At 42.3% G+C, this 275,532-nt stretch overlaps 34 protein-coding genes, 2 non-coding genes and 4 pseudogenes across 50 annotated transcripts in view; 25 read left to right on the top strand and 15 right to left on the bottom strand.

Annotated features, from left to right (window-relative positions):
* The window catches only part of LOC107304765 (gibberellin 3-beta-dioxygenase 2), a 2,373-nt gene extending 208 nt beyond the window's left edge, over positions 1-2,165 (top strand). Inside the window, exons 1-2 of the mRNA XM_040521999.1 lie at positions 1-320; positions 426-2,165. The exon at positions 1-320 is cut by the window's left edge and continues 208 nt beyond it. Of these exons, the coding sequence (XP_040377933.1) occupies positions 1-320; positions 426-1,062 (957 nt within the window). The 3' untranslated portion in view covers positions 1,063-2,165. The remainder of the gene's footprint in view (positions 321-425) is intronic.
* An 8,088-nt stretch (positions 2,166-10,253) lies between these two features.
* LOC102711307 (ubiquitin carboxyl-terminal hydrolase 14) lies at positions 10,254-18,432 on the bottom strand. Its single transcript, XM_006645496.3, has 19 exons — positions 18,199-18,432; positions 17,924-18,104; positions 17,222-17,334; positions 16,815-17,151; positions 15,989-16,083; positions 15,638-15,771; positions 15,495-15,551; positions 15,291-15,368; positions 14,687-14,741; positions 13,840-13,920; positions 13,522-13,720; positions 13,387-13,444; positions 13,189-13,311; positions 12,578-12,666; positions 12,030-12,119; positions 11,779-11,952; positions 11,550-11,674; positions 11,214-11,343; positions 10,254-10,787 (listed from the first exon to the last, which is right to left on the bottom strand). The coding sequence occupies exons 1-19, from the start codon at positions 18,292-18,294 to the stop codon at positions 10,615-10,617; spliced, it is 2,388 nt and encodes a 795-aa protein (XP_006645559.1). The 5' UTR covers positions 18,295-18,432; the 3' UTR covers positions 10,254-10,614.
* A 1,515-nt stretch (positions 18,433-19,947) lies between these two features.
* Positions 19,948-28,859, bottom strand: LOC102712577 (transcriptional corepressor LEUNIG-like). The gene is made up of 18 exons (XM_006643759.3): positions 28,322-28,859; positions 27,438-27,535; positions 26,997-27,106; positions 25,957-26,310; positions 25,792-25,880; positions 25,447-25,534; positions 25,298-25,373; positions 25,130-25,179; positions 24,716-25,024; positions 24,073-24,252; positions 23,735-23,974; positions 23,470-23,587; positions 23,067-23,176; positions 22,796-22,945; positions 21,923-22,078; positions 21,533-21,649; positions 20,957-21,163; positions 19,948-20,528 (listed from the first exon to the last, which is right to left on the bottom strand). Exons 1-18 carry the CDS (start codon positions 28,354-28,356, stop codon positions 20,388-20,390), a joined length of 2,628 nt encoding a protein of 875 aa, XP_006643822.1. The 5' UTR covers positions 28,357-28,859; the 3' UTR covers positions 19,948-20,387.
* Positions 28,860-37,781: 8,922 nt separating this feature from the next.
* LOC121054250 (BES1/BZR1 homolog protein 1-like) lies at positions 37,782-39,177 on the top strand. Its single transcript, XM_040523487.1, has 2 exons — positions 37,782-38,338; positions 38,939-39,177. The coding sequence occupies exons 1-2, from the start codon at positions 37,920-37,922 to the stop codon at positions 39,075-39,077; spliced, it is 558 nt and encodes a 185-aa protein (XP_040379421.1). The 5' UTR covers positions 37,782-37,919; the 3' UTR covers positions 39,078-39,177.
* A 125-nt stretch (positions 39,178-39,302) lies between these two features.
* On the bottom strand, positions 39,303-42,975 carry LOC121054248. Its single transcript, XM_040523484.1, has 2 exons — positions 42,876-42,975; positions 39,303-42,706 (listed from the first exon to the last, which is right to left on the bottom strand). Exon 2 carries the CDS (start codon positions 42,702-42,704, stop codon positions 39,432-39,434), a length of 3,273 nt encoding a protein of 1,090 aa, XP_040379418.1. The 5' UTR covers positions 42,705-42,706; positions 42,876-42,975; the 3' UTR covers positions 39,303-39,431.
* Positions 42,976-45,092: 2,117 nt separating this feature from the next.
* On the bottom strand, positions 45,093-47,772 carry LOC102711030 (transcription factor NIGTH1-like). The gene is made up of 4 exons (XM_040523477.1): positions 47,128-47,772; positions 46,308-46,985; positions 46,105-46,181; positions 45,093-45,938 (listed from the first exon to the last, which is right to left on the bottom strand). Exons 1-4 carry the CDS (start codon positions 47,366-47,368, stop codon positions 45,357-45,359), a joined length of 1,578 nt encoding a protein of 525 aa, XP_040379411.1. The 5' UTR covers positions 47,369-47,772; the 3' UTR covers positions 45,093-45,356.
* Positions 47,773-59,740: 11,968 nt separating this feature from the next.
* Positions 59,741-62,919, top strand: LOC102712299. Its single transcript, XM_006643758.3, has 5 exons — positions 59,741-59,939; positions 60,019-60,253; positions 60,356-60,739; positions 60,879-61,251; positions 61,355-62,919. Exons 1-5 carry the CDS (start codon positions 59,781-59,783, stop codon positions 62,670-62,672), a joined length of 2,469 nt encoding a protein of 822 aa, XP_006643821.1. The 5' UTR covers positions 59,741-59,780; the 3' UTR covers positions 62,673-62,919.
* A 57-nt stretch (positions 62,920-62,976) lies between these two features.
* On the bottom strand, positions 62,977-66,883 carry LOC102710746 (coleoptile phototropism protein 1-like). Its single transcript, XM_040520004.1, has 3 exons — positions 66,008-66,883; positions 63,462-63,770; positions 62,977-63,361 (listed from the first exon to the last, which is right to left on the bottom strand). The coding sequence occupies exons 1-3, from the start codon at positions 66,881-66,883 to the stop codon at positions 63,122-63,124; spliced, it is 1,425 nt and encodes a 474-aa protein (XP_040375938.1). The 3' UTR covers positions 62,977-63,121.
* A 3,212-nt stretch (positions 66,884-70,095) lies between these two features.
* Positions 70,096-74,643, top strand: LOC102712019 (pentatricopeptide repeat-containing protein At2g29760, chloroplastic-like). 2 transcript variants are annotated; one of them, XM_015840968.2, is made up of 4 exons: positions 70,096-72,379; positions 72,658-72,805; positions 73,676-73,983; positions 74,417-74,643. In XM_015840968.2, exon 1 carries the CDS (start codon positions 70,096-70,098, stop codon positions 72,073-72,075), a length of 1,980 nt encoding a protein of 659 aa, XP_015696454.1. In that variant the 3' UTR covers positions 72,076-72,379; positions 72,658-72,805; positions 73,676-73,983; positions 74,417-74,643. The 2 variants fall into 2 exon arrangements, with proteins under 2 accessions (XP_015696454.1, XP_006643820.1); XM_006643757.3 differs by lacking the exon at positions 73,676-73,983.
* A 12,153-nt stretch (positions 74,644-86,796) lies between these two features.
* On the top strand, positions 86,797-92,434 carry LOC102711740 (boron transporter 4-like). The gene is made up of 13 exons (XM_006643756.2): positions 86,797-86,935; positions 87,050-87,132; positions 87,249-87,441; positions 87,567-87,705; positions 87,778-87,943; positions 88,936-89,102; positions 89,226-89,399; positions 89,831-89,926; positions 90,006-90,122; positions 90,623-90,939; positions 91,095-91,362; positions 91,491-91,619; positions 91,803-92,434. Exons 1-13 carry the CDS (start codon positions 86,832-86,834, stop codon positions 91,860-91,862), a joined length of 2,013 nt encoding a protein of 670 aa, XP_006643819.1. The 5' UTR covers positions 86,797-86,831; the 3' UTR covers positions 91,863-92,434.
* Positions 92,435-93,066: 632 nt separating this feature from the next.
* LOC102710453 lies at positions 93,067-105,613 on the bottom strand (annotated as a pseudogene).
* A 2,192-nt stretch (positions 105,614-107,805) lies between these two features.
* On the top strand, positions 107,806-111,627 carry LOC102710167 (annotated as a pseudogene).
* A 3,248-nt stretch (positions 111,628-114,875) lies between these two features.
* LOC102709890 lies at positions 114,876-117,544 on the bottom strand. The gene is made up of 2 exons (XM_006645493.2): positions 115,988-117,544; positions 114,876-115,323 (listed from the first exon to the last, which is right to left on the bottom strand). Exons 1-2 carry the CDS (start codon positions 117,511-117,513, stop codon positions 115,314-115,316), a joined length of 1,536 nt encoding a protein of 511 aa, XP_006645556.2. The 5' UTR covers positions 117,514-117,544; the 3' UTR covers positions 114,876-115,313.
* Positions 117,545-120,994: 3,450 nt separating this feature from the next.
* Positions 120,995-121,865, top strand: LOC121056725. The gene has a single exon (XM_040529975.1). It carries the CDS (start codon positions 121,108-121,110, stop codon positions 121,507-121,509), a length of 402 nt encoding a protein of 133 aa, XP_040385909.1. The 5' UTR covers positions 120,995-121,107; the 3' UTR covers positions 121,510-121,865.
* A 6,175-nt stretch (positions 121,866-128,040) lies between these two features.
* LOC102709612 (acyl-protein thioesterase 2) lies at positions 128,041-131,987 on the top strand. Of its 2 annotated transcripts, none has more exons than XM_040520059.1 (10): positions 128,041-128,188; positions 128,714-128,817; positions 128,900-129,002; positions 129,514-129,550; positions 129,678-129,747; positions 129,889-129,993; positions 130,421-130,571; positions 130,651-130,733; positions 131,352-131,445; positions 131,525-131,987. In XM_040520059.1, the coding sequence occupies exons 2-10, from the start codon at positions 128,781-128,783 to the stop codon at positions 131,613-131,615; spliced, it is 771 nt and encodes a 256-aa protein (XP_040375993.1). In that variant the 5' UTR covers positions 128,041-128,188; positions 128,714-128,780; the 3' UTR covers positions 131,616-131,987. The 2 variants fall into 2 exon arrangements, with proteins under 2 accessions (XP_040375993.1, XP_006645555.3); XM_006645492.3 differs by lacking the exon at positions 128,041-128,188 and adding an exon at positions 128,359-128,441.
* Positions 131,988-132,187: 200 nt separating this feature from the next.
* Positions 132,188-134,784, bottom strand: LOC102711470 (monothiol glutaredoxin-S4, mitochondrial). Of its 2 annotated transcripts, none has more exons than XM_015843870.2 (7): positions 134,700-134,784; positions 134,530-134,604; positions 133,672-133,848; positions 133,439-133,538; positions 133,284-133,350; positions 132,669-132,747; positions 132,188-132,564 (listed from the first exon to the last, which is right to left on the bottom strand). In XM_015843870.2, exons 2-7 carry the CDS (start codon positions 134,596-134,598, stop codon positions 132,499-132,501), a joined length of 558 nt encoding a protein of 185 aa, XP_015699356.1. In that variant the 5' UTR covers positions 134,599-134,604; positions 134,700-134,784; the 3' UTR covers positions 132,188-132,498. The 2 variants fall into 2 exon arrangements, with proteins under 2 accessions (XP_015699356.1, XP_006643818.1); XM_006643755.3 differs by having other exon boundaries at positions 134,719-134,742.
* A 247-nt stretch (positions 134,785-135,031) lies between these two features.
* On the top strand, positions 135,032-143,029 carry LOC102709328 (protein kinase PINOID 2). 6 transcript variants are annotated; one of them, XM_040520046.1, is made up of 10 exons: positions 135,032-135,123; positions 135,243-135,351; positions 138,297-138,344; positions 138,438-138,604; positions 139,054-139,158; positions 139,332-139,489; positions 139,596-139,889; positions 140,236-140,472; positions 140,582-141,176; positions 141,927-143,029. In XM_040520046.1, exons 8-10 carry the CDS (start codon positions 140,448-140,450, stop codon positions 142,849-142,851), a joined length of 1,545 nt encoding a protein of 514 aa, XP_040375980.1. In that variant the 5' UTR covers positions 135,032-135,123; positions 135,243-135,351; positions 138,297-138,344; positions 138,438-138,604; positions 139,054-139,158; positions 139,332-139,489; positions 139,596-139,889; positions 140,236-140,447; the 3' UTR covers positions 142,852-143,029. The 6 variants fall into 6 exon arrangements, with proteins under 6 accessions (XP_040375980.1, XP_040375985.1, XP_040375988.1 ...); XM_040520051.1 differs by lacking the exon at positions 139,332-139,489; XM_040520054.1 differs by having other exon boundaries at positions 139,332-139,889; positions 140,236-140,383.
* A 3,916-nt stretch (positions 143,030-146,945) lies between these two features.
* On the top strand, positions 146,946-148,288 carry LOC102709044 (zinc finger CCCH domain-containing protein 1-like). Its single transcript, XM_006645490.3, has 2 exons — positions 146,946-147,492; positions 147,667-148,288. Exons 1-2 carry the CDS (start codon positions 146,946-146,948, stop codon positions 147,969-147,971), a joined length of 852 nt encoding a protein of 283 aa, XP_006645553.2. The 3' UTR covers positions 147,972-148,288.
* A 190-nt stretch (positions 148,289-148,478) lies between these two features.
* Positions 148,479-151,569, top strand: LOC102711192 (probable prolyl 4-hydroxylase 6). Its single transcript, XM_006643754.2, has 7 exons — positions 148,479-148,638; positions 149,429-149,545; positions 149,744-149,801; positions 149,878-149,949; positions 150,333-150,390; positions 150,686-150,846; positions 150,993-151,569. Exons 1-7 carry the CDS (start codon positions 148,553-148,555, stop codon positions 151,350-151,352), a joined length of 912 nt encoding a protein of 303 aa, XP_006643817.1. The 5' UTR covers positions 148,479-148,552; the 3' UTR covers positions 151,353-151,569.
* A 3,630-nt stretch (positions 151,570-155,199) lies between these two features.
* On the top strand, positions 155,200-159,761 carry LOC102708761 (NADH-cytochrome b5 reductase-like protein). Its single transcript, XM_006645489.3, has 13 exons — positions 155,200-155,419; positions 155,503-155,545; positions 156,204-156,279; positions 156,692-156,751; positions 157,212-157,268; positions 157,366-157,420; positions 157,540-157,610; positions 157,693-157,744; positions 157,948-158,025; positions 158,346-158,435; positions 158,521-158,634; positions 158,875-158,943; positions 159,517-159,761. Exons 1-13 carry the CDS (start codon positions 155,297-155,299, stop codon positions 159,571-159,573), a joined length of 945 nt encoding a protein of 314 aa, XP_006645552.2. The 5' UTR covers positions 155,200-155,296; the 3' UTR covers positions 159,574-159,761.
* Positions 159,762-160,780: 1,019 nt separating this feature from the next.
* On the top strand, positions 160,781-166,508 carry LOC102710913 (MAPK kinase substrate protein At1g80180-like). 2 transcript variants are annotated; one of them, XR_001549431.2, is made up of 2 exons: positions 160,781-160,950; positions 166,039-166,508. XR_001549431.2 is itself a non-coding variant. In XM_006643753.3 (2 exons), exons 1-2 carry the CDS (start codon positions 161,913-161,915, stop codon positions 166,085-166,087), a joined length of 378 nt encoding a protein of 125 aa, XP_006643816.1. In that variant the 5' UTR covers positions 161,612-161,912; the 3' UTR covers positions 166,088-166,508. The 2 variants fall into 2 exon arrangements, 1 of the variants encoding a protein (XP_006643816.1); XM_006643753.3 differs by lacking the exon at positions 160,781-160,950 and adding an exon at positions 161,612-162,241.
* A 1,713-nt stretch (positions 166,509-168,221) lies between these two features.
* Positions 168,222-169,494, top strand: LOC121053863 (transcription factor HY5-like). Its single transcript, XM_040522107.1, has 3 exons — positions 168,222-168,569; positions 168,656-169,020; positions 169,111-169,494. The coding sequence occupies exons 1-3, from the start codon at positions 168,452-168,454 to the stop codon at positions 169,219-169,221; spliced, it is 594 nt and encodes a 197-aa protein (XP_040378041.1). The 5' UTR covers positions 168,222-168,451; the 3' UTR covers positions 169,222-169,494.
* Positions 169,495-169,946: 452 nt separating this feature from the next.
* On the bottom strand, positions 169,947-176,221 carry LOC102708486 (ABC transporter C family member 3-like). Its single transcript, XM_015843773.2, has 10 exons — positions 173,647-176,221; positions 173,489-173,575; positions 172,753-173,391; positions 172,508-172,672; positions 172,115-172,409; positions 171,811-172,025; positions 171,283-171,588; positions 171,133-171,196; positions 170,739-170,978; positions 169,947-170,500 (listed from the first exon to the last, which is right to left on the bottom strand). Exons 1-10 carry the CDS (start codon positions 176,068-176,070, stop codon positions 170,397-170,399), a joined length of 4,539 nt encoding a protein of 1,512 aa, XP_015699259.2. The 5' UTR covers positions 176,071-176,221; the 3' UTR covers positions 169,947-170,396.
* A 10,003-nt stretch (positions 176,222-186,224) lies between these two features.
* On the top strand, positions 186,225-187,943 carry LOC102710628 (uncharacterized protein At2g34160-like). The gene is made up of 5 exons (XM_006643752.3): positions 186,225-186,400; positions 186,515-186,563; positions 187,275-187,337; positions 187,479-187,543; positions 187,663-187,943. Exons 1-5 carry the CDS (start codon positions 186,230-186,232, stop codon positions 187,756-187,758), a joined length of 444 nt encoding a protein of 147 aa, XP_006643815.1. The 5' UTR covers positions 186,225-186,229; the 3' UTR covers positions 187,759-187,943.
* A 291-nt stretch (positions 187,944-188,234) lies between these two features.
* On the top strand, positions 188,235-189,788 carry LOC102708202 (DCC family protein At1g52590, chloroplastic). Of its 2 annotated transcripts, none has more exons than XM_040522104.1 (5): positions 188,235-188,606; positions 188,799-188,856; positions 188,951-189,049; positions 189,149-189,241; positions 189,420-189,788. In XM_040522104.1, exons 1-5 carry the CDS (start codon positions 188,348-188,350, stop codon positions 189,508-189,510), a joined length of 600 nt encoding a protein of 199 aa, XP_040378038.1. In that variant the 5' UTR covers positions 188,235-188,347; the 3' UTR covers positions 189,511-189,788. The 2 variants fall into 2 exon arrangements, with proteins under 2 accessions (XP_040378038.1, XP_040378036.1); XM_040522102.1 differs by having other exon boundaries at positions 188,942-189,049; positions 189,420-189,787.
* Positions 189,789-190,473: 685 nt separating this feature from the next.
* Positions 190,474-192,335, top strand: LOC121053865 (annotated as a pseudogene).
* Positions 192,336-193,209: 874 nt separating this feature from the next.
* LOC102707635 (embryo-specific protein ATS3A-like) lies at positions 193,210-193,998 on the bottom strand. The gene has a single exon (XM_015839989.2). The coding sequence runs from the start codon at positions 193,959-193,961 to the stop codon at positions 193,389-193,391; it is 573 nt and encodes a 190-aa protein (XP_015695475.2). The 5' UTR covers positions 193,962-193,998; the 3' UTR covers positions 193,210-193,388.
* A 1,496-nt stretch (positions 193,999-195,494) lies between these two features.
* TRNAP-AGG lies at positions 195,495-195,566 on the bottom strand. Its single transcript has one exon. It is a non-coding gene; the product is annotated as a tRNA-Pro (tRNA).
* Positions 195,567-196,838: 1,272 nt separating this feature from the next.
* Positions 196,839-199,317, bottom strand: LOC102707359 (peroxidase 25). Its single transcript, XM_040522097.1, has 4 exons — positions 198,659-199,317; positions 198,291-198,470; positions 197,995-198,157; positions 196,839-197,542 (listed from the first exon to the last, which is right to left on the bottom strand). Exons 1-4 carry the CDS (start codon positions 198,872-198,874, stop codon positions 197,121-197,123), a joined length of 981 nt encoding a protein of 326 aa, XP_040378031.1. The 5' UTR covers positions 198,875-199,317; the 3' UTR covers positions 196,839-197,120.
* A 1,971-nt stretch (positions 199,318-201,288) lies between these two features.
* LOC102707080 (phospholipase D alpha 1-like) lies at positions 201,289-202,868 on the top strand. The gene is made up of 2 exons (XM_006645483.2): positions 201,289-201,337; positions 202,381-202,868. The coding sequence occupies exons 1-2, from the start codon at positions 201,289-201,291 to the stop codon at positions 202,866-202,868; spliced, it is 537 nt and encodes a 178-aa protein (XP_006645546.2).
* A 1,800-nt stretch (positions 202,869-204,668) lies between these two features.
* On the top strand, positions 204,669-208,875 carry LOC102710339 (phospholipase D alpha 1). 2 transcript variants are annotated; one of them, XM_006643751.3, is made up of 4 exons: positions 204,669-204,832; positions 205,057-205,217; positions 205,727-207,623; positions 208,089-208,875. In XM_006643751.3, exons 2-4 carry the CDS (start codon positions 205,110-205,112, stop codon positions 208,520-208,522), a joined length of 2,439 nt encoding a protein of 812 aa, XP_006643814.1. In that variant the 5' UTR covers positions 204,669-204,832; positions 205,057-205,109; the 3' UTR covers positions 208,523-208,875. The 2 variants fall into 2 exon arrangements, with proteins under 2 accessions (XP_006643814.1, XP_040378021.1); XM_040522087.1 differs by lacking the exon at positions 204,669-204,832 and adding an exon at positions 204,864-204,942 and having other exon boundaries at positions 208,089-208,839.
* Positions 208,876-210,562: 1,687 nt separating this feature from the next.
* LOC102706803 lies at positions 210,563-213,431 on the top strand. Its single transcript, XM_006645482.3, has 5 exons — positions 210,563-210,996; positions 211,505-211,698; positions 212,255-212,345; positions 212,993-213,059; positions 213,129-213,431. Exons 1-5 carry the CDS (start codon positions 210,866-210,868, stop codon positions 213,180-213,182), a joined length of 537 nt encoding a protein of 178 aa, XP_006645545.1. The 5' UTR covers positions 210,563-210,865; the 3' UTR covers positions 213,183-213,431.
* A 2,337-nt stretch (positions 213,432-215,768) lies between these two features.
* Positions 215,769-220,707, top strand: LOC102706521 (DEAD-box ATP-dependent RNA helicase 14). Of its 3 annotated transcripts, none has more exons than XM_015843712.2 (14): positions 215,769-215,914; positions 216,060-216,308; positions 216,439-216,519; positions 216,788-216,871; positions 217,071-217,181; positions 217,279-217,347; positions 217,725-217,994; positions 218,204-218,554; positions 218,630-218,907; positions 219,073-219,420; positions 219,493-219,549; positions 219,661-219,717; positions 219,809-219,850; positions 220,255-220,707. In XM_015843712.2, exons 2-14 carry the CDS (start codon positions 216,084-216,086, stop codon positions 220,391-220,393), a joined length of 2,112 nt encoding a protein of 703 aa, XP_015699198.1. In that variant the 5' UTR covers positions 215,769-215,914; positions 216,060-216,083; the 3' UTR covers positions 220,394-220,707. The 3 variants fall into 3 exon arrangements, with proteins under 3 accessions (XP_015699198.1, XP_006645544.1, XP_015699199.1); XM_006645481.3 differs by having other exon boundaries at positions 215,771-215,914; positions 219,806-219,850; XM_015843713.2 differs by lacking the exon at positions 216,439-216,519 and having other exon boundaries at positions 215,772-215,914; positions 219,806-219,850.
* Positions 220,708-220,780: 73 nt separating this feature from the next.
* Positions 220,781-223,245, bottom strand: LOC102706244 (phosphoenolpyruvate/phosphate translocator 3, chloroplastic-like). Its single transcript, XM_006645480.2, has 9 exons — positions 222,671-223,245; positions 222,464-222,586; positions 222,205-222,357; positions 222,040-222,125; positions 221,845-221,929; positions 221,637-221,756; positions 221,475-221,543; positions 221,236-221,365; positions 220,781-221,109 (listed from the first exon to the last, which is right to left on the bottom strand). Exons 1-9 carry the CDS (start codon positions 223,073-223,075, stop codon positions 220,961-220,963), a joined length of 1,320 nt encoding a protein of 439 aa, XP_006645543.2. The 5' UTR covers positions 223,076-223,245; the 3' UTR covers positions 220,781-220,960.
* A 1,824-nt stretch (positions 223,246-225,069) lies between these two features.
* LOC102705966 (dol-P-Man:Man(5)GlcNAc(2)-PP-Dol alpha-1,3-mannosyltransferase) lies at positions 225,070-228,723 on the top strand. The gene is made up of 13 exons (XM_006645479.3): positions 225,070-225,251; positions 225,356-225,390; positions 225,509-225,646; positions 225,757-225,825; positions 226,071-226,228; positions 226,332-226,398; positions 226,476-226,529; positions 227,009-227,097; positions 227,234-227,350; positions 227,707-227,813; positions 227,903-227,981; positions 228,077-228,133; positions 228,253-228,723. Exons 1-13 carry the CDS (start codon positions 225,098-225,100, stop codon positions 228,401-228,403), a joined length of 1,275 nt encoding a protein of 424 aa, XP_006645542.3. The 5' UTR covers positions 225,070-225,097; the 3' UTR covers positions 228,404-228,723.
* Positions 228,724-228,926: 203 nt separating this feature from the next.
* Positions 228,927-229,570, bottom strand: LOC121053851. The gene has a single exon (XM_040521885.1). It carries the CDS (start codon positions 229,568-229,570, stop codon positions 229,049-229,051), a length of 522 nt encoding a protein of 173 aa, XP_040377819.1. The 3' UTR covers positions 228,927-229,048.
* A 5,517-nt stretch (positions 229,571-235,087) lies between these two features.
* Positions 235,088-238,846, top strand: LOC102710060. 2 transcript variants are annotated; one of them, XM_015836495.2, is made up of 10 exons: positions 235,088-235,309; positions 235,422-235,560; positions 235,910-236,296; positions 236,455-236,488; positions 236,691-236,900; positions 237,125-237,214; positions 237,590-237,655; positions 237,760-237,851; positions 237,942-237,989; positions 238,431-238,846. In XM_015836495.2, the coding sequence occupies exons 3-10, from the start codon at positions 235,932-235,934 to the stop codon at positions 238,543-238,545; spliced, it is 1,020 nt and encodes a 339-aa protein (XP_015691981.1). In that variant the 5' UTR covers positions 235,088-235,309; positions 235,422-235,560; positions 235,910-235,931; the 3' UTR covers positions 238,546-238,846. The 2 variants fall into 2 exon arrangements, with proteins under 2 accessions (XP_015691981.1, XP_006643813.1); XM_006643750.3 differs by lacking the exon at positions 235,422-235,560.
* A 3,673-nt stretch (positions 238,847-242,519) lies between these two features.
* On the bottom strand, positions 242,520-248,466 carry LOC102705680. Its single transcript, XM_040527490.1, has 16 exons — positions 248,232-248,466; positions 248,088-248,149; positions 246,188-246,475; positions 245,939-246,097; positions 245,702-245,894; positions 245,552-245,629; positions 245,240-245,266; positions 245,064-245,111; positions 244,855-244,971; positions 244,351-244,488; positions 244,190-244,267; positions 243,982-244,098; positions 243,463-243,600; positions 243,302-243,391; positions 243,096-243,212; positions 242,520-243,003 (listed from the first exon to the last, which is right to left on the bottom strand). The coding sequence occupies exons 1-16, from the start codon at positions 248,464-248,466 to the stop codon at positions 242,996-242,998; spliced, it is 1,893 nt and encodes a 630-aa protein (XP_040383424.1). The 3' UTR covers positions 242,520-242,995.
* A 10,330-nt stretch (positions 248,467-258,796) lies between these two features.
* On the top strand, positions 258,797-258,935 carry LOC121053336. Its single transcript, XR_005811019.1, has one exon. It is a non-coding gene; the product is annotated as a small nucleolar RNA Z247 (small nucleolar RNA).
* Positions 258,936-264,493: 5,558 nt separating this feature from the next.
* LOC102705123 lies at positions 264,494-270,222 on the top strand (annotated as a pseudogene).
* The last annotated feature ends 5,310 nt before the right edge of the window (positions 270,223-275,532 follow it).

The raw sequence follows: 275,532 nt of genomic DNA, 5'->3' as shown, positions 1-275,532 counted from the left end.
GTGGGGGCGGCCGACGCGGCGGAGCGGGTGGCGCGCGCGGCGGAGCAGTGGGGCGCGTTCCTGCTGGTGGGGCACGGCGTGCCGGCGCGGCTGCTGGCGCGCGTGGAGGAGCGGGTGGCGCGCGTGTTCGCGCTGCCGGCGTCGGAGAAGATGCGCGCCGTGCGCGGGCCCGGCGAGCCCTGGGGCTACGGCTCGCCGCCCATCTCCTCCTTCTTCTCCAAGTGCATGTGGTCCGAGGGCTACACCTTCTCCCCCTCCTCCCTCCGCTCCGAGCTCCGCCGCCTCTGGCCCAAGGCCGGCGACGACTACCTCCTCTTCTGGTACCTCGCCGACGACGTGCACCTCGTCGCCATGCATGCATGCACACACACTATATATATATATACGTATATGTGACGTAGAAAAATAAAAATATACGCATGCAGTGACGTGATGGAGGAGTTCCACAAGGAGATGCGGCGGCTGGCCGGCGAGCTGCTGGAGCTGTTCCTGAGGGCGCTGGGGCTGACCGGCGAGCAGGTGGCCGGCGTGGAGGCGGAGAGGAAGATCGCCGGGACGATGACGGCGACGGTGCACCTCAACTGGTACCCGAGGTGCCCCGACCCGCGGCGGGCGCTGGGGCTCATCGCGCACACCGACTCCGGCTTCTTCACCTTCGTGCTGCAGAGCCTCGTGCCGGGGCTGCAGCTGTTCCGGCGGTGCCCCGACCGGTGGGTGGCGGTGCCGGCCGTGCCGGGCGCCTTCGTCGTCAACGTCGGCGACCTCTTCCACATCCTCACCAACGGCCGCTTCCACAGCGTCTACCACCGCGCCGTCGTCAACCGCGACCGCGACCGGCTATCGCTGGGCTACTTCCTCGGCCCGCCGCCGGACGCCAAGGTGGCGCCGCTGCCGGAGGCCGTGCCGCCCGGCCGCAGCCCCGCCTACCGCGCCGTCACGTGGCCCGAGTACATGGCCGTCCGCAAGAAGGCCTTCACCACCGGCGGCTCCGCCCTCAAGATGGTCTCCACCGCCGCCGCCGCCGAACACGAGGACGTCGTCGACGTTGAGCTACCAAACTAGCTCTCACTCCTAAACAAAAAAAAAACCTCTAAATGAGCAAAAAAAAAAGAAAAAATATCAAAAATGGTGGTACTTGTGTTTAAGGTTTCCTCCATGCAATTGGATGCATGCATGCATGCAAAGCACAGCATCTGCAGCTGCAAGAATTACAAGAGCAGAGAAGCAGATAGCTAGCTAGAGATAAAAAAAAATAATTAATTAAGCATGCAACCAAGGTTAATTATTCTCAATTCAGAAGAGAGAAAACAAAATCTGGGATTAATTAATTGGTTAAGATTAGTATGTTCAAATTTAGCTAGATGTAGAAAGAAAAAAAAATCAAGATGAAGAGAGGACCTGAAGAAGGAAAAGAAAACGAAAAGGACATGCTGTGTTGTCTCTTGCTAGTTGTACTACCTTTGGCTTGTTGATTAGTGCTTTGTTTTGTTGCTGCAAGCTTGTCGTTACTGATTATTAGTTAGTTATGCATCTAATTGAGTGGTTAATTAATTAATCGACTTTTGGCATTTTGGCTCAAGCTAAAAGCTAGCCAGGCTGGTCAATGATAGGAACTGGTACAATTAATTAAGCAATTAGACCTGATCTTGTACTGACGTGTGTATGCAAGTGATGAGCACCACCACTGGCTAGCTAATAGCTAGGCATGTATTTTGTGTGTATATACATGTGTATTATAATATATATATTCCTACAGTCGAACAGGCCATGGATGTGTAAGCTAGTGCAGCTACAAGTCTGCCACTGTGTAGGACACATCTGGCTTTGTACTGTTGTGCAAGCATGCTCTCAGCAAGTTAACAACCAGATGGGCCATGCATACATCCATGAGTAGTGACCCACAAGGATATACAATACAAGAGGTGAAGAAGAGAAGAACAGTAAGCAGGGAATAGTACTCTTACGGTTTTATATCATAAGATATTTTAGTTTCGTATAAATTCATATATAGATCAACGAATATATTTTATATATGTGTCTGGATTTATTAGCAAGCTAAAATGTCTTATAGTCTGAAGGAAGGTAATATGTGCTGGCATTGTGTGTGAATCATGTAAATGAATCAGGGATTGAGATTTAATTTTGTTCAAAATGAGTGGAAGAAATTGGACGAGATCTCTGCAGGGATCCCTTTTTACCTTTTGCATCCAGCCTGACCATATCTATGCTAGCTCTACTATAATCTGCATCCTCCATTTGCATGCATGAATAATGCAAAAACCAGAGAAGATAACCATGCAGATATGCATTACAGTACGACTTAACCAACATTCAGATCACAGAGGCTGCAGCTCATCAGCTGCAAGGTTGCACAAGCAAAGCTAGCACAAAGTACCACTCCCCCTATCCCTGACCAATGCCAAATCAGATGCCATCTCTATCTACATCACCAACCCCTTATCCCCATCTCACAAACACACACAAAACACAGAGAGAAAGAGAGAGAGACAGAGGTAGTAGTGCAGTACAGACATGGAAGCAGAGGAAATTTGTGTGATGGTTGCAGAGGAAGCCAACCCAGGGTGGCTGGAAATCTGAAGTTTGGTGAAGCAAACAAAGAGAATGAGTGAGTGAGTGAGCTAGGCAATGAGCTACTTAGATCAGCACTGAGGCAGTGAGTGAGTGACTGACTGACTGGATGATTGAATGAGCATGTGCAGAACTAAACAAATTGAATGGGAATTTAATTTCTCGGCATCATTCTCTTCCTCTTCACTCCCTAGCTGGCATGCAGAAGTCACTGAACACATGCAAATATTATTAAGCCACTGCAGAGGATGATCAGTTCTTACATCATGCAGCCGTTGCCCCTCCCTCCCAGTGGAAAATCATCAATTCCCATGAATGAATGAATGCCCACCGTTTTTTGATCCTGCCGCAAGCATGCCTGCACAAGAAATTAAAGAACAGATCAAAGTTTCAGAAATGAAAAAAAAAAGAAAGAAACCCAAATTCTGAAGCTCCTCGTCTTGGTCATTGTCATCGTCTACCTATGGATGGTGACATGGATGGGGTGGGCGTGGCAGAGCAGAGATGCGTGGGGCTTCCCGGGGGCCTTTCTGTCTGCCCGGAGACCGGACAGGCGCCGCGACCGCCACAGTGCGCCGGCCGGAGCCCCGGACACCGACGGCGCGGCCCGTCGCCATTGTTGCCACCTCATCTCCATTTCTTAATTAATCTTCTTTTACCAGACAACGATTTGTCTTTTCTTTTCTGTATCTTCTTACCGTGTACGGGCCTACCTTTTTTGAGGAAGAATAAAGGATTAGATTATATACCTATAAAAACCATTTGGTTTGATGAAATAAAGTATAAGAAATTCCCCTTTCCTATATATTGCAAAGAGAAAACATATGAAAAATTCCGTATACTCAAACCTCTTGAAAAAATCGTATTAATTAATGTGAGCATGCATTTCTGCTCCTACACTTTTACTATTTCTATGGGTTAAAATTTTTTCAAATCAAATAGGACGTAGGCCTACCTCTCACAGGCCCGATCGCCAGTGGGTCACACCACTAGGATGGCTTCTATTTTTGAGCTTCGTTATCCAACAATGTCGATAAAAAGATAAACCATAATCCAAGAAATAGTTCGCGCATGTGTTTATCCATGCTCTATAAAATTTCTAGATCCACCACGTGCGGTGTCGCGTGGATGAACACACACAATGCATAAAGAAGTTGTACAAGCTCAGGTGCCATGGTGAAAGCTATCCAGAGGTGCAAAACACCATGGAAGGCCAGGAGGAAGGTCGGAACACTTGTAAGGACGAGGTGCAGCCATGTGTAAGGCAAGATGGAAGAACAGGAGAAAAAAAAACGAAGAGATGATTCTTTTAGGTTAAACTTTCGCTTTCAGCTCTCACTGAACCTCATCTAGAATCGACCAATCCGGCCTGAATCCATGAAGATCGCCGTCGATCTCCTACCACTAATAGCACTGGTAGCTATCCCGTTTTTCGCCTGCAGGTGTGTTAGTGCCGGATTGGGGATTTTAGATTTGGATAGCTAGCTAGCTGCATGTATGGCGATGTGTGACGCCACATGGAGGAAAACGATGGCCGGCCCTGCACACGCAGCTAAACCCTAACCTCAAACTCAAACCGTTGGAGGGTTGGATAGGCATTCTTAAGTTTAAGATCAAAGAGTTGGGCGAAAAAATGGATATTAGGATGGCAGACATGGACGGAGCACTCCCCTCTTCACCGCCGCCGACACGCGGCGCCCACATTCATAAACACTGATGGTAGTTTGGCAAATTAATGTACGCAAAATGGAAAAAATCATCAGCTTATAATTAATTAAATATTAGTTATTATAAACTTGACTAATCTGATTTTAAAGTTACTTTTATATATTTTTATTGCAAAAAAACACATCACTCAACCGTTCAAAAAACGTATGCACGAAAAAAGAGAAAAGATTTATCCCGCATTGACATTTACAAACACGCCCACTGGCTGTGGTGCGGAACTAGCCAAGAAATTTTTAGAGCCTGGATAAATCTAACTACATCGAGCATTTGCTATTTTCATATATAAATTCTATGTATTAATCATGATTATGGCATGAAAAATTCTATTATACGTTCGCTGGCTGGTTTGACAGTCACCTTAGCTAAGCTGAACGGCGGTTCAGGGTTCACAAAAACGAGCGGTTTTAATGGTTTTCAACGTTTTGACATTGCTCGAAATTTTTTTTGGTTGGAATTTTAAATAGTTTTTGATAAATTAAAATGTCACACAGAAAATTTGACCAAAATTTATCAGAAACCATGAAACCAACAGAGCTCGCACTTTGGTGGGGTCTTCAGTAATGTAAACCCTCGGCCGCGGGCTGGCAGGCATGGTCTGAAAACCAGGCTGCAAATCCAACGGCAGGCACTGTTGGAATAGAACAGTGTAGAGTTTCTTTCACCTTGCAAGCTGCAAAAAGGTTGGATATTCAGGAGCAGTAAAAGAAGTTGCTGCCAGCCCTTTTTTTTCTCTCCCTTTGCTGTCGTCGTCTTCTTTTGTTTCTGTGTATGAGAGCAAGTCTAATAATATAGCCAATAAATCAACTATAAAACTCTTTGCAGTATTCTCATAGTTTACTCATACAGTAGTTAGCTCTTCACTCATATACCGTTTCTCCTCTCTCCTCACATCTTTACTCTACCTAGCATTTAGCCGGCTTGTAGTCTACTATTATATTTACTGTAACTGAGCATGACTTACCTCAAAAAAGAAAAAACTGATCATGACAGGGGAGCAATACATATTATACACTGCCGGTGTAAATATCGCTGTAAATTTCACAATTAAGATGGGGAGGACAACACAAACGAGGCACATTGATTCTTCTTAATTACCACACGCAGTTAATGGTGATGCAGTAATAATAATAACTCTGGATCTCTATGCTCTCTTCTCTTCTACCCTTGGCCAAGAACAAGATGAGCTACGAGTGACCCCCCCCCCCCCCCCCCCCCCCCCCCAAAACAGGACCACCCAAGGATCAGGGCTCCTGGCACAATCATTTGGCAGATGACACACACCACCATGATCACCCAGCACGGCAAAGCGTAATGGTCTCTGAAATCTGAATGCTCATACGCTCGTCCCATGCATGCATGGATCCATCCATGATGATGAAAATGAATGCCCCCCCCCCCCCCCCCCCCCCCCTCTTCTGAGCTTCTGATTAATTGATCCACCAGCCTGGTCCAGCGTTAAGTTCAATCCCCATGACAAGATCCATCATATCAGCCTTCCTTTCCGACGCAGGAATTTTACAGACGAGTTTCGGAAAAAAAATCCTCTAAAATTCCTATGTTCCAAGGAAGCACTAATCATTTTATCTTGCCAAGCTTGCAACTCGATGATAGAGCTTGATCTTGGTAGCTAGTGGGTAGCATCCATGATCCATCCATCCATGGCAAGCTCTTTTCACTGCACAAAGGGTGGCCACAGCGAGGGACAGGGATAATATCATTGCTGTTCAGTCAGGTCGGGGGCACCGGCAGCCAAGCTAAAAGCAGCAGAGCTACATGGATCGCGTACTGCAGTCAGTGACAGTGGCGTTGATGCGCTACACTACACTGTGTGATGCTGCAGCAGCTACACTTTGGCTTTGGCTCCAGCAGCTCCAGATCACTCTCAGCTCTATCAGATGCTACTACTCAGTGCAGAACAAGACGGTGATCGGATCGGATCGGATCAGATCAGCCATCCATCGATGAACAGTCAGGTGGTTAGCGATGGAAGATACAGTGGCTGCTGCTGCTGCTGGATGCATGGAGCCATGGATCATGGAGCTGTGGCATCAACAGCACTGGGGAAAAGCTTCAGGGAAAAAGGAAGAAAAGGACATGGATGCTAGCTAGCTGCATCTGCAATCTGCATGCATGCATGCTGATGCGTTCTGAACTTCTGGTGCTGCAGGTTATCTTTGCTACTACACTACAGCTAGCAATGCAATGCCATTGCCCGATACAGTATTTAGTTGTTTACCATCCTTGGAACGGATGCAGTGGATCATTATTTGTTGTGTTTCGTCTGTCTCTCATCATGCAATGCAATCTATACTACCGCTACTTTTCAGTGGACAGAAGAGACCAGCGTATGCATACAAATGGGACTGACACAAATTCCAAAAAGATGAACTTGCACAGGTCGTCACTGCATGCATTCAGAGTAACGGACACAGATAGAGTGGTTCCTACCTGCTACTATTGAGTTGCATGGATCAGCCGGTTCATCTAAAATATGCAGCTGGCTGGAAAAAACATGAACATTTTACTTGCCCTGTATTTCAAACTAGTACGCTTGGGAAGACTCTCTCAGACTTCCAACAAATAGACTGCAATCTTTTGTATTCAACTGTCATCTATACTCATGTTACCTCCAGTCTAAGTGAAAACCGCTCCTCGCCGGTTTGTCAAAAACCCAGTAAAACAAACTAATTTCGATCAACTCCGTATGATGACGATCAACTAAAACATCGATCGGTTTGTAGCTGGTTTCCGCGAAAACCGATTGGTTTCGGTTGACCCTTGTTTGTTTTTTTTTTTTTGAGAAAAGTCAAACATCATATTAATTTACAAATGAAAAATAATTTATAAATAAAATATTTATATATGTGTTATTAGAGATTAAAAGACAAGATTGAAGAATAAAATACGATGAAAAAACTTTCAAATCAAGGTTAAAAAATCAAACTTTAACTTATAAATATAAACAAAACCGAAAAGACGAGACTGACAGAGATCTAAGTTCGAATCGTGGGCTCCCCCCAACTACACTTGGCAACTTTGAGGTGTACCTCAGCACCTAGCATCTGCCTCCACAGCCACACCTTTTGAAACGTCCTAGCTAGTGTTGATGGATGCAGCCAGTGGCCTACACGGGCAAGCACGTACTCCAGACACGTAGCCGACCGGCTGACTACACGATCGGCGATTAATCACATGGTAATAGGATAGACACACCAAACAAAACCTTCAGTTATCCAGCACTGTCAGCATTAATGTGTCTAAAATCGCAGCGGCAGCAGCCAAGCTAGCTACGTGCTCTGATCCACCACCACACGCACTTTAGTCTACGCGTCCCAAACATTGGGCCGTTGATTATAATTATTAATTAAACAAAGGCTGGGTCAACTAGTACTAGTAATTAATCTGGGACGACCATCTACCTATGTAATCTAGGGGATGCTTGATTTGGCTAACATATTTGCAAACAAAAAACAATTTCTGAATAAAACTTTTATATACATATTTTTAGCACACTAAAAACGAAGACTTAGTTGAGAAAATCTCAAAATCAATTTTAAAATTAAGGTTAGAAATTAAATTTTTGACTAGAAGATATAAAAGCTAACATGCATAAACAGAAAAAAAAAATAAAAAAGGGTCTCGATCTACATTATCTGCCGGTTGGGTTGGAAAGCTGAAGCTGCAGAGGCACGGAATGCCGGGGAAAAGGGTGTTGTTGCTCTGCTGGTGGTGGTGTGGTGTGCATGTGTTTTGCAGTCACTAGCACGCATCCAGGCGAGTTGACGGTGACATGAACCAACTGCTGCGACGGCATGCACACTCCGGCCCGAACGATAAACCGATGCAATTAAAGCCGTGGCTCTTGCCTATCTTTATTTTGATGGCGACCATAGTGGTGTAGAGCAATTTCAATAGTATATCTAACTAATAGTTACAATTCCAATTTATATAGTTACCTATAAAACATTAATACATGGTTCTACATGTCATACGTACACCGTGTCTTAGAGTCCGTGCTATAGCTATCCATGCTTTAAGGTCATCCTTAATATAAGTTTCATGTACACGATTACCTAGAGTGGCATATGTCATTGACTTGATTTGGTGGCTCACGTTCAACACGTGTCACTGCCGAGAGACCAAGGCATTGTTTAGAGGAGTTTCGCCTAGTTTGTATGAGCTTCTGTCAGGGATAGATTCGTCTAGACTCTCTGGCTATCAAAAGTTCATCGGATTATAGAAGAATATAGAGTTACATAGTCAAAAACAAACTTCTTACCCTTCCCTATATTTTCGTCCACAGAAAATCTTACAAGAGAGCAGAACTAGAATATACAAACTAGAAACCTTGCCTTTTCGTATTCCCAATTAGCTAATTTCTCATCAGTTGAGTTTTAAAATCATAAGCTCTTCAGAACATGGTGTCAAACTCGAACGATCTGGTTGGGCTCATTCGCCATTGCGAACATAGACAAGGGTTTACAATATCATGGTAATCGGTCATACCCCCCATAGCACTATAGCAATAAATGGTGGTTTGGCTCGACAAATATCGCAAAAAAAAATCCAAAATTTTTGAAAAAGTCACGGTGAGATATCATGGTAATCGTGGCATACATCATAATAATCGCGACATATCACATCTTTTCGCATAAAAATTGTGATTGTCGATATGACAAACCATCATGATTATCATTCCAAATTTCACGATTATCGTTTTCACCAACACCGCTACAAACCACACGATAATCTCACCGTTAGACCCCAAAAACCAACCACAACGATTTTGTTCTACAAATTTGAATTCATACTCATGCAGTTTTCGCACAATTATTGCCAATAATCGTGGAATCACTTGTGCATTTGACTTATGAACGGTAAGTAAAATACTGACGGCGACACGAAACGATACCTAAGTAAGATTAGTACTGTATTTCAAGAGATGCCCACACAAGGAGAGGAATCCGGAAGGAACTATCTTTCTACAGCATAGCCTACGCTCCGAGGCATGTCGTGAAGATCGCTGGACCCTGCTGTGATTGGGCAAGAAGAGTTCCAACGTTGCACGGTGCCTTAGCTAGGGCTCCATCGTTTCGTAGTTTTATAAACTAAAATTTAAATTTTAGAACTTAATTTACACTTGATTTTAGGGTTTTTTCATCATGGTTTATTTTACATATTTCGCTTTTGAGTCGCTATGGACACGTATATAAAAGTTTTAACTGTAAATTATTTTTCGTTTGCAAAAACACGTTTTTGCTTATTCCTCCAAAAAGTGAAATGATGGGAGCCCTAGTTTTTCTCCTTTCGAAAAGGGGCGCAAGGAAGGCAGGCAGGCGACATGAAGCAGCACGAGGCAGGAGGCCCAAAGGCTTTGAGTGAGAGAAGATGAGACAGCGAGAAGGTTGGGGGTGCTCCTCTGACAGCGGCGTGTGCGCGGCATGATGTGGGTGGGCTGCTGCCCCGCCGCCAGCCAAGGGGAGGGAGGGAGAGGCCCCGGCCGGCGAAAGCGACGTGGTGTGGTGGGCGTCGCCTCGCCGGCGCAGCAGCAGCGCAGGGGACAGCCAAGCGTGCCGCATGGCCCCGGCATGTGCGCGATCGTGTCGCGCAGCACAGCGCACAGAGACGCACGCCCCCGCCATCGGCGACGCCGTCAAATCAAGGCGGGGCAGACGGCCAGCAAGGCAGCAGCAGCAGCATCTGTCCATATCGGCTACAAGTATTGTACTGCTATCCTACTGGCTATCAGAATATCAAAATTCTATTAGTAACGTCTCAGTGACCCACAGGCCAAAGTAAATATGTGATCACGGAAGAAAGGCAGCAGTAGCAGCGGCCGTGACAAGTGCGGAAAAAACTCACCGGCGGCCACGGCGAGGTCCAGAGGTATCAGGCGAGAAGGCGAAGGATATGCTGGCTCTTTTAACGCCCGGAGCTCTGTTAAAATGTGCAAAATATTATTACATGCGGCACCAGGGGCCGTCTCTTCTCCCTTGCCTTTTCTTTTCTTTTTCCTTTTCAGATGTAAAGATTGAGCTAGTTCAAAGTTTTCACAGCAGAGTTAAAAATCAGGTGATAAATCGACATCGATGAAATTGAATGCGATAATGCATAAATGTCAGAGAACAAAGTGAAATCCCAAGCTGATCAGTCTAAAGTCAGCACGACAGGATGTGATCAACACTCAGTTCTAAAGTTCATCGACTATCCGCCATGCTTTTGATAATAGGTGATTGTAACTAAGACAAGTCAGCGATGGTATTCTTGCCTGTGAAGTCTTTCAGCTGCTAATGCTTTTTATATCCTTTGAAAGAAATAGAGGTATCCCATATCCTTGGGCAAGTCAACAGAGGCAGCCACCTTACTGTCATTGAATATCACCCACCTCCCGTCTTTGCGGATATGGGCAACATAGTGCCCACAATGGGTAGAGGTGCCCATATGACTCACAAATGCCATCAATTTGTATCCTGCAGAGCATAGTGTAGTGTTAAAATGTGTATTTCTAACCCATCTACAGGCAGTATTGGGCCTAATGTTTTGGACACCTATTGCATGTGGCCAGTTTGGAGCGAGCTCTTATGTGGTTTGACTAATCACTCACTACCATGGATTCTTTACATATAACTCAAGAAATTATTGAAAACAATGTTTTCTTGGGAACTTGAGGGGGCATGGCCATATAACTGTAAGTCTGCATCCATTTCTTTATATAATGTAGTATCATTATTCAAAAATACTCTGGGCATGTATAAAGGTTAGCCTTTCAAATAATGTAACCTTCAAAGTCACTATCAATACTTTAGAAAGTTGACAAAATTAGTTCATCGGATTGCCAGATTGGCACCATAGACAGTAAAAGGCCTACAGTAAACAAAAGGATTGGAGAAACTTACTTCCACTTCCATCCGGAATGTGTGCGTCATCAGCTTCCATATTGCTTGTTGAAGAATCAACAGTAGGTGCTGAGCTAGAAGTTTCTGGGTGGCTGAAAATCCAGTCTGTCGCTCTCTCGATATTTCCACCCTAATGCATAACACAACAAGAGTATCACCACCAGATGTACAGAATATATGCCAACGATCAAAGAGTTGGTTGCATACAATTGAAGAGGAAAATACTAAGACAGTTTTGAAAGTTGTCTATGTGAGAATAGTATCAATTTCTTAGTGCTCAACATTGCCAACTGTGCAAGAAATATGTAAAGATCCAATCATAAAAGAAATTCTTACAGAAGCTGCCAAGGCTTTTCGAGCAACATCTTCTTGAAATCCAAAGGAAACAAGAGTCTGAACACTAGTTTCATCAACAGTTTGTTCAGCAGCCTGTGAATCTTTAGATATTGGATCATCAATATCTGCATTGCAGAATGGTGATAAAAATTGTAGCGGTCAAGTTACATACCCTTTGATGATGACAAAAAAAGTAATAAGAATGTAACATTTCCATTTGTACACCCACCTGGATCATCCATGTGTGAAAGAAGCCAATTCATTGCCTCCTCAACTCCTGTGTTTGATGTACTAATAGCAGCTTTCTGACAATGAAGATAATTGAACCCCATGCTTGCCAGATGGGATACAATGTCCTCACTGGCAACAGGATAAGCAGGTTCAGCAGTGTTACCACCAGCAGCTGCAAAATGTTTCAGTCAGCAAAGTTTATCAGGAAGACTATGGTCATGTTGAAAACCTAATAAACAACAGTCTAACCTCCTTCAGGTAGTAACTCTTCCCCAGGCTGTATGCCTTTGCTGCGCATGTGCGAGATATCAATTATATCAGGCACATCTATGTAAACATCTGTGGGGGCAAATCAAATGTCAATATTCAAGAAGACAGATAACATAAAATGGTCAAAAGAAATTTAATAATAAGAATCAAAAATAAGAGCATGTTCACACCACCAAATAAGGCCAGATTTCAAAATTTCTCAAGCGGGCAGAAATGAAATACTAGCAACTTTTGCCTAGTAACATCAGATTCCTACCAAATTCTAGGAGTACATTAAACAATGTAAAAGATCAGCTGTGATGTGTTAAGATTTATTTCACTGGTAACAAAGCATCAATCCAGTCGAATTCTAAGATCAATCACATTGATAAAAGGCCTACAGAGCCTGAAAGTACCAAAAGAAAAGAAATAGCATATGGATGGATACTAATAGCTCTCTCAAAAAATCAGTCCACTGTACAGTTTGGGACAGCAACTTGAATTTAGAATCATCAGACATGAATGAGCAAATGATAGGGGCGTATTACCTAGTTTCTTTGGCACCCATCCTGCTTCCATTACAAATTTACGCATCTGCAATACCAGGTAATCAGGAAAGGATTTAAAGCCAGCAGTCCTGAAAACCAAGTTATATGACGTGTTATAAGAAGCCATCTTCTGTTTCCACATCAATAAACGGAAATGTGCAAACATTATAATGAACATATCATTTTTACTATTTCCACAGACCATGTTAAAACAAAATATTCTGAATGATCCAAGAAACTAAATAGGCAGAGGAATCATGTTCTAAAAAAAGTCACGAACCTCAATCAAGAGAAAAACAAGGGCTGGATGTTCCCAATTATATGGCCAATCATTGATTTTAAGATGGTGGGACGATATATATATAAGTTTTGCTAATTTCGAAATATTTCTTATAAGATAAGAAATTGAAGGCAGTGCCAAATTTCTGTCTATAATAAAATCAAATGACGAGCTGAGGATATCTCATCAGGTCATATCTAACACATAATTTGGCTAAAAAGAAACCAATGGATAGCAAAGCCAAAACAATAACAAAGTAATCGACTGTGAAGTTGTATAGCTGTAGTGATCCTTTTAGCAAATACAGAACAAATATTCAAAATATGCATACTTAATTGCTGTCGTCTTCGAATTCAATGCAGTGCTGTAAAAATCAGGCACTTCTTCCGCGCCTGAAAAACTTGCCAAGCATGCCTCCAGTGGGACTCTAGGCCTCACAATTTCCTCATTAGACCTGTTTATGGAAACAAAGTGAAACATACATAGGTCATATGCTCATTTGGAAATGCATGAGCTATGAGTAACTTACACTTCCTTTCCATCCAGATCCATTGCAGCCTTTTTCTCATGAAACGCTTCTAGCTGCTCTGCATATCTCACAGATGTCAAGGATTTACTAATGCACTTATTTAAAATACAGAAGGGAAAAAGTTTTTTAAGTCACCTTTGTTAGTAGCTTCATGCAATGGTATGCTCAATGAAAGAATGTAGTCTGAACGTTTGTTATAAGAAACTTTTCCAGAAGGACATTGAAGCCGTTCCTCAATAATGAATTTGAACCCGGTAAAAGGATTCAGCTCATGGTTTCCAGGGTTTGCCTGATCAACTTGGTCAATAAGATGAAGGAAGAAATCAAGGGCATCCTGCAGAAAGAGATGTATTAAAATGAATACTTGGAAATGTTTATACCCAAAATTATGCAAAGAAAAAATCAAATAAGTAGCTGTTCAGTCCAAGATTTGTAATTCCATGTCCAAAGTACCTGTTGCCTCATACTGGAAAATTCAGGATGCTTTGCGGCAATAACTGTCTTAAACATACGAGGGCGTATTCCTTCTTGCCCCTATTAAAATTGAACATAACAATTAGGTTTATTCAAAAGTGTGTCCAAAAGTGTTATTGAGCCTTAATTGTCAAACAACAAGATAGAACAGTCAGAATCAGAACTGCCGATCAAAACACAATATGTACAAATAATGAGAATGGTGAATCAGAACTGCTTATCAGAACAAATTATGGATCAGCAAACTTGGCTTAGAAGTTGGCAGGTAATAGTAAGTATGTAGTGTATTCCCAAGCTTGGGTCCTGTCAGGAACACCAAAAATATTCTGATTCCATAAAATTGAGCTGTTTCATGAGTAATTCTGATACTCCAGACAGGGCATCTATTCATATTGAAAGTGCCCTGTGGTTTAAATTGCATACAATTGGAGGAATAGAAGTTAAAGAAATGTACATCTAATAAGTGAGTACTGACATAGACAAATGAGTTGAGAACAACAAAGCTATATAAACTTTCAAACATGTTTGTACAAGCTAGGATTCCATGTTTATACAAGCACATTTAGAAAAGCATAGCTTCCTTAGACTTTCACTTGACCCACAGAACACATGCTACAGAATTAGTAGATACCAGTTCTTGCACAAAAATTAAATGTGGGTATAGTTTTGAGAATTAAGAGGCCTAAGTTTGTGCACATAAGAGCTATAAAATAAAACACAAAAGCAGTCTACTCCAGATTGAACCATCAGCAATATGAACAAAATTGCTAAGGTAACGACCAACAACGGAAAGTGCAAGCAAAGGCAGATATATAAAAATGCTTACCTCTTGGTTTGGCAGAGAGTATTTGCCAGAGAGCATTCCATGTGCCAACTTTGTCCTGAAAATTTGAAGTGTCGAGTGTAAGGGCAGACATATTTTTTATTAAAATTATTGCTTAAAAAACAAATCCCTTCTAGAATTATTACATCATAAAACAGTAGCACTGAATTGAGAAAGATGTTCCTATGCTGAAACAAGATGCAGTATTTAAAGGACATTTGGACAGCATGATATATGTTTGGTTACAGCATTGCTAATAGCCTTAAACATTCTACCACTTAACCAGCGCTGCACTGGACCACTACAGTATCCAAGATGAATTCCCACCAGCAGCTTCCCAGTGTGAACAGAGCAAGAAAGTGCTGGCTTGCCAAAATAAGATTCTAGGTATAATCACTCCGCTTGTGATTGCAAGAATTTAACAAAGTAATTTGTACCCATACTACGATTTCTGAAGCGTACAGCCATACATGACAAATGGCCAAACAACTGATTTATGTATTACACTTACATTAGAAGCAGGCAACACTGCATCTCACAGCAACCACCTCAGAATAGTGATTCAATACCAATACACGCAAGCACAGATAAGCTGGTGTACACTTACATTTGCATATTTAAGTCCATTGTTGGATCAGCTGGGGAAATTGTGAATGCAGCTTTCAAGCTCTGCTTCTCATAGTATCTGAAATGATACAACAAGTAAATGCATGAGCATGTGCTACTGAGGAAAAAAAGCAACTCTAGACAAGAAGTGGTGAAGAGATAATGACATAACTTTCAACAACTGGGAGAGTAGAACTAAACTAACCGTGAAATAAAAGGAAGAGTTGAAAACATCACTTGCATTACTGAGGCCATATAGCAACTGCAGAGGAGGAAATACATGCATTTCTTAAGACTTAGAGAAATTACTGGAAGAGAAAGTAACATCATGAAGTCAACCAAAGCTACCTGTTTCCAAGGTTAACAAGGCCAGTATAACCAGGCCCGTATAAAAGTTCAGCATCTTTGCCACTTTCTTGTATTCTGTTCCAGTCATAATTGGTATTGTGATCAAGTTCTCTTTCAGCAGTAGTCATCTCAGTCTGCACAAACAAAAGGATCACATCAAAAAGCCCCTAAACTAAAAGACACATTGACAAGCATCAAAGGGGAAAACACAGTATGACAATAAGGTGCTACATTATATATTGCCACAAAAAAGTGCTAATATGTTTTTATCACAATTAAACAAAAAGGCAAGTCCTATTGTGTAGATCTAAAGTATCGCACATAAATGCCACCAGAAAATGAAGAACTCACCTTTTGAAGAGAGGAAAAATCAATACCAAAGTGTGACAAATGCTGAGCTAGTAGTGGATCTTCAACACTATCATCTTCCGGGTATGAGAAAACGTCTGAGCTGTCACAGAAAAACTGGTATGAATAGGTATTTAATATACAGTAAAAGTAACCCCAGCTGCACATGCCCTTGATAGGAAGGTTGCACCAAAAGTTTAAGAACACTCTTTGTTAAAACCAAAAGAATATGAAAGCAAAATGTTTATGTGAAAGGTTAAAAATAACAGCATAGATTACTTCTACTTGGGTTGTGTGTTACTCCCTCCGTTTTAAATTCTAAGACTTTCTAGCTTTGCATAAATTCATCCATGTATCTATGTACATGTTTTGTATATGTGTCTAGATTCATTAGCATACAAATGAATCTAAGCAAGACCAGAAAGTTTTATAATATGGAATGGAGGGAATACAATTTATGATCTATGAACAATACATACATATAACTCTGGAAGTTTAAAAGAACAGAAAACTGGAGTCTTATTGATTTAATATGAATCATTACATTTTCCAATTGTTTGTCTCTGAATAAAAGTTTGACTGGTATTTATATAAAAATATATCTCTAGAACTTATTTTGAGTATAATATTCGGTATAAATATTTCAACTAGAGCATCGTATATATATTATATATATGAAAATTTTAATTTAAATATCCAAAACGATACAGTTCATGAGATAAATGGGTAAAGTTCAATTTATTCACTAAGTGGTAATGTTGATGTATGTAATAGTATAATAACAAAAGAGGAAGCCTAAATACGTAAAAGGTCCGCAGAGTAGCATTACCTGCTGCTTCCAAATCGGCAGTAACTGTTCCAAGCTTTACTGCAAGAGGATATTTTGTCTGTTCATAGTGTTCAATAGCATGATTATTTCCCCCACTTCCATCCCAAAGCCGCCTCCCACAAAGGATCATGCCATCAGTCAAATTTAACCAGAGATTCTCAGTTTTATCACACTTGCTACATTTCCATCCAGTAGGGGGCACAATGACACCATTGTCTAGCTGTTGCAGATCCATAGCAAATGCACTGATTTTTTTATTGTCAGCAACCCAAGAAGCCAGTCGTTGTTTTCTATCAGCACTTTCGGCAAGTATAACTTTGTCAACTGCAATCCTAACCTACAGAGTTGTATTGTAGTAAGTACCTGTGCATACAATAACTAAAGTCTTTTATGTCGAACACAGTTACCTTCTCTGGCAAGTCAACTGATGGAAACGGGAGAGAAGTAAATTCAGGCAAGATAACAATTTCAAAAGCCTCATCATATTCAGGTTCTTGATCATTGAAACCTCCCTCCACTCCTATAAATGTAGGAATCCCTCATTAGTAAACAAAGTCACTGCATTCATCTATTTGCAATCATGGGAATACAGAACAGAGAAAATATGACTATCTATTCTATTGTGGAAACCCAGGTTACAGACAACTCTTCTAAGAAGTAGTAAAGCATATCACACAACAAACAATTCAGTACTACAGCCACCATATGTTTTCGGCTATTCCATGGTCTCTAACACAGCCACCGTATCTTTTATGATATGTCATGGTCTCTGATTCCAGAAAATAGGAAACAGAGCAATGCCATACCAATAATTTTCTACATTAGATTAGCTGAACAGATCAAATAGAACAGGAAACATATCAAAACTACCCTACCTAGCTGGGTAAACCTGCACTACAATAACAAACAGATAATGGGAATCCAGATATGTCGCGACATTTTTCTCCATAGCATTGCCCAACCCAATAACCACATGAAGCAAGTCTCAGTAGAAATGATCCCGTCACTCAAACACAATCCCATAAGGAAAAACACCCACGCACGGTTCATCTGTCCACAATATTAACAACACGAAGTACGATGTTGACCAGTGGGTAGGCGCGTCATACCGATGGCGAGCAGCGTGGGCTTCTTCAGCGGGCGATCCGCCTCGTCGTCGGGCTCCGGCTTCCGGCGCTGCACGATGTGGAGGTACACGGGGTTCCCCGTCTTCTCGTAGTTCCACGCCACGTGCTCCTTCCCGAACCCCAGGAACGAGCTCAGGTCGACGTACAGGCCCCCCTCCGACCTCTGCACGCGCGCGGTGAGGGAGAACACCCGCGTCAAAACCCTAACCCTAGGAAGACCACACCAGCGCACGAGGGGGCGGGAGGCGGTTACTCACCGGGGTGTCGAAGGAGACGCAGCACTCGTCCTTGTGGATGCGGTCGGAGGGCTCCGGGATGCGGACCCTGTGGAGGTGCGAGCGGAGGAGATCCATGGCTGCGGGCGGCGGCGGGTGGAGGAGCGCGGCGCCGGCTAGGGTTTTGGTGGTGGAGACGGCGAGGCGACGAGGTGGAGAGGAGTGTGATTAGATTAAGAGATGGAAGAGGAGTGTGATTAGTAAGCTGGTTGGGGGGAGGAGGAGGAGACTTTCGTACGGGACGCGATTTAACACGGTGTTAGCTTGGATTTCGGCCGGCGCATTTATTGTCGTGCTTTTTAGAATTTTTTTAAAAAATGAAATTCGTATTTGTTCCAAAAGAATAAAAAAGAGAAATGATTCTCGAAGTGCTTCCTCCGTATTTAAACATACGAACTTTACTGTATTTGTTTCAAAATATAAACAATTCGATGACGTATAGCATACAATAAGGAGACAAAAGAGATTCTCTTTTAGTCATTCTAGCGTGGTTCTTTAAAATTTTGAATTGATTTGATTCCTTAGCATTTGATTGGGCTTAAAATAAATCATGAAAATTTGTACATAAATGCTTATACCATAATACAAAAACCGAATCTTGAATATGCTTATTTTTTGAGCAAGGGGAGTATTTGGTAATCCCTTCGTACCAAAATAACTTCATTTTTAACTCCCCGCACACATACCAATCAAAAAAAATATAACATCCCTCGCTTTAACAAATCCCAATACAAATATTCAATATTTTATATTCCCAATGCATTTATTTATTCATTTCACAAACTTCAATGGAATGATTACTCCCAAATAAACTTATTAAAATTTTGTCGGATGTTTTTATTGAATATGTAATATAATACTAGCAAAATAGTAGTCAAAAGCTATACATAATTATACCAATAGTTCTGCCATATATTGGTTTTTTTTTTACCTCCAGCTGAAAATTCGGTAAAAAATTAAAGGAAAAAAGGCTAAAATTGGATTTAGATGGCATCTGGTTTTAGAAATGCAGAGACTAATAAATCAAAACCCTTTGGATTACTAAAATTAAACATTTCACTCGATTAACAGTTAGCATATCCCTTTTTTTTATTACTAACACAACATTTCCCATTCACTCTAATGGGATTGGATTTATCCTCCCCAACTTTATGAAACGAGATAATACAACTCCCTCAAACTGAATATGGGAACATGTGAAGGCTGTGACGATGGTACTACAACAACTAACAACCAATATTACCTTTGATGATCATTTCGATGATGAAGCTTATGACCGTAACCAAGCATTCCCATATAGCTTTCATTGTGAAAGCCATGCAGGATTTAGTGTTGTTCCAAACTGACAATCACATAGATCTGCACTCCCTGTTTGATCAGAAACAAAACGAAAAGGAAACAATGCCTGTTTGATCAGAAACAAAAAGAGAAAAAAAGAAAGAAAAATATGTTCAGAAGAAAGAACTACTGTCCATCTAGTCAAGAACCAATGCTTTGGTTACCATGAGCCCCAGACCATCTCTCTTCATTTTTTCTGTGTTGCAAACTTGCAACCGATTGATCAACTGTGGATTTGGGCGTGCTGGGGAATCTGGGAACCGTGCAAAGATCGCACATGCAAACAGCAAAGATATTCGTTTATTGCAGGCCAGAGATTCCAAATTCGTTTCTTCCCCTAGCCACCAAGCATTAGTGGTGAAGGTGAAACTACACCTGTAAAATTCAGTGGGAAAATTTTCCAGATTTCAGACATTCTTGCTGAAATTCAGTTCAGCCATCTTCAGTTACAAAAGCCTCCTTGAAACTGCGACGAGAATCCCACAACATTCTTCATGTTTATAGCAGAGATGCAACAGTAAAGTTTTCAGGATTCAGACCATAGACACTTCAGTGGTTCAGATAGACTATATAATTAACACAAAGCATAGCTCATGTTCTGTACAAAATGCTAGTACTAATCCACCTTCCCAGGGTTAGCAAAAGGTATACTAGGATAGCCATATATTCAGTCATGCAGTAGCCAGCTACTTTGGGGGGGATATTATACCATATAGTCTTTATACCATCAGCACACAATAGCCTTTTGGGGGCTAATGGTGCGACCAAAAAAATTCAGGAAAAGAGGCCCATCCAAAGTTTGAGGGTTAGAGTGCAGCTAGCTTGGAAGAACTTCATTTCCACAGCTTGAGGAACTTGTCATGGCTTGTGGAAGCAACAAGTCCAGAGCTCGAGGATGCCAATGCTGTGATGAGGCTGTCATGAGCCGCAAGGGTCATCGTTCTGTTCTCCGACATGTCCCACAGCTCAAGAGACTGCAGAATTCAACACAACCGGGAGGTAAGCGTGCTACCGACGTTGCAAACATGAATTGAGGTGAAAACAGAAGCGGTCGTTATGGAACAGTTGTGTCTATGCTTGTCCTTGAACTTAAATAAGAAAGGCATATTTAATTGCAGTAAATCTTCAAAATAATTGCCTGTCCGTCATGAATGAATATTCATGGAACTTCAGATAGTGTCATGTCATGTGTGTTAATTATTAAAAGATTAGATTTCATCATGTAACAAAATTGAAGTTGCGGAGCGATTCTCAGTGTGACAGAGTAGTCATGAGTTGATCTAGAAAAACTCATTTCTAACCAAAGAGGCAAAGATACTTATGATCCGTGCAGATTAGTTTTGAATGAATCATGATGCATGCGTGTAAAAGGAGATCCAAGAAGATAAAGGGAAATACTTGCCTGGTAACAACCTATGATAAGCAAAGATGGATATGAAGGGTGGAAAGCACACGAATGAAACTTGCTCCCACTGCAGTTAAGCTCTTGCACACAACGATCATCGCTCCCAGCATTCATAGACCATACCTTTACCGTGTCTTCACTGACAGATACAACATAGTGACCAGTAGAATCCCAGCACACAGAATCGACATGATTTGAGTGGCCCTGCAATTCCCAATGAAGAGTACAGATCAAAGTGATTGATTACCACAGCTTGGAAATTCAACTGATTAACAACACTGACAACAGTCAATACAATGTGACTTCGAAAACAATCAACTAATCACAATGTACCATAAGGGCAATTTTTCTGGATAATGACCATCAAGGCAATTAAGCAAATGAACACCACAAAGCTGATTACAAAACAAATAGGTAGATTTGCAATATCCAAAGCTCACTCTTAAAGAGAGATCAAAAGTAAATGCATTTTGGCACATAGATTTGTTAGCAGTATATATGTTACTGGAATCTCAGTGAATTTATAAGATCTGAATATGAGTGTCAACTGTTAGGTAGAAAGCCTCTACAAACCTCAAACCTCCTAACGCAAGCTTGAGTCTCCACATCAAGTATAGAGACAGCATTCTCTGAAGCTGCTGCAAGATATCCTCCAAGACGTGGTTGAAATCTCAGCTGGCTTGAGCCTCCCTACAAAGGGATTGGAAACAAAAAAGAAAATCAATAAACATGGCATCTCATTTGACACCAGCTGCTGATTATGCCTGGAGACAACTCATTACCAACCCATTAACTATTACAAGAGGTTATAACAGTGCTTGAAACCAATTAATTGTTGGTATGAAATATCATTTAGGGTGCTTTCAACAGATTTGCAGTGCCTTTCTAGGAAATGTGGCGATTGCTTACAACAAAGCGGCAATTGCAGATTGACAGAATGCTACATAAGAAAAACCGAGTAACCTTAAAAATCCGAACGATGTTTCCACTGTTGATACTCCAGAATCGTATCTCATTGTCCCCATCACAAGAACAAATGAGGTCATCCTTGTTGGGGTGGAAATCCAGTGACATAACAGATGCTGAGTGCCCAGTGAACGTCCGAATTGAATAACCTTGCTGCAAAAGTCCATTTTGAGCGGTAACAGTGACAGCATTGAAACATGAAGAGCAGTAAAAAAAAAGGTATATTGTTGCCTCACAACTTTCACGACTCAAGTATTGACATAACCCAGGAATCTAAAAGCTTAGAGGATTCATGCTTATCACCAAGCAAGTTCCACTTCTACAAAATGATTATTCTGAAAATTGATGTTGGGATGGACATTGCTAACTGTTTTCTTTGAGATTTCAATCTACTTTAACTTTTTGATGCTGTTTCAACATAAAGGGCAATTTGAAAGGTCACAACTCTGAGCTAAAGGTACAAAGTAGCTGTGATATAGTTTTGGTGGAGTAAAGTATATGATCGGTCCTTAAACTTATGACGCGGTACCACTTAGGTCCATAAACTTAGAAAATGCACGTTTAGGTCCATGAACTCGTTTTAATATCAAAAATCATGGACCTACATTAAAACGAGTTCATGGACCTGGATGGTACATTAAAACAAGTTTATGGACCTAGATAGTACGTTAAAACAAGTTCATGGACCTAAACGTGCATTTTCTAAGTTTATAGACCTAAGTGGTACCGCGCCACAAGTTTAAGGACCGGCCATGTACTTTACTCGTTTTGGTGCTACTTGACAGGTTTGTGCAACATGTCCTGACACGCTGGAACAATCGCTAAAGCATATAGATGGTAGGGAAAACAACTGGACAGTTAGGTACTTACATTGTCAGCATCCCAGATCCTGACAGTTTTATCAAATGAGGAGGTAGCAAGGCGTGGAATGCTTGGACTGAACCGTACATCAGTAATCAGAAGAGAATGTTCCTCCAGTATTGACTTCTGTTTTAAGTTTTCAGCATGCCACAATACCACCTGTATTGCAACATTGTAACTATATACTTCAATATCACTATAAAGTCTGAACAAATGTCTGCCCACTCCAACAACATCAACTAGGTCGAGTATCATAACAAGCACGGCCATTTGCGTCTACCTTCTTGTCATGACCCCCGGTAGCAAGTAATTTTCCATCTGATGAGAAGTGGCAGCATACAACCTTGTTCGTGCTTGCTTGTACAGAAGAGATCTCTTGGAAGATAAATCCTGCTTAAGAAGTATAAATAAAATCAAAGCACTACAGAAGATATCTCTTGGAAGATAAACCCTGCTTAAGGCAGTGCCATGGCCTGAACCACACCAACTACTCAGATTCCATGCTAACTTCACCTAAATGAGTTCAGCTTAGTGGTACTGTTTACACTAGCCATAATTACATGTGGTCCATAATTACATGTGGTACTAAACTGGCCCAGTGAACCAGTGTCAAAAGTGTTAATGTCTTGAACAACCGTTCAACTTCAACTAGCCATACAGTACTAAAAAGTTGAGACTGGCACCTTTAGTGGATTCCATACAGCGATTGCCAGCGTCTCTTCTATCTGCATCATCATGTGACAGGAACGACTCCACATTATCTTCCAAGCAGCCATCCTCCACAAAACGATCCATGTCAGTCTGCAGTTGAGTTAAGTTCAGAAGTAGAGCATCAAAAGACATCATCAATGCAACAAAAAATATTCCAAGCTATATTACATTCATAATATATCCATGTAATAGGGTCACAGCTGTTTGGTTCAAGATTTAAGACCAGTAGTAACTTACAAGTTGATTTGTTGGTGATCCCATTGCCACTGGTGTACTTGCACCACAAACAACCAAAGCCTTTGATAAGTTAGTATTGTGATGCAGTGAGGGCATTGAAATTGTGTCTCCTGGGCTTTGTGATGAAGGAGTTGAGGGTTCTGAGGAAGGAACTCCAGTGTTCACAGTGCCCGAGCTATTGGCTGGACCAGATGATGAGATAGGCTGTTTGCGCTTTCGCCCATTCTGATTCTTGGAAACCTGCAAAATCATATATTTATGACAGTTAAGTCAAACAAAAGGACAGATACAATAACATTAAGGTTGTCATGTTGAATATATGTAGAACAAGGTGAAACCTGTTCACTTCCACGAAATGAATTAGACAAGCTTCCATCGATAGTAACACTTCCAGCCCCCATTTTTTCCTGCTGGACTGGAAGGTGACTAGAGATTTGGGGTTGCTGGCTAAGTAAAGTATGTTGAAGGAGCTGTTGCTGGTTGCTGCTCTGCTGGTTCTGTTGTATGGCTGCTATCTTCTACTACATATAATGACGAGGTGGTAAGGTCCAAAACCAAAGATGTTGAAGCTATTGTGCAAAAGGTAGCTTCAGAAAGTATGTGAGCACGTATCAATTAGCAGACAGATTATTGTGTAATCCTAACAGTATGAGTGCCTCTGTTCAAAAGGGTACATTTCCACAAGGAGCAAGACCATTGTTTCCATATTTAATCACTATGCTATAATAGAAAAGAAATGGTAATGTGTAATGCAGACTTGGCAACATTACATAATTGGAACAGGCATGATAAATTTAAACAAAATATATTACTGTTAACTGATAAGAATTCAACGATATAATCTATAGACATGAAAGACATCAATTCAGCACAAAATATATGCATAACCTGGTAATACGAGGTACTACTATTAACATGCAATGAATCCTCACAAACATAAGCAATTGGATGCATATATTAAAACATACAGCGGAAACCTACCTTCATCAGCATGTCAGTCTCCATTCGCTGGACAGGTGAGCACATACTTTGCAATGAAGGGCCAACACTAGGAATAATTTCAGTGTATGCATTGGATTGACCATCCCTACCAGGAACAACGTTTCGGCTGCTCAAAAGCATCCGAAGCCTTCTGCTGTCCATCTCTCCAGGTGAAGAAGTCATATTTTGTTGTGCTTGAAGCAGAAGCTGCTGTTGCTGTGCAGTGAGAAATTGCAGATGGTGCAATGGTTGGGGAGACTGCATAAAAGATTTCTGTTGGAGAAACCCAGATCTAAGCTGATCTAACCCCTGGGCGGTTATAACCAAATGGAAAAACATCATAAGAACGCAAAAATGTGCAGCATACAAACTTGCTTAGAATGCCAGTTAATGGAATGAAGTGAAGAAACTAACAGTAAGAGGCCACCCTTTCAACGTCAAATTGTTCCCTGCCGGGTTAGTGCCTGCCAGATAACAGTATCAAACACTGGAATTAACTAGATGAATGAGAAGGTACTAATCCTAGAATTGCCGATTAGCAACCAGAAACAACACAACATATTAGAGTTCAAAGCAAAAGACCTGGTACTCCAATTAATGACCCATCTGCCCCTGCAGCTCTCATGTGTAGAGCAGCATTCGGGTCTACCTTCATTTCCTGATACAAATTTGACTTATTTAATTATACACAACAATGCATGGAATTATACAGCTGAAACCAGGCTGCCAACCTGTGTTGATGCCTGAAGTTGTTGGCTTCGGGCCTGAACCTGTTGCAAAGTACCTGACATGCCACCAGCTGATCCATGGAAAATTTGCCTAATAACATTGTAATAAGAAAGTCAAAGCAAATTAGCACACATGCTAGCAGGAAAACAGAACCTAGAGATAATTGCCCTTAAACAGCCATTATAGTATGAACCATCAAGATATCCTCCATTAGAGGAGTTCAAAATTGATTCTGTCAAACAACTAGAACATGTTGTCTGCATTTATTGTGGATAATACTTTAGAAATCCAATAGCCAAAAAAATTGGTAAATGCAACATTAGAAAGCGTTATTGAGTAGTTAGTACCCTGAAGCCTGAGCTGATATTGCAACGGACTTCACCATAGATGACGAGTTTGATTCCAGCAATTGCCCAATATTTTCTGTAAACCTTTGCTGCAGTATAAAGATATAACATTTCATAACATGTAGATTATGAAAGCAACACTACACGTTGCCATGGAGAAACTACCTTTGCAGGTGCTTCATCTAAGGTGTCCCTTTGAACAGAATTTTTCACCCTCTCCTCATACATCTTTGCAGACAAAGAACTTGCAGCTGCTGTGCTTCGTGTTGGAGGATCGGAAGAAATCAAACCATTCTGTGCACTTGTGGGTAAATGAGTGCCTTCACTGCGCTGCTGTTGCTTCTGCTGGCGGCGTTGCTGCTGTGAATGCTGCTGATTCTGGTGCTGCTGCTGCTGCTGTTGTGCATGCCTCTGTAGCAGGAGTTGCTGCATTTGGATCTGCCGTGGGGACTGCTGGGAATGGACCTCTTGCTGCTGCAGCTGTGATGGCTGCTGCTCTTGAGCTTTAATTGACTGTGTCTGGGGTACAAAATTAGGAACATGATGTCAAACAAACAAACAAAAAAATAGCAATTCACAATTAAGAAGATTGTCACAGGTATTAGCTACTGCAGACTACAAAGGATCATAAGGAGTACTTCCCACAAAACTACTAATCATATTGACGATGGGATATTGCCTTCAATTTTTCCTTCGATTTTTAAAGTTGACACTAGCTGGAGACAAAGTAGTACGCACTTGCTGTAACTGTAAGGAAGTGTTTTGTGTTCAGTACTTCTAAAATGATTAAACCACATGTTCTTCAATAACCCTGTGATGCCCATCATGGTTTATTTGGAAACATTGTCAACACATTTGAATTTTTTTTAGTCCGCCATGAGTCCATAACAAGTTTTGCTTATATAGATGAATTAGGTTTTATACTCCTTTTCTCAACAGCAACATGGAAGGTTCTTGAATTCGATTTGGAATGTTTGTGGGGAACTTAAATCCATTTGCTTTAGGAAAAAAATGTAAATCTTTTTGGGGAGTGAGCGTGTGAGATGTATGATAAGAGGGATGGACATGATCTCATGACTGACACAGTGAAAGCATTTAGGCATGTCTATTGTAAGATAATACTGGCAATAAACAATTGTACCAAACGAGTAGTACAAGCAAACAACAAGGACAAGCAATAACCAAGTTGCATGTGCTACAAGAACCTCGATGTACGAAGCAGCAACATCAGAATGCTTGTCGTTCGTCCTTGCAATGAAGATATCCCAGAAGACTGACCACCACTCCAAGAGGAAACCCCCTGGGGCATCAATTGCTTTTTTTTGCAAAATAAAAGCTGACATCTCTCAGTGCAAGAAAAATTAAATTGCATTCATTACAATGCAGAAACATCAGACTGGCATGCATAAATCAGACAAAACAATAAGGCTTAAGTATTGTTCCTTGCATCTGTCTGGTACAAGGAGTAATAACTAGTAGTAATACATGTCTCACACATGCACAAATACTACTGACATTCTTCTATCACAGCTTATCAATTGATAGCTGTTTACCCATCCTATTGGCAGAGTAACAAACTATGTGATCCTTCAGTAGTATGAGAATATACAAAAATTGATCGCAGCAAATGGTGTTGTAGCACTAACCAACAGGATCCGAAGACACGCTGCCTTCTGCTTGGAAGGCCTTCGCAGTGTTCTGCAAGTTCCTCTTCAACAGGTAATCATGGATGTACACATCCAACCTGCATCCAAGAATACATATGGTGAAGTTCAGTGTGGATATATAGGTAGATGACCTTGGCAAGATATAAGATATGAAAGAACTATAAAAAATACTATATATCTTGAACAGCATTTCATCAACACGGAGCAGACACAATGGAGGGTTTGCATGCAAGCACAGCAGCAACAGGAAGGAAAACCATGGGGGGATCCAAAATTTTCATGAGAAAAACAAAGTTAAAATGGGTATTAAAGTGTGAAAGAAGAAATAAATTCCCAGAAATAAGAGGCAGTTGAAATGCAGGGCACAAGAACAAAGCTAACAAGCAATAAACCATACTATACCTGAAAAAGAAAAGGAAGTTGAGGAACATGAGAAAAGAACATATCTTTTGCAAAAGGAGAAAATAAAATGCAGAGATGAAAATGCAGAAATTTCAAGAAACTCAAACGGAATCTCAAGCGTCTGCAACCTTCTGAAATGCCACAGGGGGAGATGAAAGGCAAGATTCTTGCAATATCACCAGAAAAGGGCGATCTAAACCCTCATGAAACAAATCTGGGAACCTCACAAAAGCAAAACAAAAAAAACTAATCTCGGCAAAAAGATAAGGTGGAGACTGAGAGCCAAATGGAAGGACAAAAATCTCGAGAAAAAATGAAGAACATTTCGATAACATACAAAAAAGAAAAGAATGTACCAAGAACAGCAGCGACAGGTTTGTCCATCAAAGCAATCTGATCACATGAACCAATATATCAAAGGAATAAAGCACCAGAAAGAAGAAAGAAAGAAAGAAACCCACATCTTCTCCGCTTCCCATGCACTCGGCTGTGCCATGGCCGGCCGCCGCTCCACTCCCTCTCGTTGCAGCAGCCACGCAAGAACAGGAGAGCACCTTCACGAACTGACAAAAGAAGAGCACAAAACACAACGCACAGAAGCTAAAAAGAAGGATTTGACCGCTCACATTCGTCTCTATAAAATCTAGAGTAATCAAGGTGCGCCAAAAAACCGCAAGTTGCAATCCTTTTTTCAAAAGAAAAATCCTCGGTTGCGGAGAGCGGAAAAAAGAAAGGGGGAAAAAAAAAAGGCTGGTGCTGAGATAGCAGTAGCAGCAATGCGTGTGGAATGGAATAGAGGAATCGAATAAAAAGAAAGAGATGAACAGGGCAGCAGAAGAGAGGAGAGGAAGGGCTCTGTCACAGTGGTAGGAACATGGTGTTTAACTTCAGCTTAATCTCCTTTCACATTTTACACTTTGACCATTCATGACTGTTCTAATGGTTCTTCATCCACCAAATCTCCAATGGCCATCATGGCCATGAGATTAAAGAGGTGTTTGTTTGATTTGGGGAAAAGAAATTGAAACATGTGAAAATGGTGCTACAGTTCTAGAGCTAATAATTAGAGTTGCATGGATTGATGAGCCTGCAGAAAAAAGGTGTACTTGTTCTTACTGTAGCTTCTTGGTCGAAATCGCCCCTTCTTTTGCGACGATATTTCGATGCTGCCATCCTGCCTTTTTTCTGTTGTTCGTTGTTCTTGCTGCTATCTCCAGGTCGTTCGCTCGCGGTACTTGTAATGCAGCTAGCAAGTGATTTTGTAGACACGACGGCTCCCATCATTTCAATAGATTATAAGTTAAATTTTAAATTATAAAACTTAATTTTTATTTCATTTTATTGTCTTTTATCATGGTTAATGTTATAGCTTTTGCTTTTTGTCTATATGAACATATATAAAAGAATTACCTGTAAATTATTTTTCGTATGAGAATACATAACTTCGTATTTTCTTAGAAAAGCAAAACAATGGCACCGATGAGAATTGCACCAATACAACTTTTATATATGTATTCTTAACAATCTAAAAGCTAAAACTAAAAATAAACCACAATAAAAAGGCCTCAAAATCTACTCCCAACTTAATATTGAGATTTTAAATATTGTCTTACGGACAACAGAAAAAATAAGACTGATAGTTCCAATACATGAATTTTTTGACTTAATTTTTACCTTTCTATTAAAGAATGCACTAACCTCCACTCCATGTGAGGTTCCTCATACTATCTCCATCCATGAATGTAAGGGTTTTTATAGATGAATTTGAGCTAGCATCTATCTATAGTCATCCCAAAATCTCTTACTTAATCCATTCTAAAATATAAATAATTATGGTATTCAAATTTTTATTGTAATATAAATATTTATGCACTAATTTATATAATTTCAATCATTGCAATAATTTCAAAGCCAATCAAATGCTTAGAAAGAAATCAAATCGTTTCAAAAAAAATCAAAAATTGATCATTGTAGTGACTAAAGGGAATCTACTTAATATACACTAAACAATATATAAATTCTTATATTTTGGAGCTGAGTTATTACAATTTAGAACGGAGAGAGTATTTGGTTGATGCGCTCTGCCTCGGAGAGTTGCATTCTTTTCTTAATGTTTGATGAAAGATGAAAAACTATATGATTTATTATAGATATTTAATAGTATAAACGATAAAATTAATTACTGTAGTTAAAAATTTGATGACAAGCTTATATAGATATATATTTAAAATACACATATATTATATTTAAAAATAAAAAATAACTTATGAGTAAAACCTTTAGATACGTATTCGACCCAAAAGCCAAGGCTACAAATAAATTTCATTGAAAAACTCTAAAATCAACTCTAAATTTAATATTAAAATTCAAATTTTATTCTATAACAGGGTGCAAGTCGGATCTATTGCGATTATCTGGATGTCGCTTGTTGCCCAGGTTTTTCTTTTGCTTTCTCTTCGTTTCCTGCTTATGCATTTTCTGAAGTGCTAACAGTACGTTGTTTCAATTTTTTCCCTACACAGAAGTTTATCATCTTACATTTTAAAATAAAATTTTAAATCTATAGTAATTAATTTTATCGATTATACCGTAAAGAGTATAAAAATGAACTAATTTTTCGTGGCAGCGAAAAAAGCACAACCGAACGGACGGCCGTGGGAGAGAAGATGGGAGAGGCGTGGGGGTGGGGGGTGGAACGAACGGTCAATGCGCTCGCCGAGGGAGGAGGGTGGTGTCAGCGGGCAGAGTGGCTGTGCGACAGTCAGGTCAGGCAGCCTCCCTCCTGCCACCGGACGGCTGGATTGGCTTACTTTGCCGCCGGATTTTTGATGTTATTACGCTCCTGCCCCCAAATCATGTCATTCACCCGAGGTTAAAAACTCTATTAGGCCAGTCTCAATGGTTCTATGAAAATAGCATGCACACTAATTAGATGATACAATACCGTAAAGGTAAATATTTACATAAAACTATGAGGAGAGAGAGAAAATTAGTTTCATGGCCATGAAACCCTTGGGCACCGTTCCCAAGTCCTCGGTAATACAGTGAAACTCGCGTTGAGGGGCTTTAGGCGTTGCAATCAAATACTCTCTGCATATCATCAAACTTTCAGCCGTAATTAAATATTTTATTTAGTTTTGAAAATGGTATGATGAAATGTTGTATTGTGAGTAGTTGTTTCATGTATTGTTTCATCGAGTTATGTGTTTTGGAAACTGTGTAGTGAAATTGAGCATTAAGACTAGCCTTAGGGTTTAAGTGTATCATTTATTTTATACATATACGTATGCTATTGGGTCAAAACTCATACCCGATTGATAAATGAGCATGGTACGGGTAGCCACTAACTATGCCCATTCGCCCGTTTACCCATCAAATCTAATTAACATGTGGGTTTTATTAGTCTATAAATGTTTTAATATATAATTAAGCCAAACTTTAGTTTATATCTTGCACTAAGATGTGATTATTTTAAGTTAAATTTATATTTATATTGCTTAAAGGATATTATGGTCCATAAGTAATCCATAATCAAATTGATTATTATATTTTTTTTCTATTGTTTGTATCATGTATATATAGTGATGTGTAACGAGGTAAACACGTGGGTACGTGACATTCACGGATAATGTTATGGGCAAGGTTTCGGACATGTCATGAGTAATGGGTATATCTCCGGGCATAAAAAGATCTCGTGGATAACATTGTTAGTTTCCTGTATCTTATTTGTCTTAAAAACAAGTTAATATTAGCGATCGTTATATCAGAATTTGTAAAAATAGATATTAAATACATCAAAAGTAAATAAAGTAAAGAATAATTACATTGATATTTTACAAATGGAGGATATTATAACCATTTGATTATTTATAGGTAAGTGTGCGTGAAGCGTGAAAAAAATAAAGTTACCGTTCAAGAGCTGAGGAGGTATCGGTGGCTAAAGAACTGAACGCCCCCACCATGGGCAGCACCGTCATTCCGGCGCAGCCGGGGCAGACAAGACGACGACCAGGGTCTCTGCTAGCCTTGGCTTTCTCCTACCTCGAGCTCTCATCAATGGAGGCAAGTGGAACAGTGGCCTCCTCCCCTCCCAAGCCTGCACCGTACTCTCCCTGGTATACCCGTTTTCTCCTGTGCTTTAAAACATGGCGGATTTCTCATGCCCAAAACCTCCCACTCCCGAGCTGTGCTCGTGGCTTGGCTTTTGCGAGAGGTGCTGAAATCTACGAGTACCAAAATTCATCACGTACTTCTGGTGAAACACTGAAATTAACTAAATTTAGGGTTAAAAATTTTAAATGCGATACTCCCTCCGTCCCATATAATATGGAATTTTAACTTTCTGTTGGTAATATTTAAGTACTAGTCTTATTAAAAATATTATTTATTTTGTTTATTAATAGAAGTAGTTTAAGTATTACTTATAAATTTTTATATATACCCTAAATTTTTGAATAAGATGAAAGGTTAAAAATTATAAGTAAATATAGTCAAAATACCGTGTAATATGGGATGGTGGGAGTATATAAGAGCAGGTACAATAGCAGGCTATAAGTCAGCTATAAGTATATTTTAAAGAGATAAGAGGATGAGAGAAGAGAGGCTGGCTACTAATTTGTAACCAGCTGCACTCGGACTCCAAAACAAAATCTGATATATAGAAACATGTATTTGATGTTTTATAGCTAACTATTATATAATTTAGACAGAGAAATTAGAGCTAATATTAGCTATACAACTTGTTTCTCTATGAACAGGTTTGCGTGTGTTTTGGATTTTGGTTCTCGCGCGTGGCCAGCGGCAGCGACCACCCCACCCCACTGGCCGCCCTGACTACCTGCACTGTGCTCACAGAGCTTTGACGTGACTATACCGCGCTAATATGCTCGGCTAATCAAGACATCAACTAGTAATAATACCCATCAAATCATGCATTTTCTAGTAGTACTAGTACTAGTCATCGAATACTCGACCGAAATATTTCCCAAACCTGCAGTAACAACCATCACCTGCTGACCATTCTGTTGCGCTAATTACAGCGCTATTCTTTTGATGGTGTTTGGAGAATGAATTTAGAGCATTAAACAAAGACTACTTATAAAACTAACGCCCCGTTCGGGGCGATAAGCGTAACAATAGATTAGTACATGATTAATTCATTATTAATTATTGGGAAAATATAAAATAGATTAATATGATTTTTTAAAACAACTTTTCTATAGAATTTTTTTGCAAAAAATACACCGTTTAGCAGTTCGGGAAGCGTGCACGCGAAAAACGAGAGAGTTAAGTTATCTTACTAGTGCCGGCGAATGCGGCCTAATTATATAAATGAGAGCTAATTCGTGTGACAAATTTTTTAAGCCTAATTAATTTATAATTAGTGCAGGTTTACTGTAGCAACACATAGGCTAATCATGGATTAATTAGGCTCAATAGATTCGTCTCGCGAATTAGTCCAAGATTATGGATGAGTTTTATTAATAATCTACGTTTAATATTTATAGTAAGTGTCCAAACATTCAATATGACAAGGACTACAAAGTTTTAGTTCCATCTAAACACCCCCTACTCGTCTAGAGCAGCTTACCAACGATTAAAAAATAATTCGTATATAAAACTTTTATATACATGTTTCTAGTGATATAAAAACAAATGCTAAATAACAAACTACAGTAAAAAAACTCTAAATTTAAGTTTACAATTTAAATTTTACCTTATATGTATATAACTTGCTTAGAAATAATTTAAATAAATTAATTTTAGTTTTCAATAACTAATGCTCCAATTGATCACGTGAACGAGGAATTCATAACAGCTGGTTGGTCTGGTCCAATCTTTCTTGCCCTTGCACTGTTGCACAGGTAGGTACTCTCAGTCCCCAATACCCCACCTGCCCACAGTTACAACTTACAACTCAGGGCATTTTTGGGACAGTTGGCTTTGATCGCGTGGACTCAGATGGAGCCATGACGGTTCTTTCATCATTCATATCAGCCTTCAATATTTTCTAATTTATTCCTTACATGTTTTTTCATTCTAAAGTTTTACATCTCACAACCCATAAATTGTAATATATTTTTTATCCTCCTTTCCCATCACCGACACATGACAACCCTCTCTCCCAACTAAGTCACCGCCGACGCGTCCACTTTCTTCTCCTAGCCAGTGACGACTCCCCCTCTTTCTCCCTTGGTCAACGACCCCTCCTATCTTTGGTGGTGTCGCCTTATAACTCTTTTGCTCCTTCGCCTCCTATCTTCGGTGGTGTCGCCTTATAACTCTTTTGCTCCTTCGCACGAAGAGACAAGATGTGTGAGTCGGCAGCGGGGTGAGACGGCACGACACGACACTTTGAGCCGACGATAAAGGCATTGGATTCGTTCATGGGGTCATTGCCCTCTCTACCTTGTGAGGATCGTGTGGTCAGATGGAGGCATTAGATGTTTCTCAGGTGGACTGAGAATTGACCGAAATGCATGAGGGGTGATTACTCGTGTGCAAGATTGTTGGTATCAGGAAACCTATCATAGTTTCATCCTTCATATCTTTTTTACTCCATCAGATCATGCAAATATAACATACTCCATATATCTCTAAAGGATGGAGAGAAAACATCTAATTACGACTTATCTTTTTCCTAATATGGATGACATCCAAAAGTAGAAGATGTGATAGCTATTGAAGCTCAACTCTTATTCTCCATCCTCTATTTATAGAGTGAAAGATGTGATGGTTGATTTGTTGGGATGCTCTAAGGGTTGGTTTGAGAGTGAGGGCAGGAGAAGAAGGTGATCACACAAAATGAGAGATCTAATGATAAATTAAGTATTGACTATTGCAAACTAAAAAATATCAATATGGTTTTTAAAAGCAACATTTAGCTATATATATATATATATATATGAAAAAATACGATGGTTGCTAATTTGGGAAGTGTGTTCAGGAGAAAATAGGGGAGTTTATCCCCTACTCCTTTGTCACGAACACATTGTTGATTTTTGGAATTGCCATTCGGTAAGGTTGAGATGTGTAGGTTATACTTGGCTTGTTCCTTGCTAAATTATTGTGAGATCAAGATTATAGAATTACCAATTTTTGGTAACAGTGGTAACTTTGGGCAATGTTGAGCGTTGGCTTTCTAAATTTTGTTAAAGCATTTGGACAACCCCCCAAAATCCAGACTTTCAAACAAGCCCATGACCTTTGCAGCAAACGGCCATGGACTTACACGGTCGCTTTGTTGAGGCCCGTTTGTTCGGCCCATTTTTTCCTTTTGAGGAAACTATCTGGGCTGGGCTCCCGGGCCAACATGACAAGGCAAAAAATCGATTTTTTTTCCAAAAAAGATGTTTTTTTAGCCTGGTCAACTTGTGTTTATAGACAATCCCCCAAAAAACCCTAACTTTTCTTCGGGACGACGCCGAGTGGCCCGCCCGACGGCGACTCGAAGCGAGGGTTCGTACCGCGTGCGGCGTCGATCCATGGAACCACCCGACGAACGCGCGCCACACATACACTTCCCTCTCGCGCTTTCGCACCGTCGCGACGATGCTGATGCAGCAGACGTCACCAACCCATGGCGCCTTTCGCGGCATTCCACGCAGGAACGAGGAATGAGGAAGAAGACGACGCGCCCTTTTTGGCTGGCGCCGAAAATTCCTCCTTCCCAATCATCACCACCAGGAACAGCACAGCGAGCTACAGCCACAAGAATATGAGATTGATTAGATCTCGATGGGACTGAGACGCCGCACTGCAGTGCAGTTCAGTGCTCACTTCAGAGAGAGAGAGAGTCGATCAGATGCTGCTGCTGCTAGCTGGCTGTAGTAATTCCCTTCTCCTGACAGGGTAAATTCCTGCGTAATCCCAGGAAACATGGTGCAGGAATCGAATCGATCGGGAGTTCTGGGCCACGCACTTGGGAGTTGGGAATGTGCCGTTTGTTTGTTTTTTTTTTTCTGACATGATTTTGGTGAGACCTGTCTATCTCTGAACTTCTGAAGGAAAAAAAGAGAAACGAAAGAAATCGTTTCTGGAGTATTTTACTTTACACGCTTTTACCATCTTTAATTTTGTGTTCTTGTCCCCGTCTGTTCGTTTGCTCCTGCTTACAAGTTACGGCTGAAAAATTGTTCTTTCATTTCATTTGCAGGATTTAGAGCAATTTCAAAATCTGAATTGAATTGAAATGGTATGGTTTTGTGTGTGTGAGAGAGTAAACAGTTCTTTATTTGTCACGTTGTTCAATCCTGGATTCCTCGTACGGCAGGCTGGTTCGATCTTGTAATTGAAGTGCACAGTTGTACAAGTAACGAGGCTGTGTAAATTTCATTGCAATGCTGTGCAGTTCGGTAGTTTATCAACTCAGGTTTTTTCCTGCGAGCTGGAGAGATATTTTTTCGTCAGACAGCAGCACGGTACGTGAATTTGTCTACCATGTTCAGCGTGATTTGGCAGGAGAGCAATGTGGATGGCATGAACATGATGAGGATCGATTGGCATGAACATCTGAGATTCTGACTACACAAAGTTACTTAGCATTACTACAGAGTAGAACTTACTGTGCAGTAAATACTTGCAGGTTCTTTGCAAAGTAAGCTGTCATGAAGTAGCATAACACTGAAAGCTAGGTGGGCAAATGTGAAGTCTGGATTGGTTCAGGAAAATCCAGCAGAATATCTGAAGCATGGTATGGCAATCTCCTTTTACTTCTGTACTTGTCCTGTTATGTTTGTCTTTATATCTGCACATCAGCATATGGGGTTAAATACCATCAAAGGGTTCTTTCATCTACCAACACACTAGCAGATCATAAGAAATGCTCCATATAATGCAGTATAGACTGGTTCACAAACAAATAACCTGAAAAATGGAGGAACAGATGGTGGCAATAAAAATTCAGAGATGCCCATTTGCCTCTCATATATGTGTGTGTGTGAAAGAACTCTTAATTACTTGTCTATCCAATTATAGGTTTCCTTGATAATCCTGCTTACCCGTGTTTTTATGTTCATCTTATCATCTACATGTTGTTGGCTGGTGCTCTCCTTAGCGTGCATGCACAACTGCACATCATAGTCCAACCACAAACCACAGCGTGAGTGTGGCACACCTGAACTGTGACCCCAAAATGCAAGCATGCGTGAGAATTCTTGAGATTGTAATGCACATGGCTCATGAGCAATCAAAATCTGGTGGTTCTTGCTCCCTTTTTGACCACCCAACTAATCAATAAGACTAGCAACATCGCCATCATGCATGGCTAGAAAATCAGAATCAACAAGTACAGATGAGAAACTGAAAGATCAACACCAGATCATACAATTTGGTTATGATTTCTGCACACATATGCAATGAGCCATATATGCATGCACACCAGCATACAGTGTAGTTGCATTGGATTGTGTTGCATGCACAGCATCAATTCCTTCATGCAAGCATGCAATTGTAAGCTGGTTTTCTCTAGGCATCTCACTCACTCACTCACTCACTCACTCACCACCACCAGTGTACTAGCTAAGTAGGTAGGTAGTACTGAACCTGCATCTGCAAGCATGGAGCCAAGAGGCTAGGCAGCTAACCAGAAAGTAGGCAAAGCTGGGAAGGAAAGGCAGGGGAGATCCAAATGGGGGCATGAAACCATTGGAGGTACTTAGGATGAAAACGATTCCTCCTTTTGTGGCAATAACCTGTGTGCCCTTCTTCTCTCCTCCACTTTGTAGTTCTTGTACTACTCAACACACATCTGTTACATGCCTCCAACCACCTTATTCCCTCTCTCTCTCACTCACACAGTCACACTACACTGTCTATAGAGAGAGAGAGAGAGAGAGAGAGAGAGAGAGAGAGAGAGATGCATCCTACATGCACATAGAAACAAGTTTTCATGAGCTAGGAGGAAGAAGAAGCAATGGCAAGGAGAGGCATATGCATGTGTGAGAGTGTGTGCATCCACCTGCTGCTATAAATACTCGTGCTGTGCTAGTGTTGGTTGGAGTGTCTTGGAGAGGTGAGTGAGTGAGTGAGAGTACTGTGTGCTCGAGCTGCTGTTAGCTCATGGAAGGTGAGGTGCCAATGGAGGTGGCAGCAGCTGGGAGAGAGGAGGGTGGTGGCGAGGTGGCAATGGCAATGGCGCCGGAGAAGGCGGCGGCGGGGCGGAGGAGGGGGTGCATCCGGTCGACGCGGGGGCCGTGGACGGTGCGGCGGCGTGGGCGGGGCGGCTCGGTGACGACGTCGCTGCGGCACCCGACGCCGCGGGAGCGGGAGAACAACCGGCAGCGGGAGCGGCGGCGGCGGCAGGTGGCGACGAGGATCTACGCCGGCCTGCGCGCCAGCGCCGGGTACGCGCTGCCGAAGCACGCCGACCAGAACGACGTGCTCCGGGCGCTCTGCGCCGAGGCCGGCTACCTCGTCGACGACGACGGCAATGTCTCGCGCCGCCACGAGGTGGTCACTTCTACTCCCTTAGCTTCTGCGTCATCTTTTGTCTTCTCTTTTTGCATCTTAGACTTAGAGCGGTAAAAAAAATGTTCTTGTGGTTATTGAATTCTTTTTAGTTCCTGATGATTTTTTGGTCTCTGAACATACTCACTAATTCTGATATTAATAGCCAAGAAAAAACTCGGTTTCGTATGGTAACCTTTTTTTTTAAGCGCTTTGGACCGTTTGCTGGTACCTCCGTTCTAAAAAGACCTTGTTTTTATATGTCCACAGTCTGTCTTATTTGAATTTATATAAAAACTTAATAAAATTAGTCACGTCGTAAGTTACTATTTTTATTCTATCATCTAATAGCAATAAAAATATTAATCATAAAAAAATCAAATAAGACGAAGAGCTAACGATTATATCCAAAAACTGAATAAATTTTTTTTGAAACGGAGAAAGCGTCTGCTTCTTGCTAAGCATCAACCTGAGATTACACACAACAAAACTAAAAAAAATAACCGCAGAAGGTTATGTTAGTGAAACAAGAATCTTTTCCTTTTTTTAAAAAGAAAAGAGTAAAGTGTTCACTAAAATTTCGAAATTTCGTTCGTTAATTTGTTTCTCTCGAAATGTTTGCAGCATTTAAGCGGCGGCGGTGTCAGCTCCGATCAGCTGCAGGTCTCATCCTACAGTGGAGCAACAGAGGCAGCCATGGCCAGCATCCAGCATCAGCAGCAAGAGCAAGAGATATCACTCGAGCTGACCCTCTCATTCACCTACATGTAGCTAGATTGACTAGATCATCAATAATTAATCCCCCTGCTTAATCTAATCAAACTAATAACTAGCATGCAAGCTTGACTGAAACTGTCAAACAAGACTGCTAATCACCAGCATCGTTGACACTTCCATTGGAAATTTGGGATGAGTTCAGAAAGAACAAACAGTGTGGTCAAGCACTCAGAACTGAACAGTGCATAAGCTGAACACAAACCAAATTAAGCTGCAAGAAAAAAAAAACTTTATTGGATTTGTAGTAGAGTACATTTTATCAAAGATCTAATAAGAAGAAGAGGAAGAAGAAGAAAGCAGACAAGAACATGAAAACCTAATTAATTAAGAAAGCGAAAGGATCGGTGGCTAGCTGAGGCTGGCGTCTCGGCGGAGGCCGACGCCGTCGTTGACGCCGGAGACGAGCTCGGCCTCGAAGTTGGCGGACGACATGGAGGGCAGGCGCTCGTACACCCGGGAGCCGAGGTGCTGCAGCTTCTTCTGCTGCGTCTTGACGGTCTTGCTGATGATCTTGTAGTTCCAGCGCTGCTGCACGTAGACGGCGGCGGCGAGCGCGACGGCGGCGAGCGGGATGGCGACGTCGCCGAACTTGGAGTAGAAGTCGAGGCTGGTGTTGACGAACTCGTACTCCTCCGCGAAGTAGGGGTTGATCGCCGGCGCCCTGATGTAGTCGTACAGGTGCGGCAGCAGCCTCACCGCCGTCAAGCCGGCGTAGTAGCCGGTCTTGAGCGGCCGGCAGTTGATCCGCCACACCACGTTGCCGACCACCTGCGGGAGGAGGAACAGGTCCTGGGCGAGGCCGATGTACTCCTCCATCGTCACCGCCCACTCCCGGAGCGCGTGCGCCTCGCCGCGCGCGTCCATGTACGACGACTCCCACCTCACCGGCCGCCCCAGCATGCTCACGTAGTGCGCCGCCAGGATCACCATGAAGCCGACGAGGTGGGCGCTGGTGGTGTAGGCGAGCACCCTCCGGTCGCTGGGGACCCGCCCCGGCTCCAGCGGCGACCGCGTCAGCAGCCGGATGCGGGAGCGCCACACCTTCTGCACCAGCCGGAGCGTGAGGAGGAAGGCGGCGAGGATGAGGATCTTGACGATGCAGTCGATGGTCCAGTACAGCTGGCTCTTGTCCACCTCGTACGACGGCGGCGCCGCCGCGCCGCCGTCGGCGCCCGACGCCGCGATCCGCGCGAACAGCGCCTCCGCGCCGGTGATGAGCGGCACGCTGTAGCCCAGCGCCTGCACGCCCAGCATCACCAGCGACACGTACGGCATCACGTCGGTGTGGGACTTGATGTACATCAGCTGGCTGAACTCGGCGGCGATGGCCGCCGACAGCGTCACGATGCGGAGGATCCCCTCCACGCTCCGCCGCGACAGGATGTCCTGCCGCTGCTCCCGGTACAGGATCGGCAGCGTCTGGAGCGCTGTCGCATTGAACCGCAGCGGGTCGCCACCGCCGCCGACTCCGCGCGTGCTCGCGATGTGCACCTTCGCCGTCGGGTTGATCAGCCACCGCGCCGTCGTCGGCGGGTACTCCACCCTCACCTCGATCGAGCAGTCCATGCCTTCCTCAACCTCGCCCATCGACGAGAAGGCTCGCCACGGCGCCTGTATTCTCCGGCAGCCGACGAGGTACATCCGGCCGTCCACCGGGTTGTACACGCCTTCCAAGGACAGCGTCGACACGTTCACGTACTCCTCGCCGGAGAGCGTCAGCTCCGCCGAGACGTTGAGAAGAGCCGTCGCATCCAGCTTCGTCGACGAGGACGGCGACGACGAGGATGACGGCTTGCTACCTCCTCCTATTTCTGGCGTCCCCGGAAACGACCTCGGCGTGGCCCGGCCGATGAGAGATCCAAGCGAGAGCACCTCGAGCTGCAGGAACGGCCGCTCGAACCGCCCACGCGGGAATGGATCCGGCACGGCTGGGACGTGGAGAGTGAGCTCCTCGGCGAGGTTGGACAGGCTCGTCGTCTCGTCGGCGGCGTCACCGGATTTCCTCGGGTAGCTCAGCAGCGACTTGGCGACGACGGTGCCGAAGTCGAACGGCTCGCTTCGCCGCAGGAACTCGCCGGCCTGCTTGGTCTTGGTGTAGCTGTACGCCAAGCTCAGCGGCGCGCCGCCGGAGACGCCGAACCGGCTCCACAGCTCCACCGGGTGCACCGTCCGCTGGAACGTCAGCGGGAAGTGGGCGGCGCCACCGGCGCCGGAGATGCGGGTGATCTGGCCCACCGTGATGCTGCGGCGGGTCGCCGAGAAGGTGGTCTGCACGTAGAGGCAGACGCGCGAGTGGCACGCCTTGTCGCCGACGCCAAGGCAGGCCACCATGCAGAGCTGGCCGGTGGAGGCGCGCCACACGCCCTCGGCGGACAGCGTCATGCCGCCGAGCCCGCTGCGCTTCGCCGCCGTGTACGCGTGCTCCCACGGCGGCACGGCGCGGAACACCGCCGAAACCCTCGCCGAGATCTCGCCGTTGTCGGTCCTCGGCTCGCACCGGACCTCCTGCATGACGATGCTGACGCCGGCGAACCCGCCGTCGGTGGCCTCCACCGCCTTGTCCGTCTCGAACGGCCCGAGCCGCCGGCACAGCGCGTCCGTGGTGTTGCACTTCCAGTTCGGCACGACGGCGAGCACGTCCTCCGACGTGAACCGGTCGAGGATGCCGCAGAACGAGGTGCCCTTGTAGAGCCCGCTGCCGCCGCTGGCCAGCAGGTCGTCGCGGTAGGGGTAGGTTTTGCACGCCGTGCCGACGAGCTCGTCGGAGCCGAAGTTGTAGTTGGAGTAGGCGCCGAGCTGCGAGAGCAGGTGCACGGCGTCGAAGTAGGCGGCGTCGGTCTTGCCGTTGGTGCTCGTCAGCTCGCCGCGGATGGCGCGCGTCCTCAGCGTCAGCGTCTTGGGGTACCGGAGCACGAGCAGGATGTTGCCGTCCTTGGTGATCGGCGGCTGGAACCTGTCGCGGTCGGAGTGTCTGGCCCAGTCCCACGGGTTGGCGGCGTCGCCGCCGCGCTTCGGCAGCACGGCGTCGCCGACCATGCACAGCACGCTCTCGCCGTCGTCGTTCTCGGTGTACACGCCCTCCAGCAGTATCTTCAGCTCGGTGTTCCCGGGCCACACCTTGAACTCCGGCGACACGTACGGCCCCATCTCCGGGGCGGTGCCGTTGCGGGAGATGGCGACGCCAAGCACACCGCTCACGTTGAGCGCCGTCCTCCCGCGGCGGGCCGCGTCGACGTGCGTGAGCGAGAACGACGCGAGCGACAGCGGGCCCGCCACGCCGGCGGCGTCCTCGGCCACGTCGGTGCCGTCGAACGGCATCAGCGGCGCGCCGCCGTCGTGCTTCCAGTCCCCCTTGACGAACGACAGCTCCGGCATGAGCCCGTTGGCGCGGTTGGCGTCGAACGTGAGCTCCGCCGCGGCGGAGAGCACGGACTTGCACTGGCGCTTCACGTCGGCGAAGCGGGCGTACTCGTGGGGGATGAAGGGGCCCCCCGCCACGCCGCCGCCGCCCATCGAGTTCATCTGTTGCCCATCCCGGTGAAACGGATCAAACGACGACACGACGGCGAGCAGCGGCAGCAACAGCGCGCCGACAAGCTGCAGCCTTGTTGCCACCACCATTGCTGCCACAGAAACCAAACTGATGTCACAAATTCGCGAGCTGAACTGTAATCTCACACACACACAAACAAACTCAGATGAATTCAGTAATCTTGCTTTAGACAAAAGTGAGCCAGTGACATCAAAATCTGCACACTCCTTTGGCCATCAGGGTCGGATCAGATCACTGACCTCAACATAGAAATTTCTTGACTGCTCTTCAGCTCGAGACCTTGAGAGTGAGTGGATTACTGGAGCGTCCAAGAACTGTTCACCAGGATGGCTCTAGTACAGAGCATGGATCTTAGAGTCTGACCAGAATGTGGTGTCAGATCTAGAAAAAATTCCTGGACCAGATTGGATCAGCTGGAATCCAATCCCATTGCATTCTTTTCTCTCATATTTTTTCTCAGGTTAATCTCCTTCTGCTTCGTGGAATCAGAGAGGGTTCTTGAGAGAGAGGCACATAGAATATTAGGGTTGACTTCGCGACGAAGTGACCCAGAAACAGAGGGTACTCTCCTAAAAACGAATGCAAATTACCCTGACCAGAGTAACTAATCACAGGATTGCCACTGCTAGTGTGATCTCGCAGTGCCTATGGAGTGGTGGCGTTTTGGTGATTATCTGTCAAGCAGCGGGGTTAAGGTGAGGAAACCGGGGGAGTTGACGAGGTGGCGCGGCCGCCGCGGCGGGCATCGCGGCCGTCCGCCGTGCGGCGGCCCGTGGCGGGCCGGCGAGGAGGTCGCGCCGGCACGTGGCCCGCACGTGCGTGGCGGAGATATTTACTACTTCCGGAGTAGTGCGCTGTCCACCGCTGTTATCTTTTGGGTTGGCCGGCGCCGGAGGAGACGGCCGCGTCTGCAGGGGGACGGGCTCGCCGGAGTAAGGACGGGATGGTCGGTTTGCGGCAAGGAGACGACGAATCTGAGCCGTTGATGCTTTTGTCATATTTTATTATCTCATAAATATATTTTATTATCTCATAAATATGAGTTAGAAATAACAAAAAGAAAAAAATACAAAGATATCCGTTTCAGGGTAAAATATATCCTTTACTTGAATTTTTTTATTTGGAATTTGGGCATTTTCGCGGGTATTTTTTTGACTTTTTAGAAAGTCAAGTTCTTTTTTCATCGGGCGGTCCAGATTAGATCCACCATCTGAATTGGAGATGGATTTTTATCCGGTTTTTTCTTGCATATCCAGATGGATAGAATGGGATATATCACTTTATAAATTTATACGTTTAAATTTCATTTTATAAGTTATAAAAAAATAACAAATTTAAGCATATACTAGTTTCGTTAAATTTGTTGTTTTTTTATATTTTGTAAAAGTCGAGATAGACTTTAATGTTTGTAAAATGACATGTCTCATATTAATCTATCTTTAAATACTTTTAATATTTTTAGTATTTGTAAGAAATTAGTGCATATGAAAATACTTTTCCGTCCAAATTGCATCATTATTCAATTTCCGGCCCAACTAGTTATTTCGGCCCAGGGAATACTTAGCAAGTATTCGAATGTATACGGCCCACCATGGCCCAGTGGGCCTATTTTGTATCACCGGAGTTTCTGTAAGAGAAATATCAACCAAAGTTCTTGTAAAATAAAAGTAGTCAACCCAGCTGATATGTTTGTCTCCTTTAGTCAAGATAGTATAGGAGTTGTGTTGTTTATAGGGAGAGCTAAATTAACTTTAACTCTTTTTCCTTGGCATCTTACTTTTAAAAACTTCCAGTGTTCCAGAGTCTGAATTGCCATCGCAAAAATTCTTGAAAATCGATGTAAATGCGGCCGTTCCTTTTCAAATTGTCAACATTGCTGCCACGGCAGTAAAAGCTGCAATATACCACTACCAAACATACCATTTTGCCATTGCAAAAAAAAAAATGTCATACACTTCTTTACTTGCATACTTAAAACAGAACCAAGCATTTGAAACCACACTTGTCTTTTGGCTTTTAATTATATTTATAAGTCAAAATTTGAATTTTTAACCATAAATTCCAAGTTGATTCTAAGGTTTTTTTGTCGTACTTTATTTTTCGGTCTTAACTTTTATATCACTATAAACACACATATAAAGGTTTTTTCTCACAAATTATTTTCTGCGTGTAAATTTAATATGCCGTTTGTTTTTTTCTAAAAGATCAAAAATATGACGCATCATTCATTTATAATCACATTGCAAAACACACCTGCATTATGCATTAATTATTGGTGGCTCTCCACAATCCTCAACTCAACAACAACAAATATAATCTCCCAAACAATTACAGCTTGCTCATATCAGACATATTTACCACCACCAGATTATTAAAAGCTTTAACATCTGAGAGTCCCCCCAAAAAAGAAACAAAGCAAAGAGAGAACCCCCCCCCCCCCCCCCCCCCCCCCCAAAAAAAAAAGTGAAAAGCCCTCACAAAATCCATCCATAGAGGCATCACATCAGGAGTGAGACAAGCTGAAGCTCCACTCCTCTTGAGCTGAGTTGAGTGAGGAGCTGAGCTGAGCTGGTCGGCTTCCGTTCTCCGCGCGCGCGCGCCAACAAAAAATCACTTTTCCAGGTGAGGCTAATTCGATCCCGGATTAAGGACGGCCCTAGCGCGATTAATTAAGCTAGCTAGCGAGTAATTACGCGCGTGATGGTTTATTGATTAGTAATTTAGTATTTGCTGGTGGTGGCGGTGATCTCGTCGTCGGCGGCGGCGTCGATGGCGCTGTTGGTGGTGGTCGCCGCCTCCATCTCGTTGTCGTTGTCGTCGTCGTCGTCCTCGCGGTCCTGATCTCCCTCGCCCTCCTCGTCGATGCTCTCGGACCTGTCCCTGCACCCGCCGCCGCCGCCGCTGCCACGGTCCTGATCTGAGTCTGTCGGCGACCCGACCCTCGCCGCCGCCGCCGACTTGCTGTAGGTGGGAGCCAGCTGCTGCGGCGGTGGGGGCGGGGGTGGGGCGGCGGCCTGCACCGCGCGGTGGTGCACCAGGGCGGCCGCCGCCGGGTGGTGCTGCAGGTGGTGCACCGCGGCGGCGGGGGGCTGGTGGTGGTGGTGGTGGTAGTACTCCTGCGCCGCCACCGCCGCCGTGTAGTGCGGCTGCGTCGCCGGGTGCCCGCCGTAGATGGCCGGCCCCGCCGCCTGCGTCGCGTACTCCGGTGGCACCCAGATGCCTCCCAGCACCACCAGCTGCGGCGTCGCTGCCGTCGGCGGCGCCGGCGCCGGCATCGGCCGCCGTGTGTGCAACCTATACTTCTGCACAGCAAAAGCAAACACTTTTACATTCTACCCACATGGATCAAAATGTTCAAAAAAAAAGGATCATATTATTCATGTGTACTAGTCAGTTAATTATCAAATTTAACTGTAATTAATAATTAGTAGCATGAGATTTCATGATGAGATTATAATTACAACTCACCTGGAGATGGCTTTTCACCTCATCATTGGTCAATCCATCAACCTTCATCAGCTCGCGAATCTGCTTCGGGGTCGCCACTTTAAATTTGCAATGAACACAACACGAGCAAGAATTAATTTGTCTTTTCATCTTTTGTAACGCGCATGTAATCATGGTGTTTGATGTGTGTCTAGTGGTTCGATCGTGTTCAGGGTGTGGTTTACCTTGAGCGCCGCCGAGAATCTGGAGGGCATTGACGAAGCGGCGGTGCAGCTCCGGCGACCAGCAACGGCGTGCCTTCCGGTGGGGCTGCGGCTGCGGCGGGACGGCCTGGCCGCCGTCCGGTGCCGTCGACGAGGGCTTCCCGCCGTTCTGGGCTTCTCTTGGTCTCCCCGCGGCACCGTTGTTGCTGCCGTTGACGTCGTGCACGTATAGCTTCTTGTCAACCTCGGCGGCAGCGACGGTGATCGTGTCCTTCTCTGCGGGCGCTAGCGCGAGCTCCGGCAGCGCCGCGGCGGCTGACCCGTCCGCCAAGGCGCTGTCCTTGGAGAAGGGCAGGAAGGCGCCGCCGCCGCGCTGGCACGCGCCGCCCCCGCCGTCGAGCGCGCTCAGCTTGGGGCTCGTGTCGAGCGGGTGGTGCTCCTTGGGCGTCTGCGGGCCCTTCGCCGGCGCCGCGTCCGCCGCCGGCGCGTTCCACAGCTGCGCCGACACCATCCAGCTCGCCTTCTCAGACGACACGTTGCCGCCCGCCGCCTTGTCCGCCGCCGACGCCGCCACGTCGATCCCGATGTTCTTGATCGGTATGAACTCCTCCAGAACCAGCGGCCTCGCCACCGCCGCCGCCGCCGCCTGCTGGCTCCCCATCTGGTACGCCTCCAGCTGCTGCCTGTACGCCTCCATGGCTGCATGCATCCAAGCACACGCACACACACACATCAATTCTTTCTAGGGCTACCCTAGCTCCGACCACACGTACCAAGCACAGAGCTCCATGAAATCACCCATGGCCATGGCTATATCCAGCTAATTAGGTTAATCAGTTACCGTGATTGAGCAGCTGCATGCAGAGAGGCAGCTCCCGCTTGAAGGCGTCGATCTTGAGCCGCTCCTCCTCCAGGCGCGACAAGAACTCCTGCAGCTTCTGCGTCGCCTGCCCCGTCGCCGTCAGATGGTGATCAATCACAAGCGCCGCCGCCGCCGTCGCCGCCGCCGCCTGACCCGGGTACGCGCCGCAGTCACCGTTGGGCTTGTAATCTAGGGTTAGGTCAGACGACGAGGAAGCCATGGCAGCAGCAGCTACAGCCACAGCTTCAGCTAGCTAGCTTCAGCCACAGCTTCAGCTTGCTCGAGCTACCTGTAGCTACAGCAACTAGGTCTGATTGATGCAGCTAGTATATTACTAGGTCTGATCGATCGAGTGAGAAGAAGATGTGAGGATCAGATGGGGGAATCGGCTTCTTTTTAACGGCGAGTTTTGGGAGGGGAATGAATGAATTGTATTGAGAAGAGGAGAATAAAGTTGGATTTAGAGGAAAAGAAAAAGGCTAGCTTTGCATGATCTTGCAAGCTACTGCAGATATACACTCTAGCCAGCTTATGGCTAAGCTAGCAGCAGTGAGATAAAGCAAAGGCATGGTAACTTCTTGCAAAGATCAAAGGCAAGAAAGAAAGAGAGAAAAGAAAAGCTTAGTTAGTTCTGCTTCTGTATGCATATGCAGGGAAGGCCAGGTTTTCATGTACTATACTACTATGTACAGGGAATCAACATATCTCCCAACATTACGACCAGATGGGGCCATTTGCATGCAGTTTTGCACCTTGCATGCATTCCCTCTATCTCTCTTAATCTCCCTCTCTCTCTCTCTGCTCCATTCAAACAAAAACTGCTACATGCAAACATGTACCTGCCTCTGAATATCTCTGATCATCAGTGTTTGCAGCATGAGTGCCTGAAAAATCTGAAACTTTTGTTAGCCACGTCTCCCCTTGTCCTGTTCAGCAAAGAACAGAACTTAACAGAGGTAGCTGCTAGTACATGGATGTATCTTTCTTGGGACATTAATTAATTAATTAATCTTATTTTACAGGGACAGAGAGAGAGATGCTGCCTGCCTCATTTCTGTGGTAAGTTCAACTTTTCCAATAAATCAAGAATCTACCGGGCAAATGCAGCAGGGCAAAAGGGGAAAACTAAAGCTTAGCTTGGGGGTGCGTCTGATTCAAGGGATCGAATTAAAGATGAGCTCAAAGCTCAAAGTAGTCCAAAGAGAACCTTGCAAGAGTCTAAGAGAGAACCCAGCTAGGTGTCTTGGAGAATATTTACCTTTTACCTAATATATATATTTGGTTTTAATTAAATGCATTGGGGATAATCACCAGATATACCTAGCTGTGGGAATCACCACCTCTCTCCCAACTCCCCCAACTTGCATTTCAAAAAAATCAAAAAGAAATCTATATTAATACCTAATTTCGACCGAGAATCATCGGTCGATATTAATTCATAGATGCACACAACCAAAACAAACATGGCCAATTAACCATCTTTTTTTTTGTTCCATCTAGGGTTCCAATGGTTGATTCCTGCATGATTAATCAAAGGAGGGTGGAATTGAGAGGTAAAGTAGAACTAAAAGCATATACACACATAATTCAAGCTAGCCCCCCCCCCCCCCTCTGTTCTCTCTTCTCCCAAAGATATGAAAAAGATTGCATGGATGCCCTGGGGTCGATCTCTTTGCTTTGAAAAGGGTGGCTGCATCCCTTCACACACAAGCTCCAAATTCTTCCCTGTTCTTCACCAATGGCAGCATGTGTCATGTGTATATGCATATTGTAACAGTGTGAGACTCATGGACGGACGAAAATCCCAGGCAGAATCACTATTCATTTCATATATATATATATGTGTGTGTGTAAACGCTTCGGTGCATTTTACTGGTAGAACTAATCTCATCCGTTGGTTTCAAACAGTATTTTGGTACTTTGTTAATTAATTGATTAGTAGTATTTTGTAATTTTGTTTTTTGGCAATAAAGATCACAATAAAAAGTACGATATTACCCCTTTAAATTTCTACTACATCTAATATTGTTGGTAGTATAATTTAATCATAGCCGTCCGATAAAAATAGATCAGCGGTGTGGATTAAATTTTACTACCAGTAAAATACACCGGAGTCGACCCGTATATGTATATATATGGTATAGCTAATTAAGCTAGGGCAGGACTGGGACTGGCAGAGACACACACTTTGCATTCAGAAGGTAGGGAATATATCAGCATGGGTGAAGCAAGGAATATCTAATAGGCTTTGGGGAGGGAGAGATATATGAATGAAGTGAAGAAACACAAACACACACACAAAAGGACAGCACAAAGGAAAACATGGGTGTCCTTTTAGAGAGAGAAGGTAGGGTGGAGAAGGGAAGGGGAGAATGTGAGAATCTCCCTGCTGCTACTACTCTTGGCTTTTGAGAAAGTGGGGAGGAAGCTAAGAAGATTCTCTCTCTCCCTCTCTCATACATGGAGCAAGTTTAGAGAGAGAAAGGTGTATGTGTGTGTGTTTAGTGCATCGAATTCCCTGTGCAATAATTAGGGTTGGTCGCTTTCTCGGGGCAATCTTGAGGTACAAGACTCCAATCCCTACCTTTTCCCTGGATTCTCTCAATGTCTCTCTCTCGTCGTACTGCATGCCATGCTCTCTCTCTCTCTCCTACGTACAGGCTACACGTACCTATACTAGCTCGTATGTATACGTATATATACGCTCTAAGTGGATCACCCGTACATATGTTTAGGTATGTATGTGCCATGCGTGGTCGATCGACAGAAGAATATTCGCGTACAACCTCGGTGCCATCATGTTAATTTGAGCGGTACGTAATTAATCTTGCAGTTTGGTGGTGCTCTTTTCTTTGCGAGGTTTAAGTTTTCTTTATTATATGATTTTGTGATGGTTATTTAAAATATAAAATAATAAACTACTACAGAACTAACAAATTACGTTAGAAAAGTAAAATGATGAGTTTTCATATAGAAAATATCTACATAAAAATGTTTTAGGAGCTTGAAAAGCATGCCCGTACAAAACTAAAATCCACAGTGAGAAAAACGGGGCTAGCGTAGATGCGGTGTGATGACTACGGGTTCATCTTTTCCGTTTTTCGAGGAAAAAATCAAACGCTATATTTAAGTACAGAAAATAATCTAGAAATAAAACTTTTAAACAATCTAAAAGTAAATACTGAAAAATTAACTACGATGTAAACATCTCAAAATCAATTATAAATTTATGGATTTTGTAACGTACACTTAAATGATCGTGAGACGTCCATTGCTTTAGATCTAACATACCTATTTTTGTTATACTACACCGCTTGCTAGTATGTATAGTAGAAATTCTATAAGAGTAAAATTAGAACTGAAATGTATAACTCTAGGATAAAATTATGTTTCATATATCATTTTAAAATAGATAAATTGATAAATATATTTTACCAAAGTTTGGAAATAAAAATATTTAATATACTTCAAAATATATAGTTAGAGATAAATTTTACTACACTACTACCACTACAGGTAAAAGGTACCATAATATTATCCTAAATTAAGACTAAAAATTTAAACTTTAGCTAAGTAAAAGCCAAAATATTAGGGTGCTATTATTTATGAATCTATGCCAGAGTTTTGCTCTTCGCGGTCGTTAATTAAACGTTTTGCTCTACGGCAGATCCGATCCGACGATCAATGAAGTCGATAAATATAACCACGATAATAATCTTTTCTAAGGTGGTGTTTAGTTACCAAAATTTTTTGGCAAAAACATTACATCGAATCTTTGACCGAATATCAGAAGGGGTTTTCGAACACGAATAAAAAAGAATTTCACGGCTAGCCTAGAAACCGCGAGACGAATCTTTTGAGCCTAATTAATCTGTCATTAGCACATGTTGGTTACCGTAGCACTTATAGCTAATTATAAACTAATTAGGCTTAAAAGATTCGTCTCAAGATTTTTTTCATAACTGTGTAATTAGTTTTTTGGTTCATCTATGTTTAATGTTTTATTTAAATGTCTAAAAATTCGATGTGATGTACTAAACAAGGCCTAAATTGTCTACCCATCGTTTAACCGAAAATACGTGCGGAGAAGATGCGTGTGTACCGTACGCACACAGCCAGTTACACACAGTAGTGTAGTGGTCTGGTCTGACCGTTGTGAGCTTTAGGCAGGTTGTCCTGGTGACACGCGTCGTACGTGGTGGCCCTGCCCAAATCGTCCTCTGAATATCCCTTTTGTCTGGCCCGACGCCAAGAATATTCTCATCCTCCTCCTCTCTCTCGACGTCTTTACGCATTTCTCTCCTCCCCATGCATACTTGTCTCCCTCGCGTTTTTTTTCCCCTCTCTCTTTTCTTCTTATCTCTCGATGAATTTTATTTTTCGCTCGCCTTTCCACACCAAATTCCTCTTCGGCTAGCGCTTTGCCGCCGTTCTCGCCTCGGCCTTCGAGCCAATGAACATGGATCGGATCTTGCATGGTTGGGTTGCTGCGTTGTGCCCAGCTCACCAAATTCCATTGGGCTCATGCATCCTCTGGTCAATCGATCGATCGACCGACCGAGGTTTAATTACTCGAGTTTAAACTTTTCGTTCTCTGGTATTCAGGGTGTTTTTTTTTTTGGGTTATGGTCGCTGTTCAGATTTTCAGAATTTCTCTGCCTCGGTTCCACATGCACGACAGTTATATCAGTATTGGTAGCATAGGCGGAGCCAAAAATTTTACTAGGACTCAATTAGTTGAATTTATATAATCTTATAATCTTTGAAGTTTAAGAATGGAATTTCAATATATATTTAGGATCAGAAGTAGAGCTACAGCCCTATCTATCCTATTTCTGTATCCACCCCTGATTGGTAGTGATGTAAGAATGAATGCTGAAAATAAATTTTAATTAAAAAATCTTAAAATTAACTTCGAATTTAGGGTTGAAGATTTAATTTTTGTCATATAAGTATGAGTAGAAACAAAAAGATAAGGATGCCAATGTTTGTGTCAGACAGATATATGAAATTCGTTTCGGATCACATGAAAATAGGAGCAACAAAAAATTTAATGTAGAGACCAGGGTTGTGTTCTTTCCGTAGATGAAATATGAATGATTATCTAAACTTTGATAGCGATATAATGATGTAATTAAATACTACAAGGTTAAAAATATACTTTAGAAAAAATAAAATGATGAACTTCTATATAAAAACTTTTTTTAAAAGAAATACACCGTTTCACAGTTCAGAAATTATGCGTGTAAAAAACGACGAATAATCTTGTGAAAAGAACACAAGGTAAGCTAAATTTCAGTACTCTCTCATTTTCAGATATAAGCATTCTCACACAAGCATGAATATGATTTTCAGTAGATAACGACTACCCATTTAATTTTCACCAATCTTATATCTCAACCAACTTTCTACTTATAGACTTTTCGACATGAGAGTATATTTTCAATCCAATCTTGATCTCTGCCTAAAATAATTAGAAGCACTAGGTTATTTCGAAACAGAACAGAATGCACAACATTTAAAAATAGGTATACTTACGTAGGCATACTTGAGTTTGCAAATTTTATAAACTTACCGGTTTTATAACCTCGTACTTTTTTGAAAATACAGTACAACACAGACGCTCGCAACGCATACACACTCTTCCCTATGAATGTATACACACAAACCTTACCCCTATGAGCACCTCCGAAACCTAGTCGGTACATCATAGAGATTGATAAAGTCACCACAAACGCCTCGCTATCGACGGGTACTTTTTGTCTATATGCACTTCTACATACAGTGGTACATATGCCAAATGTAATTAACTCCATTGCTTAATGAAATGCCCATTGATTGGGAATACAACTTGCTGGAGGAGACGTCCCTATGTTGTAATCGGAAAGAAACAGTCCAGAGAGCACTGAAATGTGGGCCCCACGTAAGGTGATTCCGCGGTTTGCGTGCATGCTTGGGGAATAATGCAATGTGGGCAGCAATACGGGAAGGAGAAAAATAAAGGAACGGCCAGTGCTCATTAGGAATCCAAAGGGATGCTAATTGTCACCGGTTAAGGTTCTAAGAGTAAAGCACCATCCAACTTTGGGTGTGATAAAAAAAAAAAGCCAAACAACATATTTGCAAGCAGAAAATAATTTGTGGATAAAACTTTATATATGTATTGTTGGTGATTTAAAAAGTAATGCTGATGAATAAACTTTGACGAAAAAACCTTAAAACAACTCTAGATTTAAGGTTGTAAATTCAAATTTTGATATATAAGTATAAGTGAAAAGACGAGGTTGTTTGATCGAATAGCGAAACCGAAATGTAAGTGGAGATCGTCGAGATCCTTGCAGAAAGAGAGGGAATTTTTCTTTAGAGAAGAGAAGAAAAAAATCATATCTTGTTGGGTCGATTCGGATTTGCGTTCTGAATGTTCCTCATATCCTCCTCCAGCTGCTAGCCTAGCAGCTTAGCTACAGCTCTGTGAGTTGAGTGATCGATTGACATTCCGTTGCTTTGCTTTAATTTAATTTGCTTTGCAAGTAGATGCATGGATGCTTAAAGAAAGGAGATGAGATGATTGCTAGCTCTACTGGATGAAATTTTAGGTCTGGATTGCGTCGAGCTCCGCTGATTTCAGATGTAGCGTGAAAACTGCAGTTGATTAATAATTCAAATGTTACGTCAGAGGAGAGTTTCAACAGTCTCTAGTCTTCGCCGTGGAATAATGTCTTCTGGTTCCTGAATTTTGATTTGTTTGTTAATTTGTGCTAGCTCTTATATCTTTTCTTTTTAGGTTTAATATTTTTTGTAATTTTATAATTTATCAACATTAGTTAACTATATCATTCTCTTCTATTCGCAACGCTAAACAGTACTACTAGGAAACAATGAGAACGGCTCCTGCGTACATTTTGGTTTTATTTGATATATTGATTCTGCAGTTCATGTAGGACAAAGTTTATGTAGAGACTTCCTTTCCAGAAAGATAATGAATGATGCATCAAGCAGTAAAACATTTCTCGTAAGGTTGGAGATCGTAGGATCGCAACAGAGTAAAATAACTACCATAGGGAGGGTGAATGGTAGCTAGATCAAAAAACCAAATCTTTTCGCGGAAACAAAAGATTACCTTCATAAAAGCCTTACCGAAGCCTCCGGTCGCACTGTGTTTATGCCACCGGTCAGACCGACGTTATATGGCCGGTCAGACCGCTCGCATAACCTCGGTCAGACCGACGTTGTGTGGCCGGTCAGACCGTTAGCCTACCTGCGGTTAGACCGTCGGGATCCTGATAAAACGCCGATCGACAAAGCTTCAAGATGCAGATTGAATCTCTCAACTTTTATTGATTAACCAGTGTTTACAAAGTTCATAGAAAACACTCTTAACCAAAACTTTCGATCTAAAATCGAAATAGAGTCGAAAGCCTAACTTTTTCTCTCAAACGGCACAAAAAAGCTCTCCAGAGGCATACCCTTGGTACCTATTTATAACCTCGACATGGGTATGTAAGGCCCACGTATCTAGCATGAATTAGGACTCTCAATCTCGTGGAAAACCAATACTTATCCGTAACTAACCATATCTCTATCTCTAATACAACAAATCTTCTCAAATCCGGACTCTATCCGAACTCAACTTCCATATCCCATACGCACACAATATCTCCATCGTATGCCACATGAAATCTTCACCACCACGTGCATTGAACTCTAGCATAAGTATCCCGCATGATATCTTGACCGCCGGACGTCAACTTATCTCCAAATTGACTCCCGATCCATCACCGGCAATACTCTCCCGAGACATCAAGTCACCTACATATGAATCAAACAAAGAAACCATATTCCGATACCAAGCTATCTCCAACTTGACTCATGATTAGTAAAACAACAGTACCCATACGTATAGAAAACAACTAAAAATCGAATTCACGAAGAACAAATCCGAAATCGAAAAGAAAACCGAAAGCTAAAACTTTCGAGGCTGACCTGCCGGTCTGACCGCCCAGATACTTGCGGTCTGACCATAGTTATCTGAAAGATCTAACCGCCCATATATCTGCGATCTGACCGCCCGATCATTTTTCAAAAAACATTTAACTCGCACACCACCAATTTATTCATCACAAAAACATATAGATCACTCCTTGATCTTACAGAGATTAGCTTCCCTTTTTCCTCTTCACTCGCATTAGTTAACCTTTAGTACAAGCAACTCCATCACTTCTGCTTATGGTTACAAGCTAAAATTTAAATTTTTAATCTTAAATTTAAAGTAGATTTTTTGAGTTTTTTCATCTTAGTTTATTTTCCAGCTTAACTCTTAAATCGTTGACAACACACATATAACCTATTATTTATAAATTATTTTTTATTTATAAATATGTTGTTTGCTCTTTTCTTTGCCATCGTCTCCTAGATCTACTGGTAACATTACTCGAGTTAATCTTCGAGAAGTAGGACACTGCTGTCAAACTAAAAGTTCAGAACCTGCTACTCTTCACCGTTTAATCCCATTGATTAGCTCCCGTCTTTTCCCCCGACATCGAAGATGCTAGCCACGCTAACCAAAATCAAATCCCTGAAACGCCACTGCTGTGACGACCTTGTGCGTGATTCCTTCATGCTTCTGCGAGGTGTTTTTTTTTTTTGCTTGCCTGTGCCTCGCTGCCTCTGAACCCAAGTCATTCGCTGCATTTGTTTCCTACTGTACAGTGCCTGATGCTTTGGCTACTAGCTAGCTGCAGATCAGCCTTCTCGAGCAGTAGGCTTTATGGATCGATTCTTCCGTACCACAAGGAGCCATGAACAATCCATCCATTGCAACACACGGTAGATGCAAAGGATCAGCATGGAACTGGGAGTATATTAACAAGTCTGACGAGCAGTGACAAGCCGAGTCATTTTCAGACTTCTTTGTGTTTGCAGCTTGTTTTTGTTCTCCAGTAGTTGTTGGTCTTGGCAGGTCTTGTTGGCTCGGTAGTTAGGTGGTGTTTAGATTGAGAAAATTTTTGGGAGAAGCGTCACGTCAAATGTTTGATCGGATGTCGGAAGGGGATTTCGGACACGAATGAAAAAACGAATTTCACGGCTAGCCTAGAAACCACGAGACGAATCTTTTGAGCCTAATTAATCCGTCATTAGCACATATTGGTTACTGTAGCACTTATAGCTAATCATAGACTAATTAGGCTCAAAAGATTCGTCTCAAGATTTCTGTGCAATTAGTTTTTTAATTTATCTATATTTAATGCTTTATTTAGGCATCTAAAAATTCGATGTGATGTTTTTGAAAAAAAAATTTGAAAACTAAACAAGGCCTTAGTATACCTCATAAGAATTCAGAGGGTTACCTAGTGGTTCTGTACTTCTGCAGGAGAACAATTCCTGAACTCTGACTGAAATCCTTTTTCCTGAACACTCCTGCATGCTGCTGTGCAGTTTGCCTTGACATAGCTGAGAGTGCATTTCATTGACTGGAGTAGGGCTAGCAGTATATGGCACAAATCTTTCTGTGGTCACTTTATATGCTGCTATCCCCCCCTAGCTGCCAACCTTTGCCACAGAATTCAGAGTCCAACTCTTGTCATTTCTGAATACACATTGCATCCATCCATCCATCCATTCACCATCCTTAGTGCTGCTCACTTTTACCCCATGCCACCAATCACTTGTCTCATTGCCTCTTGGAACCTATGGACACTGCAGGCAGCAGTTTGGGCTCCTAAACCCAAGGCAATCATTTGGTGGTAGATCCTGCCATGGCTGCAAAACAAGACAGATGGTAGAACCAAAGAAAACAAAATAGTACTGTACTGTACTGCTCAAAACAACATGCATTGTGATAAGGTTAAGAGGAGAGGGATCTATGCTGCTGAGCTAGTGAGCTTTAAAGGGTTTTCAAGGGAAGGTGCTTGCAGATGTCAAAGACAAAAGGAAAAGATGGGAGAAAAGAAGCATCTTGGAGCAAGGAAGGGAATCCATATTCCATCCATACAACCACAACGCAAGATGAATATGAATATGAAGAAGAAGAAGAAGTGTGCTTTCAAAGGGGCTTTTTAGGCAGTCAAGTAAAGTAGCTGCATTGCAAAAGGCTTTTCTCGGGGCTAGTAGAACGGGAGTGAGGACACAGGCAGGAAGAAGCTCATGGTGACCCAAATCTTGGAAGGGGATTCTATACGTGGAAATGGATTTTAAACTCTCGTACATCCTTTTGTCGTTTGCATATTATTTAAATGTTTTTTTTCAAAAAACTAACAAGATTGATTGATATGTGATATATATCACTGTACAAATATGAATTTTAAATTTGACATCTGCGAGTTCTAACAAAAACGACAAATTATATTCCAAATACATAGATATACATACATGCGCATGTTTGTGATATATATATATATATATATATATATATATGTGCAACCTATAGATGTCAAATATGAATTAGCATGTTTGTGAAATTATACATCACGCATCAATCTGCTTTATCATTTTTTTCTAAAAGAAAATCGGAACTATCTAAAATGACATGTAAAAAGCGAGAGAACGTCCTGAGTTTAAAATGATTTCCCTTACCGCATGCCATGCTGTTGTCTAGCTGGGAGCAGCCGATACCTACTGACTGCTAATCACTGATCAGTGTCTGGCTACATGCAATGTGGCACAGCTGCTAGCAGATATTGATCGGCGTCGATCTATGAAAATCAGAGAGCTTGTCACTTGCAAGTAAAAACTGCCAGAGGTTTTCTACACTCTCTGCGTTAAAATCCCTCGTAGTAATTTTGACATTTTTTTTTGTTGAGACTCATAGATTCATGAGCCTTTTGTTGCATTGCTTGATTGCATTTTAGCGATTGGTGATTTTTTTTTAAACAAAATCTTTTTGACGCAGCAATGATCCAAAGCGATTTCTCCTATACGCTAACGCTACACATGGGCCGTGGGTCAGAGGGGTAAATTCTGGCGAACCCACCACGTAGCTAGTCAGCTTTGGGCCGGCCCAGTTTCGTTAGATGTGGGCCGCTCCAAGCTGGCTAGAACAGCTTAGCTCAGCCCACCGTGCACCCAGCCCAGCTTCACTTCAACCGGCAACCGCAGCCCTCTTCGAAGCGAAAAGGCTAATACGCGTGCGGAGAACCGTATTTTTTTTTATTTTATATGTATAAAGTTTTTATATATAAATTTATATGTCTTAATTATATATATAATATTTTTACCTATGTAGATTTTTATATAAAAAGTTTATATTTATAAAGATATATATACACACACGTAAAGTTTGTACATCTAAAATTCATATGTATAAAGTGTATAAAGTTTATATTTATAAAATTTATATGTCTAAAATTTATGTGTATAAATTTTATATATCAAAATTTCGCATATATTTACATGTATGTGTATATGTATAGGTATAAGTTTATTTATGATATACTCGCTCCGTCCCACAGTTTTGCACGGTTTACATTCAACATTTGATTGTGTGTCTTATTTAAAAAATATGATCAATATTTTTATTGTTATTATATGATAAAACATAAATAATACTTTGTGTAATGATACTTCAAACATTGCATGCGGAAATATGCAGTTATATTGGAACGGGGATAATAGATTGAGGCCACGTTCGATATATGGGGTGGTAAGTTAACTTATTCGATGCGGAAAACGTAGTAATAGATTAGTATATGATTAATTAATTATTAATTATTAAAAAATAGAAAATAGATTAATATGAATTTTTAAAACAACTTTTCTATAGAAAATTTTTGCAAAAAATACACCGTTTAGCAGTTTGGGAAGCGTGCGCGCGGAAAACGAGGAAGACAAGTTAACTAACCAGCCCGGCGAATGCTTTCGACATGGACAGCCATTAAGAGGTTGTTTAGATAGGGCTAAACTTTTTAGCTCTATGTCATATCGGATGTTTGGATACTAATTTGAAGTATAAAACATAGACTAATAAAAAAACTAATTTCATAAATGAGTGGTAATTCGCGAGACGAAATTTTTAAACCTAATGTTTACTGTAGCATCACATAGGCTAGTCATGGATTAATTAGGCTCAATAGATTCGTCTCGCGAATTAGTTCAAGATTATGGATGAGTTTTTATTAATAATATATATTTACTATTTATAATAAGCGTTCGAACATTCGATAGGACAGAGATTAAAAATAAGTCACTTGTTTCAAACACCATATAGCCATGTTTGCCTAGGGCCCTTGGCTGGATCTAGCTGGGCCAACGTCCTAGGCACGGCGGCTCCACACCCGCCGGCCGCCGCGACCCCCGATCCAAACCGACAAGCCCATAATTAACTCCTCATTAATTAAATGATCTCTTTATTAATCACCTGTACACCGCTATCTATATCCAGCGTACTGCGCGCTCATCACTGGCCGTCCATTCCGAATCCAACGGCATCCCGTACCCCATCACGTGCCGCGTTTGAATTCCCCCACCTCCCAACGGCTCTCTCCTCCGCCGAGCCGACCGTTGCGGATACGCTCCCGAAAAAAAAGACGGAAGGAAAAAAAAAAACCAGCGGTTGGTTTTATTCTGCGCGCTCCTCGCAGCTCGCTCGCTCGCCACTGATCCCGAAACGTAGCGGCGGCGGCGGAGGCGGCGAGAAGATGGCGGCGACGGCGTTCACGGAGGAGGAGAAGGCGGTGGACGACGCTCTGGGCTACCCCAAGGCCTACGCGCGGCTCTGCCGCGGCGGCGGCGGGGGTTTCCCCTACGGGCATGGCCCGCCGCACGGGTTCCTCCCCTACGTCCTCCACCCGCACGAGGTATGGCGCGGCGCGCGGCGGCGGCGCAGGCGTTCTGCTGCTGGTTTTGGCTGATTGGGGTGTGGTGGTGGTGGTGCAGGCGATGCGGGCGAAGGATCTGAACGAGATGTTCCCGGTGAGGGACGCGGAGGCGGCGCCGACGGCGAACCCGCGTGGGTTCGCCAACCTGCTGTGGAAGCAGCTCGACCACCTCGGCAACGCCGGGTTCGACCCGGCGCTCTTCCGCGTCGACGCCTACGGCAACGTGCTCTACCTCCACGCCGACTCCGCCTCGCCCCTCGCCTGGGACATCGACCACTGGTTCCCCTGCGCCAGTAAGACGATCGATCTCGCCACCATGCTTCCCACCGCAAGATCTGCTTCGAGATCATCCGGTCTCTGATGGCGATTTCCATTTTTTTTGGGGGGATTTGCAGGAGGAGGGAGGACGGTGCCGAGCAACCTGCGGATCGTGCAGGCGCAGGTGTGCAGGAAGAAGCACAACAAGCTGGAGTTCCTCGTCCCGTGGTGGGATCTGCAGCTCGGCATCTCCGTCAACCACTTCCTCTCCATCTTCGCCTCCAAGAACGCCGACTTCAGGAACAGAGCATTCGCGTTCTTGTTCGTCGACGGGGCCAGCGAGGAGCTGAGCTCGATGCAGGCCGTGGAGGCGCACGCCTTCCCGCACCATTTCTCGGATTTGACGAAGAAAGTAGGGCTTGCACCTGCCGCCATCGTTTCCAACTCCAGGGGCTCTGACAACTCGGTGCTCAAATCTCTTGATGCAAACCGGCCACTCAGGCCTAATTACCCTCTGATTGGTACGCGCAGCTCACGAATTCAGAACTAGGTTTATTTTTCCAATCACTTCAAATGTTATCGTCTCCCATTTCAAATTTGTGTTTTTCCCTCAATACATGAACTTGTGCCAAATTAACGTGTTTTGCTTGTTTATTTTAGCTGCCAAGAAATTCACAAGCGAAAAAGATGAGAGTGTCAACCTGCCAGTCGGCCATGGGCCTAATTCGACCAAAGAGAACAATAATCCTGACGCTGATGGCTACATTAGCAATCCTTACTTGTCCATTGCTACGGCTAGGGACTCGCTGAGGCAAAGAGAGGAGGCCAAGAAGAAGCAGGCCGAGCTCACTGAGCTGGAGAACGAGGCCACCGAGCTGAAGCAGAAGAACGAAGAGGAGCGGGTGGCCATCCAGGACATGGAGGCCCTGCTTATCAAGAGGCGGCGGCGAGTCGAGAAGTGCCGCCGCTTGGCGGAAGCTCAGTCCAACTACAAGGCCGTGCTGGAGAAGATGATCAGAGACGCCATGCACCAGTAAGAGTGAATCTATGCAGCAGAAAGACAGCGATGTTACTACTGTTCGTTCCAATGCTGAGAGATTGTGCTAATTTGTTAATTGTGTTGCGAAATGTTGCAGGTCCGTGGTGTACAAGGAGCAGCTTCGGCTGAACCAAGCTGCAACAAGTACTCTCATGGCGAGATTGGAGGCCCAGAGAGCAATGTGTGACTCCTCCGAAACCGAGCTCCGGAGGAAGTACCAGCAGAAGGATGAACTGGAGAAGCAGATCAAGCCTTTCACCGATCAAGCAAGAAAGCGGTACCGGGTTGATGACGAGATGCTAGAGGAAAGGCAAACTGAAAGTGTGAAGTATTTTCCTGGAATAAGACTGAGGAGCAGAAGCCCTCTCAAGCAGGAGCTGAGGGTTTTCCTGGAGGAGGACCAGAGGGCTTCAGATGCATACATCTCCCTCGAGGAAGAGGAAATCAGAGATGGAACCTCAGCAATGGGCAATTTCAAGAACTCACCTTACAAGGTGATAAGCTTCCCAAGAAGGTCCATGGAGGACAACACGGTTGACACTGAAAGAGGGAGAGCGTCAGTGAGGGAGAAGCTAGAGCATTTGGCGATCAAAGAACGGCAGCGCGGCAGGAGAAGAGAGAGGACCATGGCATCAAGGGGATCAAGAGCAACCAGTACTCCTGTGAGGTCAAGAGATGATGGGAAGGGCAAGGCAGCCATGGTGCAATGTGAGTATGAAACTGAAAAGTCTCACACAATTTCAGTGCCAAGGACCTCCTCAGTTCCTCCGAGTCCTCCCTACAGAGTAACTGGCATGTATGGGACACCTAGATATCCTGCAGAGAGGCCGGTGCTACTGAAAAAGAATGAAGTGGGTCATTGCCGAGGATTCGGTAGATCCGAAGACGATGCGAACATGAGCCACATTGGCAAAGGCACTGTGGATAAGTGGCTTCACATGCTCATGGAGGAGGAGCAGCAGCAGCAAGAAGATCCTGCACCAACATACCATTCTTCTGAAGATCACAACGCCGTCGATGAAATCGCTTCAGATGAGCACCAAAGGCAAGGCCGAATCGACGACGACGGCGGCAGGAATGAGATCACGGAGTGCACCGATGAGATCGTCGAGGTCGGTGGCGAGAGTGCCGCCACCGAGCAGGCCAGGTGCAGGAACAGCTTTGAGATAAGGGAGAGGGGAGAGGAGAAGAAGATCTGGTTCCCAAGGTCTGACAGCTCCAGGGGTTTCAGGTCACTGCCTTCCTCGCCTTCCAAGATCCTTGGGGTGAGAAGAAGTGTGGAGTGCATGAGCAGGAAGCCGAAGGTGATCGGCGACGACGACGGCAGGTATGGCTATGAAGATTCAGTGTCCACAAGCAGCAGCAAGTTCCTCAGCAGGTGCAAGCAGGCAATCAAGAAAGCAGTGAACAAATAATTCCTTGCTGCACTGTTCAGTGAGCAAGTTGCAGGCTGTTTATTCTTTCAAATCTGTGTTTAAATTCGTGTCAAATTGCTATTGTTTATTTAGCTGAATAAGTTAGTACTACTGCTAGTGAGGCATATATAGCTTGCAGACTCCTGTCTGCAACCAGTGAAATATTTACTGTTCATGGTCACCATTATGTGATCATACTTGTGTGTGTACAACTATTTGTTCATTTACGAAGAGAAACTAAATTATTCTGTTCATCTTGCTGTTGATCAAAACATGATTTTTATCTGCTTCTTTTTCTCTTCAAAACATCACAGATTTATTTATGCACTCCAGTGAGCTGATCACAAGGGTTTCACTGTGAACAATAATTCAAACAGAGAGTAATTGACAGTAATTAAAGAAGGTAAAACAGATTAACATCCAAATTGGCTTCAGAATTTCAGATTTCCTCAAGACATCGACTTGCGCCACTTCGGCGTCGGCGTCGCGGTGGCGGCCCTGCCCTTCTTCCCGCTCACCGGCGTCCGCCGCTCCATGCCGCTCTCGGAGTCCTCCACCCTCGCGACGTCGGCGCTCATGCCGCCGAACCAGAACGTGCTCCACTTGAAGAACCCGCCGCCGCCTCCACCGCGCCGCCGCCTCTCCGTGCTCAGCCTGTCCACCTGAGCCTGCAGCGCGCCGCACTGCACCTGCACAAGGACGACGACCATCTCAGGCTCTGGAATACTGGAGACGACGACGATGGACGGCGACGAGCGGCGGCGGCGGAGATGGCCGTGGAACCGGGACCTGGAGGCGGGCGAAATCCTCGCGGAGGCGGCGGACCTCGTGGTGCTGGGCGAGCATCTCGCGCTTGGACGGGCAGCGGGCGCCGGGGAGGTCGAACGCCGGGCTGGGCGCGCCGAAGGAGGCGCCGCCGCCGCTCAGCTCGGCGAGGCGGTTGAGCTTGCCGTGCTCGGAGAAGAGCACCTGCAGCACGGTGCGCACCGGAAGGCGGTCGTTCTGGACGGCGTGCGCCGCCGCCTCCGCCGTCAGCTTGCGCGCGTCGATCAGCCGGCACAGCGACTTCCTCTCCTCTTTGCTCGTGCTCGGGTGTGCCTGGTCACCATGAACAGAAAATAAGCTCTTCTTTTGCCTTATTTTCACACTTGAAAAAACATTTTTTTCATGATTTACACATCATTTTTTTATCAGAATGCGATTTTTTATTCTATCAAAACAGAAAAAAAAAACACTATTGGCCATACAGCATAACAGAACTGAACAAAAGATGGCATCTTGATATTTGGCATAGTGCCATTGGCATGAACTTCCAATGTCTAACATATGATTGGTTTTGACATTCAGAATCTTTCATTCGCTGAGACAGCAGCAAATGCTGAGTTGCTGACATTTCTGATGAACAGGGAATCTGCAAAATGCAGAGAACAGCGGAAGCAGATTTCCACATGATTCTTGTTTGTTCGCATTTGGATCTGAGATTGAAAGATGAATCTCCTGGCTCTGTTATACAGTAATCTGGTAGTACCTCCGTTCTATAATAACCTTATTTTTCGTTTTTACGTTTCCAACGTTTGACCATTTATCTTATTTAAAAAATGCAAAAACCTAAAAAAATTAGTCACGTATAAAGTACTATTCATATTTTATCATCTAGTAATAATAAAAATATTAATTGCAAAAAAATTTCAAATAAAACGAATAGTTAAACGTTGGACGAGAAAAAACGAAAAATAAAGTTATTATAGTAGGGAGGAAGGTAGTACTACTACTATGGTTGATAAAGACTAATAATAAGTACCATCTGCATTCCAGTTCATGCCTGCAAGATCCCTGATAGCAGTTTCAGGTACAGTGTGTCTGCCAATTTCAATCATCGACGCATTTTTAGGATTCTTCTATCTGTTCTTTTCTGATTTTCTCCTCAATGACAATATGTCCACGAATCTTTAATGCATCATTTTTAGTACAAAGTGTGGCTTATTTGATTCCTGACAGATGCAGAGCTACAGTAAAACTGCAAGTTAGTCACTCACACCGAGACAAAGCACAAGAGTTGATTAGAACAGCAGGCAGAGCAAGCTAAGGGACAAGAAGGGTTTTCATATCCACAAAGCACCTATTCCCATGTGTAAATACAGGTAAACCTTTGTTCTTTAGTAGCAGTTTGGAGCTCACGTGATCTCTTCCCTTTAGTTTGTTCTTACTAGACAAACCCAAGTCACTATCTTTTTTCGTTAAGAAAAAAATATATTACAAGTGAACTGGATGAACAATCTTCAGAGATTAGTAACTTTGGAGTTTGGACACCACAGTAACACCAACAGAACAAACGCAGAGAAGGATCTTAATGGCCTAAATGAGCATTTTTTTTCAGTTTTATACTGTATATTAGTGAAGTATGAGAAGCAACTGATCAATCATTCAGTTCACAAGCTAACAAGACGAAACAAACCCAAGGGAGAAAATAACAAGTCTTTTTCAGTTGTCTTGGTTCACCCCTTACTGATAAAATACTACACAACTTTTGTTTCTTCCAGCTTATATCTAATTATTTTTTCCAGATGATAATGGCCTATATCCAATTGATTTATTTGATTGTGCACCCTACACTAAACTTTATATAATCATTGAAAAATCAAATGACTAGTACATGACACAAGATGCTCTTTGACAAAATAAAAGTGAGCAGCCGTACTACCAAACGGAGTATGTAGAATATGCTATGCCTGTTTACTGCATTGTCCGATGCAAAATCTAGTGGTCAAACACAAAAACAGATGCAGCACACTCCTCACAAGTTTTCAGGCTGTCTCGTGGCGATTGACCAGTGAACAAAACTACTACCCATTTGGTTCAGTACATTTATATTGAGCATGCATCCAACGTTGGCACATCGGCCAACACATTTGCAAGGGCGTTGCATACATATGTTATGCTTAGCTATGTGCAACCCAACACATCCACTAGCTACCCATCAGTTGGAAGTTCATTTCTTCATGAAAAGAAAACTAGAATTTCACCACACTAGTAAATTACATCAAAATTAACAATCTGTATTATTTGCATTTTAGATCTCTGATGACACATTTAACCAAGACTAAAGACTCGTGTATTTTACGAGTTCATGACCTAGATGAAGTCTCGTTCCTAAGTTAAGGAATAACCGTGTATTTTACTCTGTACTGCGAATACTGGTTATGAATATTTTGAACCAAAAGAATTTGCGAGTGATATGTGAGATGAATTTATTGGAATTTGATGATGATTGCAATTCATGAAGCTAGTAATGGTGGTGGTAAATGGAAACGGAAGGTGAGAGTATGTGTGGTGACCTTGAGGTAGGTGTCGACGGCGCGGTAGAGCGCGTCGTCGGCGGGGCGGGCGTGGGCGGGCACGGCGCGGGCGAGCTCCTCGAACTCGGCCGGCCGGAGCCCGGCCTCGAGCGCGGCCTCGGCGAGGTAGGCGTCGACCAGCCTCGCCACCCTCGCGGCGGCGGCGCCGCCACCGGCGGCCTTGGCGGTGGCGGCGGCGCCGCCGCCGTCCTTGAGGAAGCCGCGCACCAGGCGGAGCACGAGCGGCACGTCGAGCAGCGTCCCGCACGCGTACTCGTGGCCGAACGCCGGTATCATCACGGCGCCCAGCGTGGCCTGGTCCAGCCGCCGCGACGCCCGGGACTCCAGCTCCTGCAGCAGCGCCGCGTCGGCGCCCACCATGCTCCCGGCGCGGAGCAGCTTGAGCAGGAAGTCGCACGTGATGCCGTCGTCGGCGGCCACGCCGCCGCCGGGAGCGGGGTCGGGCGGGAGCGCGGCGACGAGGGACTCCAGCAGCAGCCGCTTCTTGAGCCACGTGGCGGTGGGGCTCTCCGGGGGAAGGAACCTCCCCGACGCCGACGACGCCGGGGACGACGACGACGCCGCCGCCACGTCGGGGAGCCACTTGGCCGCGTAGTGGGACAGCACGGACGCGAGCATGTCCGGCCGTGACGCCGCCCCCGCCCCCGCCGCAGACGACGACGACGAACCCATCCTACTCTTGGCAGCAGCGACCGTCCGCGCGAAGTTCTCGACGTCGTTGACGCACGAGTCGTCGCAGGTGCTCGCCGCCGCCGCCGCCACGAGCCATGGCTCCGAGGAGGACCGCGTGTGCTCACCGGCGGCGGCGCGCGGCGACGGCGTCCTCTGGCTCTGGCTCTGCGACGACGCCTTCATGGCCGCGCTGAGTTCGTTCATTCTTGGCGCTGGCAAAGCTACGCATATATCAGACCGCAATTGGTAACGTGCATGCGTACGTACAAATACGCAATGATAAACAAGAACAAGCGCTGGCTCGTGTACAGTGCTGCATGTTTTTTTTTTATGGGGAAAAGATAAAAGTTGTCTTTAATTGTACTTCGTGTACAAAAAGCTAGTATTACTACTGTTCATTGTTCTGTATGCGTATTACTCGTGTGTAACACATGTATATTGGCCTGCTGCAAAGCCAGCGAGGAGAGGAACTAGCAAATAAACCAGTTGGCAACGATATTATGGTGTTATGGGCACCATAATTTGGTATCATTTCTAGTGGATTCGGTTAAGAAAAGGATCCAAACAATATATGGAAAAACCGAATTTAAGAAGAAATCATGCATGCAGACTATGGCAAGACAGTTTTATCATTTTTAAAAATATGTATTTTAATTAGGCAAGATTAGTTATTTTTATTTTCTCGTTAGAAAAGTTTTACTTCGTGTCTGATATGGACTTATATCAAATTGAGGGTATAAATATATACACCCACAGGACCTTTGTAACCTACTTATACGGATCAAAATAATATTTCTGCGCATCGCCAACCTTAGTTGTAGTTTTTGATGGATCGAGCTCTTGGCTAAACTGCATCGTTTAGGTCCAAAATCTAGCATGTCACCCGACGAGTTCTTATTTTCAAGCGACTACATTGATTAGGTCTGACCTCCAGCGAGAAATTGAGTACCATCAACCCCTTTTGTATCAGCAGAATTAGAACTTTCTCGATTAAATCTGAATGTCCGATGTTCTAATTTCTCAATACGATCAGTTATTTGATATATCACCTTGGCTAAGGGTGCATCACTTCGACCTCTTGGTCCGATCACGTATATCCATCACTCACGTGCAGATCTATCGACTTAAATAGGCTTTTCTTATTATCTTCAATCTTATTGTCTCATTTAGGTTCAATCTTATTAGATTGTTACCGGTAAGTTTAGATTTACTAAGTTCATAGGTTTTATACAATATTTATTGGAGTTCTAGCTGATAAGTTATCTCTTGTTCATATGTTATTGACTCATTGATAAGTTTTGCTTAACATTCCTCCAAAATTTACCTGCACTGTGTTTGTGTCATCCCTTAGGAGCTTTATACGATTTTGGAAACTCCAACCCCTTGTTTCAAAAGGCTATATAGGAAAAAAACCTATAAGATTTGAATCCTGCACAAATTCTTTAATTCAAAGGGGTCCTTAAAATCCCTTTGGAATGCATTTTTTTACAGATTTGTCACATGTAATATTTCAATTCCTCTAATGTTTCCTAATCCGCCGAACCAAAGAGGTCACGAGGACTCCAATCTTTAGAATTTTAAAATCTTTAGAATTTTAAAAGTTTGATTTCAATTTTCTGCAAAACAATCGAGGAAATATTAGTTTTAATAAAGGACAGGTGATTTTGATCATTATTTTGTAAAGCAACTTAAGATTGAGCAGCTCCAAGTATAGAATGTTTACTTCCTCCTTTTATAAGGTGTATTATATTTCATGGGGATAAAACCTTAGTGGGCAAATACTCTATTAATATTTTATTTATATGTGATACAAATTATAACCAATAGAAAGTATTTTGCATAGACTAATTGTTAGCATAATATAATCAGTTTTATATCAACAAAACAATGAATTAATAGACTAGTAATTGTTAGTCAAACTCTTATTATAACGACACGAAATACACTATAAAAATAGAGGCAGTGCTTAGATCGCTCTCTATTACAAATCTAATAATATTGATACAATTTTTAGGGTGTGGTCGGCTCACTTCTTCCCAATTTATGCCCACTTATTTTTCACGCTCTTACCTAAACAGTTAAACGTTATTTTTTTTAAAAAAAAGTTAATCTTGCATATGCAACAACACATGCAAGCTGTTTTTTTTTTCCCGCTTTACTTGTGTTGCACCTAGGTATCCAGGTTAGTTTAGTTTGTAGCTCACGTGGAGGAGTTACAAAAACTGCTTTCATGTCATGCCCCCCAGCGAAGCCAGACTGCCCAAAGTAAAGCCCAAAGGCACCATTTGTCCTACCTAGCTTTGATCATTTCACTTTCCAACTCCAATGAAACATTTCCATGTCAGTGCCTATGCTCTGATTCTCACTCGACTCAACAAGAACCACCGCACCTTTCATACTATTCTAAAACTGATTATAAACTGTAATGACTTATCAATGATTAAAAATAATTTATGGATTATATATATATGCCTCTAATAATTTAAAAGTAAAAAGATGAAAAACAAAATACGATGAAACTACTCAATTAATCTAAAATGTAAATTTTGGAAGTGGTCTCTAAGCTTTAAAAAGAAAAGTATAAAGCCAATGTCTTATCATGAAAAAACCAAACGACATATTTACAAATGAGAAATAATTATGAATAAAATGTTTATATCCATATTCTTAGCGATCTAAAAACTAAAACTATAAAATAAACTTAGATAAAAAAACTAAAAATAAACTTTAAATTGAAGATAAAAATTTTAATTTTAATTTATAAACATAAGCAGATATGAAAAGACGGGGTTAACCATTTCTGTTGGCAAACGGCCGAGAGAAAAAGAAAACCAGATGTCAGTTGTTTTTTCTGGTAACTCAAAACAGAGGGCATTTATTATACATGTACCATCTTATTATTAGCAATTAACAAAGGGAACAAACATGATGCAAGCTGTGAGAAGCCTGGTGACAAAACAAAAATTCTCTCTGCGTATCCGGGCCATATTCGCCTGTATACGTACAATAATACATACGTGTACGTATGTACGGTGCGACATCGACGTCGCTAGATACTCCAAAGAGTCATGATTATAGCTGTACATACATGTACCGATGTACGTATACCCGTCGGATACTTCAATTTCAAATTCCGTATAATTTTCTTTTTCACCGAGGCGGCTTTGACCGTGTGGTTTGGCTTGCGATTTCCTCCAAAAAAAAAGACAGAAATAAAAACGCGAGCGATTAAGCGAAGGCGAGCGAAGCACTCGCCGTGGAAACTTCATCTTCGCCGGAATTCCGTGGGGATCGGCGGCTGTGCGGTGCGGCAACCACCCCGCGCGCGCGGTTACTCCGTCTCTAGGATGGCGGGGACCGCGATGGGGGAGGAGTGAGGTGGGACGGTGAGGCGGATGGTCCGCGGATTGTCACGTGCCCGCGGCCTGCTCGACGGAATTCCCCACCGGCGGGCGGGTTCGTCCGCATCCGGCCATGGCGCGGAGGACGCTGTTGCGGGCTACGTCCGCATGCTGGCCGGCGGGGTCAGGCCTGACGCGTACACGTTCCCGTCCTTGCTCAAGGCTGTAGCGGCGGCGCGGGGAGCGTCGGCGGCGGCGGTCGGTGGTGCCGTCCACGCGCACGTGGTTAAGTTTGGGATGGAGTCGAACGCCTACGCGGCGAGCTCTCTGGTCGTCATGTACGCGGCCAGGGGCGACGGCGCCGCGGCGCGTGCGGCGCTGGAGGCGTGCCCCGCCTCGGGAGGAGGGGCGTCGGTTCTGTGGAACGCGCTCATCTCCGGCCATAACCGGAGTGGGATGTTCGGGCTGTCGTGCTGCGCCTTCGTGGACATGGTGAGGTCCGGCGCCATGGCCACGGCGATCACCTACGTCTCGTTGCTCTCGGCCTGCGGGAAAGGCAACAACCTGCTTCTGGGAATGCAGGTGCACAAGCGCGTTCTGGAGAGCGGGGTGTTGCCCGAGCTGAGGGTGGAGAACGCGCTGGTTGATATGTACGCCGAGTGCGGCGACATGGATGCAGCCTGGGTGTTGTTTGAGGGCATGAAGGTCAGGAGCATTGCGTCCTGGACGTCGGTAATTTCTGGGCTTGTGAAGTCCGGCCAGGTTGATCAAGCCAGAGACCTGTTTGATCGTATGCCTGAAAGGGACACCGTCGCATGGACTGCCATGATTGATGGTTATGTACAGGCTGGCAGGTTCAGGGAGGCATTGGAGACATTCCGTTACATGCAGTTTTGCAGGGTGAGGGCAGATGAGTTCACCATGGTCAGTGTGGTCACTGCCTGTGCCCAGCTAGGTGCTCTAGAGACAGGGGAATGGGCAAGGATTTACATGAGCAGACATGGGATCAAAATTGATGTTTTCGTTGGAAATGCACTCATAGACATGTATTCAAAGTGCGGGAGCATTGAGCGTGCACTGGATGTATTCAAAGATATGCACAACAGAGATAAGTTTACCTGGACCGCTATTATACTTGGTCTTGCAGTGAATGGCCGTGCTAAGGAGGCTATTAACACGTTCTATAGAATGCTCAGGGCTTTGCAAGCTCCAGATGAGGTGACCTTCATTGGAGTTCTCACTGCCTGTACTCATGCTGGCTTGGTTGACAAAGGGCTAGAGTTCTTCCTCAGCATGACTGAGACCTATAAGATCCCCCCTACTGTGGTGCATTACGGATGCTTAATTGATGTCTTAGGCCGAGCGGGGAAATTAAAAGAAGCATTGGATAAAATAGAAGAAATGCCCATGAAGCCCAACTCCACTATCTGGGCAACCCTTCTGGCAGCCTGTAGGATTCATGGTAATTCAGAAATAGGTGAATTGGCAGCAGAGCATCTACTAGAGTTGGATCCATACAACAGTACGGCATACATCTTGTTGTCCAATATGTATGCAAAATCCAATAGATGGGAAGATGTCCAGCGGATTAGGCAGGCAATAATGGAGAAAGGAATCAAGAAAGAACCTGGTTGCAGTATGATTGAAATAAACGGCATGATTTACGAATTTGTAGCTGCTGATAGATCTCATCCTATGAGTAAAGAAATCTACTCAAAGTTGGAAAAGGTTCTAACTGATCTGAGGAATGCTGGATATGTGCCTGATGTAACTGAGGTCTTTGTTGAAGTTACGGAGGAAGAAAAGCAGAAGGTTATTTACTTTCACAGTGAGAAGTTGGCAATCGCTTTTGCTTTACTCACTTTGGAATCTAATATGACTATCAGAATTGTGAAAAACTTGAGGATGTGTTTGGATTGCCACAATGCAATTAAATTGCTATCCAAATTATATGAAAGAGAGGTCATTGTGAGGGATAGGACACGTTTCCATCATTTTAGACATGGATCCTGTTCTTGTAAAGACTATTGGTAAGTGGTAACACATTATATATGATCCACATGAACAATATCCTGCCAGTCGTACTAGGAGCTGCTACTCATAATAGCATCTATAGGCAAGTGATCACCCAAGTGGCCATTGTCCAACAAGCATTTCAGTTGAAATGTAGTAGTGGCAGCAAACTTTTAGTCCAGGGAATGAAGTTCAAAATGAGATAATATTCTAATCCAGCTTAGCCCATACATGTTGTGCAGCTCATTGAGGCAATATTTTAATATCTTGGTGTAAACCTCTCTGTCACTATGGTTTCACTGGTGAATTTCTCATTGAACGGAAGGTAACTTTACATGTTCTGTTTTATGCCATGCTGATTTTTTTTTCTGGTTAGATAGTACCAAGTGTTTTTTCCCTGCTTTTCTCAAAAAGTTATTTCTTATTTAGACTAATCCGTTGATGATGTTTTCTTATTCAGATTCTTATGAGCTAAAAATTCTAAAAATGATATGCATGTAATATATTTTATATTTTAAAATTCCTACCATGAACATGCTGTACATGATTCACTATGGAAATTGCCAAGATATCTTATATTTGGGAGCTTTTCCTGGTTTGCAGAGATTTTCACAGAAGAATTTCTTACAGCAATCTTAACTCCATCTTCTGATCTGGAGCTAATTTGGTGCACAATTGTGCTATTGAATACTTGATTAAGCAGAGGATGATGTCTGATGGAGTTTTACTGGTTCATTCTTAGAAAAACCAGGTATGCTTTATTTTCTCCAGTCTGCAGATTTCGTATGTTTAATTCCATTTGCTAGGCTGCAATTTTTAAAATGAGAAAGACCGAAAACACGCATTTGAGTTTGATGCTTAATTCATGCTTGCTTGGTAAAGCTTGAAATATCTTGGAAACAATCAATTTCTACTTATCTTGTTTTATAGAATGGAGGTTTGTAAGGATGCATGGTCTTATGCGGCACCCACAGTTGCTAGATAAATACATACTTAAATCATAATAAACTCCTTGGTCCCTGCACTGTACAGTAAAAGAAGAAATTGCGCTTTTTGACCTTACAAAGTAAATAAAAATAACTTTTACCACCATATTTTATCTTCATATATGATAATATTCAGAAAAGTTAAAGAATTATTTAACCACCAAAGTATATGGACTGCCGGGGGATGTTAGAGTATATGGATAGGATCAGATTGTATCCGGTTTGTTATGGTAGGATAGGATTAGTTTCCATCTCTATCTCTCTGAGGTTAATTAAGATCCAATCCATGTAACCTGTATATACTGGCCTCGTGAGGCTCAATACAAGTGCCCCAATATTCGCAGTATTCCCCTCTTCCTTTACTATTCAACACAGGTGCTTTGGGCTACAATTAAATCATTGCAGGGTCGACTTGTACTCCTGTAGTCCTCTTAACTCTGGCCAGTTCGAGCTCATGCTGAAAAAGATAACAATATTAATAAACTTCAGCAACTCCAGTGACGCATGTTTCACTTTCAAGTCATGATCTCATGGCCAAAGTCCTCGTGCATGAAGTTTCTTCCATTCTTTGAGTAATCTGGACTCTGAACAACACAATTGGTCAGATTAACCATAGTTGCTGCCGGATGTGGCAGGTCTATCGCTAGGCGACTGGTGGCTGCAGGCCAAGGCGCAGTGTCGGAAGCGCTACAGGGCCAATATTGACTGTTTAGTTCAGTTGGTGTGCTGGATGACATGGAAGGAAAGGAATGCACGAGTGTTTAATCAACAGCAGAGATTGGTGGCCAAGCTGTTCGGTGACATCAGAGACGAGGTGGAGGTCTGGAAGGTCGCGGGGGTGTTCAAATTGTATCACGAGTAGTTGTTAGGCCGCAGTTTTGGTGTGGGTTCAGGGAAGTCTAGCAGACTAGCCCGCTGTGCTCTTCGACAGCTTCTTGTCGAGGTAAATGTTCAAACCTGTAGATTCTCTAAATCTTAAAATATTTTGGTCGCCTCCTTTTCGGCTGACCCAGGAAAAACAAAAGATTAACCATAGTTGCTAAAATACAGACGTGCAAACAAAAGTATCAAAATCCGGTGAATGAATCTGTGCCTACGAGCTTTTACTTCTTGGCTTTTCATTGTAAGAAACTCCCTGGTTTCTGCAGTCTGCACTGTGTTTTTTAAGAGACTATGACATAACTTTGACCACTACTTTTACATTCATATATTGAGAGAAGTTAAAGAAGTAACTCGGGAACTTGGGCGAGAATGTCAGAAACTGAAGTGATGTTTTAGATCAGGTTTAATCCACAGTCAACAATCATAATTCATACCACAAATGAGCATGGTACAATATACTGATCATTTGTAAAATTATCCCTCTGCATCTGCAGGTTCCTGTAAACCCCCACTACCGGAGCTGGCTTGCTGGTGGGACTGCCAGGCTGCAAATGTAAGTCATGTTATGCCTCTCGATTATTTCTTAGGAGCAAGTCTTTTTAGAACCTGTAGACGCTTTTACTATTCTTCCACCTTACATGATATATACTCATATCTTTTGATGGTTTGGTAGCGCCCCGTACCAATCAATTTAATACTACTGACATTACAACCAGAGTTAGGGAAAATAAACTTGTGATTTAGATCAGTTTAAACTCGTAGGGGGTGATGGTTTGGCTTGACATATTTGGAAATAAAAAATAAGTTGCGAATACAACTTTTATATATGTATTTTTAGCGATCTAAAAGTCAAGGCTAAAAAATAAATTACGATGATAAAACTCTAAATTTAAATTTGAATTCAAATTTAAATTTATAAATATAAGCAGAAGAAAAAAGATAGATAATTAATCATGTATAACAAGTCAAGTTAGGCTAAGTTTTTAGCTTGTTAGCTACTTAATTAGCTTTTCAAACTCTTAACTTTGTACTTAGTTATCTAATTAATTTTAAACTAGTTTGTATTGCAAGTTTTGGGCTAGGTAGTGTCCACTGCTAGGAGGGCAGTCTCTACGAGTGCGAGAGTGTTTCATGTGGCGCAAAGGTAATATACCGACAACGCAGTTCCTAGCATTTCGGAGGCCTTAGGGCTTGATAAAATTTAAGGCCTTTGTTTCGATGCAAGAGTAATATGTTTTATGTAAATAGCAAAGAAGACATTAGACAAATATTAGATAACAAAGAAATTGGAACCAAGCACTTTCAGACTCGAAATTTTCAGCCATACTAATGAGAAGCATAATAATTTACCCAATTTTTACGAACATGTTTTTCAAACTTATATGTATTTTTTAATATATATATATATAACTTTTTTCAAAATATCAAATAAATTCACGGTTGAAGTTTACAATAACTAACCCATAATTAGTTATATACTAATGAACTACCTCATTTCGTGCGTGTCGTGACAAAATTCCACAACCCTTCCCATTCGAACGGGTCTTTAATTGAGTTGGAGAGTACTATAGACGTCAGATATATAAATATACACGGCCTAGTACGCGCTGCTGCTGTTCAAGATCCAGGTGATTAACGGGAACTTTCTCACCGACCAAGTAGTGCCTGGTACATACGACGATGCTTAATTATTAACTTATGGCAAGTAAAAACAGTCAATGGCAGCCACATCACTACCTAGCAGATCTGCTTGCCTCCTAAACTTGTGCCAGCTCATACGTGTTCCGATTAATCCCAATTTGCCGCCCATCTGATAAGGGCACGTACAAATAGATCTCATTATCGTCTTTTATCGCTTCATGCTCGCTGACGTGGAAGAAAGAAGATAGAGATTAAAAAGTGGCTGTTTGGTATGGAACCAGCAAAACATCAACTCTTGGCGCATAAAACGAGAAGACAACTAGAAAATCTGCTTTGTGTGTGTGCTGACTCTAATTAGAGGCGCTAATCGGATGGAATGCGAACGGGAAATTAATTAAAATAAACAATTAAATTATTGTGTCAGTTTATTATAATCTAGAGGTTTGATTACTATAACATGATAAACTACTCCAATGATGTTTTTTTAGATTATTGAGTGGCTAAAAATCCGCTATCTTTAGGTACTTTAAATTAATTACTTATCTTACCACGTATTACCTACTTTAGTTTATAATAATTTAGCTTCCGGTGATCTGGCTTTAAGTGAAAACAAACATGCTATTAGTTTTTTGAGTTTTAAGTTTTAAGAATAATTTGGTGAATACAACACATCCAATCCAAATTTTGTGTCCTAAAAACTTCTCTCCAGTAGTCTCGTCCGGAGGAAAGCCATCATAGGGAAGAAACCTAGTTGTTTAGTGATAACTCTATGTGCATGCCCAACTTCTTAACCATAGGAGGACAAAGAATTAATGCCTATCCTAATACACGGTGTTGCCTGTTTAATTCATTTTGGAAGGTTTTTCAAATACACTGCTTCGATGAAAATACCATCGAGACTTTCTCTATCCGCCTTGCTGACCGACCTGTTAGAAGACCTCTGTCCACTAGTTAACACTGATTTTAATTAGATTGTGCTCGTTGTGTAGAGGGTTATTGTTGCCCAAAATCACCACCATTGTCCACACTTCTCTCGCAAAAACACACTCCAAGATGAGGTTTGTTGTCGTTTCTTGATGAGTTATTGTTTTAGTTTTTAAAAGAAAATATAAACAACATATTTACAAACAGAAAAATAATTTATAAATAAAACTTTTATATACGTATTCATAGTGATCTAAAAGTCAAGATTGTAAAATAAATTTCGGTAAAAAAAGCCATTAAAATTAACTCTAAATTTAAGGTTGATCGAAAATTTAAATTTTGGCATGTAAACATAAGCAAAAGCCAAAAAATAAAGGTGGTGCCAATCACGTACTACTAGAATACAAGTTAGGTTGTGTGCATATCCTCGAATGGCTAGATTGTCCGTCATTAGGATCCTTTGTTGAATCATCAACCATACAAAGATCCTTTGTTGAATCATCAACCATACAAGGAATTTATACTTGTTATCAGTTTATCAAATTGTACTTGAAGGGGGGCGGCCAAGTGTTTTCCCCTCGAATTGAATATCATGTGTTGCTTTCACCGCGCATGCATCTAAACTCGTCCAACACCACGTACGTTGTGTTCTTTCTTTTTCCGAAAGATGGAAGATTCTTTTAATTTTAGTGATGAAACGGCGATGGAATTAAATATTAGAAAAGTCGACATTACTTTTAAAATATGATAGGATGAACTTATATATATGTGTGTGTGTATATATGTATATATTAAAAGTATTTTTTAGTATTTTAGGAAACATGTGCATAAAAGTTACGAGAAAAATGCTAAGAATAAGTTGGACTGAAGAACGGAGCCACTGCCAGAGACGTCCGGTTGTGATGCCACCTAGGAGACCATATATAAGGTGCCAAAAACCCATAATAAAATTAAATTAAGATAAGTGCTTCTTTGTTTCATGCAGAATATATAAAATTCAAAATTACCATTACCGGAATATGTATAGTCCGCAGCATTGCAAGCAGGGCCTAGTCTTAAGGGAGGAAAATTAAAACGAAAAGCGATTGATTTGTGACAGCCGTCCCGTTTTCCTAAACCCATCCGTTGGGCATTTTGTAAACTGCGTTTGCACGGCTAATGGAAAAACGTAAAAAATGTGATATTGACTCCTTAGATTTACATGAATGTCTCTGAAAGATTCCTGGAAATGTCGTGGACTGCAGGCTCACTACGCATACTGATCAAACACCCTAATATTTTTGTTTTTCTTATGCTTATCAGTCAAAATTTAAATTTTTAATTATAGATTTGAGGTTGATTTTAAAGTTTTTTATTGTAGTTTATTTTTTAAATCACGAAAAACATGTATATAAAATTTTTATTCATAAATCATTTTTTATTTACAAATATACCGTTTGGTCTTTTTCTTCAAAAATCCAAACAATCATCCCCCAACATTTTGCATCAAATAATTCAACAGCCTCTCATAGTCATCTAGTCTAATGATCATCTATCATCTGGTACTTAGCGCCTTGACGAGCGAATCAGGAGGATACGGTACGTCATGACTGTACCTGATTTATTCACAGCATAATTAATTGCACTGACAGTGATATATTATCTCGTCCTGTTTAAAGACTTTTAGAAAGCAAAATGTACCACATAAATATCTTGGAAATGCTATGACTTTTCTTATTAACAAACCAAATGTACTTTGTACGATTATGCCTAGATAATAATACTACTATGCAAGTACTGTTATCGAAAGATAAACTAGATATTTTAGCTACTGATTCAGGCATTAGCAGTCCACAGTTGCTAGATTTTGGGACCAATTAAGACCTTTTTTTTTTTTGTGGAGGACGGACGAGATCAGCCTGAAGACTTTTACTATTGAGTGCTATGTGGGAGCAACTGTAAGGTCCAGGAGGTATATGAATGAAGATCGAATTATGGATTCAAAATGTTGTCGAATTGGGTGGGATAAAATCATAGAGGTTTGAATTATTATGATGCTGAAACATAGTCTAGAATAGGGTTTATATAGGGTAGATATAGGGGACATGTTATAGCTAAGTTGCAGCAGTGGTGCTTCTCTACATGTTATAGTCATTCCTCATTCGTAAGGAAGGGAGTGCGCTTTTTAACATATTTAATTTTTCAATTTTAAAACTAACATCCATCATAATTTATTTCAGATCTAAATATTTTAACGCTACTCCGTAAAGACCAACCAAATAATAGTACCCTATCATAAAAGTTAGTGTGACAATGTTGTTCTGTCGTGTCATAAAAGAGTGGGTGTGAGTCGTGTGACAATGTTATTTTGTCAAACAAAAATAAATTAGGTTGAAGTTTAGCTTTTTTTAAAAAAAATACTGAAAGATAAAAACGTTCAAAGAATGAAAAAAAATCTTCAATATAGGGAACCGCTGCAGATGCTCTTCTCAAAGCAAAATACAACGGAAATATCTTGTAAAGGCTACAATTTTTCTTATACCACAGCTACTGTACTTAATAAGTATTCCCTCCGTTTTACAATATAAGACTTTTTAGTATTGCTTAGATTCATATGGATGCTAATGAATCCAGACATATAAATAAATTATATATATTCATCAATTAATAAATTTAGATAAAGCTAAAAAGTCTTACAATATAAAAACTGATAAAAACGGAGGTAGCGGTACTGTTCTGTTATACAAGTACTGCTATCAACAAAAACCAGATACTTTAGCTACTGATTCTCAGGTACTACAATCCATGGCTCCACCGCTTCATCCTTTTATGTGCCTAAGGAGCTGCATGCAATAAGAATATTTTGTGTTTGTTCCGGGCTTCTTCAGATCACATAAAATTTATTGGAATTTTAGAGAATAATATTTAATTCCTTAATTTTTTTCTCCGAAAATCCTTCGAACCGAAGAAACCTCCAGGTTTTTGGAGCTGTCCCTTTCATTACCAGAGAGTTTAACATATGTTTCCAAGCCTTCTAATGCAATTATTTGTTTTATTGCCAGAGTTGTTATGCAATAACTCCGTAAACCACACTGATTTTCTGAACCGCCGCTAGAATAAATTATTGAGTATAACGATACCTCGAAGCAAGTTCAATAGTATAACCAATTAATCTATAGTACATCTAATAGCGCATCTAATATCTAACTTATACAATAGCTACCTATAAAACATATACTATCATGTTTTACATGTCATACACACATTATGTATTGAAGTACGTCCTACAGCTAACTACAAATTAGTAGCCCACTTATCTTCTCTCCTCTCTTACCTTCTTAAATATGTTTATAGCTGGCTTATAGCCTGCTATTGTACCTGCTCTTACTGAATCGTGTGGGATGGAATCATAAAACTTTGAATTATCATGATTTTGAAACGGCCTTTAGAATAGAGTTTGTAGGCAAAAGAGAAGCGCAACGGGAGAAAAAGGAAATATAGGAACATGTTTTAGGGAAAATGGAGCGGCGGTGCTTCTCTATATGCTCAAATAATGGATGCAGCGGATACTCCCTCCGATTTTTCATATTTGGCATCATTGATTTTTAATCATATATTTAATTATTTGTTTTATTTAAATCTTTTACAAATATAAACAAATATAAATCATGCTATAGTTTACATAATGATAAAATAAATTATAAAAAATAAAAAATATTTATTCTTTTTAATAATATGAGCATTCAAACATTACGTTTAAAATCAACTGCGTCAATATAAAAAATCAGAGAAATTAATCACATATAGGGATATAATATAATAAAACTGTTGGTAATGTTTTCACAAAAGCAAAATACTATCACACCGTCTTTTCGCTTTTGCTTATATTTATAAGCTAAATTTTAAAATTTTAACTTTAAATTTGGAGTTAAACTTAAGGTTTTTTATTATTGTTTATTTTTCATCCTTGGTTTTTATTCCCTCCGTTCTACGTTATATAAGACTTTTTGGTCTCGTCATGTACTAATAAACCTATACACATATAAAAAATATATACACGGATAAATCATGGTTATAGTTTTGTTCGCAAATTATTTTCTATTTACAAATATACTGTTTGTTTTTTATAAAAAAAGCAAAAGGATGGATATTTATGCAAATATCTTGTAAAGGCTACATCTTTTCTTATAACACAACAACTGTACTTGCTTAGTACGGTTTTATTATGCCTTAGACAATAACTGGGTGATATTTTGGCATATTGAGAGAAAAAACAAATAGCATATTCACAAATGAAAAATAATTCATAAATAAAAAATTATATATGTGATCTTGATGATTTAAAAAAAAACAAGGCTGAAAAATAAAATACGAAAAAATACCCAAAATATATGGCTAAAAATTTAAATTTTGATTTATAAGCAGAAGCAAAAAGATGGAGGTGACATTGCAAGTACTATTCTCCACTAAAGCCAGATAGTTTAGCTACTGATTCAAGTACTGAATGACGGCACAAACAACTGCAATCCATGGCTCCATCCTTTCAAGTGTCTAAGTAAACACATATCACAATAACAGTATTTTGTGTTTTTTTTTCCAATTTTTTGGAGTTGCCTGCTTCCTGACTAAAGAGCTTACCACAATAAGGCAATTATTTGTATTATTGCCAGAGTTGTTATGTCATAATTTCATACGTCACACTCAGTCTTTTTTAGACCTTCAGTAAGGTGTGGCCAACAAAGCATTTGGCCAAGTTTCGTCCTATCACTAGCAAATGGTGACCGGCAACTCCAGCTAGCTGCCGTCGCAAGACTGCAATCGGCAGGATTCGAACAGAAAACCCCAAATATGCAGCATTCAGTTACCATAAATATATGTTCCATCTTTTTATTAAAGGATTTAAGAAAAAACCTCACCGGCCACAGAAAAAAAAACATGTGTAGCTGAGAGCATGAAAAGGGGCTCCTGTGTTGTCAATTTTAGAGGTCAGTTGTCCATTTGCCTTTCGTGTCCTCGTGTACTTCTTTTGTCCTAAAATATTGTCACTTTTAAAATTCTGTTAAATCAAATATTTTAAAATTTAACTATTAATTACTAGATTTACCATTGAATAAACTATCATAATATTCAACTATATTTATTTAAAACAAATTATTTTTAAATATCGTTGGTCAATATAAGTATCTTGAAAACTACGTTAAGATCAGATCAAAAGGTAATTATATTTTAGAATAGATGGAGCAGAAATTATCAATTTATGATCCTTAATCGGCCCTTCAGAAACCAAAATGCTACCAGAGAAGGAAGAGAGGATGTGGTCTTGAGGCCATCAAATAAAATGGTAAGAACCTCCATATGATGTAGATTTGTGGGAGGTGAAGTCCCTAGCAGGAGTTGATCATTTCTTGGGTGCTTTTTTTTTTTCCGTTGAGTGTAACAACACGTTCCTGATTAGTTGGTTTCAATGACGCTCCAGGGTGTAGAAAAATACTTTCCGGTTTTGCAAAAAAAAAAAGGGAAGGATAATTTTTGGGCCTCTGCACAAACTTGCAACCATTTTATGCCATGATTTAAACATGTTGGATAAAGTCGGACAGCCGTACGTGACTCCATCATCCTATTTTAAAATGTGCAGAAAATATTTGATGTTATTCACATCCGGCTATATAGAACTTAGGTGAATAAAAGAAAAGCAATGCATGTATCGATCCTGCGAAGCAAGAACCTCATTCAAAGTGCCATAAATAAATTCTACTACATCTGATTTTTAATAGACAACGTCATCACTTATCATTTATCCTATTAAAAAATCTATGTAAATAATAATCATGTAAATTTTTAAATAATAGAAATGGTTAAACATGTGACTAAAAGTCAATGATAAAAGCCGGAAAAAGTATTTAAAACAGTGAAAACTGACGCTAACATGGTTTGGCTTTACTGAAAGTAGGTAAAGCAACAATCCAAATGTTTGCCATAAAACATTCTCTCGAAAGAATTTGACATAGGCAACAAACAAAACATATTTTACCCATCTATGTCTTATCAAAGTTTGATAATGACAAAATTTGGCATTTGTGTTTACCAATTACGTCTACTAGTCGTCAATTGTATCCATGGGCTATTGTTATTGGCATTATAAATATTAAATCTTGAACCATAAGCCAAATATGTAATCAATTTTTTTATAAAATTGTTCCAAAGGAAATTAATTTTGGTTTGGAAAAGAATAGCATTTGAACTGTCGGATCCATGAAAGGGCGATTGGAGCAGCTTCCGTTTGCTACTGGCAATGAATATCACCTTAACTGAGCACTTGAGCAGTATAAAATTAAAGGACGATAAGAGCAGCATCCTTTTGGTGGATGAAGTCTCCATCAAGTATGCTTAATGAGATATAATCGGCTTAAATCACGATGAGATAGGTGGATGCAACATAGATTACATGGACATTAATGGGTGCAAGATATTTAATAGAGATTGGTTTTTTTATGATCTATAGTCATGACAACATGAGCAATTTGATTAACATGCTGTCAATAAAAAATGATTGATAACACAGGAGTTCACATAGATGTTTTTTCCATGGGGATATTCTTGCATGTCACAGGTATATTGATAATTTTTTTTATGCGATAGATCAATTCTATGCTATATCATTGTAATAAATATGCGATTTTAAATTTCACTTCTGTAAATAGTAAAAAAAAACTATAGTTAGCATGTATATATGATGTTCGTAAGTATATTTGTTTTTTTAATTTGTATAGATTAATTTTAATTTAGTTTCTTGTAGAGTAATATATCACATATTAACTTATTTTGTTGATATTTTAACTATTCAGATGATACGAATAGAATAAGAACATTTCTCATGAGTAAGAGAAGTTCTAAGAGTTCTAAAAAGCCCGAAGCAAACCATCGACATAAGCTTTCAATTTTTTTTCTAAAAAAAACTTAACATAAGCTTTCAATTTGCTTCCTCAGTTCATTTATAATCGTCATGAAGCATTATTAATATTTAAATTTTGGTCATTCTTTTTTATAAAAATATAAGTAATTCAAAGATGTCATATTAGGCCTATCCATAGACGCTACCCAGCTACTGTGGGAAGCCAACACACATTTCTTTTACCTAGCTGCAACCACGGCAAGCGTTGCTGAACCGCCTCATTATTAAAGTGTGCTATATAACAAATATAATTAGTAAACTTTAATCTACGTAACCTATAAGTACTACTAGTCTACTACTGATGTACGATAATATATAAACTAGGCACTGGATGCGATGTATGTTACTACCGTAAATCCGAGTATGTGTTATATCTTGTAGTAATAGGTCATTATATTTTAGAATGGAGAAAATAGTGATTAAAATTACAACAATACTTCCACCATTTTATATTGTCCTATATTTTGACTCTATCTTGATTTATCCACGAATACATTTTATATGCATGAGCAGATTCATTATCATTTATATTAATCCAAAAATAATTAAATTGTATAATCGCTTTGGTAAAAAATATATATATATATTTATCGTTCCAAACAAGACCGGGTCGAATTTATAAAATTTTGATAAGCAATTTTTTTGTTAAAAAATTATAAAATATAATAGGTTTATGATATTACGAAAATAGTTCTCAAGAAGAATCTATGTGTATTACTTATCTTATTAAGAAATTATCAATAATCAAAATATTACGAAATTGACCAAATATTACAATAAATAATAAATATTTTTAACACCGAGAGTAATGGTGGACGATACATGCGACGGTGACAATTACTCGTTCGTTGGCGTCCGCAGGAGCGGAGAGAGGCGGCGTACACTATTTTGGACGAGAAACGGAGAGCCACAAGTGGCGCTGGTGTCCTTTCCGCCGAGCGGCGTGGCGGCGCCCTGCGACGCTGGATGCCTGGGTGGCCGGGAGAGGACGACGCATCGGTCGGTCCACGTCCCCAGGCTGAGGTGGGCCCCACCGCCCCGCCACCGGAGGCGCTGACCTTTCAGCCCTGCGGAGCCGCCAAGTCTGAGGCAGTGCCACTAGTGCATCGCATGGGCCCCGGAGCGTATCTCCGGTGGGTCCCACCGGGACAGGGGTCTACTTGTTAGATTGTGACGCTGCACACGGAGAAAAATGGAATTTACTTTTCGAACTTGGCTAAACTAGTTCTTTGATTTTTCTTTTTTAAACAAATTAACCCTTTTATCTTATAGATCCAACTTTTTGATATTAGGTCATATTTTCTCTTTTTAAACAAAAAATACAAACAACATATTTACAAACAAAATATTTTACGAATAAAATTTTTATATAAGTGCCCGTGACGATCTAAAAGTTAAGGATAAAAAATAAATTATGATTAAATAATTTTAAAATCTATTTTAATTTTAAGGTTAAGATTCTAAATTTTAACTTATAAGTATACAAACAAAAATCTAAATGTTAAGGGTGTTAAACTTTTAAACAACCCACAACATTGTCAACCACGAGTTGGCGTGACCGGTGACCTCCAGGTCTGACCGCACATGTTAGACAAACGTGAGAAGGTTATGCCACCTTGTTAATGGCATGTTTAGTTTTAAAAAACATAATATATAATCTTTTGATACATAAATAGTGTATTAAATATTGATGAAAAATAAAAACTAATTGCATGGTTAGAGAAAAATCGTGAGGCGAATCTTCTAAGTCTAATTAATCCATGATTAACCATAAGTGCTACAATACCCACATGTACTAATAACAAGTTAATTAGTCTCAAAAAATTCATCTCTCGGTTTTTCAGCCGAGCTATGAAATTTTTTTTATTCATATTCAAAAAACTCTTTCAATATCCAGTCAAACGTCTGACGTGACACCTTTTCGAAAAACTTTTGAAAACTAAATAGACCCTAAATTGGTGTGTCAAAATAAATACCTGCATGACCTCCTTGTTGGATTTAAACGTACAACTAAGAGTTGAAGTTTTTACGTTCAAAAATTAAGATAAGATTATTTTTTAAGAAAAAGAAATAACTCCGTCTCTTGTGGGCCCGCTTGTCAGGGTGAGTGACACCTTTGAAAGCGACTAAAAAAACGAAAATTTATTTATTTTTTCCTTCCGATTTTGAGTCTCCTCTACTCTCTGTGTCGAGTCCTCTTGGCCGCGGCTTCTCCCTCCCTCTTCTTCTTCCGCCGCCGCCGCCTCCATTCGCCTCGCCTCGGCTATAAATAGCCGCCCATCACGGAGGGGCTCGAGGAGCCGCCCACCACCCCCCACGCCGCCTCCACCCCTAGGGTTCCGCCCCCGCGCCGCCGAGCCGCCGGCATTGCCGGCCGCGCGCGCAGCGTCCATCCGTCGATCGATCGGTACGGCCCCTCCTCATCTGCTCGCCACTGCCTTGATCGATTGGTAGGATGAACTAATGAACCTGATGCTAGTGGTGGTGGTGTTTGGAGAGGCGGTGTGGGTGTCCGTTTCGGTTTCGAACTAGGGGGGTTGGGTTCGTCGTGTTGGTGCTCCGCTGCTCACTGTGCGTTGCATGCCGGTGTTTGCGCTGGGTTCTCTCGCTACTTGTGGCCGTGGGCCTGTTTTTTTTCTTGGGTGGGATTTGTTTGGGTTTTTTTTTCAGGGATGGTTTTCATGATTTGATCCGTTTTGGGTGGTAAAAGTTGGTGCGAGGTTGTTCGAGACGAGGCGGAGAAACGCATGTGGATGTCGAGTGCTTCATCTGTGAGTTGGTGTGGAAAATTATCGTGAGTTTGCCAATTTTTACTGCTTATTAAAACTGAACCCCACGCATGACGCATGACGGCACGAGAGAGTGTTGTAGCTGCCACAGAGTAGTTTGCATCCTATTAAAATCGTCGTAAAAATTGTATTGTTGAAATATAAATTTGTCATCTCTAAACACAGAAGTTTGATACGCAGAGGCCGGGAGTGGTCTTGGTGTGGTTGTTATCACGTTGATGTAATCACTCATATTAATATAAAAATTTCCTCATTTATCTAAAAATATAGAAGTTTGAATTCAAATGTTAGCTATGGTAGACCAAATATATTGTGTTGTATTAAATGCAAAATAAATATTTATACTACGAACTTTGCATAGGAATTAGCACGCCAAGCATGAATCTGGTATTTTGATGACGGTAAGTTTGGTCCGAGCTTTATGTAAATTTGCCTCATCTGGTTAGCTTGACACCTTGAGCCGAGTTTGTAATTTTTGTAAACGACAGGGGGGTTCTGATGTCTATATGTCACTATGTCAGCATGCGTGTGTCTTGAAAGTCCTATATATTTAGTATATGTCTGCCGTTTCTGAAATTTAAGCGTTGTTGCAGCTTCTGTTTAGTTCTGAGCTAAGTTCAGCTGATGGATCTGCTAAGGACTCCCTTTAAGGGAGTCGTCGCTGATATTGAAGGCCGAGTAGCTTGGTACAATCATGACTGGGTTGCAGGATTCCGCTCTGGGTTCAGGTGAAATTTGTTCAAACAATTAATTTCACAACAGATCATTACGTGTGTCTACCCTTCTCTTATTGCTTAATTTCATTTCTTAATTACTTATCTTACCTCTGGATGCATCGTCAGGATATTGGCACCTACGATGTATATTTTCTTTGCCTCTGCCCTCCCAGTCATTGCCTTTGGAGCTCAACTGAGTAGAGAAACAAGTAAATGCTCTTACCCTCTTACTAATGTGAGCCTATGCTACAGTTGTGCTCTTTCCAGAACTGCTGTTCTTAGGCTTTAATTATATTTCTAACAAAAGAAACATGGTTCATTTCAGATGGTATACTCACCACAGTTGAAACATTGGCATCTACGGCAATATGTGGCATCATACACTCAATTGTGGGAGGGCAGCCTATGTTGATAGTTGGAGTTGCAGAGCCAACCATAATCATGTACACATATCTATACAACTTTGCCAAGAAGCAGCAAGCTCTGGGGGAACGACTGTATTTGGCATGGGCTGGATGGTAACAACCGAAACAGAATACTATCATGTTAGCTTTTCAGAAAAAAATAATGCCCTCCTGATTTTCTCTCTGTTGTTTTTTTTTTAAAAAAATAATGCCCTCTGATTTTCGCTCTTTGTTGACAGGGTCTGCATCTGGACTGCTATGATGTTGTTCTTATTGGCAATGTTCAATGCTTCCAATGTTATTAGCAGATTTACCAGGGTTGCAGGAGAACTTTTTGGGATGTTGATCACTGTTCTGTTCCTGCAACAAGCTATTAAAGTATGCTATTCTACGAGCTCAGTTCTCTGTCTCTTGGAAAAAAATATTTAAACTACGGCCTATCTATTGCAGGGAATTATAGAAGAATTCAAGGTGCCTGCAGATGCAGACCGTAGTTCACCCATATATCAATTCCAATGGATGTATGTCAATGGCCTACTTGGTGTTATCTTTTCAATTGGACTGTTATACACTGCGTTAAGGTCAAGGAGAGCAAGGTCATGGGTTTATGGTCAAGGTTGGTCACGTTTTCGACCTATTTTTATCCAATTTTTGTGGCAAACCGTGCCGACTCATCAGATCAGAAATAGCTGTTCCATTTTTACCATCCATCCATGTTAAATAACCAAACAAGTGGATCGGGGGCAAATATAATACTAAGAGCGGCGGTAAATATTCTAGTGTCCTTGCATGTGTGCCGTTCGTGCATCCATTTATTCTCAGTGAAATTAAATAAATAATAAATTTTCTCAGTGACACTTACTAGATTCCTGTGTTCTTTTGATAGGGATGAAGAGATCAAAGATGAAAGATTATCTGATTTCTTATAACTATTTAATGAATAAACAACAGAATCAACTAATACAAAGTTGAAAATCAACTTTAGAATGGTGAGATAATAAACTTCTATATAGAATTTTTTTACAAAAAACATACCGTTTAGTAGTCTGGAAAACGTGCGCGCAAAAGCCGAGAAAAAAAATCTAGAAAAATCAATGTCAAACGATGAAAGATTATCTATTTTTTGATAGTTATTTAATGGTGTAAATGGTAGAATTGGCTACTACAAAATTAAAAATCTATTTTAGAAAGGCAAGATGATAAACTTCTATATAAAAATCTTTTGCAAAAAATACACCACTTAGTAGCTCGGAAAGCGTGCGCGTAAAAGCCAAGAAAAAATCCGAGAAAAATCTAAACTAAGGAACACAGCCACACGAACATTTTTTAGCTGTATTGAAATTTGGACTGGGCCTGTGTTAGAACAGGCTTAGGTTGTGCTGGGCTGAAAACTGATGTTTAGTTTGGGCCAGACCATGTGGACTCTCAACTTGGGCTTGGCTTTACATGGTGTTTAGTAGATCTTATATTAAACTTTTTATTCCTTTATATATCATGTGGGTAACTGTTCCTCAAGTGTTTTCTCTTTGATTTGAAAGATTTAACAATAACCATTTAGAGGCACGTGAATATGCACTGATAGTTGTGCGTTTGAATTCACACTTGCAGGGTGGCTCAGAGGCTTCATTGCTGATTATGGTGTCCCACTTATGGTGATTGTTTGGACAGCATTCTCGTACACATTACCAAAGGATGTTCCTTCAGGAGTCCCTAGGAGGCTGTTCAGTCCACTTCCTTGGGAGTCAAGTTCACTGCACCATTGGACCGTAGCAAAGGTAATAAGTTAAACTTGCTTGTGATACTGGAGATGTCAATATTTAAGATCTTCGGGTTTAGAATTTTGGTAAAGCTTATTTTGCATGACATCATTGATAATATCTTTGATTTTTCATTTCCAGGATCTTTTTTCTGTTCCCCCAGCATACATATTTGCTGCCATTCTGCCAGCTTTGATGGTTGCAGGACTTTACTTCTTTGATCATAGTGTGGCTTCGCAATTAGCGCAACAAAAGGAGTTTAACTTGAAGAAGCCCTCTTCCTACCATTATGACATTTTGGTCCTTGGATTCATGGTATGTGGCATGTTTCTATGATACGTTTTATTTTCTAATTATTATATGGTGATCAACTGACCCTTCTTCTTAAGTTTTTTTCTCGGAAGAAGGAACCTAATCACATCTTTTGGTTGAGAAGTAAACAATTCATTTTTCTATCACAATCTACAAAAAGATGGTTCATAGAAAATTGTATTTGTTAGACCAATTGAATTGGTACGATTGACAATACAGTTGTATTCATAGAAAATTGAAATCTAGCATCCACAAGGAATGAATTTTTGCACCATTATAAGTTGACACTGACAATCTACAAGGTGATGGCAGATACGTTACAGATTCTGCGTTGTGGTGATAGACACTCCAATATCCTGAACTTTGACTTCATTATCAGTCCAAAATTGTGGCATGTTATTTCCTTTTCTTATAGTAGTATATAAATGATACAGGTCCTGCTTTGTGGTTTGCTTGGCATCCCTCCATCTAATGGTGTACTTCCTCAGTCTCCGATGCATACAAGAAGTCTTGCAGTCCTTAAGGGGCAGGTTGGTGACTTTTGGAGCAAAGTCTTCCATTTGCTACAGAGCAGCTTTGCTCATGCAACTTATGCCTTTGTTTTCACAGCTGTTATGCAAAAAGATGGTTCAAACTGCCAAAGAAGGCCTGATGAATCGTGCTAGCAGTTTGGAGATTTACGGGAAGATGCAAGAGGTTTTCATCGAGATGGACTGCGACAAAAATGTAAGTATTTTATTCTTTATACTGAAGTATGTTTTCCTGTTGAATTTGGGGTGATCGTTTGGCTTTTTAAAAAAGCCAAACAATATATTTGCAAATAAAAAATAATTTGTGATTAAAACTTTATATATGTGTTCTTAGCGATCTAAAAGTTAAATCTGAATGAAAAAAAACCCTCAAAATCAACTACAAACTTAAGGTTGAAAATTTAAATTTTTACTTATAAGCATAAGCATAAACGAAAAGAGAGGGGTGTTTATCTGTTGTATGTTTCTTCTAATGTGAATGATGGGTCCTGTCGACATTAGTATTATTGGTTGCCAAAAAACTTATCGTCCCACTTTGATGTAATTGCCTAAACCACTCACTTTTTACCTTACGAAGAGTATCCAAAGTTTTGGTTTTCTTGCAGTAACTATTTAAAATGTAGAGGTGCCACCGTTAGGCTTATATGGAAAGATGTTCAAGTAAATCAACTTATAGGTCAAAAAAATGTTCTGCAGACTGATTCTATTGACAAGGAGTTAAAGAGCTTGAAGAATGCTATGCTGCAAGAAGGTGATAAAGGAAAGTTGGCAGAAGAACTTGATCCTAGACACATTGAAGCCCATTTGCCCGTTCGAGTGAATGAGCAGAGACTAAGTAACTTGTTGCAATCCTTGCTAGTTGGTGCTTGTGTTGGAGCTATGCCAGTTATCAAAACGATACCAACATCTGTCCTCTGGGGTTACTTTGCTTACATGGCCATTGATAGTCTACCCGGGAACCAATTTTGGGAAAGGATACAGCTTATATTCATTCCATCAAGCCGACGCTACAAGTAATATTTCTGTTCGGCATCTGTCGCACCTCATTTGAACAAATGAAATTACATATATACTTGTATCGCAGCCTATGTTCCTCATTTTGGATTAATCATAACATTATCCATGTTTTGTCAAAACAGTGAATAACCCGTGGCTTCAACATTTGCAGGGTTCTGGAGGGTCCCCATGCATCTTTCATGGAGTCAGTGCCTTCAAAGACAATTACTGTCTTCACGATATTCCAGTTCGTTTACCTCTTGATATGCTTCGGCATAACATGGATACCAATAGCAGGGATCTTGTTCCCACTGCCTTTCTTCCTTATGATTCTCATCAGGCAATATGTCCTCCCAAAGTTTTTTGAGCCAAATGACTTGCGAGAACTGGATGCAGCAGAGTACGAAGAGCTTGAAGGGGTCTACCATGATCACACACTGGTATATAAATTTGTCTTACATTCTTGCATGAGTTATGTGTCACTGACAATTGTGTTTCACTCTTAGATGCTCTGAGATTACCCCTCATCGGCTCATCTACTGTTAATATGAATGTTGGTTCCTCACAGGAGGATGGTGGATCAGATTCAGGAAGCTGTGGCAGCCGTGACGACGCTGAGATATTAGACGAGCTGACAACTAACCGTGGAGAGCTAAAGCACAGAACTTTCAGCCACCGTGAAGAAAGGCACCTCCAGGTAAATTATTGGCATGAGCATTTTTTTTAATGGAAGAACGATGACACACACGATATGTTGTAGTTTTGTGCCTAAAAATCGTAGAGTTCAAGAGTTTAACTTCAAAATTCTCTCGAGTTAAGCACATTTCATGCCATCCTTATATATATATGAGTTTGAGAAACGTTCGTCTCCGAAATGCAGGTGCATTCAAACGCCGTTCAGCCAAGGTGTGGAGATACAGAGAACTGGTCCGAGTGCTAAAGAATCTCTGCTTATTCTGTCGGGCATAGTATAGGCGTGTAGCACTTCCTCATGCAGCAATCCATTGAAGTTTATCCGTTCCTACTTTGTTGTGACGTGACGTTGTAGCTTCCTCAAGGTGACTGGGAAGAAGAAGAAGAACGCATCGACAGAGCAGGACTGGTGTACACTGAAGGTCTAAAAGGCTCAGCTAGTGAAAGCTTGTGAACTGTTGTTGCTCGTAGACTTACCCCGTTCTGTATGGTTGTAAAGTATATAGATGTAGGAGTTTGGCCTTTCGATGCGCTCTTTGGATCGGTTATTTCACCACTTGCAACAGTAGAAAAACACTACGCATAAAAGAGTTGTTCTACACCAATGTGGGATGATACTCCTCGGATTGCAGTGGCATTTGCCATCGTACTATGATGTGCGAAGTATCTAACCACAGGTTTATTTCATCTGCTGAGTCTGGTGATGTTACTATAATCCTACATTCCTACTATAGTTTTCTTGATCATGGTGGTGATGTAACAAAAGAAAAAAAACAAATGATAATGGATGCATAGTTCCTTCTCACCTCTGCTGACACGTGCCAACTCGATATTGTCCTGTTCTTCCTTTTTATATTACCAATTATATATTGTCGTACAAGAGGCTCTATAATACTTCAATACTATTAATACAGTATGAAAGTTATCGTTTCTTATGTGAATCGATATTTATTTATTGTCTTATTCAGAATTTGTGTAAATATGTAAAACTAAAAGTTATGTTTGAAGTGTTTTTAGTCATAAATAAAAATAAAAATAATTAATAATTATGTAAATTTCTTAAACTAGATCGATGGTAAAATGATACTCAAAGCCAATAGCGTCCAATAAAAAAAATAAAAAAATTGGAGACAGTGTAGGCTTCCTATGTTTATACTCAGGGATTATTTAGATAGGAATAAACTTTTTAGCCACATGTCACATCGGATGTTTGGACAATAATTTAAAGTATTAAATATAGACTAATAAAAAAATAATTTCATAAATGAGTGCTAATCCACGAGATAATTTTTTTAAACCTAATTAATCCATAATTAGAGCATGTTTAATGTAGCATCACATACGCTAATCATGGATTAAGTAGGCTCAGTAGATTCATCTCGCGAATTAGTCCAAGATTATAAATAGGTTTTATTAATAGTCTATATTTACTATTTATAATAATTGTCCAAACATTCGATGGTCCTAAACAGCCCCTTAATCACATGGTTCACATGCAACCTGTTGCAAGCTAGTTGTCCATTGTGCTGGTCATTCTGCAAACTAGACACATCAACATTTCCTTTTCAGGGTTTGTTGTCGAGACAGGTAAGATGGCATCTCACTGGAGACGAAGACAACCCATCGGGCGGGCCTCCTTCCTCCTCGGAATAACGAGCGCAGCCTAGCACGATCTTCCTCTTCATGTCCACCTTGACCATCCATGTCGTCGCGTCAGGCTCGGCGATGCGGTGGCCCTCCTCGCGCAGCAAGAAGCAGACGACGCAAGGGCTCTCCATGTCGACGACGGGGAATTCGGGCTGGGCGTTCGTCGGGAGGCGGTTCTCGGAGCAGAGGCCCCGGAGCTGGGCGGCGTCCAGTGCCGCGTCCTCTCTCCACGTTTGGTCCTCGCGCCACGACCACAGGGTGGTGATGCTGCTGCTGCCATGGCGGCGAACGTCGACGAACTTGACGCCATGGCGGGTGTCGCAGAGGCTGCGGGAAGATTGGGGGCATGCCTCCGCGCGGTCGGTCTCGTAGGGTTTCCCTTGGAATGGTTCGATCGGGAGCGGCACGTACCATAGAACGGGCTCCTAGAGATCTTCTTCTTCTTCTTCTCCTGGATGCGCGAATTTAGAGACGATCATCCCGCTGAAATAATCCACCCAGATCAGGTAGCGATGGCGGTAGGATAGCACCGCGTCGGTTGACCACCAGCCCAAGCAATGAGCGACGCCATCGCCATGGCGGATGGGCACATCTCTGAAGACTCCAGCCATCGGACCGAGAGGACAAGGAGTAGATGGTTGCCGCAGAAGGCTGGTGCGAGCCCTCGAGCTCGGCTACGATGAAGAAATCCTCGCTGCAGGACAGCATCCCCGTGGCTTCGTTGCTCATGATGCGTGGCCGAAGCCTCCCCCTGTTCGAAGTGCCCTGCCAGTAGCAGATGGGCAGCCGCGTCAAGGAGGGTTTCCCCCCGCCGGCCTTGGCCTCGTAGACGAAGTAGTCGATGGCGCCAGCGCGAGGGTGCTTGTCGGTGGAGATGATCTCAAGCAGCACGGCGTTGCCGTGCGCGGCCACGACCTGCGGGTAGGATGTGGTGCCCTCCGGGGGGCCGGGCCCTCGCGGCCAGTCGAGGGTGACGAGCGAGGTGCGTGGCGGTTCCGCCGCGAGCTCGAACGAGACGGAGACCTGCTCGCCGCGGGAGGTGTGGGAGACCGCCGACGTGGTGCCGTCTGTTAGCTGTGTAATTTGGCCACATAGTTTATTAATTGGCTAAATTATTTCTTGATTAGCTAGATGATTTATTCCTTTTTAGTGAGTTCGGCTTTTTTAATTGGCCAGGCTATTTTAATATTTTGATTAATTTAGATTAAACACAGGTTTTGATTGGTTGGTGTATGCATCATCTGATTTACAGAGCTTTGTATCCATGTACGTGAGGATGTATGCATGCAGGATTACTCGATTGATGGGCTTACTTTACATGCATATGTATTTGATGATGCATACACCTGTAACCAAATCTGAAGCAACATAAGCTGCGGCAAGGTAACGATTGATTATACGCAGCCGGTGTACTACTCGAGTTATTTTCTTATTCTAATAGAAAAATTACCCTATATTATTTGGCTGAGTACGTATGCCAAAGACCAAGGCACATCTATATTATTTGGATGTTTGGTTGATTGGAGGAGGATCAATCGTGCAATTCAATTTACTTGTTTGTTTTTCATCTTTACTGCTCTTGCTCCTATATTGATCTTTACCGTTTTTGGTTCTCCTTCATGTAAGTGAGTTATCTTTATTGCTTTGCTTAAAAAAACATCCGTCGATAGTCACGTGGTAACAACGATCGATATTGTGTTGCCGCGCGAATTAAATTTGTGCGTTAACACCGTCGTCGTGGAAGGAATTCCTCCGGCCACCGACCCGGTTCAGAACCACCCAGGCTGGATACGGGCAGGATCCCTCCCGGGCGGAGCCTTCGTCGAACGGGCGGAATCTCTTGGACCGCCCGTGGCCGGGAGCCTCCGCCTCCGTCTCCGTGGGCGAGATCCGCTCATCCGCATGGCCGGCGATGGTTTGCGATGAGACGAGGCAGCGAGCTTGTGCCGGCGGCTGTGGCTGGGTTGGTGGTATCGGCGCCTGGTCAGCTCTCGGTCTCCGTCTCGACTCTCGATCTCCGACTCCGATGGGTTTGGTAGTTTCGGCGGCGGCGAAGAAGAAGAGAGAGATGTCTCCGCCTGTTGGTTTCGCGTTGGGGATAATCATCTCGATGTCACCTCCGACGGTCCGACTCCGACACGGGGAATAGGATCTGGTGGATACCGTCTCCGTCCCGTGCGGACCCGAACCCGACGCGGATATGCCTTCCATGATCGCGAGGCACTTCCTTCTGTGTTGGGCCAACCTCTCTCCATGAAAGAAAATTGCATATCTACCATCATCGTAAACGGAGAAATTTGCTGGAATGCCATTATGTAAATAGGCTTCGTCAAAATGTTATCTAAATGGTTGTGTGTCTTGCTATTTTACCATTTTAGCTGTTAACTCCATTTTAGTGTTTTTTTTCTAATTTGCCCATCTCAACTCATTTCCTTCATATGTGTCACACATATGCTATTTGTTCTTAATTTTTCTGTATCGTACAAGAGACACACAAAGTTGACGCTCTCCATTTTTTCTCATCGCACATGACGCTTGTTAACGCCAGATTTTGGCAAATCAGCGTTATTGATTGAAACATGGTTAAAAACCGAATCGGACAAGGAAACTTGAATCGGCTGGGAATAGGAAGCTCGATGCAAAAAAAAGGTTGCAGCCGATAGAGTTCGAATCGGACACGAATGGGAGTCCAATTGGGCCTGAAAATTGGAGATAGATTCGGTATTTAACCGTGAGTCCGTGTAAATTAGTTAGGATTTATCTTAAAATTTGTTTAAGGTTCTGTTATTTAATTAGAGTCCGAATAATGTAAACTTAGTTATTAGCGGATTCTTATCCGGTTAGTTATTTCCCGGGGCTATAAATATAGGTGCTCGAGGTCTTTGTAAGGGATCTCTCTCAATCAATTGAACTTGGCGCATCGCTTCAAATCATCGACTTGCTTGAGCTTTTGGCGCGGGGTTTGTCAACTCCGCAATATAAGTTCTAGTTCGTCAAAACCCACTGATCAGTTAAGGCAGAACTGTCTCGGTTGTATCCGATCTTTTGTTTAGTTGATCGGCGGGCCGAGCTCTATCATTATTTTAATCTGTTTTGGTTTAAGGTAATGGTAGTTCTCGATCAGGTTCTCGTAAGTTCTTCTGTCTGATTTGTTCGCGTGAGTCTTGCTGATCTAATTCTGTCTCGGTTCGGTCCGATTAATTAGGTTTGCTTGATTCATGTTATCAGATTAGATTGGGGCCCTGCGCGGGTTTGCTGCTGGAGTTCTAGCCAGCGTTATCTTGAGTAATTCATTGATCAGTTTATTAACCTTACTAGTCTTCGTGTCTCTGTGGTTATATCGCGCTGGGTCGCATACTGTCTCGGTCAGGTCTGATCTATGTGTTTGGTGCGATCTACCTATGGAGGTTTGTCCGATTGGCTGAGTTTAATAGATTGGTTGGTGGATTACGTTGCTTTGCTATCTTATTATTCATGTGCTACAATATTTATCTGATGCCATGCGTGGTTATGCTTGGATCTGTACTGTCTTGATTAGGTTCGATATTCTACATCTGGTATGGGCATACATGTTGTTGGTTGATATTGTTTTACGCGATTAATTAGTGTAGCATTCCAGTTTATTGTATAAATTCCATGTTTAGTCTTATATCGGCTAACAATTTAGTGGATGATAAATGTTGTAGCGGTCCGATCGGCCGAGTAATCTTAAAACTGTCTCGGTTAGGTCCGATCTTTTGAGATTAATTTGTTGGTTGACTTATCTGATATTTATCCTACTTCTGACTTAGCCAATTGAGCATAATTTTACATGTTATCACGAAATTCCTGTAAAGCCGATCGTCTAGTCTATCGGCTAGGGTGCTGGAGCGGTATCGGCTATTCGGTCGATAGCGAATTCAGGGTTAACTGCTTTTCTATGTTATATCTTGTCAATTATAGGATCAAACTGATTGGCACGCCCGGTATTTCTAAGAATTAGGTCCTGCACTGGAATGGTCTAAGATTGATTCCCAGGCCTACGTGTGTGACCGTTGATTGTTATTTTCAGCGTCAATAACGGTATATTTTATTTTTTATTTGTCGCACGCGTATTTTTTTCTCCATTGTCACTGTATTTTTTTATTACTCATTTTTGACAAATAAAAAATAAAATATGTCATCATATGAGAAAAAATGGAGAGCGTCAACTTTGCGTGCCTCTTGTACGATATAGAAAAATTAGGAACAAATAGCGTGTGTGTGATACATATGGAGGAAATGAGTTGGGAGGGGCAAATTAGGAAAAAAAGCACTAAAATGGAGTTAACAGCCAAAATGGTAAAATAACAAACCGCACAACCATTTGGATGATATTTGGGCGAAGCCCATTTACATAATGGCATTCTAGCGAATCCCTCCGTTTACAATGGTAGATATGCAATTTTTTCCTCCATGGCCCAACCCAGCCCAACCCCTCCTCCGCCTCTTCATGCTTACACATGTATATTATTGGAAGTCTAAAATTCACAATCCATAACAATATTATTATTATTTATAGTAATATTTGTTTTAGGGTTTTCTCTGGGCCAGACTACTTTACATATTGTATGAAGATAAGGTATGTATTTTTGTAGAACTACAGGTACCCACGGACGAAGACCTGCACCCATACCCAACCCGCATATTTGTGTGTACCCGCAGATAAGATTTGTTACCCATGCCTACCCATCAGGTACGAGACCCGCAGATACAACTACCATCTCTAATAACGTTTCACAGACGTGGACCTAGAAACCCTTCTTAGATTGCTTCAACGCAGGACCTACTTCTTAGAATAAACATGCGTGCCAGTCAATTTGACGCTACAACTGACAGGATATGAAAATATAGATAAAAGTGTTAAACCTATATAATTTATTGGCCAAACAGTCGATACTGCTTTAAGACCCTAGCCGATTGAACGATGTCAGCCGGCTTTGCAAGAATTTCATGGCATATGAACTTAACATACCTTATCGGATGGATTATGACTCCGATAACTAATAAAACAGACTGATTAACTAGTTACACCTAAAAGATCAGACTTAACCGAGACAGTTTTAGGACTAACCAGTCGATCGGCTCGATTCATGAGTTATCTTACATGCAATCAGCAACCGATAGGGTTCAATGCGAAACTAAATATAATAGAACTGGGTTGCTAGATTAATTATCAACATACGGAAATATCATGTATCATCAAGCATGTTAAAGCTAAACCTAAAAGATCGGACTAAACCAGGACAGTTCAGATTTAAGCATGTTCAAGCATGAGGTCAACATAATATTTTATAATACTGATAATCAACTATAAAACGAGCGTAACCCATTTACTCATTTACTAAACCTAATAGATCAGAGATGCTTCTAAAACCAGATCAGACCAAACTGAGACAGTATGCAATCTATGCCGATATAATCATGGGAGACATAACGATCTACAAGTTTACTAAACCAATCGATTAATTACTTAAGCTAATGCAAGCTAGAACTCTAGCAAAAGGAGCATGCAAGCATTCAATCTAATCTATGAACATAAATTTCAGATGCAGAATCTTTTATTATCTATCGGCTGGATCTTTTATTATCTATCGGCTCGATAGCCGATCGGCTGGTTTTATTCTTCATCTTGTCAGTTGCAGGATCAAACTGACTGGCACGCCCGCGTAATCTAAGAACTTAGGTCCTGCACTGGAGCGATATAAGAAAGATTCTCAGGCCTTCGTATGTGACATGTAAGATCACATTTTTGACGTCAACAGTATCCCAATCGGACTCCTTCTCTAGGCCGACTTGCTTCTATATCAGCCGATTCAAACTCTAGCCGATAGTCAAATTGCTCTTTTCTAGTCCGATTCGGTTAAGTCTTCACGATTTTATCTCTAATGGCTAAAAAATCAAAATGTTGCCACTAACAGTGATGAGGACATCAACGCCATCGATACATCCACGTCCCCACAAGTACAACTTCATGGTCCTATTACCTACGCTCGTGCACGTCAACTCAACTATCAGGTGCGTTCTTTCTTAAGTTCATCTTCCTCCTCTTTATACCTCAAAGACGCGTGCTCTATTGTTTTGCTTAGGAATGATGCTTCACCACACTATGCTAGGAATCGGCTGACGTGCTCTATTGTTGAGATACCATCCTGTACCGAGAGTTTGGAGAAATCCGACACCCTATACCGGTGTGGTAACGGCACTCTCTCGAACCATTTTGGGTACGGGCGCCGATACATCATTGTTTGCTCTTTCGGCCTTAGGCCGAATTGTTCTCGCATTACCTTAGCAATGCGATCAGTCCAATCCTCGTCTCTGAATTTCCCCAGGCATTTGGTTCGGCTGCCGAGGTGGATCATTGTACACTGGTGTCACGCCCTGAGTTTTACCCTAGCCAAGAAATAATTAAATAATGCATTAAAAATAATTTGTTAATTAAAGTTCAGGAGAAAACTCAGTGTAATAAATTAATTTAATTAATTGGAAGCTTTTCGGATATTCTAAAAATGTCCCGAAAGCATTTTAAATGATTAACAGGATTTATATTTGAACTGCAGTCAATAAAATTTGGTCTAATAAACTTAATAAAAATCGGCAAAATTGGAGGCAATTTCTTTTTTTCCCTCCTTCCTTTTTTTTCCTTTTTCCCTTTTCTTTTTCTCTTTTCCTTTTTCCTCTCCCTTGGCCGAACTCCTCCTCCTCCTCCTCCCTGTACGATCCTCTCCCCCTCCTCTCCAAGCCATGCAGCCTCATCTCTATCTCCACCAAAAAAATCAATTCCAGTTAATTAGAATTCTAAATCTTATCTCTTTGAAACCTTATCTATTCCTTGTTAATAGGGGATGGATAACAAGATCTATCTCTAGCTTTCCCCTATAAATACCCCCCTACACCCTTGCCTCTTTTCCCCGTCCCCCTCTCCCGTGCATATCCAGTCGCCTCTTCCGCCTCCGCTACAGCTGTGCCGCCCCTATCCCAGCAGCTGCGCAGCAAGCCGCTAGCAGCCCTGCTGCATCCTTGTTCGCAGCACGTCGCCGGCTGGTCTCTCTCCACCAAATTTCAGGTTCGCATATATTTTATTCTTGCGAATCAATCTAAATTAATCTACCGTTTAATTGTTCAGGTTTTCTAGCCTAACAGCAAGGAACAATCGCAATCTGTCGCTGATCTCTCCACCAAACCTCAGGTTTGCATACGTTTTATTCATGCAAATCAATCTATCGTTAATCTACCGTTTAATTGCTTAGGTTTTCCAATCTATTAGCTAGCGTGAGATTGATCTACAGTATGAAATTCTATTTCGTACACGTAGATTGGTTTAACGTTAAAGTCGTCTAATTCTAGTTTAGCGAGTCGTTAAATCTCAATTTAACGGGTCGTTAACTCCTGCCGTTGTGCCGCTAACAGTTCACGGTTTCACGTATCGGATCTAATTTGTCGTACGGATCTCTAATTCGTGCATGATTTGGTTCTGTCGTGTGAATGCGTGTACTGTCTGCAATTTCCCGAGTCGTGTCCCAACCGGCGCTCAAAGTCTGCATCACCTCCCTCGGCCCACTCCTCATTTTCCCTCTTCTCTCGGCCCAACAGCGCCGGCCCACTTCTCCCTTCCGGCCTGCTCTCCCTCCTCTCCTCCCTTCCCTCCCGCTGGGCCAGCCCAGTCCTTCTCTCGGCCCAAGCCGCTTGCGCCCAAGTCCTCCACGCCTCCTCCCTTCCCGAGACACCGACAGGTGAGGCCCACCTGTCGGGCACGTCGTCCACCTCTCTGCCCACGTCCCCGCCGTGCCCCGCGGTGCGTGCGCCTCGCGCCCGTGCTTGGCCGCTGCTCCGCGTCGCCGTCACCGTCGCTCGGTCGCCGTGACCGCTAGCGCGCCGTCGCCGCTTGGCCGCTGCCGCGTCTCCCCGGCCACCGCCGGTCCCTCTTCGCCTTTGCTCGCCTCTGCACGCGCAGGTCGCCACCGCTGTCGGAGTGCGCCGCCTCTTCCCGAGCCCCTCCCCTTCCTCTCCTTGCCGCCGCCGCCCCGCTCTCGGGCCAGCGTCACCTCGCTGCGCCGTCCGCGTTGCGCCACTCCCCTGTCGCACGCCACCGCTCTCCGCTGTCTCGCCGTGGCTCTCGTCGCGTCCCACCTCGCCGTGTCGTCGCGTCGCCGCTTCCCCTCCTTCCTCAACCCGATGAGCCCATTCTCTCCTTCCTCCTCCCTCAACTCTCCCCGGCCATCGCCGGCCGTTGCTCGCGCAGCCGGCCTAGCGACGCCTCCCTCGCGTCGTTGCGCCGCCGTCGTGCGCGCGCACACCATCGGTTCTCGCCTCCGCGTCGGTCGTCGTTCGCCACCCTCTGCCGAATGTCGCCGCCGTCGGTCGGCATCACCACCTCCCCGTGCCGAGCTTGTCTTGGCTGCTGCCTCGCCCGCGCTGGCTACGCTCACGCCCGAGCTGTGCAGCCGCGCCGCCTGCAATCCGCGCACCTCGCCGTCGCGCTGAGCTGCATTGCCCCTCGCCTCACCGGTTGTGCCTCGCCCGTGCCGCCACGTCGTCGGTCGAGCCGCCGCTCCGCCCGCGCCGGCCCAACGGCTGCGCCGCAACTGCCGGGCGCCACCACCAGCCGCAATCCGTGCCGCCGCTAACCACCTCCCGCTTTCGCCGCGCCACGTCCACCCTGGCTGCGCCAACGACCTCCCCGCCTTACGCGCGGTAGCCGCCACCTATAAATCCCCCTCTCCTCGAGCCGCCGCCGCCTTTATTCGCACGTTCCCGAGCCGTCGCTGCGCCCATTGCCTCGCCGCCGCCAGTCGAGCTCGCGCCTCACCTCCGGTCGCCGTCGCGGAGCTGCATCATCACCCATTCCCGCTCGACGCCGACTCGCTGCCGTCCTTCGCGCCGCCGGTGAGCATCCTCTTCCCCTCTCCCTCCTTTCTCTTCCCCTTCGGTAGCCGCCCCCGGCGCATGTGCCGCTGCCATGCGTGTGCGCTGCTGTTCGCCGCCGATGCGCCACCCTAGCGTCGTCTCCCTTGCCGTCACCACAGCGGGCCCCCTCGGTCGTTGCCACCGCGCCGCGAGACGCCAAGCTGTCGTCGCGCCGACACCGCCGCAGTCCCCGGCCGCCATCGCCACGGTTTCCCCTCCCTCCATCGTCCTCTGCCTCCCCGCGCACACGCCACGACGCCAAGCCGTCGTCGCGCACCGCTCCTTCCTCCTCTCCCCGTCGGATTGCTTTTCTCTTCTCGGCCGTTGCCGTCGCTGGCCGTTGTCCATCGTGCCACCGCGCTAGCGCCGCCGAGCGATCTCCATCGTCGCCGCCGATCTACCTCGTGCCGGCCGTCACCACCGATCCTCGGCCCTCGCCGACTTGCCATCGCCGTCCTCGTCGCCGGTAAGCCGTTGCTGTCCTCTCTATCCCTCTCTTTTCCTCTCCGCCCGTGGCCGCCAGAGCCGACGCCGCCGCCGCATTCTTGCGCGCTTCGGCCATCTCCGTCGCCCGTCCGCCAGCCGCCACCCTCGCCTTGCTGTCGCCGACGCGACCCCGCCACCGTCGAAGCACCGCCGCGCTCGTCGCGTCACTGCCGTCGCTCTCCCCGAGCCGCCGCCGTTCTCCCTTCGGCGCCGCCGCTCTTAGCGCCGTCGCCAACTCTCGCGTGGCCACCCACTGGGTCGCCGCCGCTCGCCGCATACCCGCCGGTCCGCGCCGCCGTCCGCCGGTCACCGTCCTCAGCGTCGCCGCCCGCTGGTCATCATCGCTGCCTCCCCGCCGCCCGAGCCCGCGCGCCGCTCGGCTCGGCCAAGCAGTCCCCTCCCTCTCCTCTGCTTTGACTCACTGATCGGTGGGGTCCGCTTGTCAGCAAGCCACCACCGACAGCTCGGCCCACGTGTCATCCTCTCAATCTCTCCTCTCTCCCACTGACAAATGGGCCCCAGACGTCAGCCTCCTCTCACTCCTGTGCTGACGTCATCCCTCCAATTAATTGCGCAATAATTGATTTAGGACTTTTCTGTTTAGTTAAAAAACCTAGAAAACTTCTAAAATTCATAAGTAATTCATCTAGTCTCCGTTTAGGTCCATTCAAGTTTCATTAAATTCATAAAATTGTCAAGAATCCATTAAAAATAGTTTCTTTCTCTGTTTCAGTAGTTTTATAGCCTGTTTTGTTTGTTTTGCCTTGTTTGTCGTAGGTTTTGACCCCGTCGCAGCGCCGTTCGTTCTCGAAGTCGTCGCCGAAGTTCCTCGTGGGTCTAAGCAAGGCAAGTGACACCCTCCTTTGATCATATTGAACCTATGATTATAAAGTCCCCCGCTTTTACATTCAAACATGCATTGTTTTATGCAAATCTATTTACTTTATTTATCTATTGGGCATTTACCTATATACCCGTTGATTCTCATTTATTATCATTGTCATCCCAGGATTAATTTGACTAGAATTAGGGTTAGTCAATGCTTAGCCATGCTTAGTTCAACTAGCTCACCAATTATTATTTAATTATTGTTGCACTTTGATACACCTTCAATGGTTGTTACCATTATTCATTTCCCGAGGTGGATTAATACAACTAAAATATTGCTTATGGTGGGCTGTGGGTGCATGGTTTTGAGAGTCGTGCCCATGGCAGTTAAGGACCAGTTCTCAGGAAACCCTGAAGGTCTTACACGTACTAACCACAAGCCAGAATGGGCAACGGTGAGACTCGTAATCTAGCTTGTCCCTATTCGACGTACCCAGGCAAGAGTAGGCGTGATGGAGTATGGACGGGCAATCGTGGTGTAACGAAAGCCTCTGCTGCTTCCGGATCTACCAAGGCACAAGAGGGGACTGCCCGACTTGGTGTAAAGGAGGGGGTGAAACCTGAAGTGTGGTGCGATTGTCTAGGGAGGGCTGGGTGAAAGGTCTTATCATGGTTTCCGTACTGAGGTATCGTGGTGATACGTTGGGGCATGGTAACATGCTTGGCAGCCATGTGTTGTGCATAAAGTTGTACACCTCTGCAGAGTAAAACTATTCGAATAGCCGTGCCCGCGGTTATTGGGCGAACTGACAGATTCACTGGGATTAGTTGAACCATTAATAACCTGATTATTCTTGGAACTGGTTTGACCCTGCGCAATGTGGTGTAACGTTGGCAGTGGTTTGGGTCTGTCGCAACGTGGTTTAACGTTGGGCAGAGGGTTGACCCTGCCGCTACGTGGTGTAACGTTCGACAGTGGTTTGGGCCTGTTGCAACGTGGTGTAACGTTGGACAGTGGATGATTATGTTAAATGTTACTTTACTTTTATTTCAGTCTATTTTATTTACTGTTTTGCTAAATTACTGCAGCTTTTGTGCAAGTTAACCTTAGCCTATCCTTATTACCCTATTGCATTCATTATTCTCCCTCTCTTGGGTGTTACTTGTTGAGTACGGTGGTTTGTACTCAGCCTTGCTTTTTTTTCCCCACCAGAACATGTGCTAGAGCCTGTGTCAGAAGTAGGTTGTTCCGAAGGTTGAAGTAAGGTTCAATCCGCCGTCGAGAGTGCCTGTGGTGTGGAGCCGTCTTGGCTAGCTAAAGCTGAAGATTAGATGGTTTAGTTTGTTTTCCTTTTCCGCTGCATTTCGATAGATAATTGTTTTTATTTGTTTTTAAGACGTGGAACTGTGTATTAATTTGTCATAGTGTGTACTCGGGCTGATGCCTGGACCGAGATTTAATACATGCTATTGTTCAGAAATTTAGTGTAAATTTCTGGACGTGACAACTGGCTCCTCTCTGCGCGGCCACGCTAGTGGTGGTGGTGCTTGATAAGGGACGCCAGCGCCATCGTAGGGATTGGCTTGTCTGGCGTACCTCGGTGGTGTCCTCTCCTAGTACGGCTGCCTCACCCTGTCTGGAGATTGCTCAGGGTCGAAACGAGGACGTGGTATCGACTCGTCATCTGTTGGTGGGTCCCTCATATCTTTGTGAAACCGATACCTCAGCCTCTCTCCTCCTGGGAAGTATGTTGTCCCCTTCTGTTGTGACTCCTGATCGGGGGCGTCATCGGCCACCTGCCTGATCAAGCCAGATAGTGTATTAACCAGTGCTCCTGACTGGTTGATCAGTGTGTGGTGTACAACCGAATCCACCATGTCTTGTAGGTTCACCTGGTTATCTTGAGGTGGGTTGCTACCCTGTCCCAGCTTGATTGTTGGAGCTGGGAGCTTGGACTTCTGGACTGGACCACCTCGAGTCATGCTGAAGAATTCCAGGCATAACTTTTGGAAGCCTTCCATATGCTGTTGCACCAGAGCCCTTTGTTCTTCAGTGAGCTTGTCTAGTGTGACAGGGACAATGTTCTCGGAACTGATTTCCTTGGCGGCCATCTTCCCAGTCTTGAGTGTTCATGGGTTTGCTTGTTCGCTTGAGTCTTCTTAGCACTGGTCCCATTGGGCGTGCCAAAATTGTATTGACGCTGAAAATTACAATTAACGTGTCACACACAAAGGCCTTGGGGTAACTCTATGATCACTCTAGTGCAGGACATAATTCTTAGATTCACTGGGCGTGCTAGTCAGTTTGATCCTGTAACTGACAAGATATGACATGACAAAACGGTTATACCTAAACCGCTATCAGTTAAATAGTCAATACCGCTTTAGGGCCCCAGTCGATGCGCTAAAGAATCGGCTTTACAGGAATTTCATGGAGATATGTGATAATATGCCCTATCGGTTGAATTAGAAGTAGGATAACCGCCAAATAGCCTAGTCGATTGATTAATCTTAAAAGATCAGATTTAACCGAGATAGTCTTAAGATTAATCAGTCGATCGGACCGATCTAGTGCTTATCGCACAAACAGTCAGGAGTCGATAGGAGACTAAACATGGAATTTAAGTTAAACTAGATCGCTATGCTAATTACTAACATAAAACAATAATAATTAACCAAATACACAACCACACTAGACCTAGAAGATCGGACTCAACCAAGACAGTTCAGATCTAAACGTAAACATGCATAAGATCAAAATAACATTGCAGAATATGAGTAATCGAATACCAAACTAGCGTAATTCAGCGATCTATACATCAATCTCAGTCGATCGAACAAGCTTCTATAGTCATATCGAACCAAACATACATAGATCAGACCAAACCAAGATAGTATGTAGTTAAGCACGATATAACCATAGAAAGCATGAAGATCAACGAGTTTAATGTATAAACCGACGAGTTACTTGAGATAATGCTGGCTAGAGCTCCGGTGATAAGCCCTCACGAGCATCTGATCTAATCTGACAACATGAATTCAACCAACTAGATTGATCGAACCAAACCGAGACAGAATCCAGTCAACTAAACCCATGCTAACAGATCAAAACGAAGAACTCACGAGGACTTGATCGAAGACCTGTTATTACTTCAAACCGAGAACATAAGAAAGTAATAACATGCTTCAGATAAACCGTCGACCAGATAGGTAGGAGATCGAACTCAATCGAGATAGTCATGTTCTAGCCGATCGATGGGTTGACGAAGACAAACTACATTGCAAGGATGACAAACCTTGCGCCGAGAGCTTGCTCTGTCGAGAAAGGTTGGCGATGCGCTGAATCTGATTGAACTGAAGTTGTTGTTTACAGGGTATGGGATCATCTATTTATATCCCGAAATCTATCTAATCTAACCAAATATGGATCCGTATTAGCAACTACTTTATTACACACGAACTCTAATTAGATATAAAATTCTAAACAAACTCTAAGATAACACAATTCTAATCTACACGGACTGAGATAACAACCTAATCTTATCTTTTAAGTTTCGAGCCCAATCGAACTCCAATTCTAATCTGATCTGGACTCTATCGGCTGACACCAAGCCATATTCTGTGTAATTCTTCCAGCCGATTGCCTTCTTTCTTATTTGATTCGGTCGTTTTTCGCACATTATTCTTCAACGGCTATTTGCCAAAATTTGATATTAACAGATAGTAATTCGGCGTGGAAAACGTAGCAATAGACCTGTACATGATTAATTAATTATTAATTATAAAAAAATATAAAATAGATTAATATGATTTTTTAAACCAACTTTTCTATAGAAACTTTTTAGGAAAAAATACTGTTCAATTTCGAGAACCATGGACGTAAAAAACGAGAAATCTACTGTGCCAAACATGGCTGACTGAGTTTTGATTTCGTGAAGGTGAAAATGAGATATACCCACTGCCACATTTAGACATGAAAACAACCTTCTGCCAGTGGGCCACCCTATGTCATAGACTATTTATCTTCGAGCGGGAGATTGGCGGCCTGTCTCAATTATCCCGCCTCCTGACCGAGCAGACGGCTCTATGAACCGGGTCTACCTGCACCAGGAAGGCTAGTGTCTAGGCTCAGGCTCTAGTGTAGCACCCCTACGAGACGAGTGCACCCGGTCCATTGCACCAGCGGAACCCACGGCCTCGTGTACGAAAGGGGAGGGAGGCCAAAACCCCTCCTCCTTCCCACCCACTCCGCCCCTCTGCCTGCAAAGGCTGCAACTCTGCAAGCTTCCTCCCCACCCCCACACCCCTCTACTCGTCGCGGCGACGGCGAGCCATGGCGGACACGTTCGTCTACCTCCGCCCCACCAACGACGGCACCGGTACGTCTATTCTCCCCCTCCGCGCCGCCGCCTACTCTTGGTTTGATCGTCGGCTCTCCTCGGGCCTGTTACTAATGGCGATCTCATCTCCCTCGGTTTGTACGCAGGTGCGAGCGCTCTCGGCACGTCCTTCGACGGGAAAATCGGACGCCTCAAAGGTTGCTTCTTCTCATCTCATCTCCTCTCCTCTCCTCTTCTCTCCTCTCCTCCACCTCGTCGATCCCACCCGATCGACACGTGCATACATGACCTCCTCGACCTCTTAGGTTAATTGTGTACCTGTGTTGCGCTTTCGATGGTTACACTGCTGATTTGAACATGGAAGGAATGATTACTTTTAGACTAGATGCGCTTCTGCATCTAGCGCTCGTTGCCTTGGTGCATTTTATTTTCCGTGACGCTATGGCTCACTGGACGGATTTCATCGTGCGTGGAGATCTTACCACCCAGTTCCATAGAGTAGCGGAGATGCCAAACTTGTCTTATCTAGAAATTGCAACATCTGAGGCTTTTATCGTGGCAAGTCCTTGCATTCGATAAATACGACACTGTTGTGTTCATCCTCTATTGCACTACCTCTCCAAGTGTGAATGTGTGATGTGTAGCTAGGTATAAACAAATGTTTTGAAGTTCCAAGGTACAGGTTCACATGACTCAGTGAGCTGAGGTTCTTGCACATTAGATGTATTCGTCGCTTTTCTTTTCGTGTTCTCGCTAGTTAATCCGTCCATTATTGTTTGTCTTGGTTAGTGTGATGGCGTATTTGTGTTTTTCTTTGGTACACGGTACTATAAAGTGCTTTGATATCGTGAGAGGAATGGCGCAGCATCTGGTACCAGCTCTTAAGAAGGATGGGATCGGCTTGCTGCACTCCACGGCACGCCCGAGCCATCTGAATGCTCGCAAGTTCTTGTTGGAGGAATTGTGGGTAACGTCAATATCGCTGGAGCAGAAGGTCTCCTTTTGTCAAGTTGTCAGTTGCCATGTCTTCATTTGGCAGCATGATGCATCAAGTGTACTAATGTGCTGTTTGTCACTGCATGTCCTAGTCTAGCGCCATTTATTTCTGCTGCTAAGTCTGGTGATGTTCCTACTGTAGAGTATTTTCTTGATCATGGTTATAATGTAACAAAAAACATATCATAAAGGATGCACTGTTATCCACCATGCTGCTGGCAAAGGTTCCCCTTGATACAAATACTTATCTGATTCTTTGTTATATTACCAATTGTATTGTTTCGCATGGCTCTTCAATAATGCAATGCCATTAATGGAGTACAAATTCAATCACAAATTGATAGTTATAACTTCTTATGTTGGATAAATGCGACAAAACATTGCGATCATCTTCTATTCATTACCTCTCCAAGTGTGCACCTATCTGCCGCTCTTATTTTCGTGCTCTAGCTAGTTAATCCATTCATTCTCTTCCTTAGTGTGGTGATATTTTTGTGTTTTTCTTTTGGAGAAGATACTTCAGAGAGCCTTGGAATTGAGCAAGGAAAGGCCCAGGATATGGCATTAGCTCTTTACAAGGATGGGCTGGGTCGCTGCACGCTGTGGCTTGCCAAGGCTGTCTGAATATTTGCAAGTTCTTGGTGGAGGAATTTGGTGGTGATGTGAATATTGCTGGAGCAGCAGGTGACTATCTAACTCTTATCATCCTTTAGTGATATTGGCAGCTGACGTGTCTATGTTTGGTAGTATCATGTGTGAACTGTGAAGTATACAGATGTGCTGTTTATCTCAGGTTTAACACCGCTGGTGTTTTTCCTACTATAGAGTATTTACTTGATCACGGTGGTGATATTACACAAGTAGATCATATATGATGCATAATTCTCCACCATGGTGCTGGCTCAGGCCCCCCTTGATACAAACACTATCCAATTTGAATTAGAAGTTTTATTGTCGCACAAGGCTCTACGTTCTACAATATTGCAATACTATTAATGAGTATGTTCAATTCAATCACAACTTGACAATTTTCATTTCTTATATAGATACCTTTAATTAATTTCTATATATCACCACTCAAAGTTGTATAAGATTGCTCCATTTGTAATTGTTCACATGCGATCTGTTGCAAATTGTCTATTGCATTGGTGATTGTTTATTCACATTACTCAATTTACATAGCATTTTTTTCCTCACGATCTATGGCTCATCTCATTCACCGCAGGATGCTATAACATAACTGGTTTCTTGTGTTCAAAAGGAGCACCTGTTGGCACAGAATCTGGCGGTGGAGCGCCACTCTTTTATGCTGCCAACAATGGCAAGGATAAGACACTGAAGATTTTGCTGGAGCAGCTGGAAGATGTCAGTTGTCACTATTTCATACTTCCTCTTTCTTTTTTTTTTATTGCAAGTCTGGACAGCTAGGTATTTGTTTTTCTTTCTGCTTAGATAGTTAGATTACTAGCTGATGTACACTGATGCATGTTTTCACAGGACTGTTTTGTTTGCTTGGACTCACCCATTCTCAAATATTTCATTGCATAATCCATACTTTTGGGTTTTATTTATGACATGTAATAGCAGAGCTTAGATCATATGATGGTGTGACTTAAAAGTTTTATTTCCAGGCCTTTAAAGGATTTTACCTTTTTATGTTGCAAAATGCAATATTGTGATTATTAATGTTATACCGCTTACCCATGAGTATAGAAAGAGTTTGGCATACTCTAAATAAGGTTGGCTGGAAAGTATATGTAAATTTAGGTGTTCATCATGACACTGATAGAAGCTATTATCCTGATCTATGGACTTCTCAACTCTTCATAATTGAATTTTTTTATGGATCATCCTGTCATATTTATAACTTCATCTACTTCATTGCTGACGTTCTGGTTTGATATCGACATCACTAAATGTCCACCATGATCTCTTCCAATGCAGTAACTTCAGTTTGGCTTCCCATCTGTAGGTTATGGAGTCGAATGCTGGACTTCATGAGAAGCCTACTGTAACTTATGCAAGAAAATCTCCAAATGTTTCAACTGCTTTGACAAAAACACAAGTAAGGCCTTGTTTAGTTCCTAAAAAGTTTCTCCAAAAACATCACATCGAATTTTTGGACATTTAAATAGAGCATTAAATATAGAAGAAACAAAAAACTAATTACACAGTTATAAGAGAAATCTTAAGACGAATCTTTGAGCCTAATTACTTCATGATTAGCCATAAGTGCTACAGTAACCAACATGTGCTAATGACGGCTTAATTAGGCTTAAAAAATTCGTCTCGCGGTTTTCAGCTAAGCTGTGAAATTCGTTTTTTCATTAATATCTAAAAACTCCTTTCGACATCTGATCAAAAGTTCGATGTGACCCTTCCTCCAAAAATTTTTGCCATCTAAACATGGCCTAAGTGTCAACAAAATCCACTCCCTTGTTCTGTGTGAGTTAATGCCCTTGTGTTGTATCCTTTTTTTTTAGCTAAGTATCCTTATTATTAGAGAATGCAATATGAATGCTGACTGCTGGTGCTTCCTTTTAATTACTTAAATGTGCAATGTATTTAAGATATCATTATATGTTTCTGACTTCAATATATTTATAATATTTATCCAGGTTTTTGTCAAACATCCACATGGAACATTATCATTGCAGATTGATACCGACAAGGATGTATGTTTCTTGAAAGAAATGGTAAATCAAAGGATTCACTTGGGTTTTTCTGGCTACTTCACATACCAGTTGAGCACGTTGGAAGCAGGAAAGCCATTATCATCCTATGGCATAGTAAAGGATTCTGACATTTATATGCGAGCAAGGCTTCATGGTGGAAAAAGGTATCGTGGCAGAAGGTTCCGTGGCCGAAGAAAACTCAAAACACTATCACAATTTTCCCTAGAACATCGGGATGAACTCTTAAGGTCTGTTGAACTGCCAGACCAGTCAACTAGTGTAGAACTGACTAGTTTGGGATGCACGATCCTTTCAAGTTTGGTACACCTATTTACAGCAGTGTTTGTGTCTGGGAGAACATGGGATGGGACCATTGACATGGAAGGTCTAATAGTTGTTCATGGCAGAGTTAGAATAAAGAAAACGTCATGGGAAGGGCTTAACTCAAGTAGGTTGAAGAGTGATTGCGCCAGATTGACTTCAATGATAAGAGAAATGTTTGTCCAAAACAACGTGCATCCTCCATACTTACGTCACCTACTAAAGAAGTTCGACACTTTAGCTGGTGATTTTTTAGAGGATCACCGCGCTGCTTTTGACCTACATATGTCTTCAATGTCTTCTCTGAACAGAGTAAATTCAGTATATCAAATTAGGAGAAGTTTTGATGGTTGGGATAGAATGGAGCAACACCGCTTCAGATGTGTTGCAAATACGTGCAAATTTCGAGAAGATGGGCTCAATCACTTGTACTCTAATCATCTGTTCCGTGCAGTGATTATGGAAGGACAGAAGATGAATGTTAGAATCAAGTCCAATGGCATTGGTGCATTCTTTTTTGTGAGAAACTATAACACGCACCTAAACACTCTTGGGTAAGCTCAACCTTCGCTCTTCTTTATGATTGTAATTACATAAAGTTCCTTTTTGTGATTGCAACTCCATAAAGTTCATATCTGTGATTATGATTCAAACAAGAAAGAGCGGAAAGGAAATAATAACATGAAGCTGTCTTTTGCAGATTCCTGTGCCCATTGATCAGAGAGAACAACTTTGTCAATTGTTTGAGTGCAACAGTGGTGTTGAGCTGATGGTCCCAAAGTATCTGGGGGATTTTCTTGCTGAAGTTGTTTTTAAGTTCATTGAAGAAGATTTTGACATAAGAGATGTGTATGTATATTACAGCTGAATTAGTTTAGCATGTTATTATCTTCTGTATAGGTTAATTTGAACTAGTTTAACACGAAGTTTTTTTTTTGTGTAGGTTAATGACTTGTTCTACTCTGGGTCCTTCAGTTACTACCTCGTCTTCCGACGGCAGTAGCTCCAGTGATTCTCATTCGGACAGTACTTCGTCGCCAAGGAAAAGAAAGAGGAGTTTCAAGAAGAAGAAACCTAAGAGGTGTTCAAGTTCTTCTGACTCTGATGTCTCCAGTGAATCAACCAGGAAAAGAAAGAGACGCCACTCTACTGTAAAGAAAAGTTCGCGGAGTAGGCATTCAAGTTCATCTTATGCTGACAGCAACGCATCTGGCAGTGCATCAAAGAAAAGGAGAATCCACTCTACTGTAAAGAGAAGTTCGCAGAGGAGGCATTCCAAGAAATGCAAGGCTCGTTAGTTAGGTAAAGAACACATTTGTCTGAACTGTCTGCTGCTTCCATGTGCTGTAGTTTTTGCTCTTCTGGTTCTTTCTTTAGCCAAATCAAAATCAATCTTTATGCCAAGTTGGTTTCTCTCAATCTGAGCTAATAGAAGCACATAATCAGTTAATCCTTTTTTTTCCCAAGAGTTGAAACATGGTTATATTAAAAGATTGTGTTGTTTCTCTGCTTGCGGGTATTCCATGCTGCTATTGAAAAGAGGCTAAATCTGACTGCTATGACAGAAGCTGTCAAATGCATTTGATGGGTGCTTGGGGTTGGCAATCTGGAAAGGAATAGCCGTAGAATCTTTTAGAACTTAAGAAGATATTTCTTTATTCCCCAAACATAACTCTATTGGTCTCTGTCATTTTCTGAAACATCAACTTTGATACTCCTGAAAAGCTTGTTCTGTGACATTGTAAGCAACGGCCATTCCAAACTTTAACATGTTGCAATTCCTGTGAATGTCACAAAGCTTGAGGATCATTTTCTGTAGTAGCATGTGGAACTTCATCTTTTACCATAATGTTTCCCTAATTAAGTTCACCCCAAGGGACCTCCTTGCTGCATGACACATATAGATGCTCGATGAAGCAAGGAAGCGTTTTGAAACCTGAGATTGATGCCTCCAATACCATCTTTCTTTGGTTTGTTGACTTTCTACCAAGCATCAGGAGGCTTGTCTTCTTTCTTTCTTTTTTTTTTTTTCATTTTATCAATCTTGACGATGTTCCTATGTCAAGGATTGCTTTGATCCATCTAATCCTAGTTTCAGTGGAGCTAAGTTGCCTTAGCATACTAAGAATTGTGCTGTGTTTAATAAAAAATAATTTGTGAAACTATTATATACATATTTTTAGTGATTTAAAAGCCAAAGCTGGAAAATAAGTTTTGGTGAAAAAACCTTAAAATTAACTTTAAATTTAAGGTTGAGAATTTAAATTTTAGGCCTTGTTTAGTTCCCAAATTTTTTTTCCAAAAGCATCACATCAAATATTTGGACATCTAAATAAAGCATTAAATATAGATAAATCAAAAAACTAATTACACAGTTACGGAAGAAATCTTGAGACGAATCTTTTGAACCTAATTAGTACATGATTAGTCATAAGTGCTATAGTAACCAACATGTGCTAATGACGGATTAATTAGGCTCAAAAAATTCTTCTCGCGGTTTCCAGGCTAGCCGTGAAATTCGTTTTTTCATTCGTATTTGAAAACCTCTTCCAACATCCAGTCAAACATTTGACGTGACACTTTTCCCAAAAAAAAAATTTCAAACTAAACGGCGTCTTAGCTTATGTTTAAAGTTGAGAATTTAAATTTTAGCTTATACACATAAGCTAAAGCGGCAAAAGAAGGGTTGTAAGGCTTTGACTGAGATAGCTGAAATTGATGGACTCTCTCTTCCCTCGCTCTCAATAGATATTTGAGTGTACAAATGAACGAAATGTACTCCTGCAGAGTTGTACGCAAAGGCCCGGTCTGGTATTAGTCTTTCAAAGCGGATGTGGGGTGGGTGTTAGATAAATAAATTCAGAGGGAGTCAAGATTATCTCGTTAACACTTTTGTATTTCTTTCATCCTGAGCAGGACAGGTAAACAACTCCGTCGATCTTTGTTTCGATCATGAACCTGATGATGATACAAACTAAAAAGGTTTCGGTTCTCCCATTTCAGTTCTCAGGAGATGGGGTATCGGTTCAATGCGGGAGTCATCAATAAGAACTGGAAGCCAATCCAACACGGGTTGCTGACGTTCTGAATATCAATTGATATCTCACATTTCATCACATGCTAAACCCAATACGCCATAGAGCATGAAAAAAAAAGAGAGAAACGAACGAGTCTAATAGGATATTCTTTTGCCATGATTGTGCCTCCAATGCCTCAGCTAATACCGCGTACTCACATAATAATATAGTACTCCGGTTAAGTATTGCCGCAGCAACAAAAATAACATCAAGACGGAACAATATAGCACACAATCCATAATCCTGTGTGGTCATGTGGACGAGCAAAAACTAACACAACTAGAGAGGTGCCATAATCTGTCCAAACATAAAATTTAGCAAAGCATGCAGAAGCTCACATCCTAGTCCGTTTGTTGAATCCCTTCTTCAAACTGGTGAGGCAATTCCTGAATCTCCTGTCATATTAGCTCCTCCTGAAGTTAAGATTCATGAAAATGGTTCAATTATTACAAAAACAAAGTTCACGCTTGTGTAGTCTCTTTGAGAAGATGAAACAAAAAACATGCAAATCAATATTTTCCATAAACTATAGCATGGGTTAGAGGGGGAATCAGGAAAGTAATTAAAAGGTTCAAGAAACGTTAGTGGTGTTAATTACCTAAATCCTAGGAACAATCTTATACTCCACTTATCTATACTGCTTTAAATGTCTCTAGTGGTGAGTGGTGGTGGCATTAAATCTGTCACCCCAATCCAATGCTTTCTATAGTTTTTTTTGCAAATTAGTCCATGGTATTTACTGATATTATAAAATAGTCCATATTTGGTTCAAACAAGTGATATTAATATAGTTGATAAAAAATTCTATAACATTTTGTAATACATTTCTATAGCAAAACATGAGTACTTTGCTAATATTCTAAAAAATGTTTTCAAGTCGCCTAGTCGACTCTAGTCGCCATAGAACCGACCAGGCGATTAGTCACCGACCAGACCAACTAGTCATCATCATGCTTCAGACTAATAAAATTCTGCAGACATAAGATTTCACTTCAGACTAGTAAAATTCTGCAGGACATGCAACCCCAAGAGATGGTAGGTAATCATGCATTTTGTAAATTCGACATATTAAATTACCTTTTCTTGGTTTGTCTAGACAGGTAATACGGCATTTCACTGGAGATGAAGGACAACCCCTCAGACATCATTCTGGAAGTCATGTAGGACTTGTGATAGGACGGGCTTCCTTTGTTGGAATAAGTTGTGAAATCTACTAGAATCTTCTTCTTCATGTGTACCTTAATCATATATGTTGTGGCATCAGGGTCAGAAACAATGTGGTGGCCCTCAGTCAACAAGAAGCAAATGATGTAAGGGTTATCCATGTCGACAACGGGGAATTCTGGTTGGCCATTTGGAAGGCGGTTTTCAGAATCGAGATTCCAAAGTTGGGCAGCATCCAGTGTCGCTTCTTGTCTCCACGTCTGATCCCCGCACCACGACCACAGGGTGATGCTGAAGCCACTGCCACTGCCATGCAGGTTAACATCGATGAACTTGATGCCATCGTGGGTGTAACACAGACTACGGGAAGCTTCAGGGCATACTTCCCCACGGTCGACTTCGTAGGGTTGCCCTTGAAATGGTTCGACCGGAAGCGGCACATACGATAGAACAGGCTCCTGTGGGTTAAGGATGTCGATATCTCCTGGATGCGCAAATTTAGCAACAATCATCCCACTGAAATAATCAACCCAGATCAGGTAGCGATGGCGGTAGGATAACATTGCATCAGTTGACCACAGCAACAGGCCAGGGAAGCTATGATCATGCTCATGGGGGATTGGCACATCCTTGAAGACTCTCCAGTCATCGGACCCAGAGCACAAGAAGTAGATGTTAGCTGCAAAAGGCTGATTCGGCTTCTCAAGCTCAGCTACAATGAAGAAATCCTTGCTGCAGGACAGAATACCCATGGCTTCGTTGCTCATGATGCGTGGCCGAAGCTTCCCTCTGTTCGAAGTCCCCTGCCAGTAGCAGATGGGCAACCGCGTCAAGGAGGGTTTCTCGCTGGCCCTGGCATCGTAGACGAAGTAGTCGATGATACCCTTGTCGGTGGATATGATCTGAAGCAGCACGAGGCTCCCGTGCGCCGCGACGACCTCCGGGTAGGATGTGCTCCCCTCCGAGGGGTCGGGCCCTCGTGGCCAGTCGAGGGTGACGAGCGAGGTGCGCGGCGGTTCCGCGAGCTCGAACGAGACGGAGACCTTCTCGCCGCCGGAGGTGTAGGAGACCGCCGAGGTGGTGCCATCGCCGTGGAGCGAATCCCTCCGGCCACCGAGCCGGTTTAGAATCACCCAGGCCGGATACTGGCAGGATCCCTCCCGGGTAGAGTCGGCGTCGAACGACAAAGTTGAAGTCGGTCTCTTCGACCGCCCGTGGCCGGGAATCTCCGCCTCCATCTCCCTGGGAAACATCCGTATGGCCGGCGATGGTTTGCGATGGGATGAGTCGGCGTTCAAGGGCAAGACCCGCATGGCCGGCGATGGTTTGAGATGGGATGAGTCGGCGAACTTGAACGGCCGGAACAGGGGGACGGACTGAGACGGCCCCTTGTCCCGGCGCCTCTGGCTGGGCGCTGCCTCGGTGGGGAAGATCGGCATGGCGGCAGTTAGGGTTTGGTAGTTTCGGCGCCGGCGGCCACGAAGCAGAGAGAGATGTCTCCGTCTGTTGGGTTCGGGTTGGGGATAAAGATTTCGATGTCCGACTCCGACGGGGAATAGGATCTGGTGGATACCGTCTCCGTCCCGTGCAGACCCGAACCCGACGCGGACATGCATCGCTAATGAATCTATATATATATAATATAATATATAATATATATATTTTTGATTAATTTACAATAAGTTAGAAAGTTTTACGGTATAAAACGGATATGCTAATAGATTTATTACTCATTGTCTATAACATATAGGTCATCATGTGTATATGATATGTGAGTCTAATAATAAATTTATTATCACCACTAGTAAAAATGGCAAAACATGGACCCAACCCATCCCCCTCCCTCCCGAACGCACGTGCACACGCCTAGAGGTGATTTTTTTTACTTTTCCAAAATAATGTTTTTTTATATGTATAAAATTTTTCACATGTAAATTTAGGTGTATAAAAACGCGGATCTAATGTTCTTTTACAGGGGAAGAGCTGAGAGCTCCAGGTTGCCGGAGCTGAAGGGGAAGACTGAAGAGGGGAGCATGGAATCTTGTTGCAGCGTTCCTGGCGCTTGCGCCGCTTTGTGCTATGGCTTCTTCACGCAATTATCGGTCTTCTTGCTCTTGCTATTTCCATTTAGGCTCTCTGATTTAATTTGGAAATGTGCTTGTGTTTGGACTTTTATAGAGGGATTGTGTTACGGGTAGCATGATTCAGTTCCCAGGATTGGTTCTTCATGTGTTGACATCTTTTACAACAGTTGCTGTTGTGGGTAACTGACCCACCCACCAAAGGAAGAGCACTTGCAGACCAGTGGTAGCGATACTGCAGCAGCTATTGTCGTAACATTAGTGTATACTAATACAAATCTTATAGATATTTTTTAAGATTTTAAACTTCAAACAATTTTATCTCTTACCTCATATATTACTTTTTAAAAACGTTTGTACCATATTGTTAAACACATGCTTTAGAAAAGTAGATCTCTCATGCATATGTTTTTACATTGTTACTGTAAATTAATTGATGTGTTACTGTAAAATTTCTATGAGTGGTGGACTTAGATAGACATAAGGGGAAGCCCATAAGAGAGTTGACCCACAGGGAAACCCTTTGACCAGCCTTTAAGTGAGGTAGGGATATTTTTCAGGCCTTAAAAAGAGGGGTGGAAGGTGGGATCGACCTTTAAAGGCATTAGAAATGAGAGGGGTATATAATAGATTATACAAAGAGGTGCACGTATTAATATTACTCCATAATATACTTTAGACATGTAAATTTTAAACATACAAACTTTATACATGTAATATATATACATACCTTAGACATATAAACTTTATATATATATATATACACACACATACATACATACATGCACACATACATACAAATAAAAAATAAAACTTACATATACATAAAAAAATAATAGATATAAACTTAATATATAAAAAACTTTATACATATTAATTTATACCTGTAAACTGTGTACACATAAAGATAAAAACATATTTGTAAAATTAAAAAAAAATCACTGCATGAATGCACTGAGCCAGCCCACCAAATCCCTACGCTGACGGCCCAATAAGCCTTCGTGGGGCCGTGTTCGCGCGCCTCCTCCCCGAGCGAGCGTTCGCTAAATAGATTTTATTGGCGGCAAGGCCCTCACACCACCAGACAAACCATGGCCCCTTTAGCTGCGGCCCAGTTAGTTCCTTGGTAAGCCAGTCAGCGACGCCAGTCTCCATGATCGGGCAAGCTCCTCCCACTGCCTTCCTTGGAGATGGGCGTTCCAGCCCAGCTCCATGTTTGCTTGAAAGCGTCGTGTTGGCTGCCATTTGCCAAGCTGCACGTGAAGTCGTCGTTGCCGTTCTAGCCCCGAAAGAGACGTCTTTACTGTAGTTGCAGTTGCACATATTCCATCAGTATACTGTTTTCGTTTCTGTTTTTATTTTTATAAGTTAAATTTTAAATGTGTACTTTTAAATTTAAGTTTTTTTACTATAAATTTTTTCAGTCTTTATTTTTATATCGCCAAGAACACGTAAAATAAAATTTTATTTAAAAAGTATGGTTACATTTAACAATAAATCGTTTGACTTTTTTTTTACTAAAAAGCAAAATGATACCCGACATTTCTTTTCCAGAGAGAGATCGATTCGATTCACTGTGTACCAACCGCGGCATATGCTTAGCCTACCGCTTCCAGCCCCGGTATATACCGTTCTACGGTTCAGACAGTGTACGAGTACCGCATGGACATGAAGCATTGGACAAATGACGATCTCCTTCCACGCAGGTGCACTGCACCCGCTTCAATTTGGCGCCGAGCGGCAAGGTCGACGAGCCACTTGAGCAACACCCCTTTTAACGAATTATTCCGCAAGTTCCACGACCGACGATGACACGCCGCCGGTGAGCGGCGGCGGCGGCGACCTCCGCCGATAGAAATTATCACGTGGAAACGGCCGGCGCAGATGAGCTAAGCCACCCCGGCGCTTCCAGGCGACGGCGATGGGAGACCGGCCGCGGCGAGCGATCGCTAGCTAGGTGACAGGGGAGGTTGCTGTCGCCGCGGGGAGGGGAGACCGGTGGCGAGCCGCCACCTCGGTCGGCCGCGCGCACACGCGGTTCGGACCGGTTCTTCCCGGCAGCGTGCACCGCGGGGACCGAAATATCTGTCCACGTCGTCGCCGGAGTCGCCGTCCCCGTGGCCGTCGTCGAGCTACGGAACAAAGTACCGGGAGGAAATGTAATCCACGCGCGATCCATCGAGAAGGGACTGATTAAACCGCCTTCTGTTTTGCCCTTTTTCTTTTCTTCTCTTCTTTCGAAAACTTCCTTTTTTCTTTTCTAAAAGTCCCTCGGTAAAACCTCGGTTAAGTCACTGCGTGAACAAAACAATTACTACGTGAGATGCGACGCATCAGCATCACTTTCATTTAGTGATTTATTACACAAATATACAGCACATTGGATATTCATTCCATGGTTTTCGCTATAAAAAATACAAAATATAAGAAAATATCTTAAAGAAACAACTCTACCGTCATATAAAAAGTACTTCCTAAAAATAAGAAAAATATCACCTATTTTTAAATTCTAAAAAAGATCTCACACAATAGAAAATCCCAGCCTGGCCTTCCCCTGCCGATAAACGTGCAATTTTTCCCTCTCCAGACAAATTCAAAAGGCGGTGAAACAAACAAACAAAAAATAGAGAGAAAAAACCCCGAAAACCCCGTACCGTTGCCCACGGTATAAACCAACGAAAAAACGGAGCGACGTCCCCGGTTGCCCAAAAAGGCGCGCCCGGCCCCACCACCGAAAAAGCGACGGCCCGCGAGAAAAAGCGCACCGCTCGATGCGCGCCACGTGTCCCTCCCCACCTCTCCCCTTATCCACTCGTTTCCCTCCTCCTCTTCCTTCTTCCTCCCTCGCCTTAAAATCCCTTCTCCTCTCCTCCCAATTCCAAGAAATCCAAGTCGAATCGAAAGCTCAAGGGGATATTCTTTGGTTTCTAGATACCTTCGCGGTGGAATCCAATGGCGGTGGCGTCGGGGATGGCTTTCCCGGTGAGGCCGGCGGCGGCGGCGAGGCCGTGCGGTGCGGTGGCGTCCGCGTCGGCCGCCGGCGGGGCGAGGTTCCGCGCCGACGGGGGTGGGAGCGGTGGGAAGTGGTGGGCGCCGCTGCTGGGGTGGTCGGGCCAGCCCGACTACATCGACGCGCAGCCGGTGGCGGCGGCGGAGGAGGGGCGGCCGCACGCGGCGGCGCAGCAGCAGCAGCGGGGAGGGGGCGGGAGGAGGTTCGGCGTGCTGACGGAGGAGAAGGCGCGGCAGCTGCGGGCGCGGATGATGGAGACGGAGAGCTTCCACGACTGCATGTACCACTCCGCCATCGCCTCCCGCCTCGCCTCCGCCGCCCCCGGCGACGACGGCGACCACTAGCTCCTCCTCCTCCTCCTCCTCCTCCGCCGCCGCCGCCGCCGTCCACCCATCTGCACATACTACGCCTCCACCCACCACGTCGCCAATGATGTTGTTGTGTCGTTTTGGTATCAATAACCTCGCCGCCGCCGCCGTCACCGTCGCGGCCGCGGAGTATTAGTACAGGCCTCGACGGCGGCGTGCCTGCCGGATTCATTCCATGGAGACGGGATGGTTTAATCCTTGTCTCCATTTCTGTAACTCTAGTATAACAGATAGTGCAATCTAAATGTTGTAACGAGAAATTCCAACAAATTTCTGTAACAATATGGTTTGTTCGACAAGAAATCCAGCCAGTGCTTTTGGCTCTTTCTTCATCTTGATTATCTGCAGTCGAAGGACTCATCAATCTATCAAAAAGCTTAGATTTCTCATATTTCTACGCATAATTGATGTTGCTTCTGATCTACTCCTCTTGATTAATATTTTTATGTTCAAATGTTTGTTGCATCAATATTTGTAAAATTTGTAGTATTACTTGTCATATTGGTGATTGTTTGGTTATTTCATAGAAAATTTCAAAATGTTATATTTACAAATAAAAATAATTTATAAATAAAAAAATTATATATATATATACTCTTAGTAATCTAAAAACCAATATTGCAAAATAAACTTCGGTAAAAAAAATCTAAAATCAACTCTAAATTTAAAGTTAAAAGTTTAAATTTTGGTTTATAAGCGTAAATAAAAAGACGGGTCGAATAACATTCTATTTAAATAGAGATTTATTCATGAGTTACCCTCGTTCATCCTATTACCTAAGCAGCTCTTTATTTATTTAAGATGCTGGAGTGTTTTCTTGTTAACTTTAACCTCTTGTTAAAAACAATGTCTACATTTTCAAAACGAAGAGATTATGATTCTTTTTAAGAACAGCGAGAAGCGTGTGTCCCGGTCAGGAGTCAAACAAGATAAGTGATCTCCAGCATTCTGCTAGCTTATCCCAACACACATCACAATGGTACAGCATCTGTCACAAGAGTGAAGCAAAGGTTCAGCTTACTGAACTACTCGGAGTGACGCTGAAAGCGACACCAGAGTAATTAATTAAGCAAAGGTTAGTGCCACACTCCAACTTGAGACAAGAAGATTTGGCCATGACGACAAGTTCACTAGAACGGCAATCCGGCAAACGGTGTGCTTCAAGTCAGCGAAGGGCTTCTTCTTCCACAGCTCGGTGGCCCCACATGACCAGGAGCCCCGTCAGCATCTCTTATCTAGACAAAGGCACCGTCTGCGAATAATTGAGAGCTCATCTCAGGAAAAAGGACAGAAATGGAGCAGACTTGCTGGAACACTGCTTCAGTATCCAATGCTGGTTTGTGTAGAACCTCTTAGCCAGATTTCATGAAAATTCGGAGTTTGAATGTTTGAGTCTAAACTTGTACCACACCTCCGAGCAGGGGCGGATCTAGGATAAAAAATGACTGAGGCGCGTATCTATAACTCGTAGAACAACTTAAAATTAAAATTCAAGTAAAACTCACATCATTTTAACTTATAAAAGCTCTAAAACTCTAAGATATTACCATTTTTACTATTAAAGTTGGGACCTATAAGTCATGCTACCATAAATATACCTAATGAGCTGGAGTATAATTTCGTAGCCGCCGTTTAGCCATCCTGAAGCAAAGTGCACAGGATCCTCCCAAAATGAAGAGAATTAGGCGAGAAGCAAAGGGTTGAGTATATGTGTGGCAACTTGTAAATCTAGTCTCTTTGTATAAGCCAGAATTTTAATTTTCAATTTTAAAATTAGAGTTGATTTTGTGTTTTTATTATAGTTATATATATATATATGTGTGTGTTTATTTATATATTATTTTTCGTTTGTAAATATGCCGTTTAGATTTTTTATTAAAAAACCAAAAGATCACCCCTTGGAAATTTTAAACAACCAATGGTGCACTTGGAAATTATAAACAGCCAATCACGAGTATTTGATTGTGCACTGAAGCATCAAGCAAAGATCCATACTGCTGCTGCTGCTTCCAGATGGGTAGATCAAACGACGTATTTGGGGTCCCCCATGTCAGAGAGAGAGAGAGAGAAGCATAGGCAACGTGGAAGAAAATGCTGGGCCAGAAAGGCCTAAATGTGCAGCTCTTTTGTTGGGCTTTCCCTTTCCAAAAGCTATTCTTCTTCATTTTATCATTTTTCAGTGGGAAAAGTCCGCTTTACCTTCCTCATATAAGTTAAGTCTAATGTACGTCCCTCCTGCGCAAATCTATTGTTTACTTTCACATTCTATGTTGAGTCTAGCTTACCTCCCTCAACCGCACATTGCTGAAAGTCCGTATGGACTTTTTTTCCTTTTTCGGTTTCTGAAAGTAAAAGCCAGCAAATTTATGCAGCCATATCAACGCATTTGTGTTCTCTTAGTTTAATGATCCCTGAATATATATATCTTTCTCTGTATTTTAATAGATGACGATATTGACTTTTTGACACAAGATTGTTTGTTCATACTATTCAAAATAACTTATGTAATTATCATTTATTTTATTATGACTGTGTTTATTACTAAATATATTTTAATTATAAATTATAATTTCACGTATTTACACAAATATTTGAATACGACCAATAATCAAACCTATAACAAAAATCAACGGCATCGTATATTAATAAAGAGGAATTATTTCATAACCAAACTGACATTGGTAAGATTAATAATATGAATTCTTACCAATACAGAGTATGTTTGGATATTGAGATACATACTGTTTCGTATAAAAACTCTAGAAATTAGAAGAATCTCTCTTAAACTACACTTATATTATGAGAATATGTAGTTAGAGAATCCCCCAAAAAACTATAATCTAGAAGCTAGAAAAATCAACCTTTTCACATTATAAGAGGCTCACTAGATGTTTCTAAGAACTTTAAGATTCCCCAAACATAGCCCCTCGGAAACATCACTACATCAGGATTGACAAAAGGCAGAAATAGGGAAAAACACGAGATTTGGATAGGAATACATGTGTAAAATAGATAATCAAAAAGCACAGAAAAACATATAAAAGACCATTTAAATAGGATGCATGAAAATCACAGAAACTAGAAGAGAGAGTAGAGCCACAGGTAGAGATGGCAATTTCACCCGCGAGATAGGGTCCCAGGCAGGGACCCGCCCCTACGGGTACGGGTTTCAGATTTGATCTACAGGTAATTGGGTAAGCGGGACCGGGACCCTGCATTTGAGCAGTGTGGGGTCGAATGTGGATTCCGACCCGTGGGCCCAAGTGGGTGTGTTCCAAATGATGGATTGATGGATCATGCATGAAATATTTATGTAACTATGTTCTTGATGAACATTTTAGGATGGTATTCAATTATTCGTGCTATTTTTGATAATGTGTCAATTATATTTAACTTTTATTCGTACTAAATTCGTCGTTATCTTGTATTTGTTGTGTTGATTGAAACGACACATGACTCAATACGGGTGAGCGGGTTCCTGGTTGGTTCAAGTACAGGAATTGATTTGGACCTGTTTCTCCACTTGGGGCCAGGTATGGGTAGAGAAGTGAGGATCAGTTTCGAGTCTGTTCCGGACCAACCCACCCCGTTGCCATCCCTAGTCACAGGAAACTTTTATGCATAGTTAGATCTCATTCTAACTTTTTCCCAAACTTGCACAGAACGAGGCATTTCATAGGATCCGATCCTTACTCCATATAAGAAAAAAATTCCATCTATCCTAAAAAAGACTTTATTTTTTTAGTTTCTATGTCTAGCGCTTGATCATCCGTCTTATTTGAAAAATATTTAAAAAATCAAAAAATTAGTCACGCGTAAAATATCATTCATGTTTTATCATCTAATAACATTAACTATATTAATCATAATTTTTTAAAATAAGACAAAGGGTCAAACATTTTATCGAGAGCTGAAAAATGAACTTATTTTAGAACGGGCGGGCGAGCATGAAAGATTAGAACCCTACGAACTTTCTACTATATTTTTCTTTAGATCAAATGGGTTCTAAAGGTGCACCGTGCACATGATGAGGGATTGACAAATGGTGCTTCACTTGGTGGTGGCAGCAACCGGGCCATTTTTCAGAGAGGCGCAGGCGTGGTGATAATGTGATATGCGGTAGCAGATTTGAGCAGCGTAGGCCCAGCCCATTTGCCCAGTTGTCCATCCCTGCCTGCCTTGGCTTGGGCATGCCATCTGCTCTGACACTGCTACTTTGCAAACTTCACTCAACTTTGTCTCTGGCCAGCTTGCAACTAGTAAGCATCACTTCTCTGTCAATAATACTTCGCGTACGACCATAGTCATACGACCCGTGTACGATCACGATACGGACGGAGCACTACTGCACTGCGTGCGGATGGATCACTCATGACGTAAACGGGGCGAGCCGCGAGCGCCGTGATTGTACGACGGTCATACACGTACGTATATCATCGTTTCTTCTCTATCACACGCCATTTCTTAATTCTGATACCTGCACTGAACTTATGGTCTACGTGAAATGGCATTTTTGCATCATGCCTAATAAATCTAAAGACATGGAGCAATGGATAATACTACTCCCTAAGTAGTTTCAGAATCCTTTTAGGCGTTGTTTGACTCTTGTCTTGCCAATTCCCTTTTTTCAATCGAAAGAATTGATCATCACCAATTTCCTTTTGCAAAAACTGGTTTAGCTTCGTTTGGTTTGGTACCGAAGTTACATTTCAGAATCAAACTAATAAAATATAATTTGGCAACACCAATTTTAGCTATAGACGACTACCACCTCCATACTAAAATATAAGCATTTTTAGTCGGTTTTGTAAATATTAAAGTTAAGAAAAAAACTATATAGTCCTTTAATTAATGAAAAATATATGAGAATAATGTTGGATAGAAAGTGATTGACGGGACAACTAGGATCGTGAATAGGCTATAAATATTTAAGACAAAATTTAAATACTAGAAATACTCGTATGCATTTTGGTTGAGAATTTTTTTTGGCTTGGCTGGGTCAGGCAATAAACGATACAAGTTCATTATGCTTCCATTCTTATGTTCAAAACCCAATGCTGATTGACGGAAACGACAAAAATAACTCATAAATAATTGTATCATTAAATTTCACAATTCAAAATTGATCATGGATTCATGGCTTTAAGCCGCATCTCCGAAGGGTAGGCCACCGAATAATAGATCGCATAGTTGATGCTGTTGCTGTGTCCTGTGTATGGGCCAAGAGTTTAGCCCCATCAATTATTATTACATACGGAACAGATGATTTAACCGGAATAACAATGATAGGGGAATCACAAGAAAATTTTCATCTTAAAGGTAATGTTCTAAATAAAAAAGAAGACATCACTATATTTTGTCATTGACGAAGGGGAGGGAACTATATTTTGTCCGTCTCTCTTCAAGTGTTTGTGTTTTTCAATAAAGTCGTTAGATGATCAGATAGTTTGGGTTTCTAGGTTTTTCTTGTATCTTTATGGAGTCAGATTCGTTTAGTCTTTTACCGTTTCTCTATTGACAATCATAATAAGGGAATTGCTCCGTTCTAAATGATAAATATTTTTAAGGCTTAAGATCATGCACTGATTTGCATGTTTCCCAATATTCCAATAATTCTAAAGCGAAAGGAATTCTAATTTTATTTTCTTTTCTAAAAAATTGATCACCAAAGTGATTAAAAATAAATCTTTTGGCATCTCCTTATTTTTAAACCCACCTATGTCCCATAAAAACTTTATCTTCAAGGAAACTTTTTTTTCCACAAAGACTCTTTTAGAGTAACCATTGCATTAAAATATTTTAAGAAAGCAAGGAACATATTCATTAGGGTTAGAGATAGGGCGACAAATGCACTGTGAATTGAAAAGGTGAAGACTATTTTAGTTTTTTGGTTTATATTGGTACGTGTGAGATAGGAGAAAGACAAAGTCTTTTTTATGACAGATAGAGTATTGCCAACCAAAAAAATGCTTATATGTTAGAGTACATGTATGTAATATATATTATTGGCATTATAATTTGCCTTTTAAAAATGAGCGGGAAAAACATGAAAACCAAAGACATAAGTCTTGTCTTTTTCGCTTATAAGCCCCGATTTAAATAATTTTGAGATTTTATTATAGTTTATTTTTTACTTTTGTTCTTAGAGATAAAAACATATATATAAAAACTTTTTGCCTATAAATTACTTTTAATTATTAGCCCTCTATCCGTCCCGATATAAGTGCAATTCGTGCAGTAAGAGCAAAGTATTTGTTAGAAGAAATGACATAAATGCTCCTTATTAAATAAGTAGATTATACGGCTAAAATAAATAAAGATTTAAATATAATATGATCGATGAGACTGTCATGCACTGTTTGTGCCATAAATTTAAATTTCAGAAAAAAACCGATGTTATTACACGTAATAAGCTTAATCGTGTACGGAGTATACTTTGGTGGCTCCAGAAAAAGGAGGGACAAAATATTCTTCATCGAGATTCGCACGACTACAATACCACGGCGGTGGGACCACACCACCAGCAAACAACCTCCCATATCGCCCCCAGCCTCGCGGAGCGGAAGGATCGCGACGACGACGACCTCCTCGCCGGCTCGCCGCCGCCGTCACCGACCCGACCTCCGAGTCCCATCGTCGCCGCCGGCGAGGCGAGGTGCGCGCTTCTCACCCCGTGCTCTCTCTCCCTCCCGCGCGCAGGCCACAGCCAGCCAATCGCGGGCGGCAGTCCGCTTTTTTCCAAATCCGTGCGAGGCGAGGGGCTCCCCCCCGCATCTGGTACTGTCTCCACTGTTCCATTTGTGGCGCCTGCTTGCTCTGCCACCGCCATCACGCGCGCTCATGTGGTGCGCGCAGAGAGGCGGTGGTGGTGGTGGTGCCCTAGCTCCTGCGCATCGCTGCCGTCTCTGGTAGATTCCCTCCGCTCCCCCACCCGCACTCCCACGAGAGAGAGAGAGAAAATTGCTCCCCTTTCCGCCGCCCAAATCCGCCTTTGCCCCCCTTGGATCGCGTCGCGTCGGGTCGCCACTGCCGCTGCCACCTCCCTCGTACGCACGCGCGCGCGCGAGCTCGCGCCTTTATCTGCTGGCTTCCGGTTGGTGGCTTGGTGCTGGTGGTAGTGATCTCACCGTGGGTGGATTGGATTTTTTTTTTTTTTGTTCTTCTGTTTGTTGGTTTGCAGCGTCGTGGGGGTGAGCAGAGCGTGGCCGCGAGGGGTGGCGGCGGCCGCGGCGGCGATTGTTCGCGGGATGAGCTTCGGCGGCAGCAGCTCCGTCGCGTCCGGTGGTACGTCTCGTCTCGTTCGCTCGATTGGCCGATTGACGATGGCGTGATGCTGTGATTTGGGTGCGTTTGGGATTGGGTGCAGGTGGGAAGAGGCTCGAGTACGGGCGGACGCATGTCGTGAGGCCCAAGGGCGCGCACAAGGCCACCATCGTCTGGCTCCACGGCCTCGGGGACAACGGAGCCAGGTACGCCCACCCTCCTCGCCAATTCCGCCGCCGTCCATCCTCTCTCTCGTTGTGATCGATGTGCTCACCGGACGCCTACATCACCGACTGCCGTTTTCTCAGTTCATCTAGTGTTGATCAAGCTGCCGGGGACACGGGACTAGCTTGCTGCCAAATGGCAACAATGGCAGTTTCGCAGTGCCAATTTCGTTTCTTATAACACACCGTGTTATTGCAACCTCAATGCTAATCTGATTAGGTGTACATACATATGCTGCTCTGTTAGTCTGTTTGTATTGGAGTAATATCTGCTATAGAATTTTTTTGGATGGTTTTTCCCCTTTCCCAAATGCCACCACTTCCAGTCTACTCCTGCACGATGGTCTAGTCACAATGCACAGAATTAATTAGTATTGGCAGGAGAGGCAGTTTCTGCGAAACCATGCTGTAGATGATTGCTCTGTGCTGCGTCGCTACAAGTCACATTTTGGGAGAGAGTGGCATGAATGATGGATTTTATTTCATTTTGCAGCTGGTCTCAACTATTGGAAACCCTTCCCCTTCCCAATGTAAGTTAGCACACATATTTCAAATATCTGTCCCACTCCAAAGTGTTTTTGTGATTCCTTCCTTTGTGCATACGTTGCTAAATTCAGTACCTTTTCCCTCTCCTAACGTATTTTGCATTAACTACAGATAAAATGGATTTGCCCCACCGCGCCTACAAGGCCGGTGGCAGTGTTTGGTGGGTTCCCATCAACTGCATGTAAGTTCCATATTATGTCTAATTTCCTACTCTTCTCCTGGTCATACTTCTACCAATCCTTAGGGAATTGCTCTGTCTGGTTACTCTGGTGCGCATGCACTGTTATTTCATACATTACTTTGACATTGTCTGTATTTGTAGGGTTTGATGTTGCTGATCTTTCAGAAGACGCTCCTGATGATGTAGAGGGATTGGATGCCTCGGCTGCACATGTTGCAAACCTATTATCGACTGAGCCAGCTGACAGTAGGTTCCCGAGTTATTCTCCATTTGTTTGCTTGTTGCAGCATAACATTGTCTTTTTAACCCTTTTATCAAGCAAACGGGACACATGAGATCACACATGTTTCTTTTGTGAATATGGCATATTGCGTATAAAAGAATCAACATATGAGAGAATAAAATAGCTATCCCAATCACCGCCTGCTGGGGAAATCAAAGCTAAAAAACTTTATGTTGTTATGTAAAACTTCAGTAAAAAGTGATGTAGATCTAATTTGAACCTCATACGTTATTCCCCAGGAAAGAAACTAATTTGACCTCATATATTGATAATGCAATGAACAGAGGCCCTGCAATAACGCAACAAACGGACCATACTTATATTTTCCGTGACCATGGCATATCAACTTTATCTCTATAACATTTTCTCCTGTCACATTAACAATTGCAGTCAAACTTGGGGTTGGTGGTTTTAGCATGGGAGCTGCCACTGCCCTTTACTCTGCAACCTGCTATGCGCATGGAAAATATGGAAATGGTAATCCATATCCTGTGAACTTAAGTGTGTCTGTTGGTCTTAGTGGCTGGCTTCCCTGTGCCAGGTTTGTCCTTGTATGTTGATGTGTTTAGGTATTGATGAAATTTCTGCCCTGTAAATGATATAACTGTGGGTCACCCCAGGTCCTTGAAAAACAAGATTGAAAGCTCACAGGAGGCTGCACAAAAGGCTTCATCTGTACCTCTTCTGCTTTGTCATGGAAAAGGTGCATAAACTATTCTACGACCTTCATTCAACATTCAAATTTCTGGTACATTTATGTGCTTATAATGGCACAAGCATATCATATCAATTGACAATGTTCTAAGATCCATCTTGAGTTAGTTTGGGGGTAACACCTGTATCATTGCTCTATGCTATGTGAAGGCATAGCCTACCTTGCTAGGTCCTGAGTTTTGACAATAGCATGTTATTATTCATAGGAAAGAAAGGCAACTTGGCAGTCTAACTTCTTCCATCCTATTTTTGCCGTGGAACCTACCTCATTCCATGTACCATTATCAAAGGGATTCAAAGATAAACTCCATGCATTCTAACATGAGAAATAGAAGGGGTGGGGTGGGGGGCACCTTGAATCAAATTTGGGACAATTTATTATAGGGAAATTTGCAACCGTGCCATTATGATTTTTATGCCATTCAGATGTTCTTCATATGCACTACCATCTCACCGAGTGGTAGTCAGTTAGCGGTATGTAAGGGTTTTCCGCACCAATAACAATGTAACCGATATAATCTCTCACTATCTGATAGGTTTATAAGGAATCACTCCTAGAAAACAAACCATCTATTCTTATCCTGTGCTTTACTTCGATTCTATGCAGCTGATGATGTAGTTCTCTACAAGCATGGGGAGAAATCTGCTGAGGCACTGAAGTCAACTGGATTTTCAAATGTGGTGTTCAAGTCATACAACAGGTTTGATGCCTTAACCAATTCCCTATCGCTATGGCTCTACCGATTTTTTTTTCACTTATGCTTTTGCTCCCTCTTGAAGACTTGGACACTACACTGTGCCAGAGGAGATGGACGAAGTCTGCAAATGGCTCACCGCAAACTTGGCGATCAGCAGCTCGTCGTCGACTTGATTGGAGAATTGGCTATGTCCAAATAATACCTGTGGTTGTTCCAAAGATTGAGAGAGAGGTAAATGGTTGGATAGCGAACTGGGGCTTGGGTATACGGCCATGGGGTAAGCTTGGCGTGTCATCATGCGGACATGCCTCACGGCATCTTGCAACTCTTAAAATTTCCACAGTTTGGGTCTTCGTTTGTTTCCCTTCCCTCTATAAAGTAGGGGACGGCGTCGTGATGTATTATTTTGTTTTTGGTAGCACGGATGTTTTTGCTTGGCACGCCGTGTTTCGGTCCGGTTGTTCAGTTCTATGTCGCCTTATGAGATAATTCATTGGGAGTGCTTTGGGTTCACCTGCCTGGCAATGCTGATACTTTTTCACCAATCAGACGAAGGATGTGCTTTGGACTCGGTTTAACTTCTGCTGTGCGATACGTAGGTAGGTCTACCAGTGTGATTTTCACACGACGTAGATCACACTGTCGCACGAGGACCGGTTCAGGCAACGCAGTAAAACCTGGATGAATATTCCCTTTTGTGCCGTTAGCCGGTATGTTAATAAGAAGGTAGTTTTAAGAGGTCCTAGAACAGAGAAGTATACTCTATATATAAGACCGAAAACAGAAACATCGACATTTACCGAACGGCGTAGCAACATTTATTTATCGTGCTACAGAGCTTGGATACTACTGGAACAGAGGGTTCTTCCACCATACTTGACATAACAAATATCAAACAACAGGAGAAAGCTAATCCATGCTCAATTCTGCCCACACACACATAATGGAAGATAATTCAAAGATCTTATCCACGAAAGGTAACGAGAGTTCAGAAAGAAACCAACTCCCATACTAGTGCTAAAGCTGACGGGACAAAACTGGCGTACTTTGCCTTCCTCATGATGATTCATTTTGTTCACGCTTTTGTGCAATATCGCCAAGCACATCCTTAAGCTGACCTTTCTGAAGAAAATTAAACAAATAAAGGAATCCATTACTGAGTTAAGAATTAACATAGTAGATGGATATACCAGGTAATTAAAAACGAGGAAGATAAGCTCACTTGCCTGATGCATATCTAATATGATATCAGATCCCCCAACAAACTCTCCTTTGATAAATATTTGTGGAAATGTAGGCCAGTTGCTGCAGAAGCAAAACAGAATAAGTTGTGAACCCGCTGAAGAATAAACAGTTACCTGTTTCTGAGAACCAGCTGAAAGGTACATCACAATCCATTTTTTATATGATAGACAAGATTTCAACTCAATAAAAACAAAGACATCAACGGTAAACACGACAAGTGGTGCTCCATAATATTGTACCATGGAACACAGAATGGTGCCTCTAATAATATTTTATGGAAGAGAATACTGTATATAAAGCCTCAAAGGATCAACCTATGCCAATCTAACAGTAGAAACTCATCTTTCTTGAGTTGTCATCAGCTTAAGATTTTTTTTGGCATAGTCATTCCTTGAAGCTGTTTTTATGACTCAAGTCAAAAGGTCAAAACAATTGCCTCAAATCTTTACTATATAATATCATACTGTATTCATGTCAGGTAGAATCTAATCTACCAGTTTAATTCCTTCTCCTGTTGAAAAACAAGTGGTATGTCACCCAAAAGAAACACAAAACAAGATTAGGAAGGTTTGACCGTTTGACAAGGAGTCACTTACGTGTGGGCTTTGACACTCTCTTTGAGCTTGAGGTCTCCCAAAATATCTCTAGCACTGATAGGGACATCTGCAATTATGATATGATTTAAGAATTTATGGAATGCCATGTGTTATCAACTGCATTTCAAGCAAATCAGAATTCAGTGCTAACTAACCATATAGCTTGAGGACTTTAACTGCCAACGCACTGAACCCGCACCTAGGAGCATCAGGATAACCCTTCATGTAGATCAAGACAGGGTTCTCCTTGATATCCTGCCCAACGACTATGTTACAGCATTAAAAAAGTGGCAGGAAAACATCATGAAACTTTGAGATATTCCTAGAGTTGCCAGAAAATAAGTTCTTCAATTTAAATGTTCCAAAACTTCATTATAAATGTTAATACCTGAGCAACAATGTCATCAAAAGACATGTTGGAACTTTTGCTTGTAGGCTGGAAATCCTGATGGGTATCAGGATCAGCAGCTACTCGTGTTGAACTTGAGTCCCCACTTGCACTAGAATCACCATCAAGTCCTGATGAGTAGTTCCTAAAATGCTGGATAGCTGGTTGTGACACAGCCTGTTTTTCCAGTTATCATGAAAAACAAGTATATCACACAAACATGAAATCAAAAGGGAATATATTACCTGAGTAGAGCATATTAGACACTAATAGAACATCGCTTTATATGGGGAAAATGGTCACCCTATAACATGACTATATAACAGGAAAAGCTACACAATTTGCTTGCAGAACTTTAATGCAAGACTGGTCATTTTTCTAATACACTGGAAGTGTAAGAAAACCTGACTTATAACACGGGGTTAAAAAAGGTTAACACATTAAAATTGGAAGGTAATGGCCAGACTGCCAGAGAGCCATACGCATCGCCCTAAATTATAATGCTAGCATGGACCAAATCTAAACCATGAGAAGAATAGAGCAGGTCGGACACAAAAAAAAATTGCCAATAGTTTTGCAAACAATTTTGTTCACCAGATGGAAGCTAGCACAATTGCACATGTGCAGTTACTGAATAGAACTAATGACGAACAGGTGGTCACAGACTCACAGCAGTCCATACTCATAAACCAAACCCTAGATACGGTGTTCTCATCAGATAAATTGGGTGCAAACGAAGATCAAAACAAAATCTACGGAGTAATCTGATTACAGCGTCACTTCGATGACAAGCCAAGGCGGATGAAATGCACAAGACGGTCCAGGAGAGGACGGCGAGGGGAGGGAAGGAAACCTTACAGCTACGCTCGGCGCGTGGCGCGATCTCACGAGCCCTCTCACGAGGGCGGTCGACATCAACCTCGCCATGATACCCTGCAGCGGCGACAAGAGAATTGGGTTAATCAGACGCCAAGGGCCCCGCCGATCTACCAGCTAGACCGGCAGAAATGATTCCCGACTAGACATACGCCAAGGACGGAGCCCTACGGTGGCCGGAGGCGCCGCCGGCGACGGAGGAGGGAGGAGGGAGAGCGCACGCTGGTGCCGCCGCCGCCGCCGCGCCGACCTGGCCGAGCTCCTGATGTGAATCACGGCAGCCGGCCGCTTCGCTGATCTTCTATCCGTTGGGCTGGGCCTAATGTTGGGCTCCACTAAGCCCAACTTAGGGCCCATGTAAAGCCCATTATGAGGCCCAGTAAAAGCTCGTCAGATTTGGCTCGGGCCAGGAGCCCAGGCGGGGACGCCGTGCAAATACACCGACCGGTTCGGAGCGGCGGCGAGGCTGCTTCGCCGCCGCCGGCGAGGAGGAGGGGCCGGCAGGTCGTCGGGCGATCATCTCCCGCGCGGAGGGCATTTTTTTTTAACCTAACTTCGGTTGCCGCGTCCTTCAGGGTGTGTGCTCTGGCCTGCGCGTGCCCCCTCCGCGGGCTCTTAGTCAGTTGGATCGTTGGTGTTTCTGTGGCCTTCGTATCTCGTGTAATCCCGGTGATGTCGGTGCTGATTTGATGCAGGATGAGGCGGGGGAAAGGGTTTCCGTCCGCCTTTCCCGGCGACTCCGGCGGTCGGCCGAGGCGGTGTGATCCATGGGGGCTGGCGCCATGGGCGTGCCTCACATCACTGGTACAGTATGGCCCTTTTTTTTGAGTATGCATTTTGGATTTTCACGGTGGTTGCTAAACTGTGCGTCTTTGTAAAAAAAAAAATCTGTCTTCATCCGATTTTCATAAAGCAATTTTAAACTTTAATGTAGTTAAATTATTCGTTTATACCCTCTAATACTCTCTCCATTAACTTTCTCGATTTGTTTAGATTCATTTATACTATATACTTTGTATATGTGTCTAGATTTATTAGCACACAATCTAAATAAGACCATAAAGTCTTATAGTATGGGATGGGTGAGATTAATAGCTATTATAAAAATCATATAATTTTTCAATCCCTCTATGCCGCTATCCCAAACGGGGCCTATATAGATAGACTCTAGTGATTGTTATTTTTCTTCTTTGACCAATATAGAATCACCTAACGATTTACGGCACAAACAGCGGAGTCACGAAAATCGAAAGATCAAAACTGGTTCAATATGTGTGTGCAGGGTATCATTGCGAAGCTGCTATATATTGCTCTTAATTGTCCTTGTTGTGTAGCTGTTAGCACTTAGCAGTATCAGTCTATTAGACTATTAGTGCTGTCCAATTACTAACAACCAGAACCTGGTACAGGGGTGTGCACAAAGCACACAGCTAATGTAGATTAGACAGGACGGAACACTAGAATTTTTTTTACAGCGTATGATTAGTTTACATCTCTGAGTGTGGTTAAGTGAGATTTCTTATCTTGTTTCCACATGAGACCATCGTAAAGGCCATGTAAGTTTCACTTCTTAAGTGCTTCTTCTTTAGTCTAAAGAAGTGTTTCTTCTGTTGAAGGAATCATACTTCATGTTCTTTTAAAGGAATGATTGTTTTTAGCTCTATACCATTCCCAGTTTTAGGTTCATTGTGCAAGGATTTCAGGTAATTGAGTTCACAAATTTATTTCAGCTTTCGTAAAACAACTTTTTTTTCTCTCATATGAAAAATGATCACAAATTAATATTTCTGGTGCTCCACCATATTTAGAATGAGTGCTGATGCATTTGGTTTTACAGTGGCGGAATAGACTTAGGCCCCAATTTATTCCTTTTAATAAGAATTTCTTTTTACTACCTCATTAACAACTTCCATTCAGCAAGAGACAACATATAGTCATGCTTGCAAAGCCTGATTTACTCTATTAGTTAGAACTTAGAAGGGTGGTCCTTCTGGAGTGAAGCGCCATTTTGTATTGCTACCAACCTACCAAAGTGTGCCCTGCCAAATTCTTGGGTAACTTCAATGGTGCTTAAATTACTTATATTGTTTGGATTGAAGCCCATGGTTAACAACTCTTGCCAGACTAGCAAAACCTAGGCAAGTTTTGGTAAGTGCCAAAATTAACCTAGGATTTGGCACTACCAAAACATTGGTAGGACATTGAGCCAAAATGCCCAAAGTATCTCCCCCGGTGATCTTTCAAAAAAAATGCCCAAAGTACCTTTTCTTGCATACCTTGAATACAATTAGCAATGTTTTCATTTATTAAGTATTAATATTATTTTCACAGTATTAATATTATTTTCACAGTCCAGTAGTCCACTGCTATTCGACAACGTGAATATATGGTAAGGGGATGTTGCATTTGCATATTTTGCACTATAGTGCTATCTGTATTTGGTTTATGTTCAGTGGACAAGTTAGGGGTTTGGCTTGAATGCCGAAGAGTTTGTCAGGATTAAGTTAGCCTGGTCAAATGTTTAACCCTTCCTGACTTAACTGTCTCAACTATTCTCTCTCTCCCCCCTGTTCCATTTCCATGGCAGAGAAAATGGATAATTGAAACAACATAATGCAAAATTGTTTCTCATGATGGCCAAATTACCGGTGATTGTTTGCTGGACAAAAGCAAGAAAAGAAGCTTCACGTGAGGTGGTCTGCGTATACAGTGTCTCCTCTTGTTGAATATCACATTTTCCCATCAATTCTATTGCATGCTTGACTATGTCTTGCCATTCCCCTGGCAAGAAGAGAGGAAAAACAAGATTTTGTGGTCGTGCATATCTTATTCCTGGGGCATTGTCCTTTTGATCTAAAATAAATCTGTATACTAAAAATTTGTTAGACATTTAGGCCCCGTTCGCAAGCGACCAAGCTAGCCAGCTTAGTCAGCGCACGTAAAACGGGGAAAACCATTAGCACATGATTAATTGAATATTAGCTTTTGTAAATTTGAAAAATGGGTTAATATGATTTTTTAAACAACTTTCATATAAAACATTTTTACAAACAATACACTATTTAGTAGTTTGGGAAGCGTGCGCACGGAAAAAGAGGAAAAATTTACCCCCCTTAGTCACTTGCGAACGGGGCCTTAGACTGCCAACACAGGTGCCTCCTATTCACTCCTCTATACCTCTTGGTCAGAACAGGCAAGTTAACGTGATGGCACGCATTTTGTTTGTTGCAGAGCATAACTCGATCAGAAAACAGAATAGGATGGTTGGCGCTAAACTAAATTAACCCATTCAAAAAATATTTTGAATCGGCTAGTTTAGTCACCAAAGCTCAAGAACTGCTGTAGTTAACGGCTAACCCCCTTGGTTAAGGTCAGCTAACCTGATTAGTCCAACCTCGAACCAAATGGGACCTCAGGGTAGGAGCGCTGAATATTATATGAGTTGGTAGGCAAAGCATACCTCTAAACCTGCTTGCAATTGAGACATTCTTCTGTGGTGGACCGCCGACCCAGACAAAGCCGGAAATGTGCTGCTAAGTGAACACTGATGCTCACGTGCTACAGTGCTGGTCCATGACAGTATGATTCTAATTATTCAAGTCCTTTTGCAAATAACTGTTGTGCCCTCACTAAAAACAAACTTTATGCACTGTTAACCTGGGACCTGCTTGCTCAAGCTGTCCATGATCAAATGCATCTTTCCATTTCATTTTATGTGAGCAATGATCCATGCCGTTATACTAATACAGGTGAACGGTGGCGGGCAAGCCACGATCAATTAACATCCTGAATGAGAGGTTTAGTCTATGTCACTATCCTGTTGATTAGACAGCTCCTATGGATATTCCCTTCTATTATTGTCTTGTTACCTTTTGTTTGTGGACCTGCAGTGAGGCCATATTCCTTTCTAGAGCTCTTCTGCAAGCCATGGGTAATGGTAGTATCTGGCTATCTGCAGTGTTGGCATAATTGCGGGAAACAAAACTTTTTTCATCCCGATCTGAACCTTTTTGAATTGGACTCGTTTGGCAATGATTCCAATGGGCTATGCTTTACAGTAAGAACCCTTTTCTTCCTTGTGCTATCCAGTGGTTTCGATCTCCAAGGTAAAAAGCGGCACTAGATAGTGATTCACTGCCACTGTACTGTATATACTGCATAATATTATTGTGCTTTTTTGGACAATACAATATAATTTGATGTTCTGAACAGTATCTCACAGGTTTATATTATGCCTTAACTTCAAGGCTTGCATTGTTACAGTCCAGGCATGACTCCCTTGAATAGCCCTTGAGTAGGAATTGAGATAGAGCTCGAGTTTTCATGTTCATTTTCTTGTTGTTTTGTTTATACTAATTTTCCATCTATAAGTCTATATAGCTCAGTTGATCTCCTTGACCCTTAAACTATTCTCGATAGAGTGAAGTGTTAATTGCCATGTGTGGTTGATTAGTTTGTTGATTATCTTTGATCGACTATTCTAATCTAACAATTACCCTTATGCAGGGATCTACATGTATGTGCTGCACTTAGTGAAGAGTTTTGTGGCTACTGATACATACATAAACTTGTTAGCTGGAGTGCTGGACTCTTGCATCTGCTAATAACCACGTAAGTAACTATGATCTGATATGTTTGCAATCGCAATGCAGTTTCTGCAAAGTGACTGAGCACTGTGTTAGAGGCAGGATCTGCCATCGAGATATGTGGGCTTTGAATGTTCCCACAATCCCACTTGCAAATGTCTCCAGTGATTCCTGCTCCTTGTGCTGTTGTGCATGCAGGGTGTGATAAACAGACAGGATTGTACAAAACATTGACCTGATACGACGAAAGTATGACATATGGCCCTTGTGCTTGTACTGGCAGAAGCAAAAACACACTATAAAAAGGCATAGGAAATCTGGGCAAATGAAACATCATGGTCCATCTACGCTATATAGTAGAGAACTGAACTACTACTGATTACCTCTGTCTGACATGACATTTGAACTTTTTTCCTGGTACATATACTCTTTGTTCTCATCTAACTGTCTCGTTTCTTGCAGGTGCATATAGGTCATATCAAAGCTTTGCCTTGCTTGCTGCAATATCACCAAAAAAATTTCTTGCTCCAATAATCAGCACTAACCATGGTTCAAATTCAAAGTGGACAGTTATCACGAACAAGACATGACCTGATGCTGTTCTAGCCTTGCTGTTAACTTGAATCACGCAGCTGATAGAAGAGAGGCTCCGCAGGCAGGCGGCATCTAGGCATGGGAGAAAGAAGATGGCTGGCAGCTGATATGTGAGCGACGTGGCCACTAAATGGATTCACATGAGCTGATGAGCCCTTGCAGGTATGCACCAAAAGAGAGAGAGAGAGAGAGAGGTGAAAAAGGGGAAGCATCTCCTTTAGTCTCAGCCGTTATGAGGTTAGTCAGTTTGGCGTTACTGCTGCACGGGCGAAGCATGCAGTGCTTGTAACTTTCACTGCATGCTTTACTTATCTATATCTTTCTTTAATAGCAAAGCAACCTGCTTGCCCCTTGGCTCCTCTTCATGTGACTCCATCCAGGCATAAAGCAAATGTCACCATGCTTACACTTCACTGTTCATAGCATGATTCCATTTCCCCTCTAGTTTCTGTTTATACTACACTTCTACCCATGTAATACTTACTGCTTTGGCTTTTACTTGGTGCAGCTGCTTGTGGACACTTGAGCCAGGTAGTTCCAACTAGCATTGGGGGTCCAATGATGTAATGATTGTTTGCACATAATCATCCATCCAAGTGGAGGAAAAAAAAAGGTGACATCAAAACTCTAGATCCTGGAGAATAGTTATATACTTGGTAAGCTGATACTCTACAGTATAAAGCTGGACTGTGTGGCTTTAAAGTCTTTTGAGCTCTTGCCATGCCATTTGCCATCCATGCTCAAGGTCACAACAGCTGCTGCTTATATAGCATAGAGAGTTGGAAGTTAGAGAGGAGCTAACTGATAGCCTCCTTGTTTTTTTTTTGCATTTGCACTGCATTGCTTCTTTGCAGAAATTCTCTGCAGCCGGTTTGAGATGGCTGCCATCAAGGAAGAATCCGACTACGACAGTAGCCGGTCGTCGCTGACGGCGCCGGACTCCCGCCGGAGCTGGATCAGTGACATTGGCAGCTCCAGCTCGGTGTCGGTGCGCTCCTTGGGCGGCGCCGGCGGCGACACACCGGCTTCGTCGTGCCGGTACAAGCCGCACAAGGCGAACCAGGCCGAGTGGGAGGCCATCCGGCGCCTCCGTGCTGGCGCCGGCGGCCGCGGCGTCGGGCTGGAGCACTTCCGGCTCGTCCGCCGCCTGGGCAGCGGCGACCTCGGCAACGTCTACCTGTGCCGGCTGCGCGAGCCGTGGTCGACGGGCTGCCTCTACGCCATGAAGGTGGTGGACAAGGACGCGCTGGCGTTCAGGAAGAAGCTCCGGCGCGCGGAGGTGGAGCGCGACATCCTCCGCACGCTCGACCACCCCTTCTTGCCGACATTGTACGCCGACTTCGAGGCGTCGCACTACGCCTGCCTCGTCATGGAGTTCTGCCCCGGCGGCGACCTGCACGTCGCCCGGCAGCGGCAGCCCGGCCGGCGATTCTCCATCTCCTCCACCAGGTAATAGCCTACACCTCTTACGTGTCTGCATGCGTGCCCACCCATCCATGTTACTACTGTATCATTTTTCAGCTAAAGGTAAAAGATAAAGTAAGATGAAAGATCATCTGATTTTTTTATAAACTATTTAATAATATAAACGATAGAATTAGTTACTATAAATCTGAAAATCTATTTTAGAATGTGAGATGGGGAACTTCTACAAATTTTTACAAATTGCACTGTTTAGCACTTTTAAAAATATACACGTAAAAACTGAAAAAAATCGAGAATAATCAAGGAAAAATAACAGTCTAGCCTTTTTTCTTTCGACACTACGGCTGAATATCTGAAGCGTGGGGGAGAAAAAGATAAGTTCTGTTCCAGGGTCAAGCTTTGTTTCAGTGTCACTTTTGCAAAAGCTTAGCCCCAGCTTTAGGTTAGTGATCGTCTTTCCATGTGCATGCATCGGTGCTTTCACCAAGGTCCTTTTTGTCTCGCCGTGCCAATCTAAACAGATTTGTTGGAACCACTTGGGCTTCATGGTTCATGCTTAGCTAATGATTCCATTTAACCCAAGCCGGTGCTAATCAAGTGCAATGCAGCTTAAGCTTTGATACAGGAGGGGAGAAAACACAGAAAGAATCTTTGGTTAACACTCCTAGTCTCCTACTGTACATAGATTACCTTTGTCGGAGACGGAGACTGAGACTGAACTGATGTTGCTGAAAACGAGTTGACTTGACGTTGTGTCATGTGTGTGTGTGGCAGATTCTACGTGGCGGAGACGGTGCTGGCGTTGGAGTACCTGCACATGATGGGGGTGGTGTACAGGGACCTCAAGCCGGAGAACGTCCTGGTGCGCGGCGACGGCCACATCATGCTCTCCGATTTCGACCTCTCCCTCAAGTGCGACGTCGTGCCGAGGCTGCTCCGCCCGGCCAAGGGCGCCGGCGGCGGCAAGGCGGCGCCGCCGCCACCGTCGTCGTGCGTGCCGCCGACGATCCAGCCGGTGCTGTCGTGCATCTTCCGCGGCGTGCACAAGTGCCACCATGCCAAGGAGTGCGCCGGTGGCGCCGCGGCGGCGGCGGCCAACGACGGCGGTGACTCGGAGGAGGAGGAGAGCGAGGCAGCGGAGCCCGAGGTGGTGGTGGTGGAGCCGGTGGCGGCGCGGTCCAAGTCGTTCGTCGGCACGCACGAGTACCTGGCGCCGGAGGTGATCTCCGGCCAGGGCCACGGCAGCGCGGTGGACTGGTGGACGCTGGGCGTGTTCATGTACGAAATGCTGTACGGCCGGACGCCGTTCAAGGGCGAGAGCAACGAGAAGACCCTCATCAACATCATCAAGCAGCCGGTGACCTTCCCACGTCTCGCCGCCGGCGCCGCCGCCGGCGCCACGGCGGCGAGCGGCAGAGAGTGGGAAGAGCTGAGGGCGGCGCAGGACCTGATGACCCAGCTCCTGGCAAAGAACCCCAAGAAGCGGCTGGGGAGCACCATGGGCTCCGCCGAGGTGAAGAGGCATCCCTTCTTCAAGGGCGTCAACTGGGCGCTCGTCAGGTCCATCCGGCCACCGGAGGTGCCGCCGAAGCCGAAGCCGGCACCGGCGCCGGTGCCGAAGAAGGTGGTGATGATGAGCAAGAAGGAGCGGCAGGAGCCGTACAGCTACCGACCCGACGATCACTTCGAGTACTTCTGAACAACTGGGTTGCCATGCGTGATGCGTCTTGGGCTCTTGCTTAATCATTTAATTAGATGGCAGATTAGTGTACATACAGAGTACTAATGAAGTATTGGTAGCTGAAGAAATAAACCGTTTTTTTCTCGGGCATGATTCTAGCATTTCCTGCTTAATTCCGGTCGTTTTTTTTAAAAAAATGTTGCGATTATTAATAACTTTTAAACTATTTGTTTTGAAAACATCTTGAAAATACTTTAATAGAGTAGTTTTTGGTGATATATATATATATATATAATAGAAAATTACAGGTAAACATTGATTTTAGTAACTGTGTTGTTGTTCAAAACCGACATGATCTTAAACCGAAGGAAGAAAACTTGAAAAACTCGATAAGATATACTAATATATGTTATAGATCACTCCGCATTCGTATATTTCCAAAATTCAAATTTTAACGTTGTGGCAAATATATAAAATAAATCTTGAATAACACATGTATATTCATAGTTATATTTATTCTTTTATACACAAAAAAATCGAATTTAAACTTACATATCCGTGTGTGTACAACAACTTAATCTACATTATACGTATTTTTCAAATGGAATCTAACACTTACTTGGATAACATGTGCTGAAAAAAAAAACAGTTTCCCTTGTGTTTCTCGGTGAGTGGCACCGAGCCACTGACGCTGCAGTGGCCGTGAGTGGAGGAAGGTAGCAGCAATGCATTCAATGCAGGCAGGCAGGCAGGCAGCCATGGGGCGGGGCCTGCATGCTGGGTGGCCGGCGGGGGCGCTCTCATGGCGCCGTGGCGCACGCGTGCGCAGTTCGTTCGTCCGTCCATCCTCCATGATACGGTCACTAACATATATGACTAATTTTTTTACTTTTCTTTTAAAAAACAAACGGCATATTTATAAATAAAAAATAATTTATAAATAAAACATATATATATATATCCATAGTGATTAAAAATTGATTAAAAATAAAAATCTTAAAATTAATTCTAATTTAAATTTTAGCTTACAAATATAATTAAAAGCTAAAAGAAGGAGGTAATAGATCCATAGCCTTTAAACTCTCGCGTTTGAGAAAAGTGATGCTAGAGTAGCTGGGTATTATGGGAGGGAAGAGGTTTCTCTGACTTAAAATCAGAGAGACACTGAGACTGACATATAGACTACACCGTGTATATGAGTAACATTAGCAACACGGATCCTCTCATTTAAGGCAGAGGATCCGGTTTGTGGGAGGGGAGGGGAGTTCGCCTTGGGTTGACTGGCTAGTCGGCTACTTTACCCGTGCACGAGCACGATCGAGATCGAGCCCCCACCAGTTGGCTCGGTCGACCGACCGATCGATCGGTGCTGCTGCAGCTGCAGCTTTGCACCTCGCCCGATCTCCTCGCTGCTGCACGCAATTTCTTGTGCCGCCTGCCTTTGCTATATACTTTGTGCTGTCCGGATCTGCGTGTTACCGTGTAGGAGTACACTAGTACTCCCACATCTCTCCTCTCACCAAGTGACCAAACATGTTTTTTTAGGGGCCAATGTGGTCTCTCGAAGATGAATTTGACAATTGGACCATGTCTATTAAATTGACATTACCAATGATAACTATAATAATATGATTATGTTTATTTTTTTAATTTTGGACTGTGGTCAGATTTTGTCAAACCTACGAAAATTATGCCACTCTAACAGCGAACTTACCCTATTTTAGCTTCAAGAACAAAATTTTAAAATTAAAATATAATGAACAAAATTTTAAAATTAACTCTAAATTTAATATTAAAAATTTAAAATTTAGTTTATAAGTATAGGCCGTAGCGAAAAAGAAAGGTGGCGCTGATAATCGAGAGTAGCATCATCACCAATTTACCAAACGAAAACGCGAGACAGAAATGGACACACCGGATCGGATCGAGAGACTGATCGAGGTTGAGAGAGAGAGAGAGGCAGGTGCATTGCATTTGCATAGGCCTCGCTCGCCGGAGCTGCGCTTGCGCCGGCCGTACGCCGTCGTCGTCGCACCAACAGAGCGCGAACTGGAGTGGCGAAGCGCGACTGCGCGAGAGCTCCGGATACGATGGGTTGCGTCGTCGCTTGTCTCCACCCTCTCGGCGCCACCCGACCCGTCACCTCCAAGAACTCTACTGCTAGCTAGCACCATGAGTCCATCCATGTGCACGCGTAGCCATCCATCGATCGACCGGTCACTCGCCGCAGCGGCGTACGTGCGCTGATGTGATCTCTCACCCGATCCATCCGTGGACTCTTCTTCTCTTCCTCCTCGATTAGACGAATCGGAATGGAGTGGTAGCAGTGGCCATTCACGTGTGATTCCCTTCTTTTTTTTTTTTTTGAAGGCTACTCATCACGTGTGATTCGCTTAATCCAATCAACTAGGAGTATATATCGAGCGCAACATCAACTCCACGATTGGATTTTTTTTATTTTTTTTAAATATTTTTAGTGAAAAATAGAAAAGGAACCCCATGATTGAGGGTTTCTTTTGGACATACGGTTTAAAAAACACACTAATAAGAAAAACAGAGGAATACAATGTTACACATTCCACATTTTAACAGGATTTCAAAATATATGAATTTTAGACTTTGATCATTTGGATGTCATAGAAATTTTAGTGAAATTATTTTTTTGAGCATGTAGCAAAACCCTTTTCCTTAATATATTGATGTGCAAGTACTTTTGTGTGTTTCGAGGATTTTTTTGGCAGATTGCTATAGAGAGAAAGGGAGAGATGAGGTAGCTCATGGTTGTTTTTCTTTGGAATTGAGGCACATGAAGCAAAGAAACAATTTGAGAAAATTCTAAGAATTAAAATCCTACAAATTTCCTTTGAAATTTCTTTGATCTAAAGGAGTCCCGATAGTTGCTCTATTATTGTAGTTAGAGCTAAAGCTTACTACCTCCGTTCCAAAATAAGATCATTTTTAGTTTTTTAATATAATATTTTGAGTCTTCGTCTTATTTGAAATTTTTTTGTGATTAATATTTTTATTCTTACTAGATGATAATTTTTTTTAAGTTTTTATACAAATTTTTTAAATAAAACAAATGGTTGGAAAAAAAACGAAAAAGAAAATAATTATTGGACGGAGGTAGTAGCTTAAAGTAGGTGCGCATGTTCTGTTGGTTTGTATACTCCCTCCGTCTTCAAATATAAAAACGCAATATTATAAATCTAGATACGGCAGAATCCGATTGCTAGTTTGTGTTTAATCTTGATCTAGATTCGTTGCACGCCGAGAGATGAGAAGTATTTTTTAGACGAGCGACCGTAAAAACAACGTCCAAAAGATCGAGCTTCTTGCAACTCTCTTTTCACCAGCTGCATTATTCTAGTGGTAGCCCTTGTCCTGTGTGAGATCGATGCACAAATTGTGCATGATTCGTTCGCTGCACGCATGTGAGAAGATGGTGAGCAGTGCACTGCCGAATGATGATGAACAGCTACGGAACGGATCACGATGAATTTTGCCTTCATGATTACTCAACGTGCCACACATTGTACTCGCAGTACTGTACCACCCACAGCATCCAGGCCCAGGAAATTTTAGGCCCATCGCAATTTCGGCCCAACTTCTACAGCCATTCCTCCGGCCCATCGAACTCGCGAGCCCGCGAGCAAACTCGGGCCTCCACGGCCCAACCTCTCGCCGCGGCGGCGGCAGTGGCGGCGGCGCGAGAGCTAGCAAAAGCCCAGATCGCCGGTGTGGTCCAGGGGCTCGAGGCAGGCAGCCCAAGCTCGCCGGGGCGGCGGGCGGACGGACGGGACGGGACGGGAGAGTGGGAGAGCTTCACGTTCTCCATGAGCGCGCCACACGCGGTTCGATCGACGAGCACGAGGGGGAGCGAGCGGGGGCAAGCGATGGTGGCGATCGATCGTTCGAGCGATCTGGAGCAAGGAGGGTTGGTTGATCGGGTTGGGTTTACGCCCCCTCCCCTTCTTACCCGATCCCGATTGCGACGGAGGCGGCGCCCCCAAATCGATGGTGTTTTTCTTGCCTTAATCTCGCTATAAATCCACCACTCCACTCTCTCCTGTGCTGCTCTCCGCTGCTCTTCTCGGCTAGGGTTTTGTGTGATGGCGGGGTGGGGTGGAATGGAGAGGGAGAGGGAGCGGGAGCGGGAGCGGGAGAGGGAGAGCAACCGCCGCCGGGAGCCGGAGGACGTGATCGTGCTGTCACCGGGGCCGTCGGTCAGGAGGAGGCCGCCACCGGCGCCGGTGGCGAAGGCGGCGGCGGTGGAGGTGGAGATGGAGTACCAGCCGCCGGAGAAGCTGTTCTACAAGACGAGGCTGTGCGAGACGTTCGTGTCGAGTGGGCGGTGCATGTACGAGGGGGGATGCACGTTCGCGCACGGCTCCGACGAGCTCCGCCCGTCGCTCACCGCGTGCGCCGGCGGGTGGAGGAGGACGGCGTCGTCGGGAGCTCCCTTGCCGCCGCCACCACCACCCCCACCCCCGCCCCCGCCGCCGGCGGTGGCGGCGCAGGCCGTGCACGACCTCGCCAGGGGATCCGTCTCCGGCGGCGGCGGGCACCGCTCCATCACCAAGGTGTGCTTCGAGTTCAGGGACAAGGGCACCTGCCATTTCGGGGAGACGTGCGCCTTCCCCCACGTCTCCGCTGCAGGTAACGCTCTCTCTCTCTCTCTCTCTCGCCATAGTCCATAGCTTAGCTAGCTCGACCACACGTGCGCGTGCATGGCCGGGCCCGATCACGTCGGGATCTCGCGGATCACGGCTACACACCAACTGACTCGATCGTACGTACGTGCGTACGTACGTCCTCGTGTGTTTGGGGCAGAGATCCGGCAGGGGTCAAGGCTGTCGATGTCGTCGTCGGCGTCGGAGCTGCCGGCGCGGAGGAGCATGGCGGTGACCGTGCCCAGGACGTTCGACTCGGTGCCCCCGGTGGCGCCGCCCTCCCGTGTCGGCGGCAACAACAACAGCATCGGCTACGGCGGCGCGTCGTCCATGCCCGCGGCCGGCAGCGACGACCACCAGCAGCCAGATCAGGAGGGCCGGAAGCTCACCCGCCTGGAGATCCTCAGCCGCAAGAAGATGACTGGCATCTACGGCGACTGGCTGGACGGATTTGTTCATCCATGAAGAAACCATGATCCATCCATCGTCGCTCGCCACCATGATCTGCACCCTGACATCGATCATTCTGCATTGCTAGCTACCTCATCGTCGTCAAGAACCAAATTAAAACTCCCGAAGCGAACAGTTAATCCTGCCATTTAGGCCTCCTCCTCGTCGTCAAGAACTAAATCAAAACTCCCAAAGCGAACAGTTCGATCCTGCCATTTTAGGCCGTGTCTATCGGACTCTGTTGTGTCTTAAACTGTTGTTGAATTCTGTGCGTGTAAGCAGACAGGACCGACCTGCATTGCCGTCGTGTCGTAAGAACTGGAATATTTTATCCGTCCTGTTGCTCTTCTTACCTGTGAGGCTGTGACTGTGATCGTGTCCCTCCTTCTTCCGGTGTTGCAGCTGGGCCTTTGCGTGGCAGCAATGCGGCCCACTGGGCTTGCAGAGACTGTCGCTTGCCAAAGGAATGATTTTTCTTTTTGGTGGTTCTTGGAGAATTTTATATGCAGGGAGGAGAGAGATGCGGATCTGATGTTCTTCTTCAGGGGAAGAGCTGAGAGCTCCAGGTTGCCGGAGCTGAAGGGGAAGAGGGGATCATGGGATCTGGGATTGGGGCTGTGCTGGTTCTTGTTGCAGCGTTCCTGGCGCTTGCACCGCCTTGTGCTATGGCTTCTTCACGCAGGTATTGCTCTTCTTGCTCTTGCTATTTCCATTTAGGCTCTCTGATTGGATTTGGTCCCCGAGAAATGTACCTGTGTTTGGACTTTATAGAGGGATTGTGTTACGGGTAGCATGATTCAGTTTCCAGGATTGGTTCTTCACGAGTGTTGACATCTTTTGCAACAGTTGCTGTTGTGGGTAACTTTGACCCACCCACCCACACAGAAAGGAAGAACATTTGCAGGCTAGTGGTAGTGAACAAAAACATGTCTTTGAAGTGTAAAGTTATAATCTTGCATGTTGGATGCTGTTACCTGATTATCTTGTGTTGATTATGATCATGGAAACAAGGGATTAGGCTCATATCAGAAAGTCTTATGTAAAGAACAGTAGAGAATTATCAGAATGCTGGTGTTGTACAAAACTTTGGTTGAATTGATTTGATTATCCTTCTTATGGGTTGAGGGCCTTGAGGCAACCGTTTGGTGGTGTATAAGAGATTTCCTTTCATAAAACTGAAGCCAGACCAATTAAATGATTACAATCAACAGACAGGGGAGAAGGGGAGCATAGATGGGGGAAAATGGTAGAGGACCATGAGAAAAGGGAGAGACTTCTATTTTTCCTCTGGATGCTCTTTCTGGTTGTAGGAGGGGGGGGGGGGGGGGGGGGGCTGGTATAATATATTACAAAGAAGCTTATGAAGAAGCAATGATAAGGACAGGAAACTGAGTTGTAAAGAGGAAAGCACTGTTTTGAGTTATTTTTCTTTCAGAACTTATATGATTTAATTCATGTATTACTCCTTTCAGGTTTGACCTGAGTATTGCACAAGAAAAAATAGCGAACACCACAAGTGACTCAACTGCTTCAAGCTCACAGCTTGTTTTGGACCCTTCAAAATCTAAGAGACTCTCATGGCATCCAAGGTCTGTTATCTCAGCTTGATATGATGATTATCTGTCCCACTTCCACTTATCTATTTACATATCTTATGATGAAAACATGGGTTCTTATAGTCATGTACATGGAGTCGTCACTTGCTTAAAAATCTTATTTTTTTCAGATCTTTCTTGTTTTATTCTTCTTTACGTGGTGGGCAAATCCCATTTCTTACCTTAATATAGGGTCTTCTTGTATGAAGGTTTTCTTTCTGACATGGAGTGCGACCACTTAGTAACTATGGTAATTTTTGTAACATTGCTATCACAGCTTACTATTTGTGTTTGTGCCACTGAAACGTTTGTTTTCATTATCACAGGCACGTGGTAACATGGAGTCATCTTTAGTAGTTACTGATGGTGCTAGAAATAGTTCCTATAACAACATTGAGGTAAGCCTCAAAGTGTACCTAGCTGATAGCCAAGTGAGCATAAATCCCTCTGTTTTTTATGAGTTTTTTAGAATCATTTAGGAAATGTTCTCACATTGAAATAAATACAAAGAAACCTTCATTCTCAATATTTGCCCATTTAGTATGTATGATTTAGCCTGTAATTTGATGGTTAGATGTGCCTGCAGTTAAATTAAATTGAAGTTATACATCTTTCCGGACATCTATTACTATATCATTCTTTTGGGTCTGTGCCTTATTGCAGATGTTAAACTCGTGAATTTTTGTAAAAGAATGAATTTATGATCTACTGTATGAACTGCTATTAGGCTATTAGCCATGGACTGTTCTACTTAAACACCTATATTGTTGTACTCTTGAAGGATGCACTTGTTTCCAAGATTGAGGAAAGGATATCATTATGGAGCTTTCTTCCAAAAGGTAATCACCCATTCAACAAAACAAAAGCATTTACCTTCATCTTTTCGCTCATACTTATGTTTATAAGCTAAAATTTGAATTTTCAACCCTAAATTTGGAGTTGATTGTGTGGTTTCTTCATCATAGTTTATTTTTCAGACTTTGCTTTTAGATTGCTAAGAGCACGCATATAAAAGTTTTATTCATAAATTATTTTTCGTTTGCAAATATGTTGTTTGGTTTTTTTAATGAGAAAAAACAAACAATGACCCTTAGTGTGCCATGTACTGGTGCTGACATTCCTTCTGGTCTTCAGAATATGGAGAGAGCATTCAACTTTTGAAGTATGTAGTGAACAGAAATGGCAATATCAAGGATGAACCTAAATCAAGCAGTGGTGGCAATAGGCTTGCGACCATTTTCATGTTTCTTTCTGATGTCAAGCAAGGTGGTGAAACTGTTTTCCCCAGATCTGAGGTAATTATATCCTCACCAGGCCTACTTTTTGGAACACCTTCTCAGAATAATTAATGCACTGGTTTATAGTCCAGGCATGATATGTAATTTCTTGAAGTGATTTGATTCATTTGGGGAGAAGATCTTAATACTAACTATTATTTTAGATGAAGGATGCTCAAGCTGAGGAGGGGGCACCATCTCAATGTGCTGGTTATGCAGTGCGGCCTGCTAAGGGCAATGCTATCCTGCTGTTCAATTTAAGGCCCGATGGAGAAACAGATCAGGATAGTCAATATGAAGAATGTCCTGTCCTTGAAGGAGAGAAATGGCTAGCCATAAAACACATACATTTGAGAAAAAATGATCCTCCAAAATCATTACTGGCATCTGAGGATGAGTGCACAGATGAAGAAGATAGATGTGTCAGTTGGGCTGCTAGTGGTGAGTGTGACAGGAATCCAGTCTTCATGATAGGAAGCCCAGACTACTATGGCTCTTGTCGAAAGAGCTGTCGAGTGTGCTGAATGTTTTGCAGTTTTTGCCAGTAGAAATATTGATGTCATAGGCAGATTTAACAAACTGTATATTTTGCCTGATTTCTTTTACGATTTTTTCTTCATGTTTTTTAGGAGAGTTCAGTTTGGAGTTCATGGATTGATCAAATTCCCAAATTGTGGAAATAACTGTTTCATTGGATGATTGGCTGTGTTCTTTTAATTGATGAAAATCATCTGACTTTTTTGTGGCTGTTTAATTGTATAAATAATGAAACTAACTACTATAAAATTTAAAATCTACTCTATATAGGTGGGATGATGAACTTCTATACACAAATTTTTAAAAAACACACACTTTAGTAGTTTGGGAAGCGTGCACAACAGTAGATAAATAATTTGCTCGAAAATAACGCAGCCGAAGTAGCTATATATGCATATGCATGGTAGACAACCAAAATATGATTATAATCTAATCTTATTCTTTGGCATGCTATTGTGGCTGTCAGTTAATCATGGGCAAATTATGACATGAGAAATGGTAACCAAGCAAGGCGTCAGATATAACTTACCTATTTGCCTTTCCATGTGAAAACACCATCATACTTGGCACCTCATTTATTTATCTCAGCTGTACTCCTGAAATCAAATAAAAATTAGTGAGAAAATTACAGGAGATATAAATACAGTCACCACCTTAGCTTTTACTTATGGCCATTGCCACGTACAGCTGTGTGCACTATATGCACAGTTACACAGAATCCTAGGCTATTATACAGACAAAAATAACTTGCTATACCAAGAGCTAGCTAGCGTTGCATATTAACACGCCAGCTATACATGTCTGGGTATCTTTGCGAGCTAGAGAATTAACAGATGGCAATATGTACAAAACTGATTGTTAAAATAGTATATCTATTCATTCTATTGCACCCTGGTGAAAGGGGATTCTTGTCACTTCTACCCTAGATTTTTGCCTAATTCTAGGGTCCAACTTAGAATCTATGAGTTGAAGTTCATGTTTTCAAGTGATTAATCAGCTTGCTGCTCGAAGAAAGTTTCAAATGGCTATTACCTAATACCCTAGCCATGCATGACCCAAAATTGTACATACTACACATGTACAAGATAGATCTTTGTGACATACCGTTTGTCTAAAATAACAATAAAATAGCCACAATAATAAGTATGTGAATTTAAAGGAATATCGTGCCTACTTAACCTTCCCCATCAATCATCCCGTGAGATCTTTGGGGTTTAATAGAGTAGCAACACTAGAACTAGTGGTTAATAGGATAGTTATGATATAGATCTAATAACAAGAAGAAAAGTCGTTGACCTACCATAGTGGTGGATACGCAGATCTAATACGATAGCAATGGAGATAAGGAAGGTGCTAGCGGCGGCGGGTACAAGTGGATGTTGCTGTCGGAGAATCGAACAATCCATGACGGCGACATTCAAATGAAAGAAGATGGAGATGAACAAGAAGAGCGACGGCGATAGTTGAAAAGAGAGAGATTGAGACGCAAAGGAGAAGTGGTGGTGGCAACGGCGGTGGCAGTAGATGGGAGAGATGGAGAGGAGGATGAGATGCGAGAGAGGAGCGGTGCTGCTGCTATGGCGATCGAAAGAGGGAAATTGAAGATGCAAGAGAGGGGTGGCGGCGCCGTGGCGGTGGTAGGTAGAGCCTTGGAGGGGACGAAGAGGGGAGATAAGGATGCAATGGAGGAGTGATAGGGGGAGGATAATAGCACGAGCAAAAACAGACTACTAGTAGGGTATTAGGTTGGCACATCATGAAATCTCATACGTCGGGAATCATCCAACGGTTCAAAAGGCAATCCACTTCTAAATAAAAATTCTATTGTGGTACTGTTACCTATTTAAAAATGCATTCCTTAACACTTTTATAGTTTCTAAACAAGCCGCTAATACATGAAGAGTCCATCACTTGCCGAACTCAATGTCAAACCTATTTGTGTTTGACCGGCTCGCTAATATATCAATTACACTCATGGTTAAGAAATGTTAGGATACAATCTCACCAAAACCTTCAAAAAAATCAAATGATTTGAACTCATAATCGAAAGAGTTGAAAACTTTCATCCATAAACAAAAAATGTACATTTAGCTAGTTTATTTCAATATTTTCAAACGAACCTTGCTCTTTTAATCAGGAGATCTCAAATCATTTGAAAATATATTATTTGAAAAAAAGATAGATATTCTTTTTACCACTCGTTGCAAATGTATTCTCTCTTCTACCATCAAAAATTTACACTTATCCCTTTTATCATTCTTTTGCTAGTGTGCATTTCTATTTTTCCATGGTTACTGGGTCAATAGAAATTGACTGTTAACTTTGTTCCAAAAGACCCTTATACCCTTGTAGTCCTCATAGATGTTCTTAAATAATAAGTGAATAAAATAGCACTTGAAATTTAGCAAACACAAACGAACTGCCAACATAAACCCAAAAGCTAGCCAATTAAGAGATATTATTATAAAATATAAAACTGGGAATTCTTTTATTATATTTCTTTTCAAAATGTACAATGGAATGATTTGGTTCTCAAAATGTTCTATGAATTAATTTATACTAGGGAGTTGTATGCATTGTTGTCTAATTTTTCTATTTTGAATTTTAACATATATGAAATATTTATATTTGGGTATAAAAATATTTTTCATTTAATTATTTCATTTTAAAGTTACATGTAAAACTATTATAACCAATTTAAGAATTTCTGATCATAAAATTGTATAGAAATTGGATTATTATGATATTAAAAATTGTCCTATGTGGTTTTTGGTATTTCTAATAATTTTTGTGTCATTAGGGCAACTTTAACGTATAGTCCATGAACATGAGCTATCATATGCCATATCACATGGTGCTATCTTAGCTCTAATGTTTAGCAAAAGTTTAGCAGCTAACACTAGGAATAAAATACTCCCCCATCTATCTTTTACTGCATGCACCACTTTTCCACTCCAACAACCCAATGGCTCAAATTAAATGCTGATATTAAAATGAATTATTTATTCTTTGTACCAAGTGTCAATATATGCAATAAGTGCGTGTACTTACTAGCATAGCATCACAACTCCAAATTCTAATTGTTTCTTTTTTCTCCACAAATCTTCTTAACAAGTACATTGGAGCATGATGGTCTTTTGGGGAGCAAACCATACGTTGACTAGTTAGTTATAGTGGTAGAAGAGAAATTAATATGAACTTAACAGTGGTAAAAGAAAGAAGCGCAAAATTGTGATAGCGACAAAAAGAAGCATTCAACGAGTGATAAAAAAGAGAATTTTTCCATTGAAAAAAGAGAATATGAAATTGTGCATTTTGTAATTTGAGATTTTTCGACTATCACTTGCGGCAATAGCAGTGGAGGCAGTGAACGCTGAGGTTGTACTCGTTCGGGAACCTTCTCTCTAGCATACAAAACGCGAAGTATGGAGTAACCCATAATTAATTAAAAGTATCAATATTTTACTAGACAATCCGGTGCACTTCTCATTACATATTTATTACATATTTGATCGTTTATCTTATTAAAAATTTATATAAATATACACAAATGTAAGATATATTTAAAATATTTGTAGTTATACATTCAATCAAAAAATAAATACCAATTATAGAAAATTTTGAATAAAAAAAACGACCAAACATGTAAAAGACAACACCGTCACTTATTAAAATACCAAGCGTATTAAATATTATTTTCTTTAAAAAATAATATGGTTTTTAAAATATTTTTTATAAAAAATCTTTTCTAAAAGAATAAGCCGTTTAAGAGGGCAGAAGTCTTCAAACGAGTTCTTGTTGCGAGATCACTGCGCCACGGGCCCACACTGTCAGCCTCTGCTCTACTCCCACCATCCGGGGCGGAATCACTCCGACTCACACCTGTGTCAGATCTCGAGCTCGCCGTCGACTCCTCCCCCTCCTCACCGCCATGGCGGCGCTACTGCTGCGTAGGCTCGCCGGGACCCACCGCGGCCGCGTGCCGCTGGCCGCCGCCGCCGCCGCCGTCGCCGGTGGAGCGGCGCTCTTCTGCGCCTCGTCTCCCCCGACCGTCGTACGAACGAAACATGCGTCCTCACCTCCATTTCCCCTTCAGCTTTCCTTTCTCTGTCTCACGGCGGCGACGAACTGTTGCAGGCGCTCCTGGAGGAGAAGGGCGAGGAGGCCGTTGCTAAAGTTGGTGAGCCCCTCCTTTCTGGATCTTCCCCAGCCTAGGTTTCGTGGATGCGTGGATTTGTCTTTACAGTGCTTATGTTCTCATGGAAATTTTGTTGTCTCGTTTGTTATTTTGCGGCAATTTCTGCTTCCTACCAGAGGCTGGAGTGGCGATTAGCCGATGATGCGAACGCTTGAATGAACAGTACTCTAAATTGTTCGTAGCACAGGAATTTTAGGCGAATTTGTAGGAATAGGATCGTCAGCCGAGTGCAAATGGAATTTTTTCTATATGCTCCATTGTAATGAACAAGTCTGAGTGTAAGACTGTAAATGCGTTCCTCCAGGAACACCAATATGTTGCCTGATCGTGAATTTTCACACACTTAGGCATTCGAGTAGAGTAGCCTTCTATGGATTTCATGCCATAGTTTGGATATTCTACAATGCTGTGTCCTAGATATTGTTTTTCAAGTCGTTCTGTTGCCTATAATTTTGTCTGATCGCTAATGTGTTGATTTACAAAGTTAAGAGAATCCTCCTATCCAGACTCTAGTTGCAGCTTGCAAGCTTTGTGATAGTTTAAATTATTTTTGTAGCATATTTAGTTAATTCAGTGTATGGTTATACTGTTTTCTTTTCTGCCTTTTCTTCCAACTGACAATTTTTGCCTTCCTTTTCAGCACTTAACCCAGACAAGTGGCTGGAGTTCAAGCTCCAGGAGAAGGCAACAGTCAGCCATAATTCACAGTTATTTAGGTACTAACAGTAAAATTATATATTGGACAAAAAAAAATGCAGAGAATATTTTTTTTCCGTGTTACCTACTCTGTCAATATGCCTTTCTTGTGTGAAACTATAGACTATTATGCTGTAAGTGTATATGTTATCTGCTAGCATATGCAATATGCAGTATATTGCTACACAGTGCTTCTGTATTTTGACTAACTGAATCCAACATCATAGTTCATGTTGGCATCTTCGTTTTCCTCCTTGTATTTCATCTATTGTACATGATACCAATTTGTTTATTTTGTTGTATTTTCTTCCTTGGCAAGTTGAAATTTTGAATCATGTTCATGCCACAAAAATCAATTCCGAATCATACTAGTTTATCCTGTAAGTTTATTTGTCTTAATATAAGACTTATGCAAGTGATTTGATCTTGCAGATTTTCGTTTGACCCATCTAATAAGCTGGGCCTTGATGTTGCTTCATGTCTTATAACAAGGTATCTCTATACTTTCTTGCGTATTTAGGTACCTGTACAATGATAATCATTTATATATTTAGATGAAATGATTGATTTTCTAAAGAATGCTATAGATGCAGATGCTATGTTAATAACCTTAGCTGAAATGGTGTTCTAGTTAATAATTATTGTTGTTGCTACTAGCCTGTAACAGTTATTGATGAAAGCAAAATATTACTTATGTTAAGCAAATAAATAGTTCATGTTTTCTTTCCACTCATATTAAATGTTTCTGTTTTGCAATTAGCTGTTTCAGAGAAAGTGTTTTGTAGACCGTTCCATACATTTCCGCAACAAATCATTTGGTATTTTTCCCTTCCATCTCCATGCTTTTTTATGCATGAAGTCGTTTTGCATTTACTTTTCTGTTAGTATGAGCTAGTATTTTTATATTTGTTTCTTATCTTGGAGACTTTCTAAAGCAATTAGTTAATCTCAGGGCTCCTATAGGAGAGGAAGTGGAGGGAGAGGGAAGAAGAAAATATGTCATTCGCCCGTAAGCAGAGACAAAATTAGCCATTCCTTCATATGAACATAAATTAGTATGAATAATTCATTAGATTTGTATTGGAATCATAACATGTTTTCTGCAGGTACACCCCTATCTCTGATCCAGATTCTAAAGGATACTTTGACCTATTAATCAAGGTAACAGAAATTTTATGTCTGAATTTCACAACATGCTAGCTACTTTTAGATAATGAGTTCTAGCTTAAGTTAGTATTGGAAGGGAAGTTCTTTTTTTTTGCTATCTGTATGTTGCGCAGGTTTACCCTGATGGAAAAATGAGTCAGTATTTTGCAAGTTTGAAACCAGGAGATGTTGTCGAGGTCAAAGGGTAATGTGGAACGAAAATCCTTTTGAGTTTTGTATGCATGTTAATATGTTATTGACTCTCTAATTGATGTCTTTTTTTCCAGGCCCATTGAAAAGCTCAGGTATAGCCCAAACATGAAGAAAAAAATTGGCATGGTAAGACAGGACTTCAACCTTAGCCAAGTGTCTACGATTGCCAGTTTAATTCAGCAAGCCCAAAGCTAGAAAAGTTCTGACGTTATTCATTTTCTCATGTCTTTGAGCAAGTTGGCTTGTTTCTTTTTATAATAATTATTATCTCTGTATCTTAATGACTTTATCATATATATGCTAAATGAAATGTATATGTACGCTTCCAGATTGCTGGTGGTACTGGCATAACACCAATGCTGCAGGTTGTCAGGGCTATCCTAAAAAACCCTGATGACAACACTCAGGTCTGTTGCCATCACAAATTTTTGAACTTCTTTGCACTGACTTGCACCTTCCCCTTTGTGATATCCTTTTGAGATACTATCATTTGACTTGAACAATATTGCCATCCTGTATAACTTTGTTATGCATACTGACAGGACAGATCAATGTATTGTCCTTTGTTAGCTATATTTTAACATTATTAGAGTTGGACAATATTGTCATCCTGTATAACCTTGAATTTCATGCTGCTACCACAAATAACATTATTAGCTATATGATGTTTGATTAATGCTTTGTCCTTTGTTCTAATCTGATTTTGTATGGCTCTTGATATATCTAGGTTTCCTTAATATATGCCAATGTGTCGCCAGATGATATCCTGTTGAAAAGGGAATTGGATAGACTTGCCAGTAGCTATCCTAATTTCAAGGTTGGTATCACAGGTTAATTCATTATGATCTGGTTACCTGGGAAAAGTTATGTTTGTTAGCTTAACACGCCATGCAACTTTTCAGGTATTCTACACGGTGGATAAACCATCAAGTGACTGGAGGGGTGGTGTTGGTTACATATCAAAGGACATGGCCTTGAAAGGTTTGCCTGGTCCACGGGAGGATTCTTTGATTCTTGTAAGTATTTTTTGACATTTCTGCTTATAGTTCCGCAGATATCTTTTGAGCTTTTGACAAGAGTTTATCCAGTTTGTCAGCTTTACTTTTTTTTTTTCTCTCTAAAAGGAGAATCTTTATTTTTTCAGCTTGCTTATAATCTCCAGCGATAATAACTTCATTTATATGTATCATAAGCATGATTATTAATGTTGGATTGTAAAAGAACACTTATCCTTACCATGGTTTTGGCTTGGTCAGGTTTGTGGTCCTCCAGGTATGATGAATCATATATCTGGCGACAAAGCAAAGGATAGATCACAGGGCGAGGTAATGTGTTTTTTTTTTTGCAGGAAAATGTGAATCGATTCAACAATCTATTTTTCCCGGCTGTAGTTATTGACATATTTCTGATGTTCCTTAATTGGATTAAAGCAGTAGAAATATGATCTGGATACATATATCAACATTATAATTGTTGAGTGAGCAATCAGCCAGCGACTTTTGCCTGCTGAGTAGACCTGTCAGAAAGCTAGCTACAGAGCATTCCAGTGAATCTAAGTGCTTATTTGGTAGGGCTCCAGCTTCTGAATTGAACTCTAGGAGCGGAGTTTAGAGTGGACCTGCTCGAACCCAGCTCCACTTTAGTTCATTCATTTTTCCAGTTTATTCCAGCCTACTCTGCTCCCATTTTTCATGGAGCGGAAACCATTTGTTTGAGCTCCAGCTCCAGGAAAGGTGAAGCTGGAACGGGAGCCATGCCAAACAGGCACTAAAGATCTTAGTTGTATCCTAGATTTGCATCAGTCGCTACAACCTACCCATTGTTTATCACTTCGCCGCTTTTCTAATGACCGTGCTAGCCGTTTAATGTTTTACTGATAAAATTCGGTTAATCTGCAGCTCACCGGCATTCTCAAGGAGTTGGGATACACGGCAGAGATGGTATACAAATTCTGAGCGACTCTTGAAGACATAGGATGCTGACATGCTTGCTGCCGTTGCGCCACGCTGATAACGAATAATAAACCACAGCAGCCGAACCTTTTTATCAGGCAATTATGCTACAACCGTTGGTTCCAAACTTGAAACAGTTTTGACCTCATTTTACCCCTCTCAATAATGCTCACTGAGAAATGAGAATCACATCTTTTGCCTGGTTTCGGTTTGTATATGTTCTAGCTTTTGCCATTTATGAGGAGATCTGAAATTTGCCGTGGATTACCATACAATAGACAAATTAGAGACTACTTTGTGCGCTGCATTTTGAGTTTGCGACGAAGCAAACTGACATTTGCTCTGCCGTTGCTGTTTACTACCTGTACATCTACTTTGGGCGCTGCATTTTTAGAATTGATCTGATCAAATTCTTTCGCATTCAGCTGGATGTTAGGAGAAATACGGTGAGTTCGAAATGAGCATCAGTTTTGAAATTTAAGTTGCACGACCAAAATAAGCATGCCGGTCTAAAATGATTATTTTTTGAAAATCAAAACTTTTAACCTTCTATATGCAACACAATTTTTAATGTAACGCTCTATAATTGATCTTTTAAACTTTTAGTTCTAAAAATAAACCATACCAAAATTTATTTACATATATATTTTTCTATCACATCTGTCACCGTAGTGTCAGAGCAATCCTTATGCTAGACACTAGTCATATTTTTATACTCTCCACATCATAAAGAAACTACAATGTATAAACATAAATTTAATGTTACTCGTCTCTCGTTATATCTTATATCTTGTGTGTTGTATTTTTCTTTTTCTTAATTAACTCACTTGTCATGTTATCTTTTTATCCTGTCCCATGTAATAACTTATTTAATTCTTTTAAAATCATCATAATCATTACTCTCTTTGTCCAAAAAACGAATTCTCCGGTTTTCGTGTCCAACGTTTGATCGTCCGTCTTATTTGAAAATTTTTGAGGAAATTAGAAAAAAATTAGTGACACGTAAAATACTATTCATGATTTATCATCTAATAAAAACAAAAATATCAATCGCAAAATTTTTTTAATAAGATGAAGAGTTAAAAATTAAAGATAAAAAGTGAAAAATAGGTTTATTTTGAGACGGATGGAGTACATTGTGAATGCTCTAACGTTATTTTGTCACCTGCACTCAGACCGTTGGATGGGTGGCGCTGGACAAAATAATTTACTCCTAGATTTCAAAACGAAGTTTTGGAAGTATTTGCTTTAAAAAATCCAACGAGAGAGGGAGAGCGCAATGGATGCGGCGGAGCTGGGAGAGGAAGAGAGGGAGAGGGGCATCTCCGGCCGGCCGGCCGGCCGGCCGCCATGCCCGGCTGATCCCGTGTTGCCGCCAAGGTACGGACGCGAACCCCATGCCGAAACCTCAAAACCAGTAGGGCAACGCCACACGGATCCGCACTGAATTTGTGCTCTGCTGCCGCGCGGTGGCGAGCTTGGATGCAACCGCAGATGGCTGCCGCCGGTTGCTCCTGCGCCCGTGCTGCCAAGCCGTGGTACCGAGGGAACTCGGGGTCGTCGGCGGCGGCGTAGTGGATGTCGCAGTCGGCGGTGGTAGGAACAGGAGATGACGCCAAGAAGTAGCCTCTAGGAGAGGAGAGACTCGTAGCTTCTACTTGGGGACCTTCGTGTGGAAAGCGAAAAGAGTGGAAGGCCGTTCGTTTTGGCTTGTTGCATGCTAGGGTTTGGGGGGTGTTGAGACTGGATAGGGGCAGCTGGAACCTTGCCTTGATACCTATCTAGATTGGTTCATCCTGAATTTCTGATGGTGCTTGGTAGTTCTCCGGTGATTCAGTCATATAAGGTGGTGTGATGATAGTGATGTCTAGCATCGGTGTAAAAAAGGGCATGATTATAGTGGTAGAAGCACACAGGGTGAAAATAGCATTGAAAAAAAAATTAAACCATGATGTGTAAGCACTTGGAATTTTAATTAGGAATTTACAATGATTTTGGTGGTTGACAATAGTTTCCATGATTATTAGTTTGTATTACATGCACAAGAGCCAAAAACGTAGTTAGCACCGCTAGTCTAAGATGATAGATGATTCTGTAGTGTTGTCGATTTATCAATTGATTGCTCGATGTCAATTCAGTGTGTAGGCAAACCTTCCTCATCCTTGCTCCTATCTGCCTGTCACCATCATCCGGCCCCTATCCTTTCAACTTGCAGATTTTCCTATTTATGGATAAATATTCTATTTAACCTGGGTGATATCACTCTCTTCTTCCCTTATCCCCCATTGCATACCATAGAACTACATCTACAACTACCTAGATAGAGAATCGCTGTGAGGAAGATGGCTGGGCTGCAGAGATCTTCGCAGACATTTAGAAGGTCTGGTTCGTCTGGCTTAGTCTGGGATGAGAGACTTATGTCAGATGGCCATAGCGAGAGGGATCAAGAAGGTGAGACCTTGGAGCTGAGGCACTCCCGTAGTGTTGGGTCCATTGGACTGCAGCGCAGGCATGGCGATGGTGCAGAGCACACCAGGTGCAACAACGGCCAGGCTTTCCGTACGCGGCGTGTGCCCGCAGCACAGGATCCACCTTCACCCAAGGTTCCTGGATGCATCTTCTGTGGAATTTTTAGGAAGTCTGGACCTCCAGAGCCATCTAAACCCAGAAGGTTATAACCTCTCTGCGTGCTTTCAACTATCTAGACAGGGTTGGCTGTTTATTTCTTCTCTGTGCCTTTGCAGTTCAGGTCCATCATGTATATATGCAAGTAATAAGTTGTATAGTTGCACTTTTGACTAGCTTGTGAGTTTTTTTTTCTTCTTTTGATGTTACAGTTCTGTTTTCCGTTTACTGGTTTCCTTCTGATTATCTCGACACTTCTAAACAACAGATTAGCAGCTGTATCCTATGAATGCCTGTCTCTTCCATCATATACATGATAGAGTATGTGCATATGGAAGCGGTTCCTCTGACTTAAGTCAGAGGGACGTGGGTCACTGACATGTGGGCCCCACCGCCCACGGGCCCACATGTCAGCCCCTCTGACTTAAGTCAGAGGATCCCTTTCCATGTGCATATCGTTGCATCATATGTGTATGCCCTTGTACATTTAATATGATGTATGAACATGATGTTTTTTTATTCCTTTTCATGTATGTGTCTTGTTGCACAGTTAGTCCTTATGTGTACATTCATTCTCCCACATGAACCAGCGAGAACTTACTTTTTTAAAGAACTGCTGGGTACTTCAAATATGTTAAAAACACATCTTTGGTAGATATGCTGCAGTTTATGCAAAATTTATACAGATTGTATACTCCCTCTTTCTCCTTGTGGCTTAAGACATGTGTCATACAATCATGAGAACTGGAAGTTAAATATGTCGACACAATGGTTGACTGTGAAACATTGCATGTGCTGCTAGGAGTTTTTTTCCTTTTACTGATGTCTTATAATGATTTAAAGATCCGAATGTAAACAACAATCTTAATGTTACTGTCTAATAAACCTTTGCTCTTGGTCTTTTTGGCTTACCATGTTCAAATTCTTGCAAAGACCATGTGCACTTTGTAAGTTGATATTGCTATTGATTGTAAATCCAACAGATTTTGCCGTGCTGCCATTGTTCATTTCATTACTCCTTTTGAAGTTGTGAAATTATTTTAGAGTAATGAATCCTTTAGCTGCTACTCTTGTGAGCTTATGCAAATCGCACAAGGCAATGTAATATTAGTGTTTTGTTCATGGCGTGTTGATTTTGAATTTGCAGTGAAGTCCTGTTTTGTATTTTAGACTATTGTCTGGTATATGTCCTTTTTTTAGCTGGAAAAGAAAGGAAACTCTCAAGGCCATGTGGGTGCATAGTGTTTGATAGAGACATTACATAAATTAGTAGAAGATTATCTACCCATAATTGAATAACAGGACTGGGATTTGCCCAAGCAAAGTTCATCCACTAGTGGTTTCCAGGTGGACAACATGACCTAGTGCATTTACACTTGGTTGGAGGGATTGATTTTGGCCCATGTATAGGCATGTTATGAGACTTATTTTCTGATGATGAAAGGTGCACATATGTATTGGGCTTACTTTTTAAACTTCCAGAAACTCATCTAATCTAAGACAATTGACCACATGTACATGCCAATCTCTTTTGAGTGAATAGATATATTATTCAGCTACCATTACCATTTAACAAAATAAGAACAAGAAGAGGGCAGTACAGTATCTCATGGATGTCCAGATACTGCGAAACCAAGGTTTAATGTTTGAGTGATTTTGGAGTGACCATAGGCAATAACTGTTTTCCCCTCTAAAAAGGAGATAGCCGTTTTTCCTGCTAAACAAGAGACAAAACTATTTCTTTTCTCATTTAACCAAGCAAATAATGGGTGATAATTAAATTCACTGGGATGCCTGTGGATAGTAATTTGTGAAAAGAGTAACACTAGACCAATATGTGGATGGAGTTAAATATCTGTGTATTACCGAGACTGCAGCTGATTCTGGAGTTACGAGAGCCTGTTGACGTTGAGATTATATCAAAGAGTAAAGAAATTTGAGATCAAGTTCCTTTTCACTGCTAGAGCTAAGATACCCAGATCAAACAAAAGCAATACTGCTGCATGCTGAAACAAATAGGAGGATGTAATTCAATAAAAATGCAATAGTGTTTCTTTTCGGATATCCCTCTTGTGTCTTACTTGGGACCATTCAGCCAGCCATTGACCTTCCTGTTATGCCACCCCGTAAGTCTTCTGATACTTAAATGTGATCATTCTCAGCTTAATTGCTTGAAAAGCCAAGCAGTTATCTCCACACACACCCAACTTTTTCTTTGCTCTATATGACATAATATTTATGTCATAAACTTTTCTGCTCCTTTTGTTTAGAAAGCCTCTCTTAAATTTCTGCTAGTAACAGATTTCATTGTGCATGTTTGCATCATCGAGTCTATTCTTATAGTTTTGAACGGAGATAGGCTCCAGATTGTTGCCTGCGAATTTATAAGTGTCAATTTTCATATGGTTATTGTTAGCTTCACTTCTATTATTGTTGGTGATGATTACATTATTTGTATACATGCAAATATGTGATCTTGTTTGATTAAAAAAAGAAGCAGGTTTTGTGGAAAAGAGATGTAAATGCACAAAATGAAAGCAAATGCAATTATGCTATAAAGTTACTCTCGGTACGTATTACTGTTATTATGATTCCATAATGTTCGAGTTTTGCTCTGCTAAGAATAAGTTAAGTCAAGAATGTCTCTGTTATTTTAGGCAAGTCAGAAGTGCACCCTCTTTTTAATCACTAAAATGCTGCTATGTTGAGTCAACCACTGAATTGCGGTCATGATTATCTTATTAGGGTATACTGCTGTGTTTATTGGTCGTTTATTCAATACTGTTATACGTGCCAAATTACATGTCAATCAAATTGTACTCTTCTTTTAACATGTAATCTCATAGTTGTGCCATCGTGTTGTTTGTGTTCTACATTGTAAATCCTTTTTAAGGACATCTGGTGGATCCTACACTTATAACTTCACTGATGACGAATTTCATGTTTATTTTGGGCTTTAATGTATGAAATGCCATCATGGACCATATGAGCATTCGTTTAGTTTCATTGGGGCTATTTGCTTGACTTGCTAAGCACAAGTGTCAGATTAGTTGGGGAAGTACTTGAGTGGTAGCGATGTTGAAGTACTATCTAAATTGTCAAAGCAAATATGTGCAGATGCATGCATCACCGATTAATTTTGCAGTCATTCAAAAGGGAAAGGCCAGGAGATGGGTCCGGATTACAGAAATATGTTGCTTTCTTATCATCAAGACAATAGGATCTTTCTGGAAAAGAGAAGATTGCTGCTTGGGTCGCCGGAGCATGTCTTAGGACCTAAATCTTCTTAATTACTCCCTCCATCCCTTAATAAATCAAAATTTTGTTTCTATGCCCAGTGTTTGATCATCCGTCTTATTTATATTTTTTAAGAAATTAATAAAATTAGTCAATACTATTTATAATTTATCATCTAATAAAAATAAAAATATTAATCGTAATTTTTTTATAAGACGAAAAGTCAAACATTGTAGGTAAAAATTAAAATATTAATTTATTTTGGGACAGAGGAGCGAGTAGAACCAATTCACTCTTTGTGGTTGTGACTTGTGAGGTGATGTTGTGGTATTGTGACATGAGCCGTATGACTGGAAAATGTGTTGTGCTGCAGATTATTAGGTCACCTTCAATTGGTATCTATAGCTATCTATAAGAGATATTATATAACTTTTAATAAAAAAAGATAAAAACTATCTCTTAATCAAGAATTAAGAGATAGTTTCTTGTAAATATTTTAATGTTAAGTGAGAAAGAATTATAGAATCATTTGTATTATGAGCTATTGATTAAGAGCTACACTATTGATTGATAAAGTATGCTATCTCCATGGTGGCCTTATTTCAGACTCTACATGGCCTTCCAACAAGGAAGGAGGACAGAGATTGATAACTGACAGTACCACTGCACTGCGCACACAGCTGGCACTGACAGTCAATGCGAGGGTGTCGATGGATTTTTTTTTGGCGGAAGATTTTATGGCTCAACCCCTCCTCTCATGGACAACCATGGAAGAAAACATGGATTTCAAGTTTGGCAATGTGTTTGGCCTACAAGACTCAACAATGTGTTTGGCAATAATGAAGAACATGGGGGGAATTTGATGAGATTAACATGAAAAATTGATTTTTAGTTTCATCCCCCTCTTTAGGAGCTCGGATATAGAAGAGGGGGTGCCCATGAACCTAGTCTAGATTTTTTTAATCTATAGTTTATTTAATTTATTATATATGTAATCCTTTTAATCTAAACTCATGCACCTGCATTGGACTAAATTTTGCTTAATGCAGTTCAAGCAGAGTAAAGTGTGAGCGGCACATCTCTCTAGTTCCGTCCTTGCTATTTAGTAAAAGTACCGAGAAGCGGTGGGAATCAACTGAAAGTTTAGATATATTACCTCCATCCTGAAATAAGATTATTTTTCAGTTTTTTGATACAATATATTGACTCTTCGTCTTATTTGAAAAAAATTTTGATTAATATTTTTATTCTTACTAGATGATAACATGAATAATACTTTATGTGTGATTAATTTTTTTAAGTTTTTGCATAAATTTTTTTTAAATAAGACGAATGGTCAAACGTTGGATACAGAAAAAAGAAAAATAAAGTTATTATGGAATAGATGCAGTAGGTTTTAAGCGATAATTAGTGGTTGGGATTTGTGTAGGCAACGTAAAGAGAGTTTTTCCAACTCTCATCCCACCCTGCTATTTAAAAAGGAGTTCCTCTCTTAATTCCCTATACATATCTCACACCGAAAGAAAAGCAAATAATAGCCTCAAAACAATTGGCTTATCTGTCAAAACCAAGATTTAAACTTAAAACCAAATGTTAGATTTGCTTCTGAATTAAATTATTTTCTAGCAAACACGAATAATACATAGATAAAAGGCTTACTCTTAAATTACTTTTGGTCGCTTTATCCACATTTATATTGGTTCAAGGTCAACCAGTCAGCATGGACACGCTTTGCATGTTTTAATTTCAAAGAGATGTATTAGGGCACTCTCATTAGACACATAAATTTCTATCTGTATTTATTGGTATGACATGTAAAGCAATTTGCTGATGTGATAAATTATTTATCGAAGAGAGACAAAAAATAAAAAAAAGTTGATTCTAGATTAAGACTCAAGATCTTTACGTAAAACAAAACTACTCGTGAGAGAGACAAGTGGATCATATGATAACAAGATATAAAAATTATATTGTGTAAAATATTTTCTTAAAACAATATCCTAAGTATAGAAACCAAGATAGCTTCTGGCTCTGTCAGTGCCCTTAGTAAACAACATTTTCAACCACGGTTTATCACTCATGAAAGAACCGGGGAGCATAGTACGGGTGGATGGTACTCATAGATATTAGGCTTGTCTTGTTGAGTGGTACACGGTGGAGAAAAGAAAAGGACAGAGAGCCAGTCGCCTTCTTTTATTAAAAAAAGCCATTTGTTTGTCCCATGCGATCTCTAAGAACATTTTTGTCTCTACTCTGCACGCTGCTGGAGTAACAGTGAATCCTTCTCAGTCTCTACACGCCGCGTAGTGAACAGGCAGGCTCCCATAATTTCAGTTTAGTAGTAACTGAAAATAATGTAAGGATAAAACTTTTATATAATTTATTGATAAATAATATAAAATAAACTATATAAAAAAGAGAGATTTTAAATTTTAGCTTATGAGGTAAACATAAGCGAACCGACGAAAGCAATAGTCCGTAGTCACGTGGCACACAGCTCCGTTCCGTCCGAGAAGGGCAAGTGGTTTGGTTGTACACTTTTACGGAAAAATCGGATGGATGGGGATGCCGCTACGCTTCCAGCGAGGTCACCGTCAGATGCGGCGGATGCGTGTATGGTGCCGCGTCGCGCCACGCCGCCCGCGCGCCCGCCGTCCGATGCAGCCGCCGCGCACGGTCCAGATCTCTCCCCCTCCCCTCCCCTCGCACGTCACCCACCTCCCCCCCAAAACCCCCCCACCGACCAGCCCCATCCGGCACACAGAACTCACTCACACGCTCGCCTTCTCATCCGATCTGCATCTGTGCTGCTTGCTCCTCTTCTCCCTCCCTCCCTCCCACCCACCCTTCGTCCTCGCCGGCGCTTCGTCCTCGCTTGTCTCCCCGAGATTTGAGCTTTTTGTTTGGGTTCTCGCGGCGGCGGCGGAGGAGGAGGAGGTGCGGTGGTTGGTGGGGGAGATCTTGATCTGTAATCTGTAGTCTGTAATCTGCTGGTTGTTGGAGAGGAGTGGGGAGGGGGATGGCGGCACAGGAGCAGGAGCAGGAGAAGCAGCAGGCGAAGACGAGCACGACGAGCTCGCTGCCGTCGAGCAGCGAGCGGTCCTCCAGCTCGGCCCCCAACAACCTCAAGGAAGGAGGTACGTCTCCGCTCCGCGCGTTCGTCGTCTTCGGATTGTTGCTTGCTGCTAAATTGGGTGAGTGGGTTGGTTGGTTTGGGGGGCAGGGGTGGAGAGCGACGAGGAGATACGGCGGGTGCCGGAGATGGGCGGGTCGGCGTCGTCGGGGGCGGGGGCGGACGAGCGGCAGGGCAAGGAGGGCGGCGGGAAGCAGCAGGGGGCGGGGGGAGCGGCCGGCGCCGGGCAGGAGCAGGCCCCGCCGGCGAGGAAGCGCGGGCGGAGCGCCGGCGACAAGGAGCAGAACCGGCTGAAGCGGCTGCTGCGGAACCGCGTGTCGGCGCAGCAGGCGCGCGAGCGGAAGAAGGCGTACATGACGGAGCTGGAGGCGAAGGCCAAGGACCTCGAGCTCCGGAATGCCGAGCTCGAGCAGCGCGTCTCCACCCTCCAGAACGAGAACAACACCCTCCGCCAGGTAAACCCCTCCACCTCGAGCTCGAGCTCCCCCTCTCTCTCATGGCGGCGACTCACCACACTCCTTTCATCCATGGCGATCCTATCCTAGATACTCAAGAACACGACGGCGCACGCCGGCAAGAGGAGCGGCGGCGGAGGAGGCGGAGGCGGCAAGGGCGGTGACGGCGGGGGCAAGAAGCACCACTTCACCAAGAGCTAGGAGAGTGCGGCGGCGGCAAGGGTTGTGTGCTAGGAATTGAATTGTTCGTCTGATCTGACCATTGTTAGGGGACATCGTCGATGTTGCTGTTGTTCTTTGTTGTTGTTGACGTTTTTTCCCGTTTCTTCTGCTTCTTCGCTGTTCTTCTCCTACGCTTCGTCGTCTGCCTCTTCGCTGATGGCTGCCATTGCTGCTGTAGTGCTGTTGTTGAAACTGTTGTATTTTAGTAGTGCTAGTGTTTTTACCGTTTACTTATCGAAAGCTTAAGCTGCAGAGTATCTCTTGAAACTGTTGTATTTTAGTAGTGCTAGTGTTTTTACCGTTTACTTATCGAAAGCTTAAGCTGCAGAGTATCTCTCAACATGTGCAAACCAAGAGGAGCCTCTACTGGAATTAACTGGTTAAACACAGCCTAACAACAAATTATATATTGCTTTTCTACCCTACTATTCTTGGTTCCAACAAACTGTATACTTTCAAGTCACTCTGCCCGTTCAGGAATAGCAGCAGCCAAAATCCACCGTCTGGCAACAAAATTCCGTGTGCTTGGCAACTTAACTACCGTTGTACAGTATGCACAAATAAATTACCAGCAGATTTACAGAAAGCACAAAATATAACCATCCCAGAATTACAGAAAGCACAAAATATAACTATCCTGAAAATAAAGAGGGAGTTGAAAGCACGAGCCTGTAGTACATCATATCAGGATTACACGCAAACACTTGACTATTTTATTCAGATTATTATTATTATTATTAACATGTTACCGGGCATCAGTCTCTGCCCGTCAATCGGTTACAGTATTATCGCGAAAATTCTAGTAAGTTCTACTTCCCTTTCATGTAATAGTAACTTGCCTATGATGCCACTGATCATGATTCGGTTGTTTCCATAAGATCAGCAGCTTACTACTACTTTCTTAGACATACACTAATTTAATACTCCACTAGTTGTCCTCTAACCAATATCTTTCCCTTCTTGACCATCAGCTTCAGAGTTCAGATCGTGCGAAATAGCACATCTGTATTATGACCACTAACATTAGGGGGTACTTTCCAGCTCGCTACTCGTACTTCAAATCTCATCCACTAGTGAGTGATTTTTCGGCATTATCGACGTGTCAGCTAGCCTCAAACGGCCATACGTGTCAAAAGGATCACTGACCATCTCTGCTACGTGTGCGTCGATCTCATCGTGTATTCCGCTACGAGCTTGGAGAAGAGAGACGCCTTGTCCTCCAGTAGCCTCGTCGGCGTGTCGCGCTCCACGGCCACACCTGCAAAAACGTTGGAGCCGTGTTCGTTCGTCAGACATACGTGACAAACTCAGAATATATATGAGAAAATTGGAATTGGTTAGTGGCGACTGTGATTATGACTATTAGATAATTCGAGATTGGTTAGTGTCAATTGTGATTGGCTTGGAACTTGAGAAGATTATTATTGTTAGAAAAATCGAGATTGGTGTGGCAATTGTGAATTTGTGATTGGTTTGATTGGAACTGGAAGACTCACCATTGTCAAGGAGCAAGACCATGTCGCTGTCGAGGACAGAGGTGATCCGGTGCGCGATCGTGATGACCGTCGCGTCGGAGAACTGCTGCCTTAGTGTTTTCTGGATCAAGTTGTCTGTGGCGGTGTCGACGGAGGCAGTGGCCTCGTCGAGCACCAGGATCTTGCTCCGTTTCAGGATCACCCTCCCAAGGCACACCAGCTGACGCTGACCCACGCTCCAGTTCTCACCGTTCTCTATCACTGCAAAGCCAAGTAGGGAGAATATTCTTCACAAGAATACAAAGTAGAGTAAAACTTGTACAGTTTTTAGGCCAAAGTAGTAGATAGACTTTGAACTGCATGATTTTGAACAGAAAGAAAAGGAAAGGAGTTCAGACACAGATGTCAGACGGACCTGGTGAGTCGAGTTGCAGCTCCTTCCTCCGGACTTCATCTCCCAGCTGACAGCAATCCAAGGCCTAAAATGAAGAGCAAGATGTTTATGAGTAATATAACTTCAAATCTAAAAACTGTATGTGATGAAGCGCGTGAAGATTGGAACTACCTCCCAGATTTGACCGTCGGTGTACTCTCCAAGAGGATCGAGGTTGCTTCTCACAGTCCCCTCGAACATGGTTGGTTCTTGCGGGATAATACTTAACCTAGATCTCAGATCATGTAGGCCAATTGTGCAGATGTCGATATTGTCTACGAGTATCTGACCATTGGAAGGGTCTACAATACGGAAAAGGGCCTGAATGAGAGTCGATTTACCACTGCCGGTTCTTCCAACAATACCGGTCTTCATGCCTCCAGGAAATGTGACAGTGAGGCCCTTGAGAACAAAGGGTAAGTGCGGAGCATATCTCACCTGCATCAAACCAAAATGTTCAGTAAATATATACGATCTCAGAGGTATTGGAATTTGATAAATGCCTGGGCCTAAATTTCCATTGCACTTAAAGCTGAACTCCTGTTCAGCCTGTTGACATATTGGAAAACGTTGCAGCTTATTCGAAATAAAAAGTAACACAGAAAAGAGAAACAAAATAAAAATAAAAATGGAACATATAAGATAACAGAGAGCTATTACGTGGAGATTATTGAGCATAATTTCTCCTTTCGATGGCCAGTCCTGTGTTAATTTATCGTCTTGTACAGAAAGAGGGGGCTCTGCAGGAATGCTCATGTATTGAAGAATTCTCTCTACTGATATGATCTTGTTCTCAAGATTGCACATGCTCCATACAACCCATGCCTGCAGCATGTTCAGATTAAGCCCGTATGTGACTGCCAGACCAGAAATTCCTGAAAATAAGATGCAAGATTAGCTCAAGCTCAATTGAAAAAGGTCTCACATATCGGAATCATCTACAGTACAAATACCGTTACCATACCTGGATCGATGAGACCAGTCGGAAGATTGACCAAGAATATCAAAGAGAAGGCAAACGTAACGGATGACAGCGTATCCAGGCGGAAGCAAAGCCATTCCATTGCTGCAGCATTATAAAATTTCGGTCTAGAAAATGCATCCATTAGATGGCTATTAGTTGATACGAACTGGTTTTCTTTGCCAAAACTTCTGATAGTTGTTGATCCTGTTATTGATTCTGCAAAATGTTGTATGATGGGAGCTTTGCAAACCCCTACAAGTCTTTGCAACTCCCTGGCTGTATCAATGTAGTAGCGCTGCAAAATCGTAAATATGATGAGAAGTGTTGATCTTGCAGTTAAAATGGCACGAACTCATATGTGCATTTGCCAAAGAAAAAAAGGCAAGAAAGTACCTGATACCAGAAGCAGGCAGCAATTACAGGAATAAAAACAACAAAAACCTGCCATGCAACCTGAGACATCACAGCAATAATTCCAACAAGTTGTATGATGGAAAATGCAACAGATCCCATCTGGTAAGCAATGTTGGTGTCCACTTCGCTTTGATCAGTTGAAGCCTAGACAATTTAAATCTGTTAGCATGAACTCAGAAAATAAACCAAGCTTCCTAGAATATTTGTGAGAATGAATGACTTACTCTATTCAGAATGCGGCCACTAGGAGTGGAATCGAAGAATGACATAGGAGCTCTGAATATAGACATATGCATCTTGTTGAACAATAGAGTTGCTGTCTTGTATGCAGCTGTGACAAGAATGAGTGCTCTTACGAGGATGCACAGTGAGCTTCCAAAAGCCAGTATGACATAGACATAGATCAGTGTTGACATGCTTACTGGAGGCTCAACGTCCTTTGACACAGGAGCAGCCCAGGCCATCCAGTAATTGCTACCAATCTGAAGTACTTGGAAAAGCATTTGAGCCAGCAAGATGAATGGTACAAGAGCCCCCCTGTAAGCTAAGGTGAGGTACTTCCAATAGACCCAAAACCCCACCCTTCCTTTCTCCCTTTCTTCTTCCTGCACCAACTGCCCACTTTGAGCACTGACATCATCTTCTTTTCCATTCTGTTTATCTTTCTTCTCAACTGATGCTGACCTGGACATGTTTGCTATCTTACTAGAAGAGGAAGCCTCATTGTCTACATTTGTGACATCTATCGTGTCCAATGCTGCAAGAGCATCCTTATGAGCACCAACCAGTTCCATGAACTCTTCCCCTGATCCAAGTATTTCTTCGTATTTGCCTGCTTGTGCTATTCTCCCACCTTTCATGACCTACATTATAACTAGTCAATTACCTGCGAAGGAGAGGCATATACATACATTTCACGGCAATAAATATATATGACGAATTTCCTGATCAAATCATTACCAGAATAAGATCAGCAGCAGGTAGGAATTCAATCTGATGAGTGACATAAACAACTGTTTTTGAAGCCAAAGCCCCAAGCAAGCATTCCTACAAAAGGTGGAAAAACCTTCAACAACATGTTCATAATCTTCTATTGACAACACAAGAACATATCATACCTTGAACAAGTGGGATCCTGTATGAGCATCGACTGCACTGAAAGGGTCATCAAACAAATAGATATCTGCGTCCTGATACAGAGCACGGGCTATCTGAATCCTTTGCTTCTGACCACCACTAAGGTTGATGCCTCTCTCTCCAATGACAGTTTGATCACCGAATGGCAAGATTTCCAAGTCTTTCTTCAGTGAACAAGACTCGAGGACCCTGTCATACTTCTCATTATCCATATGCTTGCCAAACAGTATATTGTCCTGAATCTTACCACTCTGTATCCATGCCGATTGGCTCACATATGCCATCGTCCCACAAGTCTTGACCTCTCCTGATAGCTTTGGGATCTCACCAAGAATGCAGGACAGCAAACTTGATTTTCCAGAGCCAACAGTCCCACAGACTGCAATACGCATGCCTTGTCGAGCCTGAAAGTTCAGATCCTTCAATGTTGGCACTTCAGACGAGGCCTCCCAGGAAAAGCACCCATTTCTGACCTCAATTGCAACATCTGAGCTACCATTTGGAAGTTTCTCCACTGCATTAGTCGGCAACTCCTCGAGGCATAAAAAGGATGCTATCCTGTCAAGAGACACCTTGGTCTGGATCAACATTGATATCGTGTCGGGGAGATTGTATATTGGTTCTTGCAGCACACGGAATGTGGCCAGTGCAGATAGCACCTTCCCTGACTCCAGTGGGATACCCATGAGCATGCAAGCTATGAAGGTCACCACTGCCACAAAGGTTGGGGCTCCCCAGAACACGAAGGTAACAATGGTTGATGTGTAAAGATATTTCTTGAGCCAGTTCGTCTCTGTCTTCCTCAGGTCAATGATCTTGGACAAGAACTTCATCTCCCACCCCTGCAGTTTAAGAATCCTCATGTTGCGCAGGATCTCCGATGTTGCTTTCATCCTGACGTCCTTGCAGTCCATCAGCTTCTGCTGGAACTTTTCCTGCATTTGCCCTGGAGGAACATTGGCAAGCATGACGACAACGGTGGCACCAAGCGCAGCAAGCGAGGCAAGCCCAAGGGTGGAGTACAGGATGAACAATGCCATGCCCACTTGGAGTGGCACCAACCAGAGGTCGTGCATGTACCATGAGAAGAGACCGACACGGTCGGCATCCACACTGATGATGTTGATCATCTCGCCGCTCGTGCGGCTCTGCCTGGATTGGCTGGACAGCACGAGCCCCTTCTGGTAGACAACGGCGACGAGCACTGACCGCGCGCGTATGCCGGCCTGCTGCAGCCGGAAGAACCAGTGCCTCTGCGACAAACACTCAAACACCTTGGCGACAATGAAGGCAAGGACAAGGAGCTGCCCCTTACTCGCGTATCGCTCGTCGCCGTTGAGGTATTGCACGAGCGAGTCAATGAGGTATGGGCCGACGTACGTGGCGACGTTGTACACCAGCGCGTAGAACGCGGTCACTGCGACGTGCCACCACACGGTGCGCACCAGCGCCTTGGTGAGCTTGAACGCCGTGACCTTCCTGCCGGAGTCGTCGCCAGCGAGCGCCTCGAGGTTGGACTTGAACGATGGGAGCAGACCGGCGACGCTGTCGCCGGGGTCGAGGCCCGGGACGTCGTCGAGGTCAAGGGTCTTCCTGTGTCCGACGGCGAGGAGGGGTCCCATCCACGAGAAAGTCAGCACGCTGAGGAAGCCGGCGCCGGTGAACATCGACGCATCAGCGTCGCAATTGTTACTGTTGTTCTCACCGGCCGTCTCACTTGCACCATTCAGCAGAGGCTCCTCGACAGCAGAGCCGCCCAGCTCCCTCTTGCCGAGGAACCCGGCGAGGAGCAGCACCACGGCCGCGAGGCCCGAGGTGGCGTCGAGCGCCCACGAATGCGGGAGCACGGGAAGCCCATCGAGACTCATCACGGCGTGGACGGCGACGGCATAGACGGAGATGAACAGGAAGAGCGCCCACCAGAGCCGCAGCGACGCCGGGAACCGCTCCTCGCGGCGCCGCCCGAACTGGAACTGCAGGTACGCCGCGAGCAGCAGCCACGCCACCGCGCGCGCCACGGCGTCCGCCTCCTCCACCGCCGCGCCACGCGACCACCCGGCACCACCACCACCGCCCAGGTACCCCACGTACCCCGCAAGGACGAGCCCGAACACCCCGAGAAACCACGTCGCGGATGCCGCGACCCCGTACCACCTCAACCCACCCCCACCCCCACCTCCACCTCCTCCTCCCCCCACCTCCCCATCCTTGCCGCGGCGGAACCAGCACAACACCACCATCCGCCCGGCGACCGCGACGGCCACGAGAAGGTGCACCACGGCGCCGACCCCGTGGAGAAATACCGAGCGGAGGAAGAACAAGGGCACGTCCCCGCCGCCGCCGCCGCCGCCGTCGTCGTAGTATCGCCCACTCGCCGCCATCGCCGCGGACGGCGACAAGGCCATGGAGCGGGGCGGCGCTGTTCGCGGCGAGTGATGAGTGGTTCAGTGTGAGCTTGCAACGGATGGGCTACGGAGTCGCCATATATGGCGCGCGTCGGGTCAAAGGAGGCGTGCGGCTGCGGCGCGGGACGGGCTTCTCCTTGCGGTGCAAGGCAGCCAAGGCAGCGGAGGGGGTGAGGGAAGAAGAGGAGACACCGGCACCGTCGTCGACGTTTCACCGCGGGATGGCAGCCACCGCCCGCCGCATCTCTTTTACCGCCGGCCCGGGACGGCGATGGGGAATTTTTTTACTCCTTCGGTGGGGGTGATTGGGTACAGTCCGTTTTAGAAAAATCGAACACCCTTGGTTTTTTTTTCTAAACCAAAATTTAAATTTTAATATTTATATTATTTTTTGAGATTCTTACGGCGGTTTTTTTACTTTTTATATTTCGCGGTAAATATGTCGGTTGAAATAAAGGGCTAAAGTTCAATGACAAGAAAAAATATCTAACTTTTTATAGTTATTTTATGATATAAATGATAAAATTAACTATTATAAAATTAAAAATCTAGTTTAAATAGGATGATCAACTTTCTGTATATTATTTTTAAAAAAACACGCCTTTTATCCTGAGAATGATGAAGAAAGCACACCTTCTATATTGCGACGGATGCGCGTAAAAGGCAAAAAGAACTGTATTACGTGTAAAATAAAGTGATTAGTTCGGGAGACGACAGGAGTCTCGATATTGGCTATAGTTAGTAAATATAAATCTGTGGGTATTGATTGTGTTTATGCACGTCGCCCGGAGAATTATACAATTGGGTTGATATCTTCGTGGCAGATTGTCCTGGTTCCAGCGTGAGAGCAAGGCTAAGAGCATCCCAACAGCTTATCTAAATTTGTTCATCCATATATTCATTTGGATGATCATATAAAACACTTTTATCTTTCATATTCATTTGTATTCCAACAGATCATCTATATATGGTATCCTCCATATCTATTCGAAGGATTGGAGAGAGAACATCTAAATATAGAGTTTCTCTCCCCAAATATGGATGACCTCTAAAAATAGATGATGGGAAAGATGTTCCGCTGGAGCTCAACTTTTACTCTTCATCCTCTATTTCTAAGATGGAGGATAGGATGGATGAGCTGTTGGGGATGCTCTACCAATATAGTCACCAATCCGGTTATAAGACTTTTCTAGTCTTGTTTTAGTCTATTTATATTGTACTTAGCTCTTTATAATTAATACAGGACTCATATGTCTTTCTCATAAAGTTTATTGGTTCTCGTAGAGCAAGTTTAAAAGTATAGCCACCTATTGGCTTCAATTCATACAATAGATATCTACAAAATATATACTACTATGTCTCATTTGTCATACACACGTTGTGTCTTAAAGTCTATGTTGCAGCTGGCTACACATCTATAGCTCACTATTTTTCTCTCTTCTTTCATTTTCTTAAAATATATTTATAAACTTATAGTATGCTATTGTACATGTAAGACTCTTACAGATCGCTTCTCTTTTCTCTCTTATATCTCCTCCATCTCAGCATTTAGTCGGCTTATAGCCTACTATTATTCTTGCTCTGATAATACTTATCATTTTAAACCATACACGGTCTTTAAAATTCATTTTGACTATAGTTTTTTATTATGATATATATATATATATATATATTATTTTTATGAAAGTACTGTTCAAGGCTTATCTATCATGTTGTTTTATTGTTTTCAAAGTAAATATTTTTAAAGTTATTGGTAGCTAAAGTTTTAAATGTTTGGCTTTAGTCTTGTCTAAAATGATAGCAAAACCCCCATCAAAATGGAGTCAAACCGGAGGGAGTAGTTTGATGATGTAGGTTTTAGCATATTTTCCCAAAAAATTAGATAAAGATATACTAGTTTAAAAGTATCATACAAAAGTCATTTTGTTCGTAGAAATGAAGTATTGAAAAACCAAATATTTTTTGTATTTCCTACAAGTTGTGAGAGAAAGCATAGAAAAATTCCATCCACGATCTTTTGAAAATATTCTTACGGATTGATATGTGCATAGATTCTTCTACTTATTCTATTCTTATGGGTTAAAATCCTTTTTGAAGAATATACCCTTAGTAAAATAGATTTATTTGACATGATTCATCTTGTACCAGTCCAAATATTTAAAGATAAACTGTTACTTATTTTAGCTTCAACCTTATTTGAAATATGTGCCCCCTCTAATTTAATAATTTATGTCTTCTGGACAAAGGTAAGGTCTTCAAAATCTATCTTTGACTATAAATTTCTGTTGAATATAATAGATCTATCTGTACATGATGTCATAGTGTTTTCAAACAAAATATTTTTAAATAATTAATAATCAATGTTCTAAAAAATTGATGCATAACGAGAGAAAAAATGTGGTACTGGAGAACGTACAGTCTAAAATATCTCTCTCGGAGAGAATGTATTTTTTATTGGTACATTTTTCAACGGGATTTAAATGGTCTTTTTTATTGAGAAACTAAAAATCTATAGTTACATAATCTACAAATAAATTAGAAAACTTATTTAAACCCCAGCTCTTCTAGCTTCCTAAAGCTACCTAGATGGCACGTAAGAGCAAGTATGATAAACATCTAAACACACAGCCCTAATATGTTGAATAGATTTAAAAGAAAGCATGGAGGAGAGATGAGTCACCTCTCGTATAAGAGGTAACCTTTACTTAAACTTCTATAAACGAGAGACAAAAGGAAGAGTAGATTGGTAACCAGTGTATTATGGCTAATGCATTAGAAACAATGTATTTATATGTTGATTTTTTTAAGTTTATAAATAGCTAATACGGATAAAGTTAGAGATAACACAACTTCCACCGTTAGACTAGTGGTCCCTATTTAGATATTTTTGGGAAAGTGCACCCTTCTTCGTATTTATGTACAATATACACGAGCAGTGGGCGTTGTATAGTCAGAAAAAACGAATCTTTCCTGCCTGTTTGGAGTTTGTACAACTTGGTTAATTCTCGGTCTACGTGAGTCGTGAGAGTCGCATGTGAACAATACTTTTTCTCTGTCATGATATCTCTGGTTAAGGATAAAAAATATATTTTTATACGCGTTTCATTTTATTTAAATTTTTTATAAAGATATATACATAAAAATATATTTAACAATAAATAAAATAATATAAAAATAATTAATAATTATAAATATATTTTAAATAAAACGAATGGTCACGTCAACGATGTTAAACGTGGACGGAGAGAGTATCTCGTACTGCATCAGTATTTTAAGATTACCGAGGTATTTCACTGGGGTGCCATCACTACAACAATATTCACCTTGCGTCTCGACTTCTTCGTAGGATTTTATTTATTATTTTCTTCAGCTAATTATTCTATTAGCACCTATATTATGGACTGGTCAAATACTCAGACCTAGCAGAAAGGCGTCATGCCACCATCAGTCATCAGATAAATGATAACCTGTTCATTACGAATCAGTGACATATACTACCTTTTTTTTCCTAGCTGTACAACCAATAATTAAGGGGGTGTTTGTTAGTCCTTGTCCCATCAAATATTTGAACACTTATTATAAATAGTAAACGTAGACTATTAATAAAATTCATCTATAATCTTGGACTAATTCACGAGATGAATCTAATGAGCCTAATTAATCCATAATTAGTATATGTGATGCTACAGTAAACATGCTCTGATTATGGATTTATTAGGCTTAAAAAATTCGTCTCATGGATTACCACTCATTTATAAAATTAGTTTTTTTACTAGTCTATGTTTAATACTTCAAATTAGTGTCCAAACATCCGATGTGACATGGATCCGATGTGACATGGGGCCAAAAAGTTTAGCCCCCCTAAAACGAACATAGTATATTTTGGTCGGTCGCTTTAACGAGTGGCATCAGCTTAAAAATCTAATGCTGATTCTCCAGCTGATGTATTGGTCAGTGAACAGCAATTTTCTGGTAATTAAAATTAAAATCTTTTATATGCTTCTTTATCTTATTACTCCTACTTTTCTGATGTATATATCCTAACTCTCCAGTTGCCACTGCAACATCATCAGCAGGATGGAATCAGATTCATTCCCATTGTTCCATGAGGAATTAAGAACAATCCCACGCTACTTACCCGTACTTAACTTCCCCAGGAAACTCATTGTTGAGAAATTCCTTTAAAAGAGAGGCTGTTCAGACAGAAAGTAATTAGTATCTGTTCAGAAAATTCCTTTTCAGAAAAAGAAGGTGATCAATATGGGAAAGCTCCTTCAGTTCAGAAAAGCAATCAGATTCTAGATAGTAGCACATCATAATAGTAAATATTACAAATAGCTCGGAATATTCTAAAAAAGCAATGAAATCAAATCAAAATATGATTTGAAACATATACCCAAATATATTTTTGGCCCTGCATACCAGCACCCAGCTGCAGCTCGCTATAGTGGCATCCTGCATTCCTGCTGATCTTGACCGCGTTGCTTTGGACAGATACCAAACTTCCCGCTCGTTTCTGGCAAAATTAACCATTTGTTACTCTTACAAGTACAATTAATCTCATGCGTACACATAAGAGTGGTAAAATGTTAAGGCAACTCGCAAGAGTAGCAAATAGTTAAATGCCCCCTCGTTTCTCCGTGCATGCTTATCCTAAATGCTTTGTTTTTAAAATATATAAAAAGTTGCTTCAATTTTTTATTAATTTATTTTTAAATTTTTTACTAAGACTTTGTTTATTTTAAAATATAAATATTTCTACAATTTAAATATTATACCAAAAATATTAGCCTTTCTGATGCAATTCACATTAATACTTAATTCATCAATCACTTCTCATTTAAAATTATTCTCATTTTATTCCCATAATATATCCTCACATATCCATTCATTCCTCGTTTATTAAGGGTACCAATTATTTTCTTTTCAACTTTAACCCCTGCTAGATAACCTAGAAATTATTATATTTTGAGATAGGGTCATTCTTAATTAATCATGAGCTAATTTTTCACTTCATTTTGCATGCTATAGTGATGTTTCCAACCTTCTTAAAAATACCTCCTAACCTCACTAAGCTGGCAAGATAATTTTCTTCAATATAATATAGAGGCTGTTCAGAAATTAATTAATAGTAAGGAGCACATATCTGTTCAATATTACCTTTTAGAAAAGGGATGTTCAGAAAGTTGTTAATAAGAAAATCTTATCAGTTCAGAAAAGCAATCAGATTGCTCTGGTGCATAATATCTACATAATATCTATTCTTAGGCAGTATCAGAACCGTAAATAGCTGGGAATATTCTAAATCAATGAAATCAAATCTAAATCTGATTTGAAACTTTAGGGGCTTTCCCTCCTTTGGTGACCTTTGTAAAAGAAATCTGATTTGAAGCACATAAAAACCAATTATATTTTTGGCGCTCTATCAGCTCCTACAACAATTATACATGTCCCATAAAAACTTTATTTTTCGATTTTAATGTCCAACATCATCCGTCTTATTTAAAAATTTATAGAATTTTTTTAAAAAATTACTATTATTCATGTTTTATCATATAATAACAATAAAAAATTAATCACAAAAAAATTAAAATAAAACGAAGAGTCAACCATTATACTCCATTCGTTTCACAATGCAAAACTTTCGAGCTTTACTTAGATTTATATAGATCCTAATAAATCTAGAAATATGTATAATTATATATCCATTCATCGAAGAATTTAGATAAAGCTAGAAAATCTTACCGTATGAAACAGAGGCAGTATCCTATAACTAAAAAATGAAATTATTTTAATTGATGTAGTAATTAGGACGTAGATAGTACTAGTTACTACCTCCGTCCGCGGTTACAAACAGTAAATTAATTAACTATAGTTACCGTGTACTCGACCGCCAGGTGAATCTGAATATAGAAAGCGATTCGGCGTTGACGACGAGATGGATACGCTCGAGTCGTCGTTGACTGGTGATGCTGATCGAGAGATACAGTATTATTGCAACTTGACTGCAACAATTAGCTTCTTAGACCTATTTGTTTCCATGTTTTTTTATTCTCTGTCACATCGAATATTTAGACACTAATTAGAAATATTAAATATATATACTATTAATAAAACTCACCTCATACTCTGGACTATTTCATGAGACGAATCTATTGAGTCTAATTAGTCTATGATTATCGAATGTGATGCTATAGTAAATATTTGCTAATTATGGATTAATTAAGTTTTAAAAATTTGTCTAATGAAATAGCCTTTATTTATACAATTAGTTTTACTATCAGTCTATACTTGATACTTCTAACTAACGTCTAAACATCCGATATGGCAAGAAATTAGAAAAAAGTCTCTGATCCACTTATAGTATTATTAGCTTGTAATACTCTACTCCCCATTATAAAATATCATCATTTTGAGAATTTAAATTTTATTGTGTGATATACACATTTATGCATTGATTAATATGATTTCGATCATTACAGTGAATTTAAACCCAATCATATACTTACCCAGGGAATCTTTTAATATTTTCATAGTGGATACTAAACGATATAAAAATAATTTCATTTTATATTTCCATAGTGGATGCTAAATAATAGGAAGATAATTATCTTTGGAATAGACATAGGCCCCGTTTAGTTCAAAAACATGACATTAAATCTTTGGACATCTAAATAGATCATTGAACATAGATAAAAAAACCAATTACATAACTAGGGGAGAATCGTGAGACGAATCTTTTGAGACTAATTAGTACATAATTATCCGTAAGTGCTACAGTACCCTATATGTGCTAATGATGTATTAATTAGACTCAAAAATTTGTCCCGCGGTTTCCAAACGAGTTATGAAAATGGTTTTTTTTTCATTTGTGTCCGAAAATCCCTTTCCAACGTCTGGTAAAATGTTCAAAGCGACACCCAAAAATTTTTCTTTCCCAGATTAAACAGGGCATTCTATATTTTAAGATGGGTGTAACAGTAGCAGCACCGGCGACGACTGACTGGCTTATTACACAGTGAAGTGACCTCGAGCAAATTGGCATGCGTGCTGAATTGCTGTCTTGAACCCACGCATCTCTATCCATCGCGTTTTCTGAACTTCGCCGCTGCTTCCCGTTTGATTTTGTTTTGGCTCGCCGTCGACTCAGCTGGTCGCGACAGCGATGGACCGGAGAAAAAGTGCAGGTACGTGCTTAGGCGCCAAGGAAGCCGTGTTTTAATAGTGTCTTTCAAATAAAAAGAAAATGGATGCAACAACGGGACAGGAGAAAAAGTTAACGCCATGTGCCGACGCGCGACGTCAGCGAATGAGTAATCTCTGTTCGATCAGTTTGCCTTGTTGACTTGTCGCTGAGAAAGAGAGAGCGAATCTTTTCCAGTCTTTTCATTTTTACTGACGCTTATAATATAAAATTTAAATTTTTTAAAAATTAAATTTAGAGTTGATTTATAGTTTTTTTTATTAGGGTTCGTTTCGTAATTTTGAGCGCTAAGAGTGACCATACAGAAATTTTATCTATATATTATATGTTAATGATTAATAGATCATTTTAGAGTATGCTTAATTTCGTTAATAAGCTAGCGTGGCAGAGGAGAGGAAAGAGGGCCGAGATGGCCACCGGTTCTGAGGGGGTGCGGTCCAGCACATAAACATTGCACAGAAAATATCATCCCCACCTTTGCATGGTTCATTGTTGCATATAGCGTGTTGCTTACCCTCTTTTCTTTTATTCGGTAAATACAGTGATTCCGTCAAACCAGGGCACATCGAAATCAGCAGAAAAAACATTATAACATTATACGATCCACCCCATCTTTTTACTTGTGCTTATAATTATATACCAAATTTTAAATTTTTAATCTTAAATTTAGAGTTGATTTTGAGATTTTTCACCAAAGTTTAATTTCCAGTATTGACTTTTAAATCGCTAAGAATACGCATATAAAAATTATATTCATAAATTATTTTTTGTTTGCAAATATACCGAAGCCAAACAATCACCCCCGCTCGCACCAAAGTGAGCAAGTTCATTGGCTGCTAGGTTACAAACACGGGAACGACTAATTACCCTAAATTCAATAAAATTGCAACAGTGAAGAAATTTTACCTCTCTAACAAGGGTGCCAATAGGCGACATATCAAATGTTGGCTGGAGAGTGCAAGTTCAAAATTTGTAGCATATGTTTCAATTAAATTATTAAAATCCGACTCAGACATGCATCCGAAGTGAACTTCAGAGCATGCAAGCATGACACCAGTTTTGCTTTTGCATGGAACGGTGAACCCACGAGGATAATGTGTCCTAATTGTGCACCACAAACGGGCCGTTTGAGTCCTTGGCAATAAAACCCCCATCCACAAGTTTGCACATAAAAAATGGTTTTGGCTGAACAAAAGTGTCTTGTAGTCTTTTTACAACATCATCCTTTGCTTCTGCATATGCTTATAAGCTAAATTTTCAACCTTAAAATTGAAGTAAATTTTAGGATTTTTTATAACATAATTTATTTTTCCAATGTTGGCTTTAGATCGCTAAGAACACGTATATAATACTTTTATTTACAAAATTTTTTTATTTATAAATATGTCATTTGATATTTTTTCTAAATAAGCCAAACAATCACCCATATGCCTGGCCGAAAACATAGAGTTAGATTTAGGTGATTAGTCATGAAGCCATAACTATTTAAAATACATGGTGAGAGTGTCCTGTGTTTTACATATAAACTCAATGAAGGGAACCTGCCTCTTGAAAACAGATAGAGCAAAAGGTAACAAAACAATATATTTGATATGGATTACTGATGATCTGGATGACATTAGAGAAAATATAGCCACCACATTGAGACTGGAGTGTTAGAAATGCCAAGACGAATGAGACGGTGCAGAGATTAGTGTGGGTGCCATGAATGGCGGAAAGCCGGAAACGGTTTGGACGAAACCAGTAAACCCCTTACTCAAGTAACTCAACACGTCATTAACACACTACTATGAGGTATGTTGCGTGGTGCTCATAGCATCATTCAACAGCGCATGGTATGAGAACTACTTTTACACGAATAGTCTTATTTATGTACTCTAATAATAAGTTAATAACAAGTCCATAATAAATACCACTGCTACAATAAAATTTTGTGTTTGGTTAGGGGGTCCAAATTGGCCTTCTCAACCATTTGGCTCTTATTATTCACCCCTATCTTTTGTTTTTACTTATATAGCTAAAATTTAAATTTTTAAATTTTTTAAGTTGATTTTGGAGTTTTTTTTATCGATCCGGTCACTGATGTTGGATGATAACATAAAAGAATGCACGTAAGTCAAAAATCCCATACACGCACTCCCTCTCTAGTCCCCCCATGTATTGTACGCGTATTTAATAGAAGAATAAAGAGTCAAACATTTAATCAATAGCAACAGTGAAATTTTAGATGCAAAATTTATACTATTGAAGTTATGCCGGTAAACCTTTGAGACGGACGGTACTGTGTGATTACGCTCAAACGAAACAGGCCAAACAAATGCTCTTACGAGGGACGTTGATCCTGCAGGCCGGTCTAAAGCGTGTATAGTACACGTATATACACGTATATATACACAGGCCTATAAACTTTATACATATAAACTTTAACACTTTATACGTATAAATTTTATAAATACAAACTCTTCCCTACAAAAATCAAATAAATACATATATTCTGTATATATAAAATATTATAGATATAAACTTAATACATGGAAATCTTCGTATATATTTATACATAATAATATTTACATATATAGATTTTATATACAAACTTTATACCATAAAGCAAAAAAAAAATTGGACCTGTTCGCGTGCGCACGCACTAATTAGCCTTTTCGGACCCAACCGGCTGCATCTCGTGGGCCTCGAAGGGCCGAAAAGAAAGAACCCGTAGCCGGCCCATTCAAGGCCCACAAAGCCCAGTGTCAGTAGGGTTACGACGAGCGAACGGGCCGGGGCGGGAGCCCTCCGGTCTCGCGCATTGTCCGCTCCTCCTCCTCCTCCTCCTCCCCCCGACGCATCTCTCGTCTCCCTGCCGGCTGTACGGCGTAACCCGAGGAGGAAGAAGCCGAGCCGCACAAGCCACCACCACCGATCTGGTCGCGGCGCGCGCGGGGGGAGCTAGCAGCAGCGATGGCGGTGGAGGAGGTCACCGAGGGCGTGAGGAACCTCACCGTGGAGGGGGACGCCGCCGGGGCGGCGGCGGGTGAGGGGGCTGTGAGGAGGGCGGCCGGGAGCAGCAGCAACCGCATCCAGGTGTCCAACACGAAGAAGCCCCTCTTCTTCTATGTCAACCTCGCCAAGGTAGTGTCTCCTCCTCGTCTCGGCCTGCCTCCTCTCCGGCTCGCCGCCCATCTGGCTGCGCGGTTTGTCCACTGACTGATTGGTTGCCCCCCGTTTCGTGGTTTCGTCTTGCAGAGGTACATGCAGCAGCACGGCGATGTCGAGCTCTCGGCTCTCGGGATGGGTGCGTCCCTCGTACTCTTCATCCTAGGCCTCGATTTGGCGTAAATTCGTGGGGGCTTTGGGGTAATAGGAATGGCTGTTGTGAGTTAATTCAATCTACAAGTTTTTGGATTGTGAGAGAATGACAACGATGCAAGGGTTTACTGTTTAGATGTGCAATTGCTCTGATGTTTCATGATTTATATTTATTTTGGATCCCAATCTATCTAGTCATCTATTAAAGCCAAGCATTTTCCCATATGGGTCTGCGTTCAAAGTAATCTTAATGTTTGAGCCATGGGATATACCAGTTTACGATACAGTGTGTGCAGTTGGTTTTTGAAGACTTAAACTGGTGCTCTTTTCTTTTGTAGCATAGATATGTAGGAGTACCTCTGTTTCAGGTTACTAGTTAGAAGATGTTTTGGTTTTTCCAAGATTTATATGGGCACTAATGAATCTCGATATATACATATTAGTTTAAAGATGAATTAGGGAAAACCAAAACATCTTATAACCTCAAACGGAGGGATTACATAATAACCACATATGTAATGAGTCATGACACCCTTTCAGCACTCTACATTATATTTTTTGCTTTTGGTTGAGTAAAGCTGTTTATTGTGTTCTTCAAAACAGAAGGTATTTAGGAATGTTTATAGTTTACTGCTTAGATTAGTGCTGATTTATCTGTAGGCAGTACTACTAACCAGGTTGTTTGATTTGCTTGCAGCCATTGCAACAGTTGTGACCGTTGCGGAGATTCTTAAGAACAACGGGTTTGCCGTTGAAAAGAGTAAGAAATTATTTCCTTGCAGAATTGTACTGTTTATCTTTTTTCTCATTATCTGTTTCACATTACTGCTGCGGGCATCCAGTCATCCACATTATTCATTGTTCTGTACTGAATTTTCTCTTTTCATCTTCGCCTGTGTAGAGATTAGAACGTCTACAGTGGAAATAAACGATGAATCAAGAGTTCGCCCGCTCCAAAAGGCTAAGGTTAAACTTTTGTTGCCATTTTTTCTTTTGTTGAAGATTGCCTGTTCTTAATATGTAATTTCTTTCTCTGACGCTCTTTTAATCTAAACCTGAACTGATTTAGAGCTTGTTTAATACAGATTGAGATAGTTTTAGGAAAGAGCGAGAAATTTGACGAGCTGATGGCTGCCGCAGCGGAAGAGAGGGAAGCTGCCGAAGCTGAGGAGCAGGCCTGATTGAGTAGTAGGAATGACCGTCGCCGTGTGTTTTGTTTCTGTTGTTTAATACTGCATGCATTAGAGATGGCATGCTTTCTTGTTCAACTTATGTTTTTCTTATGGCCGTGTGTGTAAACTCAGTACTGATGAGTTTTGGGTGTAAACTCAGTCTGTTTGCAATTGAGACAACTTCTCCATCTCCATTTATTTCTTCGGCTATGATTTCCTTACTGGATGTGCCTTTTGGGTGATTGTCTTATTTTTGGATGATGCTAGTACTGATGAGTTTGGATACAATTACAAACATTTGTGATGCTACCAAGTGCTGCTGCCCTGATGAAAATTTGTTTATGCATACAAAATTTTGGTACAAAATAAACACCACTAGCTCTTGCTGTAGTAAAAACATGCAGTTGCTGTCAGGGTTTGTTAAAAATCCCAGTTTTTCATGCCAATTTATCAGCTGCTTGGATGTGCCACGTAGCAGGAGGTGCACCAGGTGTCTGACGAGGCTGCAACTCTCCAAAGTTCACCGGAGCACTGGGCATCACACCAGTTGCAGGTCGTAGCGCATCAGCAGCAACTCAACTGAGCTGAGGCGAGGAGTATGGCGACCGTCGTCTGCTGCTACCGCTCGCTCTCCGGCCCGCCGCTCCACCGCCGGCGCGTCGTGCTGCCGCCGCCGCCGCCGGCGCAGCTGCGAACTGCAGCGGGCGGAGGGCAGCAGCAGCGGCGGCGGAGGCCGAGCTTGCAGTTGCAGGTGGCTGCGACGGCGGCCGGCGGCGGGCGGGCGGAGTCCGTGAAGGAGGCCACCGACGCCGAGTTCTTCCGGCCGGCCGACACCAGGCCCATCATGCTCTTCGACGGTGCGTGCTGTACTGAAACCCTCCTCCCCTTCCTCGGTCTCTTCCATTACTTGCTTCTTGGTACCACATCTCCAGCAATTTGCGATTAGAAAAAAAATTAAATTTGTGAGCCAGTTGATCGCAAGCAAGATCGATTCTTGGCAGTAGCCTGTAGCATGTAATCATCTACTGATCTCTGTGTGTTTGATGCAGGCGTGTGCAACCTCTGCAACGGCGGCGTCCGGTTCGTGCGGGAGCATGATCCCAACAGGTCCGGCCTTGTTTCTGGCTTGTGATCGTGCAACTGATTGCAAAGAATCTGCCATTCAGTAGCTGATTAATTTTCTGACGAACAGAAGCATCAGGTATATTCCGCTGCAGAGCGAGTCCGGGAGGAAGCTCCTGCAGAGGTCAGGGCGAGCCCCTGATGACATCTCCAGTGTTGTTCTTGTCGAGAAGGACAGGTAGCCAGCTACTACATTCTCAAACACTTGTATAGGAGTTAAAAAACACAGTGGTAATCGATCAACATTTGAATTCAAGTGCTAAATTTTGCTGCACAGGTCCTACATCAAGTCTGAAGCAGTGTTGAGGATAATGGAGTATCTCAACCTGCCTTTCCCTCAGCTAGCCACTTTCCTCAAGGTTGTCCCTCTGTAAGTATGCTATCTTTCTCGCTCACCTCAATTTGCACGCGACATGGCATGCCAAGTGATATTTGTTAATCCATTTTACAGTGGTCTTGTTCGGGCTGATTCTGTAATTTTTTATTCGAGATGTTTTTTACATGTAAGGTGATGCAATTCATTCATACTCATTATGTCACGTTGCTAGGTTCCTGAGGGACTTCGCGTACGACAATGTTGCAGACAACCGGTACACAGTATTTGGCCGCTCTGAGTCGGAGTCATGTGAGATATTGTAAAATGCCAGTCACAACCCATCAATACCTTATTTATACGACACACATTAGGAGTTTGTAGACCATGAGAATATGAGATAACATGAACAATCAAAAGATGAATGTAATCAAACTTAGTGTGGTTTACAAGGCCATCATCTAAGAAAGAATTGTACTGCTCCTTAGCAGTATGTCTAAAGATGATAGCAGTGTGGAGCATTAGCTGTCAAGGCTTTGAAAAGTCTACTTTCGGTACCACCCATCCCTCAATGGTTCCCTGTGCATTTAAAATAGTAGCATTTGCTGGGGCGGTATGGTTTTCCCATGAGAGGTTAATATTACTGAGATAGATGCCTTGGCAATGCACACTTTGACTGCATAATATCTTGATGGCCTCTTTCTCAGAGGATGTCCCATGGATATTGATAAATCTCGCGTCAGTTATGGCCACACCACCATCCTACAAGCATAATCAGAGTTAGGTATATTTCATCCTTATTTTTTCTATGGTATGAATTTACCAAGTGGGTGATCAATTTGATGTGAGTTTAGTCACCTTTACTGGACAATTGCCCTGGGGACAATAGAACTGGTCGATGACAATAGGATTTTGCACTGCTGTCATGTTGAGGTTTTCAAAAATGAACCCCGTTGCTTGACCCTTTCCACCCTTCATCCAATAACTTCACATATTAGGGGTAATTACTATTTCCTATTGTGTAAAGTGAAAACGTGTACATGGTAATATGCATGCAAGTAAAAATGCATGCATATTGCATATATGAGCAATATGAATATGCGCTGCTTTTTCTTACCTGCCATGATTTGATCCTCACACCATTCATTGTTCCAAAAAAGCTACAGTGCGATACTACAATTCGTTCCACCAGTGCCTTTTCATTTTGTCCAAGGCTTCCCACGCTAGATATGATCAGCTAGTTAGTCCAATGTGTTGCTAAGAAGAATATGATCAGTACTTATCCAGCACAACCCTGCATATACATGGTTGTGCATCTGTAAATTGTACCTGATGCCGTGACCAGGCCCACATCTGGTGTCAGTGATGTTAACATCGGTGGTGTGCGATAGCATTGACACGCAGTCATCTCCTGCACTTGTCCATGTTAGTGCATACACACATTTGAGGCTATCATCCATTCATTTCAGTGGTTTATGTTGATGGTATGCAAATAATACGCACGGCGATATCTATGAGAGGATGTTTTTACCACTTTGGATAGAACAATTGGAGATGTACACATGGTCAGAAATTGCCATGGTTATGCCGTCCGTGTTGGGGCTATCACCTGGCGCATTTATGGAGACATTGTACACATGTACCTGGCTACACCTGAACAAGATCATGTGCTTGATTGGGCTATTCGTCAGATGTATATTCCTCACTGATAGATTGTTACACTGAGCAAAGGCCAGGAGCTGATATACATAGATACATGCATGAGTAACCCATACAGAACAGTGTCTACATGACTAGTTTCAGACAGGCTTAAGGAGGTGTAGTGTGTACTTACCGTAGGCCGATTGATGCATTTCTGTCAGAACAAAAGACATGAGATTGCTTACAAGGAAATACATGAAGAAAGTACTGTTATTTGTTGAAGTCTACCTTTTGGGTATAACAAGTCCACCAGATGGCTCCTTTGCCATCAATCTGTCCATTTCCTTCTAATGTCAAGTTATCGACACTGTAGAAGGTTATCAGGTTGTCCTGTTCTGATGTCCAAATGTAGTTTGGTGCCACAATGTTACCATCCACCTGCACGATGTCAATTCAGAATTCATGCTACAGCAAAATATTATGTTGGCTTAAAAAAGGCTTCTTATGTGATATCTCAGACCAGTTGAGGGTCATTAAATATGTAGATTACCTGTATCATTATTGGTGACTTGCAGGAACCACTGAATGTAACTTGCTTCAACAAGAATGTCCTTCCTCCAGGAATGATCAAGATCGGCCAGCCATCATCGTTGCAAGTCTGTTCCCATGCCGCCAGAAACGCCTTCTCGGCAGAGAAGATGCATGAAAAGGTAATGAATCCAAGAAGCACTGCAGTTTAGGTAAAGCAACCAGCTTGGTAATTCAGAATCTTTGGGTTTATTCTTATTCTGTTACCTGTGTATCATCTGACTTGCCATCCCCAGCGGCATTAAAGTCCAAGACATTGTGTGATGGCCGTTTCAGTGCTTCTGACCGAACTGATCGAAGGGCCAACACTAGCAAGAACACAAAGGTATATTTTGATACAATCCAAGTGCTCTGCTATTCAAAAGTTTGTCAGGCAAGAAACGTAGTTGATAAGAATTTCAGAATAAATCTTCAGATAAGTTTAAACCTGATGAACAGTGGTAGATAGAACGAGACTTACCATGGTTCACGGTTCTAATCCTTACTTTGATTGAAACAAACACTCTGAATCCTGACTTTGATTGAGGACAAGCTTTGGATGAACTCTAAGCACAGGACTAGGAAATGATAAGATGCACACTCTCCTTCCAGTTCATATATAAATACAACCCCAGCACCTGTTGAACAACTGTGGATGACTCGTGTCATTAACTGCTATGATTCTATCGAGATATGAAATCTGCATCTTAGTAATGTAGTGAGAATCCCATTGATGTAGTTGCTAAGTTTGATGCTGCTATTCTGCTCAAGTCCAGAAAAGCATTTATACACTCCATTCCCAGCATACACTGATCTTGCTAGCATTTATACGCTCCTGTGATTTGAGCATATGCGAGAATGAAATCAATTTCATGATGCATTAATTGTGAGCATTAACATTGTTCTATTTACCTGCCATTTATAGATATTTCCAAAAGATTCACTGTGCTATTTGTGGATTGAGCTAAAAACTCGCCTCTTTTTTTTTCTTTTCTGGAATGAGCTAAAAGCTCATCTTTTTGTGGCAGTGGGAGATTTTCTCTAATCATGTCCTAGGATCAGGGTTTACAAAACCGACGAAAACCGACTTTTCGAACCTGATCGATAACACAATGCACTTGGTTTTCTAGTCAAGTTAAAAAAAATATCAAACTGGATTTTAGAACTTGATATCATTTGTATGGATTTCATTGGTTTATCGATGGTTTTCATGGAATCCAGAGATACCACTAGTGAGAGGTTTTTCTTGATCCGGTATCAGGATTGTGAACCCTGACCATGATAGCCCCAACACGTCCCTCCCGTTATAAGGTTCCCTTCTTTAGCCATTGTCATCGTCTTCTTCCTTGACTCCGGTAACAGATAGGTCAACCTGAACCATGATCTGGGATTGGAAACTGAAACAGAACCATGATTTGGGATTGCAAATTGAAACAGATAAATGATAGATACAAATCATTTAGCTGCTTCAATGGATTAAAAAAAAAGTTCAAAACTTTCCATTTGAAAGGAATATCTGCCCATGATAAACGCACAGCGATAAATTTGATTGTTTGACACTTCCCTTTCTTAGCTGCCAAATTGTTTATGTTGACACTCCTAAATGACCGTATAAATACCCATATGAGTCAATGACATTGAGCCATGATATCAAATAATCAAATCTTAATCTTAGAACTCAATCTTAGAAGTGTCAAAAGTAGGTCATGATATCAGATAATCAAATCTCGATCTTGAATTCTCGATATCAATCAAATCTCAATCTTGGAAGTGTCAAAAGGACTCCATGCAATAGTAGGGGAGGGGACATGTGCCGATTAACAAATTCACGGATCGGATCAGAGCAGGATCAGATCTGTTCATATTATTGAAGATTAACTTCTGGATTATCACAGACGCATTGAATCATACAATACATACACGTGGTAACACATCATGGACATCCCATTAATCCAATCGGTAAATGGCGTGCTCGTGGTGATCGGACCGGCCATGATCATCTCGCCGGCGACGTCGCCACGGCGAGGCGGGGGCAGCGGTTGAGGCCGTACCAGACGGCGTTGGGGAGGGGGTCGCCGTAGTAGAAGGTGGAGGGGGTGCCGGAGGTGGGCTCGTAGACCCTGACCCACTGCGGCGTCCACCCGTCGCGGCCGGAGCGGCGGAGGTAGAGGTAGCAGACGCCGTAGCCGCAGGGGCCCCCCACGCGGAACGTGTCGGTGGCGCACCGCTCGAACGACGACGGCGACCCGGCCGCCAGGCTCGCGGCGTACACCTCGTTGCGGTAGGCGTCCCCGAACGCGAGGCTGACCGCGTCCGACGTGCGCCGCGGCGACGCGCAGCTCGTCTTGATCTGCACCGTGTACCAGCACGTCCGCGCCGCCTCCGCCGCGCCGCCGCCGTCCGCTTCGGCTTCGGCGGCGGTGGCGAAGGAAGGCAGGAGTATTTCGGCTGGCTGAGGCTGGGAGGACAACGTCGTGGCGGAGGCGAGGCAGGAGGAGAGGGCGGCGAGGGCGATCAGGGCGAGGCGGTGGTGCGGTGGCGGTGGTGGCCCGCTGCGACGGCGAGCCATGGCGAGGTAGATGGCGACTGTGAGGTCACTGGACCGGACAACTGGACAAGTTGCGGAATACTTACTATTTGTCTTATTTAAAAATTTAGTATAAATATAAAAAATACCTCTTTGTTTTATTTAAAAATTTAATATAAATATAAAAAATAGCAAGTTAGGCTTAAAATTCTTTTGATAATAAAGTAAGTTACAAACAAAATAAATGATATTTTAATATATTCTTAAATTAAGATAAATGATCAAACATTAAAAAATTTACGTTACGAAATGGATAGAGTACTTATGTATTCATATTCATGCATCGTCATTTCGGAAGCTCAAGCGGAGGGTTGTTGGGTTTGGATTTTATTCGAGTAAACTTCATCAAACCAACGGACATTACTCGTGTTTTTAGACAGATTATTTATCCTTTTTTTTCTGTGCAAGCTTTTTAAATGGCTAAATGTTGTATTTTAAAAAAACATATAAGTTAATCATTTCATATTTCTAAAGTAAATTAGTAAGTAATTTTATTATTTATATAATACAATAACTATTAAAAATCAGATATTTCTTTATCTTTCATCTTTATTTAACAAAAGAATACATTTTCTTATGTCACACAATTTTTTACCACCAGTATTATGGCCGTGGGGGTCTCATGATACCATACTTCTAACTAAAGGAGCATTTTTATATTTTACTAATATACCATCAAGTTTGAATTAGTTAGTGTTTGTGACGGTTAAACTCTTGAATCATAATAATTGGGTTTATATGCAACGTGCTTAACTCTCTTTAATTTTATTTAACTTAATATATAAGTGTATGCATTTTTTTGAAATTGTTATTTTTATTTATTGAGATTGACGCGGCCAGGGAGGCAGCAGATATTTTTCTCCCTGTTTAATTATGTACTGCAGATATGTTTTTTTTTTTAAAAAAATAAAGAAACATATTGGAGGACGGGGAGTGAGGTGGCCGACAGTGGGCCCGCTAGACGACGTGTACGTACTTACTGAGTGCAACGCGGAGTGTGCGTGTTTGTCAAATGCAGGAGGGACAGGTTCGTGGGGGCGTGGTCGTGCGTAATCCACGAGTAATAGCGTCATTCTCCCCAATTAAGTATCACTAGTCCACTAGATAAGCACACCCCATGATTGATTGTTGTAGAATTATTGCTCGATCCGATCAAAAATAATTGTTGTTTAAAGAAAAGGTTTAGCTCAAAATTTTAAATTGTATTGAAAATTTTTTATAATAGATTTATAAAACTAAATAAGTTTATGATATTATGATATTTCCTTTCGAGAAAAATATAGATATATTATTTGTTTTGTATTTAAACTAAGTATTTAAGGAAATATTTGATTGAAGAATTTTAGAAATTTGATTAAATATTATCAATATTATATATATAGGAAAATTATATATCTATATATATAGAAATGATGTAGGGAAATAAGCAATAAAGGTGAGATATGCGGTAGAAACGGTGCAGGGAAACACTAGTTAAAAAGGTAGAGTCAGCAAAAGAAAATCAACCAAAGCTATGGGGCATTCCGAGAATTGAACTCGGGACCTCTCGCACCCTAAGCGAGAATCATACCACTAGACCAAATGCCCTTGGGTGACATCATCATGACAGCAGCAAATAACATTCACACTGATTGGATGGATTATCCAACCAAACTGACAGAGACATGTCGCCTGTGCCAAATGCCGGCACTCCTATCCTTTTCGGGGGGAGGTGGCGGAGTAAATTTTGGAGCTTAGATTGAGTAAATTTTTAAGAGAGGTGTCACGTTAAATGTTTGATCGGATGTTGAAAGAGGTTTTGAACACGAATAAAAAAACGAATTTCACGGCTAGCCTAGAAACTGCGAGACGAATCTTTTGAGCCTAATTAATCCGTCATTAGCACATGTTGGTACTGTAGCACTTATGGCTAATCATAGACTAATTAGGCTCAAAATATTCGTCTCAAGATTTCTTACATAACTATTCAATTAGTTTTTTGGTTCATCTATGTTTAATGATTTATTTAGGTGTCCAAAAATTCAATGTGATGTTTTTGGAAAAAAAATTTAGGAACTAAACAATGCCTAACTGTGTGTCGCCTCCATTACCCACCAAATGATTGATGCATTATTCATAGTAGGATCTAGGGGTTGTTTAGATAGCTCCATGTTTTAGACACTAATTTGAAATATTAAATATAGACTAATAAAAACACTAATTTCATAAATGAGTGGTAATCCACGGGACGATTTTTTTAAACCTAATTAATTCATAATTAGAGCATGTTTACTGTAGTATCACATATGCTAATCATGGACTAATTAGGCTTAATAGATTCGTCTCGCGAATTAGTCCAAGATTATGGATGAATTTATTAATAGTCTACGTTTACTATTTATAATAGGTATGCAAACATTCGATGGGACAATGGGCTAAACTTTAACCCCCTGTCCCAAAATATCTGATGCTTAATTACCGTGAGTTCAACCTGAATTACATGCTACCCAATCGTGAGTGCATACTAACCAAGTACAACACACATATTACATGGTACCCAATCCATCCTAAAATAATCCAACTTCTAAAAATAAATATAAATACCAATTTATCTAAATTCATACTCACAAAGTTGAAATTTTTGGACAGATGGTGTAAGCCTTAGCATGCAGAGATGAAGTGTTGGAATGCATTGCATGCATGTTTTAATATATTTCCTATGTTTTATATTATAAAATTTTTTAATATTGTCTAAATTTATCCGTGTGTGCTGATGAATTTAGACACATATACAAAACATATATATTAATATATAGATAAATCTAGTTATATTTAGAAAATCTTATAATATAAAATAAAGTAAGCATATATAGCATGCTGGTGAGTCGGTTGATGAAAATCTCCGGACTGAGAATATTTTTTATTTTTTAAACCTTTTTAATAAATTATTTTATTATTAAACCTCGAGAGAAACTATTTTTATCGGATAAACCTTTCGGTCACGTCAGTGTGGGTGATGTGGCAAATCAAACAACAATGGTGTTACGAGTATTGGTGGCGTGACCAAAAGATTCATCTAGTGAAAATAGTTTCTCTCGAAGTTTAATAATAAAATTATTTATTAAAAAATTAAAAAAAATCCTGGACTTGGCTAGTGTACACCTAGTTGATCTTGGAGCACCTTCTCCTGATCTCGCCTTGGCTGCCGGTCTTGACGGAGATGCTGCTCATCCTGACCATGGCCTTGGGGAACTCGTAGCTGAACCGGAGGCCGAAGAGGCCCCGGACGTTGCCGGCGTAGTTCTGCACGGCGGCCTGCGTGGCGGCGTCGCCCCAGAGCCGCTGGTCGGATTCCAGCACGGCGGCGCCGTCCCTGACGTTCTTGAAGAAGGTCACGTCGAACGCGCCGGGGCTGCCCAGGTCCAGCGCCACCCGCCGGGAGCCGTCGCCGGCCGGCGGGCACAGCGCCCGCAGCTGCGGCAGCGCCGACGGGCTGATCGTCGGGTCCGCGTTGCCCGCCGCCGTGAAGTTGTAGAGGCGGTACCGGAAGAAGATGCAGTTCGTCTGCCCGATGGTGTGAGCTCCTACAAATATATTCGTAGGCTTACATGGTTAGCGGCAGAATAAAACTTTTATATACATGCTATTAGCGATTTAAAAATAAAAGCTACAAAACTAAATACGATGAAAAAAAAACTCAATCAATTCTAAATTTAAGGTTAAAAATTCAAATTTTGGTTTATAAGCATAAGTAAAAACAAAGATAAAAACAAAGAAATCATAGTGTTAATTCACTACTCTCGACAATGGTGTGTATTCAATATGATAGGCAAGCAGGGGCGGATTTGCCATGCAGGCAGCGGGGGCTCAAGCCCTCGCTATCCCATTAAAGCTATTAAAGCCCCTAAGAAGACTCCATTAAAATTTTATGGCAAAGATCAATAGAAGGTGAGGCTAAAACTCTCTAGCTAATTTAGACCCTTCTAATATTACTGGATAGATCCGCCACTGTAGGCAAGAATGGAGGAAGATTTACCAACTAGTGTCACGAGATCACGGTCCGTCAGGCCTTGATCTCCAAACTTTTGCCTCTGAACAGACAGAGGATCAGCAGGAGATGGCAACGATTTGGCATCTGAAGCTGACGAAATTCTTCCATCTCTTCGTCCCAGCGGTACCGACCAGCTTGGCCCACCGGTCTTGCAGAAACCACAAAGCGAAAAAATTCAGTTACTATCCTCTGAATGATCAACAAAATAATGAACATTTCTCAGCAAGAATTCAGCACAGGAGCTGACATGAAAAATGGGGTGTGCTGCCATAGTTACTCACCAGACCAACGGCATCTCGTGCAGCGAGAGCCAATATATCAGCACATGACACTATCCCAGGGCATAAGGCTTCCAACTGAGACTTGGCATCATCTATCACTTCAAACCCCCTGAGACCAAAATTCTGTGGTGCAGTCTTCTCAGAGGATGCACCTGAAACCAGAACTGAGGCATCACATCCCTACAAAGCAAGCAGAAACAAATGTCAGATATAAAGGCATTAAAAAGAGCCTGTGAGGTTCTTCAGTTCCTATTGGTGAACTCTTATGTACAGTTAACAGGAGCCATATTACAGCTTGTCAAACAAGAAAAATATATAGGTCAGTAGGAACATCGAGAAGAAGTGGCTATTGAGGGAAGAAAACTAACTTGAACAAAACAGTCATGGAAATGTAGCCTGAGCAAGCCTGGAGCAACTGTGGCATCATTGTTGTAATACTTTTGGACGGTGGATCTGACTATGTCCTCAGCATCAGGACAGTTATTGTCATAAAACCCTATCTGCAATCCTTGACTATGGACCAGAGAACTTCTCAACAAAGCACTGAATAAAAAGAAAAGGGCTGCCATTGCTGATGCTGCCATGGTCTCAATAGGAGTAATCAAAGAACTTCTCTAACTGTGGCAACCCTGTGGCCTTGTTGTTCATTATATAGGGGCTCTCAGCTTCTGATATCCACGGATTGTTCAGTGTGTTTTTGCAAATCTTAGTGGAGTAGCAAGTGGATCATGCACTACTGAAATATGTGGGTTACAGCTAGCATATCAATCTGAATGTATATTTTATATTTTATCTGATCATCAAATTGCACGGGAATTACAGTGACAAATTGGAGTCTTTTTGTATGAATCGCATGTGTTGCTTTCAGTCTTAGTTCCTCTGTGTAAGATGGCAGTGTTAGCTTTGCCTAGGAGTCACTCCCTCACAACACACGCGAGGAAGAAGAACAGTAGCAAAAACAATAGATGAACACACACAGGACACAGTGACAAACACTACCGGCAACGCACGCCTTCTTTTATTGAGATTTCACACACAGTGAGTTATCAACTGTCACTGATACACAGCTTAAGTAGCCTCGTGTACATGCATACAGCTTCAACGACTTAGCCGGGTCATGCGCATGCATCATCCATCTTCGCAAATCACACTCCAAGCCTCCAACATGCTCCACTCGTATGCATGCATGGAGCTACCGATTCCACCGCACACCACTTGCTGATCCTATAGTCTAGCTACCAACCTAAAGACTCACTCCTGCTAATACATACAGCACACGCACATGCTAATTTACTAGCTACTACCTCTCACCGAAATAAGTTTATTTTTCAGTTTTTAGATACAATATTTTGATTCTTCGTCTTATTTAAAAATTTTTTGCGATTGCTATTTTTATTGTTACTAGATGATAAAAATATGAATAATACATTATGTGTGACTAAATTATTTAAGTTTTTTACATTTTTTTAAATAAAATGAATGGTCAAAGCACTCGGCACAGAAATCGAAAAATAACGTTATTATGAGACGAAGGTAGTAGCTATTGCCTAACTACACTAACACACTAGTTTAGTACATGACTCAGGGTGAACAAATCACGTATGAAGCTAACTACATGCTAAGACACAAACCTTGTCAAGATTAGTGCTAACACTCCATCCTCCACTTATAGATATCCATGTTGCAACCAAGCCACACGCTCTACCACACATAGCAGCAGGACGCATGAACATACTTCTCCGAAATATTCATGCTTCGTGTAATGCAGACGGTAGTCTACATGATTATATCAACTCTTCACAGTTCTAGGATAGCATATTAGCATTGGTACTGAATTGCTGACGTCTCATAATTTGGCATTGTTTATCCATGATTTAAGTGTCTCATCACGGATGCCATAACCTGCGACGGGTTGTCAAAGTACTCATCCTAGATGAGGCCGAGCGACTTAGACCCATCACATATTCACATATAAGCCCTTACCAGTGACGGACCGTCTTTTACACATATAAGAGATATGCACAAGTCACCTCTAATGGGTAAATAGTAAACCCGTCATGGGTAACTTGTAAAACCCATCACAAGTGAGACCACGTACGTCTGACGAGCCATAATTACTGACCATTATAGATATGTTATCTGATGGGTGGTAGTTATAACCCATAATAGATAAGGAAAATTTTGAAATTTTGCAAACAATCTTGAACAGAGACATGCCCTATATAAATGTTGTATATCTTGGCAATATCTGAAACTTTATAAATAATAATGCTTTTATTTGAGATAGTTTATATCACCGAATATACATTATAAGTGATAGATATGTTTTGAAAACTAAATTTTCAAAATTTCCAAATGACCTCGGATGGAGACTCTAGATCTACAACTTTGTAGTTGATAATATTTTTATTTGAAATCATTTACACCATCAAATATACATTATGAGGTCAGATTTATTTTAAAAAAATAAAATGTCAATTTTTCAAATAATCTCAGATGAAGCAATGCCTCACATCAAATTTGTAGATATTGATGAAATCTATAACTTTGTGATTAAGTTTTTTTTTCATTTGAAATCATACAGAATATCAAATAAATGTTAAATAGTCAAATGAACAGAAACTCTATTGTGGTCAAGATGTACTCATGACGAGATGTTTAGTACGTGTTGTGTTGGAGTAGGTTTTGAGTTTGAACCCATGCGCCATATATATTTGGAATTGACTCAAAAAAATTATTGGTTTGGGGTTTGTGGCTCCTACTAGGTGGCCATGGAATGATGCTTAGTAAAAAAAATTCAAAGTAGATGTTTTTATTTTTTGTGCATCTAGAATTCAAAATTTGTGAAAATATTATTAGTGATGGCTCACAACTTTGAACAGTCAGAGATTACATGTTATCAATGATGAGTTGTCAATTATGACGCGTCAGAGACGTGTCATAAGTTATGATTTGTCACTGACGAAGGTTCTTATCTGTGATGAGACCTATACCTACGATGGGTTACACCCCGTCACAGATAAGGAGTTTTGGTGTAGTGGGTCATGGTATCGAGCCAATCTTTCTAAAATAAAAGACAATACTGCTTGAAATGCATTTTGATATTTTTTTCAAAGAAAAACACGTACTCTTCGTGTTTCATAACGTAAGACTTTTCTAGTCTTGTTTATATTTATATGGATGCTAATGAACCTATACATATATAAAAACTATATACATTCATCAATAAATAAATTTAGACCAGACTAGAAAGTTTCACAGTATGAAATAAAGGTGTGGTACTCATTGTTAAGAATGGTCTAGGACCGTGTGTGCAGCGGAAAGGCCACCTCGGTGTGGAGTTGTGCGCACTCATCGACAATGAATGGAAATTTGGCGGGCAGCGGGGCTGTTGAGCCCTAGCAGTATCGATGACTTCAGTGAGTTATAGAAGAGAGAGCACGGAGATGGGAGTGTTATTCCCTCTTGTAACTCTATTGTAAGGTTGCATGTTTCATATTACAGTACAATTTTGCATTGCTATGAAATTTGTTCTCATGTAAAACATGTTAGATGAGTTATAGAGGGTACCTACATAAATGCATCATAGAGCGTAAGTCAAGCTGACAATAAGTGGAATTCATTTTTTCCCTTCCTCTAAAAGTCTTAAAATACCAATGTTCTAAAAAAAGAAATGTTCCATGCTCACTTGTTCGGTTTCTATTTAATGTTGGTTCTCATTTCAAGAGAGAATGCCCTGTTCTCTGTGTGATTGTACCAGTACGGTACGTAGTTCCAACGATCAAGCTAGCAAATTCACCTCCGTACGGTTTTGTTTGTCAAAACTAGTAACTTCATTTCTTCCATTTTCAGTTGATGATGAGTACATCATACTACCCCTTCGTCCCTAAATGTTCGACGCTGTTAACTTTTTTATGCACATGACCATTCGTTTTATTCAAAAAATTTATAAATATTAATCATTTTTATATTATTTCATTTATTGTTAAGTATACTTTTATGCATATATATAGCTTTACATATTTAAAAAAAATTGAATAAGACGAATAGTCAAACGTGTATAAAAAAGTCAATTGCGTCAAACATTAAGGGACGGAGGGAATAGTTGGGTCTGCAAACATCAACCAGAGGTCAATGGCCGGCTCTAGGGACTCTGAGATCGCCATGGGTGGGTACCAGCCATACCATCTGGCAACCAGGCAGCCGGCCCAGGGCCAGATCCATGGCTTCCGGATGGCACTGTGGTACGAGCACCTGGGCATGCTAGATGACGTGTTCTGGCGCCCTGAGAGCCTGGAGTGTGTGCAGAAGGTGAACAGGATGGCAGAGAAGTACTGGGACATGTACTCCAGCGATGACCTCCAACAGGACCTCCCCGGCCACCTCCTCATTAAAGGACCCCAATTAGCATTTCGAACCGGAGCCCCTAATTTCTGGAGACGGTCCTGCAGCTACCCCATCGACATCGCCAGAGACGGCGTGGTGATGGAGCTGCCAGGAATGAAACACTTCCCTGACACACAAGCCCGCGTCCTCGGCACCAAGTCAGATTACCTGCCCTCCATCCTTACCTCTTAGAGGAAAATACTACATTATAGCCTTGTTTGACGCAGCCTCAACTAAGTCTCACTGGTTTTTCAAGCTCTAGAAATTCTTAGAGTTGAGCATTTGATAGATTAAGGCTATAAGGGTGGGATATTTTATTAGTAGTAATATTTTGGACCAAAGTAAGAGGGTTAAGACACTTAATCTACCAAGGTATTTTTTTATGTTAGAATACAGGAGTTGGAACCATGCCAAACATGACCAATTGGCCATAGTTAGTTGGCAAAAATGATCTAAATTAGTGGACTTGACATGTATGAAATTCCACCCCAATCATCTAAAGCATTTCATATATATCACAATGAAGTGCACCAAGAAAATGGCATTAACGTCCTAACACATCACTTCATGTTGAATGCAACAAAAAATATATACAAATGATACTTTTTGTTGTTGTTGTCTTCAGCACTAATGAAAACATCGATTTGTAAGATAACTAGTTAACCTTGTAAAACAAGAACAGGCTAACCTTAACAACTCACTGGTTCAAATTCTCATGACGCATGGCTCTTTAAACACAATGACTGCTGAGAATGACTCTTGGATAAGAAAATGCTCTTATCCAAAATTCAAGCAACGACTCTGTTGTTGTGTATATGGTTGTGCACAGCGCTCCCAAATATGCCCAATCATAATGCTTTGTAAACTCTGACTCTCGCTAGGCATCCAAAACAGCTAATGCACCAGACACTGACAAAATTTCACAGTCACGAGACTGTTGGTGCTGAGTTGAACAGCCACAAGGCCCATAACTTGTTCTCTAGTGCTGTTGCTACTAGAACCGAACGTGAGGCGCAAATGGATGTGGCGCGCCATGATTCATGGATCAATAAAATGACAGTGCAAGTGCAATGACAGCGAGTGAGGTGGCCTGACCTGGGTGATCGCAACCAGAGAAGATATTCCTGAGCTGGTTCGGGCGGGGCATTTCGCCGAACACCTGAAGTCCACGCCATCAGCGACGTCGGCAGCTCCCACCTCCCACGCACGCTTGACTCCCCCCCCCCCACCCCCAACCGCCCAGCCCCCACCACCACCACGTTTCTCCCTTCTCGGCGCCCGCGAACTCCGGTGGACAGATCCGAGGAAGTCAAGCTCGATCGCCACGCGATGCGGCCCCGCGTTCTAGACGCGCTCGCCTCCCACGGGCCACGACGTCGCGCCCATAGATTAATGCGACGGACAGATACTTCTATCCGTTTTTCTAGGGTGAACTTGAAAAGGCCAGACAAACTATTTGTATATGTGTTTTTTGGAAAACTAAAAATATTTATGAATTATATATATACATATATATATATATATGTTTAACACCATTAAAAAGCTAAAACATCTACTATGAGAAGTCCCCTAGAAACGACTCTAAACATAAAATTTAAAAGCTTTAATTTTCTATACTTTTATATAGAGGAGTGGGGTAGGTGACAGTGAATCTGTCGTCTACCTCACCATCAACTCCCTCTTCTTATTTATAAAGAAAAAATAACTAAGATTTATATATCAAAATAGTTATATTAGCTCTATTTTAATAATATGTTAATGATATATTTTTAATAAAATTTCGTTATAGAATATATATCAAAATATTTTATTAGCTTTTACTTTAATAGCATGCTAATAATAATTTTTTAATAAAATCAGGTTGAAATACGTATTTTTATAATTATCGTGAAATCTATCGTCGTGTTCCTCCGGCCCGAGATCCGCGGCGCCGACGCGTGGTGACGACGTGCACGCACACAGGACGTGTGAGTGCGTGACTGGACGCAAGAAGAATCGACGGAGTGGGCAGCCATCAGATCGGGACAGTCCTCCGTCTTCCTCGACAATTTTATAATCTTCGCTCGATCCGATCCACTCCCTTCTTCTACCTCTCGCCGTCGCCGTCCTCCTCGTCGTCGTCTTCCCGGCGAAGGCGCCTCCCTGATCGCCACCCGGTAAGCCTCTCTTTAGCCAGTCAGTGTGCTTAGGCTAAGCGAAGTAGAGCTGCTGCTGCTTCGCTCAGATCTGCTTGCTGTCGAGGGCTCCCTTCGTCTTAGCGAGAACCGTACTGTATACTGGGCAGTCTTTTGCTTCGTCTTCCTCTAGCTTTTGCGGGCCTCGATCTGAGCTCTCTCTCTCTAATCAAGTCTGCTCGTGTCGTGTGTGTGTGTGGGCGCAGGTAGAGCGTAGTACGAGCGAGGAGGGACTAGGGACTAGGGAAGGGGGAGCGCCATGGCGCAGATGCTGCTCCACGGGACGCTGCACGCCACCATCCTCGAGGCGGCCTCGCTCTCCAACCCTCACCGCGCCAGCGGAAGCGCCCCCAAGTTCATCCGCAAGGTACGCACTTCTCCTGATTAATCTCCTCCTCCTCCTCCTTGCTCTTGCTGTATTTTTTTTTTGTCTCTTTCTCATGCTCGCGTTTGCATGAGCTCGAATGGCAGAATTGATCCGCTACTGACTACTGTGCAGCCAGTCAGCTGCTACTCTGAAGCGATCTGGAATTTTGGATTACTAGGGGGAAAAAGAGGTAGTAGACAAGAATCGAAGATATGTTTGTAACAAGATTGGTTTGTTGTCCTTGGCCATTTGTTTGACCCAATCACTGCTCTGAATCCAGAGGTTGATGTCTGTGATGTGTGCTTGTATCACCAAAATTCTTGATTGGCTAGACATGAATAGATCTTGTAGAAGCATATATTATTCATCACTTCTTTATCAATTCACCTACTACTCAAAATCTAGAGTTTGATGTATACTATGTCTGTTTGTATCACCTGAAGGCTGAAATGCGATGCCTTCTTTTTGTTGGTGTTCTTGGTCTAACACGTTGATCTTATGTCAAACAGTTTGTGGAGGGGATTGAGGACACAGTGGGTGTCGGCAAAGGCGCTACCAAGGTGTATTCCACCATTGATCTGGAGAAAGCTCGCGTCGGGCGGACTAGGATGATAACCAATGAGCCTATTAATCCTCGCTGGTATGAGTCGTTCCACATCTACTGCGCTCACATGGCTTCCAATGTGATCTTCACTGTCAAGATTGACAACCCTATTGGGGCAACGAATATTGGGAGGGCTTACCTGCCAGCCCAAGAGCTTCTCAGTGGAGAGGAGATTGATAGGTGGCTTGATATCTGTGATAATGACCGCCAACCTGTTGGTGAGAGCAAGATCCATGTGAAGCTGCAGTACTTTGATGTTGCCAAGGATCGCAATTGGGCGAGGGGTGTCCTCAGTACCAAATATCCTGGTGTTCCTTACACCTTCTTCTCTCAGAGGCAAGGGTGCAAAGTAACATTGTACCAAGATGCTCATGTCCCAGACAACTTCATTCCAAAGATTCCGCTTGCCGATGGCAAGAACTATGAACCCCACAGATGCTGGGAGGATATCTTTGATGCCATAAGCAATGCTCAGCATTTGATTTACATTACTGGATGGTCTGTGTACACTGAGATCACCTTGGTTAGGGACACCAACCGTCCGAAACCTGGAGGGGATGTCACCCTTGGGGAGTTGCTCAAGAGGAAGGCCAGTGAAGGTGTTCGGGTCCTTATGCTAGTGTGGGATGACAGGACTTCAGTTGGTTTGCTGAAGAGAGATGGCTTGATGGCAACACATGATGAGGAGACTGCAAATTACTTCCATGGCTCTGATGTGAACTGTGTTCTATGCCCTCGCAACCCTGATGACTCAGGCAGCATTGTTCAGGATTTGTCTATCTCAACTATGTTTACACATCATCAAAAGATAGTAGTTGTTGACCATGAGATGCCAAACCAGGGCTCCCAGCAAAGGAGGATAGTCAGCTTTGTTGGTGGTCTTGATCTCTGTGATGGAAGGTACGACACACAGTACCATTCTTTGTTTAGGACACTCGACAGTGCCCATCACGATGACTTCCACCAGCCAAATTTTGCCAATGCATCAATCAAGAAGGGTGGTCCAAGAGAGCCATGGCATGATATTCACTCCCGGCTGGAAGGGCCAATTGCATGGGACGTTCTTTACAATTTCGAGCAGAGATGGAGAAAGCAGGGTGGGAAGGATCTCCTTTTGCAGCTCAGGGATCTGTCTGACACTATTATTCCACCTTCTCCTGTCATGTTCCCTGAGGACAGAGAAACATGGAATGTTCAGCTCTTCAGATCCATTGATGGTGGTGCTGCTTTTGGGTTCCCTGATACCCCTGAGGAGGCTGCAAAAGCTGGGCTGGTAAGTGGAAAGGATCAAATCATTGATAGGAGCATCCAGGATGCTTACATACATGCCATCCGTAGGGCAAAGAACTTCATCTATATTGAGAACCAATATTTCCTAGGAAGTTCCTATGCCTGGAAACCTGAGGGCATTAAGCCTGAGGATATTGGTGCTCTTCACTTGATTCCTAAGGAGCTTGCACTGAAAGTTGTCAGTAAGATTGAAGCCGGAGAAAGGTTCACTGTATATGTTGTTGTGCCAATGTGGCCTGAGGGTGTTCCGGAGAGTGGATCTGTTCAGGCAATCCTGGACTGGCAAAGGAGAACAATGGAGATGATGTACACTGATATTATAGAGGCCCTCCAAGCCAAGGGAATTGAAGCAAATCCCAAGGACTACCTGACTTTCTTCTGCTTGGGTAACCGTGAGATAAAGCAGAGTGGGGAATATCAGCCTGAAGAACAACCAGAAGCTGACAGTGATTATATTCGGGCTCAGGAGGCGAGGAGGTTCATGATCTATGTCCACACCAAAATGATGATAGGTACCGAATGTGCTTTATATTACATATTTGCGTTGACAATGCAGTTTTTTTTTCATTTAAGGCATGTCAAATGAGTTACAGAGAATACTTACAACATGCATCATAGAGCATTGCATTGGTTTCTTTATTAATTTATATGACCATTTCATATGTAAAACTGATAGTAAGGTATAGTCATTTTTCTCCTTAGTTTAGGGGTCTTGAGGTACAAACTTTTTAGACAGAATTGTCCCGTGCTCTCTAATTCTGTTTCTATTTGATGTTGGTTTTCATTTCAAGAGGGCATGTCCTATTGTGGGTAATTTAGCTGGTTGTATGACTACTTTCCATGATGGTGAAAAACAGATAAGAAAACATCGCTGCAATGATCAAGCTAGTAGCTTCACCTCCAGATTTAGTTTTTCTTCAACAAAAAAAAAATACACTTACTGGTCAACCAGTAACTTCATATCTTTCATTTTTCAGTTGACGACGAGTACATCATCATCGGTTCTGCAAACATCAACCAGAGGTCAATGGACGGAGCCAGGGACTCCGAGATCGCCATGGGCGGGTACCAGCCATACCATCTGGCAACCAGGCAGCCGGCACGGGGCCAGATCCACGGCTTCCGGATGGCGCTGTGGTACGAGCACCTGGGCATGCTGGACGACGTGTTCCAGCGGCCCGAGAGCCTGGAGTGCGTGCAGAGGGTGAACGCGATCGCGGACAAGTACTGGGACATGTACTCCAGCGACGACCTCCAGCAGGACCTCCCCGGCCACCTCCTCAGCTACCCCGTCGGCATCGCCAGCGACGGCGTGGTGACGGAGTTGCCGGGCATGGAGTTCTTCCCCGACACGCGGGCCCGCGTCCTCGGCACCAAGTCGGACTACATGCCCCCCATCCTCACCTCATAGAGGAAGAACCACCACGCCATACTCATTGCTGCATAGCTTCTCCTGTCAGGCTCCTTTGTATTTCAGTCTGGTGGTGGTATGGTCATCGTTCAGAATTTCTTCAGGATAGCAGTTGTTTTACAGTTTGTGATCATAAGGTAATAAGTACAGTGTCTGTGCATGTTTGAGCTGGGGAGGAAGAAGATGGGGAGTTGGGTCGCATGGTGCGGTTGATGCCGTTTGTGAGTTGGGAGCTGATTAATTACTTGGCATGATTGTCTGTACTGTGAACCACTACAGCACTACTGTTTTAACGTTGTTGATGCTGGTTAACTTAACTGTGTTCATATACCACCTACTGTAGTAGCTTTGATGTGTTCATGTGTATGCCTTCAATAGCTTGAGCACTTGGGCATTTCGTGTGCTCGAGTTAAGGGGAACCTGAAAATTCCTGTGTTCTAGTCCATAAGATCAAAGAGATAAGGATTTCTTCAATTTAATTTAGGGATAATTGTAAATGTATCACTATTTAAATCGTTATGGGATTTCTTCAATTTAATTTAGGGATAATTGTAAATGTATCACTATTTAAATCGTTATGGTAAAACTACTACTAGGGAATTTAAAAAAATACTAATAGAATTATCATGGTATCGTGGCAATATAAAAAAATATTGATACCATTTGGATAGGAGGAAAAACTTGAAAAATCCCTACAATTTGGATATAAACTTCAAAAATGAATTTATTCGGTTTTTTAACTTCTACCGCCTCAGTTTTACAATGGTAGACATTCTAGTATTGTTTATTCTAGTATTGTTTAGATCCTGTATTCTATAAATGTCAACAAATCTAGATATGTATACTAGCCATCCAATAAAATTAAGAAAGAAGTAGCCACATATTTTCAACCCTTCATTTAATCCAGGTGAAAGATAAGAAGTGAAACCCTTCATTTAAAAGATAAGAAGTTTACGAACCAATCTCAGGCGGTAGTATTCACTAACAAACGTCTTTGCCAACTGCATTACAAACACACCTCATAATAAAAACATCTTATATAAAATAAAGAGAGTATATAGAAGTTTTTTTTAAAACATCAGCCGTATTTACCCGCGATTATTTGTACCAACTATGCTAGAAGCACATCTCATCCCAGAAAACATCGTATGATATAAAATTAGAAACTATATAGAAAGCTTTTAAAAAACATAATGTTTAGCAACTTGGAAAACATTATCACAGAAATAAGAAAGTAGCTCACCCAAACTTCTTTAAAGCGAACTGTGCCTATGTCTCATAATTTCACAATTTTTTTAGATTATGCACATGTGCAAGCGTGTCACTCTATCATTTCGCTTATGTATATACTTATAAATTAAAACTTGAATTTTTAACCATAAATTAGTTTGGAGCTGATTTTAAAGTTTTTCATCGAAGATCATTTTTTAACTTTGATTCTTAAATCACTAAAATACGTGTATAAACATTTTAGAGGAAAGTGCAACAGCAGTCTCTAAACTTATGTGCATGTGCCATCTAGATCCCTGAACTCTCAAAATGCATTTTTGGGTCCCCGAACTTGTCGGGGGTGTCATACAGGTCCAAACGGGTTTCGACCCGCTCCATCCACTGACATGACATGCCACGGTGGTGCCTACGAGAAGGGATAGAAAAGAATAATAAGGAGAGAGATATTGACATGCGGGACCCACATGAAACTAACAACACGTAGGCGCCACCATGGCATGCCACGTCAGCGGATGGAGCGGGTCGGAGCTCGTTTGGACCTATATGACACCCAGACAAGTTCGAGTACCAAAAATACATTTTGAGAGTTCAGAGATCTAAATAACATATACACATAAATTTAAGGACCGCCGGTGCACTTCGCTTAACATTTTATTTGTACGATTTTTTTTTTTTTACAAACTCGCTACTACTACCAAACAATGACTTCTGATACCGACCGGTCCCCGTGTGGTGCCTGGGTTGTGTGGGTTGGACACTTGGACTGATCTGTGGTGGAACCCCACGCTGCATTGAAAGACCTTTAAACTGTCGTTGGATTGCGGAAAGCGAGACGAAAGGGCGCAACGAGAGGAAAGGCAGCGCAGCGCACTCTGTCAAATCCGTGCAATCTCCGCCATCTCCCTCCCCCATCCTCCTCTCCTCTCATCCTAAATTTCCCAATCAATCGCAGCTGCCACGACCCCCCCACCAGCTCCAGCTTCCACCCGCCCGATCGCTGCCTGCCTGCCTGGTTGCCTCGATTCGATTCGATCGGGATTCTTGTAGCACACCACCAGGCCGGGCCTGCCCCAATCGGGCCAGCGGGTGGCGGCGGTGGATGCAGCGCGCGCCATGGCGGCCCGCGGCGGTGAGGGCGGATCGGCGTCGAGGGTCGGGGACATGGGCGTCGAGCTGGGGGAGGGCTGGGACTGGCGGAGCATCCCCAGGCTCCTCTCCTCGGCCTGCCTCTTCATCTGCTCCGGGTCGGTCCGCAACCCCTCTCTGTCTTTCCCTCTTCTTCTTCTTCTTCTTCTTCTTCTTCTTCTTCTTTTCTTTTTGGAATTGTTGCTTGCATGTGCGGAGGACTGCATACTGGAGGGAAGATGGTACGGTTATCCGTGCAAGAGGAGGGATGGTGCTTTGGGGAATCGAGGGTGAATCAGAGACTGGAATCTTGCTTAGTTTGCGCCATTGTTGCGGATGTTGCATACTAGTAGCAGTGGCGTGCTGGCTTGTTGCCGATTGCCGATTGCTTGTTTGCATACTTGTGCTCACGGTTTGCTTGTCTAACATCGCTTGCTACTTATAGCTCGCAAGTTAGATGTGGTAAATGGAGCCGTGCTTTGGTCTCTCTTGCCGCTTTATCAGCTGGTCTGGCTGGGTTCTTTGATTGTTTCTTGTTTGCAGTGGTTGCTTCTTTCCATGTTTGCGGCGCAGTGTTGTGTTTGATGCTAATTGTGGCCATGGTTGAACTCCTTGCGAACAGAGCAGAGGCTGTTTTGGATGCTGTGATAGGGCTGTGAGGCATGTGGGGCAGCTTTCGAGGAGTTTGATTGCTCCGGACCAGAACTACGCCGTAGGAGAGGAACTCTGGAGTACAACCACCATCGAGGTTGAACAGGCATGGGCTCTTGATCAGCATGGTGTGGGAGGCAGCCATTCCCCTCCTGAATATGTTAATCATGGTAATTCCTTTCTTGATTATGTTGTCGTAGCTGCTAACGAAAGAATTTTCTTTTCAGCATGTATGCATTGTCATTGGCATTGACCAGGAACCTACAATTATGTCCAGGTTGTGGGAAAATTTAGATGTAGCAAAGGAATCTGTTTAAGGAATATGGTGATTAACCAGCCTCTATTATCTTTATGTTTGTGCTTTTGTTTGAAATGGATATTTCATGGTCTTAGCTCGACTGTAGAGTGTGTTAAAATTTCCAAGGATTGAGATGACCTCACTATTTCTGAACTTATTGGGTACCTGTTGCCTATTGGTCTATCAAGATCAATTTATTTGGCTTACAGTGTCTTAATTGTTGCAAAGTTAATATGTATTCAGCAACATTGTGTCCACATTGCCATCTTGCACAACACCTGGTATACTTTGCTACTAGGTTTGGTCTGTAGAGAATTTGAGTAGAAACATATTACTGCATCAGTATAGTGATTTTCTTGGTAAGCAACAAGTAGATATAGAAGTTGAAGTTGTCATGTTAACACAACCAGCTCAAAATATCATTGCAGGTCTTGTTCTTTGGAATGAAATTAGGAAGGACTGGACTGCGAAAACAAGGCAAATACCTGAGACGAAGCAGATTCGTGAACCAATATTGAGGTAAGAGCATGAGGTTCCCTATTTATATGCAGAAAAGGGCTAGACAAGATGCATTTACCAGAATCCATCCTAGTAAATTATATCAATAAAAGACGAGTTTGTTGTTCTAAAGTTTGATATTAGTTTGGGGCGGCTGTTTTTATCCATGTGAATATGTTATTCGGTTGTGCTGGGATTCTTACTTTCATTTTTTTCCTGGCTTTTCAAATGATATTCCTTTCTGAAAATTTTGCTTTATCACTTCTCCTCCTTTCCTACCTGATGAATATTTCGGTATATGTTCCCATGTCATTATCAATTTATTTATTTTCTATAAGTTATGTGTTCTTAATTCTGAAGTTCTATAGGACATTATTTTTGCATCCCGTACTCGATGTGAAGAAATCTTCCCTGTGTAGCTCGTCATTCCTTTTACAAGCAACATAATAAGTACCTAATTACAAATTTGGCGGCAACTGTTTCTCTTGTTATTGTACCATTACTTCTGTTCAAATTAATGTTGGGGTTTGAATACTATCCTGAAAATATTAGAAACATATATATAGTTTAGTTAAGTGTTGAGTATTCCTTGTATGCTTCTTATGATGTTTGATAGTATGCATACTGAACCTGAAGCTTCATGCTCACCCAAACATTTACTTGTATAGTTGGAATGCAGCATATGAGAGTTTGCTTGGATCCAACAAGCCCTTTCATCAACCTATCCCTCTACATGTAAGATATAGTGTTGTTGAATTACCACTTCATTTGAGGCAAGTGCTTATACCGTATCTGAATTTGCAGGAGATGGTTGATTTTCTTGTGGACATTTGGGAGCAGGAGGGGCTATATGACTAGCACAAATGCTTTTAATAATATGACATAGTTGTAGGCTTGATGAAGATGAAGTAACTTTGAGGGTTTTGGCCTGTCATATTTGTTTTTGCATGGAGGCCTGTTGTGCTTAATACAAGGTTCTAGTGGTTGTAATCTGAGAAAGGTCGAGATTTAGACGCTTTGTTGAATTTGTCAAAGAAAGCAAAGCCTGAGAGCAAATATGTGTAACACTAACTCATTGACGTTAATGTGATGTGTGTTGATAGAGAAGTATATATGTTAACAATGTTGCTGCTGTTTTCTGATCGTTATCGTAACACCATGCTGAGTTAGGGGGGACGTGACATGGCACGTCAAATCATCTATCCCTTTGTTGCTCCAAGACTTTTTTTTTTTATCTTAAATCTTAGGTGGTGTTTACAGTCTGAGAAAATTTTTGAAAGAAGTGTCATATTAAACGTTTGATCGGATGTTGGAAGGGGTTTTTGGATACGAATAAAAAACGAATTTCACGGCTAGCCTAGAAACCGTGAGACGAATCTTTTGAGCCTAATTAATCTGTCATTAGCATATATTGATTACTATAGCACTTATGGCTAATCATGGACTAATTAGGCTCAAAAGATTCGTCTCAAGATTTCTTACATAACTGTGCAATTACTTTTTTGGTTCATCTATGTTTAATGCTTTATTTAGGTGTCCAAAAATTCGATGGAATGATTTTGGAAAATAATTTTGGGAACTAAACAGGGCCTTAGGTGGTGTTTGGATGGGATTATTTATTCCCTGTCACATCGGATGGATGCCTTGATACTTACTATAAATATTAAAACGTAGACTAGTAATAAAATGTATCTATAATTTTGGACTAATTCGTGAGACGAATCTATTGATCCTAATTAATCCATAATCAATATATGCGATGCTACATTAAATATGCGCTAATCATGGATTAATTAGGCTTAAAAAATTTGTCACGCGAATTAACTCTCATTTATGTAATTAGTTTTATAAATAGTCTACGTTTAATATTTATAATAAGTATTCAAACATCTGATGTGACATATACTAACCAGTTTTAGTCTCATCCAATCATCCCAGTAATATGGAGCCGTACTTTGCCTTCTATGAACTATCCCGTTACCTAAACCTTTACTACCTAAACACAGAGGATACCACTTCAAAGTCAATCTATAAACTACCCCTTTACCTAAGAATAAGATCATTCCAGGCACCACTTACAGTAATGGGCTGTTTGTTTGGAGGGACTAATCCATAAATCTCTCCACTTTAGTCCCTAAAATACTAAACAGGAAAGATTAAAAGAGACTAAAATTATCTTGGTCCATAAGTCCCTATGGGAGGTGCTAAAAGGGACTAAATGCCTATAGTATACCTACTCTACTACTATAGGTCTATAGTTATAGCTATGTATGTGCGGTGTGTACTATTGATCATGTCATTTAATGAGGTTTTAGTCCCTCCAAACAAACATGGTAGGACTAAAAAAGACTTATGTTTTAGTTTTAGGACTAAACTTTAGTTCTAGACTTATAAAAACAAACAGTACCTAAATACTACTACCTAAAGGCAGAGGATGCAAATTTGAAGTCAATCTATTAACTATCTTGTCACCCTAATAACATTTCATGTACCGGGAGTTCTCTCTCTCCTTTTCATAGCTCTTACGGTATGTATTATTTATTACTATCTCCATTTCAAAATATAAGCATTTTAAGGTTAGTAATCATGGACTAAAGAGATATCAAAATATTTTAGTCACTTTAGTTATAATTTTTAACATTCTAAATTAATTAGATTTCCTCTCCCTTTACTCAACTTTACCATCAAACAAAAAAACAAAGGGGATTTTGTAAATTTACCATTGGTTTTTTCTAAATTGCAAGGATGCCACTAGAATACCAGACATTTTTGCAATTTTCAGTAGCAATTTTACAATAATGTTTCAAACCAGAAATTTACAATCGTCCTAGAACCAAAAGCATTCTCCCCATGTTTTACCAGCTCACCCATCAAAACCAGCACCGATTGCTATAAGGGCATGTTTAAAGGTAAAACCTAGTATTGACTCTTACCTCATCCATGCTAGCAATACTAACTCATTTTATAAGCGTGCGTATAAAGGTAGAGATATGCACGGTTTCTTCATTTATACAACAAAATATTTTTATTACTCTTCTTTTCTTTTAATCTATCCCATGCAGCAAAATTTCCGTAAATAAATGCTAAGGGTTGACTCTAAGCTATTGCAATGCATAACAACCATTTTTTATCTCTCATTCGGTCTCTTTCCTCCGTATCAGAAAATTTACATATATAATATTTAAAAGAGTCACCTAATAAACATCATCCACTGACCAACCAACTCCATGCAAAGAAAATTACTCCTGCTAGAGGGTAAACAAAGTTAAAAAAAAATGCCGACTGCGACGTGGGCCGGGCCGGAAGTAGCAATGGCACGGGGGCGGCGCGGCCTTCTGCGCTCCTCGGCCACCCCCACCACCACCACCTGTCGCGTCGTCTCGGCCTCGTCCCCCTCCCCTTGCCATTCTCAGCTCCGCCCGCACTCACATTCTCCTCGCGTTTTTCCCATCGCGCCGCCTACTTAACCACGCGACGCCAGCAAGAGAGAGAGAGAGAGCGCGAGAGGAGCGGAGAGGAAGGGGAAGGGTTCACTTCATTCACTCCGCCTCCTCCTCCCCCCCTCGCCGCAATCCGCATTCGCCGCTAGGGTTCGCGCCCGCCCCGATGAGCTAGCTGATCCTTTTCTGTTTTTTTCTTTTTCTTTTTTTTTTTTTTTTTGCATTGGCGTGGTGTTTGGTTGTGCTGGTTTTTGATCTGATTTGGAGTTGTTGTTGGGGGTTTTTTGGTGTTTAGGGTTGGGGAGGAGGGGGCACGCCGATGGCGTCGGCGTCGGCGTCGCGGGGGCCGAGGTACGCGCCGCCGGATCCGACGCTGCCCAAGCCGTGGAGGGGGCTCATCGACGGCAACACCGGGAACCTCTACTTCTGGAACCCGGAGACCAAGGCCGTGCAGTACAACCGGCCGACGGGGCTGCCGCCGTCTCCTCCTTCCTCCTCCCCCGCTCAGCCTCCCGAGAGGCCTAGGAACAGCGATCCTGCCGAGGTAGCCCATCGATGATATGATCCCCCCCCCTCTCTTTTATCTTCGTTTATTCCATGTTGCTTTCGTTGCTCGCGCATAAATGTCGGTGTGGAGATGCACAGGATTTCCTTTATCGGTTTGTGTTCCTCAGTCGCAGGCGCAAGCTGGGGCGAGCCGCACGCAGGACGCCCCGCCTCATGCTGATGATAGGGCTAGGAACGATCATTTCGAGGTGTGCTATCTTTATGTTCCTATCATTTGCCTGTCAATGCTGCACTGCTGCATCATGTAATTCGATGCTCCTTACCGCATTTGCCTCATCATGGCATGGTCTAGAACAATATAGGCGATTGCCGGTATCTAGGAAGCAGAAAGTTAGGTTTTTTGGACCGTGGAACTGACCAACTGTCATCAGTATTATCAATGGATAGGGTTACGTATGCAACGGTCGGTCTGTCGTTTTAATGCCCGTCACTTTTGAAAACTTTCCTGTTTTTCAGCGGCGCATGGAAGCTGCAGGGAGTCATGCACAGAACATGCCTTTTACGGATCAAAAGACGACTAGGAGTAATCCTTCTTCGCAGGTAACACGTGTTACAAGTTGCGTGTTTTATAACATGCGTCCTTCCATAATACAAAATCAGTAATACAATAACTTAAGTATTAATGATGCAGTGAATGGCCAAACATGCGGTCACACCTAAAGTGTGATTAAAATTGTTGCAATAACTTTGCTTCACTCCCAGATGGCATTATTAAATAGCATGCTTTCCTGTTTTCCAGCTGTGCTCTGCAGCTGGAGGATACTCCGCACAGAATGTAGTTTCAGAGGCTGCCAATGGAGAGCGCATTTCGCCAGAAGCATATCGTGCTAAGCATGAGATTACTATTGTTGTATGTGTTCAGCTGTTCAGCTGCTTTTATAACCTCTTAACCACTATTGGTTCATACACACTATGTTGCTTAGTTATACATTTATCTTGTTTACTAGGGAAATGAGGCTCCAGCACCATTCATGACGTTTCAGTCCACAGGATTCCCTACTGAGATACTAAGGGAGGTAAGTTCACACAATTGACATGATTATTTAATACATTTTCTTGTATCTTTCTCCAAAGAAATTAGGAGGTCATTGTGCGTTAGTGCTACTTATGTAACAATTATGCTGGATGTTCGACGCAGCAGGCTCTTCAAGTCAACAATCCAAGTCTAGGTTTGACCTGTTTGTTGTCTTGTTCAGCCTCCTGCGCTCTTCAATAGTTTTGGTATATGTTTTTTTCACCTCTGGCTGCAGGATATTGGATTGGTTTTTGTATATCTCAACCGTAGGTCAAAATTTGTTCCACTTTTTCATTATTACACTACCAATTTAGGCTTTGATTTATACCCTTGTCAGATTCACAATTTACTCATGTCTGTCATGCTCTGTTTCGGCAGGTACTGCAAGCGGGATTCTCTGCACCAACTCCTATCCAAGCTCAATCATGGCCAATTGCTCTTAAGAGCCGTGATATTGTAGCAGTGGCGAAGACAGGTTCTGGAAAAACACTGGGTTATCTAATTCCCGGGTTTATCCTTCTAAAGCGCCTGCAACATAATTCAAGGGAAGGTCCAACAGTATTAGTGCTGTCTCCAACAAGAGAATTGGCAACACAAATTCAAGATGAAGCGATAAAGTTTGGTAGATCATCAAGAATATCATCTGTTGTATGTTGCTTCTATCTTTTACTCATATATGTTACTTACACTATGACAATTTCAGCTGCTACATTTTGTGTCCTATTCTCTAGTAACTTATGTAGCACCAATATCCACATTATTGAAATTCACTTATGTTCATATGTAAGCAAGCAGAAATTCATTGTGCATAGTTCACATAAGTTGATGTCATCTAATTGTACTTATTTTATTTGAAGTGTTTATATGGAGGTGCTCCTAAAGGTCCTCAGCTAAGAGATCTAGAACGTGGTGCAAACATTGTTGTTGCAACTCCTGGAAGATTGAACGACATTTTAGAAATGCGAAGAGTGAGTCTACATCAAGTATCTTACCTTGTTCTCGATGAGGCAGACCGCATGCTGGATATGGGTTTTGAGCCACAAATAAGAAAAATTGTGAAACAAGTACAACCTAAACGACAAACTCTTATGTTTACTGCCACTTGGCCAAAAGAGGTGAGGAAAATAGCCTCAGATTTGCTGACCAATCCAGTCCAGGTTAACATTGGGAACACTGATCAACTGGTTGCAAATAAGTCAATCACTCAGGTAACGAAAACGTTGTTTTCTTTTTGTTGACCAGTCTTCGTTTCACTATTTTCAAGCAGCTGGTTGTATTTTCAGTATGTGGATGTTATTACACCTACGGAGAAGTCGAGACGGCTCGATCAAATCCTTCGGTCACAAGAACCTGGATCCAAAATCATAATATTTTGCTCCACAAAGAGGATGTGTGATCAACTGGCTCGAAACCTATCACGGCAGTATGGTGCTTCTGCTATTCATGGTGATAAATCGCAAGCCGAGAGGGATTCTGTGCTGAGTGAATTTCGAAGTGGCAGGTGCCCTGTTCTTGTTGCTACCGATGTGGCTGCTCGAGGCTTGGACATAAAAGATATCAGGTTAGGACTTTTTCTTTGCAACCTGTACAACTGAAACCTTGACTCTTCTTGGAAAGGAAAACTTGTTTGGCCACAGCATAAGGATGATGTCTCAGTGCATGTTGCAATGATCTGTAAATTTTCATATGCTACTCACTGACAATTCTCCCATATCTCATGTTACAGAGTTGTGGTCAACTACGATTTCCCTACAGGTGTTGAGGATTATGTCCATAGAATTGGGAGAACAGGACGTGCTGGAGCGACTGGAGTTTCCTATACATTCTTCTGTGACCAGGATTCAAAGTATGCTTCAGATCTTGTGAAGATTTTGGAGGGTGCAAACCAGTCTGTTTCACAGCAATTGAGAGACATGGTCTCCCGTGGAGGGTATGGTGGAAGGTCACGGCGTTGGGCATCTTCAGATGACTCTTATGGAAGCCGAGGATATGATTCAGGCTATACTTCAAGATCGACTGACAATTATAACAGTGGCTTCAATCAGTCCGGGAGTGGTTCAAGCTTCCATGCTAGGTGTGTATCAGTTTCTATTTGAATCCTGCTTTTGAGCTTAGTTAGCACCTATATGATGAATCATCTATGCAGTTTCCATAGCAGCAACAGTGGCAATCAGTTTGGTGACACTTCTGGCTTCCAAACCAGGTCTGGCACCAATCTCTATTCTACCTTGCTGTATCTGGCATATGCATACCTGACAATCCATCATTATACCTGACAATCTCTATTCTACCTTGCTGTATCTGGCATATGCAGCTTTCATAATAGCAGCAACAACAATCAAACCAGTGACGATTCAAGCTTTCATGCCAGGTTAGTTGAAATTTTGCTGTCTGATACTTATTTTTGTCCAATGCATGATGAATGGGTCAATTGACAACTTTGGCATCTTACATAACAGCAGCGGGAACAGTCAACCTGGTGATGGTCTCAGCTTTCATGCCAGGTACTGTTTCAGTCTCTAATAGAATATGTTTTCACCTTATGCCTGAATCTCATTTGACACCTAAGGACCTGCTAGGAAATTTGGATTCAAATCTTTCCCAAAAGACCCCAGAACGGATCCTTATCATCCTAAGTGAATTAGAAGACCTCAAATTCTCTGATATTATTGTGTTATTAAGTGACCTTCCTCTAAGAACCTTTATAGTAGTCAAGTAATTGAATGGAGCTATACTATCTGTGATCTGACACCAATTGTTGAAACAAGAAAGTCTGCTTTCTTCTTGTTTCGGTTCTCTTTTTTTTTCATTTCTGTTGACAATGGCAAGTAACTTTTCTCCTTTTTTTTGGATAGTTCTTTATATACGCAAATTGTAGCTTTATTGACCATTTTCATGAAAATGGCAGGTTCTATAGCTCTTCTCGAGGTAGTGATCAGAGCAGAACAAACAATGGAGGTGGATGTCGTGATAGAAGTAGGAGTCCTCCAAGCAATCGCAACCATGAAGATCCTGGGTCCAAGGCTGTTGGGGTCTCCAACTGGTAAGTGCTAACTGCAAGATGCCAACAGCATCATTATGGCGACGAAACAGAGTAGATGAATCTATTCTCTTATCAAACCATGCTACTTTGCGTGCCCCCTCTGAAGCAAAAAATGACCGACAACCCAACTAACATAAGGTAAGTCTGTGGGTCTTCTGCTGTGCAGACGTGCCTGTAAGGCACTTGATAATGTATGTCTTGTGTTATTAGTGTGGAAGCAATGTCCAAAGAACCCAACAGCTATGATCATGCGGAAACAAACCACCTGTGCCATGCATTTTGGACGAAAGCATGCAACGTTAATCCTTTTGACTTGTAGATTACCCCACCCTCGTTTTACTTTGAACAGTTTTTATATTTCCATGCACTTCCCATCTGCCGTTGGTGTTTCTCTGCCAGGGGAATTCAACTAAGTGATAGCTTTATTGATTTTACTCATGAATACTAGTGAATTCCTCACGAGACATGAGAATTTTCAACGATTTTCATACAAATTTTTGCAAGAAGAGAACTGTAGCTCGTGGAGCACAACTGATGCTAAAGCCTAATCCAGGTCGTGTTCCTCGTCCGTTTACCAACCTAATCTATGCGCCTCAAATAAAAAGGAAAACTTCGAGAACAGCTGTAATAAAGCTTGTGTCCTCGCTTGTGAGGCCTCCTTTGGTTTTGTTTTCTTCAATCTGGAGTATAGGAAAACCCCTCCCAGTGCAGCACCGGTTCCTGCAGGTTGGCACCAAAAAAAAAAAAAAATATACAACCCAAATATAAGTCAGTTGAACACAAGAACAGTAAGAACTACAGCTGCTAAGTTTTGAAGTAGGACAGTTGAGTTTGTTTCAAAATTACCTAGTGCATTCACAGGTGAAATGGGGGTTCTGAAGAAGAGAACAGATGCCACGATGACAACCACACGCTTGACGCAGTTGGCGACAGAGTGAGTGACAGGTGACACTCTGGCCAGGATCAAGTACGAGAGCTGCCAATTTCAAGGAAGATCACAGAATTATCCTTACGTTTATAGATCAAGATGAACACAGAATGATCCAACACAAATCTTTGTGGACCAAATGACACTGTTTCCTCACCTTCTGGTAGCCATGGAAGCAAAAACCAGCTAGTGCTGCTCTTACACAGAGCTCCTGGAGGTTAAGGCCCTGCATGCCAAACAGAAAATTGCATCTGCTCATATAGTTCTGGGAATGGTGAAATCCAAAGTGTCTAGTTGTCTGAATTTTTGTGACACTCACGGTGCTCCTGAGGCATCCTGGGGTGAACTTGACCCCTTCTGCAAACAGCATTAGAGGCAAAGACAGCAGAAATGACAGTATGGTGAGTATCGAGAAGAGGTTTATGTCATCCAAAGCTTCCTGCACCACAAGAAAATCTCTGTTAAAAACCACCGGTTCAAGAACATGCTCAACACTGTGCTAAATCAATCGCTGGAAGAAAAATCACCTCTTCACCGCCAAGAAGCTTCTTGCTGAGCACATTTCTTGATTGGTTGAGAAGATTCGATGCCATGGCACTCCAAAATCCAATCCTAATTCCACAGAAAATGTGAGAAGATGCCTCCAATCATTCAGCTTCAGCAGCAACAAAAAGAGCACATATTGAGATTCATTCAGATTCGGTGATCGTCAGAGATTCTACCAGTTGAAAGAGACCTCCGTCAACGATGCCAAGGCGACGCCGCCGACGATCGGCACGAGCGAGCCCAGCACCAGCAGCGATGGCGTCTGCAGGTGAGGTGAGGCAAACGATCGAATTGAGCACAAATGAAAATCATCAGCATCAGCGACTGAATTTTCAGCAGACCTCGCCGAGGAAGAAGGCGGAGAGGAGGACGGTGAAGAAGGGCTCGGAGGCTTTGATGGTGTGGGTGAAGGAGACGGCCACCTTGCCGAGGCTCATGTTGGTGAACACCGTGCCCAGCATGTGCCCGGCGGCGAGCGGCGCGATCTTGGCCAGCTGCGGCGAAAGCTCAGACGAGGTCAGCAATGGCGCAATGCGATCTCTCTCTCACTGTCTTCATTTTTGGGTTGCAAGAATGGTGTCGTCTCAGTCTCTCTCTCACCTGTGCGACGGTGACTCTGGGCGCGGGATGGAGCTTGAGCGCCCACATGAGGAAGATGATGGCCGAGCCAAACGCGAGCTGGAAGGCGGTGATGGTGTAGGGGAACGGCAATGCCTCCAGTACCTGCGATTAGGCAGAGGCTTGGTTGGGTTGGTCCCGCCGGAGACGGAGGAGAAGGTTCTTGAGGTGAAAGAAATGGCGGCGGACCTGCTTGTTGTAGATGTTGAAGTAGATGTTGAGGAGGTACCAGGCGACGATCATGGCGCCCAGCCGCGCCGTCTCCGCGAGCCCACCTTCGGCGCCGCCTCTCTCCCGCGCCCGCGCGTCGTCGGCCGGCAACGGCGCCTCAGCCGACGCCGCCACAGCCACCCTCGTCGTACTCGCAGCCGCCCTTCCACCTGACAGCAGCGGCAGAGACAGGAGGTGGCCACCGCCGCGAACACGGAGCGGCGGCGCCGCACCGCCGACGATGCCGCCGCGGCTGCCGGAGAAGGAGGCGGCGGCGCCAACGTTGACACGGCTCGGGATGCAGCCGCAGCCGCCGCCGCCGCCGTGCCGCCGCCGTGCTGCGTTCCATGCCGTGGCGCGCGAGGCCGCCGCCGCGCTCTGCATCTCGGCGGATTCTTGGTGGCGATGCGTTGGCACGCTCCCCCTTATTATAGTCTCTCGTACGTAGGACTTCCGCGAGGATGAATCTCGCCGCGATCCCGTACAGATGCGTCCCCCCCTCCTCCTCCCCTGCTCTCTCGCGCGCGCACGCTGGAACGAATAATCAAAGAAAATGGAGGGAGCACGAACACCACTCGGATTTGAAGACCTGCATCTGCTTGTCTACGTAGATGCGATTATGCATCGCCGCTTTACTGTCACCATCAGAGTGAGACGCCATTGGTGACCAAATAGCTCACCTTAGGAACAAGGCGTCGACACTCGACAGTCTACTGGATCAAAAAACTGATACAGTTACCTCTCTTTTTTTCCCCTTATGTTTATTAGTTAAAATTTAAATTTTCAAACTTAAATTTGGACTTGATTTTGGAGTATTCTTTTACTATAATTTATTTTTCGGTCTTGACTTTATATTGCATATATATATACACACATATATACATATATATATAAAAGTTCTATTCATAACTTATTTTTAATTTATAAATATATCGTTTTGCCTTTTCCTTGGAAAGCCAAACAATCACCCTGTTAATCTAATGATATTCACCTTCATTCAATATGGTAAAAACATTTAACATTGTCGAGATTCATATGTATGACACTAAATATATATATATATATATACGATACATATATATACCGAAGTTTTATAAAAGTAGTATGGAACAAACGAAATAGTTGGCTATAGATATAAGTGCTTTACTATTAACACTTGGCTCACATCTCTATTGGAGTCCTTGCTTCCATCTATAAGTATGTAGCTTTTTTTTTCTCGCTTCCCTTATCTCTCATTCACCTATGCACAAATCTAATAGGATAATGATTATAACACAATTATATTATCGTCTTATATTTGCTTGCATACGTATTAACCCAAGTACTTGACGTCCGTAGCTAGTGATACGTGTATTGAGTGCAGTTCCTTTCTGTTTCTTTCTCGGCCAAAAAGGTGAGCAATTTAAACCATGAGATAAGAATAAGAATCATTCACTATGGTGCCATGGTGGTTGCTGCCAAGGACAAAAGGCAAGGGACTTCCATGGAAATTTTCGTGAAATTGACCCCGACAAGAGCAGAAAAGATCACTCCATCCTTCCTAGAATATAATATTTCTATAATTTAATTTTTGTATTATAATATAAATATTGTTGTACTAATTCTCATTATTTTAATCATTCTAATGATTTTAGAGCCAAATATATGCTTAGAAAATGAAATATAATCAATTAAAAATTCAAAAAGTAATCACTTAAACCTTTTAACACCTTCTTACTCTATATTCAACAATATAAGAATGCTTATATTTTAGATCAGACATAATATACACCATATATACTAAAATAAGCTGTGTTCTTATCGTTTCGAAATTAGCTTATCGCTTGTAGCTAAAATTTAAATTTTAGAACTTAATTTCAATGTTTAATTTTTTTCATCATAATTTTTTTCATCATTAGCTTTTAAATTATTAAAAATATAGTATACAACCTCCGTCCCAAAATAAACGGATTTCTGAGTTTTTGGATAGAATTTTTGACTCTTCGTTTTATTTAAAAATTTCATGATTAATATTTTATTGTTATTATATGATAATATGAATAATACTTTATGACTATTTTTTATTTTTTTAATAAGACAGAATTTAATGGTGGCTGCCCCCAAACTGACCTGCGGAGCACGACGCACGCAGGGCGCACTACAGCGATGGCATCGGCGCGAGGAGCACGAAGTGCGAGTGCCGAGGTAGCTGGCGAGGTTGGTCCGTCCCAATTCATCTCCAAGCTGTGCTAATGGCGGATGGGCCTGAGGCCCGCTGCAGCAGTTGCGGGCCTAAGGCCATGATGTGCTTGGGCTGGGTGTGGGCTTCTGAAGGCCCATGAGCTCGTCGTCGTCGCACCGAGCTAGTTGGTTCTTGGTTGGATCTGCCTTGGCTTGAGTGCCCGGAGCTTGGCTGGGAGGCGGGCCATGGCGCGGGTGGGGAAGCACAGCGCCGGCGAGTCGTCGTCGCCGTCTCCGTCTCCGTCGCCGCCGCCGCCCGACCGGAGGCCGCTCTACTTCGCGGCGTTCCTGCTGCTCGCCGACGCCGCGCTCGTCGCCCTCATCGTCGCGTTCGTCCCATGTGCGTACGCTCACGACCGGCATCTTCCTCCGCTTGCTTGGCCATTGCCGCCGTCTTCTTCCCGCAGCTCACCTCTCGGTTTTCTTGCTTGCTTCGATCTGCAGATACCAAGATCGACTGGGACGCGTACATGGCTCAGGTATGCACTCCCATCATTCGCAAGAGAGAGAGAGAGAGAGAGAGAGAGAGAGAGAGATTCGATTTGGTGTTAGAAAGATTTTGATTTTAGTGCCGCTGGTGCGAATTTGGTGCGAAAGGTGGATGCTTTTGCGGAAGGGGAGAGGGACTACACCAAGATCGAGGGCGACACGGGGCCGCTCGTCTACCCGGCCGGCTTTCTCTACGTCTACTCCGCCATCAAGTTCCTCACCGCCGGCCAAGTCTTCCCCGCGCAGGTCGCCTCCTGCCCAGCCCAATTGGCTACCACCATTGTCATGCTGCGTGCTCTGTTGCCTCATGACACTTCGTGGGCTCAACTGTGCTGAAGTTTCATGACTTCTTGCAGATTTTGTTCGGTGTCTTGTACATTGTGAACCTTAGCCTTGTTCTGCTGCTTTACGTCAAGACTGAAGTGGTAAGAATGTGAAATTTTACGATGTTATCTCCTCGCTTGCTAATTTGCTAGAATTCAGATTCACTATTCAGTAATATGGATCTACGACAATCACTTTGTTAGTTCGTAGAGGACAATTTCATATAGTGTCAGCACGGGACTCCGAAACTATTTTTGGCGCTTTACCAGTAAAGCTTATCAAACATCTTCATGAATTATACCTAATGTCATTTCTGAACCTCCCTGTTTACCGATAATTTTGACAGCTTCCATGGTGGGCTTTAGGTTTGCTTTGCTTTTCAAAGAGGGTTCACTCCATCTTTGTGCTCCGCCTTTTCAACGATTGTTTTGCTATGACATTCCTCCATGCTTCAATGGTTTTGATTATTTATCACAAGTGGTACCTTGGTCTGATAATTTTCAGGTGACAACAACAATATGATACTGCATCCATTATATTTTAAGATATCAATTTCATTTATACTGATCAAATTGCTTACATCTTGCTGCAATCACTCTTCCTGCAGTGCAGCTGTCTCTATTAAAATGAACGTGCTTCTTTTTGCTCCATCACTGTTACTACTGATGCTGAAGGTATGATCCCACTAGCTTGTTACTTGCATCTTCTTTTACTGCCAACATTTATAACCCTCACTAAGTTTTGGGTACAGGCCATGAGCATCAAAGGAGTCTTCTTTGCTTTGTCAGGAGCTGCAGCACTACAGGTGCGTTGTGTTTTGTAAACTAATCTTATCATCATTGTGACTTTTAAAAATGTTTTGCTTGACAGGCCATCCTATTCTTGGCAGTTCCTTCAGTCATTCCTATCTGATAGATTATGCCAAACTAATGCTGCTACGTTTAACATATCATGTAAATTAAAAGTTCAAAATGGTATGTCTTCTTGTGCTGCGTCTGCATCACAAGGACTTAAATAATCTCTTATTAGGGAGACAGGGATAATTTAGAATTTTGGAAGATATTTTTTTCTGATCAATGTAAATTAATTGTGGATCATTTTTACACCAGATTGTATCTATGGCATAGTTGACATTCTACACTTAAACATGGTGATTGTTGATATGAAACTGTGATATAGGAAAATATGAAAACGTTGGTGGTACTTTGATCAGCTAGGAAGTGATTTGATGAATTTTCAGTATCACACTGTTGATTCTAATGCTTCACATTTAACTATCTATAGGTTTTGTTGGGTATTCCATTCTTGTTATCACATCCAGTTGAGTACATTTCACGAGCATTCAATCTTGGGCGTGTCTTCATCCACTTCTGGTGCTTATACCATCTTTCTTGAATATTGAAGTTTGAATCATTCTGAGAATAGCATTGCGTCCAGGTTTTCAATATTTCCTACATGCATGCGTGGTACAAATTATTATTAATTTTCCTATACATTAATGTTTTTCAGGTCTGTAAATTTTAAATTTGTCCCTGAGAAGTTCTTTGTATCAAAAGAGCTAGCTGTTGCATTGTTGGTTCTTCACCTGACTACTCTTATTGTCTTTGCACACTACAAGTGGCTGAAGTGAGTACTCAGGTTGGCCGTGATCAGTTTTATTGTTACTATTGTATAATGTAGGTTCACATTCCTATTTATGCCCTTATGGAAAGCTTGTATGTTCTCCAGTGCTAGCTTTATGGGCCCTTTAACCAGTGCTCCTTATTTACACTTATATGTTTAGATGGCCTATCTGAACATGTTTGTGTGTCAAATTTTCTATCTTCAGAAAATTTGCATTTTTGTTTATTTTAGCCAATTACAATACAATTGGACTACTGCTATCTTCATTTTATAATGGTTCACTATAACCATATGGTTCTGCAAATGCTTATGTTGTATTCATGTTTTTTTTGACTTGTATGTTGTATTCATGTTGACAGGCATGAGGGTGGTGTGTTCCGATTCTTGCATTCGAGATTCAAAGATGCCACATCAATTCAACAATTTATCTTTTCCAAGCCTAAACTGTCAAGTCTTAGTACAGAACGTATGTTGGAACCTAAAACTCAAAAAAAGTTTTCCTCTATTTTTTTTCCCTGAACTAATTAGATAAACACAATTTCAATTTCCGTTCAGATATTGTAACTGTCATGTTTGTTGGGAACTTCATTGGCATTGTGTGCGCAAGATCATTGCACTACCAGTTTTATTCCTGGTAAGTTCAGCTCATTTCATTTCTATCTTACTGTAAGTTTTGAAGAGCAGATATATGAATGCCAGAATTGCTAATCTTTCTGTTAATGTTTGCAGGTACTTCTATTCGCTGCCTTTCCTTTTGTGGAAAACTCCTTTCCCAACATTTGTGAGGTAAGGCACCACTATTGGACAGCCTTTTTCCACTTCAATTTATATAGTTTGAAGCTATTTTCGCAAACCATTTGGGTTTATTCTCTAGTATCGCTGCTCTCTGAGTCTGTTCTCTCCAGGATAATTTTATTTGTTGGTGTGGAGATCTGCTGGAATATTTTTCCTTCCACTGCCTATTCATCACTGCTTTTGCTATTCCTGCACATCTCCATCTTGGTTGGATTATGGAGCTCACCTGCAGAGTACCCCTATGCCAATGGAAAGAAATGACAATCTAGGTTTGGCGATGTCAAACAGTTTTAACTTTGAGATAGGCCTAGTTGTCATACAGACTGCATCAAGAAGGGGTCTGCAAATCTGAACATGAACTTCAACACACTGTATTTTTTATATGTCAATACTCTTGCTGTCAGTAGGTCCTAGTTTTCTGGATGATCATCTCGTCCTACCGAAGATGTACCATAGATAACCCGTTAACAACTTGATATAGATTGGGAAGAGGCTGTGTTTTTTTAGTTCATTGTTCTCCACTGATGTTATACCATCTTTTTGTCTCTGGCAATATTCTGGAAGTGTATATCAGGCTCACTACAGGGTTTCTGCAATCGCTATATAAAAGCACACTTCTCATGATGATGATAAAACAAAACCAAACATTCTTCATAACAAAAATAGTTAGTGTTTTCGAACAATGAAATCAAAACTCTCACACGGAGAAGCCAACGTGTCTTAAAAATGTCTTAAAAAGAGAGAAAAGCTAATGTTTTAAAGTAATTCTGGTAAAAGAAATGTTAGTAACATCTGAAAAGTAACAGATAAAAACGAAAACAAAAGAATGTTCTTGCATGCTGCATTCATAACGAAGGATAGATCATAGATGGGAGATTCTTCTCGTCTTCCATGGGTCCATCAGCTTCATGGACGGCGTTGCATGGCGGCGTCCGTTGAGCAACCATGTCCATCCAAGCCCAGCGTCTTCGCCGGCAGAGCCGCTTGGCTCGCCTGAGTCGCCGGCGCCGGCGCCGTCCTCCGCTTCCTCTCTAGTGTCCTGGCCATGGCAGACGAGTTCCAGTACGACCGCGGCTTCTCCTTCCCTCTCCCATCTCCATTGCCGTCTCCTAGGCCAAGAACCAAGCTCACCAAGCTCGGTTCAGGAAGCACAGGCACAGCGGTGCTCCCACCGCCATTGCCGTCTCCCAAGCCAAGAATCATTCTCGGCACAGGAGGAGGCACAGCGCCGCTGCTCGCCACCGGAACGTGAGCTGGAGCGCCGCCGGCGGAAACAGCACGGCGGCGAGGCTGGTACAGCGAGCCGCCCACAGATCCCAGCACCCTCTCCGAGTTGGCCAGAAACTCCGGCGTCCCCGCCGACTCCACCAGGCTGAGCAGATCGACGGTCTGGAGATTGCACTGCGGCCCAAGCTCCACAGCCGCCATGCTGTCGTCGCCGTCGTCGAGGGGCGGCGCCGCCGGCTGGAAGAAGATCTCGGCGGAGCGCTTGCCAAGAACCGACGCTGACCTGCCTGCATTGCTGGTGCTGCCAGTGGTGATCTCTGAGCTCTCGAAGGACGGCAATGGCGGCTGCTCATTTCTTGCAGGTTGCAGTGGCGCCAAGCTGAGAGGAGCCACAGGGTAGAACTGAACCAAAGCATCATGAACAAGAGATTAATTAGTCAAGAGACTAATCTTTGTGTCAAAAAATATATTAAATGAAGTATATATGGTTTTAGACATTTTTGCAGTGCCTTACACTGTATATGTGATGATTTATATGGTGGCTAGCTGCTCTTGGATTTGATCCACCAAAGTTATTTTCCCCAAAAGTTTTCCTCAGATGCTCTGAGTTGTTGCCAAGAACCCTAGTAGTATCTGATTAATTGAAACCAAAAAAATATCAAATATAAAGCATCGAACTTTTTTTTCGAAAGGTCCAAAACCTCAAACTGCTATAATATGAAGCATAAATAATATAGAATACAAAAGCTTTTGAATTAAACTTCTCGCGCTATATATAAAAGCACTCTTTTCAAAAAGTATTTTCGGTACTGAAAGTTTGATTCAAAATATAACATGTTTTATGCATTTTATAGTAGTATGGTGAATGTTAATATCAAATTAAGAGAACATTAAAGCATTCATTATTAGACTACAATAATTGCCTTTAAATAGAATACAAATGATAACAAATGATATTTTATCACCTACTTCCTCTATTAAAATAAATCAATTCTTAGCACAAGTACAGGGTTGACAAAAGCCAAACAACATATTTGTAAATAAAAAATTAATTTGTAGATGAAACTTTTATATACATGTTTTTAGTCATCTAAATGACAATGCTGGACAATAAACAACAATAAAAAAGTCGCAAAATAAACTCTAAATTTTAAGGTTGAAAAAAAGATGAGGATGTACATGTCTAATTTCATATCTAGGAATTGATTCTTTTTTGGAGCAAAGGTGTAGGTCGCAAGAGAACATGAGCCCTTGTATGTTGCAATACTATTTGGCGCATATCATACATAGAATCCATTCGTACAGTGACGAAAACGACTAGATACCTATACATCTTAATTTGTAAATCCCACTGATGAACACAATTGATCTTGACTAACAAAAAGATGTCAAAATAAAAATTTTGGACATGGAGATTAAAGAGCACACCTGTGCTAGCTGAACCTGAAGGCGTCGGTGCAGTTTGGGTGAACGATGACAGCAACGGGTAGTACAGGTAAGCCGTTGTCTGACCATCTCTTGGCAAAATCCCAGAATATGTGGCTTGATTTTGAGGCTGAAAACTGGACTGCCCAAACCCAATGGATGCAGAGGAGAAGCCAAATTGGTCATGGACTTGGCCACTTTTTTGATGCATCGGATTGATGCCAAGTAGATGGCTCATGTAAGTTGATCCCTCAATGTTGATTTGCCTGCTGATTTGCAGGTTCAGCTGGTGAGGCTGTGTCCTCTGCAGATTTGCTTCTCTTGACTGCATAGAGTAGAGTTATGACTTATCAGCTTGGAGCTTGACTTATGACCGTGATGCTCTCTACTGTTAGTATTCTAATACTAGTATTATTGTCAAAAGATAAATCTCGACTGTTGACTTAAAGTTCTATTACCAACATAAAATATTCTACTACCAGTAGTTAATTAATATGGTAGTATACATATATTAGATCATTAGATTAGAAAAAATAAATAATCTAGTTCTAATATAAGTAGATAGTACTGTAGAACATCTAATCAACTTATTGGCAATCAATAACATTATATATGATTTATCAATCATGTTTTATGGATTAATTTGCTTGGCAGTTATACTGAATATGGTCCCAGAAGTCATAATGTTAGATGTACCGGCCCCCATAATTTTAATACAGTAGATAAAAGAATAGAATTTTTAATACCTAGAAAGAGGGTGCTAATTGTGTTTATCTACGGTAATAAAAGTGTGCGCGTCACATTTCTTATCTTATCTTAGAGTAATAATGCATTTCCATATCTTCAACACAAACTACTACCGTTTTGGAAATACTGTCACACTAGAATTGGTAAGCATGTGAAAATATGGAAAACATCTCACATTTGGAACAATATATTTTTCACATTTGCTCTACTAAACATAATTCAAACAAAAAGGGATCAATACAAATGACTAAAGAACATAAATCAAGCTGCAAAAGTTTGTAGAGAATATCTTTACCTGTCCCATGGTATGCTTTTCCTTGGGCTTCCTTGTGTTAGAGTCTTGATCATTGTTTACCTTCGTCTTCTCGTTTAGTTCCCTTATTCTGGGACTTCTTCTTAACGAGTCCATGCCTCATAGAGTATTTTCTTTAGGGGGAACAAAACATAAGGATGCGCAGACACGCGCACCACACTCATGCCACTTCCACAAAGAACTTAACTCGTAGTAGTTATCACCGTTATCTTTTCATTTCTGCTTATTACTGTAGACCAAAATTTGAATTATCAATTTTAAATTTAAAGTTGATTTTGAGTTTTTTATCATAGTTTATTTTTTAGTTTTTGTTTTTGATCATTAAGAAGAACATGTGCGTTTGTTTTTTTCCGTAAAAAAGCTAAACAATAACTACACTAAGGAGAAGATACAGGGATTGGATTTTGACCGTTTTAAAATCGATACAAGATTGCTACTTTCATATCTCAACATTGGGATAAATGATTTGCCATCAACTTTTAGGTGCAAGTCTTTCACGGCGAGTTGCAAGAAACCAAGAACCGAGGCAAAGCTATATAGGAAACGTTGAAATAACAATAATAAATTATGCATAGGAAACATATAATACTTGTTGCAGTATACCTGTGAAACTTTCTTGAATGATTCCTCCGGTTCTCTTTTAGACGGTACTCTTGCCAAGGTAAAATTTCTTGTCTCTTCGATGTATTTTATAACTTGGTGTCGAAGTGAGTTTTTTGTGATTGGGGTTGGCTAAAACAGGCTGACTTTTAATAAAATGAAGAGCCTCCAAAATGGGACAGATTTGAAGAATCTCAACTGCATCCAAACATTATTGGGAAGAAACGTACGCTCTGACTTTGTAAGTTTCTTTCATATTTAAAAGGGGCTAGACGGCTAGTTACATTTTTACCCCCATCTGCTTATCTAAGCCAATATTTAAATTTTAACCTTACATTTGGAGTTTTTCACTGTACCTTCTTTTCTAGCCTTAACTTTTATATCGCTAAGAATACATATATAAATATCTTATTTATAAATTATTTTTTGTTTGTAAATATGTCATTTTACTTTTTTTAATAAAAAGGCCAAACAATCACCCCACCCATAGTTATATATCATAGATTGTTTTTTTTGACTAAAACTATCTAAGTTCATGTGTTACTTGTAAGACCTTTTACTTTAAAACATGAGTATAGATAAGTACCCCGAAAGAAAACGAGTATACATAGGTGTGTTCTCTGTTGATCTCATGTAGTGGTTTAGGTTTAGATTTTTTTTAGGGAAGTATTCAGCTTAAGATTTAGTTAGGATACAACTGTTTTTCATATTTTACAATTTAAACTTTACAACAGCCGGTTGAAACGGCGTGAGTATATTAATCTGAGTACCTCTATTAGTGGGTTGTAATCTCACTAGTATGAACTCGTTCTCTTAGAATTTTCAAACCTTAGATCCAGGTTATTATTATTCAACCTTATCTATAAATTGTTTTTGACATTTGAAGGCTTATTTCTACTAATTAACACAATTGTGTTTTTCTTGTGCAAATATTTTTTTAGTAAATATATATACAATAATCAAGAATTCTTATATTACCGATGCTTTCCAATATTTCTTTGTTTTGATACTGTGTTTACAAATTAGTATAGGGGGCGATTGTTTGGGGCAAAAAATCAAATGACATATTTGTAAATAAAAATAATTTATGAATAAAATTTTTATATATGTATTCTTAGCGATCTAAAAGATAAGGCTCGAAAATAACTTCGGTGAAAAAATCTTTAAATTTACCTCCAAATTTAAGATTAAAAAATCTAAATTTTATCTTATAAACATAAGCGAAAAGACAAGGATGATAGCGTTCGTAAATTACTCTTCGTGCGAGAGGGTAAATATGACATGGCATTTTGGTAAATATGACATTTGACTCTTCATGCGGCGCTAGCTTGGTTTGCCTTGCGGTGTGCGAGCAAGCACATGTTTGATAACTTTGGTCCTCCTTTTAGACAATTTCTTGACAAGTTTTTTTTCTCTCTTGTATGAATTTTATAACTCGGTGTCGAGGTGAGTTCTTGTGATTGGGGTCAGCTAAAATAGGGTGATTTCAGTAAAATGCTAAGCAGCCATAATGGGGCAATATTGAAGAATCTCGATTGCATTGAAACATTACTACGAAGATATGCACACATTGACTTGACTCAGTAAGTTTCTTTAATGTTTAAAAAGAGGATGTTTTGTGACTAAAAATGCAAGTTCGTGTGTTGTACTGTTGTCGTAAGACATTTTACTTAAAAAGCATCTTTATACACAAGTATACCGTATATAGCATTACGCTGTTACCCTGAAAAAGAAGAGTACACATAGGTAAATTGTCGATTGGTCTCATGTAGTGACGTAGTATTCAACTTTAGATTTAAGAATAACAATTATTTTCCATATAATTAATCTAATTTAAAAAAATTTATAATTTGAACACTACAACATGCGAGTTAAAACAGAGTATATTTATTTATTTGAGTACTTTCATGAGTGAGTCCACATGTTATATGAACTTATTTTTGTGTGTACTTTCAGAGTCTATGAGTATACTGTATACATATACAAAGGCCATCAAAGTTATTCGGTTCGTTGGAAGCGAGACCTCGCTAGATCCATCTGGTTCACCCATTTTCCTAATTCCACGTCACCCCATCTCCATGGGACCTCCGGCTCCAAATTAATTGAGCTGTGATGTGTGAATGGATGGATGTAGTTTTTGTTTTTCTCTTACACACTGGCAGATTTAACGTAGGGGTGACGTAGGCTAAACCCCCGCTGCACTATTAAAGTTGAAGCCCAACAAAAAACCTTCTGAAATTTTATGGTAAAGATCGACGGAAACAAAGGCTAAAACTATATATATAGCCTGCCCCTTTAATATCGTTGAAGCCACTGCTCTTGCAGTTGGCTTGTTCACTTGTTCTTTCTCGTGGTCGTAGTTTACCTAATGAGAATGTTTATGGGTTTCCAACATTTCTAATTTCCCATGTGGACGTCCGCGGTTAACGCAGAGCCACCTGCCACGACATCCACGAGGCTGGTATGGCAGACTGGTTTCCCTGGGCCACAACTCCACAAGGACAAATTCGTACAGGCGAAAAAACGAGCGAGCCATCAAAGCTGTCCGAATCAGCGAGAGCGAGACGTCGCTGGATCCACCCGCGCCCACCACGTCTCCAGATTCCAGATCACCCGCCGCCGTGGGGAAGCTCAGGACTAACCGGGCCGCGATGCGCGGATGGATGGCTACCAGTCCTCGTCTCCCTCTCCCGGTTGGCTTCTCGGTTTGTTCGCTTCTTCCTCTTCATCCTCCTCGTGGCTGTGAGTGAGTGAGGTGGAGGAGGAGACGGTTCACGTGCCTTCCGGATAGAGGAGCAGGAGTCAACCCGCGCCTTGACTCTGGGGATCTCCGTCTCTCTCTCCCCGGATCGCAGGTGAGCGATTGATTAGTTCCTCGTCTCCGTGTTCCTGTCCGGCATTTATTGTTTTCTCGCCACGTTCTTTGTCGACTTGAATCACTTGATGTGCGTGTTGCGGCTGATGGAGGCGTCGAGGACTCGAGGCTTTGAGAGGGGAGAGGAATCGGCCAATCTGGAGAGAGAAGTGGAGAAGCCAAGAACGGGCGGTGGTTCTTGGCTCGGTCCTCCGATGCGTTCATTTCTTCTTCTCGTCGCGTCTGATCTCTGTGCGTCTCCCTCTCGTCCTAGGGCGCAATGGTGTTCGTTTCTTTTGCGTGGATGGAGTAAAGATTGCATCTTTACCTTCTGCCCTGGGGTTGCAGAATAGCATCTGTACCTTCTGCCCTGGGGTTGCAGGATAGCATCTGATTGGTGTCGATTTCTTGTTTTTTTTTTCTGGTGCCTTTCTCTTTCCTCTATCTGGAAATGGTAGGAATCGTGGTACTGATTTCTCGCTTCGTTTGCAAGGATAGGAGAGTGATTCCTCCCTTTATTTTGGCGCAAGAATCTAATTTGCAGTAGAATAAAAGAACAGCACCTGTCTGCATATCATGTGTTGTGTGCATCTGTCTGCAGAACAACGCCCGTCACTGTAGCAATGCCATCAGCCATGGCCGTCGACAGTACCACTCCAGAGTACTGGCTCAACTGGAGGTTCATGCTCTGCGCGATCTGGGTCTACTCCTGCATGGTCCTGGCGTGCTTCTTGATTTGGAAGCACGAGTGCCCCAGCTCACCGGACGCCAATGGCGAAGGCGGCAGGGACAGTGAGGATGCCCGGCCACACCGGGGCCGGGACGCATCTGGAGTGGTGTATCTTGAAGATTGCTGGAAGCCATGCCTTGAACAGATCCACCCTGGTTGGCTTCTGGCATTTCGCGTGGTGTCTTTCTTCGTTTTGGCTTCCCTGCTTGTGGTTGATGTCGTCGTCGATGGATGGAGTGTCTTTCTATACTACACTCAGTAAGCTAGTCATCATACTTGCTGATTTTGATTCCTGGCAGTAATTTCAGTAATCACAATTCAAAGATGACACATTATCCGTGCGCAAATGCATATTTCTTACTGGACTGTGATATTGAGAAAATTGTTTGATTTCGGTTGTTTTGTTTATTTGACAGGTGGACCTTCCTCCTTGTCACCTTATATTTTGGGGTATGTAGTTTGCTAACGGAGAATTGTTGTGTACTATTGTATTTTCCAGTTCTTTATATGATGACCTGCTCAGCAACTTAGTCTCACAATATAAACTATTGTGCTGCCTGCAGAACTGATGAAGCAAATTCAATTGTATATGTTCATTTAATCCTTGTTTCTTGGTATGTACTAATAGATGCCTAAACGCCTTCTTTTGTAGCTTGGCTCGGTGCTTTCAATTTATGGATGCTATCAATATTCTTACAAGGATGGTGACGATAGATCTGGTGCAGATCATGGCACATATATCATTGCTCCAGCAGGAGAAAGTGCATATGACCATTCAACAAAAAATACTTGTTACACTAAAATGCATGGTGGCAAAGAAATTGCAGGATTTTGGGGTTACCTGTTCCAGATCATGTTTCAGGTAAGTTATATACCCACTTCCAGTCAATTCACATTAAAACACAAAGTGCGTTCACTTGTAATCGCTGAACTGTAGGCATGTTATGAGGTTGAGCAAGCGAAGAAAATTTAATCATAGGAAGTTAGACTGCTTAATGGATCTGTAATTTATCTTATTCTTACGTGCTATTACTTTGTGGTATTTTGCTTTCGCTCTTCTCAACTCATGTATTATTTTTTATACAGACAAATGCAGGTGCTGTGATGATTACAGATCTGATGTTTTGGTTTATCCTATACCCTTTCCTTGCCCACAATCAATATGATATGAATTTTGTGAGTATTCAACTCTGAGATTTTAGGGACCGTATTCTATGGGTTATTATGTTTGTCTGAAATGAGGAAAAATCAATGGTGCCTATTTGATGGGACAATAGTATAAGGTGTTTTGATTTATCCTATAAATAACTTACACTATTGTTGTGTCTAGCATTGAAAAATCAATCCTAGAATTACCATGCTGGATCCTTTGTTTTTGGCTATTATGTGTTATCTATCTTTGTATGGGCTAATGTGCATGCCCGCATGTTACAGTGGTTTTGAAAAGTGTGCTTCCGCAGTTACATTAGTTATTTGTGTGATTCTTTTGAGGAAGACTAGGTCTATTATTAGTTTCATTTCATACTAATTACTTCTGTTTGCACATTGCAGTTGCTGATTGGGACACACTCCATAAATGTTGTCTTCATGATTGGTGATACCGTTTTGAATAGTTTGGTAAATTCCTCACACAGGAGAACTATTCGTTTTTCTAACTCACTGGAGCACACAATTATCACCATGGTCTGATCTACATATTGCCAATTTAACCTGTATTGCAGCGTTTCCCATGGTTTAGAATTGCATATTTCCTCCTGTGGACAGGCGCTTTTGTTAATGTTCAGTGGCTCATCCATGCTAATGTGTCGATCTGGTAATATTTTGACTTACTTTTCTTTTTCATCCCACTTTGCTAATAGAAGTAAAAATTCCTTGATCCGATTATGTTTTTCATTTTATTCAGGTGGCCTTACCCATTTCTGGACTTAGCATTCCCTAAAGCTCCTGTGTGGTATGATCTACTTGATAAAATATATCTGCTATGCTAAGTAACTTTCTTGCACTTGCAGCTACTGGAATGCAGTACTGTTATGTACTAGAATCTAGACATTGGATGAATTTTTAGCTGAGATAGGGCAAATGCTTGAGATAACAATTGGTGTAGTCGTGTAGATCCACTCCTGCATTATTTTATAATGTTAAAAGAAACATTGGCTTTTGCTATTTGGTCCATGATTGTCTTTGCTATATACCTTTCAGCACAATGTGTGCCTAAAATATGAGGATGGCTGGATGGGGATCCATAAATAGATTACAAGGTCGCATAAATACAAGTTTTGGCAGAACATCTTCATAGTGAATGTTTAGGTTCTTGCATACTTTGCACATTATTCAACTTGTGGCCTCTTGTGTGCTACAAACTGTTTCTTCTGATGGACTGTATTCATGACAGGTATTTGGTGGTAGCAGTGCTGCATTTCCCTTGCTATGCATTATTCGCCCTAGTTATGAGGCTCAAACAATCTCTACTGGAAAGATGGTTTCCTCACAGTAACACCTGTGTGTAGCAAGGAAGAAGATATATGGTTTTACAATTTCCCTCCTGCTACGTCCTGCAAATACAAAATACATGGAGCTGCTGCTCACCATAGATTCCACAAAATCATATTGTTCAGGATTAGATGATATTTCCTAAAGAATTTTCAGGCAGCAGGTTCTTTGAGCCAGCTGTTTTCTCCTGCTCTTTTCAATTAGAAAATTGTACAGTCCAATATATGCATTCATCAACCCATTGTTGCTCTGATGGATTTTTCTTTTGTTTCTCTGCATTGAAATCAGTTTGGATCGCCGGGAAATTAAATTAATCTTTGCCCATTTACGGGATTTTTTCTTGCATTAAAATGTGCTTAATACTCCCTTTATTTTCTATTTAACTCCATTGATTTTTAGGTTTACAAACCATTCATCTCTAAAAAGGGTTTATTAAAAAATCTATATACTTTTTTTTTATGATTTGACTTATTACTCTTAAGAACTTTAAGCACGATTAACAGCTCTTTTATATTAAGATAGAAATAGGACTGGCGATTTAAAAGTCAAATGTGTTACATAAAAAAAAACTATAAAAAAAACTAGAGGACGGAATTATTTCTAAAATAGATTGGAATAGCCAAAAGTACTATCAAATCAACAAATAGATAATTGCATGATAGAATTGTTTACACATAGATAAAATAAGTCTTCTCAAACTTTATTCATAAATAAAATATAAAATATTATATATATTTTGGTGTTAAATTTGTAATCTATTGTCTAATATATATTATGCAAAAAAAAAGAATTAGTGAAGAGACGTATCCACTATGCCAATAGTGTATTTCAGCACAGGTTACATGTATTATAAATTGGGATTTACGGACGAGTTACATGCATTAGTTATGCGATTCGGATTACGGACGACGAAAAATTGTTATATAGGTATAGATATCAACGCCGTCCCGTGCACGATCGTCATAGCGCTATCAACGAGGCGGTGGGCACTGCGATATCGTGATCGGGATCCGGGCGGAGCTATGCCGCTGCTGGCGCTGGCACCGACGCCGACGGTCGGGGAGGCGCAGGCGGAGGCGCAGGTGCCCCGTGCCGTGCTGTGGATAGGAGGCGCCTACTTGGTGTGCATCCCCGTCTGCTCCGCCGCGGGTGCGGCCTGCTGGCTGTGCTGGGGCGACCGCTCCTTCCCCGGCTGCCTCCGCCGCGACCCGTGGAGGGTGACGCCGGTGCTGATGATAGGGGCCTACATGGCGGTGCTCTCGCTGTTGATCGTGTACACGCACCTCTTCTTGCCGCGGGCGCCCCGCGCCGTGCTGAAGCGTCTCGCCAACGTCGGCGGGGCGTGGGTCATGGTCGTCCTCACGTGGCCGTTCGCTTTTGCTTTCGCACTTCGCCTCGCCTGGTTGGCCATCGCCGTGGATTGCGTCCTCCTCGCCCTCCTCGCCGCCGTCATTGCCCTATGGGTGCGCCTTGCTCGCACGTACGGTTCCTCAGATTAGATTACATGGATAATCATTGTTGAGATTTATATTAATTAATATCCCTGCAATGATTCAGCACTTAATGATGATCATTGCCTGGTAGCTAGTTTGTTAGAAGTACATGCATTATTTATGGTTAGTTGCATCGATGTATAATGTCCTAATATTTATTGCCTCAATATTTCTCGAGATAATCTGCCGCTTCTTCAACCATTATTTCTTGAGATGATCTACCACGCGCGTCGTGGTAAGTGGAAGACACCACCGGAGTGACCGACCATCCGGACTATGCCTGGAAGCATACATTGTTTGAGCCTCATAACTAGGGTGAATAAAAGCATGGCAAGGGAAGTGCAGCACTGCTACCACTCATGAGTACAGTTCATCAGAAGAACAGTTTGTGGCACAAGAGGATAAAAGTTAGAAAGAATTCCTATATGCCACTAAAATTATACCATGTTTCTTTTATGCCATGCAAAAAAAATCAAACTTCTCTCTGTGTCATTCACTTAATTTTTTCTTCCTTACGTGCCACTGCGGTTAAGTTTTCCATCTAACTCTGTTAACTTATTTTGTTTACATTCCTTCTATGCCACTACATGTCAAATGACCCGAAACATAGAATTGAAAATTAGTATTTTCGAATAAAATTTGAAATTAAGACAACAGAATTGAAAATTGATATTTTCAAATAAAATTTGAAAATTGATATTTTCGGATAAATTTGAAATGACCCGCAAGATAGAATTGAAAATTTAAAAAATATCATGGTTACTTGGTTTCTAACATGGTTACTTAGTTTCCAACATTTTTATTTAATACACAACAGTAAACGAGGCAAAAAAAAAGATAGCAGTAAATGATTGCTATAATATAATTATATAGAAAATGGCATGAACTTCATGTAAATGTGATTTGAAAAAGAAATAAAAAAGGTAATCTGGTCCAAATATACATAACAAATATAAATATTCATCATAAAGTTGAAGAATAACTTGATCCAGGACAGATAACAAGGACCAAGAGCAAGACTAATCATCATGGGAAGCTTTCGAAGTGACACAATAGCTTTGGCCAAGTCGGACTTCCCTATCCATTGTGGCCATACAGAAGGAACACTCTGCACTACTCCACATCTCTGCAAGATTCAATGTTTTGCCACTGATCAACCTCCTTGCTGATCAAACGTGTGCTAAGCCCTTAAAAACTCATACCAAACCAGCTCTAGAATAACCAATCCAACCACAGCAATCCATGATCACTACATACAAGTATCATCCAGCTAAAACCAAAAGGCCTTAATCACATAGCACAACAACCGCAAATTTCTTTGGCAAAACTATACATCTTTATTTGTAGGATAAGACCGATTCTCAAGTGCTTTCTAGAATATAAAAAACGCCATATATTAGCAGCCAACTAATCTTTATTGTAGGATAGGACCCGATGCTCAAGTGTTTTCTAAATTATTAAAAATTATCACATATTAGCAGCCAAGTAATCTGGTAAGTGATAATGCAACACAAGCAAGATAGTTTTTTTTAACCTTACATACAAAACAACAATTGAAGAATACAAGTCAATAAATCGAATCGAAGGGGAAATTTGCATAGCTGAATCCAATGCACATATTGACAGATGTTCTGTCCTTGCATAACTAAAAAATACATTAGCTAAGAAATCGAGCAAGCACCTCCACACCTCAATCTGGCTACAAAGTTTTCTTTTTTTTTAAAAAAAATAGGAATCTGTGTCCATGGATTGACATTAAAAAAATAGACAATAATATTGTCTGCCATTTAAATGTGTGGCTGTGTGTTGTATGTGGTTCCAACAGGATTGGATAATACCATAGGGAAGAAGGGCTTTTAGTTTTTTTGTCACTCTTCACCGGGTGGTTCCTATGGGATCTCTAGGAAATATCCAGTATACAAATAGGTAGGGCGACCTAAATAAAGAGAACTGCATAAACACATCAAGAAATGTGTAGTTCTATTAGCAATAGAGGAAAAATGGAAAGGTAAATCAAAATATTACCAGATATACATTAGTGTGGATAAACCACTGAACATTAACAAAAGTCTATCTGCAGCACGAAGTATGCGATTCTGAACCACTGCTCCAATGAATTAAAAGAAAACCGATTAGTGCTCTGGTGTGAGGCATTTACAAGGTTATTCAAAGCAGTATTACTAATCATGAAGCAAACATTAGCAAGAACACTTACCTAGTTGAAAGAAGTTGCTCCACAAAATCCAGCACCATTGAGGCAATGGCGTTAGCTAGCACAAGCCTAGTTCGTGTGTTCAACATAGTACGTAAATTCTTTTGAAAGAAAGCACAGCAAATTCAGTATCATGCACGATGTTTTGAGCCAAACAACAGCAAGCATAATTGCAAGAACAATGGAGCTAGTGGTACAAACTACAAAGTAGTTAAAAGCATGAAGCTGGTGGTTTGGTGCCGTGTGACCATTGGCAGTCTCAGCATTGCGAATTTGTGGTAGTCACTAGTGTGACAAATATGATCTCGTAAATGCATAGCGATAGTTACCAGTTTGATATTATCTTCAACGTCAAGGCCATTGTTCCATTACAGAGGACATTATCATTGTCAAGTGCTAAACACCTATCAGCTCAGTTGGCATTTGTTTATGCCACGACTTATAGCTGGCTGCAATTACAACACAATCGCCACCCATTGCTGACCTACTGTACATCCGCCTTTTCTTCAGACACCCGAAAGCTCCTTCAACATGTACAGCTTATGCTGTGGACATTCGAAAGAAAATTTAGAATTCCATCACATGACCATCAAACTATAAGAGTCTTCGACGATAAGAAGCAGAGAGAGGACAAGGCATGCATCACCAGTTGCATTTGCCGCTTTCTCTTAATCAGGTACCACCGACTTTTTTCTCTCAAAAATGCTTCCTGGATAGTACAACTGTTGAGCATATTACATCTTTATAGCCTTGATTTGACAATCAATGACCTGACCTATGTCAAATATTAGGATTTAGGAAGCATTAACCAATAGCACCACATAATGGAAAGGTAAAATGATAAACTTTGACCGGAAAATACCTGCCAAAGCCCTTCTAGGGTGGAACGGTGTTGCAGATCTAGTGCGATAGAGCTTGCTGATGACCATCCAGTAGTGGATTTCAAGATCTCGAAGTAGCATGGGGTGTGGCTCTGCAGCTGTTGCAGCAAAAGCTTTAGCTCAACAACAATACCACCTACAGGAAAGCCCAAGCATAGTCCTACTAATAGAAAGGACAGTAAGTTACCAGCCATCCCTGAGGCCTGTAGAAGCATTGGAATGTAGAGATCACGTTCAATCTGCATATTCATCCGTGGAATTGCTTCTACAAGTAGCACTGTACAATAAGAGAAAAATGAGCCCATAAGCATACACCGATACCAATATTAGTTGGCTAAAAACCAATACCTCGTGTTTGGAAATTCAGATTTAACATGGGCCTGACTTCATAGATTTCATATCTGTTTCTCACTTGCAAAATCAGTACAGCTATAGAATCGTCAGTGTCAGGGATCATTGATACACTTTCTTCAAGGGGAACAATTCCTACACCAGTAACTCATGATAATCATAAGCCGGAAACCATACGTGATACATCAACAGCCAATAATAGATAACAACTAAAGAAATAAATTTTATAGTCCTTGATAAAGTATCTTAATGTAACAAATTTTTTATGTAAAATTTTAGTTCCTCTATGTGCTAGGTAGGACTGAGTTTTATACTAGAAAATGTGGTACATCCCGGTACAATACCAATGATGGTAAAATTGTCCAACTGAAAAACAAATTCCTTGTGTGTCTCAATTCATATTCAATGTGGCTGGTAGTTGATCATTTTGTAGTGCTGGTTCGACATCAAAATTGCATTAACCAATAGCACCATGTAATGAAAAAGTAAAATGACAAACTTTGACCCAAAAAATACCTGCCAAAGCCCTTCTAGGTTGGAATGGTGTTGCAGATCTAGTGCAATAGAGCTTGCTAATGACCATCAAGTGGTGGATTTCAAGATCTCGAAGTATCATGGGGTGTGGCTCTGCAGCTGTTGCAGCAAAGGCTAATTAAGCTCAACAACAATGCCACCTACAGGAAAGCCCATCCTAGTCCTACTAATAGGATGGACAGTAAGTTACCAGCCATCCCTGAGGCCTGTAGAAGCATTGTAATGTAGAGATCACGTTCAATCTGCATATTCATCCATGGAATTGCTGCTACAAGTAGCACTGTACAATAAGAGAAAAATGTGCCCGAAAGCATACATCGATACCAATAATAGTTGGCTAAAAAACAATACCTCGTGTGTGTAAATTCAGATTTAACATGGGCCTGACTTCATGGATTTCATATATGTTTCTCACTTGCAAAATCAGTACAGCTATGGAATCATCAATGTCAGGGATCTTTGATGCATTTTCTTCAAGGGGAAGAGTGTCTACACCAATAACTCATGATAATCATAAGCCGGAAACCATACATGATACATCAACAACCAATAATAGATAACAACTAAAAAGATAAATTTTATGGTCCTTGATAAAGTATGATGTAATAAATTTTTCATGTAAAATTTTAGTTCCTCTATGTGCTAGGTAGGACCGAAGTTTTACACTAGAAAATGTGGTACCTTCTGGTACAAATACCAATGATGGTAAAATTGTCCAACTGAAAAACAAATTCCTTGTGTATTCAATGTGGCTGATAGTGACCATTTTGTAGTGCTGATTCAACATCAACATTGCATTAACCAATAGCACCACATAATGGAAAGGTAAAATGATAAACTTTGACCGGAAAATACCTGCCAAAGCCCTTCTAGGGTGGAACGGTGTTGCAGATCTAGTGCGATAGAGCTTGCTGATGACCATCCAGTAGTGGATTTCAAGATCTCGAAGTAGCATGGGGTGTGGCTCTGCAGCTGTTGCAGCAAAGGCTAATTAAGCTCAACAACAATACCACCTATAGGAAAGCCCAAGCGTAGTCCTACTAATAGAAAGGACAGTAAGTTACCAGCCATCCCCGAGGCCTGTAGAAGCACTGGAATGTAGAGATCACGTATTCATCCGTGGAATTGCTTCTACAAGTAGCAATGTACAATAAGAGAAAAATGAGCCCAAAAGCATACATCGACACCAATAATAGTTGGCTAAAAAACAATACCTCGTGTTTGTAAATTCAGATTTAACATGGGCCTGACTTCATAGATTTCATATCTGTTCTCAATTGCAAAATCAGTATAGCCATAGAATCATCAGTGTCAGGGATCATTGATACACTTCCTTCAAGGGGAACAATTCCTACACTAGTAACTCATGATAATCATAAGCCGGAAACCATACATGATACATCAACAGCCAATAATAGATAACAACTAAAAATATAAATTTTATAGTCCTTGACAAAGTATCTTAATGTAACAAAATTTTTATGTAAAATTTTAGTACCTCTAGATAAGGACCGAAGTTTTACACTAGAAAATGTGGCTGAAAAACAAATACCTTGTGTGGCTGGTTGATCACTCTGTCGTGCTGGTTCGACATCTGCATTCGTGTTTACAGCCAATGGGAACAAATAACCTAAAAAAATGAAAATGTTAGCTATTTAATAGTTCACCAACCAATTGTTAACAATTTATGACATGTTCTTACCAACAGTTGCAAAATTAATGAGAAGGAGTATCTCAGCAAGATTGAGGATGAATCCTATTGCTGAAGACACCAGAATCAAGATGTGTTCAGGATGGGTATGGAAGGTTATGACAAAAGATACTACAGTCATGATACAACTTGGCACTATATCAATAATAGTTACAATTCTCTGTGATCTTTCAGCAACTCCATGCTGCAAAAAGAAAGGAAAGAGGTAAACTCATTATTTATACATACCAGAATATCCTCCAATTGGATCCAGTGGCAAATGACCAAACTTAATATGCCAAAAGCTCCAAATAGCCACTTCACAAACTCTGATGGATTTGCATCCCAGTTCACAACAAAAAATATGATTGACACAGAAATGATGAAAAGAGCTCCAAGAGCATAGCCCTAAAAAATAAAAATAGCATTAGGTAAACATAAGGTAACAGATCATTAGAACAAGTTGTTAACAAATAATAGAACTAAAAACAAAGATACCATTTTAATTGCTCTTCTATAAGCACAGATGTGCATTAAGTAACAAAAGAGAGACATGCAGAGAAATGCATGCATTAGTAGAAGACCTAGACTGAGATCATTTTTGCTGGTCACATCGGCATACACCAACCATATAATACTGTTAATCAATCCACCAAGCATGGCTAGGGCACCATATAAATCCGTTGTCCTGGAAAATGATCCTGTGTATACGTGGTAGAAATATGGTAATATAGACAAAACTACAGGAACCACCATACCAATAAATGATCCAAACTTGACAATTATCTGCCAAAAAAGATATATATTGTTAATAATTAAATACAAAGAAACATTCACATGCAATTAGTTCAATTAACTAAAGAAATGAAGAATATTGATATATTGAAAACGTGCCCAAAGATGATAGGCCAAATAGGCATGCATTAGTTCATTGTCACACAGAAAATTGCATTAATATATTGATAATACTCATTAGTTTTCGTAGAAGAAAAAAACAACATATTCTTCATGAACACAAATTTATTTGCATTTTCCAGAATGGTTATCTTGATTTTTTTTCATTAGCAAAGTAGCATACATGTTATCAATGCTCCATGTCTGAAACTATTATTACAGTTAACGGCAAATTGATTGAGGCTATAGCAAAAACAACTATGAAGGAGTTGCTTACATGCATCTTACCATTGTTTATTACTCCTACGGAGTAGCACTTATTTTTATCCTTTAGAAAATTAACAACTATGCAGGTTCTTAACAAGCATAACAACCAAACAAAACATTTAAACATCGTACCTGACAACTTGTAACAATTACATGCCCAATTTCACTTAGATATTGATCAATCTAGAATATATTTTTCTGGGTCGGCCAATTAGCCGACCAAATTAACTTAAGATTGGAAAAGGGGGTAAAACTGTGCAGAGGACAATATAGCGGTGGGGCAGCTCAACAATAGAGCTATCGAAAAGAACAAAACCTAGAGTGACCCTAAAACCTAGTTATCGCCTAATCAGAGAGCTAGCTCTCTCCCTCTTTGGAGATTTTGACCTCTCTCAAGATTACCACCTTGGTTCTAGGGGTGGAAACGAGCCAAGCTCAACTCGGCTCGTGAAAGCTTGGTCAAGGACAGGCTTGGCTTAGCTTGGCTTGATAAAGAAATGGAGCAAAAAAGGCAGCTTGGCTTGGCTTGTTTCAAAGCTCGAGCCAGCTTGTGCTACTAGCGGTGACAGAGAGGAGGGAGGCGACGGGTTTGCGGCGCAAGGGACTAAGGGCAACATGTTAGTAGTATAATTGTTACTCTCATTGAGAGGATGACACTAGTAGTTGGGTCAATTTTACTAGTTTATTTCTCACACAATGTCATGCCAACCTGAGGGGTTAGGGATACATATTTATAGCCAGCCAAGTGTTGTCCTAAATGATAGCTAAAAACTAGTCTAAGATACTCTATCCTAGATGTTGTCCTAGAAGATGTTTTATCCTAAATGTCTTAAAAGCAGTTCCAATCTAGCTGATGCGATTACCGTGGCCGGCGGAACGTAGGACTTACTCCTCCGCCGAAGATCGAGACGACGTAGCCCCGTGTCAAGTGCCAAGTTCCGCCGGTGTTGAAACCTCGGTGAAGAGGGTGGCGATGCGACGAGGGTAATTTATCTATGTATTAAGAAGAAGATTTATAATGACCCCGAGTGTATATATTTATACCCATGGGCGGATACGAGTCCATATTGGACACAACACATGACTCTTAATAGATAAAGGCAATAACAAACTTTATCTAATACGACACACGTTTCCTAATAGATAAAAAGAAATAACAAGTCCTGATCGGACTCTAACTCACTTAGAGATAAAGTAAAAATCCTAAACTAACTCTAACTAACAAATAAAATTATGCCGCGATGCCTTGGTCTTCATAATTCCTTCTTGAATCCAGACTCTTCCGGATAAGATTTTCATCTGCCGATTACACCTTTCCTTAACCGAATCAAATAAGGTAATTTTCCAAATTTTGGTGTTAACAGTCACGCGTCGTGCGCACACGGTGTCTCCGGGTCAAGGATGCGGTAGGCCTTCAAGCCCTTCGCGTAGCCGATGAACACCCCTAGGGTGCTCCTGTCGTCGAGCTTGCCGATGTGGCCAAGCTGCTTGGTGAACGCGAGGCAGCTAAAGACCCGCAAGTGGGAGACCGCCGGCTTGCGCCCATGCCAAGCCTCGTACGGCGTCCTGCCGTCGAGGGCCTTGGCAGGTGAGCGGTTGAGGATGTAGACGGCCATCACCACCGCCTCTCCCCAAAAGACATCTGACATCCCTCTCTGCTTGAGGAGGGCCGAGCCATCCCCACAATCGTCTGGTTGCGTCACTTGAAGACGCGGTTCTACTGCGGAATTGTTAACGCCAGATCTTGGCAAATAGTCGTTATAGATTGAGACATGGTTAAAGACCGAATCAGATAAGAAGGGGCGAATCGGCTAGAGGCAGGTATCTGGAAGCGGCAGAGTTGCAGCCAATAGAGTCCGAATCGGACAAGGGTTGGAGTCCGATTAGGGTCAAAGCTAAGAGATAGATTCGGTATCAATTATGTGTCCGTGTAGATTAATTAGGTTTTATCTTGGAGTTCGATTAGGATTCTTGTATCTAATTAGAGTCCGAACCCCGTAAGTTAGTTAGTAACGGATTATTATCCGGTTAGGTTAGTTAATACCCGAGACTATAAGTATAGGTGCCCGGGGTCCGTGTAAAATCTCTCTCGATCAATCTAATTTGGCGCATCGCCTCAAGACCTTCAACTTAATTAAGTCTTGGTTAAGTCCGATCAGCTAGAACAGGACTGTCTTGGTTAAGTCCGATCTCCTGCCTGGTTGATCGATGGGCTGAGTTCTATTATTGCTTTAAACTATTTTAGGTTAAGATAATATTAGTTCTCGATCAGGACCTCACGAGCTCTTCTGTTCAATCTGTTAACGTGATTCTAGTTAACCTGGTTCTATCTCGGTTTGGTCCGACCAATCTGGTTTGCCGAGTTCGTATTATCAGATTAGATCGGGGGCTCGTGAGGGCTTATTGCTGGAGTTTCAGCCAGCGTTATCCCAAGTGATCTGTTGATTGGTTTATTAAGTTCGTTGATCTTCATATTTCTATGATTATATCGTACTAGATCGCATACTGTCTCGGTTAGGTCTGATCTATATAGAGATCTATTCGATCAACCCAATTTAATGAATTGATTGACAGATTACACTGGTTTGCTATCTTATTGATCGTGTGCTACAATAATCAGTCGATTCCATGCATAATATCTAGATCTGTATTGTCTCGATTAGGTTCGATCTTCTAGGTCTGATATGAGAATGAATGCTGTCATGTATTATTGTTTTGTGCTGATGAATTAGTATAGTATCCCAGTTTATGTTTAATTCCACACTTAGCTTTGTATCGGCTATCGATTGTGCGTGCGATAAGTACTGAAGTTGTCTGATCGGCTGATTAATCTTAAGACTGTCTCGGTTGGGTCCGATCTTTTAAGATTAATTAGCTGGTTGGTTTATTTAGTATTTATCCTGCTTCTGACCCAACCGATTGGGCATATTTATGTTTATTATCCTGAAATTCCTGTAAAGCCGATCATCTAGTCCATCAGCTAGGGTCCTGGGACGGTATCGGCTATCCGGTCGATAGCGATTTCGATAGCCGATAGCGATTTCAAAGTTAACTATTTTCCATGTTATATCTTGTCAGTTACAGGATCAAACAGACTGGCACGCCCAGTATTTCTAAGAATTAGGTCCTACACTGGAGTGGTCTAAGACTGATTCCCAGGCCTACGTGTAGGATCGTTGATTGTTACTTTCAGCGTCAACAGGGCTATACGACAGAGTAGTGGCATTGAATGCCCTCATCAGCGTAATACGACACGAATTCAGCTGTCATGAATTCACCGTCGTTGTCGGTACAGAGCACGCGTAACTTGCGGCCACACTCTGCCTCTATAGCAGCCTATGCGCGCCTGATGGCGTCCGCAACCTCTCCCTTGCTACCGAGGACCATCACCCACATGTAGCAGAAGAGGTCGTCTATGAGACGCAGGAAGTAGCAGGAAGTAACACAGTCCTCGTGCACAAGGTCGAGCCACTCCTTGGCTCAGAAGCTCATCTGCTAGGGAAAGGGGAGCCACCTCTGCTTCGTCAACACACAGATGTCGCAGAACTTCTCCACATGGTCAAGGCACAACAGGCCTCGCACCATATCCTTGGCACTGAGCCGCTTCAGGGCCTCGAAGTGAAGATGCCCGAAGCGCTCATGCCACCGCCACGCCTGGTCATCCCAACGAGCGATGAGGCAAACGTGTTGTGCCACCTGCGCGTTGTGGACGTAGAGTCGATTGGTGCCTCTGGTTACCTTGGCAAGAAGGCAACGATGGCGATCACAGGTCTTTCGCCAATCCTAAATCCTCGTAACTCCGTCCTCGATCTCCATGCGCGAACCGTTCTCTTACATTTGTCCAATGCTAATGATAGAGTTCCTCAACGTGGGGATGTAGTAGACTCAGGTGAGCAGCTTGTGCTCATCGGACTTGGTGGTAAAGATAACAGAGCCGGTGCCCTTGATCTCTACATCGAAGGCGTTCCCAAACTTAACGGAGCCTCAGACGCTGGAGTCAAGCTCGATGAAGAACTCCCATCGACCGGTCATGTGATGGGTGGCGCCGGTGTCAAGGACCCACCCGTTAGTCTTGTCATTGCTGGAGCTATCGCCGAGGAGAGCGTGTGCCTTCGGCTTATCAAGGTGGAGGAGAGCTATTGTGGCTGATGCCGCTGGAGGTAGCTCGATGCTTGCGTGTGCTAGGAGCAGAGTCGGCTCTTCTTCCTCCACCTATGTGACATGGGCCTCGCTGCGTCGTGGTTGTCGACAGTCTTTGGCCCAATGGCCAAGCTTGCCACAGTTGCGGCAGGCGTCGTCTCGTGTCGGCTTGTGGTTGCTAGCGGCGCCTCCACGGGCACCACCCTCGGTGCGTCCTCGCGCCCCGACCTAGGTGCCTCCGCGTGCCTTGCGCGCCTTGCCACGGCTATGGCCGCCTTTCGAGGAAGAGGACACCCCCTTCCTCTCGTCACCCTGACAGGCCTTCCACTACTCCCGAGTGAGATGGAGCTTCACCCCAATGATGATAGGCCCCGAGAGGGGTTGTGGCTCATCGCTATCGACGACCTTGAGACGACCTATCACCTCCTCGATCGACATCGTGGTGAGGTCCAACAGACTCGATTGAGCGAGCGATCTGCTTGTACGTCTCTGGGATGCAACGAAAAAGTTTCTTGATGGCTCTCTCCTCATCATAGTTGTCATCGCCGTACTACACCATCTTCTACAGCAGAATGTTGAGGCGGAGGGCAAAGTCATCAATGTCCTCAGCTGGCTTGAAGGCTAGATTCTCCCACTCCTTGCGGAGTGCCTGCAGTGTTGACTTGCGGGTGCGGTCGCTGCCGATGAGTGCCACAGTGATGGCATCCCAGGCCTCCTTGGCACTCCGGTTCTGGAAAAGCATAAACTGCATCTCAGGCGGGACTGCAACGATGAGGGCATCCAACGCTCGTCGATTCTTGTCGTAAGCGACGTCGCCGAACCGAACTACCTCCAACATGTGCCACACCTAGAGCCTTATCCTCATGACCGCGACCCACTCGACATAGTTAGTCTTGGTGAGGATAGGCCACCCACCGTCGGGGCCGAAGTCCCTGACGACGGGTTGGATTCTGCGGTGACCATGGAACCGGTCCGAGGAAGGTGAGCTGCGTCGCCTGCGAAAGCCGCGATCTTCGTCGACCTAGGCATCACCACCGGGAGCGCTGCCATCGTGCGCGCCCAGGATAGGGGCTCCGCTGGCGTGTCCTCGCCTATCTAAGCTGAAGTCGCCACATGGGGCTGCCCACTGCTGCGCCTGCTCACGAGCTGCCTCCCTTGTCAGCTTGAGCTTATCGTCGATGCTGTTGTAGGCAGAGATAGGTTGTTGGCTCTATTGTCGCGCAGAGCCTTAAGCTCTGCCGTCGCCATACACGTTGCATCCGCCGCCGTTGCTGCTTCCACTTTCGCCCTTGTTGCTGCCAATTCCACTGCCGCCAGCCTTGCCGCCCTCGCTACCGTCGCAGCGATCTCCGCGCGCTCGAGGCGATCGAGCGCTGAGACTGTCCTATGGACATGGCGTGCCACTAGGGGCTGCTGTGTGAGGAAGAGGCTGCCTCTGCTCGTTAGCGTAGGGGAAGAGGGATGAGCAAGAACAACTGGTTGAAAGGAAGGGGAGCTCGGGAAGGAGATGTCTAAGCTACATGATAGACTGGCTCTGATACCAAGTGTTAGTAGTAGAATTGTTACTCTTATCGAGAGAATGACACTAGGAGTTAAGGCAATTTTTCAGGTTTATTTCTCACACAATACCATGCCAACTTGAGGGGATAGGGATACATATTTATAGCCAGCCAAGTGTTGTCCTAAAAGCTAGTCAAAAGCTAGTCTAAGATGCTCTGTACTAGATGTTGTCCTAGAACAGGCTTTGTCCTAGATGTCCTAAAATCTACTTTCAGATGCTAAAGGAACACAAAGAACAAAAAAGACCACAAAGACCAATAGTACAAAGACTTATTCCATCACAGCGCAGCGCAGGGAAAGGAGGCAGCGCCGTGAGTCATGACAGTCCGACAGTGCAAATGCGATGAAGGAGTTTCTGTTTTGTTAGGGTTTCTCTATTTCTCATGGGCGAGACAACTTGTTAATGGGCTAGGTGGCCCAAGTCAGTTTTTCCACGGCTTGACAAGCCTACCGAGCGGCTTGCGAGCCAACTCGGGCTCAGCTCGATTTGCAAACGAGCTATGAAGGCAGCTCGAGCTCGACTTGTTTAGTTTTTGAGCCAAGCCAAGCTTCACGAGCTCGAGCCAAGCTCAAGTCGAGCTCACGAGCCCGAGCTTTTTGTTCACCCCTAAAGGCTCTAATATCGTTGAAGATCTTGTCCATAGTCGAGGGAGCATGGTTGAACACCCTCGTGTTACGCTCCTTCCAAATTGACTAGGTTGTTAGGAGGCAGAGGGAGTTGAAAGCCGCTCTATAGGTCATCGAAAAACTCAATGTGGCTCTCGTCCGCCACGCTGAGGTCTTCCAAATCATCCACTGGAATCGGGAAGTCCACCCTAGTCCATGATCTGAGTTTGTTCCAAACTCCTCTAGTCTAGCGGCAGGTTAAGAAGATGTGACGACATGATTTGTGGTGATGGATGCATAACGTGCATGCGTCCTAATGCGGCCAGCCCCTCCTTTGTAGGTTATCGGTCGTGAGGCAATGCTCCCTGACTGCTAACCACATGAACTTGACTCGTGGTGGTGCGCGACTGTTGTTAAGTAACATGCCGCTAGCAGCGAGATGGCGTGACCCTAGCAACGTATCATAAGCCGAGGACAGCGAGAAAAGGCTACTGTCTTAGAACTTCCAGGAAATTGTCTTCCTCCACGCCCAAATGGATGTCTTGTAGGGCATCCCACATCTCAAAGAATTGACCTAGGGCAATCGTCGATAGGATGCCTATGAATTGCCTGATCCAGGGCCTTCCATCGTGTTTTACCCTGACCATTGGCCACCTGAGTAGCAATGCTTTACCGAGAAGCCTGAGATTTCTGACCCCCAACCTACCCATCTCGATGGGGAGGCAGACTTCGCACCAGGCAACCAAGCAATGCCCTCTATTGGTGTCCTCTTGGCCTTTCCAAAGGAAACCCCAGCACTTTCACTTGATTTCCTAAAGTGCCCACGCCGTCAGTGGAATGACTGATTGCAATTGTAGAAAAAGAGCATGCAGAACCGATTTGACAAGGGTCAAGCGGTCGTAAGGTGAAAAGAGCTTGGGTTTCCAGCCAACAACTTGGACAACCTCTTGAGTAGGGTTGGATGTCATGCTTTCATGGGTTTGTTGTGGAGAGGGGCAGTCCGAGGTAGGTTATCGGCAGGTGTTGTACTGGACATCCGAGGGTGAGCGCCATCCCTTCCATCTACGAGTCAGAATAGTGTATCGGTGTGATCGTGCCCTTGCTAAGGTTAACATGAAGCCCAAAGGTGTTTCTGAAAACCCACAAAATTGTCCTGACCGTTGTGGCCTCCAGCGTTGTCGACTTAAGAAAGCAGATGGCATCATCCGCGTACAGTTGAGATGTGCGGGATGCTTCTCGGGGCAGAGGTTGGCTCCAACAGCTTGGCCTACACTGCTTGCATGAAGAGGGCTTGCAGTGTGTCCATAACAATGACGAAGAGAAGTGGGGACAAGGGGTCCCCTACCATAGCCCCCTCGCCGGCTTGAATGGTTCGCCCTCTCTACTATTCACGATGATCATTGTTTTCGCTATTAGCAGCAGTGAGGGTATCCATCTTCGCCAGCCTGGGCCAAAACCCCTTTGCCTCAGGATGTCAAGAAGGAAGGCCCAAAGACCATGTCAAATGCTTTGGTGATATCCAGGTTCAGGAGGCACATTGACTTAGTCGCTTCAGTTGACAAGTGAGACCTCTGACGAACATAAAATTTTCATGCAGAGATCATCCCCTGATGAAAGTTGTCTGCGCCGTGGAAACCAGATCATTCATTCTCAAGGCCAACCTGTTCGCTAAGATCTTGTTGTGAGTTTGGCGAAGCTGTGAACCAGGGAAATTTAGGGAAATTGGTCTGTAATCCTTCAATTGGTCTGGGGATTCCTTCTTTGGTATCAAGGTTATCAAAGCCGAATTCAGTCTGTGGAGAACTTGATTGTTTCCATAGTGAAACTTGACCAATGCTGCCATGAGGTCCTCTTTGATCACATTCCAGCAAGAGACATAGAACTGACCCATGTAGCCATCCGACCCTGGTGCTTTGCCTCTCGACAGGGATTTGATGGTATCCCAAGCCTCCTCTGTAAAAGGCTCCTCTAGCTCTGATAGCTACAACCGAGGCAGTCCTAACCGATCCAGCCTAATACTGGTGCAAGTCGCACCCGTCACCACCCATTACAGAGACAAAATACTATCTGGCTACATCCTGGAGCTCATCCTGGGTCGTTGCAATCATGTCATTCAGATCCTGTTAACACCAAAATTTGATAAATTTCCGTATTGGATTCGGATAAGGAAAGGTGCAATCGCCGATAGAGATTTTATCCGGAAGAGTTCGAATTCAATAGGGAATCGTGAAGACCAAGGCATGGCGGCGTAATTTTATCTAGTAGTTAGAGTTAGTTAGGATTTTATCTCTAAGAGATTAGAGTCCAATCAGGACTTATTTATTTTCTTTTATCTATTAGAAGCCATGTCGTGTTAAAGATAGAGTTTATTATTTCTTTTTATCTGTTAGGAGTTGTGTTCGACACGGATTAGCATCCACCCAAGGGTATAAATATGTATGCCCGGGGTCGTTGTAAATCATCTACACATCAATTAGATCAATTACCTTCGGCGCATCGCCACCCTCCTAACTGAGGTTTCAACTCCGGTGGAACTTGACATCTGACGCGGGGCTGCATCGCTTCGATTTCCGGCGGAGGGGTAAGTCCTACATTTCACCGGGCCACGGCAATCGTTCAGCTAGATTAGAGCTGTCTCGATTCGGTCTGATCTTCTAATCTAGTTGTGTGATTGCTAGTTATCATATCAGTTTCAACTTAGATCACTTTCGTGTTTTGAGTTGATCTGGTCGACCACTTTGGGCGATCTACGTGGGCTTGATATTTGATGTTTGACACATTCAATCTAGTACTGTCTCGGTTAGGTCCGATCTAGTAGATTGCGTTTGTCATATGGTTTCTATCAGATCAACATATTTTGTTCACGTTTTATCGAAATACCAGCCCATAAGTTATTAGTCATCGGCTCATTGGCTTGATAGCGATTTAGATCTGTTTAGTATCTAGCTTGACATTGCTAGGCGTAATCTTGAACTGTCTCGGTTGGGTCCAATCTTCTATGATTATTCCTAGTAAGCTAAGTTAGATATTTTATAGATCTCGATTGATTGTCCGCCGTTTATAGCCAATAATCTTTGCCGATCTACATGTTTATCGTATTTACATCAATAAAGTAGCCGATTGCCTTACTTTGTTATTTTTATATCAATCGGCTTGATTTAGTTAGATCGACAATTATTTGTGTTGCATCGGCTTATGAGAATTACATACAAGTTGGGTTTAGCCGATCGTAACACATGATTCATTGTTTAGTCCAAGTAGTTCGTCGTTTTATTTATTAGCCTTATCGATATTCATGTTTTATATAATTATATCGTGCTTGACTGCATACTGTCTTGGTTAAGTCCAATCTCTGTACGTCTGGTTCGATCTGGTTACAGGGGCTCGTCCGATCGACTAAGATTAGTAAGTAATGTGGTGGGTTACATTGGTCTAATATTTAATTTAAGTTTATTTCTATTTGAGTTTCTAGTCGATCCAAGTTTTTTACAGCCGATTGTTCTGCTTATCGGCTAAGCGTTGCAGCATCAACATCTGATCAGCTGGATTATTAGTTACCTATCGGCTCGATAGTTGATTGGCTTGTTTTATTCTTCATCTTATCAGTTGCAAGATTAAACTGACTGCCACGCCCACGCACCTAAGATTTAGGTCCTGCACTGGAGCTATCTAAGATTGACTCCCAGGCCTTCGTGTGTGACACGTCAACGTCAGATCATATTTTTGACGTCAATAGATCCAGAGCTAGGATGAAGAGTTTGCGCCTTCTCGATTGAATCTTAAGGTGGAAAAAGGTTGAGCTCGCTTGTCCCGGGCTTAAGGCTGCGGTCTTCGCTCGCTGTCTTATCCAGGCTTGTTGGAGGAAGGCGAACGCTAGGCTTCGACCTTTAAGGATTGCTCTGAGTTGCCATTCCTTGTCAGATAGGGAACAAAAGTCTTGTATCATATCGAGGTGAGAAACAATTTCAGTGGCTATCTGCAACTGCAACTCAGCTTTGTGATCCATCACTGCTCCTAGACTCGCGGGGTTCTGCTTAGGCGAGCCAATTTGAAATGAAGCTTGAGGAAAGGGTCCTCGATTGGTGTCGGCTTCTCCCAGTCCTCTTGAACAGCTTCAGTGAAGCCGTCCAATCTTGCCTAGAAGTTCTCAAAGCAAAACCTTCTAGTTCTATGATCAATTTGATCATGACCACAAGCAAAAGCGGGCAATGATAAAATTCCGCTGAGCTGAGGGCTGCAGCGATGCGTCAGGGAACAAGCCACCCCAGCTCCCGGACACCAAAACTTTGTCCAACTTCACTAGGGTCAGAATTCTCTGGTCATTACTCCATGTGTATCTCCAACCGAATAGATAAGAGTTCTCGGAGTTCCATCCCATTTATCATGTTCTTGAAGGCATTCATGAGACACTTGTTGATCTTCACATTGTTCTTGTCCGCCGCCGCTGCTATGAGGTTGAAGTCCCCAACAATCGCCCCTAGCTCTTCTAGAAAGAGAAGTTTGTCATCCTCCAATTGAGGACCATAGACTAATGTTAGGATCCACCCCCGATCCTCACAAAAACCGGCAAATCGAGCCGAGATCGACTAGCTTCCAGTCTGTTGTAGGGAACCCTAGAGCTCGTCTAGATTCCAAGCGATTAGGATCCCCCCTTGTTTGCTCCGCAGGCAGATAGGAAAACTCAAATAGGGTAGAGCCACATAATTGAGAAAATCACACGATTTACAACATTATGCTTAAGTCTCCTGGAAAACTTCTAGAAATTGAATTTGTTCCTACAGGAGATCAAGTTGCAGATGGTTTCACCAAGGCACTAGCTGTGCGACAATTAGTGAATTTCAAACACAATCTCAACTTAGGAAAGTTGTGATTGAGGGGGGCTATGAAATATATCTTGTATATGCATCTATGGGCGTATATTTGGATGGATAGGTTGTAGAGATATACTCAGGTTAGTTAAGATATGATTAAGTTAGTTAGCTTGCTTCATCTACGGCTAATCCATCCGGTCTATGCGCCAACAATCTGTAAGCCCACGGTGATGGTTATTATCACCATATATAAACAAAGGTGCGGCCTCTAACGAGGTTTAACGCTTCTGCACCTCTGATTTATTCATATGGTATCAGAGCCTACCTTTTAAATTGCATCTACACCAACTCATGGCGAGTTCGTCGAAGACGACGGCCGACAACGTGCTCGGCGGTAGCGCGATCTTGGAGAAACTCTCCAAGAACCAAGCACTATGGCGAGTGCAGGTTTTGGCGTCGGTTCGAGGAGCCCGTCTTGAGGGCCATCTCACCGGTGCAACACCAATTCCTCTGGTCATGAAGACATCAAAGGATGGCGACAAGGAGGTTTCGGTGCCGAATCTAAGCTATGAAGATTGGATGGCAACCGATCAACAAGTGCTGGGTTTTGTGTTGTCAACACTATCTAGGGATGTCCTGACACAAGTTGCAGCCTGCGAAAACCTCAGCCGCAACATGGAAGATGATCGAGGAGATGTATTCCTCAATGACACGTGAGAGCTTCATCAACACCAGGATTGCTCTTTCCAGCACGAAGAAAGATCTCTCTGTCACTGAATATGTTGCCGAGATGAGATCATTAGCTGATGAGATAAGTGCATTTGGTAAGAAAGTTGATGATGATGATCTAATTTCATATATAATTGCTGATCTCGATGAAACATTCGAGCCGGTGGTGTCTTCTCTTGTTGGCAAGACGAAGCCGATGACTATGGGAGAGGCGTACTCTCAGTTGCTCAGCTTTGAGCAGCGCCAAAACCTGCGTCAAGTTGAAGATCAATCAGTCAATATGGAAAACAAAGGGCGTGGATCTGGCAGACAACAGCGCGGACGTGGCGGTGGCACCACCTTTGAAAATCACGACCGCGGCAACACTGGTGGCAACAATTCTACTCGCGGCAAGGGGCGAGGGAATAACTTCACCAATCGGCAAGGTGGTACTGACAACAGACCAAAATGCCAGCTTTGCTACAAGAGAGGACACACGGTAATTAATTGTTGGTACTGTTAACTGTTATGATGAGGACTTTGTTACAGATGAGAAATATGCAGGATCAGCAATGTATGATGGCACTGACTCCAACTGGTATGTTGATACTGGTGCGACCGATCATGTGACGGGTTTGTTGGAGAAACTCACTGTTCGTGATCGCTACAAGGGACAAGATCAAATCCACACTGCTAGTGGTGCAGGTATGGAAATTAGCCATGTTGGCCACTCTATTGTTAAAACCCCAATTCGTAATATTCATTTACAAAATATTCTTTATGTTCCTAAAGCTCGCAAAAATCTTGTTTCCACTCATCGTCTTGTTTCTGATAATTCTGCTTACATGGAACTTTACAAAGAATACTTTAATCTTAAGGATCTGGCCACGATGAAAACTCTGCTTAGGGGTCCCAGCCGTGGACGCCTCTATGTTCTTCCTCCTGCACCATCGCATCCACGTCGTCGCAAAGAAGTCTATGGAGTCAATAAGCCGTCTTTTGAGAGATGGCAAAGTCGCCTTGGTCATCCTGCCTCTCCTATTGTTGAGAGAGTCATTAGTAAAAATAAATTTTCATGTTTATATGAGTCTAATAAACAGTCAGTCACTGATGCCTGTCAACAGGCCAAGAATCATCAACTGCCTTATTCTAGATCTATTGGCAAGTCTAGCTATCCTTTGGAACTTATTTATTCTGATGTTTGGGGTCCTGCATCCCCTTCTATTGGTGGCAAACACTATTACGTCAGTTTATTGATGATTATAGCACATTCACATGGTTTTATTTGCTTAAAAATAAGGCAAAAGTCTTCAAAAAATTTCATGAATTTCGTGCTCTCGCTGAACGTCAGTTCGACAGAAAAATTCTAACCGTGCAAACCGACTGGGAGGCGAGTATGAGAAGCTCAACTCGTTCTTTCGCAAACTTGGCATTATACATCATGTATCTTGCCCTCATACACACCAGCAAAACGGATCTGCCGAAAGAAAGCATCGGCACATTGTCGAGGTTGGCCTTGCTCTCCTCGCACATGCTTCAATGCCTCTCAAATTTTGGGATGAAGCATTCTACTCGGCTGTTTATCTCATAAACCGTACCCCTAGCAAGCTACTTCAATTTGCCACTCCTCTTGAAAAATTGTTTCATCAAACTCCTGATTATAATTCTCTTAGAGTTTTTGGATGCGCATGCTGGCCGCATTTGCGACCGTACAACACCCACAAACTCCAATTTCACTCTAAGCAATGCACCTTCCTACGGTATAGCACTCTCCATAAAGGATTTAAGTGTCTTGACCCTAGCATTGGTCGAATTTATATTTCTCGTGATGTCATCTTTGATTAAACAGTTTTTCCCTTTTTAAAGCTTCATCCCAATGCTGGTGCACGACTTCGTTCTGAAGTTCTTCTACTCACACATCTTCTTAATCCCGGGATGAAACAATTTAGTGATCATGTGGTTAATTTTCCTGCTAACCCTACTAATCAATCTGTCGGAGCTACTGTTTCCGCCTAGGAGTCATTATTGCATGAAGCAGGCTCAACCGCAAAAGATCCCCGGGCCTTCGACACTGCATCGGACGCCTTTGACGACATCAGCCAGGACTCGGGATCGCCACCACCCTCGGGCGCAGGTGCTAGCCACAACATGCAAGGCACGTCGTCGCCTCGGATGGAATCCCCGCTTCATCAAGCCGTCGACAACACTGATGCAGTCACGCCCATCATCTCGTCTGTCGCATCGCCACTTTGCATGGGCAGCAGTGACCCTGACACATCTGCGACAACTGATGCTGATGACCAGGGGGAGACTGAATAGGAACAACGGGTAATACCTAGACGAGTTACTCGCTCTCAACATGGCATTCGCAAAGAAAAAGTCTACATTGATGGTACAGTTAAATATAAGATTGCTTTTCTTACTGCTACTGGGGAACCTAAAAATTTAGTTGATGCTTTGCGGGATAAAAATTGGAAATAGGCTATGGATCTAGAATACATGGCATTGTTAAATAATAAGACATGGCACCTAGTCCCACCAAAAAAGGGTAGCAATAATATAGATTGCAAGTGGGTATATAAGATTAAAAGAAAACAGGATGGGAATCTAGACAAATAAAAGGCCAGGTTGGTTGCAAAAGGTTTTAAACAGTGGTATGGTATTGATTATGAGGATACATTAAGGCATGTGGTTAAGGCAGCTACTATTAGAATAGTTCTATCTATTGTTGTCTCCATAGGCTGGTGCATGAGACAACTAGATGTACAAAATGCCTTTCTTCATGGAATCCTTGAAGAAGAAGTATACATGAGGCAACCTCCAGGGTACGAAGATGCTTTGTATCCAAATCATGTCTGTAAGCTTGATAAAGCTTTATATGGTCTCAAACAAGCTCCAAGAGCCTGGTTTTCTAGACTCAGCAAAAAGTTGCTTGATCTGGGTTTTCAAGGGTCCAAGGTAGATACCTCTTTATTTTTCTATAATAAAAAAGGTTTAATCATGTTTGTCTTGATCTATGTGGATAACATAATAGTCACAAGCTCCAGACAGGAAGCAGTGCATGCTCTATTGCAGGATCTTCAAAAAGACTTTGTGTTGAAAGATTTAGAAGACCTACACTACTTCCTTGGCATTGAGGTGAACAAGACCGATGATGGCATACTCCTGTCACAAGGTAAATATGCATGTGACTTGCTAAAGAGAGTAAATATTTTTGATTGCAAACCAGTTAGTACACCATTGTCTACTAGTGAGAAACTGTCTATAAATGAAGGAGATCTGCTAGGACAGAATGATGCATAACACTATAGAAGTGTAGTTGGAGCTCTGCAATATCTTACCTTGACTAGACCTGACATAGCTTTCCTTGTGAATAAAGTCTGTCGGTTTTTACATGCACCAACTACACTTCACTAGGCAGCAGTTAAGCGAATTTCAAGATATCTGAAGCAATGCACTGATCTTAGACTTAGAATATCTAAATCCAAGTCTTTGGTAGTCGGTGGTTACTCTGATGCAGACTGGGTTGGTTCACTAGATGGCAGAAAATCAACAGGTGGATTTGCAATATTTCTAGGAGAAAACCTTGTATCATGGAGTGCACGTAAACAAGCAACGGCCTCAAGATCTAGCATTGAGTCAGAATATAAATCTTTCGCAAATGCTACGACAGAAATTATGTGGGTACAAACTTTGCTAACAAAATTACAAGTACCAAGTCCCCCAATGGCTAAGCTATGGTGTGATAATTTAGGTGCAAAATACTTGTCTTCTAATCATGTGTGCCATGCCAGAACAAAACATATTGAAGTGGACTATCATTTTGTTCGAGAACGAGTGTCTAGAAAACTTCTAGAAATTGAATTTGTTCCTACAGGAGATCAAGTTGCAGATGGTTTCACCAAGGCACTAGCTGTGCGACAATTAGTGAATTTCAAACACAATCTCAACTTAGGAAAGTTGTGATTGAGGGGGGCTGTGAAATATATCTTGTATATGCATGTATGCGCGTATATTTGGATGGATAGGTTGTAGAGATATACTCAGGATAGTTAAGATATGATTAAGTTAGTTAGCTTGCTTCATCTACGGTTAATCCATCCAGTCTATGCGCCAACAATCTGTAAGCCCACAGTGATGGTTATTATCACCATATATAAACAAAGGTACGGCCTCTAATGAGGTTTAACGCTTCTGCCCCTCTGATTTATTCACACCTATGACCCGAGACAATTTTCTATGAGGCCCGATCCACCCTTGATTGCAAAGGGGCCGCCACCAAGCCTAATGTGGCAATGGGCCTTGGTACTTTGGGTGGCTCCACGGCTGTCTCCTGGTTGACCTGTGCCCCTTTCTCCTGGAGTAGACTATCGGTCCTTCCAGCCCATCTGGCCCAGCTGACATGACCGGGCCATCAAGCGCAGGAGATTTGAACCCATCGATGGCGCAGATGGCTTCGTCTTCAGGCATCAAAAATGAACCTCTTGCCTCGTCCACAGTGACAAGCACAGAAAGCCTCAAATCCTGCTCGAGATCTTATAGCAGAACGAGAGTTGACATCGGCGACATAAATGTTGCCAAGGACTAGTTGATAGCGCCTTCAACCGGGTCGATGTTGTGGATCGCGTCTACTTATAGATGGCCATAAGGCCTGACGGCCCGGCCCACATCACGACCATTTGGCCCAGCCCAAGCACAACACGACTGGTGTCGGGCCTATGCCGGCCTAGTCCAACAATTGGGCCGATGCCTTGGCATGATGGGACGGCCTAACATGGCCCGGTTCAATTGGTAGTGATGAAAAAATATTAAGGACCTAAAATAGACTTAATTTAGTCATATAAGGCTTAGCCTAAAAGGAGAGGTATGTAAAATATTCTTATTCTCGCCATACAAAACATGGCCCAAAGAAGAGAAAGGAAAAATAGACTTATTCACACAGCCCAAAGTGAAAAGTGAGGAAATATAGACTTATTTGCTCAATAAGCACGACGGACCATCATGCCTTCGGACCTGCCCGACATGGCCCGAGTGTTATTGGGTCATGTCTATGCGTTCGGTGCAGCCCATGGGCTGGCACGGTCCAACGTGTTAATTGGGTCGTGCCGGCCCAACGGAATTCGGCACGGACCCAACCATGCCTGGGCCAAGCCGGGCCAGGTGGCCCATATGGCCATCTATACGTCTACCGCTTTCTCCAGTGGCTCCCGTGAAGCAGGAAGGGGGCGGTCACCTGGTCGGTCGGTGGACTCAAGGACGCGGAGGCCGCGCCGGCGAGCGTCCAGGCGGGCAGGACTCCCGCAGGGGCCCCGACCAGGGCCCCAGGCCCCAGGAACCTGCCAGCGGAGCCGAAACGACCCCAAACGAGCGGCCTCCGCCTTGGTAGGAGATCCAAGGCCCCGCGCCGTCGAACCTTCCAGCCCAGTAGGCGAAGCCATTGCGACGCAGGACGTCCTCATCGTCGGAGTTGGATTCATCTGACAGGGAGCAGGAGGTGTGCAGCGGGGTCGGGTCGAGCACATCTTCTATGTGAACTATAACCGAGTAGACCAAGGTCTGGCGCTTTTTCGGCGGCGGCGGTGGCCCTGAGACCGAACCCTCTTGCAAACCGTAGGTCGATTTCCGTACTGGCCAACGCCTCAGCACAACTGTAATCACAATCCTCCGCCGCCGTGCCGCGCTAGATGCAGAGTTGCCTCTACGATTCGCCGAAATCAAGGTCGAAGCCCAACAATGCATGGAGAGAGGCTGAGAGGGTGAAGAGAGCCGTGAGCGTACCTGCTTTCGGGACGCAGATGAGGCACCGGGAGGTGGCGCCATGGAGAAGTTCTCGAGAGGAGGTGGAAGTCCGTCGCGAAGAGTACGCGACCAGCGTCTCCGTGAGGGTGGAAAGGAGATCAGCGCGGGGGAAGCAGGAGGCGCTCGCAGAGGCGGCATTGAGGGAGAGGAGGAGGAGGAGCGGAGCAGAGGCGGCTGCGTAGCGGGGGAGAGAGGAGGGCGCGGCACCAGCGTGGGCGGAGGCGCCGGCGAGAAGCGCAACGACTTGGGCGGCAAGGCGCCGCTCAACTTTCCGTTAGAGATTTTGGACTATTTGCCATCTTCCCCAACGGAGCACTCCTAAATACCATCTTCCAACATAACTTAGATTATTTACCACCTGACCCACAACTTAGGCCCTATTTAGTTTTTAAAAAGTATTTTACAAACCTTATATCGAACCTTTGAATATTTAAATGGAGCATTAAACTTAGATAAAAATAAAAACTAATTGCATAGTTATAGGAAAAATCGTGAGACAAATCTTTTAAACCTAATAGGACATGGTTAGCCAGAAGTGCTACACATGTGCTAATGATGAATTAATTAGACTCAAAAAATTTGTCTTGCTGTTTTTACGTGGCATCTTAAATTTATTTTTTCATTCGTGTCCAAAAACCTCTACCAACATTCGGCCAAACGTTCGACGTGACCTTTTTACTAAAAAAAATTTTTGGCAACTAAACAAAGACCCTGTTTAGTTCCAAAAACTTTTCGTAAAAACATCGCATCGAATTTTTGACATCTAAATAAAGCATTAAATATACATAAACATTAAAACTAATTACATAGTTATGGAGGAAATAGTGAGACGAATTTTTTGAGCATGATTAGGACATGAATAGCCACAAGTTCTACAGTAACCAACATATGCTAATGATGGATTAATTAGACTCAAAAGATTTGTCTCGCGGTTTTCAGGTGGAATCTAAAATTTGTTTTATAATTAAACTACGTTTAATAGTTTAAAGTTTCGATGTGACGTTTTTAAAAAAAATTACAAACTAAACGAGGCTAAAGACGTTTGGATGAAAATTTTCATGATACAGTGCAGGAAAAACCTAGATGTACTAGTACATGGGAACATCTGGAACGAATGACGGAAGTCACTCAAGCAGGCAAATCCTCGAGGAAATTCATGGATGAGCCGGAAAGTCGAGGGTGTACAGATGTGGCTAAAATTTTTCGGTTCACGTCATATCTGGTATTTAGATATTTATTATAAATATTAAGTGTAAATTATTTATAGAACTAATATAATTATATAGATAAGAGCTAATTCGTGTACAAATTTTTTTAAGTCTAGTCAATCCATAATTAGAGCATATTTACTGCTGCATCATATAGGCTAATCGTTTATTAATTAGGTTCAATTGATTCATTTCGCGAATTAGTTTAAAAATTATGGATATTATTAATAGTTCATGTTTACTATTTATAATAAATACTACCTCGGTTCCGAAATAGGATTATTTTTCAGTTTTTATACAATATTTTGACTCTTCGTCTTATTTGAAACTTTTTTGCGATTAAGGCTGTGTTCAGATTCCAAAAATTTTTGGAATAGATGTTACATCAACGCGTATAATCACACATTTAAATTTAAAGTATTAAACGTAGTCAAATCACAAAATAAATTTCAGATTTCGTTTGGAAACCGCAAGACGAATCTTTTGAGCATAATTAATCCATCATTAGCACATGTTGATTACTGTAGCACTTATGGCTAATCATGTACTAATTAGGTTCAAAAAATTATCTCACGATTTCCTTCATAACTGCGTAATTAGTTTTTATGTTTATGTACATTTAATATTTCATTTAGATGTCCAAAGATTTGATGTGATGTTTTTAAAAAAAATTAGAAACTACACCGGGCCTAATATTTTTTGTTATAAAACATAAATAATACTTTATACGTGACTATTTTTTTAAAGTTTTTTATAAGGGGTTGTTTAGTTCCAAAAATTTTCACCTAAAAACATCGCATTGAATGTTTGGATATCTAAACAGAGTATTAAACATAAATAAAACGAAAAACTAATTGCACAGTTATGTGAGAAATCGTGAGACGAATCTTTTAAGCTAGTATGTGATTAGGCATAGGTGCTACAGTAACCCATATACGCTAACGATGGACTAATTAGGCTCAAAAGATTTGTCTCGTGGTTTCCACACCAGCCATAAAATTCGCTTAACCTCTTTTGATATCCGGTCAAACGTCTGATATGACGTGAAAACAAATTTTATTTTCACCGGCTAAACACCCCATTTTTCAAATATGAAGAATGATCGTACAGGAGAAAACGAGAAAATAGTATTCAAATTACGTTAAACGTGACGAGACATTGTCATCATGACACGATCAGCAAACGCGATAAACAAAGCAGCGGGTCTCATCGCCACCGCTCGACTGCAGGCACAGCTCCCGAGAGACCGCCATTTTTTTCCTTCTCCCCGAAGCTCCGTTTCACTTGTGGATTCTCTCTCCCCCAAAGAGATCGCGCATCCTCGCGTCGAAGCTTCGTCAGATCGCGTCGGAGATGAGCGTGGACTGCCGGTCCTCGTCGGCGGCGGCGATGCCTCCGCCGCCGCCGCGCGCAGGTGCGCGTTTGTTTGTATGCTTGTATTACGCGTCGTCTCGTCTGCCCGTGTCTCTGATTTTTCCATGTGCTTTTCGTTGTGGCCAAGGCGTCGGCGTCGACGCGAGGGAGGAGGAGAGACGGGGGCACCACTACCACCGCTGCGCCGGCGCGCTCCTCCGCGCCGCCGTGCTCGGCGACCTCCACCTCCTCGCTAGTACGTACGTGCTGCCCGGCAGATGCTTGTTCGCAGTCGTGCCCAAGCTTTACGTGGTGCGTTTTTAGGCATGGCGGCGGAGGTGGACGCGGCGGCGGTGAGCCTGGGCGTCGACGGTGCCGGAGGACTCCGATCGCGCTGCGGCCGCGGGGCGCTGCACCTGGCCGCGGCCAACGGCCGCACGCACGTCTGCCGCTTCCTGCTCGACGGCCTCGGCCTCCCCATCGACGCGCGCTCCACCTCAGGTGCACCCCCGGCCGGCGGCCGCCGCTCGTTTCTCGCTTCTCTAGTCTATGCTTGTGTAGCGCCTGATTTCGTGCTCCGTGTTCGGCGTCCGTTCACGCGGTGCCGCGCGCATGCAGGCGAGACGGCGCTGCTCCTGGCGGCCACGTTCGGGCACACCGCGACGGCTGCTTACCTCCTGGAGCGAGGCGCCGATCCGTCCACGCCGGACCCCGACGGTGGCGACACCCCGCTCCACTGGGCCGCCTACAACGGTGAGTACGTACGTGCGCCGCCGCCGCCGCACCCGCGTCGTGCGCCATGCATGTAGCCAGCGTGTCTTACTGTGCTCTTGTGTTTGCAACGTATTCGTCCAGGGGATCGCGAGCTGGCGAAGCTGCTGCTGCTTGGGGGAGCCGACGTGGGTGCGGCGAACCCCCGAGGCACGGCGTTGCATGTCGCCGCTGCACGGGGGCACCCCGCCGTCGTCAGCGTCTTGCTGGACCACGGCGCCGATGTATGCAGCGCTGTTAATTCTTGACTGCATTTTCATAATTACTCCAATCCTGACCTAGATGGGTGTTCAGTTGCTACGACGTACTACTGGACAGCTAATTCTGGTTTGAAATCTCTCGTAATTTTTCGCAGCCCAACAAGATTGCCAATCATGTCTTCACACCCTTGGTTTCATCGCTTCTGGGGGAATCTCTGGAATGCATGAAGTTGCTTATTCAGGTGCACTATCTTTTTGTGCTAATTAATTCAGCTCTTTTACCACTAGCTTCATTATCCATGAAATTTTGCTTAATGACATTTAGACCTAAGTATGGTGGATGATACTACTGAATTTACTGTGCTGAACACATCAACTAGGCTGGTGCTAATGTTAATGGTTGTGGTGCTGGATTCAACGGAACAACTCCTCTACTGTTAGCATGTAGCCGGACCGGCGCCATCAGATTCGTCAAGTGCTTGCTGGAGTCTGGAGCAGATCCAAACATTCCTGATGAAGTCAGCATATATATAGGCCCTTTTGTTCCCCCATGTTTATGTTTTTTTTGCATCAACAATTCGTCATGTGCAAAGAACTTTGCTCCCCACAGTTTCATCTTCTCGATTTATGATCTGCTTTCCTTAAAAATTATCATGGATTTGATCCTTTGACAGCTTGATAGATTACCAGCAGAAGTTGCTGCAATTCACGCTGAACGGGAAGTTGTTGAAGCTATATTTCCGTTGACACACTATGTACCTACTATTCTAGATTGGAGTGTTGGTGGGATTATCAGATATGTCAAATCTGCCGCTTACAAGGAATGGGTATGTGAAATCTTTGTTAACTAGATTTGTAGTTGCTTTAATCATTTTCAAGCGCTTGGATGCTGAGCACAGTTATTGCTTCGTTGTCATAGCCATGGGGTTTTGGGACTGTTCGATGACTGTTGAACTAAAATCTGTGTTCTGAACAGGCGAGGAATGCATCATGTAGGAGGAAGGATGAGCTCAAAGAACAAGGAAACTTGTTTTTCAACAATAAGGACTATGATGCTGCAATACTGCTATACAGCATGGTAGTCTCCTTGCTCATTGCTGATTTTCCATGTCCATTTCTCGGTTGCAAATGTTTTTTCTGTTTGAAAGTAACAAAAACACCTTTGCGCATAATAGAAATAAAACTGTTTGATGGTAATAGGCGATGAAGTTCAACAACATCGATGCAAGCTTATATTCAAACAGGAGTGTTTGCTGGTTGCACCTTGGCATTGGTGATGAGGCACTTTCAGATGCTCAATTCTGCAGCAAGATACAACCAGACTGGGCAAAAGGCTATTATCGTCAAGGAATGGCCTTCTCTTTGCTACAGGTGATTTTCATGATCCATTCATGTTTGTAGAAAGTGGGGAGAATCCATTGCAATGCATACCAAACAAAGTAGCTTTAAATTCTGTTCTCGATGCTTTACTGATTACTCACCTCACGATGCTTGCATTGTGACAGGATTATGCCAGTGCTTCTTGTGTGCTTCAGAGGGCCTTAAAGTTGGATCCACTAAATGCCACAATTGCCAAAGCTTTGCGGTAATCCATCTCCCATCTTGTGTAAACACCAGTTTTTAATCGTACAAATGTGTAATTTGCGGCTTCCTTTGCCATAGCTACGGAATTCGCAGCAGCTGTGAAAAAACAAGATAAATATGATAGAAAATGTTTTGAAAAGGCAGTGGGTGACAGAAACACCAAGCCCTTATATTTCAGATCAAATACCTCAAATTGCAATCTTCCTGCAGGGATGTCTTGGAAATTGCACATCCAAGGATGGAAGAATCTGGTGCATCTTTTGTTAATCAGAAGAAACGGGGCCGGAGCCCTGCAGGGAATGAACACAGCCAGGTCGTGAACCATATATAAATCCAGGTACACTTCTAATACACACACACACACCAGTGCACTAGTCTAGTATTCTAGGATTAAAGGCCCTATTTGGTTTGGAGGAATTTTTTTTTTCCTGTGGAGGTTCAGTAAAATTCCAATTCCTTTGTTTCAAAACAGCGCTAAATAGATCATCACCACCAAGTTCTTAGAAGACAAGGGAACAGCATTCCAATCTCAGTATCAGATTATGCTAACTGATCAGACAGTTGAAGGGTAGTATAGTCGCAAGATAGAAACTGAAATCTTTTGTGGCAGTAGTAGAATTAGAAGATATGTAAAACCGCAGTGCAAGAAGTAGCATGCTAGCATATGGTTTTGTTCTCTGACTCTTTATCATATGTCGGGTTTTCTCATGGCTGTTCGGTCCTGCCATCTATAGTTGGCCAAAGGAATAAACTCACTTAGGGTCCCTCAACTTATCGTCCAGTCTGTTTTTTGTCCTTAGACCGTAAAACCGGATACAACCGGTTTCTGAACTATCAAAACCGGTGGAAAATAGGTCCCGTAAAACCAAATACAACCGGTTTTTGAACTATCAAAACCGGCGGAAAATAAGTCCCTCAGCGGTTTTGAAGACGGTTTTGGCTGACTTGGTGCCTACATGGCTAGGTTGACTAGTTTTCGTCCCACGTGGCATTGACATGGCGTTTATGTGACAATTATATATATTAGAAAAATAGTGGACCCACCTGTCAGCTGAGAGGAAAGAAGGAATGACATGTGGGGCCCACGTGGCCCGCACCATATTTATTTCTTTTGGGTAGCTGATTGTGGGCCCACATGGGCCTGTCATTTTTAAATCATTTTTTGTGTGGAGTTGACAGATAGGTCCATTGTTTTTCTGATATATAATTATCACATAAGCGTCATGTTAATGTCATGTGGGACGGAGACCTAGTCAAATTAGCCATGTAGGCGCCAAGTTAGCCAAAACCACCTTTAAAACTGCTGATGGACCTCTTTTGCACCGGTTTTAATAGTTCAGGGACTGGTTGTATCCGGTTTTACGGTCAAGGACGAAAAACAAACTGGACGATAACTTGAAAGACCTCAAGTGAACTTATTCCTTGGCCAAAAGGCCTAATGGCCCGGCCAATGGCACGAGTTTTGCCTGACCCAGTCCTAGGCCTCAGCATGGCCCGACACTGTGCTGGTAGACCGTTGGGCCGTGTTTGGGCCTCTGCATTGGCACGGTGGGCTGTCTTGACACGGCACGGTCACGGTCCAAAACCAGGGAGGCAAAATAGATGAGAGAGCCAAAATAGACTTAGGTCGCGTTCGTTGCCCCCTCTAAGTTAATTTATCTCACTTGTTTTCCGTGTGCACGTTTTCCGAACTGCTAAACGGTGTTTTTTGCAAAAAATTTCTATATAAAAGTTGTTTTAAAAATCATATTAACCTATTATATATATTTTTTTAATAATTAATTAATCATGTATTAATCTATTACTATGTTTTATGTGCCGGTGTAAGTTAATTTACCTCAATCAAACTAATGCAGCCTTAATATAGCCATATGAGACACTGCCCAAAGCGATGAGGGAGGCAAAGTAGACTTCTTACAAAGAGGAGCATGGTGGGCTTTCGTGCCGTTGAGCTGACCTGGCAAGGTCTGAGTCTTATTGGGCCACGCTGTTGTTGTAGCAAGTGGGCGGGCCTGCCCTGGACCGGCGTATAGGTTGGGCCATGCTGGCCCCACTGATCTTGGGGGCCTGAGCCTGGTCGTGTCCTGGCTGTGTTTAGCCGAATTTTTTGAATTTTGAATTTTACTTATTAAATAATTTACAAAATTAAATTTTCATTTCAAAAAGTTACAAATCTAACCTCCTGCCCCTCTCCTAGAGGGCGGAATGCCTACGTGGCAGATGGCGGGCCGGCCGGCACATATGGGCGATGACAGCGGCATGTGATATTTTTTATTTAGGACCTTGCCGCCTTTACAGAGGAGGGAGAAGACATAAATGAAAAATTTGCCGCACGCGCCCGCCCAGGAATTTTTCGACTGAACCGTCGTTTGATACATATATGTATAACATATGTAATTATCTTAGCTTAGTGGTCATTGTTCTCCTCTTCTATTTATATTTAGGAGACCAGAGGTCGAATCATCACAAGAGCATATTTCTTCCTATTTTTGCCAACCAAAACGCCTAAGAAAAATCGAAGAAAATATGACCTTGGGTCTTCTAGATTATACATTATATATGATTAAGTACATGTGATTAAGTAATTACATGTATTAAGTAATTACATACATTATATATATTAGAAGAGGGGGGCAACGACCACTAGAACAAGGTAGTACATGTGATTATGTGGTTAAGTAATTACATATATTATATATATACATATCAAACCACGGTTCAATCGAAAAATCACGGGCACGCGCAGCAATTTTTCATTTAGGTCAATGAAAAATATCGCCATCCACCGTCATCGCCCATCTGTGCCGGCTGGCCCGCCGTCTGTCATGTAAGCATTTCGCCCTTTGGGAGGGCGGTAGGGGGTTAGATTTGTGAATTTTTGAAATAAAAATTTAATTTTATAAATTATTTAATAAATAAAATTAAAAAAATTCGTGTTTGGCCGGGTGGCTCGTTTGGCCATCTATACTGCCATCTTAGATGAGAAGGTGTTCCCTCCACCATAAAAAAAAGGAATTAAAACAAACGGCCCATTTGGGCCCATCCAAATGGTCTAAGGCCAGAAATGATTCATGGGCCGCATATGTAGGAGGCTCATTTCCAAGGCATTCTCTGCTGTAACTGTACTCGCAGCTTCATTTCAAAAGAGGAAAATATGTACTAATGCGAACAGACCACTGGTACTAGCAGTTTTGTACTGCAGACTCACATGCGAACAGTTGAGAGGATCACAGCTTGACGATGGTTGGCTGTGTGTCCCCCCAATGTGCGTTGCTATCCTATGCTATGCTGGCCTGCCACGGTCTTCGAAACCAAGCCTTGGCCTCTTGTCGTTGCTCCTGTCTTGAGGCGCAGGAGCTGGAGAAGATGCACCCTTATTTTCATTCTGAAAAAAGTGTGGCTTGCACTGTTGCCACCACTGATGATCTGACCTGTCAATTTGCCTCTCATAGATGGATTGAGATCATGTGCAATCGGAACTAAAACTGCACAATAAGAACTACAAGCAATATGAGCCATCTATATTTTGATCGAATGATCCATATACACGGTCACAATTTATAAAAAATAACTACATTGAATCATCAATCTAAACCATTGTTTTTTTTTACCCGATGGTGCTAGTACAACTGCTTAAGTTGCCGTTGCACTAGCAACTGCACCGGATCTTTGATCCCTCATGGATGGCTATATCCTCCTTCGGACCCTTCCAACATGTATCCATCCCTAGGTTGATTGTTCTCGTTCCATTTTACCGCCTATCCTTGTTCCTTACCAAAGTTCTGGGTCCTTAGGACATACCAAATCCTGCTCCAAAGCCCAACGAATTTGTTTGGAAGAATCGAATTGTTTTCAATGAAAATCCTACAACACCTATGTGTTTCAAAGGATCCTTAGGGTTTATCCGGTTTAGAGAAATTTTATGGAAATTTTTGAGGTAAACTATTTTATGTGAAATGGATCCCTTTTTTTGACTCCCAGAATGCTAAATGCAACATTTCGAAATTCAAATTAAAAAAGGATAGTAGCATTGCCATATTGGTAAGAGTAGATCTGGAGGTGGTGTGGCGTGGCCTAGGCCGTTGTAGGGTTGTGGTTGGATGGATTGCCGCCTGTAAACAATGTGCCGGAATCCTCTGGGCCCGAGGAGCAGATCACTGTGCTGAGTACACCGTAGTGAGTGAGTAGAGTAAACATTCCGTCGTCTTCGTACAATACTGTTCCCTAGAATAATAGGGGGTGTGCAGCGGCATCTCAGTATTAGGCCACCTCCAACAACGAGATAGCACACTATCTCTAAGTTATCTAAAAGATAACTTTTTCAATGATCTAGCTTTTAGCAAATAGCTAATAATACAAATGACTCTACATGTCATTTTCACTTGACATTAAAGTATGTGCAAGAGACTATCTTAATTAAGAGATAGCTTTTATCTCTCTTCATTAAAAAAATATATAGTATATCTAAGATAGCTTATAGATACACATTGAAGGTGGCCTGTATCTATAAGCTATATATAAGGTACACTATATATTTTTTTAATAGAAGAGAGATAAAGACTATCTCTTAATCAAGATAGTCTCTTGCATATGTTTTAATGTCAAGTGAGAATGAATTATGGGTCATTTGTACTATGAGTTAGTTACTAAGAGCTAGATCATTGAAGAAGTTGTCTTTTAGATAGCTTAGAGATAATATGCTATCTGGTGTGGCCTTATGCTCTGCTTTGCTCCGCTCTGAACGGAGCACCGTCTCCAACCCCAAGTGACAACAAACCAAGATGCTCTTGGGAGTCTGGATCAAGAGTCCAGGCTCCTCTTGTAAGTACTCTACTAATAGTAGTATTACTTCTAGGTTGCCTCGACGTCGTAAATTAAATTAAAAATGCACTTACCTTTTTTTTTTGATTTGAGAGAGAGAAGCTGATGAAAGGGTGCAAATTCAGGTGTTTTCTCTCCTTTCTTTCTGTCAGTTTCTCTCATTTTGTATCACTTTGGAATTTCACGATGCTTGCGGTGCTGTTTAGATGATTTTCAAGCTAGTTAGGTTGGTTCATAGCCAACTTTGTGGCAATATTATTTCTTCATTATATATGTCCTATATGTCATTGAGATTAAAAAGTGCGTCTCTAAAGGGTTGTCCGGATGTCATAATCAAATTGGGTAAAATTATCATACATTTCTAGTAACATGCCTCACATATGAGCAACAAAATTGAAACCACACTTTAACTAGAAATAATGCAAATTTGTTGTACTTTTATGACTCAATGACATATAGATTCTTATATTGATAAAAAAATGTCACAAATATGGCACGATTAAATGGATACATAACTCGGTTAAGCCTGGGTAACTTAGGGGTGACATGGTGAGGCAAATTATGCCAATGAACCATAAGACCACTAATTTTATTAGCCATAGCTTAGCCAAGTTATCTAAAACAATTATGGTAAGCTTTAGTAAATGAAATACTAACCAAACAACCTCAGCTGTGTGAAAGATCATTGTACTGGCTAGCAGTATGTTGGGTGTTGTCGTTCTTCTGTTCCAAATCCCAAAACGACAACAGTACTGCTTTACCTACCGGCTAATCAGGCCGTCCCATCCCCACAACAGAAATAGTGTGTCATGGTCGTTCGCAGGCTGGATCAACCGAAGAAACACCGTGGGCATGGGTGTCATTCCTCCGTCACAAAATATAATTATTTTTGGAATTTAAATCTTATATTAAAATATAAGTATTTAAGTAATAATATAATTTATTCTATTAATCACTTCTTATTTAAAATTATTTTTGTTCTACTTCTATACTTCTATCCACACATAGTATCCATTACTTGTTTATTAAGGGATATCATATTATTTTCTTCTTATTGCCAAACAACATAGAAATGCGTATATTTTGAGATTAAGTTAGTAATAGTTTTGCTAAGAAAATAG

Source organism: Oryza brachyantha, chromosome 1 (genome assembly GCF_000231095.2).
Source record: "Oryza brachyantha chromosome 1, ObraRS2, whole genome shotgun sequence".
NCBI classification, from domain to species: Eukaryota; Viridiplantae; Streptophyta; class Magnoliopsida; order Poales; family Poaceae; genus Oryza; species Oryza brachyantha.
The sequence above is the reverse complement of the archived record's forward strand: the minus strand, read 5'-3'. Positions and strand labels throughout refer to the sequence as shown.

Excerpts from the sequence above, each read along its gene's own strand:
- LOC102711307 (XM_006645496.3), bottom strand. The coding sequence starts at position 18,294 with ATGGATCTCCTCCGCTCGCACCTCCACAGGGTCCGCATCCCGGAGCCC. Across the intron at positions 16,084-16,814 it reads TGCCGATTTGGAAGCAGCAG|ACGTTTTCTCATACCCGGAA; the intron begins GTAATGCTACTC and ends GTGACAGCTCAG. Across the intron at positions 14,742-15,290 it reads ATGGACTTAAATATGCAAAT|GACAAAGTTGGCACATGGAA; the intron begins GTAAGTGTACAC and ends TCAAATTTTCAG.
- LOC102712577 (XM_006643759.3), bottom strand. The coding sequence starts at position 28,356 with ATGGCACAGCCGAGTGCATGGGAAGCGGAGAAGAT. Across the intron at positions 26,311-26,996 it reads TTGCTGCTTCGTACATCGAG|ACACAGTCAATTAAAGCTCA; the intron begins GTTCTTGTAGCA and ends TTTGTACCCCAG. Across the intron at positions 22,079-22,795 it reads GGATCTGGGATGCTGACAAT|CAAGGTTATTCAATTCGGAC; the intron begins GTAAGTACCTAA and ends GGACTTTTGCAG.
- LOC121054250 (XM_040523487.1), top strand. The coding sequence starts at position 37,920 with ATGGAAGGTGAGGTGCCAATGGAGGTGGCAGCAGCTGGGAGAGAGGAG. Across the intron at positions 38,339-38,938 it reads TCTACTCCCTTAGCTTCTGC|CGGCGGCGGTGTCAGCTCCG; the intron begins GTCATCTTTTGT and ends GCAGCATTTAAG.
- LOC121054248 (XM_040523484.1), bottom strand. The coding sequence starts at position 42,704 with ATGGTGGTGGCAACAAGGCTGCAGCTTGTCGGCGCGCTGTTGCTGCCG.
- LOC102711030 (XM_040523477.1), bottom strand. The coding sequence starts at position 47,368 with ATGGCTTCCTCGTCGTCTGACCTAACCCTAGATTACAAGCCCAACGGT. Across the intron at positions 46,986-47,127 it reads CATGCAGCTGCTCAATCACG|CCATGGAGGCGTACAGGCAG; the intron begins GTAACTGATTAA and ends GGATGCATGCAG. Across the intron at positions 46,182-46,307 it reads GATTCTCGGCGGCGCTCAAG|TGGCGACCCCGAAGCAGATT; the intron begins GTAAACCACACC and ends GCAAATTTAAAG.
- LOC102712299 (XM_006643758.3), top strand. The coding sequence starts at position 59,781 with ATGGCGGCGACGGCGTTCACGGAGGAGGAGAAGGCGGTGGACGACGCT. Across the intron at positions 60,740-60,878 it reads GCCTAATTACCCTCTGATTG|CTGCCAAGAAATTCACAAGC; the intron begins GTACGCGCAGCT and ends TGTTTATTTTAG. Across the intron at positions 61,252-61,354 it reads ATCAGAGACGCCATGCACCA|GTCCGTGGTGTACAAGGAGC; the intron begins GTAAGAGTGAAT and ends GAAATGTTGCAG.
- LOC102710746 (XM_040520004.1), bottom strand. The coding sequence starts at position 66,883 with ATGAAGGCGTCGTCGCAGAGCCAGAGCCAGAGGACGCCGTCGCCGCGC. Across the intron at positions 63,771-66,007 it reads CCGTCGACACCTACCTCAAG|GCACACCCGAGCACGAGCAA; the intron begins GTCACCACACAT and ends CATGGTGACCAG. Across the intron at positions 63,362-63,461 it reads AGGATTTCGCCCGCCTCCAG|GTGCAGTGCGGCGCGCTGCA; the intron begins GTCCCGGTTCCA and ends GTCCTTGTGCAG.
- LOC102712019 (XM_006643757.3), top strand. The coding sequence starts at position 70,096 with ATGGTCCGCGGATTGTCACGTGCCCGCGGCCTGCTCGACGGAATTCCC.
- LOC102711740 (XM_006643756.2), top strand. The coding sequence starts at position 86,832 with ATGGATCTGCTAAGGACTCCCTTTAAGGGAGTCGTCGCTGATATTGAA. Across the intron at positions 87,133-87,248 it reads TCAACTGAGTAGAGAAACAA|ATGGTATACTCACCACAGTT; the intron begins GTAAATGCTCTT and ends GGTTCATTTCAG. Across the intron at positions 89,103-89,225 it reads ACCATTGGACCGTAGCAAAG|GATCTTTTTTCTGTTCCCCC; the intron begins GTAATAAGTTAA and ends TTTCATTTCCAG.
- LOC102709890 (XM_006645493.2), bottom strand. The coding sequence starts at position 117,513 with ATGCCGATCTTCCCCACCGAGGCAGCGCCCAGCCAGAGGCGCCGGGAC.
- LOC121056725 (XM_040529975.1), top strand. The coding sequence starts at position 121,108 with ATGGCGGTGGCGTCGGGGATGGCTTTCCCGGTGAGGCCGGCGGCGGCG.
- LOC102709612 (XM_006645492.3), top strand. The coding sequence starts at position 128,374 with ATGTGGTGCGCGCAGAGAGGCGGTGGTGGTGGTGGTGCCCTAGCTCCT. Across the intron at positions 129,003-129,513 it reads CTCGGGGACAACGGAGCCAG|CTGGTCTCAACTATTGGAAA; the intron begins GTACGCCCACCC and ends TTCATTTTGCAG. Across the intron at positions 129,551-129,677 it reads AAACCCTTCCCCTTCCCAAT|ATAAAATGGATTTGCCCCAC; the intron begins GTAAGTTAGCAC and ends CATTAACTACAG.
- LOC102711470 (XM_015843870.2), bottom strand. The coding sequence starts at position 134,598 with ATGGCGAGGTTGATGTCGACCGCCCTCGTGAGAGGGCTCGTGAGATCG. Across the intron at positions 133,539-133,671 it reads TTGATGACATTGTTGCTCAG|GATATCAAGGAGAACCCTGT; the intron begins GTATTAACATTT and ends GTCGTTGGGCAG. Across the intron at positions 132,748-133,283 it reads GAGAGTGTCAAAGCCCACAC|CAACTGGCCTACATTTCCAC; the intron begins GTAAGTGACTCC and ends TTGCTTCTGCAG.
- LOC102709328 (XM_040520042.1), top strand. The coding sequence starts at position 140,448 with ATGCCATTTGCCATCCATGCTCAAG. Across the intron at positions 140,473-140,581 it reads ATTTGCCATCCATGCTCAAG|AAATTCTCTGCAGCCGGTTT; the intron begins GTCACAACAGCT and ends GCTTCTTTGCAG. Across the intron at positions 141,177-141,926 it reads TTCTCCATCTCCTCCACCAG|ATTCTACGTGGCGGAGACGG; the intron begins GTAATAGCCTAC and ends TGTGTGTGGCAG.
- LOC102709044 (XM_006645490.3), top strand. The coding sequence starts at position 146,946 with ATGGCGGGGTGGGGTGGAATGGAGAGGGAGAGGGAGCGGGAGCGGGAG. Across the intron at positions 147,493-147,666 it reads CCCCCACGTCTCCGCTGCAG|AGATCCGGCAGGGGTCAAGG; the intron begins GTAACGCTCTCT and ends TGTTTGGGGCAG.
- LOC102711192 (XM_006643754.2), top strand. The coding sequence starts at position 148,553 with ATGGGATCTGGGATTGGGGCTGTGCTGGTTCTTGTTGCAGCGTTCCTG. Across the intron at positions 149,546-149,743 it reads AGACTCTCATGGCATCCAAG|GGTCTTCTTGTATGAAGGTT; the intron begins GTCTGTTATCTC and ends ACCTTAATATAG. Across the intron at positions 150,391-150,685 it reads ATGGAGCTTTCTTCCAAAAG|AATATGGAGAGAGCATTCAA; the intron begins GTAATCACCCAT and ends TCTGGTCTTCAG.
- LOC102708761 (XM_006645489.3), top strand. The coding sequence starts at position 155,297 with ATGGCGGCGCTACTGCTGCGTAGGCTCGCCGGGACCCACCGCGGCCGC. Across the intron at positions 158,026-158,345 it reads ACCCTGATGACAACACTCAG|GTTTCCTTAATATATGCCAA; the intron begins GTCTGTTGCCAT and ends TGATATATCTAG. Across the intron at positions 158,635-158,874 it reads GGGAGGATTCTTTGATTCTT|GTTTGTGGTCCTCCAGGTAT; the intron begins GTAAGTATTTTT and ends TGGCTTGGTCAG.
- LOC102710913 (XM_006643753.3), top strand. The coding sequence starts at position 161,913 with ATGGCTGGGCTGCAGAGATCTTCGCAGACATTTAGAAGGTCTGGTTCG. Across the intron at positions 162,242-166,038 it reads GAGCCATCTAAACCCAGAAG|ACTCTACATGGCCTTCCAAC; the intron begins GTTATAACCTCT and ends GCCTTATTTCAG.
- LOC121053863 (XM_040522107.1), top strand. The coding sequence starts at position 168,452 with ATGGCGGCACAGGAGCAGGAGCAGGAGAAGCAGCAGGCGAAGACGAGC. Across the intron at positions 168,570-168,655 it reads CAACAACCTCAAGGAAGGAG|GGGTGGAGAGCGACGAGGAG; the intron begins GTACGTCTCCGC and ends TTTGGGGGGCAG. Across the intron at positions 169,021-169,110 it reads AGAACAACACCCTCCGCCAG|ATACTCAAGAACACGACGGC; the intron begins GTAAACCCCTCC and ends ATCCTATCCTAG.
- LOC102708486 (XM_015843773.2), bottom strand. The coding sequence starts at position 176,070 with ATGGCCTTGTCGCCGTCCGCGGCGATGGCGGCGAGTGGGCGATACTAC. Across the intron at positions 173,576-173,646 it reads CAGGATCCCACTTGTTCAAG|GAATGCTTGCTTGGGGCTTT; the intron begins GTATGATATGTT and ends CACCTTTTGTAG. Across the intron at positions 171,589-171,810 it reads TTATGCTCAATAATCTCCAC|GTGAGATATGCTCCGCACTT; the intron begins GTAATAGCTCTC and ends GGTTTGATGCAG.
- LOC102710628 (XM_006643752.3), top strand. The coding sequence starts at position 186,230 with ATGGCGGTGGAGGAGGTCACCGAGGGCGTGAGGAACCTCACCGTGGAG. Across the intron at positions 186,401-186,514 it reads TCTATGTCAACCTCGCCAAG|AGGTACATGCAGCAGCACGG; the intron begins GTAGTGTCTCCT and ends TTCGTCTTGCAG. Across the intron at positions 186,564-187,274 it reads GCTCTCGGCTCTCGGGATGG|CCATTGCAACAGTTGTGACC; the intron begins GTGCGTCCCTCG and ends ATTTGCTTGCAG.
- LOC102708202 (XM_040522102.1), top strand. The coding sequence starts at position 188,348 with ATGGCGACCGTCGTCTGCTGCTACCGCTCGCTCTCCGGCCCGCCGCTC. Across the intron at positions 188,857-188,941 it reads CGGGAGCATGATCCCAACAG|AAGCATCAGGTATATTCCGC; the intron begins GTCCGGCCTTGT and ends TCTGACGAACAG. Across the intron at positions 189,242-189,419 it reads TTCCTCAAGGTTGTCCCTCT|GTTCCTGAGGGACTTCGCGT; the intron begins GTAAGTATGCTA and ends TCACGTTGCTAG.
- LOC102707635 (XM_015839989.2), bottom strand. The coding sequence starts at position 193,961 with ATGGCTCGCCGTCGCAGCGGGCCACCACCGCCACCGCACCACCGCCTC.
- LOC102707359 (XM_040522097.1), bottom strand. The coding sequence starts at position 198,874 with ATGGCAGCATCAGCAATGGCAGCCCTTTTCTTTTTATTCAGTGCTTTG. Across the intron at positions 198,471-198,658 it reads TCCATGACTGTTTTGTTCAA|GGATGTGATGCCTCAGTTCT; the intron begins GTTAGTTTTCTT and ends CTTGCTTTGTAG. Across the intron at positions 197,543-197,994 it reads TGATCTCGTGACACTAGTTG|GAGCTCACACCATCGGGCAG; the intron begins GTAAATCTTCCT and ends ATATATTTGTAG.
- LOC102707080 (XM_006645483.2), top strand. The coding sequence starts at position 201,289 with ATGGGTTACACCCCGTCACAGATAAGGAGTTTTGGTGTAGTGGGTCAT. Across the intron at positions 201,338-202,380 it reads TTTTGGTGTAGTGGGTCATG|GGACGGAGGGAATAGTTGGG; the intron begins GTATCGAGCCAA and ends TCAAACATTAAG.
- LOC102710339 (XM_006643751.3), top strand. The coding sequence starts at position 205,110 with ATGGCGCAGATGCTGCTCCACGGGACGCTGCACGCCACCATCCTCGAG. Across the intron at positions 205,218-205,726 it reads CCCCCAAGTTCATCCGCAAG|TTTGTGGAGGGGATTGAGGA; the intron begins GTACGCACTTCT and ends TATGTCAAACAG. Across the intron at positions 207,624-208,088 it reads CCACACCAAAATGATGATAG|TTGACGACGAGTACATCATC; the intron begins GTACCGAATGTG and ends TTCATTTTTCAG.
- LOC102706803 (XM_006645482.3), top strand. The coding sequence starts at position 210,866 with ATGGCGGCCCGCGGCGGTGAGGGCGGATCGGCGTCGAGGGTCGGGGAC. Across the intron at positions 210,997-211,504 it reads TGCCTCTTCATCTGCTCCGG|AGGCTGTTTTGGATGCTGTG; the intron begins GTCGGTCCGCAA and ends CGAACAGAGCAG. Across the intron at positions 213,060-213,128 it reads ATCAACCTATCCCTCTACAT|GAGATGGTTGATTTTCTTGT; the intron begins GTAAGATATAGT and ends CTGAATTTGCAG.
- LOC102706521 (XM_006645481.3), top strand. The coding sequence starts at position 216,084 with ATGGCGTCGGCGTCGGCGTCGCGGGGGCCGAGGTACGCGCCGCCGGAT. Across the intron at positions 216,520-216,787 it reads CTAGGAACGATCATTTCGAG|CGGCGCATGGAAGCTGCAGG; the intron begins GTGTGCTATCTT and ends CCTGTTTTTCAG. Across the intron at positions 219,718-219,805 it reads GATTCAAGCTTTCATGCCAG|CAGCGGGAACAGTCAACCTG; the intron begins GTTAGTTGAAAT and ends CTTACATAACAG.
- LOC102706244 (XM_006645480.2), bottom strand. The coding sequence starts at position 223,075 with ATGCAGAGCGCGGCGGCGGCCTCGCGCGCCACGGCATGGAACGCAGCA. Across the intron at positions 221,757-221,844 it reads AGCTTCTTGGCGGTGAAGAG|GAAGCTTTGGATGACATAAA; the intron begins GTGATTTTTCTT and ends CTTGTGGTGCAG. Across the intron at positions 221,110-221,235 it reads TTCACCTGTGAATGCACTAG|GAACCGGTGCTGCACTGGGA; the intron begins GTAATTTTGAAA and ends GCCAACCTGCAG.
- LOC102705966 (XM_006645479.3), top strand. The coding sequence starts at position 225,098 with ATGGCGCGGGTGGGGAAGCACAGCGCCGGCGAGTCGTCGTCGCCGTCT. Across the intron at positions 225,391-225,508 it reads GGGACGCGTACATGGCTCAG|GTGGATGCTTTTGCGGAAGG; the intron begins GTATGCACTCCC and ends TTGGTGCGAAAG. Across the intron at positions 228,134-228,252 it reads CCTTTCCCAACATTTGTGAG|GATAATTTTATTTGTTGGTG; the intron begins GTAAGGCACCAC and ends TGTTCTCTCCAG.
- LOC121053851 (XM_040521885.1), bottom strand. The coding sequence starts at position 229,570 with ATGGCGGCTGTGGAGCTTGGGCCGCAGTGCAATCTCCAGACCGTCGAT.
- LOC102710060 (XM_006643750.3), top strand. The coding sequence starts at position 235,932 with ATGCCATCAGCCATGGCCGTCGACAGTACCACTCCAGAGTACTGGCTC. Across the intron at positions 236,297-236,454 it reads GTCTTTCTATACTACACTCA|GTGGACCTTCCTCCTTGTCA; the intron begins GTAAGCTAGTCA and ends TTTATTTGACAG. Across the intron at positions 236,489-236,690 it reads TTGTCACCTTATATTTTGGG|CTTGGCTCGGTGCTTTCAAT; the intron begins GTATGTAGTTTG and ends CTTCTTTTGTAG.
- LOC102705680 (XM_040527490.1), bottom strand. The coding sequence starts at position 248,466 with ATGGCCGTCTACATCCTCAACCGCTCACCTGCCAAGGCCCTCGACGGC. Across the intron at positions 245,112-245,239 it reads ATCTATGAAGTCAGGCCCAT|TACGTGATCTCTACATTCCA; the intron begins GTTAAATCTGAA and ends TCCACGGATGAA. Across the intron at positions 244,099-244,189 it reads ACAGGCCTCAGGGATGGCTG|CTGCAGAGCCACACCCCATG; the intron begins GTAACTTACTGT and ends TTGCTGCAACAG.